Source organism: Saccopteryx leptura, chromosome 4 (genome assembly GCF_036850995.1).
Source record: "Saccopteryx leptura isolate mSacLep1 chromosome 4, mSacLep1_pri_phased_curated, whole genome shotgun sequence".
Lineage (NCBI taxonomy): Eukaryota > Metazoa > Chordata > Mammalia > Chiroptera > Emballonuridae > Saccopteryx > Saccopteryx leptura.
Window position 1 is genome coordinate 25578617 of NC_089506.1, and position 288358 is coordinate 25866974.

General features: G+C 42.6%; 4 protein-coding genes, 1 non-coding gene and 1 pseudogene across 6 annotated transcripts; 3 read left to right on the forward strand and 3 right to left on the reverse strand.

Moving 5' to 3' along the window:
• The first annotated feature begins 61744 nt into the window (after positions 1–61744).
• Positions 61745–62964, forward strand: LOC136404124 (pleckstrin homology domain-containing family F member 2-like; annotated as a pseudogene).
• Positions 62965–131392: 68428 nt separating this feature from the next.
• On the reverse strand, positions 131393–209074 carry FUT10 (fucosyltransferase 10). Of its 2 annotated transcripts, none has more exons than XM_066380308.1 (5): positions 208900–209074; positions 192635–192862; positions 186996–187290; positions 140138–140973; positions 131393–131943 (listed from the first exon to the last, which is right to left on the reverse strand). In XM_066380308.1, the coding sequence occupies exons 2-5, from the start codon at positions 192713–192715 to the stop codon at positions 131719–131721; spliced, it is 1437 nt and encodes a 478-aa protein (XP_066236405.1). In that variant the 5' UTR covers positions 192716–192862; positions 208900–209074; the 3' UTR covers positions 131393–131718. The 2 variants fall into 2 exon arrangements, with proteins under 2 accessions (XP_066236405.1, XP_066236404.1); XM_066380307.1 differs by having other exon boundaries at positions 192511–192862; positions 208900–209073.
• Positions 209075–215831: 6757 nt separating this feature from the next.
• On the forward strand, positions 215832–225639 carry MAK16 (MAK16 homolog). The gene is made up of 10 exons (XM_066380309.1): positions 215832–215927; positions 218556–218605; positions 218710–218819; positions 218917–218981; positions 219168–219319; positions 220277–220331; positions 223557–223631; positions 224514–224627; positions 225257–225322; positions 225446–225639. Exons 1-10 carry the CDS (start codon positions 215913–215915, stop codon positions 225617–225619), a joined length of 876 nt encoding a protein of 291 aa, XP_066236406.1. The 5' UTR covers positions 215832–215912; the 3' UTR covers positions 225620–225639.
• A 372-nt stretch (positions 225640–226011) lies between these two features.
• On the reverse strand, positions 226012–234650 carry TTI2 (TELO2 interacting protein 2). Its single transcript, XM_066380310.1, has 7 exons — positions 233496–234650; positions 231958–232144; positions 231364–231456; positions 229146–229333; positions 228925–229068; positions 227050–227212; positions 226012–226193 (listed from the first exon to the last, which is right to left on the reverse strand). Exons 1-7 carry the CDS (start codon positions 234512–234514, stop codon positions 226092–226094), a joined length of 1896 nt encoding a protein of 631 aa, XP_066236407.1. The 5' UTR covers positions 234515–234650; the 3' UTR covers positions 226012–226091.
• A 617-nt stretch (positions 234651–235267) lies between these two features.
• Positions 235268–235371, forward strand: LOC136404754 (small nucleolar RNA U13). Its single transcript, XR_010751448.1, has one exon. It is a non-coding gene; the product is annotated as a small nucleolar RNA U13 (small nucleolar RNA).
• Positions 235372–256600: 21229 nt separating this feature from the next.
• RNF122 (ring finger protein 122) lies at positions 256601–271214 on the reverse strand. The gene is made up of 6 exons (XM_066383548.1): positions 270819–271214; positions 264515–264671; positions 259964–260009; positions 259609–259650; positions 258106–258188; positions 256601–257643 (listed from the first exon to the last, which is right to left on the reverse strand). The coding sequence occupies exons 1-6, from the start codon at positions 270841–270843 to the stop codon at positions 257529–257531; spliced, it is 468 nt and encodes a 155-aa protein (XP_066239645.1). The 5' UTR covers positions 270844–271214; the 3' UTR covers positions 256601–257528.
• Between the last annotated feature and the right edge of the window lie 17144 nt (positions 271215–288358).

Sequence of the window (288358 nt, forward strand, 5' to 3'; positions counted from 1 at the left end):
TAATAGCTCTCTGATGCCTTCAAATTGATTTTCTTCTATTTTATCTGGGTTTTCTAGTTATTCTTTGAAGAAGGGTTGTTTGGTTATAAAGCTCTTTTATCATAGCCAGTAGCAGAAGTCCAAGAAAGGAATTGTTCTTCCATATGAACTGAAGTATAAGAGATGAATTCAGGACTATGTTAAGGCCTTCAGACTGAGCTACTATAAGGGCTGACATAATTTATAGATATGGAAAAAGAACATGAAAGAAAGGCTTGGCAAGGGAATATCAGGTGTAAATTTTGAGATAGCTGTTAAAATAAAGAGAAGGTTCCAGCAGGTATTTTTTGTATATGAGTCTGGAGGTCAGAGAAGAAATACCGTCTGAACATACAAATTTGGAGATCATGAGCATACAGATGGCACTAAAAACCAAGGGAGTAGATGAGCTTACCAAACATACAGTGTAGAAGAAAAGGAAAAAAAGGTCTAAAGAGTAAGTGGGAGCACACTAATATTTATGTAGATGCCAGGGTGCTAAGGAGAAATTATCAAAGGAAAGCCAAGTGGTTTATTTGAAAATAAAAATTCCTCAAAAACTTAATAGACTTTTGATCAATTTGCTCACTGGCTGCTTTATGTGCCAGAAGCCACATTCAAAAATCTTTCCTAGACATAATTCTCAAGTATGTATCATTTCTCTGCTTCCTTGCCACCATACTAATCTCTCTGTTTAATAATAGCTAACTGAGGCTCTACCTTTAAATGAGGAATACCCTATCCTCAAACTAATCATTTTTGTGAATCACTTTATTAACCTAAAATGATTCACTGGGCTATTAGTGCTTCAAGTTGTTTTTTTTGTTTTTTTTTTGGGGGGGGGGTTGTTGTTGTTTTTTTGTTATTTTAATTTTTCATTTCTCTTTGTTTAGATTCTGCAAGCAGCTGATTTTTTCAACTCGGCACAACTAGATTTTCAGACTCCCTTTCTTTCCTTTCATTTATGCCTGTGCACTTGCCATTTCTTTCTCAAGCCTTTTCTTGGCCAACACAACCAATTAAAACCACACAACACTAGAGTTACATTTCTCATTTCTTCTCCTAGAGTTCAATTTCAATAGACACGTGTGCTACTTTCCAAGTGTTCACAGGAGAAAGTTTACCCAATGTCTTGCCACTGTATAACAAGATTAGCATTTTTCCAGCTGCCAGTTTCAGTTTCTTCACTGACTATAGCCAATTGCTAAGTCAGTAAGATATACTTCAAATTTTTGTTATGAAAGAACCCCATTTTAAAAGTTAAACATCTGTATTTGAATAGGCTAACTGCTATAGCAAACAATCCCAAATCTTATTGGCTTAATGCAATAAAAATATTTTTAACTCTAATCCAATGCAAATATTCCTAGTTTGGTGAATCTCTAGAGTGGTTCTCAGTAAGCTGTGATTTAGTAACCTAAGTGATTCTATTTTATGGCTTTGCCATTTTACAAATCCAAGGTAATCCTAGAAAAATCCAGTCAGCAGATGGGGGAGGTGAGAGGATAGTAAGTGACATTATTTATGACCATGTCTAAAATTATTATACATAAATTCTGTATATCACATTTACTTTTTCCAGAACTCAATCACATAGCTCCAACCTAATGACAAAGAAAATTAGGAAACAAAGTCTTCTCATAGGCCCAGGAAGAGAATATAGCATTGGTAAATTTCTAGACAGCTTTGGAGTAAATGCAACTCAAACCACAGATTATTCTACCATTGGAGAGTAAAGATTATCCACTTCTAAAATAGACAACAGAGATATATGGAAAACCCAGCCTGAACCCTGAAAATGTACCTCATTAGTCTATTAGCTAAAACACACTGAGAATTTATAATTTGCCAGGCATAATTCCAATTCTTTATTAGACATTAAATTATTGATCCTTAAAATAATCCTATGAAGTGAAAGCTACTGTTATGCCCATTGCATAGATGACGAAACTGAGGCACAAATGGGTTTAAAAACTTACTGAAGGTCTCACAGCTAGTAAGTGGCAAGAGAAAAATTTGGTCCTAGGCATACTGGTTCTCAAGCATGAACTCACCAGTCATACTGCCCAGCCCTGTCTGATTTCTTTATGAACTTCTCAGGTAATTAGTTTAATACACTATTGCTTAATGACATATTCTCTCTTCCTTTTCCTTCCCAGGGAGCCACTGTCAGTCTTGTCTCTCAATTTGTCCCCATTAACTTTCTAGGGACTACTTTTAATGCATATCTATACTGTCCTATAACTGCATCAGTGGAAATTTTGGAATAGAGATCATCATTCAGTCTATAGAGTGACAAGGGGAAAAGATAAAGGGCAAATACAAGAAGCACATTTATTTAAAGGGTAGTAAGAAAAAAGATCTGGGAGACACCCAACATTTGCCAGGCCTAGAGCAAAGTGTACGCAAACAAAGACCCATATTCTTTGCGTCTAATAGTACTTAAAGGTTATAAATTAAGCCAAAACAATATTAAATAAAATATACTTTTTCCTCCTATCTTGAGTAACATTTTGAACTTCCAGATTGAAGTTAGAATTCTTAGACTCAAAATTCTATGCCAGAATGTGGTGCCTTTGGGAGGGGCTGGCCCTTGATGCCTGCCTTCCTTCTTTTCCCACAACTGGATTCATTTTACACCATAAGGGACGCCTCAAGCATAAAGATAGACAGCCTAGTGAGCACATTTGACCTATCCCATGCTAACCTAGTCGGTAGCCACTCTAGGTCCATCAAGAGGATAATCCAGGGAAGAGGTACAGATTGGAAGGCAGCTTGTGTTGTTTAAATGGGAAATGTGGGTCCTGAGGATCCAGAACATGATAGAGAACAGAGGTTTTGGCTAAACACATTCTCTTGGCCTCACTGAATCCTCACCTTGGGGGCAAGGGCATAGCTGCAGGAGTGCCAGAGCAGGACTCTGAAGACTAGGATTGAAATCTTTGATTTTTCTATTTGACCATAAAAGAAAAACAGATCAAATGTATCCTGTTGCCTCCAGCAGAAGACTTGAATTACAAATAATGTTAAAGGAAGTTCTTCAGTTATAGGAAAATGATACCAGATGATAATTTAAAACTACACAAAGGAATAAAGAATGCCAGAAGTAATAGATATGTAGGCAAATATGTGATATATCTTTCTCATTTTTAACCTCTTTGAAATATAATTGACTATTTAAAGATATATAATAAAAACTCTAAGTGACAAAAAGCTGAAGTGGCTATATTAATATTAGACAAAGATTTTAAAACAAAAGATATTGTCAGGAATAAAGAGAAACATTTTATAATAATTAAGGCACTAGTTCACCCAATGGACATAACAATACTGAAGTTTATGCACATAATAACAGAGCCTCAAAAATGCCTAATACAAAATTGGTAGAACTAAGAGAGGAAATAAAAACATCCTAACAATACAACTGAAAAGGGAAATAAACAATATCACAATTACAGTAGCAGATTGCAACACTCCTCTATCAGTAATTGATAGACAAAGATAGAAAAGCAGCAAGAATAAAAAATTCTTAAATAATCATTTCAACCATCTTGACCTAATTGACATTTATAAAACACTCCACACAGCAGCACAATACACATTCTTTTCCAGTGAATATGGAACATTTGCCAAAGGGGGAAAGGAAAAACCCATATGCGAAGTCATAAAACAAGTCTCAAAAACTTTAAAGGGATTAAAATGATAGAAAGCATTTTCTCTGACCATAACAGAATTAAACTAAAAACCACTAACAAAAGGATATCTAGAAAATCCTTAAATAACAAAGAAACACTACATCTCTAAATAACACATGGATCAAGAAAAAATTACAATGGTAACTACACAATTGATGTATTATAGATCCATACATCTGAAACCTATGTAAGTTTATTAACCAATGTCACCCCAGTAAGTTCAATTAATAAAAAGATAGAAAAAAGTGGGACAAATGGAGGCAAACCTGCAGTTACTAGCAAGTGACATGATTGTATACCTGAAAATCAAGAGAAAAAACTTTAAAACTATGCAAATATTACAAGAATTTAGTGAACACTAAAGAAATGAGTAGAATATATAGTAATCAATATACTCTCTCACAAATCAATATACTATATAAAGAACAATTACAACATATAAATAATGGGAAATCTTATTCTATTCTAACAGACACAACAAAAACTAACAAGAAAAATATAAAATCAATGTGAAAGAAATAAATAAAATAACAAAACTTGAAAAAGAGAAAAGTATGCCATGTTCTTTGATGAAAAGACTTACCATGATAGGAATGGGAGAATGAAGCCTTATGTGTTAAGACCAGTACAGCTGGACTTCTATTATTGGCAACCAAATAAAATTGATGACAGAAAAAAGAAAATATCACAAGAGAAATTAGAAAATATTTCAAACAGTTTATAAAAATTTATGATATAGCTAATGCAACAGTTATAGAGAATTTTTTGCATTATATGTTTACATTAGGAAAGAATATGCATCAAGTCAATCATCTAAAATTCCATTTACAAACTAGAAAAATGTAGTTCAATGAGACAGAAGTGTATAGTTTTGGTCATTTGATGTTGACAAAGGTGCCAAAGTAATTTAATTCAGAAAGGACAGACTTTTCACATGATCCTTAACTCACCCTGAAATGAATCATAGACCTTAATCTTAGACAAAATACTACAAAAATTTTAGAAGAAAATTTTGAAAGTAATCTGGTGTCTAGAATGTTTAAGAACTCTTGCAAACAAGTAAAACAAAAAAAAAACCCAATTTTTTAAATGGGAAAAATATTTGAACAAACACATCATCAAAAAATAACAGCTGTGCATATAAAAGGTTCTCAACTTCACTAGTCATCAGGGAAATGCAAATTCAAACCACAAAGTTACCACTACACACTCCCCAGAATGGGTAAAGTAAAAAAGGCTGAGCACTTAGTGCTCCAAAAGATTGTGGAGGTAGGAAACATCAATTATAGATTTCTTGGAAATGCAAATCACTTTGGAAAAGAGTTTAGCGTTTTCTTAAAAACTTTCACTCACCATGAGATTCAAATATCCTTTTAGATAGGTACTCCAGAAAAATAAAAATATAGGTCCACACAAAGACTTGTATTCAAATTTTTTATAGCAGTGTTACTCATAATAGCTCAAAACTGTAAACAACACAGATGCCCAATGCCTGGTGTTTGGATAAAAACCACATATTACTCAGCTATAAAAAAAGAACAGGCCCTGGCCGGTTGGCTCAGTGGTAGAGCATCGGCCTGGCGTGCAGAAGTCCCAGGTTTGATTCCCAGCCAGGGCACACAGGAGAAGCGCCCATCTGCTTCTTCACCCCTCCCCCTCTCCTTCCTCTCTGTCTCTCTCTTCCCCTCCCACAGCCAAGGCTCCATTGGAGCAAAGATGGCCCGGGCGCTGGGGATGGCTCCTCAGCCTCTGACCCAGGCACTAGAGTGGCTCTGGTCACAACAGAGCGACGCCCGGAGGGGCAGAGCATCGCCCCCTGGTGGGCAGAGCGTCGCCCCCTGGTGGGCGTGCCGGGTGGATCCCGGTCCGGTGCATGCGGGAGTCTGTCTGACTGTCTCTCCCCGTTTCCGGCTTCAGAAAAATACAGAAAAAAAAAAAAAAAGAACAAATGACTGATATGAAAAAACATGGATGAATCTCAAAAGTACTATGCTAAGTGATAAAAGACAGTCACAAAAGACCAAATGTGTATAGTTTCCATTTATACACAATTTTAGAAAAGAAGGGGCCCTGCCAGTTGGCTCAGTGGTAGAGCATTGACCTAGTATGTGGAAGTCCTGGGTTCAATTCCCTGTCAGGGAACACAGAAGTGACTATCTGCTATTCCACCACTCCCCCTCCTCCTCTCTCTCTCTCTCTCTCTCTCTCTCTCTTTCTTCCTCTCTCTCTTGCTCTTCTCCTACCACAGTCATGGCTCGAATGATTGGAGCAAGTTGGCCCCTGGCGCTGAGGATGGTTCCATGGCCTTGCCTCAGGTGCTGTAATAGCTCAGTGGCCAAGCAATGGAGCAGTGGCCCCAGAAGGGCAGAGCACCTCCCAGTTGGGGGCTTACGGGATGGATCCTGGTCAGGGTTCATATGGGAATCTGTCTGACTCTCCACCTCTCAGAGTAGAGGAAGAAGTTTGCTTGCAAAGTGACACAAGAGCATTTTTGCAGTGATGGAAGAGTCCTATATCATGATTATGATGGTGGTTACATGACTCTATATATCTACCAAACATTATCAAATTGTACTCTGATAATTAATGAATGTTATTTACATATAGTATATATCAATATAACTGATTTTGTTTAATGTAAAGGTGAGGCCCAGAGCAAGGATGCTCTTGCATGAGTCTAAGACCAAGAGTTAAAAACAGAAGCTAGAAAACAAGATTATAAAGGTATAATTGGTAAAGGTATCCAGATTAAAAAGGATAGACACGCTAATCATTGTGTTAATAGAAGTCTAGGAATAACAATCACCACTGCACATCAACAACATCGAACATCTAGTGAGGGTTTCTGATGTGTTCCTTTATAAGACAGTCAGGTGCAGCCATGAGAAGAGAGGGGAGAGGCTCAGGAAAACAAAGTTTGTTATACTCACAGGCCCAAGAGACAGGAGACACAGCACACCACCCAGGGCCACATGGCACAACGCCAAGGAAGGTGGGAGGTAGAAGACAGGAAAGGGTGAGCACTTGGCCATGGTCTTTATTGGAACTTCCACAGGAAGGACAAAGAAGGGCAGGTAAACAGTTTGCAAATGGCTAGTTTAAATTATTTCAACAGGCTTTGGGCTAAAGGAGTAGACTCTAGATGCCTGGTGCCAGGCTCTGGGATAATTAAGGTAGAGAAATAGTGCCTCCTCCTAGGGTACAAGGGTCAGATAGAGAAAGGATGATCCCAGCCGGGCTTATCAGCTAGTTCTAAAAATTGGCTAGCTCAGGGAGGGGTAGTCTCTCCCCAGCCAGAAGGAGTTCTGTGTGTTTTTTAAAGATGTTAAAACAGCATAATATGTAGAAAATTTGTATATGTATACATATATAAACATACAATCTCCTCTGTACCATGAACACTTCTGAACTTTTTGAATTAACTTTTTATTCCGGATTACAATGCTGGTAGTGAGTTAAGCTCTTTGATGGTCAGCACTAAATGCCGTGTGCCCAAGGAGAACCAGAGTGGTCTCGGTTTTGTGCTAATCAGGTGCTTGGCTGTTAGAGGGCTGCAGTTGGGGCCAGAGTGCTATAGGTTAGAAGTGAACTAGAAGAAGGGAAGAAGCAAAGACAAAGAATGGTGCATCACACTGTCCTTTAAGACAGCTGTGAAGAACACAGAGATATAGAATTAAACATGAAGGAAGATTTTCTTTTTAAGTTCTGGGATTTTTAACATGTTTATGTAGTAAGGGAAAGGAGCTGGGAAGATACAGATATTGAAAATGTAAGTGGTCTGGGAGTTACTTAAGAGAAAGGAGAACTTGGATGTATCACTTGACCTCTTGCAGCCTCCCCTATTTCTTAATCTGCAGAAATAGTCATCATAATCTCCGCTGCCAAATTTTGGTGAGAGGTAAGTGAAATGAAATAGAATATAGCACATGCAGCAAATATTCTAGCATAAAGTACCGCAGAATAAATGACTGTTTTATTTCCTCCACTTTCTTTTTCTTTTAATATCGCACCACTGCTTGTGCTCCGAAGTCCAAACCAGCTGCAGAATGCAAGCTTGCCATACTGCTCCAGACTTTCGGGGTTTTCTGTAAATCCTTTTAAAGGCAGCAGGTGCAGGGGGAGCTGGAGAACTTTCAACTCGACCTGATAGATGTCAATGCCTACACCCCAAGGCTGAATTGGAAATTAAGCATAGAAATAAAGGCTATGCTTTTTGGAACTGAAGAGAAAGAGAGGAAGAAAAACTGAAATAAGAGAACACATTAACTTCAAAGATAAACATTTAGTGAGTTTGTTAGTGAAGCGGAATAGCTGGTAGTTTTCTCTCAGATGACTGTAGCATTAAACTAAACAGACGCAAGAATGAGAAGCACCCTTGAGTGCTTTCCCTAAGTGGCGTCAGCCATGTAAGTCAATGGGGCAGATGAAGTAGGTAGAATTAACTAAACTACAAAAAATGAAGGTAAGAGTGAATATTGGATTTTTATTTTTTAAAGTTAAACTATAATAATAGCCCCAGGGACATAGAAAGGCAGCCAAGAAATGTCAAAAATAAAAATGCTAATTAGAACATTTGGTTTCTTCTTAAAACAAACTGCAGTGTTGTCCCATTTTTGACATTTGGAAACTTAAAATTCTTGCCTGCAGTTTACCCTTGACTCATATACTCCTTTATTTTAAAAAGAATATCAGTGAGGGTCATTATTTATTTTTCAAAGTTCAAAAGGTATGCCCTCGGTGTGGGCAGGTATTATGGAATAAATCTTTGTCATCCAATCAAAAGTAAAAATCATAAAAATATTTGCTTAAGATTCCCTGGAGAATATTCGTATCCCTCAGAGTCATGAGCAGAGAGTCCCTGGCTTGCGTTCCTTGTCACCCGCACTAGCATTTCCGTGAGAAAGGGAGCTAGCTGCACCTGCTAGAGTGCAAACCTGCTTCGATGCAGCACAGAAAGGGCGCGTTTCAGAGAACGGGGTCTGTACGTGAAGTCCGTGCCTCGGGCGCACACACTTACACACTCCTCACACATAGGCAGCACACACAAACTTTGTGCCTAAGAATCTTTTGCAGATCTAGTTAAAATATAGATCCTTGCTCCCCCAACTCAGCCCCACACTCTCCCAACTTGATGAACAGGTCTCAGGTTGACTCCAGGAGTGTGCATTTTTAACTATCGCCCCAAGGGGTTTTATGCAGGAGGTCTGAAGACCATACTTGCAAAGCCACTGTTACAAATATTTTAAGTTACTCACCGGTCAGAAAAAGAATGTTGCTGTCATTAGCACCTTCAAGCTATTCGCACCTTCAGCAGAGTAAAGTAACCTAAGTGATCTGATTTCTGGGCCTCTAGGTCCCTGGAGATGACAAAGTCATCCTGTAATTAGAAGTCACACTGAATAGGTGCTTTCTCTACACAAGTAATGGATTGATTTCAAGTAAAAAATGCCCTTACATTCCTAGGAAGGGACTCGTCTCGCATGCTGCAGAGGTAAAGCTATTGGAGACGACCGACCAAGACCCGGGCTTCTTAACACGTTTCATCTCCAGTGACCTTTGTCTCAACTCTATTATTCCACTCCCATGACCACATCCTACACAGTTTAGCTTCACCCAGACCAGTTGAAACTCTGAAATCATTCAACATTCCCCCCAGTGACCACAAAACTCTGTTCTTTCGATCTGGAATTTGCTGACTTCTGCTCCCTGACTCACTTTCTTTGCCTCCTCGGAGTCTTCCTGCTTTTCTTTTCCTTGTTCATTTTGGATTTCATCATCTCCACAATTTTCTTGGCACCAAATGCAACTCCTCCCTTCATTATCTTTCTACCTTTCATACCTGAAAAAACAACAACGCACAAACTCTAGAGCAATCCACCTGACCATGTTCTCGAGCTCACACTGGGATATTAGGCTCGGTTGAAGAGACATGAAAAATAAGGCAGTAACTGTTCCTCTCAGTTCCTGATTCACACACCTCAGACTTCTCAGAAATCCTTTGTTTACTTCATCTGGGGAGTCTCTCATCCTCTATCACGGCGATCTCCCATCTTTCCACTCTCCTCCAACTTCTTGACCCCTCATTCTCAAGGGGAAATTCACTGCCTAGTCATAGAGAAAATAGAACATACCACACAAGAACCCCTAAACTTTCTGTCTCCAAACAACACATGTGCCCACATACGCTCCTGTAGAGTGGACAAAACTCTCCGGTGTCTGTCCCCAGAGACTCCTACTTCAGTTCCCTGTACCCTCTTCCTCCTTTTGTTTCTCAAAGTATCATCTGTGATATGGCCACCTAGCTACAGAAGGCATGACAAGGTACAGAAGCCCCAGTCCTGTGCCACGGAATCAGAATCTCTAGATGTAGCATCAAAGCAGCAGGCAAGTTTTAAATGTTCCAGATGATGTTTGCTCTCCCTCGTGTATGACAAAGACTGACCTCTGGCCTCATCGGGTGTCTACATACTTACTTCCCCTCACCCCTGGCCAAGGCATCTCCCATCTATATTTGAACTTGCAAAATTTTCTCATCAGTCCTGATGATCTGTTCTCCCTCCCCCTCCAGTTAGTCTATTTTTTTTTCTCTTCTGCTTCACAGGCAAAATTTTTCTGCTACACTTACTTTCTACACTTTCTAAACTGACATTCCCTTTTCAGCCAACTGCCCCCACCATCAACACTCCCCGGTATTGGGACTACTATGAAAATCACTAACCACCTGGTTGCTGACTCCAGGGGGCACGTTTCTGGTCTTATCTTAAGTTGGCAGCATTGAACCCGCCTGACCTCTCTCCTTGGACTTCCCTGATACTAGACCAGCGGCCGCTGGTGCGGCACAGCTCACCCCCTCCTCTGCCCAGCTCCCTTCGCGCGGTACTCCACTGCAATGTCCATACTGCTCTTCCAACTACCTTCATTCACCTTCGGCCTCTGTACTACATAATCTCCTACCTTCCTTCATATTTCCCCTCTGATCCGTAGTTCATGCTGCAGCAGGAGAGAGATGTTTCAAATATAAAAACAACTGTGTTCTCTTTAGTACTGAAGACTTGTGCTGCTCCCCACTGCCTTCAGAGTACCACCCTAAATCCACATCAGGGATGTCAGGGACTCAGTCTCCTCTCTTGTCTCAACTCTGCCCAGGAATCCCAGCAAATCCCATGCCGCCACGCTGCCTGCGAGTCCTCAAGCCCACCTTGTGCTCCTCCGCCCAGCGCTCCCTCCTCCCTCGTCCCCTTCTCACAGGAGACCTACCGCTCCTCTGAGGTGACCTTACACATCTTTCCTTCTAGGAAGCCATAACAGTTTGACCCAAAATAGGGCCTGATGACCTTCAAGTTTAGAAACAGAATGTTATGGTTTTCCAGTGTATACATCTGATAATTCGCTTTATTACATTTTAGTAAGAGCCTGAGAAATGCATCCTAGCCTTAACTTTGGCTTCAACGGGTGGAACAAAACCGTTTGAGAGAAGAAAAAAAATTCAGCCACATGCGTCTGATCGGCTTTCCATGTGCAAATATATCTGGGCTGGATATCAGCCTGGATCCCAGGGAGGACTCCTCGCTTGATCCGTGTCACAACCAAAACAACGTTAAAGTGACCCCTGGGATAGCTGACAGGTCATCACCGCTGTTCTGGTACGGACGCAGGCAGATTACTCTAGGTGATAGTGACTATTGCTAGAGGAAGAGCTCTGGTGCAGTAAAGAGGTATTAAAAAATAGTCCAGCTGCACATGAAGAGTCACTTGGGCTTGGGAGGGAGAGGTGAAGGGTCAAAGCCAAGGTTAAGACCTGAATTAAGAACATGTTTGGCCTGAACAAATTTAAGACAGGGAAAGAAATATTTTCTCTATCACCAAAGCCTAAAGTGGAAAGAATAGATATTTTCCTCCTTTCTTCAAACAAAATTCAATGAAGTAGCCTGACCAGGCGGTGGCACAATGGATAGAGCGTCAGACTGGGATGCCGAGGACCCAGGTTCGAGGCCCCAAGGTCGCCAGCTTGAGCGCAGGTTCATCTGGTTTGAGCAAAAGCTCACCAACTTGGACCCAAGGTCACTGGCTCGAGCAAGGGGTTACTCAGTCTGCTGAAGGCCCGCAGTCAAGGCACATATGAGAAAGCAATCAATAAACAACTAAGGTGTCGCAATGTGCAACGAAAAACTAATGATAGATGCCTTTTATATCTCCATTCCAAAAAATTTCAATGAAGTGGCCATCCTGCAGTACAGGTGAAGGATATCGCATGACCTAGAAGAATGGGGTTTGCCTTTGTCTAATACAGGAGGTGGCAAGCTCAGATTTTAATTCTTTGAAACCCCAGTTGAGAGACAGAGATTCAGACAAGGGATAGACAGGGGAAAGGTAAACTAGAGAATAGGCAACACGGGCAACAAGAGATGACAATAGTTCTACTCTCCACAGTCTCCCCCAAACACCCAGCGTGGCCTCAAGCTGGGGGGGGGGGACAGTCTGAGGGCACTGAACTACTGTACTCATTGTACAAGGGACATTTAGTCATCTGCTCTCTGCTTCAGACCTTCCAATACTATAACTGTATCCTCCTTACTGGCTCACTCATTCATCTATTTATTCATTTATTAATCATACAACAAATGTTCACTGGGACCAGGCACGGGAGACACGGTGACAAATAAGACAGACAACACCCTTACTCTCATTGAGCCAGCACTCTAGTTGGGAAAGTAATGAAAAAATAAACAAATATACATACAAAAATAACATAGGGGAGTAATAAGTGCTATGAAGGGAAAAAAAACCCTAGGAAAAAAATGAATGCTGTTTTTGATAGAGTGGCTCAGAAAGGCCTGTTGAGAGTAATATGATCATATGTCATTTTCATATGATAGTTCTATGTTTAATTTTTGAGGAACCGCCATATGATTTTCCATAGCAGCTGCACCATTTTGCATTATTGGATTTCTGTTTTTGAAGGATCACTCTGGCTGCTGAGTGGAAAACAGATTGTCGAGGGACAGGAATGGAACCAGGGAACCTAGTTAAGGGCTGTTGCCGTACCGCAGGCAGTCAGTGAAATGCCGATCGCAGTGCTCTGCTGGCTGGGGGTTTAGAACACTGAGAATGGCACTGATCACGGCGATGCTGGGCTTGGCAGGGACCACCAGGCTCATAACAAGAGGAGCACAGCAATCTCCAGGGATGGCTAGATGATTCAATTCACACTCTGCTTAGTCAAAGTCTCTGTGGGAACTCCGCCGAATTTGGCTGGAAGCTGAGAAGTCACACACTATGACAGATACTACATTTAACATCTCACACACTCAAATATCCAACTAAAGAAAGTGGGAAACAAAGCAGGCACCTCCTTTGGAAGCCAATTCCCAGGGGAAGACAGGAACCTAAGATCCCAGAAAGGCACGACCATTCACTGATTCAGCTTTTCCTCTCGTCGTTGAGTATGACTTTGGGGCCAGACTGAAGAATGCGGTTTGTTCTACTTAAGAGAAAACTGCCACTTCTCATTCGTGTTCAGGCACAGGGACCTGGAAGGATTTGGCAATACAGGGAGCTGTGAATTCTCAACCTTGCAGTTGTTTCTAACAATGATCAGTTATTTTATTTTTGAGAAAAACCAGCACGCCTTTTCGCCCAGTAGATCTAAATATTTGTCAAAATTGTGTTGTTAATAATGACATTTAATAAATGGCTTCTGTTCCACCCTTACAGAATATGATCCACAAATTCTTATGGGGACCTAAAGAGTTCTTGAACTTTTGTAAAAGACAAGCATTTCATTTAAAATTACCAGGCTCAAACATTTCAGATAAGAAGAGGTGTGTGTTTGTTTTAATACAGCGATCTATTTCAGAGGAAGAGTACAGTACAGGCAGCCAGAAAAGTTAAGCCTTGAAAAATCAGACAGGTTTAATTGCCTGCTATCCAATTAGCAGTTTTTCATTTGCAGAGAATTTATGTTCGACCCCTCTAAGAGAGCCTCTGTACCCCAAACCATAAAGCCTTATTGCTGATTGTCTACTGCAACTCACTCTCCAGATGGATTATACACGATCCCAGAGACTCAGACGGGAGACAGCGGACAGGGAACTCTCGTGGAAAAGTAAACGAAGAGTAAATAAACAGATAAAGGATCATGAGAAAAACTTGGGAGGACCCAGGTTTTTAAAAACATTTCCTCACCAAAGGGTTTTTTTTTTTCCACCATAAAATATTTCTTAACACATTCACATGTTTCCAGCTTTGTCCACCTGGCAATACCAATAACCACTGGCATTTAACTACTTAGTTTATGAAGTGATTTTCTTATACAGCGTTTCAATTAAATGGAAAAGACTTCTACAGAGTAGGTACCCCACTTTCTAGATGTGAAAAGGTTTGGGGCCAGACAGGTCACACGCCTCTTCATCTTATACACTTTGGGCAGCAGGTACCTCAGAAGACACTTGCATAGGTCATTTTGTTTTATTTTAGGGACATAGAAAGGAGACTCTGAATTTAGGACAATATGTTTAGAGAAAGAAGAAGGAGGGTGTGTCTAGTGTAATTGAGAATGCAGTGGCCACCCGTGCTCTGGGGCCCTGAGAAAAGGCAGAGGAGCATAATGGTTTGTGTTCAAGCTTGGGCATGGCTCGGGCTTCTTAACCCAGGTCTACCCCGATTCACCACAGAACCTCAGGGAAGCTCGATAACCTGAGCCTTGGTTTTACTAATATGCAACGTGGGGAAAATTAGAGTGTCTCCCACTCGGAAGACTCTGAAAACTGAAGGTAATCCTGCACATAAAGTTTGCCGGCACCTGGCACACAGGAGGTACTCGTGGAAGGTGGCCGTTGTAATGACTATTATGCATATGCCCCCCCACCACTGCCCCAAAAAACCCCACCTGAACTCCTAAAAGCCTGTAGGGTAAGAAGTCAGTCCTGATGGAGCTGCCAAGTTTGAGTTTAGGGAGTCTCCTTGTTGCTTCATAGGCGTGAGGGGCTTAGAATTCAGAATAGGGCCACAGCAAGGAACCTGCTAGAACAGGTTGGAGCAATACATAAAGGTGTTTCTTCTCTTCTTGGCCTTGGAAAAGCTGCTTTTGGCAAACCCCTCATGGACTCAGAGAGGATGATCCACCTAACTCTCCCGTGGCTCACCGCCAGCGAAATGCTTTTTAAGAAGAAAGTATTTGTTGTTTAGCCGTTTGGTTGCCCAGCCGATTTTTGGAACTCACTGTATTAGGGCTCTTAATCAAATTGTATCTTATGAGTTTTTTTAATTGCCTCTCCTATTCTAAATGTATTGATTGGTCTATAGTTTAATTTTAATACTTTCTAATTCATTTTATTTTGAAACCTTGATATCCTTTGACTGTTTTATATCTACTTTGACTGTTTTATATCTAGTTGCACTAAAATCGAAGCTGTTTCATGAACCCAGTAAATGTTGATTGAGTGAATGAATATGAAGTATATTAAGGTGTAGAAAATTTGTAGTTTAAGATTTCTAGCTGAAGAATGTATGCTGGCCTGTATAACTGAAATGTCTACCTGCGAGTTGTCAGGAACATTAGACTTGTGTCTGTAAGAATAGTGAGCCTGGCTGGCAGTAGCACAGTGGACATAGAGCCGGCCCAGAGCACCGAGGTCACAGGTTTGAAAGCAGAGCTCACTAGCTTGAGTTCGGGGTCTCTGGCTCAACCTCAAAAGCACTGGCTCAATCCCAAGAGCAGCAGCTGGAGCCCAAGGTCACCAGTTCAATCCCATGTCAAGGCACATATGAGAAGCAGTCAACGGATACACAACTAAAGTGGAGCAACAAGTGGATGCTTCTCTCTTTCTGTCTCTCTCTCTCTCTCTCTCTCTCTCTCCCTTCCTCTCTCTCTTTCTCTCTCTCCTCTTTCTCAAAAAAAGAAAAGTAAATATGATTGCATGGTAGAAGTGTCCTCATGACTTTTATACAGACCCCAGTGCACAAAAATACTTTCGATTTCTTTCTCAAACTTTCCCCACCCTCTTCCTCCATTCCAACAAATGTCTCTGAGAGCCCCTATTCATATCAGTAATACTGATTCATTGCAAAATTACTTTTTTGTTGGAGTGTTTTCAGGAGTTCTCATGTAGTTACCCTGCTTCGTAAAAATTCTGAACTGACTGAGAAACAGGATGAAAGAGAAAGGCAGTGAGGAGGCCAAATGTCTCATGTTCTATTGATTGTGCAGACACCGTGGACTGCCCTCCAATCTGTTCTCTCTCTTTGGGGTGACATTTCCCGGGCACCCTTGCCGTAGGGTCGCATTCCCCATGTTGCTCTGCACTCACAATGGGCTGTGAGTGGATGTGATGTGTCAGGACCAGGCCTACAGGCCCTCCCACTCATGATCCTTCATTCTCTTTTGCTCTTTTTTTGGACAGAAATGGAGCTATTCAGAGAGATCATAGAAGCCACATGTTGACTAGAGCAGAGTAGAGACATGCTATCCCTCCTAGGAGCAAGCCTATGCCTCCCCCATTCCCTTCCTCTTCCCCTCTTCTTTTCCCACGGGTGTGTAGCTCCTAAACGCTAAGGATCCCCACGAGATTTGCAACCAGGGAGCAATGGGCAGTGGCAGCTCATCCCAGGGCTAAACCCCGGACCCTGTCTCCAGGCCCCTTCGACTTCCCGGAGAGCCAGAGCAGCCCACGCAGGCTCTCCTGCTGCTGCTACTATCCTAAGCTCTTCCTTGTTTCACTGTCCCCAGCTTTAATAAGTGTACTCTCAAAACCAGAGTGAGAGAGAGACAGAGGGAGAGAGAGAGAAAGTGCAGAGTAGTACATACACTACACGGAGGAGTGCTACCCACTGACCTGGATGCCAGCCTTGCACTGTTGGGAGACAAATAATCTACATGTCTTTTGGTCACTAAATGTTCGAGGTCTTCTATGACTGCAGCTTAGCCCACCTCCGCTAATGAAAAAGCTGGGATTACAGACTATGCCTTTTATCTTGGCATAGGTAAATTTCAGCACCCCGCTGTCTTATCCACGCAGCACCTCTGGCCAGGGCTGCCCACCCCCACCCCCCCATGCCCTTTCTGCTGCTCGCCCTGCACACCAGCAGGAGCCCAGCAGAAAGCCTGCCCCCGTGACTCTCACCAGAATTACAGGTAACCTCTGGGTAGCTGCTTCTGGAAAACACTCTGTGATGGTTATTTATGGAAGAGTGAGAGGAATCGGATTGGGGAGTGGAGATAAAAGGGAGTAAGTGAAGAAAATAGAGGGAGTAGGGCAATAAGCTCCTTCTGTGTTAGTCTGAAACCTAATCCATATCTGCTCCCAACTCCACGTCTGCTCCGCGTACGACATTTTGGCATCCTGTCCACATGCTCCCCGGCATCCAATCTTGGCTTGCCCAGGATTGATCTTTTCTTTTCTATCTCAGCCCACACAGCTGGGAGTTCTGCAGGAGCAGAAGTCTGCCAAAAACAATAGCCTTCCTAAATGTCCAACATCAAGGGAATTGGTATATAAATTATAAACCGTCCAGCCAATGGAGTATTTTTCAATCATTAAACAAGAAAAACATGAGGCCTTTGTAACAACATGGAAAATGTCCCTGAAATAATGTTACTGAAGTTTTCCTTTCCTAAAAGCAAGTCATAAAATTACACATGCAATATGGCAACGACATTAAAAACATGTACATTGGGGAATAAAGCCGTGGATTAAACTTGGAGAAAGAAAAACAATTGTTAGGTTCGAATAGTGGGATTCAACAAACTTTTTGTTTAAATGAGAGCAGGGAAAACAGCATTTGTCACCCCAAGTCGATGACACTCCAGTCCCCGCAGCCCTCCTTGCCTTCAGTATGAACCGCCCCAGTGAGAACAGAGGGAAGTCTGAGTCCAGATGCCCCGTGATCTGCACTGACTCAGTCTGAACACGAGTCCTGCTGTCGCCTCCATATCTCCTCGCTTTATTTTTAAGTTTTTTAAGATTCTAAACATTTCGCGTTCTGATGGTGATGTGGTCTCCCTTAGTAACTCATATACCCAAATAGAAATAGTCCTAGATTTTCTCCCTTCTAATGATCCCAGTTAATGTAATATTATTTTAGAGAGCTAATGGAAAAATCGATGTTCTTAGCTCATTGGAACATGTTCTTATAACTCTGTTGATGAAACTGGTGAATGTAGGATTTCATTACTGTCACTGCTCAAGAAGGCATTAGTAACAGGGTCAACTTGTAGCTATTTTTGTCATCTTCTTGAAACATGCATGGAGACTGCATATGTAAAAAGCATTCGAGTGACGTCACGGAAATGGCGCCATGAGCAGCGCGTCCGACAAATCTCCCCAAAATCACAACAAATTTATCAACTAGAAACAGGAAAATTTATCCTCGGAGCATTCCGGAGTTCCACACAAACTGAAAGCGAAAGGACTGTTATCACTTGAATCTGAGAGACGAGGGTGTGGAGGAAGCTACCGCAGGGACGTTCATTCAAGCCGCGAGGGACTGCACCTGTGGTGGTGGTGAGTCAGCCCACACTCGGGAGCCGCGAGCAGCAGCCGCGAGCAGCCGCAGGCGCGCGCCCGGATTGGTTGCAGAGCGAGCACCGCCCACACTCCGGAGCGGCGAGCAGCCGCTGGCGCGCCCAGTCCAGTTGCAGACCGAGCACCGCTAACGTTCCCAGCGGCCCGCGCACTGCGAGTGAGAGTCGCCAGCCACCGGTGCCCGGAGCACCCCATTTGTGCATGTACCCTGGGCATTCCACGCGCCCAGAGCGCCCTGCTGGCCCGCACACCCAGGGTGCCCCATCATCCTGCGCCCGGTGCGCCCCAGCCGCCAGCAGCGGGGGGAGCGGGAGAGGCCCCAGGGCGGTATTCCCTACTTGGGAGATTCTCTCCGTGGGCGGGGCACCTCACCCAGCCATTCAAGCTAACAATCAAGTGTTGCGGGAGGGGCGCGCGCAGGCAGCCTGAAATACCTTCAGGAGCACAGCTGCGACCCAATTACTGAAATTAACTTAACCCGTGAAATCTGCGCACCCTCGGTTCTAATTGATAAGATCTCTCTCAGTTCAGCGACCCAAGACAAGAGGCGTGATATTTTTTAGTGCCTCTCGCTAAAGGGGCGGGGGCAACTTCTGATTGATAGAGCCTCCATATTCAGGGATAAACGCTAACAAGAAGGACTTGGCAGATAATAAGATCTATACTACACTAGTCGCAAGCAGAGACTAGTGCCTCTTCTTCCCAGACAAAACAGGCTACAAAGTGTGGAAAGCCTGGGTTGAGAGGTCCAACTGAATGCTAGGCGCTGAACAGTCACCTTGACAACAATTGACTCCCACCACCGCCTGATTACACTGGAGGCCCTGACTGCCAGAGCCTTTCCCAAAGCCTTGCACTGAGTGGGGATAGAGTGGGGATTTCCCAGCTCTTTGAGCCTCTTACTCCCCAGGCAGAAGCAGTGGCAGCCTTATAGCTGGATCACCAGGCTGCTAATTCAGGAAGGGGGGACTAGGAGAGAGAATCCAGGAAAGCAAACTCTCTCATCGTTGGACCCTGCAAACGCCAACAAACCTTGACTACCAGCAAGACTAAAGCCAATTATATGACATTGTCATAGAATCCCATCAACTGCAAATCCCTACCTAAGTGTGACACAGGGGCAGAGCCTGGGGTACAGAGTCACCAACCAGGAAGAGGGAGAGAAAAGAAAAAGGAAGAAGTTAACATCTCAAAATCAAGAAAAATCCACAGACTTTACAACTTGTTCCACTACTTTTTTGTTGTTGTTGTTGTTTGTTTCTTCTATCTTATTGCCTTTATTTCCTCCACCTCAGACCTTCTATTCTCTGCCCATCTTATGCTTCCCTTTTCTTGAACTACACTACCCATAAGTGTTACATTTTATTTCTCTTCTTCATCCTCACCCTCCTTTAAGGTTATACTCCAAAACACTTAACTCTCACTCTCTCCTCTTTTGTTTTTTTTTTGTTTTGCTGTATTTTGTTTTTTTCTCTTCCTTTTTTATTTCTTCCTTCGTTTTTCTCTTTTTCTTATTTTTTCCTTTCTATTCATTTTTTCTTTGCTCGTTTTACTTTCCTCCCATTTAATCCTCAATCACGAACAAATTAGTTAATTTGGGACTCAAGGCTTTTTTTGGCTTTATTTTTCTTTTTCGCTTTTGTTTTTGTTTTTTTCTTGTTTGTTTATTTTTGTGGCATTTTGGGCCCTCCCAACCCAAGGTCTCCATTGTATTTAGTCTTCGCTCCACTTAATACAACAGATTTTTACTTATTATTTTTATTTTTTTCTTCTTTATTATTCCTTTTTTTGTCCTTTTTTCTGGTTCCCTCTTATCCCTCTCATTATATCTCTTAGTTGACCATCACTCACAAGCAAATCATCTTATGCTTGTCTAAGATTTTCTTCCTTTTTTTTTTTTTTTTTTTTTTGCATTTAGTAGGTCCCTACTCCCCTTTTTTTACCCCTTGACCTCTTCACCGCAAATCAGGCCCTCCATTATAGGCACGATATTTCCCTGAGGAGGGGAGAGGAGGGAAAGAGAAGAAAGAAAAAAAGGGGGAAATAATAAATTATTACTGTTTTTTTTTGTGGGGTGTTTTACCTTTTTTTTTTTTTTACTTTTTACTCTTTATTAATTCTAATTAGTGCTATCAACAAGACCACCCTTAGATGCCAATAAGAAAGAGGAAATTGAATATTATGGATACAAAAGAAAGAGAGGTAACACAAATAGATGTGGAAAAATCTATGGAGAAAAGACTTAACATATTGGAAGCCTTGGAGCTAAATGACAGAGAATTTAAAATAGAAATCTTAAAAATACTCAGAGATATACAAGAAAACACAGAAAGGCAATATAGGGAGATCAGAAAACAACTCAATGAACACAAAGAATATATTACCAAGGAAATTGAAACTATAAAAACAAATCAAACAGAAATGAAAAACTCAATTCACGAGCTGAAAAATGAGGTAACAAGCTTAGCTAGCAGAACAGCCCAGATTGAAGATAGGATTAGTGAAATAGAAGACAAACAACTTGAGGCACAACAGAGAGAAGAAGAAAGAGACTCAAAAATAATAAAAAACGAGAAAGCCCTACAGGAATTGTCTGACTCCATCAGAAAGAATAACATAAGAATAATAGGTATATCAGAGGGAGAAGAGAAAGAAAATGGAATGGAGAATATACTCAAACAAATAATAGACGAGAACTTCCCAAGCCTGTGGAAAGAACTAAAGCCTCAAATTCAAGAAGCAAACAGAACACCAAGTTTTCTTAACCCCAACAAACCCACTCCAAGGCACATCATAATAAAGATGACACAAACCAATGACAAAGAAAAAATTCTCAAGGCAGCCAGGGAAAAGAAGAGTACAACATATAAAGGAAGGCCTATTAGATTATCATCAGATTTCTCAGCAGAAATTCTACAAGCTAGAAGAGAGTGGACCCCAATATTTAAAGCCCTGAAAGAGAGGAACTTTCAGCCAAGAATACTATACCCATCAAAGCTATCCTTCAAGTACGAAGGAGATATAAAAACATTCACAAATACAGAAAAGATGAGAGAATTTATCAACAGAAAGCCCCCACTCCAGGAAATACTAAAGGGGGTTTTCCAACCAGATTCAAAGAACAAAAGAAAACAACACCACAAGTAACAGCTCCACCAAGAACACAATAAAACCAAACATAAAATGTGACAACAAAGGAAAAAAAGGGGGGAGAGAATGGAGATTAACAGTAGCAAAGGACGATGAAGTGCAGAAATACTTATAAGATAGGGTACTACAATGAATATGGTAGGTACCCTTTTCATTACTTAATGGTAACCACCCTAGAAAAAACCACCACAAAAACACTTGACTTAAAAAAGGTAGCAACAGAGGAAAGAAGTATGGAACACAAACAAACAAAAACAAATGATAGAAAAACAAAAGAGAAGAATCAAACTAGATACAAAACTAACAGAAAGCAATTTATAAAATGGCAGTAGGGAACCCACAAGTGTCAATAATTACACTAAATGTAAATGGATTAAACTTACCAATAAAAAGACACAGAGTAGCAGAATGGATTAAAAAAGAAAATCCAACTATATGCTGCCTACAAGAAACACATCTAAGCAACAAGGATAAAAACAAATTCAAAGTGAAAGGCTGGAAAACAATACTCCAAGCAAACAACACCCAAAAAAAAGCAGGTGTAGCAATACTCATATCTGATAATGCTGACTACAAGACAGAAAAAGTACTCAGAGACAAAAATGGTCATTTCATAATGATTCAGGGGACACTGAATCAAGAAGACATAACAATCCTTAATATATCTGCACCAAACCAAGGAGCACCAAAATATATAAGACAGCTACTTATTGACCTTAAAACAAAAACTAACAAAAATACAATCATACTTGGAGACCTCAATACTCCGCTGACGGCTCTAGATCGGTCATCCAAACAGAGAATCAATAAAGATATAGTGGCCTTAAACGAAATACTAGAACACCTGGATATGATAGACATCTACAGGACACTTCATCCCAAAGCGACAGAGTATACATTTTTCTCTAGTGTACATGGAACATTCTCAAGAATTGACCATATGTTGGGCCACAAAGACAATATCAGCAAATTTAGAAAAACTGAAATTGTACCAAGCATATTTTCTGATCATAAAGCCTTGAAACTAGAATTCAACTGCAAAAAAGAGGGGGGAAAACCCACAAAAATGTGGAAACTAAACAACATACTTCTAAAAAATGAATGGGTCAAAGAAGAAATAAGCGCAGAGATCAAAAGATATATACAGACAAATGAAAATGAAAATACGACATATCAGAATCTCTGGGATGCAGCAAAAGCAGTAATAAGAGGAAAGTTCATATCACTTCAGGCCTATATGAACAAACAAGAGAGAGCCGAAGTAAACCACTTAACTTCACACCTTAAGGAACTAGAAAAAGAAGAACAAAGACAACCCAAAACCAGCTGAAGAAATGAGATAATAAAAATCAGAGCAGAAATAAATGAAATAGAGAACAGAAAAACTATAGAAAAAATCAATAAAACAAGGAGCTGGTTCTTTGAAAAGGTCAACAAAATTGACAAACCCTTGGCAAGACTCACCAAGGAAAAAAGGCACAGGACTCAAATAAATAAAATCCAAAATGAAAGAGGAGAGATCACCACAGACATCATAGATATACAAAGAATTATTGTAGAATACTATGAAAAATTATATGCCACCAAATACAACAATCTAGAAGAAATCGATAAATTCCTAGAACAATACAACCTTCTTAGACTGAGTCATGAAGAAGCAGAAAGCCTAAACAGACCAATCAGCAGGGAGGAAATAGAAAAAACTATTAAAAACCTTCCCAAAAATAAAAGTCCAGGCCCAGACGGTTATACTAGTGAATTCTATCAAACATTCAAATAAGACTTGGTTCCTATTCTACTCAAAGTCTTCCAAAAAATTGAAGAAGAAGCAATACTTCCGAACACATTTTATGAGGCCAACATAACCCTCATACCAAAACCTGGCAAGGATGGCACAAAGAAAGAAAACTACAGACCAATATCTCTAATGAATACAGATGCTAAAATTCTAAACAAAATACTGGCAAACTGAATACAAGAACATATTAAAAAAATAATACATCATGATCAAGTGGGATTCATCCCAGAATCTCAAGGATGGTTCAACATACGCAAAAACGGTTAACGTAATACACCATATCAACAAAACAAAGAACAAAAACCACATGATCTTATCAATAGATGCAGAAAAGGCTTTTGATAAAATACAACACAATTTTATGTTTAAGACTCTCAACAAAATGGGTATAGAAGGAAAATATCTCAACATGATAAAGGCCATATATGATAAACCATCAGCCAACATCATTTTAAACGGCATAAAACTGAGGACTTTCTACCTTAAATCAGGAACAAGACAGGGTTGTCCACTCTCTCCACTCTTATTTAACGTGGTGCTAGAAGGTCTGGCCAGAGCAATCAGACAAGACAAAGAAATAAAAGGCATCCATATCGGAAAAGAAGAAGTAAAGGTATCACTTTTTGCTGATGATATGATCCTATACATCGAAAACCCTAAAGAATCCACAAAAAGATTACTAGAAACAATAAACCAATACAGTAAGGTCGCAGGATACAAAATTAACATACAAAAGTCCATAGCCTTTCTATATGCCAACAATGAAATATTAGAAAACAAACTCAAAAAAATAATCCCCTTCACGATTGCAACAAAAAAAATAAAATACCTAGGAATAAACATAACAAAGAATGTAAAGGACCTATATAATGAAAACTACAAGGCATTGCTAAGAGAAATAGAAAAAGACACAATGAGATGGAAAAATATTCCTTGTTCTTGGATAGGAAGAATAAATATAATTAAAATGGCCATATTACCCAAAGTAATATATAAATTTAATGCAATTCCCATCAAAATTCCTATGACATTTTTTAAAGAAATGGAACAAAAAATCATAAGATTTATATGGAACTATAAAAAACCCCGAATAGCTAAAGCAATCCTAAGGAAAAAGAATGAAGCTGGGGGCATTACAATACCTGACTTTAAACTATATTATAGAGCCACAATAATCAAAACTGTATGGTATTGGCAGAAAAATAGACACTCAGACCAATGGAACAGAATAGAAAGCCCAGAAATAAAACCACATATATATGGTCAAATAATCTTTGATAAGGGGGCCAACAACACAAAATGGAGAAAAGAAAGCCTCTTCAACAAATGGTGTTGGGAAAACTGGAAAGCCACATGCAAAAGAATGAAACTCGACTACAGCCTGTCCCCGTGTACTAAAATTAATTCAAAATGGATCAAAGACCTAAATATAAGATCTGAAACAATAAAGTACATAGAAGAAGACATAGGTACTCAACTCATGGACCTGGGTTTTAAAGAACATTTTATGAACTTGACTCCAATGGCAAGAGAAGTGAAGGCAAAGATAAATGAATGGGACTACATCAGAATAAAAAGTTTTTGCTCAGCAAGAGAAACTGATATCAAAATAAACAGAAAGCCAACTAAATGGGAACTGATATTTTCAAACAATAGCTCAGATAAGGGCCTAATATCCAAAATTTACAAAGAACTCATAAAACTCAACAACAAACAAACAAACAATCCAATAAAAAAATGGGAAGAAGACATGAACAGACACTTCTCCCAGGAAGAAATACAAATGGCCAACAGATATATGAAAAGATGCTCAGCTTCATTAGTTATTAGAGAAATGCAAATCAAAACTACAATGAGATACCACCTCACCCCTGTTAGATTAGCTATTATCAACAAGACGGACAATAGCAAATGTTGGAGAGGCTGTGGAGAAAAAGGAACCCTCATACACTGTTGGTGGGACTGTAAAGTAGTACAACCATTATGGAGGAAAGTATGGTGGTTCCTCAAAAAACTGCAAATAGAACTACCTTATGACCCAGCAATCCCTCTACTGGGTATATACCCCAAAACCTCAGAATCATTGATACGTAAAGACACATGTAGCCCCATGTTCATTGCAGCACTGTTCACAGTGGCCAAGACATGGAAACAACCAAAAAGCCCTTCAATAGAAGACTGGATAAAGAAGATGTGGCACATATACACTATGGAATACTACTCAGCCATAAGAAATGATGACATCAGATCATTTACAGCAAAATGGTGGGATCTTGATAACATTATACGGAGTGAAATAAGTAAATCAGAAAAAAACAAGAACTACATGATTCCATACATTGGTGGAACATAAAAACGAGACTAAGAGACATGGACAAGAGAGTGGTGGTTACCAGGGGTGGGGGGAGGGAGGACGCAGGAGGGAGGGAGGGAGAGTTAGGGGGAGGGGGAGGGGCACAGAGAAAACTAGACAGAGGATGACGGAGGACAATCTGACTCTGGGTGAGGGGTATGCAACATAATTTAATGACAAAATAACCTAGACATGTTTTCTTTGAATATATGTACCCTGAATTATTAATGTCATCCCATTAACATCAATAAAAATTTATTAAAAAAAAAAAAAAATAAAATGCTGACTTGGATAAAAAAAAAAAAAAAAAAAAAAAAAAAAAAAAAAAAAACAGACAGCCAACTAAATGGGAAATGATATTTTCAAACAACAGCTCAGATAAGGGCCTAATATCCAAAATTTACAAAGAACTCATAAAACTCAACAACAAACAAACAAACAATCCAATAAAAAAATGGGAAGAGGACATGAATAGACACTTCTCCCAGGAAGAGATACAAATGGCCAACAGATATATGAAAAGATGCTCAGCTTCATTAGTTATTAGAGAAATGCAAATCAAAACTACAATGAGATACCACCTCACCCCTGTTAGATTAGCTATTATCAACAAAACGGGTAATAGCAAATGTTGGAGAGGCTGTGGAGAAAAAGGAACCCTCATTCACTGTTGGTGGGACTGTAAAGTAGTACAACCACTATGGAGGAAAGTATGGTGGTTCCTCAAAAAACTGCAAATAGAACTACCTTATGACCCAGCAATCCCTCTACTGGGTATATACCCCAAAACCTCAGAAACATTGATACGTGAAGACACATGTAGCCCCATGTTCATTGCAGCACTGTTCACAGTGGCCAAGACATGGAAACAACCAAAAAGCCCTTCAATAGAAGACTGGATAAAGAAGATGTGGCACATATACACTATGGAATACTACTCAGCCATAAGAAATGATGACATCAGATCATTTACAGCAAAATGGTGGGATCTTGATAACATTATAAGGAGTGAAATAAGTAAATCAGAAAAAAACAAGAACTACATGATTCCATACATTGGTGGAACATAAAAATGAGACTAAGAGACATGGACAAGAGTGTGGTGGTTACCAGGGGTGGGGGGAGGGAGGACAGGGGGAGAGTTAGGGGGAGGGGGAGGGGCACAGAGAACTAGATAGAGGGTGGCGAAGGACAATCTGACTTTGGGCGAGGGGTATGCAACATAATTTAATGACAAAATAACCTAGACATGTTTTCTTTGAATATATGTACCCTGATTTATTAATGTCATCCCATTACCATTAATAAAAATTTATTTAAAAAATAAAAAAAATAAAAAAAATAAAAAGCATTCAATACCAATAAGATGCAAATAAATGCATGTTGCAGGTATTTCCTACTTCAGAATACTGCAAGTCTCAGAAAGCGTATCACTGCCTGCCCCATTTCTAGCACAGCAGTCCTGTCTTCTTGGGTAAAGGAAAGGCAATGTCCAGCTGGCATTTGTACAGCGAGCCCTTGTCTTGGCTTCTCTAATGAGAAATTGGTGAGGGAAACTCTTCTCCTGGCCCCAAGCTTTGCAGAATGCTCACAGAGTTCATGCGCCTTCAGACAAGGCCCTAGCTAGAGGAGAGAAGCCCCGACTGGGAGCATGTTAGACTGAAGATGAGAGAGTGACAGCTGAACAAGCTGTAGGGATCCTTGCTCTGGAGAATAAGGACTGAAAAAATGTAAGCACACACTGGATGAGATTAATGACGTTTTCACAGGGGATCTGGCCCTAGCTCATTTCTCAGGTCAGTGGGGACAGAAACCACTCATGGACAGCAGAGAGATGCACGGAACATGCCACGAGGCAGTGCCTGTGGAGCAGTCTGTCCGAGGCAGTGGTCTCCCTGTGGCCTCATGCTCGGCCCCTGGGCAAGGCAGCCAGAGTTGGTCTTGTTCCTGGAAAACCACTCAACTCAATTCCCAAACTCCTTTCCCATTCTCAACCCTCTTTTCTGTCCTTGCCTCCTGTCACACACAAGTGTCTAAATTGCCACTCCCTTCTTTGTCTTCTGCAACATCCTCTTCTTCCCTTATATGAATGAACACTTATCACACTTTCTAGTCATTATCTAGGTATTATGCTGGTTCTCAGCATCATTCTTTTTTCTTTTCTTTTTTTTTTTTTTTTTTCATTTTTCCGAAGCTAGAAACGGGGAGGCAATCAGACAGACTCCTGCATGCGCCCGACCGGGATCCACCCGGCATGCCCACCAGGGGGCAATGTTCTGCCCCTCTGGGGCGATGCTCTGCTGCATCCAGAGCCATTCCAGTGCCTGAGGCAGAGGCTACAGAGCCATCCCCAGCACCCGGGCCATCTTTGCTCCAATGGAGCTTCGGCTGCGGGAGGGGAAGAGAGAGACAGAGAGGAAGGAGAGGGGGAGGGGTGGAGAAGCAGATGGGCGCCTCTCCTGTGTGCCCTGGCCAGGAATCGAACCCAGGACTCCTTCACGCCAGGCTGACGCTCTACCACTGAGCCAACCGGCCAGGGCCTCTCACCATCATTCTTTAAGTTTTCCTTGAGACAGGGATCTTTTAATATGTACAGGAGGTCTTCAGATAACATCTCTTTCATCTGTCATTTGGTTATAACATTGATGAGATGCCGTAGGAACTTAACTCATGCTTACATCAATCAAGCTTTTGGCAAAATTGGTTTTATTATACATCATTTCATTTAAAGTTGCAGCACCTATCGAAGACCTTAAATGAGGACTTAGTGGATCTCTATATGAATAATGCCTAGTAAGGTGCTTGGAAGCTGGTAGGCATTCGATAATCCTTCGTTGTATTGACTTTTTAACATAGAGACATAACATAGAGTGTTCTATCTCCCTAGTGTGGAAAATTCATGACAGGGAAGAATGGTTATATTGTTCAGCACTCTAATCCGGTCCCCAACAAAACAAGCACTCAATAAGAATGTATTGTAAATCAAATTCATCTGGCCCTGGCCAGTTGGCTCAGTGGTAGAGCATCGGCCCAGTGTGTGGATGTCCTGGGTTTGATTTCCAGCCAGGGTACACGAGAGAATTGTCCATCTGCTTCTCTACCCCTCCCTCTCACGCTTCTCTCTTTCTCTCTCTCCCTCTCTCTCTCTCTCTTCCCCTCCTGGAGCCATAGCTCGATTGGAGCAAGTTGGCCCCAAGCACTGAGGATGGCTCCACGGTCTTGGCCTTAGATGCCATGAAGAGGTTGGTTGCTGAGCAATGGAGTAATGCCCCAGATGGACAGAGTATCACCCCCTAGTGGGCTTGCCAGGTGGATCTGGTCAGGGCACATGCAGGAATCTGTCTTTGCCTCCCCTTCTCACTGAATAAAAAGAAAAAGAAAAAAAGAAAATCAAATATATCTTTTAAATAATCTTCCCAGAGATGCCTGACTTGCATAAATTCTCCATAGATATTTCTCCAGCAATACCAGGTGAGAGAGAGGAAGGGCTGAACAGCTGTTCACCACAAGAAATAATCTTTTTAATTACCATCGGCCATGGTCTTGACTCTATTTGGCATGCCATGGGATTTAAGGAGCATACACTGAACATCATGGCATTTTAGAGGTAGAAACACATCTACGAGGCTCCAGAGTATGATGTGGATGGAGCCTGGCACAGAAACAACTGGTTTACTAAATCTGAATACAAAGGTAGAGATGTTGTCTATTAGCCAGAACAGGTTGGCAAGCTTGAAAAGGGGCATTAAGCAGCATTTTCCATGTAACTTCTTATATTGAAATGAAAATTTTTTACCTTGAACTTAGCCATGCAGCATTGTCTTCTAAATTCATTAGAATTTTGTAGTGAAGATTTTAGTTAATGATCTAAGAATCCAATAAGGAACGGTTTCTTCCTGCCTTTCATGTTGAGTTAATGAAATGTGAAAATATCAAAGTTCATGTTGAGCGATCAAAAAAATCCTTTAGTCACCATACATAGTTACAATTTTTTCTTTCTTGTGATGATAATTTTTAAGATCTACTCCTTAGCAACGTTCAAATATGTAATATTGTATTGTTAACTAAAAAAAAAATCCTCCAATCAAACTTTGTTCCATCAAAGAAGTATCTCTAAGACCCTCGGAAATTTTGTAAAGAGAAGCAACACCATGATTTTTGCCTCTGTTTAGGATGCCAATGCCTCTGCTGTGTTTATGAATTAAATTCAAATAAGGTCTTACCAAGAAAGCACGTCTTATCAGTAGACAGACAGCAATATTAAAGTGGATATTTTAGGAGAATTAAGTGTTTCGACTCAGCTGGAAGTTGAACAAAGAAGAAAGCAGTAGTGAACTATGAAAAGGTCCTGGTAAGTCAAAAGTAAAGGGTCTTAAAATTCATTGGTAGACCATGATAGCAAAAAGTCAGTCACTGTTTCTTTTCCCAAAGATGATTATCAGTATTTTAGTAGTTCTTCAACTGAAGTATTACATAGGAATATTGCAGAGCTCAGAAGAGCCAATAAAACTAGTCAACTAAAGATGGGAGAATTGGCTTCATAATTTTACAAAGCTGGGTTCACTTGTAGGGTGACTTATTGTCTTGGTTTGCATGAAACTGAAGAGTTTCTCAGGACACAGGACTTTAAGTTTTAACTCCAGGACGATCTTGGGCAAACTGGGACAATTAGTCCCAGTTCTGAAGTTACTAGTTGGAGGACCTCATTCCTGTTACTTCCCCAAGCTTCTGTTTTGTTCCTCTGAAATGGAAATAACGGGTTGTTGTGAAATTTTAAAATGTAAGTATAGTGCCTGGGACATTCAAATTGTACTTTTCAATCAGTTTTACTGATAGAAATATTCAGCAACAAGACCAAAATCTCACCCAAATTCCATATTTGATCTTTTATCAATCAAAGAGGGCAGTGGCATTATTTCACTACATTCTTTTTCACATAGCCAAGTATATACTTCACATTTCAAAATATTTTTCAATTCAATGGGGTTGTAAAAAATCGTAAAGCCTGTCAAATGGCCAGAATCTGAAGACAGTTACTGATTTCTTTTAACTTTTGAGAAATTTGATTTCATTTAAGTTTCAAAGGAGAGTAACCTTTCCCTCTTTCACAAACTCCATACGTTCTGAGAACTACTTAACAAGCCAAAAGCTGGCTAACATTGGAACATTCACTATCTTTGATTATAGTGAATTACAGACAAATCTAGATTGGTATTAATATCCAAAGACTGACGGGGGCAGGAGGTGGGATCAGGAGCCACCCATGGTTCTGCCTGATCTATGTCTGAATCATAAACAGAGCAACACCTTTGGGTCAATATGAGATGTTGGAAACTATTCTCCAGGTCAGAAAACGAAAATTCATGAATTACGTGAGGAGTGTCAGACTCCCATGACTGTCTGAGATCAGGGATTGCTGCAGCCCCAATAAGAAAATGAAATGAGAATTTAAAAAAAAAGGCATAAGGACAAGGTAGTCAAAAAAACATGCCAAAATGAAAATGAGAATCTCCCCAACCAGACCCAACATCAAAAATGAAAGCAGAGAAAATAATGGCCACTCTTTCACTAGTGGGCAAGTAGTTGCTGAAGTAGTGTCAGCACTGTTTTTTGGATCTGGAACAAGCTGAGCCAGGAAGGGGCAGGTTATCTTGCTGGCAGCAAAGCAGGGCAGGGCCATCAGGGACAACTGTCACAAAACCAGCTGGTCTAGAATCTGATTTTTTCTAAAGGTTTAAAAAAAAACTGAATTAAAATGCTATTAGTTATTTTTAACCAATGATTGAATTTGAGAGGAGACTATAAAGCCCATTTCTACTAATTTTTCATCTTTGGGGAAAAGGATGTGTGCTTCCTCAGCACCCTCATTTTCCATGAATCTGAGAAAAACAGCTAGAAGAAGAAGTGGTCTCTGAGGTCCCCCCCACCACCACCTTGAGTCAAGCCGGACACGATAAACATGAAGATGGGCCCTGGCCAGTTGGCTCAGTGGTAGAGCATCGGCCTGGTGTGCAGGAGTCCCGGGTTCGATTCCCAGCCAGTGCACACAGGAGAAGCACCCATCTGCTTCTCCACCCCTCCCCCTCTCCTTCCTCTCTGTCTCTCTTGCCCTCCCACAGCCAAGGCTTCATTGGAGCGAAACTGGCCCAGGCGCTGAGGATGGCTCCATGGCCTCTGCCTCAGGAGCTAGAATGGCTCTGGCTGCAACAGAGCAACGCCCCAGATGGGCAGAGCATTGCCCCCTGGTGGGTATGCTAGGTGAATCCCAGTCGGGCACATGCGGGAGTCTGTCTGACTGCCTCCCCGTTTCCAACTTCAGAAAAAAAAACAAAACAAAACAAAACAAAAAAAACATGAAGATCATTCACAAGTACGGGCAACTCTTTTGAATATTCTATCCTGACAATACAGTGACAAATGATCCCAATAGGAAACAAAGACAGGACACAGCTAAGGACACTAATGTTCTTGAATAGTGAAGTCTCTAGAAACTCAAATTTCAGGAGGCATAAGCAAAAGAGACAGGTTGGGAGACATAGCATGTAAAGAGGAAAAGGGGTAAAAAAAAAAAAGAGAGAGAGAAGGAATTAGCTTAAATCTCTAAGAACGGTATTAAAATATCTAAAACTCCCAAGTAGATGAGAAATGTCAAGCATGCTAAGAGCAAACACACATTCTTTGTTCTATTGAAAGTAAACAGAATAACAAGAAATGGAGTCATCAGCTGCCTGGGCTACGAACACAGTGTTAACATATGACAATGAGATAGAAAGGAACTCAGTTTGGATTTTGCATTGCTCTGCTTTGTCAGCAAACAGGATTTTTATTCTGAAAAGGGTAGAAAAAATATTGATAAATGAGTAATGTACAATAAAGCAACACATAGTGATTAGGTTTCCTGTCTGTAAAAACACACATCGTGCTGTAGTGTTCTTCAAGAATGTACAGTGCTTTGTGGAAATTATGAAGACTGGATAAATGTGTTCTCACTTATCTAAAAAATGATGCAGATGGAGCTTGTCATTTATGGACTAGTGAGCTTGACATCAAATCCAGACAAGTTTCTGAGATGGAATGTTAATAGGCTGAACTGTGAGCACATACAAGGGGTCGTGGAGAGCACCAGGAGATACCACGGGGCCTGTCAAGATCAAATCGTGCCCAACTGATTTCATACACACGTGCGCGCGCGCGCGCACACACACACACACGCACACTCCAGATTGGTTGATAAAATAAATGCTTCAGATAAATCTGAATTGCAGAAAAGTCTTTGACAAGGTCTCTCATGACATTTTTATAGAAGGAATAGAAATGTGTAGTGAGAGAGACAGAGGGTAAACTCCCACTCAGTGAATGACCTTGCCAAACGAGTATAAATTAATACATTTGTCTGCATTCGGGAGGTCTTTTCAGCAGTTTAATCAATAACAAATGGTACCTTTTTGACCAGATGCATGAACTATATGAAAAGGGGAGGGATACCTAATACAGTCAATGGCAAGTTCATAAAATTGTCTTAGGGGGAAAGTACATGGAAGTCAAGCTGCTTTTTGAAAACAAAACAAAAAATCCTACAAAACCTAATTTAACTATTTTACTTGGTAAGTTGAGTACTATTACATAGGTAGCATCGGATATAAATGTTTTAGCAAAAAATGAGTTAAATCTCGAGAAAACTTTCAGTTTAATTTATTCTGTGAATTGATAAGAGAGCACATGAATTAATTTTAAAAGTATAGTCTGAAGAACTCCAGGTTCAACTGGAGCATAGTCTGAAATGCATTGCATTGTACTGTTAAAAACAGGACAACAGGCTCAAAATGAAGTTACTTATGCTAAGCCCCATGTAACTGAACTGAAACTTAATTAGGATTTTGGCTCTCCCAGAAATGGAATCTCAGACCAGTCAATCAGGAATCACCTGACCAACACTAGTTAGGCCATCTGACTGATAGGTCCCTGCCATCCCCTAAAGCCTGGCATAAAATTCTTGGTCCCATTCTCTTCTGCCTATAAGAAGTCTTTCATTTTGTACAACTCCCTGAGATCTCTTCTAACTGCTAGATTGAATGCTGCTGGATTCAAATCAAGTTCTGCTCAAATTTTTACAAATTTTAGTATGCCTCATTTTATCTTTTAACATACTTAGTTTAATAATGTTGTTTTGCTCTTTTTTTTTTTTACAATATCAGGCCATTCACAGCCTTCACTGGGTAGCTCAGTTGGTTAGAGCATCATCCCGATATTCCAAGCTTGCAGGTTCAATTCCTGGTCAGGGCACATACAGAATCAACAATGGATGCATAAATAAGTGGAACAACAAATCAATGTTTCTCTCTTTTTCTCCTTTCCTCTCTCTTTAAAAGAAATATATATATAATATATATATAATATAAATATATATAACCATAAATATATCATATATAATATAAATATATGTATTTATATACAGTATATGCAATGCAAAGTGGAAAAGTTCTGCTGCCTCATTTTAGTCACTTAAATATAAATAGAATTATTGTGCCTCCTCTCTCTCGGAGTTCTAGAAAGCTTGAAAATCCTAATGTCCACACACAATGAAGGTAGAAGTGACTCAGCTAGAGTCTGGGAACTCTCTTAGTTTGAGGTCTTCTGGGAAGACCTGACTGAGCCTTCCCAGCTTTCCATAACTAGGGGCTTTCCTCATATCCCCGACCTGTTTATAGAAACTCCACTGCGGCTTTGCCCTTCCAGTTATTACCAATGCATTCCTTTGAAATTTCCACTCAGGCTCTGATATCAATCATTTACCATGTTCCTAGGTGACTCTATGATGTCATCACCAGGTGTACTCAAAGGCCATCACAGGCATCGTGATTAGAGGAAGTAATTGATTTTGACTGTGCCTAGCTAGAAATAAACATCCCCTTTCTAATCAATATTAGAGGTATTTTTTTCACATTTAAATTTCACTAAATTCTAGTTGCTCAGTTCCACACCGGATCATTCTGAGAAGCTTTATTCCCATAAGCAAAAGTGTTAAGTATCTTGTTAGGGCAGTCTTGTTACATGGCCTTCAAATTACTTAGTTCAAGGGGCAATAGACTGTTTACTAATAAGCCATATGGATTACAAATTCTTGGAGAATTAAGTTGGATGACAGCAATAGCAGCCTGTCTTCTCCTGGAAAAATCCTAGTAAAGTGACATCATCTAAATTTTCCCAGCCAGCTGCCTGTGGATAACTTATAGACCCTAAGGCATTGTGGGTAGTAAGCTTGTATGAATTAATTACCTGGAATTGAGCCTATTTGAAATAATATTTGAGTTGCCACTTTTATTCATATATTTCTGTTGACATGAGCATTTTAGGTTTCATCGTTTATTTTTGCACTTCATACACAGGTTGGAGTGTATGGCTCTGTGGGCATCAGTTATATTGTGGACCCAAATAAATTCTCATTCCTCCTTATATACTTAGCTCTTTTTAATAATGTAAAAACATGCTTTTTAAATCATTTCCCTAACAGGTGCCTAATTTCTTATGGTTACTAGCCACTGACTCATGAACTATACTGCCACCCTCAGGGTGTCCTAGAAAATGCCCTTCAGTGAAAAATGTTTTGTGGTAGTATGAGGCTGGAGACCCACAACAAATGAATGAAACAATATTTGTTTGAGTTGCAAACTGGGAAAGAAAGGACTATGTTGTTGAGATGTCCCAACAATTATGAGAAGGATGTTTTAGTTGTTTTAACAAAAGCTAAATGAAAACAGGCACTTTATGAGAGTTTTTGGGGGTTTCCAGGAGAGTGGGATCAATGCATCCTCTCCAAATACTTGAGCAGCGACTCACTGATAAAATGTCAACTGGTCACAGTTCACTCATTGTCCAGTACCATCGCCTGAGCTACATGCTTCACTGCGGAAGTCCCTTTTGTTTCAAGGTCACTTTGAGATCCCTTACTCCCCGGTTTTCTTTTATGAGTGAATGTCACCAGTGTTCTGATGACCACATGTTGGTTGTGTGATCAAAAGACATTTTTAACCCACTCATTTGGGTTGCAAATTAACAGCAGCCCAGAGAAGCCCAGAAGACAAACCCTCTTTAGAGAAAAATCATGATATTTAAATCTGGAGGAAGGGCTCTTCTCTTTGATCTCTGAGCTGCTCAAGACTCCAACAGGCAAAGCTCAGAAGGCTCTTGAGCTATAGAATGGGCACCCTGCAGCTTTCAGCAAGATGGGGTGACATCCATGAAGAAAGTGAGACCCATTTCCAAGTTGTCAGAGGACAAGGCAGTGTCCAGGAAAGCAAGTCACAGACAATCCCCCTTGCCACAATCAGCTTGTTCTCCCAATGTTACAGTAATATAATGTTGTAGTAATTAAATACATAGAAATAGAGAAAAATATAGAAGTAAGTTAGGATATAATATTAAAAGCCATTAAGGAAAGTCAATAAAGTTATGCTGTCTGGATAGGAATTAATCTAGTGTGTACAGATATGATAGGTAGACTCTGCCTTTTGCGCAGGGCCCAGTTAGTGTGTGTGTGTGTGTGAAGTTATATATAGATAAAAGTGGCTTGATGTCATAACTCTGTAGGTTAGCATAAACAAGAAGCTTCCCTAGGAACACCTTAAAAGTGGCTTGATGTGACATTTTGGTAGATTAACATAAAAAGGGCTCCCTTTGAGGAACTCCCAAAAAGGTGGTTTGAGGTGATAATCTTGTAGATCGACAGTTGTTATAAGGTATAGGCCAGAAAAGGAACTAAAGCTAAGGGCCCCCCTGCACCCAGACTCCAACATGAATGTGGACTGTCTTAACGCTGCTCTGACCAAGAACAGCAGAGAGGAGCATGCCGATGGGGCCCCCTTAAACTGTACCCAGGCACGCCAAAAGGATTTGTGAGTAATAAACTGCCTGTGTGATTCCTGCAACTAACTTGTGTGTCGGTCATGTCTTTCCTCCAGTGGCAGTTGGTCTTGGCACTGATAAGTAGAATCCTCACAGCCTCCTCAACAGTAGTCTCAAAGAGGCTGCCCAGCCCTGCCGATAAGCAGGAGTGTCCCACTGTGCGGGGAAGTCGAATCAGGGACGCCTGATCAACATAGAGCGCAGGCTCTACTGGGACAGGCCTCTTATCACTAACATGGACAATATGAAATGTTTGGGCAAGGCCAGCACTACCCACAAACAGCAGTTGGAACCTACCTACCAGGCTTCCCCAACTTCCACCTTTGGTTCTGTGCTGGAAGTTTAACCAATAAAAAGCTTTTATTTTTACAACTTGGTTACATGGTTTTCAAAGATTTTATCAAACTCTACTTGAATAATATTTCCTCCTTTTATACAATGACTAATAGAAATTCCAAGCAAGTCTTCTGTTTTGTTTAGCTCATTCAACATTAGCGTAGGTAAACATACACTGTTTTATGTCTTTGGTTTGAAAACTTGCTTTTATTGAGCCCAGGAAGTCCAAGAACCCCAGACTATTTATAAGCTACCAAGTGTCATTTTTAGCTTGTCATGAATGCTTATCAGAACCATTCTTGCAAGCAATGTCAGCGTAGAGGAGAAGACAGGAGGAGCCCAAAGTCTCAATTGCCTTGGAAGGGCATTTCCAAAAAGCCAGGAGGTAAGAGAGTTACGGAAAGACTGAGACAGAGAAGAGACAGCGAACTATTGTAAAAACAAACTTCACCTAGTTACAGTTTCATTACACACAGATGGTCTTCATTTTTGTATTTATAAACTCATGAACATGTTAGCATAAGCAGTTAACCAGTTATTAAAGGAGCAGAAGGTAGTCAGAAAGAGTCAAAATATTAAAGTTGAATAAAACTGGAGGGCCTGCTTCAGTAAGAAACTGCAACATTCCATTTAGTTTAAGTTGCTAGAAGACTAAGCATTCACAGGCTAATAGTCCACGGTACCCTCAGAGTCATTGTGCCATTGAGCCTTTGGACTGTGCCTCCAGCCCATAGGATAAAACTATGGAGGAAGATGCTTCTGTGCTTCCACTTTAAGGCATGTGCAGTGGAACCCAATATGGTGACCATAGAGGCCTGTCAGTCTAGCCTAGAAGAAGGATCTGATTGGTTAGTGGGACAAGTCAATGCAAGCCTGCAGAATTTTAAAGGAATTGATTGGTTAGCTAAAGGAAAGCTAGTCCTTCCCAGCCCAAAAATATAAACACGGGCATAATAGGGGTTTAGCTTTTGTTTGACCTTTATGCCCTTCTCTCTGCCTTCCTGTGGAGAGAAATGGACTAGCCACATTTGCTGTCATCCTGGGTGGGCTGGCAACTGGACGATTTCCCAGGTACAGGCTTTGAGCAGCTCCTGGACTGGTCTGAGCTTTGATATGCAGAATATCTGGATTTTTACCTCAATAGTGGTTTATAGAGGACTGGACTTTTTCCTTGGCAAGACAGACAGAGATAAGACATTGGGAACCTGTGAACAACCTTCTATTTCAACTCCAAATAAATCTTACTGGGAAAACCTAAGCTTCCTCCAAGTCGGGATTTCTCAAAAGCTTTTTATATGACACCATAGAGGAATCCTGCTGGAACAAGCTTCAGAACCAGTCTCAAACACATCACTGCCTAGACCAGTGCCTGATACATAACAAATACTCTAAATAGTTACTGATGAATGTTGGCAGAAAGAGAACAGAGTGACTTTTTAGTTCTTATAGTTACTGTTTTATGTTCTTTAAATTTGTCATAATAGAAAAATAAAATTTACTTTAAAAAAATAAGAAATAAAGAATGTAATATGGCATTTAATAAGCAGGAGAACCCAAAATCTGAGCAGCAGAGCATAAGATGACTCCCCCAAGCAGTGTGTCAGCCCCCACAGCAATGAAACCAGACAACCCAGCCACACCATTGCTCTTTTATCATCTATTTTTTATCTTTGGAAATCATTAATGCGCTCATGAAAAAGTATGTTGCAAAGGCATCAAAGAACTGAATATGATCTAATAATGCCAAATAATTAGCTTGAAATATGAATGATACAGCATTTGAGCTGAAAATTAAGTGTTATTCTAGAGAATTATAGCACACTGTAACACTGAGAGTTGCAAAGCAAAATGACATAGTATGAAAGAAGGTTTCTTTTTTTCTTTTATTACTTTTGGCTCAGCATTTATATCAAATGCCTGATGTGTTCACTTATCCTAATGATCACGATGAAGTCTATAAGAAGGCATAATTTGAAGCCTTGCCTTTTAAATGTAACGGACAAACTGAGATCTCTTAATTCAGTTATCAATGTTCAGAATGACAGTGTTTCACCTGTCTGTAGAGTGCTGAGCAGAACATCGGTCACACAGATGCTCTATTCACATGAAGCTGAAGGTAATGATTACTTATTAATTGACACCTGAGTTAATATGAGCCAATACAACGCACCCGGAAAAGTGAGACTTTATATTACTTAAAATAAGGTCTGTAAAAGTGCAGCATAGGTGGTATTGTTGTGTTGTGTATCATTATGAAGCTATTTGACAAATGATCATAATATAAGTTGGAGACAGTATCAGAAAAAGATAAACAATGGACTTGTGGCCAGATGTTAATCTGTTTCTCTTCCAAAGCTCTCTCATTCAGCCAGCCAGCCAGTCAGCACATCATTCATTCACAAATATTTATGGCACACTACAATGAGCTGGGTTCTAGGGACAGAATGATGACAATGCAGTTACAAAGCTTTATCTTCTATGCCAGGAGTAAAGATTCCAGCTGCCATTCTAAATCAGATTTGGGGGATGGTTCGTTTCTGTAAATGAACGGGGACCAGCTATTCTTTCTTGAACTCCCAGTGTAGCACCTATGAGGCTTTCCTCTATGAAAAATACCAGTAATTAAGTTTTATTCACCAAAGGACATTGTTTTTAAGGTACTTCTTAAACTGCATCTGAGACTGAAGGGCCAAAATGACCACAAGCCCAGTGAGACTTCCTGAGGGATGGGCACTGCCCACTCACAGCCCTTCTCTGAGTGACGTGCACAAACTCCTGCTGACGCTCCATGACCACATGACAACAGGACCAGGGCAGGGGGAAGCCGATGCTGCCTTTTGAGTCAAATGCCTTGGACTCTTCTCGGTATGGCAAACCTGTCTTTCCTGCCCAGGTGCACAGATACCATGGGCCACTTGAACGCACTGCTCAGCACTCGGTTTCCAACCCCAGTATGTTGAGCTGCCCTGTAAATTTTCCCATGATGATATTTGAGTTCTCCAACCCCCACATTTTATCAGATCAACTTCTTAACAGAACTACAAGTTCATGTAATTAACTGACTTTCTGACTATGTTGTCTCATCTTTATATATCTTTTTTTGTTTTATGCTATTCTAAGCAACCATTATTTCTATTTGTCCTTTATGCTGAAAATATAACACCTTTTCTCCCATCTCCTCTTCTTGTATATGGTGGAAATATATTTGACCATTTGAAGTGGTCCACTAACCTAATATCTACCAAACTGAGGAAAGTTAGAAAGCTTCTCAGATTTATAGGTGTTAGAGCAGTATGATGACAGAGCTTCAGAAATAGCCTCTTCCCATTTACAGGGCTCAAGGTGGAATTAGTTCTCTGAGCTGTGACAGAGATCGACTTTTATGAGAAGATAGCCCACAATTTATGCTCCTGAGGAAAAAGTACTGACTGAGGCAAAGACAAGGTCAGTATTTACACCAAAGAAATATGCCCAAGTGTAAATATATCTGTGGTAATTTTTCCATTCAAGAGTATGGCTGCAATACCTTAATTGTGGGTTTGGGTTTGGTTTCCTTTGGTCTATATTGAGCCCAAGGACTGAAGGACAAGGAAGAAGGAGAGGGAGGGGAAGGGAAGGAAGGATGACCTTCCGCAGGTCCTCTATATTGAAGGTGGTGGTTAACAATATGAGCCTGTCGTTACCCATTAACAACAAAAATTGATAGCATCCACTTTGTGCCAGCTCCTATGTTGGATTCTAGCAAGAAAACAGTGAATGAAGCAGACAGAGCTTCATTTTCTCACAAAAGTTTCAGCATATAAGAAGAAAGATTGAATGAATCATTATAAATGAAAGGCTTATTATGAAAAAGGAAGTACAGGTGGCTGTTCAGAGGACATAATGGTTCCTGATCTAACTGGAAGCGGGTGGCAGAGGAAGGGGGGAAGATAGGAAACCTCCTCAGTGGACCTGAAATTGCAGCTGAAGTATGAAATGTAAGTAGCAGTTTAGCCAGGGCAAGGAACAAAGGGCAGGTGGAGCTTGGAAGTGATGTAGAAGGGCAGAAACTGGAAACAGAACAGCAGCTCTTCTAACCCTTGAGTCTCGTGCAGCAGTGAGCAGAATACTATGGACCTCAGGCCAAAGGGAGCCAGTGTCTCCATTTGTAAACAAAGTTTTACAGGAAACCAGCCATGCCTATTCACTTACATATAATCTAAAGTCATTTTCAGAATTAAATAAAAGTTAAAAACTAAAGTTAAATAAGAACACAAGATGGTGATGGAGTAGGCAGACATACCAACTTCCACCTCCCAGAACCCAAAGTGGATTACAACTTAATTTTAAGAACCATCATCTGGAAAAATCAACTTTGGACTAAACTAGGAGGACTCTTCAACCAAGGAACACTGAAGAAGCCACACTGAGACTGGTAGGAAAAGCAGAAATGCGGAGAGGGCTGCCCAGCTCCCCAGAGCGAACGGGAGAGAGACTCACGTGGCGGGAAGTGAATTTAGCAGAGAGGGGAGGGTCCTGAGTCCCAGGAACAAAGCCCCAGCCTACAGCCCCAGAACCTAGAAGAGGCATATGGACAGTATTTAGTTGGAAACAAGTCAGGATACTATTTGTGAGAAACAGACTGATTTCTCAGACCCAGGATTCTTCTTAAAGGGACTGCGCAGAAAACCTCTCACACAACCACTCACCCGGGGCTCCAGGGGGCAGGAGGAGAGAGGAGAGGACAAGAGTAGCAGGAAGAAAGTATAATCTAGGAGGCAGACAGAAAAACACTTTGAGGGACAGCTACCCTAACCCCTGGAATGAGTCACTCCCCAAATCTGAAGTGAATATTTCCCCTGAAAACAGCAATACCAGCAAAGGGAAGCAGGACACCAGCCAAACAAGCTCTCCTGCGACACTCAGAGCAGAGTCGCTTAGAAGGAGGGAGCTTTTGGGACTACAGTACTGAGTCTTAGGGTCTGAGCTACTGCGCCCACACTCACACAGCTGAGGGCTTGCCTGAGGGTGGGTGGCAGCGGGACACGGAAACTCCATTCAGTCGACAACAACGGAAGCGAGCTGGCCACCACTGAGGCCCAGGTGTGAGCTCAGTCTTGCCGGTCTGGGGCAGAGGGGACACGTGAAAGTGGTCAAGCCCAGCTGTGGGCCCCTGCAATACAGCCTGCAGGGGAAGGGCAGGAGCCCTGGAAGGGCGGAGATCCACCCTTGAGCAAGGACACAGGAGCACAGCCTCACCCGACCTGCGAAACCGAAGCTTGCGGCCTGATGCAGGATCTGGCTCCTCCCATGGGGGTGGAGTGAAAGCCCAGAATAGGCGGAGTCCCGCAACTCAGCAAGGGCACGCAGCCCCACCCACAGGTGGAACCAAGGTTTGCAGCCATCTTACAAGCAGGCTCCTCATGCAGGGGCGGGGCAAAACCTGGAAATCAGGCAGAGACCCACAGCTGAGCAAAGGTGTTCACCCCTGCCCTCAGGGCCATGGCTTGCAGCCGGGCGGGGCACATAACCTCACCTGAGGGGCAGGGCAAAAGCCAAGTCCACCAAGGCTTGTATACCCAAGCACGTGATCACAGCCCTTCCCATGAAGGAGAGGTGGAAACCACAGCAACAGCCCCAGTGGGCTGACACCGGCAACCTCCATACCCAAACATCCTAGGCAGCAAGAGCAGAAGGGATGGTGGGCCTGCAGACAGACCACACCAAGGGAACACAGAGGCCACACCCAGTGGACTTCAGTGGCCAAAACCTTCTTTTACACAGACAAAATAGAAAGGCAGAGAAATGCAACACAAATGAATCAAGAGAAATCCCCAAAAAAGGACCTGAATGAGTCAGATATAACCAAATTACCAGATGCAGCATTTAAATTAACGATTGTTAGGATGCTCAAAGATATTAGCACAACAATAGATGGTCATTATGAAGACCTAAATAAAGAGATAGCAAATATAAAAGAGGACATTGAAATAATAAAAAAGAATCACTCAGAAATGACAAATACAATATCTGAAATAAAGAACACAATGGAAGGAATTAAAAGCAGGATGGATGAAGCTGAGAATCAAATCAGCAAGTTAGAGAACAAGATAAATGAAGGCATGGAAGCAGAGCAGAAAAAAGAAAAGAGACTCAAAAAGTCTAAGGAAACTCTAAGAGAGCTTTGTGACAGCATGAAGAGAAATAACATCCGCATCATAGAGGTTCCTGAGGAAAAAGAAAAAGAACAAGGGATAAAGACTTTGTTCAAACATATCATAGCTGAAAACTTCCCTCAATTAAGGCAGGAAAACATCTCATAAGTTCAAGAAGCACAGAGAATTCCATTAAAGAGAAACTCAAAGAAATCTACACCAAGATATCATAATTAAAATACCAAAGCTAAGTGATAAAGAGAAAATATTAAAAGCTGCTAGAGAAAAAAAGACTATCACCTACAAAGGAGCGGCCATAAGGATGACTTTTGACTTCTCAACAGAAACACTTGAGGCCAGAAGGGAATGGCAAGAAACATTCAAAGTAATGCAAAACAAGAACCTACAACCAAGACTACTTTATCCAGCAAGGCTATGATTTAAAATTGAAGGAGAAATAAAAAGCTTTCCAGACAAAAAAAAACTCAAGGAATTCACTACAACCAAACCAATGCTGCAAGAAATGCTAAGGGGCCTGTTGTAAACAGATCAAAGGGAAAAAAGAATATAGCAAAAGAGGAATACAGTTTTAAAGAATAAAAGAGCAATAAACAACTACATATCAATAATAACATTAAATGTAAATGGATTAAATGATCTGACCAAAAGCTGTGTGGGTAAGAAAGCAGGACCCATACATATGCTGTCTACAAGAGACACTCCTTAAAACAAAAGATGCACATAGACTGAAGATAAAAGGATGGAAAAAATATTTCATGCAAATGGAAATGAAAAAAAAGCTGGGGTAGCAATACTTATATCAGACAAAATGGACTTTAAAACAAAGGCTATAGTAACAGATAAAGAAGGTCACTACATAATGATAAAGAGAGGAATCCAACAGGAAGATATAACCGTTATAAATATCTACGCACCTAATATAGGAGCACCTAAATATATAAAACAGACTTTGATAGATTTAAAGGTCGAGATCAACAGCAATACTATAATAGTAGGGGATTTCAATATCCCACTAACATTACAAGATAGATCCTCAAGAAAGAAAATTAACAAAGAAACAGCAGACTTAAAGGACACACTAGATCAACTCGATTTAATAGATATCTTCAGAATCTTTCACCCCAAAGCAGCAGAATATACATTCTATTCAAGTGCTCATGGTACATTCTCTAGGATAGACCACATGTTAGGACACAACAGCAGTCTCAACAATTTAAGAAGATTGAAATCATATCGAGCACTTTCTCTGATCACAATAGCATGAAACTAGAAATCAACCACAACAGAAAAACTGAAAAATACTCAAACACTTGGAAACTAAATAGCATGTTATTAAATAACGAATGGGTTAATAATGAGATCAAAGAAGAAATAAAAAAAATCCTAGAAATGAATGATAATGAGCATTCATCAACTCAAAATTTATGAGACACAGCAAAAGCAGTCCTGAGAGGGAAGTTCATAGCATTACAGGCATACCTTAAGAAGCTAGAAAAAGCTCAAATAAACAACTTGACCCTGCATCTAAAAGAACTAGAAAAAGAACAGCAAGTAAATCCCAGAGCTAGTAGAAGGAAGGAAATAATAAAGATCAGAGTGGAAATAAATGACATAGAGGCTAAAGAAACAATACAGAGGATCAATGAAACCAGGAGCTGGTTTTTTGAAAAGGTAAACAAGATTTATGAACCTTTAACCAGACTCACCAAGAAAAAAAGAGAGAGGACTCCAATAAATAAAATTAGAAATGAGAGTGGAGAAATAACAACTGACACAACAGAAATACAAAATATTATAAGAAAATACTATGAAAAACTATATGCCAAAAAACTAGACAACTTAAACAAATTCCTTGAAAAATATAATCTTTCAAAAATCAGTCTGTAAGAATCAGAAAACCTAAACAGACTGATTACAACAAAGGAGATCAAAACAGTTATCAAAAAACTCCCAACAAAGAAAAGTCCTGGTCCTGATGGCTTCACCAGTGAATTCTACCAAATATTCAAAGAAGAACTAACTCCTATCCTTCTCAAGCTATTTCAAAAAATTCAACGGAAGAAAGACTTCTAAGCTCCTTTTATGAGGCGAGCATAATTCTGATTCCAAAACCAGGCAAGGACAACACAAAGAAAGAAAATTATAGGCCAATATCCCTGATGAACATAGATGCTAAAATCCTCAACAAAATATTAGCAAACCAGATCCAGTAATATATGAAAAAAAATCATACATCGTGATCAAGTGGGATTTATTCTTGAAAGGCAAGGCTGGCACAATATTCACAAATCAGTCAATGTGATTCATCACATAAACAAAAAGGAGAAAAACCACATGATAATTTCAATAGATGCAGAAAAAGCATTTGATAAAATCCAGCACCCATTCATGATCAAAACTCTCAGCAAAGTGGGAATACAGGGAACATACCTCAACATGATAAAGGCCATCTATGACAAACCCACAGCCAACATCATAGTCAATGGGCAAAAATTAAAAGCAATCCCCTTAAGATCAGAAACAAGGCAGGGGTGCCCCCTTTCACTACTCTTATTCAACATAGTTCTGCAATTCCTAGCCACAGCAATCAGACAAGAAAAATAAATAAAAGGCATTCAAATTGGAGAAGAAGTAAAAGTATCATTATATGCAGATGATATGATATTGTATATAGAAAACCCTAAAGTCTCAGTCAAAAACCTACTGGACCTGATAAATGAATTCAGCAAGGTGGCAGAATATAAAATTAATACCTAGAAATCAGAGGCATTTTTATACACTAACAATGAACTGTCAGAAAGAGAAATTAAGGAAGCAATCCCCTTCACCATTGCAACCAAAAAAATAAAGTACCTAGGAACAAATTTAACCAGGGAGATTAAAGACTTGTACTTGGAAAAATTATAAAATATTGATAAAAGAAATCAGGGAAGAGAGAAACAATTGGAAGCATATACTGTGCTCATGGTTAGGAAGAATAAACATCATTAAAATGTCTGTATTACCCAAAGCATTTTATAAATTCAATGCAATACTGATTAAAATAGCAATGATATACTTCAAAGATATAGAACACATATTCCAAAAATTTATATGGAACCAAAAGAGAACACGAATAGCCTCAGCAATCTTGAAAAGGAAAAATAAAGTGAGAGGTATCACACTTCCGGATATCAAGTTATACTACAAGGCCATTTACTCAAAACAGCCTGGTACAGGCATAAGAACAGGCATATAAATCAATGGAACAGAACAGAGAACCCAGAAATAAACCCACACCTTTATGGACAACTGATATTTGACAAAGAAGGTAAGAACATACAGTGGAGTAAAACAGCCTCTTCAACAAATGGTGTTGGGAAAATTGGACAGCTACCTGCAAAAAAATGAAACTAGACCACCAACTTACACCATTCACAAAAATAAACTCAAAATGGATAAAACACTTAAATGTAAGCTGTGAAACCATAAACATCTTGGAAGCAAACATAGGCAGTAAGCTCTCTGACATCTCTTGCAGCAATATAGTTGCTGATTTAATTCCAACAGGCTAGTGAAATAAAAGACAGGATAAACAAATGGGACTATATCAAACTAAAAATCTTTTTCACAGCTTAAGACAATAAGAATAGAATAAAAAAACAAACTACACAATGGGAGAACATATTTGACAATACATCTGATAAGGGGTTAATAACCAAAATTTATAAAGAACTTGTAAAACTCAATACCAGGAAGACAAACAATCCAATCAAAAAATGGGCAAAAGAAATGAATAGACACTTCTCCAAAGAGGACATACAGATGGCCACTAGGCACATGAAAAAGTGCTCAACATCACTAATCATTAGAGAAATGCAAATTAAAACCACAATGAGATATCACCTCACACCAGTCAGAATAGTGTTCATCAACAAGACAACACAGAATAAGTGCTGGCGAGGATGTGGAGAAAAGGGAACTCTCCTGCCCTGCTGGTGGGAATGCAGACTGGTGCAGCCACTGTGGAAGACAGTATGGAGATTCCTCAAAAAATTAAAAATCAAACTGCCTTTTGACCCAGCTATCCCACTTTTAGGAATATACCCCCAAAACACCATAGCACTGCTTCAAAAGGAGAAATGCACCCCCATGTTTATGGCAGCATTGTTCACAATAGCGAAGATCTGGAAACAGCCCAAGTATCCATCAGTGGACAAGTGGGTTAAAAAGCTTTGGTACATATATACTATGGAATACTACTCAGCCATAAGAAATGATGACATCGGATCATTTACAACAACATAGATGGACCTTGATAACATTATACTGAGTGAAATAAGTAAATCAGAAAAAACTAAAAACCATATGATTCCATACATAGGTGGGACATAAAAATGAGACTCACAGACATGAACAAGAGTGTGGTGGTTATGGGGGATGGGGGAGGAGAGGGAGAGGGTTGGGGGAAGGGAGGGGCACAAAGAAAACCAGTTAGAAGGTGACGAAAGACAATTGGACTTTGGGTGATAGGAATGCAGCATAATCAAATGTCAGAATAACCTCGAGATGTTTTCTCTGAACATATGTACCCTGATTTAGCAATGTCACCCCTTTAAAATTAATTTAAAATATAAATAAATAAAAAATAATAAATTACAATAATAAACGAAGGTTAAATAAAAGTACAAAAGTTAAAACCAGTTAAATAGTAGTATGTGGTCTGTAAGACAAGCTATTTACTATTTGGGTTTTTAACAACAACAATAATGACAGAAACGTTTGCCAACCTCCAGTCTAGAGCAAGTGATTTAGTAGTAATACTGGATGCTGAACAGACCACCCCAAAATCTCCGACACACATCATATAAAAATTCCCTTAATGCAGCTGTTTGGGCAGCTGACCTGGGTAGCTCTTGTCCAAGCAGAAGCAGGACCTCTATGTTGATTCTGCCCTCAGGCGGTGTAGGTAGAGATGTGCACAATCAAGGATAGGCAATGCTTTGGGGACCAGGTCTGGGAATGTTGCCCATCACTTTCACCCCAGCCCATTAGTCGCATGGTCCCACAAAATTTCAAGGGGAGACTGAAAAAGGACATTTTCTGTGCGCTTGGCGGTGGGGGTGGGAGGTGGGCACGCCTTGGGGAATACACAGCAGTGCCTCTGCCCCTGAAAACAAGACATATTGAAGGAACTGGAAAGATAATCCTGAGTGGTTGAATTAGGTGGCATAAGATGAGGCTGATAGGTAGGCAAAGGCCAGACTGTGGAGGAATTTGTAACCATGTCAAAGATTTTAGATTTTAACCCAGGCCCAAATTACCATCTGTGTCATTCTGATAAGTTATGTCACCCGCTGATCTGATCCTCTGCTTCCTTATCTGTGAAAAGAGGATGGCACTACCTACTTTATAGAATTGGGTGGACACAAAGACATAGGTATGTAGAGCTCTTAAAATATTACCTAGTACCTAGTAAGCATGAATTAAATTGTGCTTATTATCATTGAAACAAAAGAAGCTTCCACTTCCCTTCCCCAAACCAGTCTTTCCCACCCCTAGTCCCCAAACTGTAGAAGATTCTGAGTACCACCAAGACTTATCCAAGTAGGAAGAGAATTGAAACAACACTCTAAATCATTTTTCTACTCCTCCATTGGCTTCTTCATATTTGCTATCATCTTCTCAGGGACACATTGGCCTAGAGAACAATCAAGTTCTTTCTATCCAAAGTAACTATTTGTGAATTAAAAGAATTGTTTTCCCAAATTCTCTACCCCTCCTATACTTAGATAAGATGTCACCTGAAACCCAGAAAAGAAAACTGTGTGTTCAGATGTGTGCACATATACACACACACAAAGCTGAGTAGGACAAGGCTGAAGTGGTAAGACCTTAGCTTGTCACATATGCCTAACCCCCGACACCTCGACCCCCTTCCTAAGGTTTGTTTTTATCTGCCTCTACATCCCTGTTGGCTTTTGTTTTCCCTGCATCATTTTAAAGGAATGCTTTTGGCCGGAGATTTCCATACTCTGGAGAAAGAAGAGTTTTCCTAAGTCAGGAAAACATATTAAAAAAAAAAAAAAGCAAAAAGAGAATAATGTGGAGAAGTAGCAAAAATTTTTCAAAATAAGAAAAATGAGAAGGAATGAGACAAGCAAATATTAAAAGATTTTATGGACTTATGACATGATTTTGACACAATAATAAATAGACATGAGTAGAATAAATATAAAAGTAAGAATTTAATATAAACAGCTCAATAAAGAGGATAATTTAACTATAATTGTATAAATTATTAGCAATTTGGGGCAAAGTTACCCTCACTCGCACCACACACAAAGAAGGAGATAGAGTGAATAAGGTAGAAGTATCAAGTGTCAGCATGCTTGCAAATTATGCAATCTCTTTGTGCCTTGTTTTTCTTGTATATATTGTGGGGATGATAACAATATTTACCTTACAGGTTTGTTCTAAGGATTAAGTTAAAACATGTAAAGCACTTAGAACAGCTTCTAACATACAGTAAGCATTCAATATATGTTAATTATTGTGATGAGGTAAAAGTCATAATAAAAAAATCACTTCCATCCTAACATATTTTACTCTATATTTATTTCGTTGTGCAAAATGAATGGGTTCAGAGCAATTAAAAATGAATAATACATGGCTTTGTCTTTGGAGAAGAGAGCTTGCGATCTAATATCAGTTGGGAATGTGTCTGCTCATTCTTATCCTTCAAAGGTGAGCTTTGGGGCAGAATTGGGGTTGCCCAACACAACTTGAACATATTGCAGATCTAATTTCTTGTTCAGGTCACTGGAAATACATACATATATGTTGTCATTTATCATTGCAACACTATTCTTATGGGAAAACAGATTATGAACAGTGTAATAACTATGACTACTAATAAACAAGACTATTTTGTTCTTGTTTTAAAGGAAATAAATCAGCCAGAAGTTGTATTCCCTGCTCCATCCCCAAAAGAGAGTTATCTACTACTGGAAAGTATCTGCAATTTAAAAACTGTGACTGCCTCTCCCAAAATCAAGACAAATGATATCAACACTACAGGAAATTTCCAAGTATTTCAGTATCCTTGCAGAGAACATAGGCTATGTCTCAATGCCTAGCTTTGTAAATCATTAGACATATTTGCAACAAATAAACATGAGATGTCCTCCTTCTATCTTTGACTTTCTTTCACCTTCACATGTTAGGACCCTTCACACAGCTACTTGACCAGACTAATTGTTCCCTTGGCATTAAGGAAATAACCCTTCTCCTCTCTCCTAGATTGTGATGGGAAGCGAGCTTCTGAGCTACATCACCTGCCTTCTGTACTTGCTTCTCCTAAGGGTTTATGCTCCTTCTCTTGAGGATTACCAATTGTGACTGAGGATGTAGAGAACCCCTGGGCTAGTGGGGAAGAATTTGCCTCTTGCCCATCTCATAATTCTCTGGGTCTTGGCATCCTCATGGTAAAAGGAGAGAGTGTATTAGGATGCTTCCTTAAAGTCATTTCCGAACTTGACACTCTATGAAATGAAGTTTCTGTATATTTTAATCCTGGGCCTGAGCCTATGTCGGTTATTAGTCCAGCTACTTACTTTGGGAGCCTCAGCCTCACCTCGGTCTGCTTGGTCCACTCTGAATGAAACTCTCCCAGCTTCATCCTGGTCCTAACATGATATTCCCTTGAGTCCCCATTCTGCATATCCTGGTATCTCCTCACTATGGAATAAAATGCTGTAACCTAGACACTAAGCCATTATTCAAGATAACTGGTAACTTTCAGGTAATCACTTAGCAAAAGTTCAAGGATTCTGTTTTCCCATTTGTAAATAAAGATATCACCTATTGTTAAGTTACAGTGTTATTATTACAAGGGAGAAAATGCAATGAATTGTGGAAAGTGCTATACTAATGAAAATGAATTGTGGACCATTACTGAAATTACTTTCTTCCTGAAAACTTAAAGATATCCATCAGCCACATAAGGATACCTTTAATATTATTATTACCACAGAATAACATTAAATTCTTATTGAGCTTATTAGCATTTGAAAACTTATTTTATGCTTTGAGCATTGGAGATCTAAAAAATCTATGGCCTGATATTGATTAAATTGAGCCTGATTGCTTTCCTACACCAATCTTCTGACTGTCTGGCCACACTTGAAGAAAATCGCCTTCTCCTTTTTAATGTAATTACAGTGCAATTACAAAGTGCATATAATTGTGACTGACCATGTACATTAAACATATCCATTTTTCATAACAGCAAACAAACAAACAAAACATACCAAAAACATAGCATAACTCTGATTCAATGAAATGTTCATGGAAATCTCATCTCTTACATTTTTAATGGTCACCTTTCACCATGCTGTAATCATTTATCACTCTCTGTTTATATACTCCCTTTTTTTGTTCATAAACTTATCATAGTCTTCACACTGTAGGACAAATTTTCCTTCTTTCAAACTAGAAAGGGGTAAGTTGGTGCAAACTTATCAGTAAAATAAAATAAACCAATATTTTCAAACTAATTTGTTTGTTTCACTGAATTGCAACTGGTTTAATGTTTTCTATATTTCTCCTCTTTGCTGTCATACTCCTTCAAAGAATATCTTTCAAGGGAGCCCCAGCATGTCTCAGAAATGTCTTATTCAAAAGTCACCAGTGACCACATAATTGATCAATTTAATGATCTTTTTATAATACCCATCCTATTTGATCTGCAAATTTTGATATGAATGACCATTCCTTGACTATGAAACTCCTCCCTTTGCTTAATTTCTTTTTTAGGTGAGAGGAGGGGAGATAGTATGGCAGACTCCTCCATACACTCCAGTCGGGATCCACTCAGTATCTTATCTGGGTTTGATGCTCAAGTATCAAGCTATCTTTAGCACCTGAGGCTGATGTGCTCGGACCAACCGAGCTATCCTCAGCACCCAGGGCCAGGCTTGAACCAATTGAGCCACTGGCTTTGAGAGGGGAAGGAGGAAAGAAGGGGAATAAGGGGAAGGTGAGAAGCAGATGGTGACCTCCTGTGTACCTGACCAGGAATTGAACCCAGGACATCCATAGGCTGGGCCAATGCTGTATCCACTGAGCCACTGGCCAGAGCCTTGGTTTTCATAACAGAAATCACCCTGCCTAACCATGGATCCCACCTCCCTTCTTTGGTTAATAACTTTGCACATTCTGAGACAAAAGAGTGTTCAATGAGACCCCCACTTACAAAGGTAAGCCCAATTCCTACTTTCTATGCTAGTGATCAGTTCAGAAACCCAAACCTAATACAACCAGCACATGGAATTCTAATGGCCTGAGGAATTTGTTCAACAATTGCAATGTCAAACCAACAAAATGGAAGAGCAAGAATGATAGGTCCATCTTCCAGTCCATTCTCCTAACATATATAGACCCAGGCGAAAGTATAACTTCCCTATTTAACAGTACACAATAGCTTCCCGTTACCTGTAGAATAAAGCTTATACAATTTAGTGGGCTCTACAAAGCCTTTCCCAGCTATATCAGAGCTTACCTATTCAATCTTTTTTTAAAAGATTTTATTTATTCATTTTAGAGAAGAGAGAGAGCGAGAAAGAAGGGGGGAGGAGCAGGAAGCATCAATTCCCATATGTGCTTTGACCAGTCAAGCCCCAGGTTTTGAACTGGCAACTTCAGTGTTCCAGGTCAACATGCCACAGCATCACCACAGGCCAGGCTAGAGTTTACCTTTTCCATCTCAACCTCAATAACTCTCTAAGGATTAAGTCTGTCCTAGGTATCCCCCAAATAAACACAACCTGTGCATTTCCATCCTTTGCCTCTCATTTCCCTCTGCTTTGAATACACTTCCCTTGTTTCTAAAGCTGGTGTGTTCCTGCTCAACTTTCAAGGTCCAGTTACATCATCATCCATTCTAGAAAAGCTTTCCTGACCACCCAGGCAAGTTTTACTAATCCCTCATCTTTTGTAACTTGAGGATTATAACTATAATACAATGCAACATATGCTATGTTAGATTAATGTCTATTAATAAATGCTGCAACTCTCCTAGTTTATTATTTCTGAGGGCTATGAATCAAGGCTTTTGATTTTTAACTATTTAAGAACTACCATACCATCTGATACATAAAAATGATAAAAGTTACTTTTTAATTAAAAGAATGAATCATTTAAAAAAAAAGCCACAGGATCAGTTGTTAGCTATGGTATAACCCCCTGGATTCAGTGTCTTAATTTGTGAAATGAGATGTTTAGATAAACCTGTGTGTTTCTTCCTACTCTAAAACATTTTATGATTTTATGAAAATATTAGTAGAAGCAACCCAGTGATTCTAGCTATATAATATAGTAACCTACATGTTAAATTTCACAAACTACATTCTGGTTAATCAGGTATAATCTTAAAAATAAAAATATTTCTTTCTTTTTCTTAAACGTATTCTCCAGTTTGCTGGATGAAATGAGTTAGTTCTGGAAAGAAGCCAATGCTAGGCTTGGAGAAGAGTTAAAAGCCAATAGAGACATTCTTTTTAATTATATTAAAAGCATCTTATAAATTTCCCATCAGTTGTACCATAATTTCTCTCCATTAATCACTGAAGGACAAGCATGTGCAGTTTGGTCTATTGTGGCTAAAATCTGGATATAAAATATGTCTTACTGACTTAAAACCTTGTTAATCTATGAGACACAAATACACAGACATGCAGGTTTACACACAAATACACACTCATCCCCACTCCCCCCAAAAAACTGGGTTTGAAATGAAAAAGTAATTTGATGCAAGGGTGGTATAAACGTGGGTGAGTATACATCTGCAGGACACTTGTGGGTAAGGGATTCAACTCAATAATGAATAATGATCATAGGAATTGAAGTGGACTAAATATTTCTTCTTTTGGGCCAGACAGGGGGATGGGTAATACTGTCAGGCTGAAAAATCAAGTCAGAAGTTTTAATTCTGGCTCTACCATTAATGTATTCTGTGACCTTGGTTAAATCAATTATCCTCTAGTATCTATTCTTGGACCAGATTAGCCTTTCAAAATCTACCTATCATTACAGTGTGGTTGCTCCCAGAGTTAACATTCACTGACTTCACATATACACTATGGAATACTACTCAGCCATAAGAAATGATGACATCAGATCATTTACAACAAAATGGTGGGATCTTGATAACATTATACGAAGTGAAATAAGTAAATCAGAAAAAACCAAGAACTACATGATTCCATACGTTGGTGGGACATAAAAATGAGACTAAGAGACATGGACAAGAGTGTGGTGGTTACCAGGGGTGGGAGGAAGGGGGGGATGTAGGAGGGGAGGAGGGAGAGGGAAGGGGGAGGGGCAGAAAGAAAACTAGATATAGGGTGACGGAGGACAATCTGACTTTGGGTGATGAGTATGCAACATAATTGAATGACAAGATAACCTGGACATAATATTATGCCCTTGGTTTTCATGAAAGACCACTACAAGAAAAAAATAACAAATTTTTCTAATTCTCATTATTCTAATAATATGAATTATCTACTTCTAATAAAAGCATAAATCTGTACATGAAATAAATAGGCATGAGATCTTTATTTCCCTGTTATGAAATTCTGTAGGTAGAGTGCAGAGCACTTACCTAGCAGCTGTGGCTTATGCAATGCTGTGAGAACACTCCAACACCTGAAATCCTCCTAGGCACACCCAGAAGGGAGCTTGCCCGCTGTAGGGAAGTAACTCAGTGCTAACCAGGCAGCTCCCTGATCTTTTTAGCCATTGGCTGTGAAAGACACGCTGTAACACCCTATAGGCTGAACCTGTATATATAAGCTAGCTTACTTCCTGAATAAATCGGATCTGCATCACTGAACCTGGTCCCCAGAGTCGGGTCTTTGCATCTCCATCGTCCTCACCCCAGCAGGACTTGTCCATAAAATTCCACTTTAAAAATTCTCATTGCAAAGTGAAGGCAAAGATAAATGAATGGGACTACATCAGACTAAAAAGCTTTTGCTCAGCAAGAGAAACTGACAACAAAATAAACAGACAGCCAACTAAATGGGAAATGATATTTTCAAACAACAGCTCAGATAAGGGCCTAATATCCAAAATATACAAAGAACTCATAAAACTCAACAACAAACAAACAATCCAATAAAAAAATGGGAAGAGGACATGAACAGACACTTCTCCCAGGAAGAAATACAAATGGCCAACAGAGATATGAAAAGATGCTCATCTTCATTACTTATTAGAGAAATGCAAATCAAAACTACAATGAGATACCACCTCACACCTGATAGATTAGCTATTATCAACAAGACAGGTAATAGCAAATGTTGGAGAGGCTGTGGAGAAAAAGGAACCCTCATTCACTGTTGGTGGGAATGTAAAGTAGTACAACCATTATGGAAGAAAGTATGGTGGTTCCTCAAAAAACTGAAAATAGAACTACCTTATGACCCAGCAATCTCTCTACTGGGTATATACCCCCAAAACTCAGAAACATTGATATGTAAAGACACATGCAGCCCCATGTTCATTGCAGCATTGTTCATAGTGGCCAAGACATGGAAACAACCAAAAAGCCCTTCAATAGAAGACTGAATAAAGAAGATGTGGCACATATACACTATGGAATACTACTCAGCCATAAGAAATGATGACATCAGATCATTTACAACAAAATGGTGGGATCTTGATAACATTATACGAAGTGAAATAAGTAAATCAGAAAAAACCAAGAACTACATGATTCCATACGTTGGTGGGACATAAAAATGAGACTAAGAGACATGGACAAGAGTGTGGTGGTTACCAGGGGTGGGAGGAAGGGGGGGATGTAGGAGGGGAGGAGGGAGAGGGAAGGGGGAGGGGCAGAAAGAAAACTAGATATAGGGTGACGGAGGACAATCTGACTTTGGGTGATGGGTATGCAACATAATTGAATGACAAGATAACCTGGACATGTTTTCTTTGAATATATGTACCCTGATTTATTATATGTCATCTCATTAACATTAATAAAAATTTATTTATTAAAAAAAATTCTCATTGCATTTAAATGCAGAAAATCTGCCTTCTCTTCTTCAAACTTATCACAGCAGTTAAATATTAATAACTTTCACATTTTCCCTGCTACCAGAATGCCCAAAGTCTCTTTTTTTACTTTTATTCTAAATATAAAACAAACATAGGTTTATCAAATGTATAATTATGCAATTCAAATTTAATTATTTTAATGTTTTAATATATGCCCCTCAAGTTTTCTTCTGGGTAAATTTTTATCCAGTAGAAATTATACTATTATAGGCAATTTTGTGTGCCCCCTAACTTTTGCATAATATTATATTAGAATTTTCCCCTATCGTTAACAAAATTGTTTCAAATTTGTCATTCTTAATAGAGAGCCGAGTTAATATACAGTTAAAACAGTCATATCAGCTTCCATGGAGAAAACTTTGCTCTTTCCTCCTTTCTCCAGTCCTATTGCTACTGTAGACATCTTCGTTCTGACTTCAAATCACAATTAAAATTAAATTCAATTAAGCAGCCTTTGAAATCTAATTGCAACTATTATTCTATTCTTGTTTCTTCTACTATATGCACAAATGTATCCTGAGAGAAAATATAAAGGGTGTTTATTTCCATTATGATCAACTTAAGCACTTTAAGTCCTCATACAGAATTGTTTTTTAAGTAATAATAAAGAAACAAACTGACTGTAAGAAATCACTGTTAAAAATATATAAATACAAGCACTGAAGACTCATTTTACTGGACTCGCTAATGACTCCATTGGGGCCCCTCAAGATGACCCCTTTCTTTTCTAAGTGTTAACGAACCATTTGTTTAACATCCTGCTCTAGAAATTTTCTCTTGTATATGACTTGCGAAATCTTTTTCCTCCTTTTGTTTATCTTTACTCTCCTGACATATCTTCTGCTTTTTAATTTCCTCAAAAGTCACTAAGAGTAGCTATATAGTCACAAAGTCAAGTCCTTTGGTTATCTTTCAAAGAAATAAGCATTCTTGATTTAAAAAAAAAAAACCATTCTAGTTCATTTGACAGAAAAAATTATTATTAATTAAATTTCCTAAAAGGGGCTTGTGGGATCTCCATAAGGATTAGAGAAATGGGCTAGGAGCCAAACAGTCAGCAACAATATGCAAAGAGTTAGGGGCAACAAGGGAAGCGGTACTAGGGTGGCTGTTAGGCTATCGGGTGACATTTTCTACTACACTATTGTATATCTTATATTAACAGACAGAAACTGAATTTCTATAACTAGGTACAAATTTACCCTTATGATCTTATCTCCCTCTCTTACACACACACACACACACACACACACACACACACAGATACATACACAAACACATATACGTGTGTTTCATATAATATATATAGCATTCATTTATGTGCTATATTGACATATAACATGTTAATATGTATGTCATACATACTACACTTATAGTAATAAATGGAGAAGTCTTACGGGAAGTGAATAATGCCCAAAGGCAGTAATTTTAAGTTATTACTTGTCAGTTTATTTAAGGCCAAAGCCAGGATAGCTAGCTAGTCCTTGTCAAGCTAATAAGACAGTCTGAGCATAGAGCAGGGACCCAGTACTGATAGAGTGAGTGGGTCCAGGCTGGTATAAAGCCCAAGGGTAACAGGGTAGGCAAGAGGTCAAGAACCCAAGACAGAACGCAGCCTTCAGTGGCTTCTACTATAGCAGTTGTGTAGGCTTTTGTGAGGCCTCCGGAGAAGCCTTCAAGGTCATACCTCTTTCTGTGTCTAAATATATTCAGGAAATTTACCCAAAGCTTGAAATTAAGGCAAAAAGGTGGGTGGAATATCCTTTTAGTATCATAGAGGGGCAAAGACTACCCAAGCGTTGCATGGGGGGATATATTTAGCTCATATCAGTTTTTCAATATAGATTTAAACTTCCAGACTATTTGCTTGTTGAATTTTGATTTTTATTGGTTAGAAATACAAATAATTTCTGTCTGTTAGAAGAGATAATCCAAAAGATTTATGGCTTGCTTGGCATCAAATAGATTTATATTGAACTCTGCAATCTTACCCTAATATCTTCTTGTTAAATTATGCATGAATACCCTTAGTTTCTTATATGCTCTTAAAAATGATCATAACATCTGACTCCTTTACTAACGAATGAGTTATTTAATAAGAACAAAAGTCTAAGTCCTCTCTACCCAGTTCCATTTGGCCCAGTTCTTTTCTCCCAAAATATTTCTGGGGGTCCCTATGGCCTGCTTTCATTTTCACTAATGGACCCCACTTGTTCCTTGTCTACACGCGGACCTGGCCCTCAGCTGCACAATTCTGCAGTCCTCCTTTAGCCATCACAGAACCAACCCCCTCAAGTGATTGTTTATCTCCATTCCGTGTGTCCCAAGTGCACATGGGTTCAACCTCTAACTTCCCAAACAGAGTTGAGATCAGGTTGTCACATACCACACAATACAGTTTGGCTGAAAGCTGGAGGAAGGCAAAAGGGAGTTAGAGCAGCACACTTGTGTGTACACACACACACACACACACACACACACACACACACACAACACATGTAGAACCATCTTCCTTTTTTGTCCCACTGCCCAGGATGCCAACACTAGGCAATCAGCACCTCCTCTTGGGAGACCTGGATCCCACGGCCCACCTTTCCAACTCAGAGACCCTCCCCCCACCAGCCAAGCAGCGGCCCTCCTCAGAGATCCCAGTTCCATCTCCACAGGGCTCCTCCTTCAACAACTGAAATGTTAACAATCCCAACCTCTTCTCATTGTTTCCTGAGCCCTGGAAGTGCTAGGCACTTCTTTCTGTTCTTGCCTCTGAGAAACCCTTTCAGTCACATATCTAAAACCATTTTGCCTGATTAAACATCTTCTTATTGAATTCTCTAGTGCAGGGAACTGGTGTGGTTCTGCCTGGCCGGGTCCTGACTGATCCCAGGGCAGTTCTGAGCCTCGAACCCGGGCAGGTTGGCACCAGAGGCTCTGCCTTCACCACCGCAGAGGGAAGCAAACCGCAAACCAGAGTCAGACCAGTGTTTTTCTCCCCTGTCATCTCAGGCCAAGCCCCTCACACATAATCACGGAGACTCTATTTCACCCTCAGAAGACGGCCTTTGACCTAACCACATAGAGCACTCAGCTTGCCCCGGTCTCCTTTCAAACGGAGGGTCTGGGCTTTAACTTTGCAGAGCCTACAGGGTGTTTTTCCAAAACAAAAGAACTGTTGGCCCCCAAAGGGTCAATCAAGCCTCCAGCTCTAACAACACAAGGAACATTAACATTTTGAAAAGAAAGCTGTTGTGTTTCTTAGGTTTCACATATCTCAGGGCCAATTCCTGAGGGGAGATCAAGGTCAGAGTATTTTCTTCTCAAGAGCCTCTTCAAGGGAAACAGCTTGTAAGCACAAGGTGTAAGGTGACTGGGACAGCCTACAATGAGGCTGCCGGGACCGAGTCCCCCTCCTCCCCTTCTTCCCCCCCCCCCCCACCAAAGTAACCAGCAGTGGTTGTGGAGGTCTTGCTTAGAATAAAGCTGCTTTGGCAGCAAATACCAGAAATAATAGAATTAATAATTCAAACTAGCTTAAGAAAAAAAATAGAGTTGGTTATTTGAATTCAGCTATGTGTCACAGAACCCCAGGGCAGATCTGAATGCTGCTGGCTTTAGAAGAGGACGTGAACTTGAGACCAGGCGGGTATCCTGCTCCATTCCCGCCTCTGCTCTGATGCTTCTGCCAGTTCTCTCTTCTCCCTTCACTTGCTTCTCCAGCACATGCCTGCTCTTCCCAAGGAAGCCTGCCCGTGAGCACGGCCCTGGAGACACCAAGTCTCTCTCCGAGGCCCAGCTCAGGGGACCACTCCCCTGCCAATCAACGTCTTAGGAGTCAGCTTCACTTTTTACAAAACAGGGACCCAAGTCCTTCATTCGGGGAATAAGTGAGCAGAGAAGGAGCAATCAGTAACTCAGTTCAAAGGCTCTCCCTCTCCATAAGCTTTTGACTGGTTTTATCACAAATATCTCAGTGGCTATCTATTATTCAACGGTGTGGCAGATATTCATTTTGAGGGGAAAAGATTATTCATGAAATGTGATCAGATGTAATCTTCTGAATGCTTAAAGAAAATTAAATTTCTAACTAACATTGCAGTCCTTGATACAGCCACCTTGCTTCAAAAATTAGAGGACAAAACAGAAAGCAAGACAGAAGAGGAAAAATTCACTGAGGCATTAGGTACCCAGTGAGCATAATAAATGTTAAGCCAGATTTATTATTATTGTAATACTACAATAGCATGGTCTTGACTGTGATTATGATGTTTATCCCATACAATAAGGTAAAGAGCTTTGGGTAAGGGGAGAGGTAGGGGGAGGTGATGTTTGTGTCCTTGCTGAGACAATGGCCAGAGGCTCTCTGAGCAGGAGACCCATCCTCTGTGAGCTGTTCCCAAGGTCTGACCAAGGGCACAGACTGACTCTCTCTATCCTGAGGGGCCTCTGTGGCCTCCACTCCTAATGAGTGTTCCTCATGCCAACTTCATTCGTTTCCAACCTATGACTCTCCTGCTTGCCTCTTCTCCTTCTTATACCCACACTCTCTGGCAGGCATTGCCGGTCCCCTTGGGGTAGTGTTTGGTCGCAGGGGGAGACCCAGTCTGCTCTGGTGAATCTATCCTCCGCCCCACACACCAAGCCCGCCTCAGCGAGGAAACGTGGCAGCCCCTCTCTGGGGCATGGGCACAGTTTGGAAACCACTTGCCCCAGCTGTGGTTCTATCTTAAGCAGCAGCCTCTCAGGTCCTCAGCCAGTTCTGTCTCCTGATTCACCTGTCTCAGCCTTGATGAACACTGGAAACTGGTTCCCTTCCTCTGGGCTTGTCCCGTCAGGGGCAGGGCTGGTGAGAGGCAGAGCTGTCAGGAATGAAGATACAGAGACAAGTTAGAGTGGGAGAGCCCGCAAGTGCCTGAACCTGAGCCTCAACCCAGTGACTCATGTTTGTTCCAAGTCAGAGTGTTTCCAAGTTCACAGCTAGAGACCAGGCCCAGATGAGTGATAGATAGATAGATAGATAGATAGATAGATAGATAGATAGATAGATAGATAGATAGATAGATAGGATATTAAAGATAGATGATATATGACATGTATATATATCATATATATGATACATACATATTACACATATATGCACATGTGGGTGCATATGTGGTGTGTATGCTTTTTAAGATGTCTGTAAAACTCTGGTGGTATAAACTCTGTTACCCCACCAAGGGAAGAGACATTTCTATCAATTTTTAAATCAACAGTGCAGGGTTACATTTGTGAAAGCCTGGGCTTCACACCAAAGAAGCAAAAAAGGACAGAATAGTCAAATTATATAATACAGTAATAATAACTTCCATTTGTGAATTCGAACTGAACACCAAGCACTCTGCTAAGGATCTTATATAACCTTCCTTTACTCTTCACTACAGGAGTTGGTTCTGTTAGTATCTGCATATTATAGGTGAGGAAATGAAAGTTTAAAAATCAAATTACTAGCAGGATCACAAAGCTAGTAGGAAGGAGGGCTTCCAATTTCCATCTGTGCTGCCAGAAACGAGGCCTTTCCCTCCTCAGCGTATCCCGTTTTACCCACCAAGTCCAGGGCAGCATAACATTAGCCCAACGACTGACATCCCCCCTGTGAGTGTCATCTCCCTGACATCCTGAAGGTGGCAGACATGGCAGGCCACCCATTGTGCCTCTAACATTTTCACCCACAGATGAGGCATGTGTCCTCCCTCCTGGCCTGGGACCCCCACCATCCACCGCCTCCAGAGAAAGAGGATACGAGCAAGAGGGTAGGAAGGAGCGAGAACACCCCTCTATTTGTCACAAACACCCCCACACTGAGGCACTTCAGAGAGGCCAGGGGCTGTTTAAGCTCCAAAGCGCTCTACCTCCCAAGTCTTCAGTGTCCTCACTTTACAGAGGGTTGAATGATTCTGTTAACGAGATGAGCTTTGTCTGAACATTAATCTGGTGCTCATGCTCTCACGTTCACACGCAGAGAGAGATCAGCGGGAGCGGGGTTCGAGAGACGCGTGGGGGTGTCACCTGCAAGCGGCTACGTGTCCCCAGCCCACCCCCCTAGGCAGGGAGCCTGCAGAGCCCACTCCTGTGGGACGAGGAGGAGTCAGACCTTTGCTGCAACCACCACTGTCCACACCTGGCCAGGCTATTAGTAGAAGAGGGTGAATGGCTTATCAAACAGTGAAGCAAATACTGGATATAGAAAAATAGTAAAAAACTGTTGTGGAGCAGCTGGTCAACCTGTAACTATATCAGGACGGGTTCTTATTGGAGGAGTACTAAGTTGTGCAGAAAAAAACCCAAAGCAAGGCAGTTTTTCTTACTTACTGAATATTCTTGTATAGAGCAATATTGTCATCCAGATGAAAAAATATATAACAAACATTGTATTATTCTCCTGTAAAATGTCACTGTGGATTCCTGCCAAGATGAGGGAGACTTGAGGAATGGATGGCTTATCAAGACGCCCACTAACTCGCCTGCAGCCTATGCTGCCGCTGCGAAATCAGTTTGGACGAACCACATAAACAAATGTGTTACTGATTTACTCTTCGAAAGTGGGAAGACACACAGTAATGGACATACTGCTGTGTGGGTCTTTGACTGTGAGGCAATTGTATGGGTGCGTTGGCAGAAAGCAAGAGCCACACCTGTTAACAGTCCTCCCCATCATGGCAAATGTGGATCTGTTGTTGTCTGTGGGCCCTGCTCTGACAAGAGAGCTCTTCTTCCCAGCCAGTCCTCTGAGTCTGTGCAGATCTGTGACTTCTGCTATGACCTGCTTTCTACTAGGGACATGGCCCCATGCCAGCCTACTAGATCAGACTCTTTGAATCAGTCATTGATGTCTCCTCTAAATGATGTGTCTGATGATGGTGGTGGTGATGATGATGATGATTGCAATGACTGAGGATACATTTTGAAATATTGAATTGGGTGTGACTACCTGAGAAGTCATCTTTGCAGAGTATATAAAATTCTGAGCTCTCTCTCGGTTTTGCTCTAACCATGAATTTGCCTGAGAAACTTTTACCCTATGTGCCTCAATATATTCTACAGAAAATAGGTCCTGTTGTCAATCCCCCCAACCCCACCACTGCCATTATCCCCCAGCCCCACCTCCCTACTCTTCTACAGGGACAGCCTATTGAAAACATAACAGGCCCTGGCAGGTTAAGCTCAGTGGTAGAGTGTCGGCCCGGTGTGTGGATATCCTGAGTTGGATTCCCAGTCAAGGCACACAGGAGAAGTGACCATCTGCTTCTCCACTCCTCCCCCTTTCTCTCTCTCTCTCTCTCTCTCTCTCTTTTCCTCCCGCAGTCATGGTTCAACTGGTTCAAGCAAGTTAGCCTCAGGCAGTGAGGACGGCTCTGTGGCCTACACCTCAGGCACTTAAAAAAATGGCTCAGTTGCTGAGCAACAGAGCAAAGGCTCCAGATGGGCAGAGCATCACCCCCTAGTGGTTTTGCTGGGTGGATCCCAGTCAGGACGCATGCAGGAGTCTGTCTCTCTGCCTCCCCTCCTCTCACTAAAATTTAAAAACAAAGAAAGAAAATATGGCAAAATATTTTTGGTTTCTTACTTTTGTTTAATTTTAGATTATTTTTTGGAAGATTGGGAAAAGGTGTTTATTTAACAGATCATGTACTCCATTGTTGTTTATTATATTTTGTTATATGAAAAAACTAAAAGAAACGAATGGATAAGAAAAGGAGTATAATGTGTTGGTTGATAATATTATTAGCTTTTTTTTTTTTTTTTTACTAACCATTCTATCTAATGGTTAAAACATCAGTAACAAAAATCCATGATTTGGAAATTCTCTGGCTTTTTCATATGCCATGTAGCACCTTATCATAGTGGCACCGTTACATGATAAACCCCGACCTTCTCACTTCTTATTTTGTTTTAAAAATACAGTGGGCCCTTTGAGGTAGTAAAATGAGTGCTTATAAATAGGTATAATTAGAAATATCTGTCATCTGACAGCTATAAATAACTAAATTTGGAGGTTCTTCATTTAATATGAGTAAATATTTTTATAAAAGTTAATTTTTGTTCTTTAGGTACCAAATTATAATTGTCAGATATAAGTTTTAAATTAATTAGAGGTCATTATTAAGAGTTTGGTTTGAAATATAGCCAATATAGAATTGTCACATTGCACTAGTGTCTATTATTAGTAAGACATTTGTAGGATTTGTAGGTATAATTCACCTGATTTAACATTATTTTCAAAATGAAAACTCTTATAAAATCCTTGAAATAGATTACAATCCTATGATAGAGCACACATCTACTGAAGCTAAGACTTGGAAGAAATAATATATAAGAATGCTCAAGACAGACCAGTTCAATTTGACTAGATTTCTATGAAAGTATGGTCTATTTCAGTATGAAACCATCTTGAATTTACAAATACAGTGTTATATTTTATAAAGTTTTATAAAGTCCCAAATAATATTTCTATTTTAGTAAAACAATTGTATGTTTAATCCGTTTCTGAAATCATTTTGCAATGTATGGAACTAGAGTGGCAATTGATCTTTCTAAATTGAGAACTTCACTGAGTCTAGATTGCTTTTGAGAAGTGGTAATTTTTCACTCTGTTTGAGGCAGTCATTAGGTCGAAAGTATATTTATCACATAAATATACTTGATGCATTTTGCACTGCTCTCGCCTTTTGTATGCTGCAAATAACTATAGTCATTCAAATATAAAAAAAATCAGCCTAAAGATTGTTTGAAATTCTAAATTCTTTTGTTTTTAAATCTTTAAATCTGGATATATTGCATTGTTGTGAGAGATTTGATTCAACAATTTGTGATAGAGGATCCTTTGGTTTGGTTAAGGAACGAACTTTGCTGTGAAATTGTGAAAGCACCTGACATATGTAGATTTACCTGGAGGAAATGTGAAAGAAAGGCACAGTCTGTTTTAATATCACATGGACTTTTGTTTCCAAGCAATATATCACATAATCAACATATCTCAAAAGGACTGTAACCCGAGAAGTGCTTGTGAAGACTTGCGTGTACATAGGGGCCCAGCAGATTCAGGAACCAACGAGAAATTTTCTGAGACATTTGCATTGTCAACCACTGAATGAGTTTTTTTGTGCAATTAAAAAAAAGGACAAAAGAAATACATATTAATTAATCTAGGTGAAAATGAACATGTGATAAAAGTAAATCCTCTTAAACCCTTGAGAACCAGATGCTTGTGACTCCATTTAAAAGAGATGTGTGCCAACACTCACTGTGGCCTTGTGAGAAAGGCACAGATCCATTCTCACAATCACCAGCTAACAGTGAAGCTCAGCTGCACTTGGGGAACATCCATGGTGACAACGTTAACAAATTCCCAGCATCGGTTTTCCTGCTTGCCTTTCTTCTTACTATGCTTGGATCGTTGCAAGAGAAAAATTCATGACTTACTAGATCTTTTAAACTCGCATTTAGAAACTTCACATTTTGGCTTTCTTATTAAATTCAGGTATAGTTGATGTCATTAACATTATATTTTACTATTGTTTAATTATATCTGTTCACTTTCAAGTTCTTGGAATGTTGTCTAAGAAATATCCTCATGTTCGTTAAGAGGATACAAAATGAAATTATCAAAATCATCATTTTTAAACTTTCTTACCGCAAAGGAGTTAACAGAATAACCTCAATTTCCTAGGCTGTATGAGGAATGGCCCTTGTGTTCATCCCTTTGAGACTTAAATGACACAGTCTGTTACGTTTCCCTGGAAAATCATGAATGATGAAGAGCAGAGTGTGCCTATGAGTGCTTTCTCAACCTATATTGTCCTGTGCAGTTCTTTTTATCAAAAAATGGCACGGACTGAGACACACTCTCCTGCGAAGGACTCATAAACAGAATGCATTCCCGACAATATTGAATCGCCAAAGGGTGAAAACCTGATTATATTCCAATCACAGAAAGTAAGAGATGGCGGAATGGAATGGAGATCAAATGGTTAAAGTGTCATCTAACAGCTCTGCTCTTTCTCCTTTTATGAAAGCAAAGAGGATCCTTCCTTTTATGAAAGATCAGAGGATAATTTAGGTTAGGCCAGAAAGTAAAGATAGGATGAAGGATTAAAGGAGGAATAACCTCTAGAAAAAAATAATTATAATAAGGGGGAGGTCAAAAAATATATATAAACATAAACACACACACAAAATCAAAATAATTTTTTAAATTATAGGACAATTAACATTTATGCCCAGAAAAATGGAGGTAGCTGGAACCTAAACTAGTATCACAGAATATCTGAAAAAGAGAGAAAAAAGACAATAAACTGTATTTATGTACTATTTTACCATTTTAAAACTACTTTCTTACCTCTTTTATTCTCCAAAAGAGCTATAAAGAAGAGAGCTAATTTATTCACTCCCCTTGTGAAAGCCTGGACTCCAGGCTTCCAATCAGGATGGCAGAGAAGGTAAACATGGTACTCACCTCCTCCCACAACCACATCTAAATTACCACTAAACTGCAGAACCACCATCGCTGAGAATCATCTGAAATCCAGCTGAAAGTAAGTTCTACAACTAAGGAGGTAAAGAAGTCAAAGTGAGACTGGTTGGAAGGTCAGAGATGCAGAATGAGCTGGTCCCACATCCACGAGAGACAGTCTAAAATTAGCAGGGATATTGGCTGCAGAGGTCCCCCCTGAGGAGCAAGGGGTCCCAGCCCCCCACCAGGCCTCCCAGCCCAGGGTTCGAGAGCCAGGAAGAGAATTCTCCATAACTTGTGTTTGTGAAAACAAGTGGGGACTGTGGCTGAGTGAGACCAAGGGCTGCTGGCATCCAGGGGTTCTCTTAAAGGGCCTGTGCATATATACTCACTTGAACTAGTTCTTCCCGAGCTCCAGCACTGAGGCAGCAACTTGAAAGTCACCAGGGACATATGAGGAGGAAGTGAACTGTCCATCACCAAGGCAAATGCTGGGAGGCAGCTTTCTCTCAGACAGAAGTGCTGGCAGAGGCCACTGTTCCTTTGATGAGCCCTTGCTCAACAGAGCTGGCAGGTAGAGCCATAGCTGATAGTCCATGAACCTGGCTGACACCATATGCCCTGTCCTAGTGACTCCCGGAGACCTGCCCCCTCCCAACTTCTCAGTCCAACCAAGCAATTTCCTGTAGGTCTTTCATACAAACAACTTATTTTGGCTTATCCTTCAGACTTTCTTAAAACCTTGCAAACAAGAAGCATCTGGCCTTGGTGTGCCCATAGCTCTTACTAAGTGGTCCCAGGTTCTGCGTTAGTGGCAACTGGCCTTGGTTCACCTCTTGACCTCTCCCAGGCACCTCTCAGCCCAGCACAAGTAGCTGCCATCTGCAAATTGCTCCATAGGTCATGCTGCACATGACACAGGCAGCAGTTGAGCTTGGCCTGCACCTCTAGGAGGCCTCAGAGCCAGCACACCTGGTGGACAGCACACCTCCATGAGTGGGACACAGAAGGGGCACACACACTCAGTGGGCATCAGGGCCCACTGAAGTTGGTCCTGCTCCATGGGGTCAACTTCTGCACAGCAGGTCCGCCATAGTGGTCGGAGGCCAGTTCTCACAGCCAGTTGACTTAGGGGTAAATCTGTTCCATTAACACACCAATAACAGCCTGACCAGGCGGTGGCGCAGTGGATGGAGCATCGGACTGGGATGCAGAAGACCCAAGTTCGAGACTCCAAGGTTGCCAGCTTGAGCGCGGGCTCATCTGGTTTGAGCAAAAGCCCACCAGCTTGAATCCAAGGTCGCTGGCTCCAGCAAGGGGTCACTCGGTCTGCTGAAGGCCCACGGTCAAAGCACATATGAGAAAGCAATCAATGAACAACTGAGGTGTTGCAACGCGCAATGAAAAACTAATGATTGATGCTTCTCATCTCTCTCCGTTCCTGTCTGTCTGTCCCTGTCTATCCCTCTCTCTGACTCACTCTCTGTCTCTGTAAAAAATAAACAAACAAACACACCAATAGCAATCAAAGCTCATTACAATGGGAGGGTGCACGCACTTATGGGGGTCATGCCTAGAGTGCCCAGTTTGGTTGACCGGGAGGCTGCTCCACTGGGCTCTACAGGACACCCACTACATTAGGCCACTCTACCAAGACAGGGAGACGTAGTGGCTCTACCTAATACATGGGTACAAACACAGGAAGTCAGCCAAAATGAGGAGACAAAGAAACAGGTCCAAAATTTAAAAAAAAAAAAAAAAACTTCAGGAAAAAAAAAAAAAAAACTAAACAAAATAGAGATAAGAAATCTACCAGATGCAGAGTTCAAAACACTAGTTATAAGGATGCTCAATGAATTTAGGGGAAAAGAAGATGAATTTAGTGAGAAATTAACAAAGAGGAAACATAACAATAGGGATTAGGGTCCTTTAACGAATGTTCTCTCTCTTATAATAATTAACAATTACTAATGAAGGCAGGTCCTAAAAGTAACAGATAAAGAAAATACTCTTTATGTTCTCTTAAAGGAATTTAGAATTTTTGCAGATTTACTTATGTATGCTTTTTACACTTAAATTATGGATTATTGCACAAAAGTCACTCTAAGTCAATGTAAAGTTGTGTAATAAAAGAATCTCGTGAAACTAAACAGGTCTATGGGTCCCTCACCTCTACTCTGGTCCTTCTGTGTGCTTCGCCCTAGATCACGATTATCTTAGTGTCCTCCTGTGAATACAGACAGGTGTATAATACTCACTCAGGGTGCTCTGGTAGTGCTGTGAGATATTGCCACCGAGCAAGCCTGGGGAGTAAGATGAAGGTGGGGTTTGTGATAACAAGAAGGAGAGGTGTTGACTAGTGATGATACATAAGGAGGCAGCCTGATTGAGGGGATAAGAGTGAAGAGCCTGGCCTGGGTTCTGGTGGCGCAGTGGATAAAATGTCAACCTGGAATGCTGAGGTCGCCGGTTCGAAACCCTGGGCTTGTCCAGTCAAGGCACATAGGACAAGCAAGCAGAGAACAACCAGAGTGAAGCAACTACAACTTGATACTTCTCCCTCAAACCCCTTCTCTCTTCTTTCTCTGTAAAATCAATAAAAAGACTCTTAAAAAAATAAAATTAAATAAAAAAGAGTGAAGAGCCAGGAATCAGAATGCCCGATATATAGCCTCACTTAGCTGCTTAGCAAATATGATCCTGAGCAAGTTGCTCTTTCTCTCTGCCATTCTTCTTGTTCACATGTAAAACTGAGATAACAGCAACAGCTGCCTCTATCAGCAGATATGAGTAGTGAAAGAGATAATGCATACAGACATTAGGAGAGAGCTTTGTATACACAGTAAATGCTGAAAAGAATGCTCTAGTTTGTTTCATAAGTGCTGGAAGTGACATTTTCTGGAAAAAAAAAAGGGAATTTATTGTTATTATTTTATTATTAATATTATTGAGTTTCTTTTTAATAAATTTATTACAGTAACATTGGTTAATAACATTTTACAAATTTCAGGTGTACAACTTCATAATACAACATCTTTACACTCTATTGTGTGGTCATCACCACAACTCCAGTCCCATTTGTCACCACATATCTGACCCCTGAGAAAAGGAATTTAAATTGCTTTCTTGTCACCTCAACCTGCTAACTTACAGTAATGATACAGACAGTGCACTTGGATGCCCTCATGTTAGATAGCTACCTGCCCGTCACCCAGCCCCTCCCAGTGACTAGCAAAGCAGGCGGCAGTATTTCTCAGAGAATATGGAAGGAAAAAAAAAAAAAAAAACTTCCAAAGAAGTCAATTGATTAAAACTTAGCACTTTAAGGCTCCACTTTGAACACTTATAAGAGCAAAACCCCAAAAAAGACTGAATTCAAAGCATTGACTACAATAAAGGTAGCAAGAAAAGCTCTTTTCAATAAACTACTTGCCCCACTCAATATATTTTCTGTTAAAAAGAGGAGTAGACTCACTCATTGAAGCTGTTCACATAATGCCATTACTGTTGTTGGAGAGCCTGAATTCCTGCTAAAGCCACGAGCACATGAAACTGACCTTCCTGAACCTACCTCAGAGTGTGACCATCCAGGACATGGAGGAGGAGGGGCCAGCAAGTCCTCTTCACAACTCTAATGCACCCCCTTCCCTTACCTACCCTGGGTCTCTTTTCATAAGTCATGCATGAAAGCTAAGCTAAAATGTATAGTACACTATTATTACTGTTTTAAGAGCAATTCTATTTCTGATATAAGGTCTTTGACACTATCCTGGATAGTCTTCTTTTTTACTTATCTGTATATTTAAATATATATTAATAAGGACTCTAGAGAATACACTTGCCCTTGGGTAAATTTTCAGTCCCTAACCCTTTTTCCATAGATTTCCACAACCATTATCCTACTACATAAGTTTTCCAAATCCAAACTCTATGATAATTGCGAAGGAATTTCTGTCCTTTATATGTATTAATTCCAGAGGTCAGGGAGAATTATTATGTAAGTGGGCTTTGTCTTACCTTCAAGATGGAAAAGTACTTCACTCTGATGGCATGGACTCTGGCCGTGCCCCATACTATATTTAACTAAAGCTCATAAACATTCATGGTATCTTCATGGTACTCAGTTCATGTCATGGTCCTTGGCTCACCACTCTCTCCACAGGTGTCATAGAGAAAGGGGGCTTTTAAAATTCTGAGTGTGTGACCCAAGGATTAACAAAGACAGAATTGAATAGAGAAATGTTTGTGATTGACCTTGTTTATCATATATCTTAGTCTGGTATTTTTAGGTCAAGTATTGTTTAAATTGTAACTTATGAATACTATACTCTATCTCCCAAAAACCCCATGGTCATTTTAGTTTTGTTTTCCCAAAGCCAATGCAAAGTGGTCCATCATGTCAATAAAGATTGTGGAGCCCTTATAAGGATGTCTAATTAATGACTGATACTAGAGTCAGAGAAGCTATGTGTATTTCAAAAATCCATATGCATGCAGCTCTAAGGCTATGTGGGAAAAGTAGCAACTTACACAGTAAAAATGATGTCTTTTGTTGGTACAGTACATTATACTTTATGAGAAACTTTCACATATATTATTGCATTTGTCCTGAAAACAATCCATGAAATAATAGCTAGACCGTCAGCATTTCTAGATTTAGTCAGTTGCAATTAGGTAGTCATAAGCAGTATTGAAAATACACAGCATAAAAAAAAGGAAAAAGAAAATACATAGCATAGATAGTTTTGAATTTTGATGAGTTATATATTTATATTGTTTGTGCTATGACAATAAAATGTGGCAAAGAAGCTCTTAAAAACAGTGAATTTAGCCAATTGCTCAAATCCTACATTCTGGTGCAACTTACAAAAATGGACTAATTCTGCCCTGGCCAGTTGGCTCAGTGGTAGAGCGTCGGCCTGGTGTGCAGGAGTCCCAGGTTCGATTACCGTCCAGGGCACACAGGAGAAGCACCCATCTGCTTCTCCACCCCTCCCCCTCTCCTTCCTCTCTGTCTCTCTCCTCCCCTCCTGCAGCCAAGGCTCCATTGGAGCAAAGATGGCCCAGGCACTAGGGATGGCTCCATGGCCTCTGCCTCAGGCGCTAGAGTGGCTCTGGTCACAACAGAGCGACGCCCTAGATGGGCAGAGCATCGCCCCCTGGTGGGCGTGCCGGGTGGATCCCAGTCGGATGCATGCGGGAGTCTGTCTGACTGCCTCCCCATTTCCAGCTTCAGAAAAATACAAAAATAAAAAAAAATAAAAATAAAAAAACAAAAATGGGCTAATTCTGATCTGAATGGTAACTTAAATTTTAATGATATGTGGATAGGGTGGAGGGCAAGATTGGGAGGAAGGGATTACAGAGCAATATAAACTTTGAGGGATAATGGATGTGTTCATTATCTTGATTGTGGTGTGATGACTTCACAGGTATATCAAAACTTATCAAATTATACTTTATGTCAATTAAATATTAAAAGTATGCCCATAAATATTCACTGTTCCAATTTATTAAAATTTGAGAAGTAAATAATATAATAGAACAGTATTTCCCAATATGAGGATTTATGAAGGCTTCACAAAGCCACTTGCTCCAATGTCAAGGATCTACTGCACTATCCATTTTCATAGACTGGGAGCTGCTGTTGCGAGAGGTTGGCCATTTGCCTAAGGGCTGATATTAAACAGTAAAGTCAGGGCTTGAACCTACCACTGATTCTTAAGCCCCTATGCCCTGAGCATTACAATACCAAGATGAACATCGCCCTGACAGTCCAAAAAGTCTCTTAGGAAGAACCAGAGTGATTCGGGGCGAGGAGTAGCCCTAAGTCAAATTGTAGAGTAATCAAAATTTAAAATTCAGAGTACAAAAAATCAGTCTACCTGCATACTGCTTCTTCTTGGACCTCAACAACCATAGTGTAGACAAGTGTCTTTCCCAACCCTGTGTTGTGATGCTACCCCTTGATCAACCCACAGTAATGTTTTATCTTTTCATAATCTTTCTCTTTATCTTCCAGAACAATTATCTGAGGAATTCACTTATCACCCGTTCTCCCAAAGACATTTATACTTTAGAAGAATTCGTGGATGGACATACACTGGAACAAGTACATAGATTTCTTTTAATGGTGGAAATTTTAGCCACTGGGTAAGTAATTTTAGAAGATTTGAGTTTTTTCTGTCATCAGATGATGACCACTTATTCATTTATAGGTAAGGAACCCTAATCAATATATGAATGTCAATCCCTCTAGTCCTAGAAGACAATCCTCTAGTGGTCAGCAAACTCATTAGTTAACAGAGCTAAATATCAACAGTACAACAATTGAAATTTCTTTTGAGAGCCAAATTTTTATTAGCAATAATTAGCAATAATCGCGCCTCGGATAAACCTCATTGGCTACGATACTAGAGAGCCAAATTTTTTAAACTTAAACTATATAGGTAGGGACATTCCTTATTGAGGTAGCACCTACACACGGTATTTCATGGAAGAGCCACATTTAAGGGGCCAAAGAGCCGCATGTGGCTCATGAGCCGCGGTTTGCCAACCAGGGCTTATACCTCACTCCATCAAATGAATGGTTTTCTCACTAGCCCTTACCTAAGAGCCAGATCAAACTAAAAAAAAAAAAAAAAAAAAAAAAAAAAAAAAAAAGTAAGTACTTGGTACCTAGTAGGTATTCAATTAATACTAGTTTAATTAAAATGTGGATTCTAGGGATGGGGTGGGAGTAGTCAGGAAACTATGCCTTTTTTGAGTCTTCTTTCTATTTGAATTCTCGTCCCACAGTGTAATGAACGCTAAAAAAGTAGAATGTTCTGCCTGACCTGTGGTGGTGCAGTGGATAAAGCATCGACCTGGAATGCTGAGGTCTCCAGTTTGAAACCCCAAGCTTGCCTGGTCAAGGCACATATGGGAGTTGATGCTTCCTGTTCCTCCCCACCTTCTCTCTCTCTCTCTCTCTCTCTCTCTCTCTCTCTGTCCTCTCTGAAATGAAAAAATAAAATAAAAATTTTTAATTTAAAAATAAAAGTAGAATGTTCTTTTGGTTTGTCACTTTCAGTAAACCTTTGATAAGCACAGTGTAATGGGCAGATTAAATCTGAGGTCACTAACACATTTCCAACTGGTAAATCTCTATCTTGTTGGTTAGCTGACAGTCTCCCTGCTTTTGATTTAAAACAGATAACAGATATGAAGTCTCAATTCTATAGAGATTGTTTGTATTTTTGCTCTAGAAGAAAGAAAAGCAGATGCTTTCCTAAGCATGTGTACAACCACCCTTTCCACAGTTGTGAACCGGGTTGTCAGACATGGGTGATGGGTCTTAGAGTTCAGAAGGTTGTACTCCCCAAATCATGGTTGAACGCAGATTGTAGGAGCAGCTGTAAAGAGTCAAAAGAAATTCATTTGCATTCATTCATTTTCATTCATTTCAACAGAAAGCTTTTTTAAAAATCTAGAAGACCAAGGTGTGAGATAGATAATGATGCATTCAGTTCCATAAATGTGCTAAAGCCTATACATTACAGAAGCCTGATAATATGATTCCATTAAGTCCCAAAAGTAAACGGAACTTGAGAATCACTCCTATTTTCTCTGGAGAGAATTAGAGTAGGTTTTTCTGATAACATCCAGTCCTCTGATATTACTTTATGTCTTCTATTCATAGTCAAGCCCTCTGGAAATTATAATGGAGAGGTTCTGGTTTATCAGCTTTACTGCCAAGAGAGGAAGGCAGTGTGAGCAAATGTCCTATACTCATCATTCTGTCATCATTTTTCACCCTCACTCTTTTCTTTTTTATTTTTTTTTCTTTTATTTAGAGGCTATATAAGTTCCAAACTTGGAAATAAATTTTAATATAGCAGACCTGCAGGCAGAACATTTGGAGAGCTTTTTTCATTTCACACTGTGATCTATTCGGAGGCTGTTCATCTATTTTGATAATCCACCAGGCCACAGCCAGGGTGCTGAATTCTGTAGAATGACATATTTTCAAGTCTCCAAATTCTAATGTGGCTGTGTACTTCTCTCTCTCTCTCTTGCACTCCCTCCCTAAGCTAGTTATGCATTTACTAGAAGTGTAATAAAAAAAAAGATAAATTACCTCCTATTTTAATCATGAATGCCCAGCTCTGGCTCAGCTTTTGAAAAACTATCTCCTTTCTTCTCCTTTGCCAACTGCCTCATCTGGCCAGCATTTGACGCATTTCAAACAAGCAGAGGGCAAATTTCATCCCATTTAAAAAGTCAACAGTCACTTAATGTCCTTAGAGGTTCCAGCTTTGCCACATCCCATCACTGACCCATTCACTCTTCCATTCTCCTAAAAGTTTATTCCAAACCTTTTCTTATTTGCTGGACTCCATAACTCCCCCACTATTTTCATTACCCTCCCCACTGATGACACTACTTCCTACTTCATTCAGAGGTGAACCTTCCCAGACTTCCACAGCACATCTCCTGCCTTCCCGCCTATCAATGGATCAGCTTCTCGTGTTCCTGTTTCAAACACGCTCTCCTCATGGGCTCCAAACCCCATCCCCTCTATCTGCTCCAGCACTTCACTCCTGAATTCTCTTTTCTCTGCTATGTCATCCATTTTCACTCTCTACTAGATCACTCCCCTCAGCATGCTAACATGTAAGTCCTTCTCTCATCTTAGAAACAATAAAAAGTAAAACCTTCTTTCGACTCAACTTCCTCCAACAACTTACACCTGATTCCTTTGCTCCCCTTTGTAGCAAGTCTCCCTGAATGAATTATCTATACTCTTCATCTCTCATTCCTCTCTTCCCATTATCTCTTAAAACCACTCTAATCAGCATCTACTCCCACCCCACTCCATCAAAAATGCTTTCATCTCAGTCAACAATGATCTCCACATTGTTGAGCTAATGATCAGTTCTTGGTCCTATTCTTACTTGACCTACTACCAAAATGTTATGCAGCCTGACCAGACATGGTGCAGTGAATAGAGCATTGGACTGGGATGCAGAGGATCCAGGTTCGAGACCCCAAGGTCGCCAGCTTGAGTGCGGGCTCATCTGGTTTGAGCAAAAGCTCACTAGCTTGGACCCAAGGTCACTGGCTCGCACAAGGGGTTACTTTGTCTGCTGAAGGCCCGCGGTCAAGGCACATATGAGAAAGCAATCAATGGACAACTAAGGTGTCGCAACGAAAAACTAATAATTGATGCTTCTCATCTCTATCCATTCCTGTCTGTCCCTATCTATCCCTCCCTCTCTCTGACTCTCTCTCTGTCTCTGTAAAAAAACAAACAAACCAGAACTCCCTTGCAAACACCAAACTCATATATCCAACTGCCTACTCAGCATATCTCCTTGAATGTTGATACTCATGTCAAACTCATTTTAGCCAAAACTAAACTTGATATCCTCTACACCTCAATATCTGTTGTATCTATAGTCTTCCTCATCATTATCAGTGGTAATTGCATCCTACCAATTTTCAGAGCAAATACCTTAGAGTTAAATTTGACATTACCTTTTCTCTCATTTCATACATCCAGTCTGTGAGAAAATACCTTTTGGTTCTAGCTTTAAAATATATCCAGAATTAGCCACTTCTCACCACCCCTCTTCCTATTACCCACTCACAAATAGCCAGCATTCCTTCCTGGAGCATTGTAACAGCCTGTGAATAGGACCCTTAGCTTCCACGCTTGCCTCCTAACAGTCTATTTGCAATCTAACATCCAGAGTATTCTTAGAAGGTAAGTCATGTCACTTCTCTCCTAAAATCCTGTGATGACTCCTGTTTCTTTGGAGTAAAAGTCATAATCCTTGCAAAGGCCTACAAACCACAACCTGATCTGACCCTTCGACTACATTCCCTGCTTCTCTCCCCCTTCCTCATTCTGTTCCAGCCATTTAACCCCCTTGTTCCTCAGATATGCCAGGCTTACAGCTCTGACTCTAGCTGTTCCATATGTCTAAATTCCCTTCCTCCAACTCCTGCTTAGCTAGCTCCTTGTCCTCCTTTATGGCTTTGTGCAAATCTTATCTTCTTAATGAGGTTCACCCTAATCACACCCTGTAACACTGTAAGCCGTTTGCCCACCGAGCAACACTCTCAATCTCTTTACTTTACTTTCTCCTCCATAGTCCTTACTACCTGCTAACAAAATTTATACTTTACTTATGCTTCTCCGTTGTCTCTCTCCCTCGGTTAGAATGTAAATTTTATGACAGCAGGGCTTTGTCTCCCCCCCCCACACACACACACACACAAATGAATTCCAAATGCCAAGAACAATGTCTGGCACAAAGCAGATACACAATGAATAGCGAGTGAATGAATGAATGTAAATGCTCTTAGTGACATAAACAAATCTTGCCATTATATCATGATGTGGGTCATATGATCTTGTAATGCTCTCTGAAGCAGCCAACCAGTAACAGACTCTGTTCCAAATAAAGCAGCACATAAGGCCAGTGACTTATGAGGGAGCCCAGCAGAAAATGCTGCTACTAGACCCAGTCCATTTTAGAGAGTATCCAATCTAGCCAATCCTGTTGCCTATGGATTATAACTCAGAATACAAATCTTAGAGATAAAAATGTGTAGAAACCAAATACTGAGAGAAGGCAGTTAGTAGAAGTCTTACATAAACAGAAGCCACTAGGAAACTAGTCAGTAATAGATTTGGACAGAGGCGGAGAGAAGCTAAAACCCAATGTTAGCTTGGGAATTCTGTCTTATACTAGAATCACTGTGGTATCCTAAGTAAGTTTCCCGTTCTCCACAAAACCTGATGTTGCCCGTGCTAGGACTCTTTTTATTTCTCTATCTTCATAACAAATCCCTATCAACTCAGGCAATGTGACTGTATCTTTTTTCTTACAACCTAAAACTGCTAATTAATGCACAGTTGTATTGAACTCCTTATATATGCCTCACTCTGTATAAGATGCTGAAGCAAGTTTCATCTCAACACCAAGAATTACAGTACATCTCAGTCCAGAGGAGACATATTAATAAGTGTCCCAAAGCCACATTCAACTAGTGCCTACCACAGAGGAAAGCCATGGAGAAGTACCCCTTTTTGTCTTTCTGGAACCAATATTCCTTTCATTTGCTTCATGTTCTAATTTATATATTGATTTGCATTTTCAGTCTCTGTCGGATGCCCTAATTTTATAATTACATATTTATGGATGACCTCATTAGCCTACATGTCTCCATTCCCCATACCAAGCCAATAGTGAGCTCCATGGAGAACAGGCATAATGTCTACTTCATTCACCTCTGTATACCCAACACCTAGTATAGTACCTGTTACATATTAAATTCCTAACCAATAAGAGCTGAATATATGAAACACTCCCATGACATACAAATTGCTTCTCTGCACTAACTTACTTTATCATTTCCTTTAACTTTAAATATGGACTATTTTTTAAAATGTGGGATGTATTCTAAGGAGATGGCACCTGGGTATCCTATTTGGTGGGAGGAGCACCACTGTTGCAGTAAACTCCGGCAAGAGTGATGGTTCAGCAAGGCCGAGTCTGACTCTGGTGTGATGTTTCACTAGCTGTGGAGAAAATTTCCAGGGACACGATTCAATCCCCCAAACAGGGGCACCTTGATGACCAAACAGACATTGTTCTGAGAGAATTATGTCTTTAAGGATAATGAGAAATCTGCTTAAGTGAGAAACCACTGAATTCTAGAATGCAGCACCACACGGGAATTCTAACAAAGAAGTAACAAAGATAAGGGTATTACCAACCTTTTCTTCAGTCATTAAATATTTTCTTTCTTAGAGACATAACAGCAACAATAATAACTCATTATTCAAGAGCACTGTGACAGTCACTCTGCTAAATCCTTTACATGCATAATCTCATGTAATGCTCACAACAACCCTATAGTGTAGGGATTATAATTATATTCATTTTACAGACAAAGGAAAATGATTCATAGATTAGTTTGATAACTTGCCCATGATAATTCAGCCTTTAAATTACAAGGCTAAATATCTGCAAACAAGTCAGATAATCCCAGTGTTGATGGCTCTGCGCCTTTAGTCTAGCAGTCTGGAATTTGCAATGACAGTTGGAAGATGGCAGCTTGAATACAGATGGTGAGAAAGTCTCCTTCAGCCACAAGACTCATGCTGATCTTAAGAGAAGTGATGTAACTACTTGGGTGGTATACAATGGGTGTTGACAGCATGTTGCAGTCTCTCCCTAGAATGGGACACATTTTCAATCAGAGAGCAGCAGGACTGAAAGCCACAGGAGTGTGACAGGCTAAGGAAGCACAGCTGAAGTGGGACCCCTGAGCCAAATGCCTGCACTATTGTTTCGGGCAGATCTCAATCTACCAATTCTAACCCATGTTCCCATACTTAAGACTCTGCAGCCCATTGTAGAATGTCCTCTTTCTGGTCAGCTTTTTTCACAGCCTAGTGACACCTAGAAATCAATTCTTCTACAATAGAGCATCAGGTGGCCCTAAAATTATCAAAGCATGAAAGCAGGAGCCTCTGGCTCTGGCCTGAATGACTCCTTTACTCTTCTTTTTCTCTATTTTTAACGATAACGATTGTGATGAAAGTAATATTTTCTCACTGTATGTAATTAAATAAAACAGAATAAAATTAAAAGTGATTTTTCACATACACATACAATCCCACTTTACAGAAGAAACCATGGTAACAGATTAAAGAATATCCTCTTCATAACCATCATTTCTGCCCACAATCTCCATGACAGGGCAACTTTAATTCTCCTTTTCTCAAATGCAAGCACAGAGTCCTCAGGAAGAAATGCAATTTTCTAAAGAGCCTCAGTACAGCAGAGAGGGGGAAATATTCCACATCCACATCCCAAGATTGCCCTGAATAGCTCAATCCCAGCGTAGCTGTAACACAGATCAAGTGTTATGTATCTATCTTCACACATCTCTAAATTCAAAATTGTGTGAAGGGTAAACATTGAGAAGTCTCATTTCAACTCCTGAACTCACCTACCTATTTCTACTAGAGATAACTACTTTTATTAATGTTTAATGTAAGTTGCTAGTATTTCTTTATATTATTACAAACAAATATGAATATGTAGTCTTATTTTTCTGGTTCATGTCTATTTTGAATTAAAACATTGCTGACTGCTGAAAAGGCAGAAAGATGTCATCTGCATCAAACAAATTTAAAAATTGTCTCTATTTCCTTTTGTTCTATTACCCTCATAGTTGTGGCATCTCTAAACAATTTCATGAGTATAAAATATGTTTTCTGAAAAGTAAGAAAGTGATAAATACTCAAAACCAATGTGTTCCAAGGACAGAGTATGACAAGAACACTGCTGGAGAATCTCACACATACCAGAAAACGTACTAGGGCCTCTTGATGTACAAACAGTTTCTCAATCAACAGAAGTCTTCATTGAGAGTGGAATCTGAGGTTGAGAATGGCGTTCTATGAAGAAAATACAGAATTAACTCCAGAATGTGATTTCTCTACAGCACATGCTCTTTCCAACCACTCGGTGCTAAGGTGTCCCAGCAAGGGATCTGCTTTAGTCTCTCCAGATCTTCCTTAGGTCCTTTGCAAGTGAGAGGAGTAAACGTATCTTCCCAAAGTAGAGACTCTCCAGAGGTCTGGACAGCAGGGATGCTAAAAGAATCCAACATATGACTTCAGAGTGTTGCTTTTCACCATGTCTGACCTCAGGTTCTCTTCATACCTGTCAACACAGAGCCCCTAAAGGAAAAAGGCTGGTGATCTTTGATATCAAAGCTGACACCAATAAGAAGCCATTTGGTCATCTTAATAAATGCCAAAAAAAGCATGTGACAAAATTCAACAGGCGTGTCCTTCTACTAAACAGTCACAGGGCAGGTCACATTTACATGAAATCTTATTAGATAGGTTGTGCTTGACCTGGGTGTCTAATATTGTATCTAACACACACACACACACACACACACACACACACACACACACACATACCTTTTTCTTTAAAAACTTTATCCTGCTTTATTTTATTTTTATCACATTGTTCTGAATCTGATATCTCAAACTTTCATTTGTTTGGTTTTTGTCTTCTCCCTCCATGGGATGAACGCCATGAAAAAAGAAACTTTGCTCATGTAGCTCACTTCTATGTGGAGAATACCTAGAGGGTACCAAGCATGTAGTGTGCTCTATAGATACTTGTGGGAAGAATAAATGAGTGAATGAGTGATAGAAAGTGGCCCAGACTTTCCTTCACCAACACCTCTGACAAAGAATGGTGGTCACTGTGCCAGCTGTTAGCCAGGAGGTGGTGGTGAAATTAGTTATTGAATAAATTTAAGACAGGGTCAAGAGCAGAAGGGTAGTGAGGGTTGGAGGCAGGGGTTGATTTCTGTTAGAGTAACACTGGAACTCACAGAACTAAGAGATTACATATAGATCAGAGTGAGGCATAATATGCATGTGTGTGTATGCAATATATATATACATACATCTAACATCTAACTCTTGGTTAGTTTGTAAAACAGACATAGGACCATGCTGCCTTTCCAGGGCATGCTGGGAGAACACATATCTCAGACAGCTGACATATTTGGTACTGGGTATTACTTACACAGCCCCACTTACTAACACAAAGGATTTGGTGTACAAGCCACAAGAGTAGTTCCTAAGGAAAAAAAAAACACTTTAAATAATTCATGTAATGGGAGAAAGTGTGCTATAAAAGGCTTCTCACTACCACAATGTACACCACATAGGCAGAGCTTTAAGCTGGGGGACCCAAGAATAGGAGACACAGAGAAATGCAGGTGCATGAGCATACAATTAACCCTGAAGAAGACCATCTGAAATTGGAAGGGCTCATCTCCCCTGCCAGAGGGCAGTGATCAATCCTCGAAGAATAGCAATACTAGATCTGTTGTTGAGAGGCCTGAGCACCAGAATGAGGACACGGAGTGAGTCTGTGCCTCATAAGCAGAGCAAAAGCAAAGTCTGGGAAATGGAAACACAAAGTCAGGGGTGACCAAGGAGCCACTTGGAAATTCATCTCAGAGTGTGGGCATAAGAAACATAAGTTCTACCTGTTTTTAGGTTATCACTGGTTGTAGAAACCAGAATGTGGCTGTTTGGAGGTCCTGAGGCCATTGGTATCAAAAATAAGGATTTCAGAGTCTGAAAGCCAGAGTTCCACAATTATGCAACTATGCATCTTAAATCTTCACTTTGGCCCTGGCCAGTTGGCTCAGTGGTAATGCATCAGCCCACCTTGTGGATGTCCTGGGTTCGATTCCTGGTCAGGGCACACAGGAGAAGCACCCATCTGCTTCTCTATCCCTCCCCCTCTTGCTTCTCTCTCTTCCCTCTCTTCCCCTCCTGCAGCCATGGTTCAATTGGAGTGAGTTTGCCCCAGACACTGAGGATGGCTCCATGGCCTCTGCCTTAGGTGCTAAGAAGAGCTTGGTTGTTGAGCAATGGATCAACACCCCAGATGGGCAGAGATTTGCTCCCCTAGTGGGCTTGCCAGGTGGATCCCAGTCAGGGCACATGAGGAGTCTACCTCTGACTCCCCTCCTCTCACTTAATTAAAGGAAATAAAGAATAAAAAACCTTTAATTTTATTGGTTAAAAAAATCTGTATAGAAGCAGTATTGAGGATACGTCAATAATGTACTAAGGTTAATTTGGGTGGATGCCTCAGGGGAAATTAGTGTCTAGGAAGGGAAATATCTTTATTCAGGATGCTAAACATAACAGTTTTGTGTGCCATCTCGAACATGACTGTTGAATACAGCCAAGTCATTATATATCCCAAATCTAGTTTACACTTAGCATATAAATATAGAATTCTTTAAAAATTTTAAAGTAAAGCCTCAATTTAGCACACCCTCTCTAAAAAAACATTTGCTACATTTTTGTCTGTGTGACAGAGACAGAAAGAGAGACAGAGAGAGGGACAGATAGGGACAAACAGAAAGGGGAAGAGATGAGAAGCATCAATTCTTTGTTGTGGCACCTTAGTTGTTCATTGACTGCTTTCTTATATGGCCTTGACCCAGTGGGGGGGGGGGCTACAGCAGAGCAAGTCACCCCTTGCTCAAGCCAGAGACTTTGGGCTAAAGCCAGTGACCACATGCTCAAGTTGGTGAGCATGTGCTCAAGCTGGATGAGCCCACACTCAAACCAGAGACCTCAGGGTTTCAAACCTGGGGCCTCCATATCCCAGCCCGATGCTCTATCCACTGCACCACCGCCTGGTCAGGCTATTTGCTACTTTTTAAATAGCTGCAAATGAGATAATTTCAATAGGTAAATTTTTCAGCAAAATGAAGACTACTTCTGACTATGACATAACTGCTTTGGAAAATTTCTTTTTTATTATGACATTTCTTCCTCTTACCTCCTCTCTTCAGGCAAACAACCAGCTTTCTCTACATTGCTTACAGTGAAGGATATGACAGGCAGAAACCACAAATGACCTGAGATGCTCTGTGTTCTGTGTTCCCAAAGTCCCAAGCCCTTGGGGAAAATTTAAAGGATTCACTTAAAGACAAGGCTCCTATATCCATTCCCATTCCAGATAAGGAAACAATTTCTCCAAGGCTAAGGAGTATGTGGGTGGAGGGTGGAGAGAGAGAATAATGCCCAAGAAATCAGTGTGTTCCTGGGAGAGGAACCGACACATCCTGTCCAGCAAAGGGCTGGGAGATGACAGATCACAGGAAGACAGAGTATGGTTACCTGGTGCTTGAATGAGGGAAATGGGACCAAACAGACTCACCGAGACTCCAGAATGTCCAACTTCGCCCAGAAACAGCCAGAGAGCTGTCAGTGCTGAAGAGTCATGCGGAAAAGGATGGCTCATAAGCCATCTGCACAGACCAGTGCTTAGGGACCTAATGGACTCCTGCTAGTCCATGTCTCAGCTGCCCTGACCCTTGACAAAACCGTAGAACAGTGGAAAGTTCCAAATTCACTAAGAGTGCATTTCTACTATCCTAGCCTTCTGCATTAAGACAAGATGAATTAACAGGAACCAAATTTGCCCTCCTGCCTGAAACAACCAAAAAAAAAAAAAGCAAAAAAAAAAAAAAAAGATAGGCGATGGCAGCTTTTAAGACATTGGAAATGAAAGAGCGATCTGTGAGAAATGGGAAACAAAAGAGAAGAGCCCAATGATTGTTCCACTCAGTGCCGTGAGTGAGTTTCCAGGCTGCAGCTCCAGGAGGAGGACCCGAGAAGAGCCTGCAGTCTCTCTAAACTGGAGAGACAAACCTGAGGCTAGAGAAACCAACACAGCCAAAGTGTGCCAACCTAGAATTTTATCTCCAGATAAAAATCCTCCAAAAATGAAGATGTAATGACCTATAAAAGCTGGAAAAATGGATCACCAATGTAAAATGATACCAAGTGGAAATGTGGATCTTTGCAAAGGGATGGAGAACAGGAAATGGTAGAAACATGGGTAAATATGTAAGTCTTTTCCTATTAATTAATCTCTTTAAAATAGAATTGACTAAATGAAAATAATAGCAATGTGTTTTGGGGTTTGATAGCATAAGCATAAGTAAAATATATGGCAATAATAGCATAGAAATAGAGAGAAAAGTAAAGTTTATATATTATATGTGAAGTGGTAATATAATATCATTTGAACACAGATTATGGTGAGATAAAAAATATATAATAAAAACCTTAAAGAAATTACTAAATAACAAAGCAAAGTTATAGCTAATAACCCAACAAAGAAGATCAATGGAATCATTATTACTCCATCTAAAAGAAGACAGGAGAGCCTGACCAGGTGGTGGCACAGTGAAGAGAAGGTTGACCTGGGATGCTGAGGATCCAGGTTCAAAACCCTGAGGTCACCAGCTTATGGGCTCATCTGGCTAAGTGTGGGGTCACCAGTTTGAGCATGGGATCATAGACATGACCCCATAGTCACTGGCTTTAGCCCAAAGGTTGCTGGCTTGAAGCTCAAAGTTACTTGCTTGAGCCCAAGGTTGCTGGCTTGAGCAAGGGGTCACTGGCTCTGCTGGAGTCCCCCCCCTCCCGCCCCCATAAAGGCACATATGAGAAAGCAATCAATGAACAACTAAGGTGCTGCAACAAGTTGATGATTCTCAGCGCTCTCTCTCTTCCTGTCTCTGTCCCTCTCTCTCTTTCTCTCTCACTAAAAAATAAAAATAAAAATAATTTAAAAAATAAAAGAAGGCAGGAAAGAGTATGCTGAGCTCCTCTAGGAGACCTTTGTTCCAGGCCCAGCTCTGTCTCTGGCTAATGGTAGGAACCCAGTCAGCTTCTCTCTCTCAATCCCAGTTTCTTTGTCTATGAAGCGAGGTATTTGGACTAGAGTCTATCTAGTCTAGTCATTGCATGAGCTACATGACTCCACTTAGCCTCGATATTCTGGAGCATCTGATCTTTTATCAGAATGTCACCTGAGATCTTAGAGATGAGGGTTAGTGGCAGAGGTGAGAGAGGCTGAGAAAAACACCCATTAAATAAACTTCCCTCTGAAAGGAATGTTGGACAGGGAGTCAAGCGACTTGGACTCAATTCTTTCCCTCTGCCGATCAGCCCAGTAACTGCAGGCCCCTAGATTTAGGATCCTCATCTGTGAAGTGAGATAATTGATAAACCCTCAGGTCCTATCACTTTCAATATTTCAATTTCTGATTCTAAGGATCATTCTCAATTTTTCCCAGGGCTTTAGTCAGTATCCAGTCAAAATAAATTAAAATATGTCTCATGTGTGTTGTTGGCCCCTTTATCAAAGATTATTTGACCATATATATGTGGTTTTATTTCTGGGCTTTCTATTCTGTTCCATTGGTCTGAGTGTCTATTTTTCTACCAATACCATGCTGTTTTGATTATCGTGGCCCTATAATATAGTTTAAAGTCAGGTATTGTAATGCCCCCAGCTTCATTCTTTTTCCTTAGGATTGTTTTGGCTATTCGGGGTTTTTTATAGTTCCATATAAATCTGATGATTTTTTGTTCCATTTCTTTAAAAAATCTCATAGGGATTTTGATGGGAATTGCATTAAATTTGTATATTGCTTTGGGTAATATGGCCATTTTGATTATATTTATTCTTCCTATCCAAGAACAAGGAATATTTTTCCATCTCATTGTATCTTTTTCGATTTCCCTTAACAATGCTTTGTAATTTTCATTATATAGGCTCTTCAACAAATGGTGTTGGGAAAACTGGAAAGCCACATGCAAAAGAATGAAACTCGACTACAGCCTGTCCCCGTGTACTAAAATTAATTCAAAATGGATCAAAGACCTAAATATAAGACCTGAAACTATAAAGTACATAGAAGAAGACATAGGTACTAAACTCATGGACCTGGGTTTTAAAGAACATTTTATGAACTTGACTCCAATGGCAAGAGAAGTGAAGGCAAAAATTAATGAATGGGACTACATCAGAATAAAAAGTTTTTGCTCAGCAAGAGAAACTGATATAAAAATAAACAGACAGCCAACTAAATGGAAAATGATATTTTCAAACAACAGCTCAGATAAGGGCCTAATTTCCAAAATTTACAAAGAACTCATAAAACTCAACAACAAACAAACAAACAATCCAATAAAAAAATGGGAAGAGGACATGAATAGACACTTCTCCCAGGAAGAAATACAAATGGCCAACAGATATATGAAAAGATGCTCAGCTTCATTAGTTATTAGGGAAATGCAAATCAAAACTACAATGAGATACCACCTCACACCTGTTAGATTAGCTATTATCAACAAGACGGGTAATAACAAATGTTGGAGAGGCTGTGGAGAAAAAGGAACCCTCATTCACTGTTGGTGGGACTGTAAAGTAGTACAATCATTATGGAGGAAAGTATGGTGGTTCCTCAAAAAACTGCAAATAGAACTACCTTATGACCCAGCAATCCCTCTACTGGGTATATACCCCAAAACCTCAGAAACATTGATACGTGAAGACACATGTAGCCCCATGTTCATTGCAGCACTGTTCACAGTGGCCAAGACATGGAAACAACCAAAAAGCCCTTCAATAGAAGACTGGATAAAGAAGATGTGGCACATATACACTATGGAATACTACTCAGCTATAAGAAATGATGACATCAGATCATTTACAGCAAAATGGTGGGATCTTGATAACATTATAAGGAGTGAAATAAGTAAATCAGAAAAAAACAAGAACTACATGATTCCATACATTGGTGGAACATAAAAATGAGACTAAGAGACATGGACAAGAGTGTGGTGGTTACCAGGGGTGGGGGGAGGGAGGACAGGGGGAGAGTTAGGGGGAGGGGGAGGGGCACAGAGAACTAGATAGAGGATGGCGAAGGACAATCTGACTTTGGGCGAGGGGTATGCAACATAATCTAATGACATAATAACCTAGACATGTTTTCTTTGAATATATGTACCCTGATTTATTAATGTCATCCCATTACCATTAATAAAAATTCATTTAAAAAAAAATATGTCTCATGAACTCTGATTACAGTTTTGAAATTATATTGCATAAGATTTTCTAACCACCATGCTATACACCTGAAACTAATACAAAATGATACTGAATGCAAACTTTAATTTAAAAGAAAATTTTCTTAAAGTTTGGGAAAGTGTACTCTCCTGCAATTTCTAAACATGGAAGGAAGCAAGTAGAAAGATCCCTATTCCTGAGAAACGCACAAATCCCAAATGGAGGGAGGCACCCTTGGAGTGAGAGTCAGGTTGGGAGACAAGGTTTGATTTTCCAGGAAAAATTGGTTCATTAAGGCCTCATATGCCCATTTTTGTGTTTTCAATATATTTTGTAGTAAGTAGAATTGTGTGCCCCCCCCCCAAAAAAAAAGAAGACATGTTTATGTCCTAATTGCCAGAACCTATGGATGTGAACTTATTTTGAAATAGGATCTTTGTAGATATAATCAAGTTAAGATGGGGTCATACAGGATTAGGTTGGGCACTGAGCCAATGACGGGTGTCTTTCTGAGGTGTGAGAAATGTGCATACAGAGACTTGTGACATAGGAGAAGGCCACGTGACTACAGAGGCAGAGGTTGGAGTGATGCGTCTACAAGCCAAGGAATGCCAAGGATTGCCAGCAACCATCAGTAGTGAGGAAGGAAACAGGAGTCCTCCCCAAGAGCCTTCAGAGAGAGGATGCGCCTTATCCCGTCTCACACCACCTGCCTTTCTCTGTCTTCAGCCTTCAACCTTGATGGGTTCATTCTACTAAAGCTACATCGGTTTTTATATTCCAAATAAAGTTTCTTAAAATCTCCCCTGGCACCAAAGACTGCCAAGATTAAGAAAGTTTATAATAGTCTAGAGAGCCCCTTTTCCATTCAGATGGTCCACTCCCCCATAATTGAAAACCTTTCATTTTCACTTACAGTTCATTCTGTCCAGAGCCAGACCTTATATCAAATTCTCAGAAAGCTATTTCCATCTTTTCCCTCCATATCCCTGAAGTCTCCTAAAATTACTCGTTTAGAAATGGTCATCTAACCCAACCCCCATCTGATGAGAACATTCACAGTTTCCCTTGGTCAGAGTCATCTGTGCTCCTAGGCAGTGAGACATATATCAACCTGTCTCCTCAGCATCTCACTCCTTCTGCTGCTGCTGCTGCTGCTGCTACCTCGTTCATCCACTTATTCATTCAGCCATTCAGGTAACTACTGTGTGTCAGGTATAATACTAGGAAACACAGCAAGAGGAAGCTATACAGTGAATACCCTCATGAGTATCGTTTCTAACAAGGGAAGATCATAAGTAAAGGAACAAAGCATGTCAGGTGTTGATAAAGACTACAGAGGAAACTTCAGTAGGGAAATGGGATCATGAGAAGGGTTGTTAGGTGGGAGTACAATTTGAAAAGGATAGTCAGGAAAAACCAACTTCTGATTATTAGAGCAAAATGCAACCACCAAGCGTACCTGACTGCACAAACTCTATCTGCTGTTCTGAATGGCAGTAGTTTTTTCTTTCTGTTATTCTAGGAAGACTCATTCCCCAGTGACTAAGATCAACCCCCTTCCTCTTCTCTCCTTCCAACAGCTGCTTTTCCAACATCAGCCCCTACTCAGTCATCATCCTTCCTTCTCGGTGGAGCTGACGGTTGCAAGCCTTCTGGTGTCTCTGCCTCAGCTGCATTATCTCTGAATGTGATTCCCAGAACAAATATCCGATTCCAGTTGGGCTCTGACCAACATAGAATAAAATGGGACCATCACCTCTGACATTCTTTATTCTGCATACTCTATATCTGATGGAGCAAATGCAATTGTGCACACAGTTTTTTTGGTTTTGTTTTTTTTGTAACTATATGACACCGTTAAGTCATACAGAATCTAGAGTCAGTAAGATTGCTAAGAAATTTTTATGTCTCCCAACTCCACAGCCCTGGGTGCTTTCTACTCTGTGTAGTCTCCTCCTTTTGATTCCAAGCTTTGGAGAAAATTAGACCAGTTAGTGCAGTAGCTGCGGCGGTTGGGACACACAGCATGTCATGACCTCCAAGTAACCTCTCTTCTACTCCCTCCGATTCTGCCTGTTTTATCCTAGAGATTTGATTAACACCAGCCCAACTTGCAAAGCTTTAAAGTGCTGAGTTATCATCAGCCTATCTTTTCCCTTCTAATGTTTAAAAAGAAGTCAATTGATGGCAGCTTAGGTTTCTGTCCTTTGCTTCCCTTGCCAGAGGTGAGTCCCACTGTTCCCCAGCGAGAGCAGGCTGTGTTCCTGCCCTGCAGCCTCTCCAGCTGAGTGCTGGGGCTCAGATTCTCTCCTCACTGCACTGCCCCCCCTCGTGAAAATTCAACCATGTGGTGTGGAGGTTCAGATGCTCTTATACTCAACCCCAAGGTGTCCTTTTTATTCTTTACCTTTCAAAATTAACAGGGACAAATCATGAAAAGAGACTCTGAGATACAGTTTATTACTGCTCTTGTGAGGGTTTAAATTCACCAGTCACTGGCTGTGGACTCTAGATAAGTTACTCACCTGTTCTGTGACTCCCTTCCCCCTTCATAAAACAGAATTAATAGTAGCTATGTCTAAGGCACAGTGTAACCAACCATTAAATGAGTTCTATGTGGGAAGCACTTGGGACAGTAACTGGCACAGAGTGAACACCATGTAAGTGTCAGCTTCCACTGGGGGTTAAAATTAAATAGAGAAATTCATAGTCTACTCCCAATTATTTGGAGGTAGATGCTCTGCCCTATGTTTTCTCCAGGAGAAACAATGTGGGATAACAGGTTCTGGAGTCAGACAGACAAAAAATAGCATCTGAGCTCAATTTCATGACCTTGGCAACGTTATTTATTCTAGGTATGCCTCAACTTTCTCGTCTGCCAAATGAAGGTAATAACACCTTCTTCACAGAGCTGTTCTGAGATCCAAGTGAGTTCAGAAGTGAACATAGTGCACCATAAAATGTCTACTGAACTTATAGCTTTGGATGCACAAAATGCAGTGTGCATCCTTGTGTGGAGAAGATGGTTTTTTGAAGAAGAAAACTGCATCATCTAAATGCTATAGTGAGCTCTTGGCTCCTGACTTGCCTTTTCGAACAAGGGGCCATTTCTCTTGTCCTGGCTGTCCAGGTTTCACTGGGCACAGGTTATCTTTCCCTTCCAGCCCCGTGAGTTTCCTGGAGCTCCATCCTGTGATGTCCTCACCCACTTTGGCTCCCTTACTAACAGCCCATCCATTATTTAGAACCCTCTTCCAAATCTAGGATCCATGAAGTAAGACTTTCCCCATGATGATGGGCTTATGGGTTACCTTCTCTGATTTGTTAATAGTAAAGGCTTTTTGCAAACAAGACCAGCTGAAGAGCCTCAACAGAGTGGGCACAGCAGGCACTGAGACACGATGAACAAGAGTGGGAAGTGTGATGTGTCACAGACAACTCACTCAATCATGAAAATATGCTGTCAAGTAGCCCATGTGACTAGTGTGTGCAGAATGCTTTGACTGCCTTAAAAAAATAGCATTCCACAAGACATCATATTTCTGACTGCATCAAATTTTCCCCTGATGCCTTGATGGCAGTAGTCTACAGCTATATTGAAAAATGGCAGAGCTAGAATTGCTGGTCCCACATGCCTCACTTTACACATGAATAAACTTAGAAGTGAAGTGACTTGTCTATGTTGCAAAGGTAAGCAGTGATAGAGTCATGTACGGAGCCTTGGTTCCAACGTTGGGTCTATTATTCTTTCCACTGCGTCACACAACTTCATATCCTGCTGACACCTAGGACTTGATATCTGTACAACATGAATGCAGATATTTTCTTGTTTCATAATTTCAGCATTCTACGGTACACTTAAAGAAAAAGAAATTACTTTAAGTATGTAAAAGCAAGGGCAAAATGCATTTAGTACCTAATCCAGGAACTAGTCTTGCCCAAGAAATGCTTTTACTATACTGTCTTCCTTGAAACACTCAAAATGAATGCATGCCTTTGTTCATCTAATTTTCCAAGTAAACACCATCAGTCACCTTGAAATGGGTTATTTCCTGCTGATACACAGTCCCTGACAAGGCTGTAAGCAGTCGGTTTTAACCACCTGGACATTAATCCCTAGAAATGCCCTATATCCAAATTCTTAATTGCTGAAACACATGGTTTCTACGGATGATTAAACATCTGAGTAAATCTGCAGCAGTTGCTAATAGCAGAAGTAGTTCTTTGTGCCTCTATTCCCACACTCCCCCCGCCCCCGCCTCAATCCCAGGGAAGGCTGATTGACAAGAGAACAATGGTGGTCACAAAAAGGAGGCCTGAGGATGAGGGGACAGTGTTCTCCTCCCCTCCTCAGGTGTCATTCTGAGACTCCAGGTGCAAGTAGACAGAATGGGTACGTAAGAGAGAAAGATCTGGTAGGGAAACACTTCAGTGAAGTCTCAGTCATGATTAAATGAGGGTCTCCTTGGGGAAACTTAAATAAAGCGATATTTAAATGGGATTTGGGGGGCATAGTTTCTTGGAGAAATGGTCTCTCAGCCTTCATGTTACACCCAGATCACCATTTAGGACTGCCTTTCTCTACTGGCTACATTGTTTGCCTGCCCAGCTCTGTGGTTTTTCTGGAGGCTGTACCCCCCCCCCCCACCATTCCCTCACTTCTGGCAATGTGAAGAAAAGAGAGAGAGAAACTGAGAGGAACAAAGGAAAAAGTATGACAGAGATGGTTGTGACGAGCTGTTTTGCTTGTTCCAGTTGTTCCCAGAGTCCCCAATCCTGATCTTGGATTCCTGACAACTCCTGGCATGTGAAGAATAAGTTGCACTTCCTTTTTTTTTTCATTCAACTAATTAGGAACCTGTCACTGCAAACAAAAAATTCTAACAAATAGGTTTCTTCCTTCCCTTTGATATGGCCTTCATGGTGGATCATTCAAACCCAAGGGCATCTCCTTTCAAGTAAGACCTGTGTTCTAGTCAGATAGAGATGAGACTTCTGGTGCTCATGCCATCGTGGTTTTTCCTGCTAGCATCTACTTGTGTGGAGGAGGACTGTCTTTCCTGCCAAATGTGAAGAATGCCCAGATCTATGTGCATGCACGGCCAGTGCCCATAAGGAGCTGTTGCTAGGAGTGTAGCCTTCTTCATCTTCCACCTTCTGTCACCGACCTACTGTTTATTGTGTGGTCGGATCACTGTGGGGATCAGAGAGGCTCTGTACAAATGGATAACCCTTTGATTTGAGCTTGTAAAGCTGTTTTGCCTACTCCCATAAAGCTGGTGACATTCATGAGGTCAGGGGAGTTTTCTAAGGTTCTCTATGTATGACTAGTTTCTGTCTTCTCTACTTTGCCCTGGTAAGCTCAGAGCAATCATGGCTACTCAGAGGAAATGTCTCCTTCCAGAGGTGCCAGCTCTGGTCAGTAACTGAAAGTAATATGGAAAGGTCTAGTGGGTCCTAAAAACTGTTTTATTAAAGCAAAAATGAGGCACGTTTGTGGAATATGAGAAACGGTGTCACAGATTGAGGTATAGCAATGAATCGCTGTCCTCTCCCTGTTTCTCCCACCATTCCCTCCCCAGTGTTCCGAGCTTGAGGGATTCACTGTAATTATTCCGTCTGATTCTCCAGTTGAAGGCAGCTTTGAGGCAGTGTGTGTGGGCGCTCAGTGTCTTCCTCCTCCTCCCATCATGCAGCCTCAGCACCCAGAGCCCAGGACGTGCATTCCCCACCAGTCTTTGCTTCCCCTAGCAGGGCCGTGGGTGTTTCCAGCCTCACCTCCCCATTCCTGAGCCCCCTTTCGATCACCCCTCCACGTATTCATGATCTTGATGTCTGTTGATTTTCCGGTGGTTAGATTACTCCTTTTGTGCAATATGTTTGCAGACAAATGTCTTATGAATAGAATGCCAGTCCCAAAGAAATGCCTTTAATGATGGAATTCCAGGCAATGTATGAGATGAGTGGAGGAGGTGGGTTTTTTGATGCTGTAGAAGCAAATAACCCATCTTTGATGCTTTGGAATAGCTCCTATGTCTCTGGGCCTAAATTTCCATATACGAATTCTGTGGTGTAGTCAAGTACTTTGGCTGTTTTATTTCATGCTGTTTTGTATTTATTGAGTATCTTCCCTTCTGAAGTTGTAACTACTGTACCGCATACTATTTCTGTCAATCTTTTTAAAAGAGGGGATTGAGTAATTCAGAATCTTGGGCACACAGGCTAGGAGCAGACATTTATATAAGCCCTGCAATGTCTAGCATACTACCTTGCACAAATTGAGAAGAGAGCGAGAGAAGATTGTTGTACATACATGAATGCATGTATGCAAACATACATGTATATATGTACCTGTATCTCAAACATTCTCAGTTCTGGCCTCCCTGATCCTGACACTGATTAAAGAACTTGCAGGCAGGCCCCCGTGGCATGTATCAGTTTTTAACAGCTTCATCAGGTACAGCTGCACCTGGACTTGAGTTGGTAACCAGCATGTGGTACTGAACTCCCACGTGATTCATTCAACAGTTACTAAGGAGCTACTGTGTGACTAACACTGTGATGAACTGTACAGTCTCCTCCTGTTCAGAGCTTTGTGTTTCCCACCCACCACCTGGAAAGACTGCATCAGGAAATGCCTATGGTACCTAAGAACAGGGACTGTACTTGTCATATATAAAGGATCATTAAACTTTTAAGTAAAAGTTTAATTTATTAATCTAATTTATTAAATAAATTAAACAGATGTTGGTGGATTGACAAATGCTTTGATTGCTAACACATATGGAAAAGAGTCATTCGATATAAATTTGAGGATCTAGACCACTCTTTCCACTAGATCCAACATCTAAATAAAATGACTCAAGAGGAGAATATAGCCCAAGGAGATATAAATAAAAATAAGATCATAATTAAAGACAATTTGCAAATAATTTCCTGCTAACCTAAAGTAGTTTGCCTTTCAGTATCTGGCATACTACATTTAAATTTTTCAAATGTTTTGGGGTTAACCTAGTCTAAATTCTTCTGGAATATTAGGTTTAAAATGAATTCTTCCCAAGTAAACACTGGTCACAATGGTTTCTCTCCCAGTTATCTACTGCTGCACAACAAAGCCCTCCAAAACTAAATAGCTTAAAACAGCAACAATTAGTACCTTTCAGGATTCTGGGGTTAACCGGGCCACGTAGGTGAGTCTCACTTGGGATCGCTCATATCAGATTGGTGAGTCACTATCAGAACTCGACTAGGCTGAAGAACACAATGCTCACTCCTGGGGCTGGCAGTGGTGCTGGCTATTGGCTGAGCACTCACCTGGAACTTCAAACCAGTGGCCTCCATAGAGCATGGGCTTTCCGTAGCATGGCAGCTGAGTTTCAAGAGGGAGAGTCAAACAAATAAGCATTTTAGGAGGCTCAGGCAAAAGCTGCAAGACTTCTAGGCTCAGAAATTATACCGTGTTACTTCTACTACTTTTTATTGGCCAAGAATGAGTCAGAGCACCAGCCTAGATTCAAAGATGGGGCTATATAAAGACAGGAACAAGATGCTCTTGGGTGTTTGGCACCAGCTGGAGCAGCTGGGGCTGGTAGATCATGTCCACATATGCGGCAATGGTCTACCTGGTGTCTCTTTCTCTCTTTCCTTCTCTCTCTCTCTCTCTCTCTCTCTCTCTCTCTCTCTCTCTCTCTCCATGGCATATCTTTACATGGCTTTGGCTTCTCACAGCAGGGTAGTCTCAGGATGGCTTACTTGGTCACGAGATTTCCCCAAAGATGCTCTTAAAAGTTTCAGAACATCACTTCAGCAAATTAAACTATCAAGTCTGGTCACTAGGGCCAGCCCAGACTCAGGGGGAAGGAAATAAGACTCTACTTCTCAATGGAAAAATGTCATGCCTGTGAATAAGCAAAGGAATTGGTGGGGGCCAATAAGCTGTGAATGTTCTTTACCATCTTCCCAAACCAAAGAGCTCTCCAGAGCGCTTCCACTGTTCTGCCCATCTCCACCTAAATGTCACTTCCTCAAAGTGGCTTCCCTTGATTTCCCTGTGTGATACTGTTATTTATAATTAGAAGTATACTCTTGGTTTTCATACTGTTTCTGGCACAGAGCTCCTAAAACCCTTGGAATTTCCTGATGAGAAAGATCAAGGTGTCTTCTGTTATGTTAATGAGGTGACTTTTGGAGCACCTCCAATAGGAACTAGATGCCAGGACAGCCAACCAGGTGATTGGGGAGTTGGAATTTTCATTCCTATCCCCCTAACTTCCAGGGAATAAGAGGGGCTGAGGTTGAATGACTCACTAATGGCCAGTGAACTTTATCAATCATGCCTTTGTGATGAAGCTTCTATAAAAACCCAAAGGGACGGGGTTCAGAGAGCTTCCAGGCTGGTGAACACGCGGAGACTCAGGGATAGCAATGGCGCCCAGAGGAAGCACGGGAGCCCCGTGCCCTTTCCTCATACCTTGCCCTATATATCTCTTAATATCCTTTCATAATAAACTGATGATCTAGTGAGGAAAATGTTCTCTTGAGTTCCAGAAGCAGCTCTACCAAATTAATTGAACCTAAGGGGAGGTCAATAGAACCCCTGATCTATCGCTGATCAGTTAGAAGCACAGGTGACAAACTGGACTTGCAGTTGGCAACTGAAGGGAATGGGAGGCAGTCTTGGGTAACTGAGCCATTCACTTTCAGGACCTGATGCTGTTTCTCAGTAGACAGTGTCAGACTGAGCTGAATTGTAGGACACCTAGCTGGTGTCTGAGAATTTCTTGGTGGTATGTGGAGAACCACCCCCAGCAGACAGACAGACAGACACACACACACACACACACACTTTGGAACTGGATCCAGAGCTTCCTTTATCCTAGGACACATCGGGGCCCTCTCTGAATGCTTATATAGTCTACGGCCATACCACCCTGAACGCGCCCGATCTCGTCTGAATGCTTATATAAAAAATGCACACAACAGTAGCAATTGCTACTACCCTTTACTAAGTTGACTTGTTTAACTATGTCTATCTCCTTCCCTAGCTGCTGCTGAGAGCACCTGTATTGCTCACAACTGCATCCCAGTACCCTCATAGTATATCATGCTCAATGAACCCTCAACAAATATTAGCCAAACCTCCATGTTTTGTCATTGTAGGCTGATTGTGCCTATAGCAGACCATAGAACTACATATTTCAAAAGTCAGAACTGAACCCTTGGTCTTTGTCTCCCTATTTTTATTTCTCCCCCTCCAACTTTTCCTTAAACATACAAAATCATATTTTCAGATTAATAACATCATCAAACCTTGTCCTGAGCCAAGTTTTTCAGTGGCAGCTCCTGTGGACTGGAGTAGTGATTACCACGTGCAAGACAGAGAGGGGGTGGGGGCAGAAGCTGTGCCCGGAAATGAATCTACCATGATGCACCAGCCGGGAGCTTAATAGGGAGCATGATCTTCAATTTGCTGAGTGTAGCTCTACAAGGAGCCCTGAGTGGGGCTTGTGACATGCCATATCTCAGAGGATTTTAGCTGCTGTTGCTGCTGCTGCTGCTGCTGCTGCTACAGGGAAGAACTGATGACTCTGATAAGAGATTTGAACACAGCACTCTTAAAAACCAGAAGGGTCACTGGACTAATGAAGATTGCAGGCATGTGTATGTGCATGCCATACATAATAATGTATGCATACTATACACATAGCACAGAAGGGTAAAATATTTGAGGATAAAGCAAAAGCCAAAAGGACAAAGGCAACAGGCAATCTAATCTACTTAATGGGTCAAGGAGCTCAGAGCTGAGCTGCAAATGCATCATTTGATAACGGTAATGAAAAAGACAGCAATCTATATCTACAAATAGCATTAAGGCAGATTTGGTTTGGCGGCCAAACTAAGTTGATGTGAAATTTACGAGACTGGCGTCTCCCAGATATATTTGATGAGGGAGGTGCATTGAATTTCTTCTTTTCTCCTTTGGACTTCAGTGAATTAGGTCTTGTTTCCAAGGTGGGACTTTTTAGATATGTGGGACTTAATTTTGTTTACGTGACAATCATTTTGCCACCCAAGCTTGCCTTAATGCTGAGAATGGAAATCTTATAAGTGAGGCTTCTTTAGTGGTCCTTCTGGGCATTTCATTTCCCTGTCCAAACTCTGAGGGTCTCCTACTTGCCGGGGAGTGCATGCATGCACATACATGCGCACACACATGCACACACACACACACACATGCATACACAAAGTTGAAAGGTGCAGGTGGTTTGAGCTGGAATTTGCAATAAGGCATGAATCTGAATCATGACTTAGCAGCTGGTCCTAGAAAATGTCTGAAATGTTATGGACATTGTGCTTTGTGTCTGTAAATCCCATTACAATACTCCTGTGCAAAATGCTATTGGAAAGGCACTTTATTTTCAACCAGAGTTCTAATACATCCTCTACAGTAATCACAGTACATTGCATTGCAAAATATGCAGGATGTATTAAGCTTTTTTTTTCTCCTTATGATGCCTCAGTCAATATCAGGTAGCACTCACAAAGGGTAATGAAGTCTGCTTTCAACACAGCAATGTTCCTACAATTATGTGCTGATTGACCTTCATTTTGTGCTGTGCTTGCAAAGAAAGGGGACCCTGATATATTGTACAGAGCAGAGCACGAGCGAATCAGATGCCTCGAAGTAAGCAATGAGCTGGTCCCTGCAGCCTGAGATAGGATTTTCACTCTAGACTTGCTTGCTCCTAATTCAAGCGACAGCAAACCACATCAGAAGTTTGAGAAGAGATTTGGGGGAAATCGTTTTTTAAAAATCACCCCAAATTTAGATCTTCGCTTGTTTTATAAGAAATTTTGTAATAAGTGAAGTCACTTTATTGACCTATTCCACAAATCTAGCCAAGGCATAGGTTCCCTCGTGAAGGAAAGATGAATTCTGCATAAGATGGAACTGCATAGATGAGTTGTCATCCCTCTTTAATGTTTCTTACTGTCTTTTGTAGGTCTCTCCGCTTTGGATAGGGTAGGTAACTGCTGTAACAAAGTAGACTGAAGAATATGCAATCATACATACCTATATGATTTTACATATAGGTGGAAAATAAAACTGAGACTCATGGACATAGATAAAAGTGAAGTGGTTACCAAGGGGAGAGGGTTGTGGGGAAGGAGAGTGGGTAGGGGAAGTGTGTAAAGAAGGACAAATATAAGATGACGGAAAATGATTTGAGGTTGGGTGATGGGTATACAGCAAAATCAAGTTCAAATGCTACAGAAATGTTTACCTGAAACCTATTCATCTTATTGATGAATGTCACCCTGTTAATTTCTAAATAAAAATTTTTTAAAAAAGAGTATGTAATAATTGAAGTACCATTGACATGTGTTTCTTACTCATCTAAGAGCCTGAGGCAATTTCAAATAATCAGGATTAGTGATGGGAGGCATGCTCTGCCCTACACGGTCACCCAAAGACCCAAGCTGATGGCAGCTCTGTCAACAACACAGGCTAGTCTCCCTGGAGGTCTCCATCTCAGTCAGCAGGAAGGGGAGGGAGCATGCAAAACCCATGGGGAAAGCCATATGGCCTAGGGCCACATCACCTCGGCTCAGACAAGTGCAGCTGGAAGTCAGCCAGCCACAACTCGCTGCGCTGCAGAGGAGATGGGAGGTGCGGGCCTGATGGGCGCCCAGGAAGAAGAGCAGGTGGATTGTGGTGAACCGCCAGCCATCCCTGCCGCACTTCTCTCCTCCCTGTTCTTTCAGTGGTGGAGCTCCCAGCTGTACAGGGTCTGTCTCTGTGTAATCAGACACTTTCAGGATGCAAGGATTACTATCTACGCGGTGTTCTCAAGTGTCCAGCCAAAACTCCCCTACTGAATTCAGGATGGAGATTTCCAAAGCTCTAGTATACATCTATCTGATTATCAAATGAGCACCTCAAATTTGATACATATGAGGCCTTATTTGTTATCTATACTCATCTGCAAAATGTAGATGCTTTTTTTTTTTTTTTTCCATTTTTCTGAAGCTGGAAACAGGGAGAGACAGTCAGACAGACTCTCGCATGCGCCCAACCAGGATCCACCCGGCACGCCCACCAGGGGCGGTGCTCTGCCCCCCAGGGGGCGATGCTCTGCCCATCCTGGGCGTCGCCATATTGCGACCAGAGCCACTCTAGCGCCTGAGGCAGAGGCCACAGAGCCATGCCCAGCGCCCGGGCCATCTTTGCTCCAATGGAGCCTTGGCTGCGGGAGGGGAAGAGAGAGACAGAGAGGAAAGCGCGGCGGAGGGGTGGAGAAGCAAATGGGCGCTTCTCTTATGTGCCCTGGCCGGGAATCGAACCCGGGTCCTCTGCACGCTAGGCCGACGCTCTACCGCTGAGCCAACCGGCCAGGGCTAGAATGTAGATGCTAATAGCATCTATTCATAAGATTTGATAAGGACTAGATGACTTAATATGTGTAAGCCACTCAGAAAAAATTTGGTACACAGTGGATGCTTAATAAGTATTGGTTATTATTAATATTCCCCTCCCTCCTTCTTTTCCCACGGATCTGTTTTCCTTCTCATGTTTCATAACATGATCACCGACTTAATACATCAAGCTGGAAGTCATATTAGACTCGTTCTTACTCAGCTCTTACCATCATGCAGTCACTTTCAAATGACTCTCAGGGCTGGGCCTGCTCTCCATTCTCACTGTCACGTTCTGTCTCAGACACTCACTACTTCTCAACTGAACTGTTGTGAAATCCTGCTGAAGCTCTCCCTTCCTGTTGTCTCTTCTTCCTCTAACTCCCTCTCCATAATATTGTGAGAATAACCTCTTTAAAATATACTAAAAGTATGTTCTCAAACACTTCAAGGGCTTTTCATTGTGCACAAGAATAAAGTCCACAATCCTTAAAGCTGAAAAGGCGGGTCAAGCCAAGTTGAGACAGTATTGAATGCTACCCTAGTTCCCACACTCCCACCTCCCTTTCTCTATCCCAACCACAGCCCACCACCCACTCGCTTCACTCTCTGTGTCTTGTTCATTCTGGTCCTCACATCTAGAAAAACCACCCTTTTCCTTTCTCTCATCTTCCTCAGCCCCAATTCAAATATCACCTCATCATGAGAATAGCAGTACACCCCTAATGTATGGGGCCTTCCTCCAATTTCCCCTAGCATTTTATTCATACCTCTCTCACTTACCAATTATGATTTGTCCTAAAGTAAGTGGGGCCTGTCCCCACTATGGGATTCTGGGTCCCTGAATGTTCCCGAGCAGGGATAGTCTCACCATCATAATAGTTTAACTTAATTTTTAAAGTTTCTCAGTTTACTGGGGTACAAATGTGAAACTTCTGATTTTTACTCCATTAACTACCTTAGCTGAGCTATGTTGATTCCTTCTTTCCCTTTGGGGCAGTAGCCCCCTTAACAGCATGGAGATTTAATAAGTTTCCAGGACCTGTTAGATACCAAAACATCGCAGGATCTGGATCTAAGACACTGGCTCCTGCTTCTTATTCTAGCTTCATATTCCTCCAGTGTTGAGAGGATGAGGGAGAGACAGTGGAGACAAAGTCTCCTGCATGGTAAGGGTTTCCCCCTGGAATCACTAGGGTTCAGTTCAGTTCCAGCCAATGCTGATGGCTTCCAAGTCAAGTAGTGTGAAGGGTGTTCTAGGAAGGAGGTTGGCTTTAACCCACACCCTTTCCCCGAAGGGCCGTGTCCTCTCTACACACCTCAGCTGCATCTCCAGGTGTATGCTGTTTGCTGCCAGGGCTCACCAGGCAAGCCCATCGCTGCTGCCTCTCGGCCACATCTGCTCTCTTCATGTAGAGCTGCCTGGACTGTTAGAGACCTTCCCTCCACCCTCTAAAGCTTATGAAGAACTGGGATGAGGTGCAACTTGTCCCATCTTTTCCCCAAACACTCTATACTGCAATCTTCTCAAAATTGTCAACATGGCCTACTCCAGCGGCCTTCCACCCTCAAACATTCTATATTGAAACTCTCTTGGTCAAATATATCCCCAAACCCTATGAGGTTCCAGGACTGAAAATGACATTGTACACTTTGCCTTAGGATTTCTACACTCCTCCAATAACCCTTAAAGCACTCACTTTGTGCACAAGAGCATCAGAGAGTTTCTGGAAGTAGACAGCTCAGCACACAACGTCATGGAATGAGACACCAATCTCCATGTCTTCAAGTCACTTATAGTCTTACAAGAAATTCTTAGACCACATGTCAGCTGACTTGAGGGATGGGAGGCAAGAGTCTCTCACCTGCAACACTGCACTGCTCACTCAACCAAGTCTCCCCTACTTTCCTATCCCCTCTTCTGGCCAGGGGTAAGGGCAGTGGAGCCTGCATGGCTCTGGCCCCTCCAAATAAGCCCTATGGAGGCAGTGCTGGCCTCATTTGCTCAAGAGTTTCTTTGGAATGTGGTGTATGAGGGGCCTTTCTCTGCTTTGGGCCTTGACCACAATTCTGGGGCAGATAAAAACCCATCTTCACACACTGTGAAGTATCTAATATATATGTACCCTTCTATTGGCCTTATCGCTCTTTCTTTCTATAACATATTTTTCAAATGCACATCTCCCTGCAGTCACTGGTAATTCCTTAAAAGACTCTATCGTCTTCATTCTGCTTCACCATTTCTCAGCACAGCACCAATCACTTTGTGGGCACACAATAAATGTCTGATACAATATTTCCTAATCCCCATAAATGCGAAAGTCCCAGGACCATGCGATGCCAACCTCATTTTTCAGAAGACAAAACTTGGGTCCAGAAAGATGAGGTCACTCATGCAAGGGCACACAGCAAGTTCAGATTCCATTTCCCATACAAATTCATGCACTTAGCGGTGCAGCAGGAGAAGGAAGCCAAGTATATTTGATGACTGGCCTTTGGAGAAAAGAAAGTGGGTAATGGAAAACACTGCACAAATTCCAAAAGTTAATTTTTGCAGATGAAGCACATTTTTCTTTCCCTGGTCTGGTAGGGTTTGCCAGTATATGCCGTGACTAATTCCTGTTGGCCCAGCCCAGACTTCCTGTTTGCAGGGCAGCATGACAGATTTGTTGGTATAATTTGGCTTTAATTCATTTCAGGCTGATCCTGGAAACCAGAGGCTCTGTCATGTCTTCATTGCAACATTAACTCCATTTTTCTTTCTTCACTTCTTCTATTAATAAGCAGAGGCCACTCAATAGGGCAATCTTAACTGCCCGCTCAAGGTGACAGCCAGAAGTATAAATAACTCTTCTCATTTAGCCTTTTATTCTTTTCCGGGAAAAGTAATGGTTCATTCTCTTATCTCTCCGGTGGATCCAAAGCTGATAAACTCATTCAACACAGCTTAAATGTTTTCTGGAGATACAGAATTTCCAAGGCAGACTGTCAGAGAAGGAGCAGCACCCCCATGCCATCTGATGAACCCACAGAGATGTAGAGATGATACAAGATTTCCTCTGAGCCCCAGTGGTGTCCACATTTAACTCTATCTATGAAAGCATGGAAGAATTGGACCCTGAGATCTTATCCAGGGAGGCTTTTCTTCTACATTGTCTGTAAGCACAAAAAAGCTGCTCACTTTTTCAGAAATTTCAGAATAGGGATGAAAATCAAGAGCAATAGAAAGCAGAAGCCTGCACCTGTGGCCGGAGTCTACTACCTATGGGGGTTCCATACGGGAGCTCTGGATAATTTGTGATGGAGAGTGGTTTGTGGGCAGATTTTTTTCAGGGGGCAATTCATATTTCAACACCCCTTCAGCACAGGTACCCATCTGTTTCACTCACCTTCATGCATTGGGTAAGGCTTGATCTAAAATTCTACCCCCCAGTCCAAAACCTGCTCACAAAAATTAGGGGATATTTCAAAATGTATATGAAGTGATTAAAAAAAGAAGCATTTAATTTTCTTTTATTAAACAAAAACATCAGAAAAGCAAACAACATATCAAAGAAAGTTGTTTGATTATGCAAATGAGATGCAAAACCAACTTTGATTTCATTGGTGAAAATGCACTATACAAAAGGCTGAAAGTACTGGAGCATCTGCATGTTCCCTGATCTTGAAAGTGCACATCCTGCGATTTCCACCCCTTGCAATGCCCCTGCAACACAATTTGCCCAAATGCAAAGAAAGCCTATAGAGCCATAGGACGTCTTGAAGCTGATCAAACACAGACAGTGGCAACAGCACTTGGAACATCCCAAAGAATAATTAGCAGACTGTGGAATTGCTTTCAAGAGACTGGCACAGTATGAAGAAGACGAGAGCAGAGTCACCCATCTGCCACAACAGCAAGAGATGACTGCCACTTGACCTTATTGGCAAGAAGGAACAGGTGCAGCGATGCAACAGAGCTGCATGGACAGTTTCTTGCTGCCACTAGATGATGGATATGTACCCAGACCATACAAAATCAGCTCCATCCCGTTGGACTACATGCCTGGCAACCAATAGTATATGCATTCCGTTATCTGCTGAACACTATATAACCTATAGAAAGTAGGCTGATGAGCATCATCATTGGACTCGTAATGAGTGGTCAACTGTCGTCTTCTCTGATGAATCACGGTGCAGTCTGCAGCCTGACAATCATCGTGTCCTGATCTGGCATGAACAAGGAACAAGGGAGAATCCACATTTCATACAAGAAAGGGACTCCTTTGGTGGTGGTGGAATCATGGTGTGGGCTGGCATCTGCATTGGTGATCTTACCGACCTTCACGTCATCAGAAACAGATTGCTGACTGCTGTCAGATACCGAGATGAGGTCCTGCATCCTATAGTGGTACCCTATGCTGGAGCAGTTGGAAACAACTTTCTTTTCATGGACGATAATGCAAGGCCCCACCATGTGTATCTTGTCAACAACATGCTTCAGAAGGCAGAAATTGAATGCATGGACTGGCTTTCACGTTCTCCAGACCTGAATCCCATTGAACATGCTTAAGAAGCACTGGGAAGATGTCTGGCAAACCGTCCAATGCCTCCCACAACTTCTTGAGCTGGAAATTGCCCTGGAGCAAGAGTGGCAGAGAATCCCACAAGAACTGCTGGACAATCTGATTCTGTCCATGCCCCATCGCTGTTGGTGCATTTTGGCAGTCTTTGGTGACCATACACCCTACTGAACAGTCAATGTGTGGCACTCTGGTCCAGTTTGACATGCTTCTGTTCACCCCCACCAATATGTCACTTGCTACTCAATCACAATAATTGCGTTTGCATCTCATCTGTGTAATTGAACAACTTTATTTGACTTATCATTTGCTTTTCTGATGTTCTTGTTTAATAAAAACAAGTCAAGGCCTGACCTGTGGTGGCGCAGTGGATAAAGCGTCGACCTGGAAATGCTGAGGTCGCCAGTTCGAAACCCTGGGCTTGCCTGGTCAAGGCACATATGGGAGTTGATGCTTCCAGCTCCTCCCCAACTTCTCTCTCTGTCTCTCTCTCCCTTTCTGTCTCTCTCTCTCTCTTCTCTAAAATGAGTTAAAAAAAATTAGCCCTGGCCGGTTGGCTTAGCAGTAGAGCGTCGGCCTGGCGTGCGGGGGACCCGGGTTCAATTCCCGGCCAGGGCACATAGAAGAAGTGCCCATTTGCTTCTCCACCCCCCACTTCTTCCTCTCTGTCTCTCTCTTCCCCTCCCACAGCCAAGGCTCCATTGGAGCAAAGATGGCCCAGGCGCTGGGGATGGCTCCTTGGCCTCTGCCCCAGGTGCTGGAGTGGCTCTGGTCACGGCAGAGCGACACCCCGGAGGGGCAGAGCTTTGCCCCCTGGTGGGCAGAGCGTGGCCCCTGGTGGGCGTACCGGGTGGATCCCGGTTGGGCGCATGCGGGAGTCTGTCTGACTGTCTCTCCCCGTTTCCAGCTTCAGAAAAATACAAAAAAAAAAAAAAAAAAAAAAGTCAAATGCTTCTTTTTTTTACCAATTCATATTCATTTTGAAATATCCCCTAATTTTTGTGAACAGCATAGAAGTCACACACAACCTTTCCTCCCTGGTGGGTTCTTTGCCTAACTATGAACCAATCACCACAGCCAGGGAGACCTAGAGCACCAGTTGGCTGCTTTGTGTCATGTTCCCACACCCAAGTCTGTGAAATGAAGGCGAACTCAGTGAAGGGCAGAGGTACACTAGAGCTACCAGGAGCAAGAGAGAGGGTATTTTCCTGCGGAAGGTGTGCTGGGCAGACATCTAGACATCAGTAGAGACCTCGGCACATTTTCATATAGCCTTAAACACACTCATTAACATATTACCTAAGGTAATTTTGATATTGCACCTAAAATTTAGATAGTTTATGGAATGCCTAGAGAATCTACCAGGCATAATATCAAATGCATTACACTTTCCCAAGACTGCTGGGCTGTGTGTACAACACCCAGGAGACACGCACACTGGCTGCCCTTGGTGCTTTCTCGGCAACATACCACATGTTCAATTTCTGTGTCAAGTGTCTTATCATTCCCAATTAATTCCTGTTCTTTCCCATTTCCAGGAGTCACATGGAAAATTTTTAGAAATAAATATCTAAGGACAGAAAAAAAAAAGATGGGCAATATATATTACTATCAATCAGTCATGCTTATCTATGGGAAAATTTGAAATATAGGACATTTAGAGGTCTAAGAGTAAATTATTATATGTAAGTATGTTTTCAGAAAGCAAAGCAATGACAGAATTAGACAAGATCTAATCTCATACTGTCTAGTAAAAAAGAGGCTGTTATCTTTATGTGGGAGCTAGAAAGCTGGGAATTCCTTCTCCTTAATACTTCATTTTCTCATTCTGCTACTGGACCAATAATCATTACTCTGTGACACTCTTGACACCACAAAGGGAACACTAAGCTGATTATCCCATTCCTCGCATGGTGTGACTTGGAGTCCCCAATGCTACAAGCAATGCTTGAAAAATCAACAGCTGACCCTCCGCCTTCGTTTTCATTTCACTCATAAGTACATGAGGGCGGCCAAGAACTATGAGCATCATAATGAGGTGTTCTTGTAAGACTTAACATGTTCCTAGTCTGTCATCAACATAACACGAGCCTCTTGGTATTTCTTCTAAATGGGTCTTTCCTTTTCAAAGAACATTTTAGTTGTTTTCTTCCAAAGATTCACTTAAGCAAAGCATGAAGGGAGAATAAAAGAGTAACAATCCTTTTTACCTTCTAAATCACCTCAGCAAATACTTAACACTTAAGGAAAGAGATGAGAAGATGTTGGGGTTTACAATTAGAAGGAGCTCTAATCTTTACTTTAAAAAATATATTTTTTATTTATTTATTTTACAGAGAGAGGAGATAGTGGGAGAGTGAGAAGTATCAACTCATAGTTACTTCACATTAGCTGTTCATTGACTGCTTCACTTATGTGCCCTGACTGGGCAAGCCCAGGGTTTCAAACCAGCAACCTCAGCACTCCAGGTCGATGCTCCATTCACTGCTCCACCACAGGTCAGGGAAGCCCTAATTTTTAAACAGAAATGGCACTGCTTTAAGGAAGGAAAGGATGGAAGGGGGAGGGGGGAGAAACTACAATTCTTTAAATGGTTGCTTTATTATATAAGCATGTGCCCAGGTATGGGATTGATAAAAATGAACATAAAAAGATTCCCATCCCTCAAAGAAATCATAAACTACTAGGGAAGACAGACATGCACATTAACTAGAAGAGTATCTCATGCATAGAAGGTGTCTAGTAAATGTTTTTTGGCCTGATGATTCATTTATAACAAAATTTAAATTCTCACATCACACTATACCTGAGTCAAATTCTAGCTCTTCCACTAACAAGCTATATGTTGTTGCACAGGTTACTTAACATCTCTGTGTTATTGTGAACTACTTTGTAGAATGTGTTCAGTGCCTGACAAATAAATGTAATAGCAGTTGATATTAATATTATTGTTGTTGCCTGCCTCTCCCTTCATCTGCCAATACTCTCCTTCCTGCCTTCCTTAAAACCTATGCTCCAGGCATAGGACCACAATATGGGCTGTTTCCCAGACACATCATTATATTGATACTTCAAGTCTCTAAGTCTGTGATTTTTGTTGTCTTGTCCATCTAGAGTTGAGAACCCTTTGGGAAGGCACTGTGGTTTTTTACATTGATAATTCAAGCACCACCTGACCTGTGGTGGCACAGTGGATAAAGCATCAACCTGGAAAACTGAGGTTGCCAGTTTGAAATCTGGGGCTTCCCTGGTCACGGCACATATGGGAGTTGATGCTTCCTGCTCCTCCCCCGTCTTCCTCTCTCTCTATCTCTCCTCTCTCTCTCTAAAAATGAATAAATAAAAATCTAAAAATAATAATTCAATCACCTAGCACATTGCCTGGAACCAGGTGGATACTTAACACTTATTTGTTCAACTGCAGTAACTATGATATGTGTTAAACAGTGTGAATTAAGCTACACACATCAAAGTAAGGGAAAAGTGAGAATCCTTCTTTGGGAATAAATCATGGAAAGTTCCCCACAGGAGCAGAGAGTTAACTTGCAAACTTTGGAGGATCAAGTCACCAGGGAACCAACGTTTGGTGTGTCTCAGTGTTGCAGTTGGCTTAAGAAAACATAAGACATGCACAGCCCAGGTGCTCTGTGAGTGGGGAGCTGAATGAAGAAAAGAATAAAGAATCACCTCTGTTGCTTAAGCAACACCTTTTTTTCTTGTGAAGAAAAATCACAACTTGGACGGTTCAGCTTCATGTTAGGTTCCCCTGCGTCAATACTATCTTCGTAAGTTCATGGACCATGAGGACGGAAGGGGCCTTAGCCATTTTTCAGACTTTGATAAGCTAAAAAAATAATAAACAACCCTCACTACCATTAAATTCCTCCATTTTCCAAGTTTCCTTGGCCCCCGCTCATTATTTCTCATAGACAACAGAGATTTCTTCTCCAGTTTCTTCTACTTTATCTTCAGATCTCAGTTTGTGCAGAAACAAACTGTAGCAACCTGATGTTCATAAGGAAGGGACTTTTGACAACTCAACTACAGAACAATCATCATTCAGAACCACCTAAATCTAGTTGAATGTAAGTTCTACAACTAGGGAATTAAAGAAGACACAATGAGACTCAGAAGAGGGGTGGAGACACGAACAGGATGTCCCAGACCCACGTGTGGTGGATAAAAATCACGAGGGATATACTGGCTGTGGAGGTTTCCCCTGAGGAGTGAGGGGTCTCAGCCTCACAACAGGCCCCCCAGCCCAGGGTTCCACTGCCAGGAAGAGAAGTCCCCACAACTTCTGACTGCAAACACCAGCAGGATTTGAAGCTGAGAGAGACAAAGGGCTGTTGGAGTCCCAGGCAGTTCATATCAAAGGGCCTATGCACAGACTTACTCAGATTCACTCCCTCTGAGCTGCAGCACTGGGGCAGCAACTTGAAAGGAACCAGGGATCTATGGGGAGGAACTGAATTGTCTGGCATTTGAATGAGAGCTGAGGGCAGCTTTCTGTCAGATGAAAGTGCTGGCAGAGGCCATTGTTCCTTTTCTGAGACCCCTTCCTCCCATCAGAGTAGTTAGGTAGGCATCATATCTGGGTCTCCATCAACCCGGTTTATACCATTTATCCTTCCCTGGTGATTCCCTGAGATCCCACTCCACCCAACTTGCATACCCACCCAAGCTGTTTCCAATGGCTTTTCCAGTGCCGGTTTTGGCTCATGCTTCAGACTTTTCTATAATCTCTCAAACAAGCAGCATCTGGCCTCAGTGTGTCCTGTACCTCTTGCTAAGTGGCCCCAGGCATCACACTAGCAGTGGCTATCCTTGGTTCACAGCTCAGCCTCACCTGGGTACCTCTAAGCCCAGCACAAGTAGCAGCTATCTGAAGATCACTTTATAGCTCAATCTGGGTGGCCCAGGCAGAGCACAGACAGGGGCTGACCTTGGCCTACAACTCCCAGGAGGCCCCAATGCCAGTGGATCTGACGGACAGCTTCGACCGCATTGAAAACCACCCAACCATCTCCACGGGTGATACATTCAAGGAGTGGACTCAGAGGACACCAAAGCTCTGCTGAAGTAAGTCCTGCTCTGTGGGGTGGGTCCCTGCACAACTGATCCTCCACAGTGGCTGGTGGTTAGTAGTCGCAGCCAGTCTTTGCAGCTGGTTGGCCCTGTTGTAAATCCCTCCCCCTGATGTGCTGATAACAATCACAGCTCAACTACAACAGGAGGGTATACACAGCCCACATGGAGGAACACAGCTGCAGTGCCCAGCTCAGGTGACTGGGGAGGTTGTATCACTGGACCCTAACAAACGCTTACTACAAGGGGGCACTCTACCAAGCCCAGGAGATGTAGCAGCTCTACTAACACATGAAAACACAGAAAAATTGCCCAAATAAGGAGACAATGAAACATATCCCAAGTGAAAAACTAGAATATAACTAAAGAAAAATAACTAAAGAAATGGAGATAAGCCAATCTACTAGATGCAGAGTTCATAACACTGGTTATAAGGATGCTAAATGAGCTTAGTGAGAACTTCACAGCATAAAAATGGACATGAAACCATTAGTTAAAAAGTCAGAAATGGGCCTGACCTGTGGTGGCACAGTGGATCAAGCTTCGACCTGGAATGCTGAGGTCGCCGGTTCAAAACCCTGGGCTTACCTGGTCAAGGCACATATGGGAGTTGATGCTTCCTGCTCCTTCCCCCTTCTCTCTCTCTCTCTCTCTCTCTCCCTCTCTCTCCTCTCTCTCTCTCCCTCTCTCTCCCTCCCTCAAAATGAATAAATAAATAAAAATAATTTTTAAAAAAATAAAAAATAAAATAAAATGCAAATCCTTATTCAGAGGGTCTGGGGTAGGGCCTGAGATTCTGCATTTCTAACATGCTCTCAGGTAATGCTTATGGTGCTGGTCCATGAACCATACTTTGACTTGCAAAGCTATATACAATTCTAGAGCTAAATAAAAGGTATTTCAAGGCCCTGGCTGGTTGGCTCAGCGGTAGAGCGTCAGCCTGGCGTGCGGGGGACCCAGGTTCGATTCCCGGCCAGGGTACATGGGAGAAGCGCCCATTTGCTTCTCCACCCCCCCTTCCTCTCTGTCTCTCTCTTCCCCTCCCGCAGCCAAGGCTCCATTGGAGCAAAGATGGCCCGGGCGCTGGGGATGGCTCCTTGGCCTCTGCCCCAGGCGCTAGAGTGGCTCTGGTCGCGGCAGAGTGACGCCCCGGAGGGGCAGAGCATCGCCCCCTGGTGGGCAGAGCGTCGCCCCTGGTGGGCGTGCCGGGTGGATCCCGGTCGGGCACGCCGGGTGGATCCCGGTCGGGCGCATGCGGGAGTCTGTCTGACTGTCTCTCCCCGTTTCCAGCTTCAGAAAAAAAAAAAAAAAAAAAAAAAAGTATTTCAAGCTTTTGAACATATATGTAATAGCAGAGTTAAAAATACAAAACAGTCAAACAAATAGAACCAGCAGATTACGCCTCTGTTACTGTACTGCCCATTTCCAGAGAACCTGAATGTGACATGTCTTCTCATAAAGACACTTCAGGAGATGTTCAGTGTGAGACTTAATTGGAAACAATTCAACTCCAGCAATTCTAGAGAAAGCTCAAATCTGGAGTCCTTCTGTGGCCCTACACCACAGTGACACCTGCTGGTAAATTGATGGATTACATTGTAAGCACATGGCTGTAAGGAGGCTCTGAATAAAATAAAGCAAACTTTTTACGTGCATCTTCTGGCTGGAAAAGGCACCTTTTAAAATCAGATGTCTGATATACCTTGGTAAGTATTTGGGTCCGAGCAGTAGGATGAATGTTTAACAACCAGCTTGTTAGGATAAAATATTAGTAAATACAAATAAAATAAATTTTGTTAGTTATTAAGATGTGCAACATGTGGTTTATAATAAAGTGTTAAAGACGCTTCGTTGTAAGTTATATGCAGATATTGATTCTCACAGAATCCTTTTGCTTATTTTTCCAAACTCTATGTCAGTTGCTAAATTATAGCTTCAATTCAACCATGTTATGAAAAAAATGCTTAATTAGTAGGCAATTTAGCAAAAAGCCATTCACGTCACTGATGGCATAAATGTCATCCTATCATAACTGTTAGTTGATGTACTTGCTTACACTAATGAATAAGACAACAGTGAAACAACACAAATATGTTAGGACTTCACTCATTAGTCACCTGAGAACGACTTCTTTTGAGGAAGCGGATAATAGTTTTGAACATTGTTAGAGTATTTCTTCAAGTTTGGGCTATGCATAATGTAACAGCTACAGACATAACACAATTTTAAGTTTAATCTCATTAATAATATTTTACCATCATTTTATTACATCTAGATAGTCAACTAAAAAATAAATCTAGCTGTGATTTGTGGCATTTTCCAACTTCCATGGTAATGTGGCCCGTTTCAGACTACCAGTGTGTCATCACTGCGTGGGGGGAACATGTGGTGGGGGGGCACACTACTCTGTATTCTTACCAGACAGGTATGGCAGACGGTATACAGACCCCCTCACGGGTACGGGTAACAGAAAGCTGGAGCAAAATACTTAGAAAGTGATACATTTTGAATGTTTGTACCTTTATTTTTAAATAATTTACTTAATTGTTAATATAATTTAATTTTTAATAGTGGCTGTTTTTAACAACCAGCTCACAAAATTCCTAAAAAATTTTACATTTGGCTCACATGAGCCAGTAAGAGCCAGCTGCAGCACACCCCCAGGGGTCTGTGGGTTGGGGAGTTTTGAAAATAACATAGAAAGGGATTCAGGGAACCTAAGGATTTAGACCTAAGAAAGGTCTATGCCAGCTCATGACCAGGTGGACAAATGGCAGATGAAGTCATGGAATCACAGTGGAACATAAAAGAACTATCCTTCATGTGAGGAGAGAACTAAAAGAAGTTGTCCAACCCAACAGTGGACCTTCGTAGGGACATCAAAGTGATAAGGGCAAGGGGCTGAGGCGATGACAAGGTTGCCAAAAGGGATAGGAGGGTGGGAGGAGAGAACCCTGGTGCAGACACACTCTGCAGAACCCCTGATGCCAGCAGTCAGGCCCCCATTAGACAACAGGGTACCCAGAATGTTCAAAAAGACTATCAAAGGATTCAGTCCACAAAGAATGTTTACCAGTAGTGAGACAGAAAAAGAAAAGAGGAGAATTTAACCCTTGAATTCTACCTCTACCAATATAAACCTAAGTTTCCTCTAAAGTCAGAGCAGGACAATGAAGCCTCTGCCTCTGGTTTGACGTGAGCAATGAGTCTTAATCTCTTTTCTCCCTACCTAAAAAAAAAGAGTGGCTATATTTGCTTAATTAGAATTTAGTCATTTTTAAATAAAAAATCTGTCCAAAGAACAACTGGCCAGGGACGGATTTTAGAGATAAACTAATCCAGTCTCCACATTTTATAAGTAACTATAAAAATTGAGATTTCTATGCCCAAGAAGAAAGATACAACTAAAAACCCTTCATACTATATAGAAAACAAATATAAAAAGACTCTGAAAGGTAGAGAGAAGGTAGATCTGCTAGGAAACTTTTTTTTTTTTTTTTTTGTATTTTTCTGAGGTTGGAAACCGGGAGGCAGTCAGACAGACTCCCGCATGCGCCCGACCGGGATCAACCCGGCATGCCCACCAGGGGGCGATGCTCTGCCCATCTGGGGCATCGCTCTGCCGCAATCAGAGCCATTCTAGCGCCTGAGGCAGAGGCCACAGAGCCATCCTCAGCGCTCGGGCAAACTTTGCTCCAATAGAGCCTTGGCTGTGGGAGAGGAAGAGAGAGACAGAGAGAAAGTAGAGGGGGAGGGGTGGAGAAGCAGATGGGCGCTTCTCCTGTGTGCCCTGGCCGGGAATCAAACCCGGGACTCCTGCACGCCAGGCCGATGCTCTACTACTGAGTCAACCGGCCAGGGCGATCTGCTAGGAAACTTAATAACCAAGAAATGACACAATGGAGCATGCCCAGGGGCTCCTATTTTTCTAACACATACCAGCCTTGGAGCCAGAGAAGCATGCAACTAGAAAATACCAAAGTACCAGGAAAGGGACATCCTAGCAAGGCAGAAAACTAGTAGACAAAATCCTTCTGCTCTAGCCAACAACCACAGAAACTAAAATCAAAAATGAAAGAGGAAATACTACAATTGATTTTATAGAAATATAAAAGAGAACAAGAGAATCTTATGGAAACTGTATACCAACACATCAAAAAGCTAGATGAAATAAATGAAGTTTCAGAAATATAAACCTACTGACATTGAATCACAAAGAAACAGAAGATCTGAATAGACCAATGTATTAGTTTTACTAGGGCTGCCATAGCAAAATACCACAGGCTGTGCAGCTTAAACAACAGCAATTTATTTTCTCACAGTTCTAGATGCTCTAAGTCCAAGATCAAGGTGTTGGCAAGTTTTATTTATTTCTGAAGTCTCTTTGCTTGGCTTGCAGATGGCCAACTTCTTGCTGTGTCTTCACAAGGTCTTTCTGTGTTGAGAACATACATGGTGTTTCTGCGTGTGTCCTGATCTCTTCTTATAAAGACAATAGTCATATTGGACTAGGGCTCACTCTAACAACCCCCTTTTAACTTAATTACTACTTTAAAGGACCTATTTCCAAATACAGTCACATTATCAGGTATTGGGGTGAGGGCTTCAACATATGGCTTTTGCAGGGAATTCAGCCTATAATAATGGTCTATAACAAATATAGAGATTGAATCAGTAATTAAAACATCCCCAGAAGAGCAGAAAAGCCCTAGACTTAGATAGAGACTACCCTGGTGAATTCTGTCAAATATTTTTTTAAGTTAACACTAATATTTCTTAAACTCTTTTAAAAATTAAAGAAAACATTCCAATCTCATTCTATAAGGCTAGCCTTGCCCTACTATCAAGCCAGAGAAAGACAAAAATAAAACTAAAGGCCAGTATCCCTGGTGAATACTAAAAAAAGTCCCAACAATATATTAGCAAACAGAATTCAAATGAATATAGAAAGGATTATATACCATGACCAAGGAATTTATTTCTGGAATGCAAGGATAGTTCAACATATGATTATCAATCAAACTAAGACAATATATTAACCAGATTATGGGGATCTCAACTGATGCAGAAAAAGCATCTGACAAAATTTGATTCACCTTCATGATAAAAATCACCCAAAAAAACTAGAGATAAAAGAAAAATCACCTCAACATAATAAAACTCATTTTTAAAAAAAAAAAACAAAACACCATAGCCAACATCATGTCCGATGGTGAAAGACTGAAAGCTTTTTCTGTAAGGTCAAGAAAAGACAAGAATATACCCACTTTCATCACCTCTATTCCAGTGGTCTCCAACCTTTTTGGGGCCACGGACCGGTTTAATGTCAGAAAATATTTTCACGGACCGGCCTTTAGAGTGGGACGGATAAATGTATCACGTGACCGAGACAAGCGTCAAGAGTGAGTCTTAGACAGATGTAACAGAGGAAATCTGGTCATTTTTTAAAAATAAAGCATCGTTCAGACTTAAATATAAATAAAACGGAAATAATGTAAGTTATTTATTCTTTCTCTGCAGACTGGTACCAAATGGCCCACAGATCGGTACTGGTTCGCAGCCCGGGGATTGGGAACCACTGCTCTATTCAACATAATATTGGAAAGTCTAGTCTTTTTTTAGAGCAATTAGGCAAGAAAAAAGATATAAAGGTGTAAAGTGAAAAAGGAAGAAGTATAATTATATATATTCAAGGATGACATGACCTTTATGTAGAAAACCCTAAATACTTAACAAATAGAAAAACTGTTAGAATTTAGTAATAAATTCAGTAAAGTCACAAGATACAAATTCATCACACAAAAATTAGTTGCATTTATATACAATAACAATGAACAATAAAAAATTATTTTGTTTATAATATCAAAAATAAAATACTTAAAAGTTCACCAAAGATGCAAAAGACTTATACATTGAAAACTATAAAACACCACTGAAAGAAAGTAAAGCCACAAATATATAGACATTAAATAATATAATTGAAAATAAGGTCATAAAATGACAAATTAAAAATCAAAAACTTTTACTTTGCACAAGACCCTATTAAAATGATGAAAAGCAAGTTATAGGGTAGGAGATAATGTTTATAAACTACTCATCTGACAAAGGATTAGTACCTAGAATATATAAAGAACTCTCAAAACCCAACAGTGAAAAGGGAAACAATCTAATTAGAATAGGAACTAAAGCCATAAAGAGGCATTTCCTAGAAGAAGATAGAAAAAAAAAAAAACAAACATGAAAAGATGTTCAAAATTAATGCCCATGAGGAAAATGCAAATTAAAACCACCATGCAACTTCACCCCCACACTTACCAGGATGGTTGAAAATCAAAAATAGTGAGAACACTAAATGCTGGCAGAGATGCAGAAAAACGTATATGTATTTGGTGAGAATGTTAGAGCTACCCTGAAGAAGTTCGCCAATTTCTTTGAAAACGAAACATGCAACTACCATGTAACCCAGCAATTATACTTCTGGACATTTATCCCAGAGAAATGAAAACTTATTGCCACACAAAACCCTATATCAAATTTAATTTTAAAATATTTCATTGACTTCTCAAGGGTTACAGAAAAGTATAAAAGCAAACACAAGACCAAGTCACTGTCCAGTCCTCTGACTTGTCACTCCATCTCTGTCCATTACATTGAAAATGGCATTTAAGTTTTATCTTCACCTGATAGATAGTGGCAGCTTGAAATTCTGTGTTTGAGAATGCAAGGACCTTGGAATTCCAAGGTCAGTGGAAAGCTTTCACGATTAGAGGCGTCTGCCATGAACAAATCAGCAAGAGTGGCAATATACAAGCCTAATATGTCCCAATCCTAAATTGAACTGTGCTGCCTCACCAATCATAAAATATTAAAACCAAGAGAGAGATTAGCAATTACCAAGCAGACAGCCCTTTTACTTTCCTGATGAGGAAACCGAAGAAGTAAAATAGGAGAGAGCCAGCTCATATTTGTCATCTGGCCTCTCCATTGTACCAAGTCCATCCTTGTTCTCAGAGGTAACTGATGAGATAGTTCAAATCCCTGAGTTTTCCCTTTGTGTGGAAGGTATTTTACTTGGGCAGTTATTTCTCACACATGGCTTCTTGAGACAGGGGTTATCCTAGGGAAAATGGAAGATCATTCTAGAAGAGAAAATACCAAACTCCAAAATTTGGAGCAGACTCACTTTCATATTCAGGCTCAAGTTTTCAGATACTATCGGGCTTTATTTTAAGAAGTGTAGGTGTTTTTCACTCCTGTTGTGGGGAACAGGCAGAGAGACACAAATAACAGGGTGTTAGGGCCTCCAAACCCTTTTGCCTAAGCATCTCATCACCCATCGAGCTGGGAATTTACAGGAGTCTTTTCAGACTTCCAGAAATAACAGGTGTCCCTTTTCCTGTTAGTTGTTTTTCTCCTGTCAAAGAGATGACTAAATATGAATAAATGGAGTCAAATTAAACTTTCTAGGTTTTTGATAATCTTATGTTTTAAAAGAGGGGAAAACAGGCAGCTGCTTAAAGCCTTTGCCCCTGTGAACAGCTGTGCCGAGATTCGAACTCATTGTGGGCTACTTGGTTCCGCGTGCCTCGAAACCCTGCAGAACCTGTCTGAAGCCTCAGTGAAACCTCCCTGAGTAATCAATCACATAGCAATGGTTACTGAACATACAAGGATTTGGGGATGAGGCCGGGGAGAGCAAGCTTGATACATGATCTTTTGAGTGAAACTCAAAATAACAGCTCACAGTGTAGCTTCTGAAAGCCCTCCAGGCCCCTCACTGCTGCCAGCCCCCCACCCTATCGGCAGGCCCCAAAGCTTCAAATTACAGCAGCTAATTGGATGGAAACGGAAATGCATCCTTCTAATGGAGTGAGAGATTAATGCCCTAATCTTTTTTCTTCACTTGCTCAGGCAAAACAAAAACACAGATGAACGCTGTGATGCGGAAAAGCAAATTAGCTCTTCTTCGAAGCCCCTGAGAGTGAATGTTCCAGCTAAAACCTAAGGTGCTTTAGAGACTATAGACACATAAGAAAAGGAGAGAAAACAACCCAAGAGAGCCGCTGTCAAATTATTCCCGAGACCATCAGCACATCCCTTGCTCAGAAGTTAGCAGTACGACTTACCTTTGTAGTACACGAATAAGTTAGCTTGCTCCTAAAGATAATTTCATTTATGGCCCAGTTTTATAACATTTGTATAATCATGACACCCTGTTTGATTCCTAGGCATAAATAGAGCTGAATAATAAATAACAGGCATCAAAATAAGGATTTAATGTGAAATTGTCTAATGCAATTGGGACTCATGAGTTAGCCAACGGGGCATATTTTTCATGAGCATTCTGTTGATCCAGTAGATTTCTTAGGGACTAATATACTTTGTATTAAAAGCACATTTGCAGTTGATTCAAGAAAGAAGATTCTTTTGACATCAAACTATTTTATCTAAAGAGATGCAATTAAAACTGTCTACGAAGTAATTTCATCGTTTTATTACATTACCCTGAAGAAAAGCACAATGTACCGCAGGGCAATTGAGACACTAAAATTTAAAGAAGCTTGAGAATGAGATAAATTGGATTTACACCATTTAAAAGGTAAGGATTCTTGGCGAACTTCTGACAATTAATTACCACATGTGGCGCATTTTAATATGTGTTTGGACTCCATTCTCGGGGGACGGGATTTGTGAGTGCCTGAAGGAGGTGTCATCGTGAAGGCAGGGGCAGCAGTGGGGAGTGTGGAGAGGGAAGACGATGGTAAAGAGGCAATTACAAAACTTGGGATTTATGAAATTTTTAAATACCAGCCCAAAAGTACAAAAGAGGGAAAGAGGAAAAATTTTCTTTCTGGGGTACACACCTTATTGTTTTAGATAACTAGAGCAACAGAGGCCCATCTTCTATAATCAGAGGGTTTTGCACACACCACCAGGAAACAGAGCCATCTCTATTATGCACGGATTAAAAGTGGAACTTTGGGACTGATGGTGGCCAGAGGGTTGGGAGGTGGTGGAGCTGGGTGAAAAAGGAGAAGGGGTTCAGAACTACAAATTGGTAGTCACAGAACAGTCATGGGATGTAAAGTACAGCATAGGAAATACACGCTAAATAAAACTGGGATAAATACATGCAGTGCCAAGCAGGTACTTGAAATGTCAGGGGGAACACTTCGTAAAGTACAATATATGATTGCCTAACCAGTATGTTATATACCTGAAACTAACATATAATAAAATAATACTGAATATAAACTGTAACTTCGAAAATAAAGCTTAAAATATATTTTTCTTAATTTTAAAAAGTAGAATCTTAGATCATACACTCCATGAATAACCAACATAGAATAGACATAACATTCAGATGATATAAAATATATACCAATTGCATGACACCAAAGTGCTGCTGTCCATTTTATTTTGTCAGCTAATGGAACATAAGTACATCCTTTGAAATGATTCTGTGTCTTTAAATAAAGTATATTATACAACAAAATATCAAGAACTTTTATTTAAATCTGGACTGTACCCCTTAATTGATATGTAAGTTCGGTTAAGTTACGTGGCACTCTGTATCTGTTTGCAAAAGTCAGAACGATAGTGTTTTCACTTTACAAAGTTGTTTTGAGACTCAAATCACATCACAGCAATATGTATGAATATTTGGAGCATGGTAGATATATACTGAGCTATAGAGAATGCAAAGACATGAATCCCAGGACAAAATACATAATCTAATAGGTGAGAAACAACTTGGCAATATCGTAAGGCATCATATAAACATACATTATAGACACACAGACAATAACACATGAATGTTATAGTCACTGAAAGCCAAAGGGGTAGGGTTAACTTCTTAGAGATTTTAGCCCCTGCCCAGTGAGTGTAATCCCTCCATAATATCTGAAATTATAGTACACTGTTGGCATTTTTTTTCTTTTCTTTTTTAGAGAGAGGCAGGGAAAGAGAGACAGGAACATTGAGCTTCTCGTGAATGTGCCCTGACCAGAGAATCGAACCCGCAACCTCCATGCTCCAAGAGGACACCCCAACCTACCGAGCATCCAGTCAAGCCTTAATTTCTTTGTATTTACTGTTTCAGAGAAACAGAGAAAGGGAGAGAAAGGGGAGGGGGAAAGGAAGTATTCAATCGTTGTTCCACTCAGTCATGCGCTCATTGGCTGCTTCCCATGTGTGCCCTGACCAGGGATCAAACCCACAACCTTGTCATTTCAGGACAATGCTCTTAACTGACTGAACTAACCAGCCAGGGCCACTGCTGACATTTCTAAGACATGTATATCTCCAAAGAACTTCTTAAATGCTTTAGCTAACTTTATGACACTTAGCCACACAAGCTTTCCCTGAACAAATGTTTATCCAAAGCCAGCTGATTAGCAGGTGTTCCTTCTCCAGGGCCTGTCAGCATCTGCACAGAAACCAAATAACCCATCCAGCTTCTCCCACCCTGAGGAAAACAAGAAGCATCCCACCCTGTCTTCTGCAATCAGCATCTGAGCTGACACTTAGCTTCCTCTTTTGAACGTGTTAAAGGAAAATGTGTATGTTGCTTGGATGCATTTCCTCTGATTGTTTATTTTCTCCTTTTGTTTATTTTCTTCTCTGTTTATGTATCCTTAATTCTCCAAATATTGCTTGTTCCTATATACTGTATCTACATGACTACTTTTTTTTTTTTTTTTTTTTGTATTTTTCTGAAGCTGGAAACGGGGAGAGACAGTCAGACAGACTCCCGCATGCGCCCGACCGGGATCCACCCGGCACGCCCACCAGGGGCGACGCTCTGCCACCAGGGGGCGATGCTCTGCCCCTCCGGGGCATCGCTCTGCCGCGACCAGAGCCATTCTAGCGCCTGGGGCAGAGGCCAAGGAGCCATCCCCAGCGCCCGGGCCATCTTTGCTCCAATGGAGCCTTGGCTGCGGGAGGGGAAGAGAAAGACAGAGAGGAAGGAGGGGTGGGTGGAGAAGCAAATGGGTGCTTCTCCTATGTGCCCTGGCCGGGAATCGAACCCGGGTCCCCCGCACGCCAGGCCGACGCTCTACCGCTGAGCCAACTGGCCAGGGCCTCTACATGACTACTATCAGCAATAAAACTTAACAAGTTAATTACACAAATTAATTTTTCAGGCTTGGTTTTAATTTCTATTTTAAAGAATAATACATTATTGTTATTAGTTGAATTTATTAGGATGACATTAGTTCACAAAACCAATGGGTTTCAACTGTATGACTCAGTATCACACCATCCGTGCCCCACATCATGCGCCCTCCACCCCAAGTAGAGTCTCTTTCCGCCCCCACACCCCTCCTTTGCCCACCTCCACCTGGTCCTCACACCCCTTACCCTCTGGCTATCACCACGCTGCTGCCTATGTGTTATGTATACTTGTAAAATAATGCATTGAATTAGAGGCATCAGCAAAGGAAAATACTGCCTGTGTTTGAAGCTAGTTTTAAATGGAAAATGTTTTAAATTCAAAGACATTTGTAGATACTCAAACGCATTTTCGTTCACTCCTGAGCAGGTTTTTAATTAAGGCAGAACATGCTATTGACCATAAATCATTAACTTTGGTAATAGAGGTATATAGGCAATATTCAAATTCATAAACGAGATTCATTCATTCACTGATTTTGCCAGGCACTATGCTGGGCACTAAAGATGCACAGAGGAAAAAAAAAATACCATCTGCCCTCTGAGAAACTCAGTCTATGGAAGACAAACATGTAAACAGAGCATAAAAATTACAATAACATAAGTCCTTTTATAAACATTGCCAGATAATTCTCCCCTCTCCATTTTCTTCTCCTGATGTCAAGAGCAGACCAGACTCAGATAAAAGAGGGTACAGAAATCAGATGCTATCTTATCAAGATTATCTTCCCAGTGGTCCCCACCCCCCAGGCCCTGGACCGATACCAGTCCATGGGCCATTTGGTACCGGTCCGCAGAGAAAGAATAAATAACTTATTAATACATTATTTCCATTTTATTTATATTTAAGTCTGAACAATGTTTTATTTTTTTTTAAATGACCAGATTCCCTCTGTTACATCTAAGACTCACTCTTGACGCTTGTCTCAGTCACGTGATACATTTATCTATCCCACCCTAAAGGCCGGTCCGTGAAAATATTTTCTGACATTAAACCAGTCTGTGATCCAAAAAAGATTGGGGACCACTGATCTACACAACATGCATATAAGACTGCAGACGCTGGACCAGAACACTTGGGAGGCCTCTCTCCTTCCACCTCAAGTGGCATCCCGCAGAGGTCTTTGACAGAAACCAAGAACATGCGTCTGCAGACAAGAAGCAGGATCCTGCATGGGGAACAAAAGACCATGAACATTCTAAGTCCCAGGCCAGTGAAGGAAACTGGAGAAGGAGAACCTGATGAAATGTGGCAAAAGATTCACTCTCAGCTTCAACTCATCATCAAAACTCTTAAACAAGGTAGAATGTAAAACTTAAACCCAAAGTCAAAAACTGTTAAATGTGTTCTTCCTCCACCCCCTAGGTGTGTGGATGTACACACATGCGAGTATGCCTGCACTCAGAAGCTTAACCTATCAGCTGTTCAGACCACCTGGGGAATGGGTTGTTTGTACTGCCTCTCCCCTTCCACGCTGGAGTGTAAGCTGGATATTCCAAAGAAAAAATATACAATGTGTAGTGAAAGAAAAGAAGAGAGGGTGATAGCCTTGGAGAGCTTTAGGGAAGGGAAAGCTTCGCTGAGGAAATAACTTGAGCTGAGCCTTGAAGGATAGAGAGTCATCAAACTGCTCTTCCAGGCAGAGGAAATAAAACAGTGCATGCAAGGATGCAGAGGTATGAAGAAAGCGTGGAGTGTTCAGAAAACATATAATTAGTTTGGCAGAGCATAGCACAGAGACATGCTAATGATGGAGAAGGAAGCAGTGAGCCTGGAAAGTCAGGTAAGGGTCCTATCGGGACAAACTATCTCCCAAATGGGAGGAGTGGCTATTCAACGACCTTAAACTACGAAGTGTTTAATTAACCAGAGAAAGGTGTTATTGAGAGAAAGGCCCTGGAGTGAGCAGAATAGAGAGTTGACACCATATAAACATACTGGGGAAAGGCTATTCAAGGGTCCTCTGTTCTGGCAGGTGGAAGGATGCAGGGTATGACCTTGGAGGAGGCATGGAGTTCCTGAACTTGGTGGGACTAGATTGTGGGTGGTGCGGTCCTAAACTAAAACAGCGGCAGAAGAAAGGGAGAGGTGTGAATACATTGAGGAGATTACTCAACGGGATGGCTTAATATGAAAAGAGGAGGCAAGGAAGGAATATAGATGAATCTCGGGTGTGCAATTTTGGAGGCTTGACAGATTTATGGGGAAATCTTGATTTCCATTTCATTCAGGTCAAGGGGCCTGTGATGCATCTACATCAATTTTCCCAGTGGGTAGTTTATCATGATTGGAAGCATGGCTTTGAGGAGAAAAGAATGTTTGGTGTCCAAAAGCAGATTAGTGATTGTCTAGGGCCAGGGCTGGTGAGTACTGAATACAGAGGGGAGCTAGGGAATTTACTGGGGTGATATAAATGTTCTAGCAGTCTACATTTGAAAAATCTCATTGAACATGACACAGGTATACTGTATTGCATGTAATTACAATACAGTACATTGAATTTTAAAAATGTCTTAAGTCATAATACATTAATGAGAGCTGACAATGTGAAGTGGACAAGAAAGACGAGAAAGGCTATGGAGTGAGATAAGTAGAGGACCGTGGGGAGAACTGTAAGGGCTGAGAGAGGAAGAGCAGCAAAATTGTTAACCAGTTTTTAGTGCTTTGGCTTGAAAACAGAAGACTATTGTTTTAAAGGTCTTTGGGGCTTTCTGTCATCTAGTTCTGTTTCATTTTACATATGGAGGCACTAACTGGGGTTCATACTGAGCTAACATGCTTTGGTCAAGGTCACAAAAGTAGTTAATAGCAAAGGCAAAATTAGATACAAGAAGCCAGGACTTCTGGGTCTGGGATGGTTCTGTGTTAAACTGCTCCATCCATAGGACTCAATTGCAAAAGGATACCCTACTCCACAAAAAGAAGTGCCAACAGTGTCCCACTGGAGTTGTTCCATATATTTCTTTCATTTAATTACTGCTTTCTGTGTGCAGAGCTCATCAAAGAGTCACATGACCTCACAAGCTTGTAAAAAGCCTAAGAAGACAAAACCACCTGGTGAGGAAGAGAGGTGCTCCCAGCTGCCACTACCTGAGCTTTTGGAATCAGAAAGGGATGAGTTTAGATCTAGATGCTCCCCACTATGACCGCAAATAGAAGGGGCAGTTTTTCATCATGCGAATAAGAATACACGCCCACAAAGCAAGGCTTCTCATTCTGCTTTGTTTTCCCAGCATGATACACCCTGCACAGGCAGTTTCCGACAAATCAAATCAATGAATTAAGTAAAAGGATATAGAAGGTATTTAACAGTTTATCAAGCCAAGCATCATCTTTCAATTTTTATTTTTTACTTTAAAACAAATAAACAAACAAACTCTACATAAGTATCCTTGCACTTACAATGAGAAAAGACTCAAAAAGTTGACTTCATTGGAAAATATCAAACAGATGGAACCAGAAGCATCTAGGGGAGAGAAAATAGAGACAAATATGGTTGTCATGGTTTCCTTGAGATGCAATAAACAAAGGGACCCAAATGGACAATAAACTCCCCCATTGGGAAAAATCACATGTTGCTCCTTTCCTTCCTAGCTAGATAATTGCCAAGCTCACTCTTAATGTCTGGAGTCAGTGGGAGATGAGAGAGTAGTGACTCTCTCACTCTCTCCTGGCTATTCTCAAATTACACTTACCCTGGGGCCATCCTAGCCCCCCATACAACAGACATCAAACAATTCATGACTACCTCAGATTAATCAATTATCCCAGTGGGCAGTGCCCGGAAGAAATATGTGACACATGTAAACACGCGACAAGCTGTGCACAGCCTGCGACCAAGTTCTCTGTTTAATTGGGAAGCAGCAAGCACGTCTGAGAACATTTTTAAAGATTTGTAAATCCTGGCGGACCCACTCCGGATCCCAGTCTCCGGAGACCCTCTCCAGGCATCTCCAAACGAATCTAACTCCAACTCTACTCGTATCCTAAGTAAGAAGTGAATTGTCTGAGAGCTTGATATACCTGCATTGACTGTCCAATGTGTCCCCTTAACACTTAAGTGGGGGTGTTGGAAGAGGAGGGAATAGGGCTGGGGAGCAACCCCTTCATAACAGCTTTTCTGAGAGTCACAGTGAAGCCAAACACAGTGAAAACTGTCCCCGTATGATGTTAAACAGGCAAACGTTGGAAACCTTCAAGTGTTTGGCTGAACTCGCCTGTTGTCTGGAGGTTCCGATCAAGTTGACACAAGGTCTCTTCCAAGGTCATCGCAGAGGCGGCCAGCACTGAGGTCAGACTGTCGAAACCCTGAGTCCCACCGCCCCCGCCAAAACAGATTCTTTCTATTCCACGCCAGCTGAGGGTTGTTTCTCCCTGTCTCCCTTACCCTTCGCGAGTGACCCTCCAGACTGTGCAACTTGAGCGGAGGTCATGTATGGAGGCGTTTCTGAGAACACTGGCTCTGCGGTGACAAGCGGGAGGACCGGCCGGAGGATGGGCACTGGAGCCGGCCGTGGGCAGAGGGAGGGTGGCCTCGCCTTGGCTCGGCTACGTGTCCTCAGAAGCCAATAAGTCAGTGAGTAATTTTTAGGTTTTGGAAATTTATCTCTCGAGTCTGCCCCAAAGCCCAAAGCTTACAACATCTTATTTCCTGTTTGGGGATTTCCTGAAAGTGAAACCGAGAGGCTGGCCCTGTAAGAACTCCGGAGGAAGACTTCCCTGGAACTGTGACTGCGCCCGCTTCACGACACAATCTCCCGCACCAGCTTAGCTCTATTTTTACATCTCCTCACAACGTGCATTTTGCATTCTTTTTCCTCACTGTCTATACCCCTCTGTGGCTCGTCACTGTCATTCCCCCTAACTTTTTTGAAAATGTGAAAGCCTCTTATTATAAAGTTTATTTGGGGTGTTGCTCTTTCAAAAGATGGGGTACACTATGAATTTCAGGGAGCAAACTGCAAAACCAAAGGAAAGTTTAGATAAGCAGCCAAGTAGAAAGAATCACAGATTAGATTTACGGTATCAGGGTTTCTTAGACCTGGGACTTGGATGAGGGGGATGGGCATAATGACTACCGCATAAGAAATGACACCACGTGTTATTTGCTTTGAACTTCAAAGCTGGTTTTCTGGAACTGTGACCATGGTTTGCTACAGTGTCACTTCCAAGATCCCAAGATTATTTTTTCTGAGGTTTTCTTGTTCACACAAATGTATTGTCATTACTTCACAGTCCTTTGTGAGCTTTGCTGGCCAGCTCTCACGATGGGGAAGCAGAAGTACTTGCTCACGAGCATCTTGAAAACAAATCGGGGGGGGGGGGGGGGTACCACCAAATCTAGGCTTTCCCAAAGATGAGAGTATCTTTTAAGGCCAACGTATGGGCTTTCCCGTGGTGAATACATTCAAACCAAATTATGTATAATTCCAGTATCCACGCAAGTTTCTGAAAAATAGATTGACTTACAAGCACAGACACAGGCTCCCTTTTACTAAGAAGGAATTTCATATTTGTTTGAAAAATTATGAATATAGAACTGTTCCCCCCCCCCCCCGTCTCAGTGTGGAAAAGGGACATTTTCTTTTTTCAGGGTTACTGCAAAGAATTGCAGCCACCTCTGTCTCTCCCAAAGGGAGTAAGAACGTGAACAAACAACACTACCCTGGGTCTGAAATCTGGATCTGTCCCTTATTAGTTACACAGCATTGGATAAGCTATGCATGTAAGTGGTATGTCCTGCTTCACTATCTTGAGTAATAAGATAAAAATCACATTTTTAAAAATTTGAGCTTATCTCAAAAAATTTTACCTCCCTTTCTAATTATTCTAATAAATATAAGAACTTTAAAGTCCTATTAGTTTAAGCCATCCTTGGTTATAATTTCCTTAGAGAGAAAAAATTTTGAATTTATTTGTGCACTGAAAGGCCCCATTCTCTACCACCATCACTAATTCTGGAACACATATATTTCTCCTTATTATACCCCTTCAGTTTTCTTTTTCTTCCCCCTCCTCTGCCTCCTCCACCTCCTCATTCTCTCATTCATCTCTCTCTCTCTCTCTCTCTCTCTCTCTCTCTCACACACACACACACACACACACACGCACGTGCATACCCGTCACTACCTAAAACAATCATCCTCTGAATCTGGTGTTCAGCATGAGTCACTGTCCAGATTCCCTTTTCTCAAATAGTGAGTCCCTACTCGGGGCACTGGTGTCTTCTATGATAAGTATCTTAGGCTCTCTGCAGTCCACCAGAGATGTTCTAATAAGGTCAAATCTCAAAAGGGGTCCATGATTCTTTTTTTTTCCAAGTGAGAAGAGGGGAAATAGAGAGACAGACTCCCACATGCACCCCAACCAAGATCCACCCAGCAACCCCAGTCTGGGGCCAATGCTCTGCCCATCTGGGGCCATTCTCACAACCAAGCTTTTATAGCGCCTGAGATGGAGGCTCTACAGAGCAATCCTCAGCAGCTGAGGCCAATGTGCTCAAACCAATCAAGCCATGGCTGTGGGAGAGGTAGAGAGAGAGAGAGAAAGAGGATGGGTGAATAAGAAGATGGTCACTTCTCCTGTGTGGGGCCTGACTGGGAATTGAACCTGGGACATCCACATACGAGCTGATACTCTACCACTAAGCCAACTGGCCAGGGCCATGATTCTAATATGAGAAAGCAATCAGGTACATCCATATTGTGTTGTGGAATATTCTATAAAACAAATGGTCTTGACTCTCCAAATATGTCAGTGTCACAAAAGACCAAAAACAAAGCAAGATAAGACAAGAAAACTCTTCTAAATCAAAAGAGGTTAAAGGTATATAAGAAGTAAATGCATAAACATGGGGCTGCATTTCTTTTTTTGAGTCAGTGATATGGTGTTCTTGGGGTATATTCCTAAAAGTGGGATGGCTAGGTCAAAAGGCAGTTCCATTTTTAATTTCTTGAGGAATCTCCATACTGATTTCCACAGTGGCTGCACCAGTCTGCATTCCCACCAGCAGTGCAGGAGGGTTCCCCTTTCTCCACATCCTCGCCAGCACCTATCGTGTTGTTTTGTTAATGAGTGCCATTCTGAATAGCAGAGATCTGGAAACAGCCCAAGTGTCCATCAGTGGACGAGTGAATTAAAAAACTTTGGTACATATATACAATGGAATTCTATGGGGCCATGAAAAAGAAGGAAATATTACCTTTTGCAACAACATGGATGTACCTGGAAACTATTATGTTAAGTGAATAAGTCAAGCAGAGAAAGAAAAATATCATATGACCTCATTCATCTGAGTAATCCAATGAACAATGTGAACTGAAGAACGGAATTGAGACAGAGGAAGGATCAAAGGGACCAGAGGAAAAGAGGACAGAGGGAAAGGGGATGATAGGATGGGATAAACCTGAAGGGAGGGGGGGAGAGATGTTGGAAGGGGGCAAGGGAGATGTTGAGGGGAATACGGGGGTGGGGGATGCATTTGGGCCAACACTAGAATCTATGTAGACACAATAAATTAAATTTTAAAAAAAGAAAGAAATGCAATGCATGATCCTCAAGTGGATCTTGGATTGAAAAGGAAAAAGAAACAGCTATAATAGCTCATCCTTGGTAAAAATGGAAAACTGAATATGGACTATGTATTAAAAAATATTGTATCATTGTTTGAATTCAGGGTGTAGTCATGACACCCTTTATAGAAGACAGAGATGAGAAGTGTTTCAATGTCAGCAACTTATCTGCACATGGCAAAAAAATTAAAAGAAAAAGAGATAAAGCAAATGTGACAAAATGTCATGCTTAGAGGAATCTAACTGAAGAACAGCTAAGTGTCCATTATATTACTCTGACAACTTTTGTGCAATTCTAAAACTTTTTCCAAATAAGGTGTGTGGGTAAACAGGTTCTTTAAAGTGAGGAGGAAAGGCCTCCTATTCTACTCAAATTTCATTGTTTCCCATAATAGGTTTTGGATTTTCCCTAGATCGGGTGTTTGGTGAAAATACTACCCTTTCCAAATACACAATCTTACTCCCTTCCTCCGGAAGAAGGGAAGTCCACCTGCCTCACATCACCATATGTAAAGGGACTGAGCAAGAGGTTCCTGCCAGTGCAGATCACCTCCACCCAGGAGACTGGAGATCTCTACCACAAGAAGAAGCTATAATTAAAAATGCTTAAAATTCCACTCCACCATAGTTGAATGGAGTTTTGTTTTGCATTTTATATATATATGCAAGGTATATATGTATGTGTGTGTGTGTATATATATATATACACACACACACACTAGTAAGGCGAAAAAAAATCATCTACCTCAAATAGTTATCGTGACAACCAAGTGTCATTATACATGACAGCCTTCGGTACAGTGCCCAACAGAGGCATAATTCTATCTTGGGCTATCTTTTAAGAGCATGACAAAAGCACCTCATCTAATATATTTAATAATGTAGTCTATAACAAACAACTTGCCTTGACAATCCTTTCTCCTTTAATATCATCAGATAAAATGGCAGAGAGAGAAATTCCTTCCCATCCCCAATGCTACTCAGTAAGTGTGATTTTCTTCCATAGAAGAGTGTGCTTCCTTTGAAAAACATGGTGGCTATGAACTGGTTTGCTATTGTCTTAAGTAAACCATCTACAAAATTAAATTTCTTACATTTTGACAAACAAGGAATGTGACACAGAGAAGAACTTTAAAGGCCGGTTCAATCATTTCTTGTCAGATACAGGAGCTAAGGCCTAGGGAGGTGACGGGATTTGTACAAAATCGTAGTTAGTTAACAGCAGAGCTGAGATTGAGAATGAATGCAGTCATAAGGCAACAGCCACGTGACCCTTTCTGCTTCTAAATGAATGGGCTGGTTTCAGTCCTCATTTCCATGGTCCAGCCAGAGAGAGAGCCACTTAAGAAAGAGGTTGCCCATGGCAGGCACAGAGAGCCACTGGCCTGCGATACAAAGGACGGTACCAAAGGGATCCCCTAGTTTTCCCCCTTATGTCCCATCAGGGACTCTGCCTGTCTCCGGAGCTTTCCTCTTTCCACAACAGAGAACACCAAAGCCAGGACACACCCGGTGGCACAAGCTTCAGCATCAGCTAGAAAATGTGAGCCTGTGTTTTCTCCTTGTCTTTCAAGGAGCCCCAGCAGACAAAGCAGCTGAGGTCTGTCCGCGACAGGACCAGAAATGACAGGGAATGTTCACAAACCAACAGGCCACCACCCACTACAGGCTGTACATCATACACAGAAAAGACAAATCAGCTTCAACATAACTGGAGCTCCTGGGTGCATTCACATCCACTCGCACATTGATCAAAATGTACAGGCTGTCCAGCCTGAATCATACAAGTATGATTCTGCTCAGCAGTATAAGGGAGAATTGGGAACATCTCAAAACACAAAAGAAGGAGAAATGTCTTCACAAGGCATTCTGCTTTGGTGTTGGGGGGTGGGGGATGCAAAGGGGACGCAGGGAGGCTGCAGAGCAAAATGAAAATAAGAAAGGTTACAGAAAGAACGAAAAAGGTAGAGACAGCCTATGTCCTTCCAACTTGAAGAGACTTGAAGTGGATGGATAAACTTCACACAGCTTGTATTACTCACTTACATTGCTGTAAACCAACAGATGGAATCTCTCCCTGCCAAGTTCTCATGCATTGCACGTTCATGCTCGCCATCCGGACACTGGGTCTGCCAAATACCAATAAACTGCAAATAGTGAGGGGAGAATCAAGAACCCAAAGCTGTACCTTCTGCCTTCTTTCCACAGAGGAAAGCACTCACTGTACATGAGGTGAACTTCCACAAGGGGCAGCAGATACATGGGTCTAGACGTGTAAACTGAAGGTGACCAGCGTCCATGAGAAATACAGCAGTTCCCCTTATCCACAGGGCATGCGCCCAAGTCACCCCCCCCCCCCCCAGGGGATGTCTGAAACCGCAGATAGTACCAAACCTTATTTGCACTCAGACCTGGCGCGCGCCCTGGGCCCTGACTTCTGAAGGGCCTCCTAAAACCCCAACTTGACACTTCTTTCTAATGACACCAAGTTTGGTTTCATATGTTCAATTTTAACATTAATAGTACATAATGTTTTTTATTTATTTAAAAATATAGTTAACATGTATTTTTATTTCCCGTGTCTCTCTCCTTTTTTTTTTTTTTTTTTTTTTTTTTTTTCATTTTTCTGAAGCTGAAAACAGGGAGAGACAGTCAGACAGACTCCCGCATGCGCCCGACCGGGATCCACCCGGCACGCCCACCAGGGGCGAAGCTCTGCCCACCAGGGGGCGATGCTCTGCCCATCCTGGGCGTCGCCATATTGCGACCAGAGCCACTCTAGCGCCTGAGGCAGAGGCCACAGAGCCATGCCCAGCGCCCGGGGCCATCTTTGCTCCAATGGAGCCTTGGCTGCGGGAGGGGAAGAGAGAGACAGAGAGGAAAGCACGACGGAGGGGTGGAGAAGCAAATGGCCGCTTCTCCTATGTGCCCTGGCCGGGAATCGAACCCAGGTCCTCCGCACGCTAGGCCGACGCTCTACCGCTGAGCCAACCGGCCAGGGCTCTCTCCTTCTTTTAAGGGGCCTCAAACGACCTTAATTCGCCTCTGCATATACTATGTTTCTTCCTATCCATACACACCTATGATAAAGTTTAATTTATCAATTAGGCACTGTGAGAGATTAACAAGAGTAAGTAATGATAAAATAGGACCATTATAATAATATACTATAAAAAAGTTATGTCAATGTAGCTTCTCTCTCAAACTATGTTATTGTCCTGTACTCACCCTTCCTTAGATGTGAGATGATCAAGAGTCTTAATTTGGGAACTTGGCGGCTTTTCACTTCAAGGCCACACTTTAGGGCTTCTCTATGGCACATCCCAATTGCCAGCATCGCCACTCCCACACTCTGGGGACATCAGTAACCCAAGTAAGAGTGACTTGAGTGTAAGCACTGTGATGATACCCTGCCTGGCGAACTGATAACTGAGATGGCGATCACGTGACTAACTTGCGCAGTGTCAGGGTAGAGATGCTGGGTAAAAGGGAGACCCACATCCTCAGCGGGATGGAGCAGGACTCGCGAGATTTCACCGTGAGACTCAGAACAGCGCACAATTTAAAACTTCCCAATTGTTTATTTCTGGATTTTCCACTAATATTTTTGGACTGCAGTTAACCGGGATCACTTAAACCATGGAAAGTGGAACTACAGATAAGGGAAGACTAGTGTATTGACCCTTTATTTAGTATAAAAAATACAGAGGTAACCCCTAAGGGTAATTCATATCTATTATTTCATTACGCTCATTATGAGTACTGCAGCAATTCTTATCCTAAAGGATAGTCAACAGAGTAAGCTCGTAGACTTTCAAATATTAAGGCAACCTAGAAAATAAACCTCAAGAACTCTGTAGTCTCTACCATTCCGATACTTTTTGAAATTAGTCCTTGAACACCAGGCTCCAGAACTCTTGAGCCGAAAAGTTTTGATTCCTGTCGACCAGCCACCTTAGGGCCTGGGCTTCCCTCTTGGACTGTTTGAAGCTGGGTATCCACATCTCTCGCAAAGAGCGCCAACTTGAAGCCACAGGTGAGAAAGCAAACACTGTAGGCTCCGGGCAACTCAGGTGGGCGGCGTCTGCCTTCCATCTTTTAGGCGGTAAGCCCTGCATTGAGAGAAAAAAGAATTAAAAACACGTGGTAAGAAAGCCAAGTCCCGTGTTCCTGCCTTACATAACAGAACCCAGCGCATACTTCACTCCATAGAGTCTCAGTAGTTATGAGGTTAAACAGTTGAAGGAGATAGAAAATGTCTAACATTTACTGAGAATGTTCTGTGCACTAGGCACTTTGCTAGTCACTTTACACAGATTGTCTCATTTAGTTCTCATGGCAAACAAATTAGATACTACTGCCTCATATTACAGAGCTCAGAATTAAGGCTCCAAAAAGTCACATAAATTTACACCTGAGACTGAACCTAGTTCTCTCTCCAGATTCTAAAACAGTTCCCTCCCTCTTGTTTTTGGTTTAGTAATTTATTTAGTTCCTTTTCCCTTATACTCTGCTGCCACCACTTTCCTCCCCAATTATTTTGTGCAATTAATACAGGTCCTTGTATTTAAATGCCTTTTTAAAAAATGTGTTTTCATTTTTCTGAGCACTTATTTTTAATTTACTTACATGTTATTATATATCTTATTCTGTTTGTTGCTTTCTCATTAAATACTGTTTTTACATGTATTAATGTTGCCACTTGTACATCTAATCCCTTGTTTTTCATGTATTTCCACTGCACTCAATTGTCCCCTACACTAAGATGTTTACAAAACAGTACCACATGACATTTGCATAAGACCTCCCAGCCTTCAAAATGCTTTAACAAAGACCTATATCACAGTGAGCTTTGTCCCGAGTTCTGGATTATTTCCATGGTCTCCTAACTAGTCTTCCTGATTTCACCCTTGATCCACTGTGGGCTAAACTCAGCAGCCATTAGCACTGCAAGATAAAGTCCAAGTCCTCACAATAGCCTACAAAACCTTTTCAGGACTTGGCCTTCTGATGATTTTCTAAGAGAGGGAAGAAGGAAGAAAAAAAGAAATAAAAGAAAGACAAACTCCAGCAGATTAAGCACACACACACACATCTAATTTCATTCCCTCATGAAATACCTTTAAAGTGAGAGTAAAAGAATTATTCTAAAAAGATACTACCCCGTAAGAACTAGGAGAATGGAATTGGGCAGAAAAGTAACAAAATGTTAGAGAATGGAAGGCAGATGGAAAAGTAGTAAATCACTTAACATATTTTAAGAAAATAATAATAAGGCAGCAGCAGGATGAGCTGGGATCAGTCTATGTTATACTGCAAAGCCCTGAAGGTTCAGAGGCACCAGACACTCCGGAAGTTGGGGAAAGGGCAGTAAAAAAAAAATTCATAGGGAGCCTGCTACAAAGCAGTCAGATACTCAAATTTCTTTCTCTTCTCCTCATGACCAGAGGTTTATTCCTCAGACAGATAAAACACAAGATCTTTGACCTGGAGAACACGAGGCAAAGTTGAGGGCAGTGGTGTAGTGCTATAAACAGAAGGATTCCATGAGCACAGCAATAGCAGATATTGCGACCCTCTTGCTCTGTTTCTGTGATTCATTCTCCCAGTGCTGGTAGCCCGGACTCACAATCCAGGCAGGAAAATGAACGCTCCTCCTCTGGGGAACGCGATATGTCCAGGAGGACATAACTCACATATTCCCTAAGTAAACCACCCAGCCAGATCACTCTATAATGAAGCTCATAGCCAATATGCCCCACAAGTACTAAGAGCTGCCAATCAAACCACCCTAACATGAGCAGGTTACCAAGATTACAAATCATCTGAGAAAAGTTAGCAAAATTAAAACTAGAGGTAAGGCAAGAAGAAAATTTTAGAAAGCTTCAAAGAGAGAGAAAGAGAGAAGATCAATGGGAAAAAAAATATCAGGTACCAGCAAAGAAAATATTAGCAAAAGAAATGGGATCTTAAAAATTATATATATATAACAGAGAAATGAAAGAATTAACAGAAGGGTTGAAAGACAAAGCTGAGATACAGTCCATAAATTAGAAGAAAAAGATAAAGAAATGGAAAAAGCATTTGAATATTGGACCACCTGATTGGTTATTGTCTCAGAAGACCAATAGACAAATATTAAGGGTTGCAAATAAGAAAGTAGAAAGAAATTTCCAAGGAAATAATTTTTAAAGGTATGAATTTCCCCCAAATTGAAGGACCTAAACTTCAGATAGACAGGGCCCACCACTAGCTCAGAGCAACACAGTTTCTTGCCAAAGTACATTTTTATGAAATTTCAGAACATAGAGAAGAGATTCTACCACCTCCCTGAGAGAAAAGTCCAATCCTTCAGATAGTTTTAGATTTCTTGACAGTAACACTGAAAGTGAAAAAGCAGTGGTGAGATGTAGTGATAAAGGTTAACATTGATGAGGACAACTTTAAGGAGAAAAAGGATATCTGCACAGCCTCAAAAATATCTTCCCCCAAACATTTATGAATTATTGTGGTAGTTTTAATGTATGTTCACAAACTATCTCATAGTTCTCCTTCAATTCCCCTTCCTTTCTGTGTGGGCTGGACTGAGTGACTGGCTCAGTACAAAGGGAAAATTAGTAACCTCACAGTGGAAAAACCTATCAGACTCCACCTTAGCCAAGTGGTCGAAGGCAACATTATCAGTCATGTCATGTTGATATCATGCATCTCCTGGTATGATGGGAAGAGAAGGGTCCTTTCTCCTCTGTGGTATTATTTGCCCAAATCCAAAACCAAAGTCTTACGTGAGAAAACATGAGACAAACTCTATGTAGAGACCAGTGGTCTTCAAAACTGTCAAAGTTATTAAAAATAAGGAAGGAATGAGCAACAATCACAGAAGGGAGTAGACTAAGGAGATGTGATGACTAACTACAATCTGGTCTCCTGGAATTAAACCTGGTGAAATACGACTGAAGTCTGCATTTGAGTTAATAGCCATGTACGAATGTTGAGTTCTTAGTGTTGACAACTGTGCCGTGGTTATGAAAATGTCAACATTAGGGGAAGCCAGATGAAGGGGATACGGGATCTCTGTACTATACAGGGTGGAGCAAAAGTGGGTGTACAGTTGTGAGTATACAAAACACACAGGTTACTCTTGTAGTATTATTTTTTAATAATTACATTATTTTCCCATAAGAACAACTGTAAACCCACTTTTGCCTGACCTTGTATGTGTAACTCTTCTGTCAACCTAAAATCATTTCAAAATTAAAAGATTTTTAAAAACAATTAAAAAAAGTCTTCGAAATTCTCAGAAAAACTGAAAATAGTTGCACTCAGCTCAACCATTGGTTAAACGTTAGAGTAGAATGAAGACATTCCAGATATCCCCCAAATATCCCGTCAACCAAAATAAGAGAGCAAGCCAGGAAAAAGAGAGAAAAGCACACAGGAAACAGATGTAAACACAAAAGGAAAAAGACAAAAAAGGCAATTCCCAAAATGCTGGGGCAGGGAGACCCCAGGCTGATGCTGGTCTACAGTAAGTGAGAAGGCCGCAAGTACCATATTCCCGTGTGTAAGACGCACCTTTTTTTCAAAAAATTTGGGGTCTAAAAACTGGGTGCATTAACAGTGGGTTGTAGTTTTTTTACTTGCATTTCCCGCCTTTTCACACTTGTTTTTGCGCTCATTGTTAAAGACAGTGATTCATCATCAGACACCGATGAGGACAACCTAATGGATGGGAGTTTTGACAGTGATGAGGAGTTGTATGAATTTTATGATGAATAAAACTTGAGTTCAATAACTTTATGTAAAACTTTTTTTTTCAAGTTCAAATCCCAAAATTAAGGTGTGTCTTATACATGGGAGCGTCATATACATGGGGAGATATAGTATATGCTGGAGTAATGAGACACTCCGTGAGAGATTTCTTCAACAAGATGACATGAGTTGAATGACTGGTATATGTGAACATCTTCAAAGAATTAAATTAGTGATAAGTACAGTACATAAAAAATCAAACAAGAAGATAATTATTAACTAGAGGGGAACAAAGAGCTGTACAGTCAAGGGAAACAAATGATTGTATAAAACAAGGTTCACCTCTAAATAACACTTGATAATCATAATCACATAAACACTGAATATTAAAATATAGTGTCTAAGCATGTTATTTAGCAACACTGAGTAAATTCTAAAATAATTAGCTAATTATGGAGGTGAGTGCTTCTGGAAAGAGGAAAAAATGAAAAGTAAAAAACTACCCTTTTAAAATTTTTACTATTTAAGTATAGTTATAGACAATATTATATTAGGTTGAGGCGTGCAATATAATGATTCAATGTTTATATGCCTTATTATGTGATCATCACACTAAGTCTAGTAATCATCTGACCTTTTGAAAAAGAAAATAGCTGGAAGATTGACACTACCTCACTTCATGACTCATTATACAGCTACAGTACTCAAATATAGACATACTGATCAGTTCAGAAATTGATTCATACAGATATTGGACAACTGATATATGAAAAAGAAGCCAAGGTAATTCAATCAGGAAAGAATAATCTTTCCAATAAATGATGTGGCTATAACTGGGTAGCCAAGTAAACAAACCTCAATTCTTAGATCATAGTACATTAACACCAATTAGATTGTAGACCTAAATATAAAGTTAAAACTACAAAATTTGAGGAAGAAAATATTAGTGACCTTGCGTTAGACAAAACTTTCTAAGCAGATCATAAAAAAGCATAAACCATAAAAGAAAAAATTTGATGAACTAGACTTCATCAAAATAAAAACTTTACACTTCAAAAGACACCGTTAAGAAAATAAAAGATGCCTGACCAGGCAGTGGTACAGTGATATAGCACCAGACTAGGACCCAGAGGACCCAGATTCCAAACCCCGAAGTCACTAGCTTGAGCAGGAGCTCATCTGGCTTGAGTGCAGGCTCACCAGCTTGAGTGCAGGGTCGCTGGCTTGAGCGTGGAATCATAGATATGACCTCATGGCTGCTGGCTTGAGCCCAAAAGTCACTGGCTTGAAGCCCATGGTCGCTGGCTTAAGCCCAAGGTCACTGGCTTGAGCAAAGGGTCACTCACTGTGTTGTAGCCCCCCAGTTAAGGCACATATGAGAAAGCAATCAATGAACAACTAAGGTGCCACAACAAAGAATTGATGCTTCTCATCTCTCTCCTTTCCTGTCTGTCCCTCTCTCTGTCTCTCTGTCTCTGTCACTCACACACACACACACACACACACACACACACACACAAGAGAATAAAAGATAATACTGAATGCAAATTATAATTTAAAAATAAAATTTTAAAAAAATTAAAAGTAAACCCAAAGCCTGGAAGAAAACTTTTGTTAATTACAAAGTTGACTTGTATTCAAAATATATAAAAAATTCTTATAACTCAATATTAAGAAGACAAGTCAATTTACAAATAAATGAACAAAAGATTTAAAGAGACATTTCACTAAAGAAAACATTGATGACAAACAAATTATTAAAAGATACTCAACATCGTCAGTTATTAGAGATAACTAATACATCATTAAACCACAGTGAAATACCACTACACACTCATCATAATGGCAAAAATTTTAAAACTGACTACATCAACTATTAATGAATGGAACTCTCAATGCTGGTGGGAACGTAAGGTAAAACAACTGTGGACACAGTTTAGTAGTTTCTCAAAATGTTAAACATACATCTACCACATGATCTAGCCATTCTACTTGTAGATATTCACAGAGGGAAATAAAAGCATACGTCCTTGCAGAGACTTGTATATAACTGTTCATAGCAGCTTTGTTTGTAACAGCCAATAACTGGAAACAACTCAAACGTCCATCAGCAGGTGAATGGATAAGCAAATTTTGGTATGTCCAAACTTCAGAATAAAGAGAAATGTGTATCAGCGTTGTGGATGAATATCGATATCATCATACACAGTCAGAGAAGCCTGACACAAAAGAGTACACATTACATGATTCCATTTATAGAAAACTGCTTAAACTTTTTTGTCAGAAGTGACAAAAAGCAGATAGGTGCCCAAGGAAAGGGGTTGAGAACAACATGAAAAAACTTTTCAGGGATGACAGAAATGTTTATCATCTCAATTGTGGTGATAATTTCACAGGTATATATATGCATATGTCATACTAATCAAATTGTACCCTTTAAATATATGCAGTTTATAGTGTCATTACCCCTGAATAAAACCATCTTTTAAATTTTATCCCAATTACATGAAGTCATATTTCTTGTGATTACGTACTGTCTCTCCCATTTTAGCCTCTTGGAGGACAGGAGCATTTATCGATATGTTCTTTAACTGATTAGAATTAACTCATGGGTGGTCTCTTCAGTACTGAAAGGCTTTCTCCTTCATCAGTAAAGCAGACAACACCAAGAATAAGTCTACTCAGATTCACTGTGAAGACAGACTCAAGATGGCCCCCTTGGTCACTGCCTCCTGGCAGTCATGCCTGTGTAATCCCCTCCCCCTGAGAGTGGGTGTCACTTGTCACTTGCTTCTAATTTCTAACCAAGAGAATATGGGAAAGATAAGAGGATGTCTGTAATTATGTTACAGGATTACATATTTAAGATTGTAGCACTGGTCTTGCTGGACTCTCTCAGTCCCTGGCTGGCTTCAAGTGAGCAAGCCACCACGTTGGGGCAGCCCCCATGATGAGAAACTGTGGGTGGCCCCTAGAAGCTAAGGCAGCCTCCAGCCTACAACTAGCCCAGAACTGAAGCTCTCAATCCTACAACCTCCAAAACCCGAATCTGCCAATGGACGTGTGACTTGAGAAACAGACCTGTCCCCAGCTGAGCCTCCAGTCGTGAACCCAGCCCTGACTGACCCTCACTGCCACCTTGCAGGGAACCCAGCTAAGCCATGAGCAGAATCCTGACCCACAGAACCTGTGATATAACAAGTATATGTTGTTTTAAGCCACTGTCTTTGTGGTGGTAGTATTGTTTACACAGCAATAGATAACACACTGGTTTGTACGTTTATGAGAGGGAGAGGAGACAAGCAGAAGACAAAAAGGGAAACACATCTGCTATTCTAATAGTATTTTCTTCATCTAAGTACAATGATTTAAACTATTTTCAATTTCAAGGTAAAAAAATAATCACAGAAGAAATCAAATTATTTATTTCAGCTTTTCTTTGACTGAAAGGGAAAAAAGTAAATAAACATATTTAAGTAGCTTATGTTAAGGCATGCCTAATAAAAGCGGTAACAAGTGTTGTAAAATAAATGCAAACAAAAACAACGGGTCTCATCCCCCTTAACTTACCTTCATGGTTTGTTCTGTTTTGCTTTTCAAAAAGGAGCACATTAGCTTTAGAGAAATGTAGCAAGCTCATTGAAAGGCAAGCAAAGCCTTGTGATCATACTCGGGGAAGAAGGAGAGCACAATGGAGGAGAGCTTACTCTCTGTATGTTCCTTCAAAGATTCACAAGAGGTGACAGTCGATCACACTACCCTCCAGCACTCTGAAAACCTAGCTGTTTCTGTTGGAAACACAGGAACGTACACATTCTCCTGTACCTCTCATGAAGCTCTTTACGCGTGTTGTCACGCCCTCTTTGCCAGACCCCAGCGATCATCCCTAATGGGCTTCTGTGAGGTGCCCAGCAGGTAGGGTTTGGGTGGTTCTTTCGGTTTCCCGTGACTACTATTTCCAAACCTGGAAAGGACTGTGACATACGAAGTAGGCAAATCACCACCCTCAGAAGTTCTGTTTCTGCCTTGACATATTTTGAAAATACATAATTGGTATAGCATGGGCAATTACTACGTTTTCTACTTTCTCATGGGTTTTTACAGTAATTTGTGTATTGTGTTCTTTGCTGTTATGTGGCTCCATAAATCAGGTCATAGAGGAAATCATTGGAAATCAGGATGCATTCCCCGAGAAGGATGATGTAATATTAAGTGTTCCTGTTGCTGACCAAGCCACTCAGCCTAAAACAAATGATTTTCTGAGTAAAAATGTGTTAAATAAAGCCTCCTGTCTCACTGCCCAGCACCGGCAGCATGGTGTCCTCTGGAAGACATAATAAAGGGAAGTTACGGCCTTCAGAAAGGAGAACGTGACAGTGAACTTCATGGCAATCCTCAAAGGATAGTAAGGAAATATTCGACAGGCTGCAGGGCTCGCGTCTCCGACAGGAAGGAGGAGTAGTAACGGGGCAGCAGCAACAGAAGGGCGTGGAATGGCAGAGACCATCACAACGGCCACCCTCGCGCCTCTCTGCCAAACCTTGCTTCACTTACCTTTTCCCGAAGCCTCATGTTATCCCACACCTTGTTGCACACCATACACTCAAACGCATCGATGTAGTTGTCTTGGTTCACGTCTTGCACTCCCCACGTCCGTTCCCGGAGAGCCGTGAGAAGCCGCTGGTTGGAGATCTCCCCCTTCAGCTTCCACTCTAGGTAGGCTTCGTACAGCCTGTCCTCAGAATCCAGCTGTCTGATGTAACGCGCCAGTTCCCTGGGGTGGGAAAATTCTGATACGAGAATAGCACTTCTGTTACTCGGAAGCCAGTCCCTGATGCTGGGGGATCCGTAGTAGACCGGGACCACGCCCAGTTTCAGGGGCCTCCAGAACTTCTCGGTGATGTAGTCATCACACACCGCGTTCTCGAAAGCCAGGATAAACTTGTACTGGGCGATGATCCTGTGAAAGCCATCGGCATCCATGGAGGCCGGGTTTTTCAGCTGCGGAGGGAGATCTCTGTTGTGTAAACACTCACCGTAGGAATCGACCTCGATGTAAGTCATCAGCTCTCGAACATAGCTGTCCCTGTCGGATGGTGGGTCACAGTCTGACTGTACATACACCAGCGGAGCAAGTCTCTTGCGAAGGTTGTTTTTGGATGGCAAAGGGACCAGGTACCGGTGTGACTTCAGGACTGCTATGCCCTCCAAGTACTGGGTGGTTAGCGGCAGGTGGGAGTGCCTGCTGAATGTGGCGGTGTAGTTGAACAACGTGATGACTGACTTATGAAAGAGCTTGTAATTGTTTTTCGGAGACTCTTCATGAAAAAGGGCCCAGTCGTGGTGGGCTCTCCGAGGCAGAGGTAAGCTGTCTATGTTAAAGTCAGTACCTGGGAGGAGGAAAGACAGTATTAGTACATCTAAAAGAATTTTGGTGTTTAAGTTGAGTTCACCTGGTAAGATCAGAATACAGAGGAGTTTGGGGTTGTACGTAAAAAGCACGTTACAGTGTCTGCAAAGTGCCTGGCAGTCAACCATGAAGCTTGTACCCCGAAAACTGCTTCAGGGGACAATCACTACGGAAAGGACCCTCTGTCTCATTAACGAAAAGGGAAATGGGAGTAGCGTCTAGCCAGGATCTAAAGGGAGAATTTATTCCGCTGCCTCCTACAATTGGCTTTTCTTTCTGGGGGTGTTGCATGAGAGAGGATACAAGAAATAAAGAGATAGACAGTTCTTAAAAAAGGGACAGAGTAAGGGAAAGGAAGCCAAGAGGGAAAAGCAATCAGCTTGGCAGATTGATTAACTGGAAAAAGGCGAAATCATGCAAAAGTAGCCAGAACAAATACACGGGATAGATTTTTTTAATCCAAATGATCGATGTCAACAAAGTGCAGTTAATCAATCTTGGTCAAAATGGTAGACAAGAGGCTTTTAAAGACGAAAAGGCTGATAATAGCACTATGTTACAGACCACTGCAGGGTGGACATGAATTAACAAGCATATCAAGAAATAAAGAAGGCATAACAGTATTATAATTATGAGCGATTCAAGCTTCCCCAGGATTAATTGGGAAGCCTCTGAAACATGATAACGTGCAGACAGCAGTGATGGATGTGGTAAGCAACTGTTTCCTGGCTGCATGGGTGGAGACCCAATCAGGAAGAATTTATTTCTATAACCGAGAAAGAAAAATTAAGACAATATCACAATATATAACACAGAATTTCTAAAGTGTTCCTGACACTGATGATGCATTTACCCTTGATTTGCAATATTTTAAATGTAACGGGGGGGGGATCTATCTTCCAACACCCACTGGGAAGAAAAATGCCAAATTAATGCTCCTAGTGAAATAAAACACATTCTCCAGTAGAACTTATAAAAATTAGTTATTTAATGCCAGTGCACACTTTCAAGTAAATATAAACTCTTTGGTGCCAACAGTACATCAGTGAGAAATCAATTAATCAAGAAAGACTTCTAAACAATTAAAGATTAAATAAGATTATTATTGGAAGACATATACTGAGCCAGAGAAATTGCTGAAAAAAGTACTACTGTCTTGATAATAGGCTTTTATTCTCAATGATCAGGAATGAAAGACTAACATCTAAAAATGGTTGAATAACTGTATACTTGGCATTTGCTATATTTGACCTGTGACGTCAAAAAGAACACTCATCCATACATCTGAGAGTTAATGGCATATAGAGTTGTATGGTCAGCAAAGGTTAAGAGAGAAACATGCAGACACGAGAGAGAAGAGAATTTTAGGCAATTTAATGCATTGAAATGGTGGCTGTTCTAAAAGGTTCTAGGCTGGTCAAGTGGCCATGAAACCTGAGTTAGAACATAAAGTTTCCACTGATGGCACAACACAGAATCAAGGCCACCTGCCTAGGAGAGGAAGGACTACAGTCCAACCCTATCAGAGGTAAGCATCAAACTGGAAGATCAGAGACTGGAGGTGATACGTTTAACACAAAACAGGGGCTGGAACTAACTGGGAATCAATCAGATACAGCTGTTTTGAGTGGGTGACTCAGACACCAGCTGTCTGTTGCTACTAGTTACGTGGCACATGGCTGATTCTTCACCTGGCTCACCCTGTGTGTGCCACAGGAAAGACCCCAAATGCAGAGCAGGGGAAAGAGAAAGACACGAAGCCTGCCTCCAGTGCTTCATCTCTTCTTGTCCAAATCAATAAAGTACAGCAGACACTACAAAATGGCTGTGAGTAGACCTTTCGTGGCAGCTGTTGAGATCCACTTGGGCTGTGTTGGTAATGGGACTCAAACTTGAAACAGGCACCAGTTATAATGAGCCTTTCATTCATTACAACGAGGAGATGAGAGCTGCCACACTCATTATGCCTTTTGCCAAGCTGCTACAGAAACCTTGATGTTGCAAGGACGCGGGGAAAAGAGCATGAGTCCCTCCCATGCGCAATCTGCAGTAGCAAAAAAAGCTGGTGGAATCTAAACAAGAAGCACTGATTTTCGTGCTTGGCACTCCCAAGCATGGTACTAAAAAGCAACACAGCTTTTTAAAAATTAGAGTGTGAGGTTCTCATATGACCATCTGGATTTGGTCTAATTTGCAGGAGTGGGGCTTTGTATCTTTAATAGTGAGCAAATGCCTCTTTGATAGAGAGGAAGTTAAAGGGACCTAACTTTCCAGAAATACTTGCCATTATTTTCTACCTTAAAAGGTACTGTACTTCCTTGTGATTTCCCTAAGACACACAACACACACAAGCACATACACATGCACACATTAAAATGGGTTTTCTATATTCTTACAAACTAAAATTCTCTGGGAAGACTTTTTTTAAAAAGTCATTTTTCCCAGTGAGTTCCTTCCTTAAACCTAGAGTTTCAGATGATAAATCCTCAAGAATACTAAAATTAGAACCATAACAGACCTAGAACACTTCACTGAGGATATTCTGGCCTAGAACATGAGTCGATATTGAGCAATTTCTAAAAGGTATTGGATGTGGCTCAGTAAACAACAGTTATTTAGCTCTAACTCCTGGGAAATGCCTACGGTAATAAGAGTTGGAACTCAGGTCTTTAAAGAAATGAAAATCAAGTAAACTATGATATAAAAAAATGCAACTAAGTTGCATGTGACTGGGTTACTAGTCATCTTCACTAGATCTTAGATTTAACAAATTCAGTTCAACCTTTCTTTTCTCTGGGTTATTTTGTGTTTACTGAACACTGACAAATTTATTTGTTCCTTTAAATAACTGCTGACAAATAGATCGTAAAGGAAATTGCAACTTGGAATACAAATGGGATAAAATTAATGCTGGCTAATGACGCCTGACTGCTGACTAGGGAGACTGAATTTCAACAGACAAGCAGAAGAGAGGCCATCGTTCACGATACGTGTCTATTGTGCCTTCCCTTCTGCAGGGTTATATGCTCTCTTGAGATTCCCAAACTGGTGAAAACAGAAAGCACTGTGGTACTAACTGCACTGGACTAACCAAGTTTAAGTCATTTATCTGGAGCTAAACACCCCTGGTGGGGACCAGAATTTTCAGACTGACTAATGGTAAAGGACCAGAGAGATCGAGATCTCTGACCCCACTACAATGTTGATTCTGTTGTAGAACTTACCCCTGGAGCTCCTAAGTAAACCCACCAAAATACGACCCCGCTTAAACCCAGTCTGCCTGTGGAGACAGCATGCCTTGAGTCGAGAAAAAAAGTGCTCCTACAAAACGACCTTCCGAGGTAATTACTGTTTTTAAGAAGGATCTCAACCATAAAACTGTGTCTCATAAAAGGTGGTACCACAAAAAACCAGTCCCAATAGAGAGAACTAAAAGTTTTGAAGAAAAAACCATTTAAGCCAAGGGGCTGCCTCCTGTATCATCATCCGGCATTTGCATAGTTCATTGCTACTTTTAAAGCCATTTCACGTGAACTTTCTCGACAGTCCCTCACAAGCCCGCAAAGTCATTTATTTTCTCTAAGGTTCTGAGAGTTAACGAAAGGCATGGTGTTGGTAACTGGGAAAGGCCCCTATCACCACAGGCTCAATCCTGACGAAGGGCACCAGAGATTCGTGCCACACATGTGCCCTGGGGGACACAGCCTGGCTCTTACCAATTCATACAGATTTCGGCAGGACACTGGACTCAAACCACTCTCATGCTAACTTCTAGACCCATGTTCGTCCCTCTTTCCCAACATCTCTCTTCATGAGTCCTTGCACCTGCCTCTTAATCAATTCTACGTCACATAGTGCTCTCTCAGTTATAGCCGTTACAGCCTCTCTCGATTATACATACATGTTCAGTTAGGCCTCTGTCCATGCTATCCCCAGGCCTGAAAATTTCTCCAGCTGCTTTGTTAAGCCTGGGCTGTAGGGCAGTCAATAACTTTGCAGTCCCCTTCTTGATAGTGCAAGAGTACAAGAGTGGCCCACCCACCACATGCCTAAACACTTAAAACCTACAGATCAATTTAACAAGCTGATACATGTTTTATCTTTCTACTTTAACATATATACATCATGATTTTATTTAAATGTGCAAAACCATGGTTCACACCAAAGAGGGGTAACATATCCTCAACACCGACATCTTTCTCTGCCTCAATGCATCGTTTTCTTTGGGGGTTGGCATGGGGTGAAAAGAAGAGAAAAAGAGAATTCTCCTTCACTTGCTGACTCACCCTCACCTGATCCCTGAAACCTCCTCCGCCAGTCATTCAGGACTCCACAGGTGAAACCCCCATTTCCTCTTCCTCTCGGGGGTGAGGGTGGAAGCTGAGCTCAGTTCTTTGGTGCAGACTCTTTCCTCTATTGTAGCAGCTCAATAAAATCTCTTCTGCTGTTTTTACAAGTTTCCAGCACAATATATTTTGCTTACAGTTCACACCTTTGCAGTCACCCCTGGACAATCTTCCAGACCGTTTGCCCTTGAGATGATAAACCAGGGAAGCGGCCAGTGCCAGCTCTGGAGTGGGCTCCAATTTGGCCTTTGAGGCAGAGAAGTTTGGAGTCCTGGTAGTTGCAGTGTGGTGTTTAAGGTGAAGGGCATGGGCCCTGTGGTCAAGGGTGGGCATGTGACTGTGGCCCATCAACTCATCACAGTTGGAGGAAGGCCATAGTGGACAGACTCCTCGTGGCCAAGTCTAAGGGTTCTACTGAAGGATGAGTGACTTAAGGCATCTCATCCTTACAAAGCATGGTTCCTTGGCAACTGGAATCCATGCTTGACACTAAACAGGGGCCTGATATATCTTTTGTGATTCCTTAAACCAAGGGCCTAAAGTCAGATATTTTTTTTTGGTATATTATGCTCTGTACAGTACAAGGCGGAGACACTGTAAACATTTCTCAGAATGTCTTGTCAATGGGCTTTGCAATTAGTTCCACCAATGGATGCACCGTCGGGAGACTGGAAGGTGAGAGGGAGGAAGAAGCATCTTCCTACAGCCTTCTCATGTAGCGGAGGGAGCCATAGCACTGAGGACTGCGATCACATCAGCTGCAGTGGAAACACGAGCCATGTGGAGAGTGGTGACAGCCCCAGCAGCAATGGCAGTGGCCTGGGACTGCTGGCTCATGGGCTCCTGCTCACCTCCAAAAGTGGAGCCCTGCTCTTTGGGGTAAATGATTTCCCCCTGAGATGTTTCTTATTATTCCTTTTGCATAACCTTCCAACTTCCTCTTTTGCTCCAATTAGTCCTTCAACCCCGTTGTAATCAATTCCCATAATAAATTCCCACTGTTTGAAATACCTAGAACAATTTGTCTTCCTATGAGACTGATTATACAGAAGCCCATTGCAAAAGCTTGGGACTTCCATCTGATTGCAACTTATTATTCTAAGTTGTGCTGTAAGTCTTCTCTTGCTCTCTGGCTCCCTAACTTCTAAAAATACTGGTTCTTCACAGTTCTTCCCCCTTGTTACCACCATCCCGGGTTCTTATTTTACCCCCAGAGAACCACCTTTCTGTTTATTTTTTTCTTAGTCCATCTGGTGAGAATGTAGAAGCAGAAAAAATGCAAGTCTCTCATTTAAGAACAGAAAATATTTAATCGGAAAATGAGACTCCCTATAAGAAAGGAACTGAAAAATTACTTGAAACCAATAGCATAGTTCTCTTTCAGGTACTATGTTATAAATTCCTTCTCTGAGCTGCTAATTAAAATATACAGAATACGGATGACCCAGGTAGCTACAAAGAATGATGAGGTGGAGGTGAAGGTCTTCAGTAAAACTGTATTTGACCTCATTCTAAGCTTTATCATGAATTACAAATCCTCTCTACTGTGTTTCTTGACATTTAATGTAAAAAGAGATAAAGACTTTCTTGTTGCTAAAAGATCTTATTACAGAGCCTTTTACCCATTGGAAATGAAAACCTCAAAGGCTAAAAGAGGTGAAACTTTATGAAACAATGGGCAAAACACAATTGTAGAGGATAGTAGTAGTTCATAAATCACATTGATTGTTAATCATCTCAGTCGTAGCTAAACTCATAGTGACCTCACTGAGCTTGTTTTAATTTCCTGTCTTGGATTAAATCATTTGTTTCATACAGCTCAAACAACTTCCAGTGTTCGAGATAACTATTACAATTGTTACCTCCGTTCTATAAGTATAAGCTTAGCAGCATATTAAAGTACTCAAGCAGTGTCTAAATCTAAACACAAAAGGAAATCCAATTGCTTCCACAGTAGTGATTAGAAAAAGTGAGACCTGGGTGTTGTGAAGACCAAGAAGAAATCAGAGCAGAAGAGACAGTTTGCAATGCAGCCTAAGGCACTCCCCTCCTCCAAACAGACAGAAGCTGCTGTCACCAAGGGCTTGTTAGCAAAGCCACTGCCGAGTCCCAGACTGTTCTGTTGAAATCTGACATGCAACTTTGATGGCAAAGCTCTGTAACCCTGGATTACGGTTTGTGCTGTCTCCCAGGGCATGTGAAGAATTTACCCTTTGTTATCAAAGCCTCACATTCTGACTCGCTATTGCAGCCAACACACCCAGAAACAGGAGACACAGCCACCAACTCCGAGAAGCACAGCCACGACAAAAAAGCAAGTTTTTACTGAGTCCTACTACTTGGAAAGTATGAAGCTGGGCACTCTGAGGCATCAAGGAGGAACAAAATAAGCCCTAGGGATCTTCTGATTCTGAAGGGAAATGTTAAATCGTTCACTAAAATTCAAAGTAAAATAACACAAATAGTGTTAGCCCAGCAGGAGAAAGAAAGGAATTATTCTGTCTGTTTGGAGTTGGGCTGAATTTCTGATAAGTATGTTTAAAAAAGAGCAATTAAAGAAAATAAATATGACCCAATTATTAACTCAGGGCAAACAAGAAAAGTAATCAATGTACTATCTGGTTCATCTATGAGTATTATTTGCATAGCTGTAATAATGTAGAGTAAATATTGACCCATCAAATCTGGTAATTTAAGTGAACAGTGGAAGGGAAACAGGAAAGGATGTGTATTGAACAGGATAGGGTAAGAGAGTAAATGCTCATCCTCTAAGATTGAGTCAATAGATAACACCTATTACTGAAAAATCTAGAAATAGCAATATCGCCATGTTACTTAGAGATCTGGTGATAATCACCAAAAAGGTAAGATAAAAGTCCAGCAAGTGGTAACCTCAGAAAATAACTATTCGCTATTTAAACGTGGAGTATGAATAGCTTTGATAAAAAATAAAAATACAGTGAGCAAAAGATTATATAGGAAAGTGTTCCCATGCACCAGAAACCCAGGTCCCGTCCCTCTGAACAGTTTCTTGTGTGTTCTACATTGTTTAAAAAGTGGATGGAAGGATGGAAGAAAGGAAGATGAAGGAAGGAAGGAAATCACATTTAATTAAATCTAGAAAAAAATAACTATAAGATGCACTATTATTTTTTATATCACCAAGAAAACTATTCCCAACTAAACTATGGTATAATGCTTTCTTATACTTAGAATTTTTATTTATACTTATTGAAAGAACTCTTTTACATTTGCTTATAGATGGTTAACATTTATTCACTCTTGTCAATGCTTAGAAAAAATACAAGCAAAATTGTTGCTAAAGTATCTAAAATATCTTCACATTCAGAGTCCAACTCCTCTGAATTTTTGACGTCAGTGTTTTTTAATACAATATTTTGCTCTGTGCCTTTAAGACTGTTACAACACAACATTGCTTAAAAGAGTGCTCCACTGTCATCTCTGAGATTTTCTTCTAAGCCACTCACACCTTCTTCAAGCTTGGATGCCTATGCTTTCTTGGCATTACCAGGTGTCAAGGACAACTTGACTCATATTCTTTTCTCGAATGGTCCTTAAAGGGTTTGCTGATAGCAACGTCAAAGGGCTGTCATTGCCCCACTGTCCAGACGGAAGGACGACCCGGTCCTGCCCACACCGGCAATCACAACCACATCACTGCTGTTGCCCACTGGCTGTGCTTGAGGGAGGCAGGCTATCGACTGCAAAATACATGCTGATTTCAGAGATGCCAAAATTTGAAAAAGAAAAATGTTTTTTTGCAACGAAGAAAATTTTTTTCACGTAAATGAAAACATACTGTTGTGAAAATGACATTCTCTAAAAAGAGACATGTCCATGGAAAGGTATGTCCATATCAGTGCACACAGAGCTACAGTATTGTTTCCAATGAGCATGTAGCATAATTCCAGTGAGTGTATGCAGTCACTTCTATATTCTCCCAATTTTTCCACTTTGCAAGACAAATCTAAACTCTGAAAAGTGGGTCAAGAAACAGCTTTGTCCCCTAAGGCACTCGATATGGCTGACACCTTCACTAACGACTAAAACTTCAGCATACACTATCCATGTTCTTACCTAGACTCTTGGCTGGAGGGGCATTTCTCAGAAGTTAATCCTGAATACAGCAGTCAACCTCCAAGTTCATTATATCCTCTGAGTGATCAAGACACCAAATGAGTGCTTTTTCTAAAGCGAGTCTATCCAGAGGTAGATATGGAACTGCAAAATCATTCATTACGTTCCACTTAGCCTCTGGGCCACATTTGACCTTAATTGGAAGCTATGACCTGGAAAAAAAAAAAACTCTTATTCTCAAAAAATCCAGTGTCCCACTCCATTTAATCATCTTAGAGTCTCTCTACCCAAGAGAGAAACAGTGAAGAATAAAGAACTGCCCTCCAGCATTAACCGTGTTCAGGACACTCCTGGCTTGATTTCCTGATGTACGTACGTCTCATCACAGAAACAACAGGACAACAAATTTGGTCAAGGACTTTAGTCCACATTAATAATCTTCAGTACTACAATGTATAAATTGTATTTTATAGGCCAAGGTATGATATTATAAGTAAATAACATCCACCTCTCCTCTGGCAGTCAAAAAAGTAAGACAGTAAACACATACAGCAAAGGACATAAACAATTTCCTATAATGTTTATTTTATTCAAACTTTAAAAGTTTTTTCATCAGATTTCTAGTATAAGACATGCTCAATACCAAAAATTATATTGCACAAAAAAGCATGAAAGAGGGAGAAGAGGGCAGAAAGAAGACGAAACATCATCCATGTTCCCAAAGAAAAGTCATGTTAACATCGGTGTGGCTCAGGGTGTTAGTGTGCGAGACTGTTCATAAGTTCCAAATGAGAACACTCTTACATCACTCTCCCATAGAGTCACTACTGATGTCTTAGAAAAAGAATTTACAGTGCTATTAGTTTACGGTAGATTGTTCATACTCAAAGACAGATGACATTTGCCTCCAAACAACTCATTCAGTAAAGATTATGGGTCAAAGAAAGAACAGAATGAGCCCCAGAACTGGAAATGAAAATTCCCTCATATATCTAGTCTCAACAAGGGAGGCCTACTAGGCGAGGCGCCTCTGTCCTCCAAAGCTGCAGCACATGTGAGCAGCCAGCCTGCTGGTGAGCAGGTGGGCAGATGAGTGGATGGGCAAGTGAGCAGGTGGACAGGTGGGCAGGTAAGCGGATGGGCAGGTGGGCAGGTGGGAAGGTGAGCAGGTGCACAGGGATGAAAGCACGAAACAGGAGTGAGGAAATGAGGCACCCAGACAAAGATAACATTGCACACGTTGTGGGGGTGGTTGGATGTGCTCAGGTAGGTGAGGTCACAGAACTCCCGGCTGCCATAGCCCTCAGATGACCAAGTGGAGAAATGGCAGAGTGGGAGGACGTCTTCAGTGACCCACTGAACTGCAGAACAAAGCAGGTCTGCCTACCTCAGGCTTCGGGCTGACTCAATAATTAAATGCCTGGATGGTGGTACCACCTTTGGTCAGGCTTTTCTTACCTGCAGCCTAATGCATTTGAACGGTGATGGCGTTAGTCTGTGTCTTGATGTATGGGAAACCTGCATGCTGCTGCACGGAGAAGCAGTGCTGTAGATGAGACCTGTGATGCTCGTGTTCTAAAACAGACTAAATGGCTATTGACTGTGGATTTTAAGGTGAATGCTTTTTCAGGAAGAGCTTCCCAGGTTGCCCAACTCCTCGTTTTGGCTGTTCCCTATGCAGTTATCTTGTGGCCTTCTGTTTTGACCTCAACTCCAGCATGTAGCATACTCAGTGGCATTATGTATGGGCCTCTCTGGCCCCCACCAGGCAGGAACCCTTCCGGGACCCAGGACCTGTTCGCTTTTGCCTACAGAACCTAACAGAGAGCCTGGAATACAGTGGGCACTCACAGATACTTGGAGAATAAGTAAATACATTTTAGATTTTATTTTGCAGAAGTCAGGCCTTACTTTACTTTGGCAATTAGAGGTAGAGAGCAAGAAGGAAAACCGGAAATTGGGTAGTAACACCAAGTGTCTGTTGAGGGGACAGAGCTCAAATGTAGTTGAATCACTGGGCATTCTAAAACAGTCTTAAGATTGAGACAAGGTATGAAAAGCCCTTTACACACGTGTCATCTACAAGTTATATCTGTCCCCTCAGAAGCAAACAGGAATTTCAGTTCACATTCCTGGCTGTCTGATTTTACTACTTGCATCTCCACCCAATGAGGTTCACAGGTTTCTGTAAGCATAACAGGATACGCTAAGTCAGGGAGAAACAGGTGAAATGCATTGATGAGAGTATCACTACCTCGTCTTAGGAACTTTCTCCTGCCCCATTTACTCTGGCAAGCAGTATAGTTTCATTTTCATTACTTATGATAACACTTCATGGTAGACTAGCAAGTAATACTAACCACCTCATAAAAAATAATGAAATAGTAGCAACACGGTGGCATTTATGAATCCAATTAATTCTTTGCAAAAAAAATTGTGAAAAAGCCAATGATTTGGGAATTAGTGAGTTGTTTTTGTTTGTTTGTTTGTTTGTTTTAGAGAGAGAAAGAGGGACAGACAGGGACAGACAGGAAGAGAGAGAAATTAGAAGCATCAATTTTTCATTGCGGCACTTTAGTTGTTCATTGATTGCTTTCTCATACGTGCCTTGCGTTGAGCGGGGGCTACAGCAGAGAAGTAACCCCTTTTTCAAACCAGTAACCTTGGGATTAAGCCAGTAACCTTGAGCTTCAAGTCAGCAACCATAGGGTTGTGTCTATGATCACAAGTTCAAGCCGGCGACCTCGGAGTTTCAATCCTGGATCTTCAGAGTCCCAGGTCGATGCTCTATCCATTGCACTATTGCCTAGTCAGGCGAGAATTAGTGAGTTATAAAAATAAAAAGGGATATTAAGACAATTCTCAAGAATTGGATTCAACTGGGCTTTGGAATGAAAGATTTTTAACTGTAGGTGATTTCTTGACTATTCCAGGCTGACCACGTTTTCCTTAGTGTTCGTCATATAAAAACATCTTAGCAGTCAGTCCTGGAAAAACAAAATTAAAATTCATGCTAATTCTGAGCTCATGTGAAGTCCATGGAATTATAACTAGCAAATAAATCCATAAACCAAATGTCTTAAACTTGACTGAGAGGCTTTATACAAATCAAATGTATAAGTAAGCAATAAAAATGATTTACTAAAAGCAGAGAAAATTATGAATTTGCTGTCTGGGCTTGCAAAATTTGATTATCCATTTTTATTCTGTCTCAAATTTTTCACATGCTAATAGGGAAGCAAACTTCGAGGCGAAGTGGGTATAGCTTTTTCAAGGCCCATTTGGCAGCATGCACCAAAATTTTAATTTAATTTACCCATTGACACAACAACACCATTCTCAGATATCTGGAGAAATAACAGCACGTGTGAGTGGAGACAGACAATATGTTCATAACAAAAAACAGTAACAACCTGAATAATCACTGACAGGGAAATGTTTAAATAAATTAGGAGCCTCCACACTACTGAATCAACATGGCTTTAAAAATAATGAAGCAAACATATATAGTCTAACCTGAAAATAATCTTTAAAACATATGTTTAGATGAAAAAAAAAATTATATCTATGCTATGATACAGTTTAAGAAAAAAACAGATGAAACCACAGGCTGGATTCAATTATACATAAAAATTCTGGAAAAATAGCCATTCATCTGGCTGGGATAAGAATTGAGAAAGAAAAGATAAATTTTCTTTTTTTTTTTTTTTTTTGCTTGCTAGACTTCATTATTGTTTAAATTTTGCCTGAGTGAGCCCTGGCCATGTAGCTCAGTTGGTTGGAGTGTTGTCCTGATATGCCAAAGTTGCAGGTTCAATCCCCAGTTAGGGCACATACAAGAATCAAACGATGAATGCATCAATAAGTGGAACAACATAATTATGTTTCTCTCTGCCCTTCTTCTCTCTCTCTAAAATAAATAAATAAACAATAAATAAATAAATTTTGCTTTACTGATGTATTCTGCATTATTTACATAATTTTTTTTATTTATTCATGTTAGTGAGGGGAGAGAGAGACAGAGGATGTGGGAAGAGCCGGAAGCATCAACTTCCATATGTGCCTTGACCAGGCAAGCCCAGGGTTTCGAACCGGCGACCTCAGCATTCCAGGTCGACGCTTTATCCACTGAGTCACAACCAAGTCAGACCTAAAGTATGCATAACATTTTTTTTCTTAATTTTTATTTATTGATTTTAGCCAGAGAGGAAGGAAGAGAGACAGGAACATCAATTCGCTCCTGTATATTCCCTGACCTGGAATCGAACTGGCAACCTCTGCACCTCAGGCATGTGTCTAACCAACAGAGCTATCGGATCAGGGCTATTTACATAATTTTTAAAAATAAAAAAAAATTTAAAGGAGAAAAGAAAGATTTCTCTGAAGAGAAGCATAAAAAAGCCTCCCAGCCCTGGCCAGTTGGCTCAGCGGTAGAGCGTCGGCCTGGCATGCGGAGGGACCCGGGTTCGATTCCCGGCCAGGGCACATAGGAGAAGTGCCCATTTGCTTCCCCACCCCCCCTCCTTCCTCTCTGTCTCTCTCTTCCCCTCCCGCAGCTGAGGCTCCATTGGAGCAAAGATGACCTGGGCGCTGGGGTTGGCTCCTTGGCCTCTGCCCCAGGCGCTAGAGTGGCTCTGGTCACGGCAGAGCAACGCCCCAGAGGGGCAGAGCATCGCCCCCTGGTGGGCAGAGCGTGCCGGGTGGATCCCGGTCGGGTGCATGCGGGAGTCTGTCTGACTGTCTCTCCCCGTTTCCAGCTTCGGAAGAAAGAAAAAAAAAAAAAAAAGCCTCCCAGACTTTGTATACTGTGTAAAGACTCACAGATATACTCCAAACCCAGCATATCATTTGCAGTGCTGCTTGGGAAATACTGCCCTTGGAATCCCGTGTGTTTATAAGTATCATATTTCAGAGTACATGTGTAGAGTTATATGGCACAGGTAACTTCCAGGGATTTCATATGCCCGAAAGAAACCTGACAGGTTATAGATTACATGAACATCAACAGGTGAGCGTGTTCTGCTAACTTCCAGCAAATGAATTATTTTAGATAAAAATGAAAAAGGAGCATGTATCCTCAGAGAAGTCATGTTAGAACAGTGCCTTGTAATTCAGTTGAAAACAATATGGTTGGATTTTTAAAATGAAACATATCGAAGCAATCAAGCTGGAGCCCAACAAACCAAACACCATGCAATGATAATAATTATTAATTTGATTTGTTCATCTTAGTGCTTTTAAATACATATTTCACAATCTTGATCACATTTCCAAGTACTAAATGTTGGCAATGACAGAGCTCTTAAAAGAGTATTCTGGAAAGCAAAAAAGTAATAAAACATAATATGTCCTTAATAAAATAGGAAACCAAACTATACAAAACGTTTAGAAAAACCTCAGTTGAAATCAGGTAAACGGTGCAGGCGAGCCCAGCTGGCAATGGATTCCAGAAGGATGCTCCCAGAGGCGGGGCCCTTGTGGCTATGAGCCTCAACGTAAAGAAACATCAATGCCCATTTTTCTTGTCTGTCCTCTATTGTTTAGAAGCTCACAACCCTTGTACCCTAGTGTCCTTTAAGGTACCTACTAAGAGGGAGCTAAGGTGACCCATTAGTCCCAACTTGCCTGAGACTTGGTCAGTTTTACCACTGACAACTGGTAAAACCCTCCATCTGAACAACGCCCTGAGTCCTGGGCAACCCAGGACAGTGAGTGCCTTCCCAGACCACACGCCTGTCAAAGAACAAGTTCTAGCCTTCAACAGCCTCAGCGTAGGCAGAAGGGGTGTGGCTTATGGTTAGTCAAGTCTCATTCCTGGTCATATAAGTCTACAATATGGGCTAAAAATCAGAGATTCATCTTTTCTTGATAATAAAATAAAGGAATCTCAAAAACATACTGTGTGATGGAAGCCAGATAGGAAGAAAGAATACATAACATACAATTCAATTTATAGAAAATGTCTAAACTAGTCAAACTAACGTATAGTGATGGAAATCAGATCAGGGTTTCCTGGGCAAGGGTGGGGAGCAGGGCTGAACAGAGGGTGGGAAGTCAGGGAGACTGACTGACTATGGAGGGGCACAGGAGCTTTCTGGAGTGGGTGGATGCTCTGTATCCTGATTGGTAAATTGTCACCAACTGCCGACTTCCAGTGTGTACATTTGTTACATGTAAACTTCACCTTACAAGAATTTGTCTTAAAAAGAGAAATAAAAAGGAAAGTCAGGCCTTCCATCACCCTAAAGACTCAGGACAGACTGGAACGATATCTTCTGGGGCTGCTGTTGGGTGAGTTCATAAAGCTTGGGGTATATCTATGATTACTTTCAAGTCTAGGACTCTAAAGGAGCAGCACATTACCCCTCTCCCAATGTACAGTAAACTCAAGATCCCCTCAGCACTTACAGTCCCTCACCCTAGGAAATTGTACAGACTTCTTCTCTGGAAATAGAGAAAGAAAAGTGTAACTAATGTCTCCAATTTTACGTTATTTTGTAACTAGAAAGACTAGAAGACCAGAGGCACAATAGCCTGGAAGGCTGTGTAGATTTCAGCGCCTCTAAATGATGCAATAGAGCAGCCCAACATAAACAGCTTCTAGGACAGAGATAATCCCGGCTGGGGAACCTAATCCAATAAAAATGTGTGAGATGGCTTTCGCTCAGGAAGTGATCTCTGTTCTGACATTGATGCCTTGTTTAGTTACTTCAAGGTCAGTAACATCTGAGAGCTGGCTGGATATTAGGGAATAGAGGCATAGACTTTCAGGATGGAAGTGCCTAGGAGAGGGACCAGAGGACCCAAACAGATGTCCTTCAATGCATCACTAAGTGACCCTTCCACAGGGAAATGCTCTCTGAGTATTTGATTTTTTAGAGTGTTATCTTGCCCTGATCCAAGGAAACTATCACTTTTCAGTTCCCCGCATCTTTTGTGATTCTAACACCGCCCAGACGACTGGGGCGCACTGTAGACAGTCGGCACCTGAGGCTGGAACTACCTGAGATGGAATCCGCTCTGTTGCTCAACAGTCCTGAGATAAGAGCGTAGTACTTGCAGGAGGGAAGGTGCTACCTGCTGGTGGTGATCGTGAGAGAAGAGTGCCTTTAAAAGGCTTGTAGAGAAACATCCATGAACTTGTACTGGAGCCTGACTGTTGGTGGCATAGTGGATGGAGTGTCGACTTGGGACACTGAGGTCCCAGGTTCGAAACCCCAAGGTCCCCAGCTTGAGTGCAGGCTCACCAGCTTGAGGGCAGGGTCGCTGGCTTGAGCATGGGATCATCAACGTGATCCCATGGTGGCTAGAATGAGCCCAAAGGTGCCTGGCTTGAGCCCAAAGGTCATGAGCTTGAAGCCCAAGGTTGCTGGTTTGAGCAAGGGGGTCACTGGCTTGGCGTGAGCCCCCTGGTCAAGACACATAATGAGAAGCAATCAATGAGCAACTAAAGTGCCGTAACTATGAGTTGACACTTCTCATCTCTCTCCCTTCCTGCCTCTCTCTCTCTCCCCTCACACACACACACACACACACACACACACACACACAAAACAAAAATACAAAAAAAACCACAAAACCTTACACTGGAAATTTCTCAAGTGAAAAGCCAGAGTCTCCCACTCGATACAGATCTGGCAAGGGACGGGACTTGTGAGCCTTTGAGTGTGGGCATGCATGTACATTTCCATGTGCCAAATGTCTGCTGATTCCTGTTAGCCAAACTGCGCCAAGAGAGCCAAATGTCTTCACAGAATTACTTCCCGATTGGGAAATGGAAAGCTATGAGGTGACTCTCCCCTCTGATGGTGTGTAATGAAGTCTAGCACATAGCAGCGATCCTGGCCCAGTGCAACCTCGGAGCCAAGTCCGTCCTCTGCAGCCCAAGAGCTGAGCTGGCACGCAGGGTCCCCAGGGCGGCACCGGCTGCCCAAGCCAGATCCTCCAGGCAAGCTGCCCATTCCTGGTGACCACCTCACAGCCATTTCTCTTAGGTTTCCTACCATATCATCGAGTCCCCTTTGTCTAATAACGAGCAGTGGATGGCTGTTGGGTGTTATGGTCCAGGCCATTCAGATGCCAAGCCTTGAAAATAAATCCTCCCCTAGTAACTTGGAGCTAGTGCTCAGGAAAAATAATGGCACCTCGGAGATCTCGGAGCTTGCATGAAAGGAATTAGAGGATTAGAACCGGTGAATGACGTTATGAGAAAAACAGCACATTCACTGATCCAAGGTACATGAGAAAATTAAGACACGATGACACCGAGTCAGGAAGATGGCTTAGGACAGGGAAGCGCTGAAGCGGCTCGATACAGCACAGCTGGAACCGGGCCACGAGGAACCGCGGAGAAGTGTTTCTATGTTCTGTTCATCTGTTCCTTAACATATACGCCGAAGGGGGCGTGCTGGTTTCAACCTGACTGCATGGCTCTATCTCATAATAAAATACTGCACAGGACCATTAGTGAATAAGGAAAAGAATCTTTAAAACAATCTCCATTTTGGATTAAAACAACCTACCAACAGGAGAGCGAGGATTCTGGACAGCATTTGAGGACCAGCTCTAGATGAAGTACCTGTGCGTACCACTGGGAGCGCCAGAGAGCACTAAGACTCAAACAGCCCGTTGCAGCTCTGAGTAGATGCCAGACAATTCCCGAGTCCTCACTCCAGCTTGGACATTGAGTCCCGGCTCATCGCAACCCCCCACCCCCCCACCTCCCCCCACCCCCGTGCAGGCAACACAGACCGCTTTAGCAGAGTGAACACCTGAGCACTGATAAAATAACTGTGCGTTGTACTGAAGAGCTATCCTTACTGATAAGCGTCTTATCATCTTGAGGCTCAAGACCTGGGACAGTACATAATCGTCGATAGTAGAAAAACTCACCACCTTTGAAGTCATTAGCGCGTTACTTTTTTGAATAAGGCCTCCAAATGTTGTCAAAGACAGGAAAACAAGAGCAAAGCACTGGGAATCACTTGTAAGCCAGGGTGAAAACATCTAAAGGCCTCAAAAACTGGCGTTCAGTAATACGATATTACCCAGTCAATTCACTCTCCAGGACCGAGCCAGGCAAGGCAAGACTCGGGGAACACGGGGCCTGGCATGCACACACAGGGTCCGCCTGGCTGCAGGGCACGTGTGGGAGCTGCTGGGGCCTGGCCTCACTGCTGCTCCGGTCTGAGCAGATGCACTGGTTTAAAGTCCAGCAACTGCCCTGGCCGGTTGGCTCAGCGGTAGAGCGTCGGCCTAGCGTGCGGAGGACCCGGGTTCGATTCCCGGCCAGGGCACACAGGAGAAGCGCCCATTTGCTTCTCCACCCCTCCACCGCGCTTTCCTCTCTGTCTCTCTCTTCCCCTTCCGCAGCCAAGGCTCCATTGGAGCAAAGATGGCCCGGGCGCTGGGCATGGCTCTGTGGCCTCTGCCTCAGGTGCTAGAGTGGCTCCGGTCGCAACATGGCGACGCCCAGGATGGGCAGAGCATCGCCCCCTGGTGGGCAGAGCGTCGCCCCTGGTGGGCGTGCCGGGTGGATCCCGGTCGGGCGCATGCGGGAGTCTGTCTGACTGTCTCTCCCTGTTTCCAGCTTCAGAAAAATGAAAAAAACAAACAAAAAATAAAAATTAAAAGTCCAGCAACTATTCAAGGCAACACCTTCCCTCCTATCACTCATCGCATCTCTTAGAAGACCCTGGGCATCCAGCCGCTGGAGCCAGGGGCCTGTGCACAAGAGAATGGAAAAGTACGAACCAATAAACATATCACTTCCTAGGGACACAGGACCAGAACAGCTCTGTTCATTTTATTTACTCATTTGTTTACTTGTTTATATATATATCAGTTCTATCATTGTATTTACTCATTTGTTTACGTGTGTGTGTGTGTGTGTGTGTGTATATATATATAAAATTAAGTGAGAGGTGGGAAGGCTGAGAGGAAAAGAGACAGACTCCCACACATGCTCTTACCAGAATCCACCCAGCAAGTGCACTAGGGGGCGATGCTCTGCCTGTCTGAGGCTGCTGCTCCATTGCACCACAACTGAGCTATTTCAGCGCCTGAGGCGAGGCCATGGAGCACCCAGGGCCAACTTGCTCCAACCATTGGAGCCATGGCTGTGGGAAGAGAGGAGAGAGAGAGAGAGAATGGAGAGGGGTGGAAAAGCAGATGGTTGCTTCTCTGTGTGCCCTGATCAGAAATCGAACTCAGGACTTCCACACGCCAGGTCGATGCTGTTTATATATTTTTTAAGTGCTGGTACTCATATCTTGGAACACAATCACATTGTCTCTCTTCTCCTCCTCCATCTCTGTCCTTCTCCGGTCACTCTGGTAAATGTGCTAATTGTGTCAAGTAAGTCAGGGAAGGTTTATGTGAACAATGTTACAGGGACGCTGTCTAAAGGCATAAGTCCACTCTGCCAAAAGAGCCCATCAAAACAAAGTAGGTTCTAATGCAACAATCACCCATGTAGACCACACCCTCTAAAATGAGCTGAACAGAATAACTTCACATTTGTAAGTATCTTTCCTTCAAAGAGCATAAGCTCTGTAGTTATTAAGCTAACATAACAAACAAATCTTTCTTAATTTAGCTATATTCTGTCTTCTTTTATTCCCCCAAAATGCACTACTGTATTTCCTCCTCCTTTTATTTTTTAACCCCCAGTAGTTGACTTGGAGGCTGATGATGATTCTCTCCTTGACCAAACACTAATCCAGCCCCTCTGAACTCTTTTTAAACTAGGCCCTGACTCTCGGTTTCCCATGACTGTTTCTGCACTGTCTAATTTTAGCAAAAATCCTGTCAGTTTAGCCAGAATCCTCCATCCTCCATATCAATCACTCTTAACATCTGATTGGGTTTCTCATTGTCCACCCTCAGCATGTGTTGATTACCTTGGCCTGCCTTCAGCAAAACTCCTGTTAGGTATTTAGACAGAACCCCCTCACTTCTGATGTTTCCTGCTAACAATTTTCTATCCACCTTCCCCTACTCTGTTCCTCAGCTTTAAATGCTCACTTGTCCATGCTGTCTCCCCAGTCTCTCTCCCTCAGGGCAAGACCCGCTGCCACAGTCCCCATACCTTTTTCTTTTTTTCAGCAACACCTACCCCTACCGAGCTAGGAGCTCAGTGCCTGGCTCACTGTGGTAACTATTCTGATCTGCTAGTTAAACACTGGTCGTCTCTTCCCTATCTTCAAACCCCACGTAAAAACAAAAGATTTCAAAAAATACAGCCTACAAGATCATAAAGAAAAATATATAACCTACAAGGACAACAAACTGGAAAAAACGAAAAAACGATGAGTCACAGGAGGGAGTTAAAGGCCCTTTGAAAGATGTAGAGCAGGTGCACTCAGCGTAGGATGGGGCTCCGGAGCAGGGGAGGGAGCTGCCTGAGCCCAGCACTCGCGAAGCACAGGACCAGGAAGTCACAAGTGACAGGGACTGTGAAAAGCAGGGCTGAGGGATGAAAATATTAGGATTAATGAAGAATCTAATTACAAAGCAGTGAAATCCCAGGCCCCTCCCTCTTACGTATAGCCTGTGACAGATACACTCCCAGCCAGGGAAGTGGAGGTTTGTTCTCTCAATATTTTTCAAATGAGTGTTCACACACATGGTTGCATAGAGGCCAATACAGAGCAGAGTAGCATTCTGCGTGGTAAACAGGAGAATTACAGGAAATGGGGGGAGTAAAGCCCCAGGACCTACCCCCACCAGCTCCCAGAATGCTGAAAGCCTGTTTATGCTCCTCAAATATTTCCCTTCAGAAACTGAGTGGCTCCCAAAAAATGACCCACATTTACTGTCCCAACATTTAGTGGTTCCCCAAAGGGAAGAAGCAGGTTCAATCAGCCTCCTACAAAACCCTCACGTCTAATAAGCATCTCCCAAACCTGCCAATCAGCTTCTTCATGCTTTGCTCTACAACGAAAACAATCAAGACAATGTATAATAAACCTCTAACAGAATCAGAGAGAATTAAATAAACAAAAGTGAAATTTCAAAAAAGGGAAATACAGGAAATAATCTTAAAGCATTAAGTATATATTTAATCAAAGAGATGATACATTATTCCATCCATGAAACAAAAACAGTAAAAAAAAGAATTGAAAGCCATATAATAAAAATTTTAATAGTAATGGAAGAGTTGAAAAATAAAACATAAATCTCATAAAACCAGAATAAAATGACAAAGTGTTAAAAAAAAGAAATTTTAAGTGTAGAAAATTAATCTAGGTGGTCTAAGATCCAGTTAATAGTAGTTTCAAAATAGAGATCAGAAGGGATGACATGATTAACATCTTGAAATACATTTCAGGAGCTGAATGACACAGCCTCCAAACTGAGAGGTTACTAAGTATTCATCCTAATGAAAGAAAAAGATGCACATAAAGCCACAACATGAATCATGAATGTACAGATGTAGATGGGAGCAAGACTGACTCCATCTTTTGCCCTGATTTCTTTTTGTTCAAGTTCTTCATGCTGTGCCCTCTGACTATCCTAACTACTGATATTTTCAGCCAGCCTACACAAGCCTGATAGTTAGTGATTATCTGGGTTCTGTAAGCTTACACAGTGTAACCATAAAGATTCCTGTCACTAATAGCCAGAGTGGCATAACAACCGAGACAATTATCAAACTGGTGTTAGCACCAAGTCTAAGCCATCTTCCATCATAAGACCGCCAGATGTGTGGTTCCTGGCACATACCACATGCTCTGTCCCTTTGTCTTGTCAGTCATTAGGGCAGTGGTTCTCAAACTTCTTGAAGTTGGGGCACATTTAAAATCCTACAAATAATTGTAGGCACGCTATACACAAATTTCTGAGAAATATGTTAAAATAATTAAGTCAAATATTAAAAAAAAATGTATAAAGTCCAAGCATGCTTTTATGATAATTAAATAAAATAAATACAACAAAATTAAATTTATTCTGACATTAAAAAACATTTTTATGTTACATTTTTTGAGTTATGCTTTTTAGAATTTGTAAAGAAGAAGGGTTAAAAAATTAAAAAACGAAAAAACTTATCTTTTTATATATATATAAATACATTCTTAGTAAGATTTAGTAAATTTGGCAGGTCCTGGAGCGAATGTGTTAAGTTTTTTCATTCTTGTGTTTATGAGAAACATGAGCCTGATGTGTCCTAGCAATTTCTTCACTGTTTGGGCATATATCTGAAAGGCAAACTCTCATTTCCTCTTCAATATATTGAAGAATTCCTCTCTTTTTACTCTTAATTATGTTGAGTGCAGAAAATCCCCACCATACATATCATCTTAACTTTACACCAAACAAAGGATAGAAGAAACTTACCTCCAGTCTTTCCGGGGAACATGGGGGTAGGGTAAACAATCCAGCACCACAGCTTAACAGCCTTTTGCAACCTAATCAGGCAAGTTAGGTGGGGAGTTAGGCAGACTGTCAGCTTACAGCCAATTCCCCACACCTCTGTCCCCTAAAAAATCTAAACTCCAAAATCCCTGTTGGTTTTTTGGTCCCCAACAGGCACATATTTCTCTGGAATACCATAGGGCACACCTGGAAATCTTCTAGGGCACACCAGTGCACCCTGGCTCACACTTTGAGAACCACTGCATGAGTGCCCTAGCTATACTATAAAACATTTATTGTAACCACTGTTTGGTAGTGAGGTTTATCTCCGTAGCCTAGACTTCTGAATTGCCTTCAGTTCTGATCCTATCCCTGTAAGAAATTTATCCCAAAATAAATTCTGCTCTATTCTATTGTGTCATCTGCCCTGTTTTTCTGTCTCAAGATACCTCCTTGTTTTAGTGGCCACTTTACCTTCGCTCTACTATCAGACAATGAATTTTTTAGAAAACTGGTTATTTGTAAAATCAGGAAGCAAAATACCGCCAGATAGAAAAACTAATCACCCGATAAAAAGACAACCCGAATTCCAGATACCACAGTACTCCGTAGTTAGTTTTTATGGTACCTTTCCTTCAAAGACATAAAGCTGCACCATCATTAACCAAAATCAGCAATCCAATGTCCCTTAATTAAGTTGGCTTGTGTGACTGACTGGTCACAAAGTTTACTTACAAGGAAAAGAAATCAGAATGGCATTAGACTTCTAGAAGACAATGGAGCAAACCCCTGAAAGTTCTGTGAGGAGATGATGTCCAGCCTCAAATTCCAAACCTCCCTTGTACTATTCCTAGGAACAACTCAAAAATGGGCTGCAGCTACTCAAGGGAGTACATCAAGAAAGTGGAAAACAGATCTGGGAATTGGGAAATCCATCAGAAAGCAGGAAAATAAAAAATCTTCTAGGACATCTGAAATTCCAGGATGAGAACATACAGCAGGATTAGAGAATAAGTCCAGTTTAAAGCACGCGGGGGGGGGGGGGGCTGCAGGAAAAAAAAAATGTTCCCTGAGAAGATATGAAATTGATAGATTATCAGACTACTTATTTAAATTTTACTTATGCACCTAAAAGTACTTTATACACATAAAAATGCTACATGCATATACTGGTATTTGCTAGCTCTGACGGAATACTGTTAAAATACAATGAATGGTAATTAAAACTAAGCAACTTTTAAAAGACAATTATGAGCTCTAAATAAATAAAATATCAAAAAAGGAAATGTAATCACTGGCTCTATGTTCAGCAATATTGCATAGTCAGAAAATTGTTTAAAATAATCAGGAGGGAGAAGAGGAATACGGGGATAAACACAAGAAAAGATGAATAATTGTTGAAACTGGGTGAAAGTATCATAATAAAAATGTAAAATTGTAACAGTTATATAGCAAACTGACTTCTGATATAATAAAAATTTGGCTATATTTGGTAGGTTTGGAGGGAGTATAAATACGTATGTCTGTGGAAATTCATTAGAAATAAACCAAATAACCACTTGTCTCAAAAATGTAAGTATGCACATATTACTTAGAAATATGGACACAGATTCAAGAAGAAGCTATAGGACAGATGTCTTTTTTCAACCAAAAAACTTTTTATTACCATATAATTTTTTATATTAAAGTTATTACTTTGCTAAAAATGAACAATCTTCATCTTTTTAAGATATTTTTGTTATGGTGATGTATTATTTCAGTGTATTCCTCCTTATTTATAGAATGAAATGAAAAGAATTAAGAGGTGATATTTGAACAATAAAAAGTGTAACTGGGACTGACCAGGCGGTGGCGCAGTGGACAGAGTGTTGGACTGGGATGCGGAGGACCAGGTTCGAGACCCCGAGGTCGCCAGCTTGAGTGCAGGCTCATCTGGTTTGAGCAAAGCTCACCAGTTTGGACCCAAGGTCACTGGCTCGAGCAAGAGGTTACTCGGTCTGCTGAAGGCCCACGGTCAAGGCACATATGAGAAAGCAATCAATGAACAACTAAGGTGTCGCAACGAAAAACTGATGATTGATGCTTCTCATCTCTCTGTTTCTCTGTTCCTATCTCTCTCTCTCTCTGACTCTCTCTCTGTCTCTGTAAAAGAATAAATAAATAAAAATTTTTTAAAGTGTAACTGGTGCCCTGGCCGGTTGGCTCAGTGGTAGAGCATCGGCCTGGCATGCGGGGGACCCAGGTTCGATTCCCGGCCAGGGCACATAGGAGAAGCGCCCATTTGCTTCTCCACCCCCACCCCCTCCTTCCTCTCTGTCTCTCTCTTCCCCTCCCGCAGCCAAGGCTCCATTGAAGCAAAGATGGCCTGGGCGCTGGGGATGGCTCCTTGGCCTCTGTCCCAGGCGCTAAAGTGGCTCTGGTCGCGGCAGAGCGACGCCCCGGAGGAGCAGAGCATCGCCCCCTGGTGGGCAGAGCTTCACCCTTGGTGGGCGTGACGGGTGGATCCCGGCCGGGCGCATGCAGGAGTCTGTCTGACTGTCTCTCACCGTTTCCAGCTTTAGAAAAATACAAAAAAAAAAAAAAAGTGTAACTGGCTCCTGACCAGCTGGTGGCACAGTGGATAGAGCGTCGGATTGGGATGAGGAGGACCCAGGTTCAAGACCCCGAGGTCGCCAGCTTGAGCGCGGGCTCATCTGGTTTGAGCAAAGCTCACCAGCTTGGACCCAAGGTCACTGGCTCAAGCAAGGGGTCACTTGGTCTGCTGTAGCCCCCGGGTCAAGGCACATATGAGAGAGCAATCAATGAACAACTGAGGTGCTACAAAGAAGACTTGATGCTTCTCATCTCTCCCTTCCTGTCTGTCTATCCCTATATATCCCTCTCTCTGTCTCTGTCACAAAAAACAAACAAACAAATAAATAAAATTTAAAAAGTAAAAAGGTACAGCAACATATTTTTAAAAAAGTGTAACTGGAGACAGTTAAGAATTCTGCAGCCTGTTCCACCATGAGGTTTGTCTGCGTATACTGCCCTCTAGTGTCACTTTATGGGAAAGCATCTTAAATTTTATAAATGGAAATTTACTTAAATCTTCAAATGTCATGTTCTCTCTTAAGTCTTGGATCTTCTATCTTCTCCAGGTTCAGTCACTTATTTCTAGGACCAAGAATTCAGGATTTGACTATCTGCTTTATAGAATGGCTTCATTATGGATTCAAAAAGTTTTGATGGGAGGGTCTTAGAACATGATTATGATTAATAGAGAAATGTATTCTGAGTCCTAAACAACTGCTTGTCCAGTTGTGGCAAAGAACCCACTTGTTTGCCGTGTCCTCAATTCCTTGAGGGTATATGCATGTGGAATCAAATATAGTGCCAAACAGAAGACTGACAGGTAGATGCTCTGAAAACATGGAGTCTGGCAAGTGACTGATTTTCAGAACTCATTTTGGTATTTGTGGGCAATCTGAAGTACTCTTTTAAGTGATGAAGTGTACATAAGAAAGTGATACTTATTGTCATTAATAACTGCTTGCACCAAGTATTTAACAAATATAGACAAGGCAACGCAGATGGCATGATTAAATCATTCCTGGGAAAGAAAATGGAAAGCTTAAATGGCTACAGGCTTAAAGAAATTAAATAATTAAAGGTCCACCCTGATGCTTTTCCCCCATCTGAAAGGAAAAAAACAAACAAACCACATCTACTGTTCACCACACTCCTTTCTTTGAAATGAGAAGAATGTATTTTTGTTCTAAGCATTATTTACTATTTGATAAAATCATACATTTCTCCCTGCCAACACTTTCATAATGTTCAGCTCTAAGATTAAGATTTTTTCCTCTGCTATTAGATAAGAGGGAGAATGCCCTGTGCTTCCCCTGACTTCACTGCTTTCCAGTTCTCCTCAATCCTGAGCCCCAGCGCCTCCCGTCGCACCCTTGCTCTGCTCATCACAAAGAGATGGGCTTGGACTGGGGTGTTCAAGTCAAGCTAGAGTCAGTACCTACAATAGCGTGGATTGTGGCCTATGGAGGAGTGCTCTCTTAAAGGGTTTCACAAGAATTTTCCTTCTCTGGCAGGTATAGTCAAGATTAGAAATTCTTTAAATTTAAGTTCTAATTTTGGTTCATGATCTGTAAGCAGAGATCCTACCTCTTCCATTAGTATTCACTTGATTAACACTAAGAAATCCTCATGAATAGTTTGCATCCTTCCATTTAAAGCAGAATAACAATTCTTGCAATTTTTGCCTTCACAAACATGCCGTATACAACTTGGACACTTCAAAGTCTGAGTCTGTTGGCAATCAGAGGTTATAAACTGTCAGCTAAAATGCAATCTTTTGTGTTTATGGCACATTTAGTGGCCCGAGAGCCAGCAAGTGCATACACAGAGATAACAGTTGCTGGTATAAATTCTGAACCTACTAATATGGCACATATTTGAAATAGGTCTATTTCTCTGTAGGCACAGCAAGTAAAGAAGAGCCATTTCCGGGATCTTTAAGAAGTCACCAGAGTACCTGTGTAAGAGCATGGGTACTTGAGCCAAGGGAGTTAGGGCTAAAGACTCAGTTTACCCAGGTGCCTTGGAGTGCATTACTGTACCTCTGGGCCACGGCAACCTTGACTTCTGCAAAAGGAAAATACTGACCTTACAAGACTATTCTGTGACTGTAACCCCAAAGGTACTAAGGACATGTTAGTTTCCTTCTCTTCTTCTTAGTGTCCCTCGTCCCTCCTGCCAGTCCCGTACTCCACCAGGGGATGGAACTACCGCCGCCCGCCATGCTGCAGGCCTCCATAACAAAGCTGTGGCCAGCAAGAAGGAACTGGCTTGTCCCCTTCCGGGACGACCCTGTCTGCATACTTGTGACTTTCTGGTATACCGGGGCAGAATTCCCTCCAGCCCTAAAGAGGTCTCGGGAGAAGCAATACCAGGCCCAGGTCACACTGGAGAGCCCTTTCCAGTCTCCTCACTCCAGTTGCTCCCTCTGGCTCCACTTTTCTTCTGGATTATCTGTTCTTTTGCCTCTCAGTTTCCTCTTCAACGTTTCTCTCTCCCTTTCTGCAATCCTGATTAAGCAGCCTGACAAACTGGATTTTCTAACCTGAAAGACAAACCAGAGGCCGCTCCTCTGGCAGCTCTCTGCTGCCCCCTTTTGTCGTAAAATGGAACAGGTTGCTGCTCTGGCCACAAAAAATTTAATTTCAGGTTTCAGGAATGCTCAGCGTTTATTGAGGGTGTCCTGTGTACCAGGCACTGTGCTAGGTACTGGAGATACAATAATGAGCAAAATCAGAAATTTTTTTTTTGCTGGAAAAGGCTGGCATTAATCAATTAATCATATATGTAAATGTACTGTCAGAACTCAGACATGTGTTTTGAAATTCAATGACAACCTATTATAATAGGGGATTTGAGCTTGTTAGAAAGGTCAAGAAAGGCTTTCTAGAGCTGGTGACACAGGCTAAGAATGAAGAATGAACGGAATAAACAGAATGAAGAGGAATAAGGAACATTCCAGGCGGGAGGTAGCTCCGTTACAGAGTATGGTGACTATGAAGGCCCACAGGAGAAAGCGTGCAGCCAGAGGAAGAAAGAGTCAAAGGACGCACACAGCAGAGGCTGGGTGGGTGTCGCCAGGCAAGCCGGAGGCCGCTGTGGGTTCCTGGTAAGAGGTTATGATAGTTTAGAGTAATAATGTTAAGGCAGAGGCTGGGAGAGGGAAGAGATTCAAAAACACATTTACAAGGTATTTTCAGTATTTAGAAAACATAATCAGAAGCATTTAATGATGCACTGGGTATCCACGGAGAGTAAGGGGGAGAAGGGTTCCAAGGGCAACACCTAGTTTCCTGACCTGCACAACCGGAGGGACACTGCAGCCATCATCTGAGTTTGGAGGTGACTTCTGTGACCCATAGCTTGGATACCAAGCAGACAACTGGTTATTCAGAGATAGAGCTCAGAAGAGAGGTCTGGAGTGAAGTTCTCAGTGCTGCAGCCCCCAACAAGGAGGAAACTCCCTAGTGCAGCAGTTCTTCACTACTGCGCAGGACCGCACAGGGGGATTCTGGGGATTTTGCAGAAGTAGAGAAATGAAGGCAGGTATCTTACAGTGAGTGGAAACTGCCACTGCCATTCAATGGGAGGAGACCTGGTGTGCTACATACCTTGCAAGGCACAGCACAGTACACAGAAAAGGAACGTCCCAAGTCCCACCTGCCATGGAAGCTAAAACCCTGTTTTAAATGATCTGGGCCTGGAATCTAACTTCATCTCCCAGAGGAACACCAAGGCTTATATTTCTTGCTTAGTTGCAATTACACTGAATTTTCTAGAAATGCAAATCAAGGGAAAAGTGGACTGGTGCTTAGTATTTGCAAAGAGCTACTGACCATCTCAGGAAATCGTGTCACTGCCCATGGAACTGAATCCCATACACCACTCATCTAGTCATCCACAGTGTAAGCCAGGGGTCCCCAAACTACGGCCCGCGGGCCACATGCGGCCCCCTGAGGCCATTTATCCGGCCCCCGCCGCACTTCCGGAAGGAGCACCTGTTTCATTGGTGGTCAATGAGAGGAGCATAGTTCCCATTGAAGTACTGGTCAGTTCGTTGATTTAAATTTACTTGTTCTTTTATTTTAAATATTGTATTTGTTCCTGTTTTGTTTTTTTACTTTAAAATAAGATATGTGCAGTGTGCACAGGGATTTGTTCATAGTTTTTTTTTATAGTCTGGCCCTCCAACGGTCTGAGGGACAGTGAACTGGCCCCCTGTGTAAAAAGTTTGGGGACCCCTGGTGTAAGCTCTACACAGAGAACGCCCTATTCACAATCAGTGATTCGACATAGAAATACAGCATTGGGCTACTTCATCACGCCTCCTATATGGTCAAGCACACACATATGAAAATAGAATTAAACATAAACTGTTTCCTTATATTACAGGTAGGGCATTGCATGTTTTTAACTACATGCTGTTATAAGTGAGCATTGACGCTGATAGAACAAGTGAACCAGCAGCGCAGAGAGACAAAGGAGGAGAAACATGAGAAATGCTGGGTAGGAGATGCAAAGAAGAGAGCATCTAAGGAAGGAATACACAGTTAACGATGACAAGTGCCACTGAGGCACCAGAGTGAGGACGGGCAAACACTGTTATTATCTTACAGGAAATACCTTATTGTGAATGTCAAAGTTGAATACGAATGTCAAACTCTTTTTCTGTAACAGTGTTCTAAAACAGATGGACCAGCAAGGCAGACAGTAACCTTCTCAAAAGGAAAAAAAACAACAACTCCTTTTTACCCCCCAAATATCCCTATAGTTTAGTTTTTAAATCAAGTATAAACCTATTATTATTGGTCTTTAACTTCGTATTAGCTCATCTGTTATCAAACAAACATTATAACAACCCTAACATGTATAAACCTATCAAAAGACATCAACTACATGAGGTAGAACTGATAGATTGCAAGGAGAAATAGATAAATCTACTGTTATAGTGGGGGCTTCAACAGCCTTCTATGGAAATGGACAGATCCATCAACAAGAAAATCAGTAAAGACATAGTTGAACTCAACAGCAGCATCAATCAACTGGATATAATTGACATCTACACACTACTTCATCCAACAAACAATAGAACACACATTATTCTCAAGCTCACATGAAACATTCATCACAACAGACCACATTCTGGTCATAAAACACACCTTAAATTGAATAGAACAGAAATCATACAATGTTTGCTCTTAGACCACAATGGAATTAAACTAGAAATTAAGAATGGAAAAGTAACTGGAAAATTCCCAAATGTGTGGAGATTAAATGTCACACTTCTAAATAGCATGACTCAAAGAAGAAACCACCAGCTAAATTTTAAAATATTTTGAACTAAATGAAAATGAAAACACAACTTATTGAACTTTGTGAAATAGAAAGAAAGTCATTCTTAGAGGTATGTTTACAGCATTGAATGCATATACTAAAAAAGAAAAATTTTAAATCAATAATCCAAATCTCCACCTTAGGAAACTAGAAAAAGAACATATAAAATCCAAAGTAAGCAGAAGAAATGAAATAATAAAAATTGAAGCAGAAATTGATGACTTTGAAAGTAGGAAATAAATGAGAAAAATCAATGAAACTAAACATTGATGCTTAGAAAAGATCAATAACATTAATAAGCCACTAGCCAGTGTATGAAAAGAAGAGACAGGTGACAAATTATTGACATCAGAAATAAATGAGGGGACATCACTATAGATCTCATGGGCATCAAAATGATAATAAAGAAATACTATCAACATAAAAATATTATTTTAACTTTGTCATTATTTATGAACCATCTAGCATACCCCATGTAATATGTTGTGCACTTTACATGAATCCTCTTTATATACCACAAAAACCTTAAATAAAATGGAATTACTGTCTTCACATTACAAATGAGAAAAGAAGCTTAAAGAGATTCAGTAATGGACATCACAAATGTAACAAGTGGTGGAGATGAATTCAGCCTTTCTTTTACTGACTCGCAGACCCCTAGTCCTTCTATTACACCACAGAGTTTCTCAATTTGGAGTATATAGTTTGGTTATGGAATAGCTCACCCCACCCTCTCACCCTCTTCCTGCCAAAAAAATAAATAAAATACCACCATTAGCTCTGCAAAGTATACGTGAAAATGTATAAAATTAGACTGCCTTTGTTCATCAAAAGAGAAGTCTTTCTGTAGGTCAGAATATTTAATAATAGTTTGGCTAACGTAAAACAACTTGGAATAATGTGACATGAAATAAAATATAGCATGACGGGATGTTACAAAGATATATTATATTCTTTCTATAGCTGATAACAGAAATGCATGAGGCAATTGAAGAGGAGACAATGACAGAACTGTTGACCAGTAAGTCAAAGGAGGTATAAGTATAGGCAACAAGAAGAAAAGACACTTGATCTTAATTAAAAAGAAAAAGAAGTTATCCAGTTCATATTTAAGCCTAGCAAAATTTTCCCATATGCCAAAGCTCACCACCCCTACACACCAACACCAGTACTGACTATGAGTGAGGACACCAACGACCTGTATGAGCATAATGATGTCCTGGCACCAAACTCCGATATGACCCTTGAAGGGGATCAAAGTTATAGGACGAGAAAAAGCAGAAGTTACTCGGTTGCCATGAAAAACAAAAATGTACATTTCATCTTTATGCCTTCAACTCCTCTCCATACATTGGTGACCCAACCAGAGAGTACTTGGAAAACTAGATTAGAGTGTGAGTATCCGCCTTCATTTAAAACTATGGGACAACTTAACTAGGAAACTTGCAAACTGCTTAATGTCATGCATGAAAAGAAAAAGTAGAATTTTGTTGCCTTGAGAATATGGGACACTCAAACCATTGAGTCTCTGAAACCAAGAGCTTTATAGTCATTGATCACAGGGGGTTTTAAAGTATTGTTTTAAAGGAATCTAGGAACATGTGCTCTGCGGCAGACAGCTAAGTCAAATGACTCCGAAGCCCCCTTCGGTCTCAATAGATTTACACTTTTATGGCAATATGTGCAATTTCCACACTCAGAAAACGTGCATTCTGAGTCTGTGCACTGCTGGCTAGAGACATCAGAGAAGGATTTCTAGCCCCCTGGATTCAGGAGTTTTGCTCATCATCAGCTAAGTAATAAGAATCTTATTCTAAGCAGAGGTCCCTGGTTCTGACACTGGCAGACATCACCAGATGCTGTATTAGTCCAATAACCAAGGGCTCCTGAAAGACTAAATTGTGCCCATGTGGCTAAAAAAACACTCTAATTGCATAATTCCTATGAACAAATCATCAAAATTCACATTTTCAATTACAGTTTTCCAATTTTAACATAAAACATTCTCAGAAACTTTGTCACAAGGCAGATGTCTTGAAGAAGATTTTATTTTCCCAAAGGCATAATGTTAGAATAGGATATTCTGTTATCAAAGACTAAGCATCTCATAACTCATAGGCATACATGAGAAACAACAGGATATAAAACCAAAGATACAGCTACATATTCCCACGATGGAATTTAAGGCATTTTATATTAAGTCATAAAAACCTAAGTGGTGGAAGCCACCTAAGAGATCATCTAGGAGCTGTCCCCCTTACCCCGCCCCCAAATACCCACACACACAGACTAGACACATCACTATTTCCTGCAAAGCTTGATGAAGAGCAGAGCCCCAAGCCTCATTTCCAGAGATGTTCATTTGTCATGGGGTGGGAAACAAAATGCTGTACTTTTCTCTTCATTTTTCCAGGTGATTAAGATATACACTTAGATTGTAGTACCACTCCCAAGAAAGACAGGAAGGAGCCAGGCAGGAACTGGTAAACAAATTTTTCTTCCTCCTTCCTCCCAGTGCCAACATATGTTTCCACATGGCCCCTCCAGAGACTTCTTGCAGCTATGTGTTCTGGTGAATTGTACCATCTTGTATTTCTTTTCTTCCTTCCAGGCACCACTTCCCTTTTCCCCTCAATCTGGCTTCCCGGGGGGCAGATCTCTAATAGAGATCTAGCTCCAGGGAACTCTAGCTGAGACCAAGAGTGAACTAAATAATCAGTGACTATTACAACCCAAAGGAAAAAGATTCAATTAAAAAAGAAAAGAAAGAGAAAGGACTGACTGCTTTCAAAAGGCTCTTGGGGTAGGGGAGAGGGGGGTGACCCATATAAATGACAATAGACATTTTTCTCCTAAACTTACTGATTAAATGCCAATGGCTTCATCAGTAAATGGATGAGTCTGATGAACCTGTATTTACATTTTCAGCCATTAATGTTTTTGACAGTGAATTATATGACTACCATTTGCACACTAAGATTTTAATCACTGTTCCTCACATGGAACTGAAATATAGAGTTACCAATGATTTGGATATCAAACTTAGATGTCTGCACTCAGGAAAGTAAAAAAAAGCAAATGTCAATAACCTAAAGGATTAAATATTTATATTCCTGTGGAAGCAAAATATTTAGTGATCAATAATTTACTGACATGTTTTCCTCACCCATCAGGAAGGAAATGAATAGCTGCATTTATGTTTCTTATGCATCATAGTTGTGGTAAGTTGATAACATGAGGTTGAACAAAGTGTCTGAGAGGCCAAGGAGTTAAATGAATATACACACTTAATTTTTATCTTTGGACAGCTGCATCTATGAAAATAGATATCACAGCACGCAACCAAGTCCAGGAGATATAGTAGCTCTACCTAATACATAGAAACAAACAAGAGGAAGCAGTCAAAATGCAGAGACAAAGAAATAGGGCCCAAATGAAAGAGCAAAAGACATCTCTGGAAAAAGAATTAAATGAAATGGAGGCAAGCAAACTACCAGATACAGAGTTCAAAACAATGGTTATAAGAAAGTTCAAAGAGCTTAGTGAGAACTTCAACAGCATGAAAAAGGACATAGAAACCATAAAATTGAATCAGTCATAAATAAAGAATACACTAACTGAAATGAGGAATAATTTACAGGGAATCAACAATAGAGTAGATGAAGCTGAGAATCAAATCAGAGATTTGAAATATAAGGAAGCAAAAAACACCCAATCAAAAACAGCAAAAAAAGAAAAGAGAATTAAAATAAATGAGGATAGTGTAAGGAGCCTCTGACAACTCCAAGCATACCAACATTTGCATTATGGGGACCATAGAAGGATAAGTGAAAGGACAAGAAATTGAAAGCCTATGTGAAAAATAATGACAGAAAACTTCCCTAGCCTGGTGAAGGAAATAGACATACAAATCCAGGAAGCACAGAGAGTTTCAAACAAGATGAACCCAAAGAGACCCACACCAAGACACATCATAATTAAAATGCAAAAGGTTAAAGAGAAAGAAAGAATCTTAAAAGCTGCAAGAGAAGAGGTTACTTACCTACAAGGGAGCTCCCAGAAGACTGTCAGCTGATTTCTCAACAGAAACTTTTCAGGCAAGAAGGGAGTGGCAAGAAATATTAAAAGTAATGAAAATAAAGACCTACAACCAAGATTATTCTACCCAGCAAAGTTATCATTTAGAGTTGAAGGACATGTAAAAAGCTTCTCAGACAAGAAAAAGGTAAAGAGTTCATCACCACCAAACTAGTAATTCATGAAATATAAAAGGGTCTTCTTTAAGAAGAAAATAAAAAATATGAACAATAACATGGCAATGAATACATTTCTATCAACAAAATAAATGAACAAGTAGAACAGAAATAGACTCATAGATACAGAGAACATTTTGACAGTTGCCAGATGGGAGTGAGGTTTAGGCGGCTGGGTGAAAACAGCGAAGAGATTGAGAAGTAAAAATTGGTTCTTACAGAACAGCCGTGGGGATGTGAAATTAAGCATAGGGAATAAAGTCAGTAACATTCTAATAATTAGGTATGGTGTCAGATGGGTATGAGATTTACTAAGATGATCACTTAGTAGGTTATATGATGCCTAATCACTGGGGTGTACACCTGAAACTAATAAAAACTGCATGTCAACTTGTAATTGAAAAATAAAATATAATTTTAAAAAAGAAAATAGATACCACTAAGATATCAAGACATCAATTGTATCTGCAAATCACATCCCAAATCTACCCATATCTTTCTTTCTCCACTGTCTCCCTCCCTAAACCAGGGAAATCATTTCCATTTATTTAATAAAAACTGTGTCTTTTTCCCACTTTCTTGTTCCAATTCATTCTCCATGAAGAAGCCAGACAGATCTTTTTTAAAACAAAAACCAGAACGGAACAAAACATAAATCAGATCATAGCACCCCCACTTAAAATCTCCTGATATTTTCCCATTACACATAGAATATATCCAAACCTCTTACCCTGTCTTATGGAGCCCTTTATCAGCCAGCCCCTGACTTTCTTTCAAATCTCATGGCATACTATCTTCCTTTGCACCCAAGGTGTTCTGCCACAGTGACCTCTTTCTGACCCTCCTACACATCAAACTCCATCCCACTCTTATCAGTATCAGCTGTTCCCTATACCCAAAATTAATTCCCTCCCACCTTTCAAGTCACAATCTCAAATGTTACATTCTCAGAGAGGCCTCCCTGGTCACTCTGTCTAAGCCAAAATGCTTATCTCTATCTAGTAGCATTCAGTTGACATATTTCATAAGCTCCATAAGGGCAGAGCCTGTTGTGTTTATCACTACAGCCCAGCAATTAGCACATGGCTCCATATATATTTGTAGAACCGAATGTAGAACAGGCTCTGACGTAGGTAAGAGACAGGTTCTGGGACATCCTCAGATTCTCTCAAATCACAAATATTGTCATATATGATTTCCTTTTAAAAATGGAGCTATGTGGACTATTTCACACAGATCCAAATCATAAGTTTGTCCAATGTTCTACTCTTTATTTAAATAGCTATCCTCTGCCCAATAACCATGCATTCTTAAAACACTTTTCTTTGTCTTCATGTCATTATTATTACTAGTATTGTACTTCCTTCAGAGAATTTTTTTCACGAATAAACAAAACTTTTAATATTTCAAGAGATTTCCAGCATGTGCGACAAGTCTATAACACAAGACCAGTTGAGAGAGACACCGGTTGTTCTTGTTCAGCAGGTGCACGACTCTCCCTACCAGCCCCATCTCTCAAAGGCCAGGAGACACCCATCTGTGCCCCAGAATGGTCCTAGATAACGCAGATCCTAAACAGCACAGGGCCTGCTATACTTATTCTTCAGCTTCAGTTGTTTTTACTTTGTTTTGTATTTTAATTTTTAAGAGCAAAGACAAGCATACCAATTAAAGCTACATAGTTTTATTTTGTGTGCCTAAAAGATGGGGTTGTTTTCGCTAAAGAATGGCGCTGTGAGCTTGTCTCAAAGGATTCCCGGGTGTCAGAGAATCTGCCTAGAGCTGGAGTGCTGCCAGCACATCCATTTGCCCAAATTGCTGAAACTACAAGAATGAAATCTGTCACTGCCTCCTGATGCCAGCCGCGAGGGAAGGGCTCGACTTCTGGCACTAGTCAACTTCTGAGCTTCTCTTCAGATTTTAATGTTAACCTGAGAAATGCTTTCAGATATTCAGTCACTTTGCTCTTCCTTTCATTTTATATTATCACCAGCCTATTGAAGGATAGGAGAGACTAAGGGGATTCCTAGCCCTGACTGAACAACCCTTAAAACTAAAGATTAGGAGGCTTACTGAAGTCTTTGTCCTTTTACCTAACTAAATCTAGCAAAATTCAGTTGACTTATTTTTTTTTAACTGAAAAGATTTAAAATCAAATTATACTAATGTGCAGTTTATTCATGGAAGGAAATGAGTACCTTAGCTAAAAGAAATACTAATGCCACTGTATGCTAACACTCTTCCCAAAAGGGATCTTGATAAAGCAAAAAAATCTGGAAATTGGATAACTTCTTTTTCTTCTTTTCCAAGTGAGAGGAGGGGAGATAGAGAGAAAGACTCTTGCATGCACCCCGACCAGGACCCACCTGGCAACCCCCATCTGTGGCAGATGCTCTGCCCATCTGGGGACATGCTCGCAACTGAGCTATTTTTAGCACCTGAGGTAGAGGCTCCATGGAGACATCCTCAGCACCCAGGGCCTATGCACTCGAACCCATCGAGCCATAGCTGTGGGAGAGGAAGAGAGAGAGAGAGAGAGAGGAAGAGAAAAGAGGGAGGTGTAGGGGTGGAGAAGCAGGTGGTCGCTTCTCCTGTGTGCCCTGACCAGGAATTGAACCCAGGACATTCCATGCTGGGCCGACATTCTAACTGGCCAGGACCAAAATAAGATAATTTATTAACAACTGTGCTTTCCGTCTTTGTACTTAACTATCTCCTCAGAAAAAGTGTTTCTGTTAATTATATTTTTATTTACGTCTCATTAACATTGTACAGAGCTTGAAAAGTAAAGTCATACTAGGCTGATAACACGAGATAGCAGTGCCTGCCCACCCCACACCCTATTTCCACGTACCAGACAGAAGTCACTACTCCAATTCCCTCATGTGTTTCTTCTGTGTATATACTTCAAAAATATCTAAATAACATGCTTAATGTGCTATTTCTTGATTTTTCAGTTTCAGATAGATGTCTTGCTGTGATAGAAGCTGTAGATTTAAGTCTCCTCTCTCACCCTTTCCTCACATACATGTCTTCCACTAGTTTTTGATTAAGTGCTTTCATTAGTATAAGTCTAATGATTATTTACTGCTACACCAAACCAGTGCATTAGAGTTACAATTTCTTTCTTAAAAATTTATTTTCTTTGTTTTCAAACCTCTGTTTATTTCATGCCATACACCATGTTTATCCATCACATGGACCATGAGTGAATGAATGGACAGATGAATGGATGACTGAATAGACAAACAAATGAAATGTCTAAAACAGAACAAGTAAACAAAAGAGTGAATGGCTGAATGAAACCAGAAGAGGGAGAGATGAACAACAGGACTCACCGTTTATCTAGCGTTTCCAAAGTAGGAAATTGGTGAATCTAGCATGCACACTCATGGCCTCCAGTGTAGACAGTGGGGTAAAAATTAATAAGCAGACCATGAGTTGTAGACTCAGACATTCAGGTTTGGGTACACGTTCAGGCACTTACCATCTATGTAAACTTGGGCAAATCACTTACATTCTCTGGGCCTGTTTCTGCATCTCTAAAATACCTAGGGTAATACACAGTATTGTGATGACTTTAAGTAACAATACATGGAGAGGGCCTCTTTGGTACCTGGTATGCAGGTGTCCCCAAACTACGGCCCGCGGGCCGCATGCGGCACCCTGAGGCCATTTATCCCCCGCCACACTTCCGGAAGGGGTACCTCTTTCATTGGTGGTCAGTGAAAGGAGCACTGTATGTGGCAGCCCTCCAATGGTCTGAAGGACAGTGAACTGGCCCTCTGTGTGAAAAGTTTGGGGACCCCTGTTACAGAGTAGGTACTGATAATAACAATGATCATTACTACATTTTGTTAAGGACAGAGGAAGCTAATCATGCGCTCTCTTCCAACCTTTAAGACCATTAAAACATTTACTGTGCCTGACCAAGCGGTGGCACTTTGGATAGTGCGTTAGATTGAGATGCAGAGGACCCAGGTTCGAGACCCTGAGGTTGCCAGCTTGACCGTGCTAATCTGGATTGAGCAAAGCTCACCAGCTTGGACCCAAGGTCACTGGCTTGAACAAGGTGTTACTCAGTCTGCTGTAGGCCTGCAGTCAATGCAATATGAGAAAGCAATCAATGAACAACTAAGTTTTTCGTCACAACGAAAAACTGATGATTGATGCTTCTCATCTCTCTCCATTCCTGTCTGTCCCTATCTATCCCTCTCTCAGATTCTCTCTGTCTCTGTAAAAAAATAAATAAATAAATAAACAAACATACAAACAAAAAAGAAAAAAAGACGTTTACTGTAAGTCTAAGTTCACTAAGCAACCTATGCTTCTCGCTTCATTGTTTAGCCAGTGAGGTGTTTAGGAAGAGGAATCTTGAATGATGAACAGTAGGACTCCTGTAACTAGTGAAGACACACCAATAAATCAGCTCTTTGGTATAAGCATGAATCTCCTATTCAGATTGACACCATTCAGTTCAGTAGTCTGACTAATGCTTGATGAACTGAAAAAATTGACTAGACATCGAGAGATGAGGCCTCCACCTGAGGGCTGACCCTTGAGAGGCCCTGCCCTAGCAGCTGGGCTCCCTCTCCTACAGGCCTCTCTTTTTAATGACACACGATCTCCCCAAGACATGGAGAAATCCCAAAGCGTCCCTGAAACAAAGGAAGAGTCTACTGTGTTTGCTATCACTTGTTCCAAATGCATTTTATTACAAGTCTCGGAGAACTGGTAATCCATAGAGAGTGTGCAATCCTTATCACTCAGGAGACCTTCTGAAGAGCAGAACACCTTGGTCATTCACACAGCAGGCCACGAAGTTCACCGTATCACTGATTTCTGTTCCTTTGCTCAGGACACTGTTGTGGCCACACTCTCCTCCTGTAGCTACCACCTCTTTTCTAAAAACCTTCCTCAATAACTCATGTCTTTCAAGAAGTCTTCCAGAAGGATACTTCCCACTGCTGATGATTCCTTTACTCTAAGTCGGAAACATAATGCGGGCCATCTTATCTCACACTTTTCCATCAAGAAAAAGTTCCACTTCCTACCACCCAAATAAGTGACCTAAGACAAGCCCTTTAGCATGGTGTTTTAGTTTCCTCTTCATCAAAATAGACGTGCTCCATAGCCATAAAGCTGGTTCAAAAAGCAAATGAGATCCCATTCGAGAAAGTGCTGGGGAAACCTAGGTGGGGGGGACAAGGGGCTGCACTAGGGGTGGAGGTACTAGGCCTCCCAGCAACCACATGGGGTCCAGTCCTGCAGAACTGGTTTGTAGCCGTCCCTTGACAAAAAGCAGCTGGTGTTCTTCCTCTTCACAACCTCTAGCCTTCCTCCAGCTGTGGTCACATCCATACTCCTAAGGAAGTACAATATTTCCCTAGCTACTTTTCTTTCTTTCTCTCCATGAGCCTGTATTTACTAAAATTTCCACTTAGAAGCTCACCAAAAACCATAAGCAGTTCCCTACCCTAACCATCCATTCTCATCAAGGGTACGCCAACCCCTTCCATCACGATAGGTTTGTCTCAAGAGAATTGTTTAAAAACACAGAGCTGTGTTTTGAAATCACAACAGTGAGAGTGCCTAACACCAACTCTGGTAACTCTATGGACTTCTGGTTTAAAAAAATATATAACTTATTCACTTACGACTGCCTAATTTTTGTCTGAGAGGGTGGTTAATGTAGCTACAGCCTCGCATTTCACAAATGGCTCAAATCAGACTCAGCATTCAACATAGTTCACCAGTAAAAGTCTTTATCACCTTCAGATGTGTTTATAGTAAGTAAAGACATCATCTCGAGGAAGAGAAAGTAGGCTACAAAGAAAACAAACTAAAAAATATTCTGGTTTACAAAAGTTTCGAGGTCACATAATCCTTTGAGTTTGCGTTTTCCTTAATTAGGCCAGCTTCTGATATCTGAATCGTCTTCCCTGCCTTTTCTGTTCCAGACTCCACTGCACCAGAGTCCCATTTGCTGTTGTTAGTGACCTATTTAATTAGAGTTTGGAATCCGCAGACAGAAAAGTGTGTTGTCTTCATTCTGTTTTGCTCAACAGACCTTATTTTAGACTGAATTTCTAATTCAGTCTGTTAGGGGAAAAAATCTATACACTGTAAGCAATTTCAAAATCCAAATATCCACGTTTAATTATACTCACGGGTGGTACATCCAAATATGGTATAGGTAAACAAAAACTGGATCAGGTGTCAGGGAACCCTGGCTCTCTGTTCAACTCTGCTGCTAACTCTTACATAGTCCTGGCACATCCCTAACCTTCCCAAACCTTGGTCTTCTCACCTTTACAAAGAGGAGTTTAGGCTCTCTCCCTCTCTCTCTCCCTCTCTCTCTCCCTCTCTCTCTCCCTCTCTCTCTCCCTCTCTCTCTCCCTCTCTCTCTCCCTCTCTCTCTCTCTCTCCCTCTCTCTCTCTCTCTCTCTCTCTCTCTCAGATCCTTTACAGTACTAAGGCTCTATGCATATGTCCTGAGTACCTACCATGTCCAAGGCACCAGGCTAGATATAGTAAGCAGGGGAGGCACTAAAATGAATTCATACTGCCTTATCATCTAGAATGTTATATACCTGACCAGTGGTGGTTCAGTGGATAGAGTGTCGACCTGGGATGCTGAGGTCCCAGGTTCAAAACCCCAAGATTACCAGCTTGGGTGTGGCATTACTGACTTGAGCGTGGGATCATTGACATAATCCCATGGTCACTGACTTGAGCCCAAAGGTTGCTGGCTTTAAGCCCAAGGTCACTGGCTAGAGCAAGAAGTCACTGGCTTGGCTGGAGCCTCCCCACTAAGGCACATATGAGAAGCAATCAATGAACAACTAAGGTGCTGCAACTTAGAGCTGATGCTTCTCATGTTTCTCCCTTCCAGTCTTCTTGTCCCCCTACATCTCTTGCTCACACTGAGAAAAAATTAAAATAAAAAAAAATAAGTAAAGAATGTTAAACACTACTGGGGAAGACAAGGTCATACAGGGGAAAACCAAATGCCATGATTACCTTATTTGTGATTGGCACTGTGCTTGGCATATAGTAGATGCTCAATTTAATGACATAAAGGATATATAAAATGTTCTATGGCCATTTAGAGAAGAGAGGCTGCATCTAGTGGAGGGAAATCAGGGATGGTTCATAGGGGCTATATTTGAGTAGGTTTTTAAAAGGACATTCAACTTCCAGCAGTTCCCTAACACCATCTCCTAATTTGATATAAAATCTTAAGCTACCGTTCAACATTCTCTATGCTGTGGTTTCAATATACCTTCAATCTCTATCTCTCTCTCACACAAAACTATGCTATAGCCTTAATGTACCTCAGGTATCTCTCACAAATTTCCACCTCCATGCCCCCTTCATGCTGTTATTCATACTGAAATGTTCTCCAATTCCAACATAATCTAATTCTATTATCCCTCGAGGTCCACTGCAAACTTCTCCTTTTTATCAAGGAGGTTCTACGAAGCCTTTCCTGAGATCTCCAATCATACATGCTCTCTTTCTTCCCACAGATTTGCTGGCATTTCTCTTATGGTACATATGCCATTTAGCTGTGCACTGCAGTGGGATAATATCTTTATCTCAATATACTCCTGTGTGACCTCGAACACTATATTATTCACCCACCTTGCCAAACGTAAGGTAGGTATTCAGTACATTATTTTGACAGGACAAATATAAAAGGACCCTCCTGGACATAGAAATGGAATAGACAGTGGTGCTAAGTCAGGAACACTTGTGGCTTATGCCTACATTGGTGACTATTCCACATGAACTTCCAAACGAAGTGTTTAGTAGATAATAGATAATCAGTGAGAGTTAAGGTGAGGAGGCTGGTTGTGTCGGGCTGATGGAGCCTTGTGAGCCGGCACCATGAAAATGGTACACATTCCGTTCTCAGAGTCACTGAGGGCTAAGGAGCTGGAGAGTAACAAAATCCAAGACAGAAAGAATCAAATCAGAAGCAATCTGGTTAACAAATTAGTCTTTGGGAATTCAGTTGGAGGCACGTCCAACCCTGAGAGAAGAATCAAATCTTACTGTGCTGATAAAATTAAGGGTGTGAACCTGTAGGTCTGCGAGTCCTGGAAAAGTCACCAAGCTAAATACGGCTTTGTAGACTTCCTGGCAACCAGATAGTCAAGTAAAAGGAATAGCCACATCTCAATGAAAGGAAGGGAATAAGACACACACCAAAGCAATCGGTACTGAAGTTCCAAACTGGTGGGAAGGGAAGATCCTGTATTTTTCCAGAGAAGGCGAAAACAAAAAGCACACTACACACAAACGCTGGGGAATCAAAACCACTTCGGATTCCTCAACAGTAACACTGGGAGCTAGAAGACAGTGCGAAAATAGCTTTCAAATTTAGGAAGAAAAAAATTTCCAACCTAGAATTTTAGGCTGAGCCAAACCATTGATGAAAGTAATGGTAAAAAGGACACCTGTTCACAAATACAAGGTCTCTAAAAACTTACCTTCCTTGAACCTTTCTCACAACCACAGAAATAAAGACATTAACTAAGAAAGAGGAAGACAGGGGGTAAAGGCAACAGAAAATCCAAAACAAGAGGGAGGCACAGGGAAACCCCAGAAGGACAGAGAGCCAGGGCAGCAGCTCTGCGCCAGACAGAAAGGACCAACGCGCGAGACTAGAGCATGTCAGCAATCTCTGGGAGACATTTCTTTAAGAGTATCTGATGCGCCTGACCTGTGGTGGCGCAGTGGATAAAGCGTCGACCTGGAATGCTGAGGTCATCAGTTCAAAACCCTGGGCTTGCCTGGTCAAGGCACATATGGGAGTTGATGCTTCCTGCTCCTCCCCCGTTTTCCTCCCCCTCTCCTTTCTCTTTCTCTACCCACTCTCTAAAATGAATAAATAAAATTTAAATAAATAAATAAAATAAAAAAATAGAAAGACTATCTGCTGCTACTCCACGGCCAACAAGTTGTATAGAAAAACGAATCTTAGTACACTACAAGCAGTCTTGGTTCACTGAAACTACATAATAATGCAACACTGAATATTATTCTACCTAAAATGTATGACTCTATGGGAAGGATATGGGAATGAGAAATTGAGTGTGTACTGGGCCCAAGGTGAAGAAGGAAACTTAAATACCCATCTTCCATAGTAAGAATCAATATATAATATCTAAAACTGAAAAATCAAAAGATAACAGTCTAAGCACATTATTTGGAAATACAGGAGTCATCTGTGCATGTGTAACAAGTTAAAATATTTTAAATGTTTAAAAGACAGTGACAGGCCTGACCTGTGGTGGCGCAGTGGATAAAGCGTCGACCTGGAAATGCTGAGGTCGCCGGTTCAAAACCCTGGGCTTGCCTGGTCAAGGCACATATGGGAGTTGATGCTTCCAGCTCCTCCCCCCTGTCTCTCGCTCTCTGTCTCTCTCTCTCTCCCCCTCTCTCTCCTCTCTAAAATGAATAAATAAATAAAAATTAAAAAAAAAAAAAGACAGTGACAGTGATGCAACCACTTTGGATACTGGTTGGGCAATAGCTAATCCAGTCGTCCTCCACCACATTGTGGTATCACGGATGTTTAAATTGTATATAGCTTTTTTTTTTTTTTTACAGAGACAGAGAGACAGTCAGAGAGAAGGATAGATAGGGACAGACAGACAGGAACGGAGAGATGAGAAGCATCAATCATTAGTTTTTAATTGTGCATTGTGACACCTTAGTTGTTCATTGATTGCTTTCTCATATGTGCCTTGACTGCGGACCTTCAGCAGACTGAGTAACCCCTTGCTCAAGCCAGTGACCTTGGGTCTAAGCGGGTGAGCTTTTTGCTCACGCCAGATGAGCCCGCACTCAAGCTGGCAACCTCGAGGTCTCGAACCTGGGTCCCCTGCATCCCAGTCCGACACTCTATCCACTGCGCCACCGCCTGGTCAGGCTATAGCTAATTTTGTATAGCAGATTTTTCACTATATTGTAGGATTTTGCAGTATATAGGTATTTTTATATATTTATTATTTTAATTATTTTTGTGGCAAAATAATTAAAATAAATGTAGGAAAGAATTATAAGAGTGTGGGGAGGGTTTATAAAGCCTTTTATATAATATATAAACATAAGGTGGCTACACCGCGGATTTCCGCCCAGAACAGGCGGCTCTGGGACCTCACCCCGTGATAGATGAGGGACCGCCGTGAACACAAATGCCACTGCTGGGCAGCGTATAACACCTCACACAGTCTCACACATATACATGGGTTGTGTTCTGTAGCACCATTTGTCATAAGTATGGTTTGTAAAATAACCTAAATGTCCAACAACAAGAAAAGATTTAATAAGTGTAATATATAAAAATAATGGTATACTATACACCAGTGAAAATGGATGAACTGGAAAATGGATGTGAGCAACCAACATCAGTAAACCTCAAAACCCATTAAGAGAAAAAACAAGTGGCAGAATGGCAGTGAACATATTATACTAATTACATAATTTTTAGAGAAATTACATATATTATTTATGTTACTGTGTATGTACACACACACATGCACACCAACTTCAGGATCATGATTTTTTCTGGGGCAGGAGGGAAAGATGAGTTCAGAGAGGGGCTCACAGAGGGTTTCAATTCTACCTCTTCTATTTTATTTCCCTGGCTCTGCGCCTACACCAGGGCACTGGTGCCCATTGCTCTGTCACCCTGACCAACTGCAGGGCACATATCCCACCTTATTCTTGGTTCCTGCTAAACTCATGTCCTGCTTTATTTAAGTGGTTGTTAAGCAGAACACCAAGAATGACTCAGCTATACATCCCAGTCTCAGTCTTGCCTCTCCAATGCCAACACTACACTAACACACACTTACACAAGCACACATACACACACACACACACAAATACATACACACAAATGCCAGTCTACAGCAGATTTCCTTTCATTAACTTCTAATTTAACTGATTAACCTTGCCTATATTTGCTCAAGTTTACCCAAGTGCATTCCCCCTTATCCCTACCACTTATCACCAAGGAGCTCTAATCTGGGGGGAGGGTAACACATTTTTTTTATTTTATTGAATAGATTGAGGTACATTGGTCAGTAACAGCACACAGGTTTCAAGTGTACAATCCAATAACACGCCATCTGCACCCTGCATCACGCACTCACCACACACAGCCAGGTCTCTTTCGGCCACCATGCATCCCCCCTTTGACCTCTTCCACCTCCCCCGCCCCCCTTTCCTTCTGGCAATCACCATACTGTTTGTGTCTGCTTTCTTTCTTTTTCTTAATCCCTTCACCATTTTCACCCAGCCCCGCAAGCCCCTCCCCTCTGACTGCTTTCAGTTTGTTCTATGTATCTAGGCTTCCGTTTCTATTTTGTTTATTAAATTACTTTGTTGATTAGATTCTACATATAAGTGAGATGGTGTGGTGTTTGTCACTCTCTGACTGGCTCCGGAGCTGTGCTTTCTAACAGCGGCTGGCATCTTGCTAACTGCACCTCGCTGGGGCTGGTTCCCCTTCAATCCCAGCACATCATACAATCAGCCTCAGGAAGAGATGAATACCAACTCGCTCTCTGCAGCTGGTGCTGAGTAATCTTTTTATTTTTATTTCTGATTACTCCGACTAATGAAGTAAAGACCACTGTGCTTAGCTTCTGCCTAGTTAAACTTCTGTTATAATAATCAAAATATTGTGCCAATTACCATGTGACTTTCTGAATTGATGTCAGCAATATGATCAACCCAGTGCCCTCAGTTCTAACTTCAGTAAGCACACGCCCCCAACTGTCAAAAGGTGAGAAGAAACATCTCTTCTCCAAAACTACCAGTGGCCTAGCCAACCACCTCTACGTCGGGGATGCTTATTTATTTACCATACTTGCTAAATGCCCAGGCCTTCTGCAGAGGAAATCAGACATGTTGGCGTGTTTTCAAGGGAGTCCTCCACCCCCCGCCCCTTGGCAAGTGAGCAGTAACTCAGCTCTAGAGACAGATGTCAGCAAACAAAGGGGGAAGGCAGAAGCCCTGCTTACCATAGAAGAGGAAGGCTCTGGTCATGTGATGATGTAGGTAGGTCCGGTTGATGGTGAAGAAGCAGGCGTCTTTCCCGCACTGGCCCAGCCTGCCAGTTTCCCCGGTCAGTGGGGACCACCAGAGCATGACGGGGTAGCTGTCAGTTTCCAATGTCCTTTTCCTGGTCAGGGTCAGAGCTTCTTTCTTAGGGAGCGGGTAGAGATGGGCAGGCTCTTCCTCCGCTTTTGCATGCCCATCTCGCAAATTGGAATTTTTAAACGTCTTCCTTTCAAGTTTTCCCAGCTCAACCACCACCTAAAAGAGAAGACAGTTATTACCAGAGTGAGGCTGTCTCACTTCCTTTTGCATATCTCCCATTCATCTTGATGATTTAGCCTTTTTTAGCCTGATTTATTAGGTTCTATAGCTGAGGTAACAAATTAGCACAAACTTAGCATTTAAAACAACACACATTAATTATCATATAATATGGAGGTCAGAAGCCTGAAACTGCTCTCACTGGGCTAACCAAGGTGTGAGCAAGGCTACAACATTCCTTTCTGGGAACTCGGGGGGAAGGGGGATCCGTTCACTTGTTTCTCTTTTAGAGCCACTCACAGTTCTTGGCTCACGACCCCCTTTCTCTGCCCTCAAAGCCAGCAATGCTGTAATTCAGGATAATCTCCTCATCTCAAGGTGTGTCACCTTATTTCCCATCTACAGAGTCCTTTTTGCCCTGAAAGGTAACATATTCATAGGTTCCAGGGATTTAGGGCATGGACATAAGCTCCAAAATACCTACAACAAAGATGCTTAGTCTACTAAACACATAACAGACACATTCTTCCTCCATTTCATAGGCATATACAGTATTCAGAAACAGTGTTGTCTCTTACTGAAATATCTATGAGAGTTAGGGCTATTATCTGGCTATTACTAGAGATTGCATTCTAGGGAAAATGAGTTAAATGACCAAATGCTTTTTTATTATTATAGTTAAAGGAGTCAGAACATGAGTCTTACATTTCTAGTGATACTTACTATGGCATCTAGATGGAGAAGTAGACCATGAGTTCTGAGCTCCCTCTCATGTAAAAATAAGTTTTTATTTGTTTTAAGATAGTGTGGATAATGAACAGCTGGGCCACCAGTGCCAGTAATCTGAAGGGCAAGGTAGGCCGGCTGCAGTCAGAGGGACAGCTGTTCTCCAAAAGAGCTGCCTTTCCATCACGCTTTAAGGCTTGATATGAATATGGCATTATGAAAATATGTCATGGAAAGCAGTAGAAAAGCCGGGGCTAGTCTGTCTCATATACAACTGGAACGTTAGCTTGTGCAACACACAAAGCAATTAAAGGAAGGCACATTGTTATGTATTTACTCCACCACCAGTTTACAGAGGGCATGACCAGGGTTGCCCTCTCACTCTCCATGGTCAAGGGTGGTGCCTTCCTCAGGTGCTTGCTAATCCCTGGTGTCAGAACAGGGCCACTGGTCCACTAATGTGATACCGAGTTTATAACTCCTGGGGAGGGACCATAACTTGTACTGGATCCTCTGAGGGATCCACCAGCCAAAAACACATTAAAAACCACTGAGTGGCTTGACCTGTGGTGGCGCAGTGGATAAAGCGTCGACCTGGAAATGCTGAGGTTGCTGGTTGGAAACCCTGGGCTTGCCTGGTCAAGGCACATATGGGAGTTGATGCTTCCTGCTCCTCTTCCCCCCCCCTTCTCTCTCTGTCTCCCCTCTCTCTCTCTCCTTTCTAAAATGAATAAATAAAATTTAAAAAAAAAAATTTTTTTTTAAAACAACCACTGAGTGAACACCAAGCAATATTCCAAAAGGAGAAAAGAATCATATCAGCTTTAAAAACTTCATGGACCATCTGTGGCACCCAAGTCAGCATTAGAACAGTAAAACAGTCACTGACAACTCAAGTCTAGCTAACCTTCGTCAACACCATTCTCAGCATTTTTACAATAATGTAATAATGTGACTCTTCCCCAGTAGCTGGGTGGATCAGAGCTGACTTATAGCCACAAACTATCTTTTCGCCTCATCGTCCCTGCAAATGTACAAGCAATACATCTAATGACTTAGAGAAAGCCACGATTACATCTCCAAAGACACATTTTTCTGTTTCTCTTCAATGTCTATTATGTGAGGTGTAAGTTCATTTCCAAATAACAAGAATTGCTTAAAGAAGAGAGTTTCCTGCCAAACAACTTTTAAAAAAATATTTAGCATCATATATCACTACTAGGTAGTAGAAAATATGGGGGATAGAGGAACATATTACAGAAAACCATGAGGATAAAATCAGCCAAATACAAAATCTGGGAAATTCTGAAGAACAAATGATGCAGTTTCTTCAACAAATCCATGACAAAGACGTACCAGCTCAATGCAATGTGTGGGATTTGTTTATTCCACAAACTAACACTTTATAAAAAAAAGAAAAGAAAAACTTTTTTGAGATAATCAGGAAAATTTAACATGGCCTAGAAATAAATTTGTCTCTTTATGAAATCTGTAAGAGTCAGGACTATTGCCTGGCTATTACTAGGCTATAGAAGGTAGTGAGTAATTCTTGTTAATTTTTGTTGGGTATGAGAACAGAATTAGGTTTTGATAAACTCTAAAGTTCCCATCATTAGAGAATCATACTAAAGTAAATCCAGGTGAACTGTTATAATGGCCTAGATTTGCTTTAAAATACTCCAAAAGACCCTGGCCGGTTGGCTCAGCGGTAGAGCATCGGCCTGGCGTGCAGGGGACCCGGGTTCGATTCCTGGCCAGGGCACATAGGAGAAGCGCCCATTTGTTTCTCCACCCCCCCCCTCCTTCCTCTCTGTCTCTCTCTTCCCCTCCTGCAGCTAAGGCTCCATTGGAGCAAAGATGGCCTGGGCGCTGGGGATGGCTCCTTGGCCTCTGCCCCAGGCGCTAGAGTGGCTCTGGTCATGGCAGAGCGACGCCATGGAGGGGCAGAGCATCACCCCCTGGTAGGCAGAGCGTCGCCCCTGGTGGGCGTGCCGGGTGGATCCCAGTCGGGCGCATGCGGGAGTCTGTCTGACTGTCTCTCCCTGTTTCCAGCTTCAGAAAAAAATAAAAATAAAATAAATAAATAAATAAAATACTCCGAATGTATTATGAATTATTTGGCAACTAAAAAGTAAAATTCAAGGAAGACTTGGCTTGGGGTGGTGAACATACAACACAATATACAGATGATGCTTATAGAATTGTAAACCAAGACCTGTATAATTTTATTAACCAATGTCATCCTAATAAACTCAATAAAAGTTTTAAATATATAACAATAATAAAATATTACTTAAAAAAGGTAATACTCCAAAACTAAAGCTAGCCTTGGCTGGGTGGCTCAGAGGACAGAATGCCGTACCGGAGCTCCAAGGCTGCAGGTTAGATCCCTGGTCAAGGCACAGATGAGAAGCAATCAATGCGTGCAGAACTAAATGGAACAAGTTGATGCTTCTCTCTCTCTTTCTCTCTCTCTCTCTCAAATCAATAGAAAAAAAAAGTTTTTAAATAATAATAAAGAAAAATTTTTAAATAAAATTGTATGTGTGTATACACACACATACACACACACACACACACACACACACATATATCCTCCCCCCCCAAGAATTTACAGGTAGTTTATACAAAATATAGTTAAATGTGAGTGGAAACAATGCCTCAGATGAATGATTTCCTCCAGAGCCACAATGTTTTAGCTTAACTGTAGGTCAGGGTAACATTTACATGTTTAGGTAGCTTATTAATCATCTGTTATGGGCTGAACTGTGTTCCCCCAAAATCCATACGTTGAAGCAATACCCTCCACGCCTCAGCAGTGACTGAGCTGGGAGACAGGTTTGGTAAAGAGGTAATTAAGTTAAAGGTCACGAGGGTGGGCCCTGATCCATTATGACTGGTGTCCTTATAAAAAGAGGCGATGAGGACACAGGCCCGAATGGAAGAAGGACCACGTGCTGCACAGAGGTAGGTGGCCACCCACAAACAACCAAAGGAGGGGCCTCAGGAGAAACCCCCCTGCATGCTGACACCCTGACCTTGGACTGGTGCCCTCCACAGCAGGGAGGAAATAAGTCTTTGCTGTTTAAGCCACAGCGTGGTACTTTATTATGGCTGACCTAGCAAACACTATCCACGGCGTGGGTTTTTTTTATTTATCCTTCCTCTACCTTACTTATGCGGCAAATTATTTCATCTGCCTCGCCTACTAACCAGTGAAATCAGAAACAATCCTAAATACATAGGCATTATGTATTTTCAGTGGTTAAAAAAACCCCAGCATTGCGGCAAGTCAGAACACTGAAGCAGTCACTGCGTCGGCGGGGACCGGGGAGCTGCCCGCACCACAGGATCGGCGGCGAGCTGAAACCAGGGTCCCCAGGGTCCCGGAGGCTTAGCGCCAGTACCCACACCTCCTTTCCTGCTCCGGGGCTTAAAAACGCTATGCATGCCAAGTACGTGGCAATTTATTCTGACATCACAGGGGAGTTCTCCGCCTAGACACGGGCATTCCTTATAACGGGAAAAAAAGTGCTAAAGTTCATATCTGGTAAGATCAAAGCTCTCTCATCGATTCCCGTAGAAAAGAGCAGGAAACTCCCGGCCCTCCTGCTCAAGCAGGTCCTAGTACCTCCAAGGCAGACAAGAAAAGAGCCAAGCGTTTCCTCTGACCAGAACCCTGGTCCGGCAGCAGCAGGCGGTAGAAGCAGAGCCGAACTGCCTCCTAAAAGCATGATCCCATTCAGTCCCAATCAGAAGGGGGACGGACCCTCCAGAGTGAAAGAGGCCAGAGAATGGCTTCGTTTCCATTAACCCCACACCTGAACTACTCACCCGCCCAGATAAGCTTCAAACGTCCTTGGGATTATGAAATGGACACCTGGTACATGAAAGCATGCTAAGTATATATGAACTCCTATCTATACTTTTACTGTCGCTATGTAATTTTTACTTTAAGTTGAAATCAGCAAATGAAGTTCAGAGTCTCCAACGAAATGTAGTAAGTGGAAGGACTACAGAAATGTTTCAGGTCGTTCCCCTTCACACAGTGCTTGGTCCAGTAGCGTATGTCAAAGACAACAAATTGACTAATGCCAATGTCTGCACTCTGCAGGACAAACTATCTTGTTCTCTAAGCAGCCTTTGCTGCCTCAAGAACGACATCTTGCAGAAATGATCCCGACGGGGGACTTGGAGGAAGCCACCCAATTTCCATCCAGTAAGAGACCGAGTTCTGCTTTCCTCCACAATCAGGACCCTGCAAGAGTTTCCCACAGCAATCCCCTGCTCACTGAACTGTGCTTCTTCCTGACATGCCCTCTCACTACACCTCACTTTCATCCATTAAAAAAGTATTTCCAGTGCCTGAGACAGGAAATCCCTGACCCTGAGAGAGAAAGCAAAAAGTCAAGTCAGTGGACAGAACAGGGTGGGGCAGGAATGGTGGCGAGGGCCCAGGAACCAGCCCTTCACAGCCCAAATCCCGGGTACCTGGAGTGTGACAAGCAGAAAGATGGCAGCTGTGACACACAGGCAGGATGCCAAAATCTTCCTTCTCGGAATCCGTACCATGCTGCCCTGCCTGGGGTAACTGACGGAGGGCGAGCCTGGTTACCAGGTGTTCCCGAGTCGGCCCGGAGCCTGAGACAGTTTCACGTGGAGGAACCATCTGGGTGTCAATTTCGTCCACCGCCATCCCTGCTGGGACCCAGTCTCCATGAAGGGCTGAGAGTCGAGGTTCCGAGTGGGCCTGGTGTGGCGTTGAGCGGGAGCAGCAGGCAGCCTTCGGAAGCTATCATCAGAGCAGCTGTAGTTTCTTCAGGCCAGAAGGCATCCCAAAACTCTGCAATAAATGAATCATCCTTTAGCCATAGTGCAGATTTCATCGATGTAGTCTTTCGGGCTTATCATGTGAAAACCCAAAACTTTAAAACGAAAAGGAACCTTTGAGCTCTGGTAGTCCTCACTGGTAGGTAAGGAACCCAAACCCAGAGAGGTGAAGTGACTAGCTCAAGGCCAGACAGCCCACCAGAGCAGAGTGACAGATCTACAGTCAGGTCTGGAGTCTAAAATTCTGTTTCCACTTTATTTTCTCTGCCACCAGAAGACTGAATTCCAGATGTAGTAACTTTCTTCTATCTAGGTTTCAAAGGAGTAGAGATGTGGGCCAGAAATTATCAGGACTAAGGACTATCCACCCACTCCTGTAGAAATTAGGGAAAAAATTAAGTAACAGGTTCAGGCTTTGATCAAAAATAGACAATGCTCCATTGGCCCCAACTACTCCCAAGAAAAATAATTTCATCCACAAAATAAAGAATTATTATTGTTTTATTTATTTAGTCTTTTATGGCAAAGGTAATAAAGCAGGGGTTATATGGGCAATGTGATTCTCTGGAAGTTCTGAAATAAGATTTTCACCTGAAATCTGTATAATTATGTTAACTAGGGTCACCCCAATAAACTAAATTAAGAAATAAAAAGGTAAAATAAAAAATTATCCTTCAAAAAAAAAATTTTTTTCCCCATCTGGGTTTTCCCCCATCTGAAATGGATAATCTTTTAGAAAGTTTGTAAAATGAACTAAATCCCACAGAATGCCTTTTATTTCCTGGGTTCTATAGTCAAATATCTTTGACAAATGACACTATGGATTTTAAAAAAGAGTAAGAATTGATCTTCCTCTAGAATGTAAACTGTTCTCTAAAGTACTCCAAATATCTGATTCTGAGATCTGATTGTATATCTCCAAGCTATAAAATTAAATTAAAGATATAATTAGGAACCTAGAAATGATGTAGAATTCAGGTTAAAAACCCTGGTCTTGCCTGACCAGGTGGTGGTGCAGTGGATAGAGCATCGGACTGGGATGCAGAAGACCCAGGTTCGAGACCCCGAGGTCGCCAGCTTGAGCGAGGGCTCATCTGGTTTGAGCAAAAAGCTCACCAGCTTGAGCCCAACGTCGCTGGCTCAAGCAAGGGGTTACTTGGTCTGCTGAAGACCCGCGGTCAAGGCACATAAAAAAACAACCCTGGTCTTAAAGGCATGCTTTCCTCTCATAGATATACCTTGACTTACTTTTAAGTCCAGGATATTCTGTTCTCTCAGCAACAAAATGACTCTTGAATAGACACTGCTCCAAAGAGGACATACAGATGGCCAAGAGACACATGAAAAGAATCTCAACGTCACTAATCATCAGTGAGATGTAAATAATGCCACAATGAGATATTACCTCACACCTTTCAGAATGGCTATCATTGGTGAGTGACGTCAGAGAAACGACGCTGTGAAGAGTGCTCCCAATACCTCTCCCTGAAACTTCAACAAATTCAACAACTAGAGGCAAAAAAACAATCCCAGGAGCATCTGAAATACACATACATCAAACAAAGGTATGATTGGGCGAAAAGGTGGCTGAATATATAATCCACTCTGAAGGAAATAAGATGGAGAATGGAATATACCGCTTTCCTCACTGACCTGAGCAAGGGCTGCTTTCACTTGGAACTGAGAGAAAGCGAGGGCTGGGGGTGTGGAAAAAGCTGGGCTAGGGCAGAGACGTTCAAGCCAAGGAGAGAGTATGCCCATGGCTCAGCCCATGCAGAGCTAACGCTAGCGGCAGACTCCAGTGGAGGTGGATGAGCAGTTGCCTTGTTTACTCCCGGTATCTTGGTTGGCGAGCACGGGCAATATGTGAGTGGATCAACCTGGTGCTTCGGGCATGGGTGCCCACGTTCCCAGATGGGGGGGCTGGATTGGAGACTGTCAGTAGTGACCATTGTGTGGGCTGTGACCAGAGTTTCTGAATAATCCCGGCTTCCCAAACAACAGCATGTGGGAAGTGCACAAAAGCTGGCTTCCCTACACCCGGACCTGTCTGGGCGCGGCACCTCCACCAGCCATACAGGCTAACAAAGCACGCTCCTGGGGAAGAGAACTGCAAAAGCGGTGGGGGGAAGGGTGTGCAGGCAGCTTGCAGACAGCCTCTGGAGAGCAGAGCTGCAGAGTGCTGAGGCAACTAGACATGCCTGGAGGCTCATAGAAAGACACCTGAAAGGCAATCGGCTCTCAGCCTTGCCTGATTATACTGGCGGTTCTGGCTGGCAAAGCCTTACCTAGAACCCTGCATTGAGTGGGGATAGAAGGAGGATTTGGCAGCTCTTAGAGCCTCTTGCTCTCCAGGCAGTGGCTGGGGCAACTTCACAGCTGGGTCTCCAGGCTGCTGAAGGAGAGTCTGAGGAAACAGACTCTCCCATTGTCGGAGCCTGCAAACGCTAACAAGGCCCACCTACCAACGGGACTGAGGCCCAGTTTATGTCATCACCATAGCAACACAACAGCAAATCTCTGCCTAAAAGTTCCACAGGGGCAGAACCTGGGGTACAGCGCCACCAGCCAAAAAGAGAGAGAAGAAAGAAAAAGGAAGAAGATAACTTCTCAAAACCAGGAAAAAGCCCTGGCTGGTTGGCTCAGTGGTAGAGCGTCGGCCTGGCGTGCGGGGAACCCGGGTTTGATTCCCGGCCAGGGCACATAGGAGAAGCGCCCATTTGCTTCTCCACCCCCCCTTCCTCTCTGTCTCTCTCTTCCCCTCCCACAGCTGAGGCTCCATTGGAGCAAAGATGGCCCGGGCGCTAGGGATGGCTCCTTGGCCTCTGCCCCAGGCGCTAGAGTGGCTCTGGTCACGACAGAGCAATACCCCCTGGTGGGCGTGCCAGGTGGATCCCGGTCGGGTGCATGCAGGAGTCTGTCTGACTGTCACTCCCCGTTTCCAGCTTCAGAAAAATACAAAAAAAAAAAAAAAACAAACAAACAAAAAAAAAAAAAAACAGGAAAAATCCACAGTCTTCATAACTTTTTCCATTTTTTTCTTGTATTTTTTATCTTTTTTTTTCCTTCCACCTTGGTCAATTTATCCTCTTTTTGTTTTATTCTTTTCTTTTCCATTTGAACATTATTACCCATAGGTGTTACATTTTCCATTCTTTTTTTTTTTCTCTGAGTGTTACATTCCAAAAAATTTAACTCAATTTTTTTTCTCTCTTTTTGTTTCTTCTTTTCTCTTTCACTTTTTCTCTCATTCAAATTTCACCCACAAACAAATTATTTTATTCTGGATTCAAATTTTTTCTTTGTGGCATTTTGTGTGCTTTTTATTTCGCTTTTTATCTCTTTAGCATTTCCCCCAACTCCAGCTCTCCATTCTATAGTTTTTGTGCCACTTAATACAATAGAATTTTCATTTTTCACTGTATTTTTTCCTTTCTTTTCTTTTTTTTTATTTTCTTTTCTCTTACACTATTTCTCTCATTCGATCATCATTTACAAACAAATTATTTTATTCTTGATCCAAATTTTTTCCTTGTGGCATTTAGTGTGTTCCTGCCTCATTTTTTGCCTCTTTGTCACTCCCCCCCCAACCCAGGCCCTCCGTTCTATGTATTTTTCTTCCACTTAGCACAATAGAATTTTCAGTTTATTAATGCATTTTTTTTTTAATTTTTTATCAACTCTTATTAGTGTTATTAACAATAACACTCTCAAATGCCATTAAAGAAAAAGAAATTGAATATCATGGATACAAAAGACAGTGATGTAGCTCAAATAGATGAGGAAAAAGCTATAGAAAAAATTTCAATAGCTTAGAAATCTTGGAGTTAAATGACAGAGAATTTAAAATTGAAGTCCTAAAAATACTCAGGGATATACAAGAAAGTACAGAAAGGCAATTTAGGGAGCTTAAAAAACAATTCAATGAACAGAAAGAATACTTCACCAAGGAAATTGAAACTATGAAAACGAATCAAACAGAGATGAAAAACTCAATTTGTGAACTGAAAAACAAGTTAACAAGCTTAGCCAATAGAACAGGCTAGATAGAGGAGAGAATTAGTGACATAGAAGACAGGCAACTAGAGGTACTACATAGAGAAGAGGAGAGAGACTCACGAATTAAAAAAAAAATGAGATAGCCATACAAGAATTGTCTGACTCCATCAGAAAAAGCAACATAAGAATAATGGGCATATCAGAAGGAGAAGAGAGAGAAAATGGAATGAAGTACATATTCAAACAAATAATAGATGAGAACTTCCCAAGCCTGTTAAAAGAACTAAAGCCTTGAATTCAAGAAGAAAACAGAACACCAAGTTATCTTAACCCTAACAAACCTACTCCAAGGCACATCATAATGAAATTGGCACAAACCAATGACAAAGAAAAAATTCTCAAGGCAGCCAGGGAAAAGAAGAATACAACATATAAAGGAAGGCCTATTAGATTACACTGGGAAACATTTTTTTTTTTTCATTTTCTGTTGCATGAGGTTTTAGAACTTTTTCTATATATTTCTGAAATGAAAATAACAATACAACATCTCATAATCTCTGGGATGCAGCAAAAGCAGTAATAAGAGGGAAGTTCATATCACTACAGGCCTATATGAACAAACAAGAGAGAGCCCAAGTAAACCACATAACTTCATATCTCAAGGAACTAAAAAAAGAAGAACAAAGACAACCCAAAACCAGCAGAAGAAAGGAAATATTAAAGATCAGAGCAGAAATGAATGAAATAAAGAACAGAAAAACTATAGAAAAAATTAATAAAACAAGGAGCTGGTTCTTTGAAAAGATCAACAAAATTGACAAATCCTTGGCAAGACTTACCAAAGAAAAAAGAGAAAGAACTTATGTAAACAAAATCCAAAATGAAAGAGAAGAAATCACCATAGATATCATAGATATACAAAGAATTATTGTAGAATACTATAAAAAACAATATGCCACCAAATTTTACAATATAGAAGAAATGGATAAATTCCTAGAACAATATGATCTTCCTAGACTGAGTCATGAAGAAGCAGAAAGCCTAAACAGACCCATAAGCAGGGAGGAAATACAAACAACTCTTAAAAACTTCTCCAAATATAAAAGTCCAGGGCCAGCCGGCTATACTAGTGAATTCTATCAAACATTCAAAGAAGACTTGGTTCCAATTCTACTCAAAGTCTTCCAAAAAACTGAAGAAGAAGCAATACTGCCAAACACATTTTATGAGGCCAACATAACCCTCATACTAAAACCTGGCAAGGACAACACAAAAAAATAAAACTATAGACCATATCTATAATGAATACAGATGCTAAAATACTAAACAAAATATTAGCAAATCGAATACAACAACACATTAAAAAAATAATTCATCATGATCAAGTGAGATTCATCCCAGGATCACAAGGATGGCTCAGCATACATAAAACGGTAAACGTAATACACCATATCAACAAAACAAAGAAAAAAAACCATATGATCATATCAGTAGATGCAGAAAAGAACATTCGATAAAATACAACATCATTTTATGTTTCAAACACTTAACAAAATGGATATAGAAGAAAAATATGTCAACATAATAAAGGCCATCTATGATAAACCAGCAGCTAACATCATATTAAATGGCATAAAACTGAGGACTTTTCCCCTAAAATCAAAAAGAAGACAAGGTTGTCCACTCTCTCTACTCTTATTCAACATAGTGCTGAAAGTTCTAGCTAGATCAATCAGACAAGAGAAAGAAATAAAAGGCATTCATATTGGGAAAGAAGAAGCAAAGATTTCACTTTTTGCAGATGATATGATCTAGTACATCAAAAACCGCAAAGACTCCACAAAAAGACTACTAGAAACAATAAACCAATACAGTAGCAGGATACAAAATTAATATACAAAAGTTCATTGCCTTCCTATATGCCAACAATGAAACATCAGAAAACAAGCTCAAAAAAACAATCTCCTTCATAGCTGCGACAAAAATATAAAATACTTTGGAATAAATATAACAAAGAATGTAAAGGACCTATATAATGAAAACTACAAAGCATTGCTAAGAGAAATCGAAAAAGATATAATGAGATGGAAAAATATTCCTTGTTCTTGGATAGGAAGACTAAATATAGTCAAAATGACTATATTACCCAAAGTGATATACAAATTTAATGCAATCCCCATCAAAATTCCAATGTCATTTTTTAAAAAAATGGAACAAAAAATCACCACGTTTATATGGAACTATAAAAAAACCCGAATAGTCACAGCAATCCAAAGGAAAAAGAACAAAGTTGGGGGCATTATAATACCTGACTTCAAATTATATTATAGAGCCACGATAATCAAAACAGCATGGTATTGGTAGAAAAATAGACACTCAGACCAATGGAACAGAATAGAAAGCCCAGAAATAAAACTACATGTATTTGGTCAAATAATTTTTGATAAAGGGGCCAACAACACACAATGGAGAAAAGAAAGCCTCTTTAACAAATAGTGCTGGGAAAACTGGAAAGCCACATGCAAAAGAATGAAACTCAACTACAGTTTGTCCCCTTGTACTAAAATTAATTCAAAATGGATCAAAGACCTAAATATAAGACCTGAAACAATATATTACATAGAGAAAAACATAGGTACCAAACTCATGGACCTTGGTTACAAAAAGCACTTTATGAATTTGACTCCAAAGGCAAGGGAAGTGAAGGTAAAGATAAATGAATGTGACTACATCAGACTAAGAAGTTTTTGCACAGCAAAAGAAACTGACAAAAGAAAACAAACAGACATCCAACTAAATGGGAGATGATATTTTCAAACAACAGGTCAGATAAGGGCCTAATATCCAAAATATACAAAGAACTCATAAAACTGAACAACAAGCAAACAATCCAATAAAAAAATGGGAAGAGGACATGAACAGACACTTCTCCCAGGAAGAAATACAAATGGCCAACAGAGATATGAAAAGATGCTCATCTTCATTAGCTATTAGAGAAATGCAAATCAAAACTACAATGAGATACTACCTCACACCTGTTAGATTAGCTATTATCAACAAGACAGGTAATAACAAGTGTTGGAGAGGCTGTGGAGAAAAAGGAACCCTCATCCACTGTTGGTGGGAATGTAAAGTAGTACAACCATTATGGAAGAAAATATGGTGGTTCCTCAAAAAATTAAAAATAGAACTACCTTATGACCCAGCAATCCTTCTACTGGGAATATACCCCCATAACTCAAAAACACTGGTACGTAAAGACACATGCAGCCTCATGTTCTTTGCAGCATTATTCACAGTGGCCAAGACATGGAAACAACCAAAAAGCCCTTCAATAGATGATTGGATAAAGAAGATGTGGTTCAAGATACTATGGAATACTATTCAGCCATAAGAAATGATGACATCAGATCATTTACAACAACATGGATGGACCTTGATAACATTATATTGAGTGAAATAAGTAAATCAGAAAAAACTAAGAACTATATGGTTCCATACATAGGTGGGACATAAAAATGAGACTCAGAGACATGGACAAGAGTGTGGTGGTTACCAGGAGTGGGGAGGGGAAGGGAGGCAGTGGGAGGAGAGGAGGGACACAAAGAAAACCAGATAGAAGGTGACAGAAGACTATATGACTTTGGGTGATGCGTATGCAACATAATCAAATGTCAAAATAACCTGGAGATGTTTTCTCTGAACCTATGTACCCTGATTGATTAATGTAACCCTTTAAAATTAATTTTAAAAAAAAAGAATGGCTATCATCAAAAAATCAACAAACAATAGGTGTTGGCAGGGATGTGGAGAAAAGGGAACCCTCGTGCACTGTTGGTGGGAATGCAGACTGGTGCAGCCACTGTGGAAAACAGTATGGAGTTACCTCAAAAAATTAAAAATGGAACTAGCAATCCCATTTCTGGGAATATATCCAAAGAAACCTGAAATGTTAATTTGAAAAAACATATGCACCCCATGTTCACTGAAGCATTATTTACAATAGCCAAGACTTAGAAGCAGCCCACATGCCCACCAGTGAAGGAGTGGATAAAAATAAAGCTGTAGTACATAGTGAAATACTACTCAGCCATAAAAAGAGGAAATCTTACCTTCTGTAACAACATGGATAGACCTAGAGATTATTATGCTAAGAGAAATAAGCCAATCAGAGAAAAACAAGTACCATATAATTTCACTTATACGTGGAATCCAATGAACTAAACTAACAAACAAAATAGAAACAGACTCATAGATACTAAGGACAGACCGACAGCTGTCAGAGGGGATGGGGGTTGGGGGACTGGGTGAAAAAGGTGAAGGGACTAAGCAAAGGAAAAAAACCCTTACAGATAGATGGTTTGAGGGAGACTTGACTTGGGGTGGTGAACACATAATGCAATATACAGATGATGTATTGTAGAATTGTGCACCTTAAACCTGTATAATTTTATTAACCAATGTCACCCCAATAAATTCAATAAAAAATTTTTAAATGACTCTTAGTGTCAAAGTTGCAAAAAGCACATTTTTCTTCTCTTCTTCACGAATTCCTGCAACCCTCAGAGACTAAGAGAATGAGCTCTAGAGACAGTCTCCAGGGATTCAAAACTCAATGCCCCAGCTGGTTTAACCCAGTCTCTCCATAAATGAACTTCCAAAATGTAGATAATAATGTTCCTAATCCAAGAGGCATTGTGACAATTATGTAAGATTGATAAAATACTGGTTTCAGAGTCTGGTACAGAAATGTCCAATAACTCTTTGCTATCTTATTTTAAAACATTAGTATTATAAGTTTTATTATATCTTTAAGTGGAAAGACAGTTGCATTCATATAAAGTATGCTGCTGCCCGATCAACTGGAACACCGAAAGGGGAAATACTCACTTTGCCAAAAGAGGCGATCACTAATATCTGCTGAGTGACCTATGGTGAGCAAGGCCCTTCCTAAGTACACAGCACACACAGCTTATTCAACCCTCCCAGCAACTCCACGAAGTAGCGACTACTATCCTCACCTTTAAGGGTGAGAAAACTGAACTGAAGGCAGTAAAGTAACTTGCCCAAGACTATAACTTTGATAAGTACTACAACCAGAAAACAGTCAGAGCCTGAAGTTCATGTATCCTTTTATATTCTTCAACACTAAGACTATAAAATCCCTACCAGATAATGCCAGCACTCAAGGGTTATCTGCCTGAACCACAGGGGGAAAGGAAAACTATGCAGAACAGCTCTGTCAGCTGATACACCAGAGATAAAAGCAGTAAACATCAGTAAGACCCTGAAAAGCACCTCCCCTTCTGCTCAGCAGGCATTAGTAGCTCTAACTTCATAAAATGTGGAGCTAGCACTTTGGGTTCCAATCCTGCCTTTGTCGTTTTACATAACACACCTTTGGACAAGTTGCTAAACCTTTCTAAGCCTCCATTTCCCTACAGTAAACAAGAAATGCTAACTATCATTGTTTCCCTTGCATAACAAAAAGATCCAAGTATCACTTTACGTGCAAAAGCAATTTATTAGAGCTACGGTTAATGTAACCCATCTTAAATGGGCAGAAAACTATATCATTTAAAAAAAAAGATTTTTAGATATTTCACTCCCTTCAATCTTACTGATAGCCATTCTGTGAAGTAGGCAAGGTACATAGTATTCCCAGTGCCCACAAGTAAGGAAAGCAAGCCTCGGTGAGTTTACGTGATTTGTCCAAGATCATAGTTTTTAAAGGTTGCAGTGGGTCTAGAAATCAGGTCACCTGACTGCAAGATCAGTGGAAAAGAAAGAGGAAACACAGTGTCAGCTTGTTAAGAGTACAAGAGTCAGGAATGTGGGACAACACAATATGGAAAGGAAATGTGAGAACATAGCTTGGGATATTTTTATAGCTACTGCAAAGCTCAGGCCTATCCTGGGGGCTTTTAAAGTCTTTACATGGCTATACAAATTATGACAGAGGATTTGAAGTTTACAAATGCTGTTCCAGCCAAAGAATCTCAATTGATTATAGTCTCAAAGCTACAAGTAGAATGGGGGCTCAGGGACCAAGCTGTGGTTAAATAGCCACGACTAAAGAATAGAGCCAGTTAATGTAGATGGTATTATGATTGACAGCATGGAGCCATGAACCAGGCCTTGAGGCATATCAATCTAATATATGGTATTAATCACCCAGGAGTTTGTTATCAAGTCAGCGGTCCCCCACCTGGTAGGACAGATGGGCTTGCAGAGGGCATTGTCAAAGACAACAAGCTTCGATGCCGTGGGACGCCAAGAGGAAAGCTCCCTTCTGTTTCATCACTGCCCACAGGGTGAATCTCACCCCCGAACACTCCTTTCCGGGGTGGAGCAATGTGTGTTTGTTCAGACAACCATGGTAGGTAACATGTGAAATGGCTTCTCTCTGGCCCACCCTCTAGACCCTGGAGCTGAGCTCCTGAACTGCATTGGGCAGCTGGCGTGCACACCCTGGGGCTGGCCATCTGCTGCCCAGAGAGGGAGTTGGAGCCGGGCGTGACTACCTCATACTCCTAACAAGTGCTACTCCATCCAAACCAGCAACGCTTGCACCTTAAAATGATTTCAAAGTTCTCCACTTTATTTCGAATTAAAATGGACAGAAGTGAGACTGAATACCTTCAATTGAATTAGCAACCTGAGAATGTCAGCTTCAGATTTCTGCCAGGCAGGGCCAGTCCGGGGTGCAGGTTAAGGGTCTCAGCATGGAATGATCTCTGCCCTTGCACCTCTGAGCGTAAAATGAGAAACTGACCCTCAGGGATGCAAGGTTCTCCTACCCTGACAGTCTGTGTGTCTGGCAAGGGACAGAGGTGCGGGAAGAGGCACAGAGTTCTGAGAAGACTCCTTTGACCCTTTTCCTCTTGTAACTGTTGAGTCAACTGGGCGAATAAGCAACTGTCTTAACTGAGCTTAAGGTTCTACCAAGGAGGCTTTTTTTAAAATAATTGATTTTAAAGAAAGAGAAATATTGATTTGTTGTTCCATTTATTTATGCATTCACTGGTTGATTCTTATATGTTCCCTCCCCAGGGATTGAAACCACAACCTTGGTGTATCAGGACAATGTTCTAACCAACAGAGCTACCCACCCAGGGCTACCAGGGAGTCTTTAAAAGGCATGTATCTAACTAATAAACTTAAATTATTCATACTAAAGTATAATTTCTTAGGTTTGACTCTCCCCAAATGTTTTCATTTTATAATGTATAAATTTTCAGAACCCCCCCCCCCCAATGGTGGCTGTCTGGCACAGGCAGATGATGTGGCGGGCTTGGTGGAGAGGTGGAAGGGCCTTTGGACAGCTCCCCAGGCACTTTTTAACGACTGCCCTCCAACTCTACGTGTCCTCGCCAACAGTCCTTCCTTCCTACCTGGTTACTCCCAAAGCCTGATAACTTAGTTTTCCACCAGTCGGACCCCTGCACTCTCCACTTAGCTGCAGAGTTGCTTCTGGAATGCAGATTGGCTATCTCTCCTCTGATTAATACAATCCTTCAATGGCTTCCCAAAGATTTCACGGTACAGATAAATCTCATTAGGCTAGAAAACAACACTACCTGGGCCTCATCCCACTCCTCTGGCTTCCTTACCTTTTCCTCCACCACACATGCCCTCTGGTCCTGCATTCTTGGAATGTAGCTTCCTGTTCTGTGCTCTGCTCCCTACCTACAACATCCAAACCTCTTTCGCTATCCTAGCCGTTCTCCAAGACTTTCAAGGCTGCCTGTGGGAAGCCTTACCCCTCCCCAATGCCAAGTCTGGAGACCTAGATCCCTATCATTGCATGCTTGTTTCTATGGCAGCAGTGGACAGATGCAGGAAGCAGGGGGATTTCAGGACACTTTCTAATGTTGCTTTATTGGGTGCCTAAAAAATAACTGTTGAACATTGAAAAGTTGACCTATTCTGTTAATTTGCACAGGACTTTCTTGGTGCTGCAACTGTCCCTTGGTCACCTGACAAACATGTGATGATGGTTCCATAATTTTCACTTTCACCCAATTTTCTTTTCTTTTTTTTTTACAGAGACAGAGAGTGAGTCAGAGAGAAGGTTAGACAGGGACAGACAGACAGGAACGGAGAGAGATGAGAAGCATTAATCATTAGTTTTTCATTGCGCGTTGCAACACCTTAGTTGTTCATTGATTGCTTTCTCATATGTGCCTTGACCGTGGGCCTTCAGCAGACCGAGTAAGCCCTTGCTGGAGCCAGCAACCTTGGGTTCAAGCTGGTGGGCTTTTGCTCAAACCAGATGAGCCCACGCTCAAGCTGGCGACCTCGGGGTCTCGAACCTGGGTCCTTCCGCATCCCAGTCCGATGCTCTATCCACTGCGCCACCGCCTGGTCAGGCTCACCCAATTTTCTTTATTAACATTTATTTGTGTTCATGTATTCCTTGCTCTTTTTTTAATGGACTTCGTATTTTGCTGAGCATTTATTTTTATGTAAAGAGTGCTTTGGGTTGCAGATTTCTATCTGAGAAGGTCATCCTCTTCAGCCAAGTATACATTTCAAGCAAGAAAAATAGAGACTAATGAGAGAGAAAGGGATACTGGTAGCCATGTGAATCAAGATAGGTGATTAATGGGGGGTTGGGGGGGCAGAAGTGGTAGCCCAACCACCTTCACATTCCTATAGCAAACTGAAGGTGATGCCTTTCTTAAATTCTAGGCACGCCTGACCAGGCAGTGGCGCAGTGGATAGAGCATTGGACTGGGATGCAGAGGACCCAGGTTCAAGGCCCCCGAGGTCGCCAGATTGAGCATGGGCTCATCTGGTTTGAGCAAAAAGCCCACCAGCTTGAACCCAAGGTCGCTGGCTCCAGCAAGGGGTTACTCGGTCTGCTGAAGGCCCACAGTCAAGGCACAATTGGGAAAGCAACCAATGAACAACTAAGGTGTTGTAACACGCAATGAAAAACAAATGATTGATGCTTCTCATCTCTCTCCGTTCCTGTCTGTCTGTCCCTCTCTCTCTCTGAAAAAAAACAAAAAACAAAAACCCTCAAATTCTAGGCACACAGCCAAGTACTCAAATTATTCAGTATTAATACAATCTCACTTAGTGGGTCTACTTAACATAGAAATGAAATAAAAGTATACACCTATACCAAAAAGCAAAAACAAAGACTGAGCTAAGGCCCAGAATAGAAGCATTCAAAGGGAGCCAGTTCTTAGATGAGGGAGGGGTAGAAGACTGCAGATTCTGTACCTCAGGAAGAACTGAGCCAGCTCCTCCAGCACAGGACTCTTTCTCATCGTTTTCCTTGTAAGGTCTTCGTTGCTGTTCTTTCTCAGTAAGGGCTTATTGGATACCCTGTAACAGTTTTCCTACCTGACAGGTCTGAACTAAAACATCTAGAAGAGGCATGGATACATGGAACAGTCTGACCGCTGTCAGAGGGGAGATGGGTAGGGGACGAGGTGAAAGGTGAAGGGATTAGCCAAAAAATATACATACACAACACACAGACACAGACCACAGCGTGGTGATGCCAGAGGGAGAGGGCGCAGAAGGTTAGGTGAAGGTGGGGCGGGGTAAATGGGGACAGGAAGAGACGCTGCTAGGGGCACACACAATGCTGCCACACTTGCAGGCGTACAATGCAGTGGGCAGAGAGTGATTTGTTGAGTTGTGCACTTGAAACCTGAATGGTTTTAAGAAACAATGTCGCCTGACCAGGCGGTGGCGCAATGGATAGAGCATTGGACTGGGATGCGGAGGACCCAGGTTCGAGACCCCGAGGTTGCCAGCTTGAGTGCAGGCTCATCTGGCTTGTGCAAAAAGCTCACCTGCTTGGACCCAAGGTTGCTGGCTTGAGCAAGGGGTTACTTGGTCTGCTGAAGGCCCGCAGTCAAGGCACATATGAGAAAGCAATCAATGAACAACTAAGGTGTCACAATGAAAAACTGATGATTGATGCTTCTCATCTCTTTCCATTCTTGTCTGTCTATCCCTCTCTCTGACTCTCTCTCTCTCTCTCTCTCTCTCTCTCTGTCCCTGTAAAAAAAAAAAAAAGAACCAATGTCATCCCTGTTAATTAAATAATAAGTAAATAAAATCTCTCATCTGCTTTGATCATTTATGTAATCATGGATGAGGAACTGGTTAACTACCACTGACCAAGGGCAGCGAATACTTCACATGCCTAAAGACCAGGGCTGGACCAGATGATCTCCTGAGGTTTCACCCCAAAATTAAGCTTTCTGATCCCGTCAATGGTGTCCAGGGGTGAAACTCTCCGGAGAAAAAAGACTGGTCAAGGAAAGAGGCACTGATCAAGACAGTTTGTGTCTACATAAGCTGAGACTCCTGGAAACATTAAATTAACATTTCAATAAAACAAGTTTAGGGGTACTTGATCTTCATTCTCCTTTCTAGTAATTCAACATTACCTTTTGAGAACATGAATCAAAAAATAAATATATGAAAAACATTGTAAATAAAAAGTTGTTTTTTTTTCATTTTTAAAAACCCATGTTCAGGAACTATAACAAATGTTTATTGTAGAATGCTGGCAACTGAATTAGGTACTCCATTTCCTACTGAAATCAACTCTTTATAGTTCAGATTTAGAAAGCATTTAAATATGTGTTGAAAATGTCTATATTATGAACTATACTTATGTCATGAAAATGTCTATATCATGAACTATACTTATGTCAATAACATATTGTTTGCCCAAACTTTTTGTTATTTCCTAAATTTAACCATAGTTCAAATATTTTTCAAAAATGTTCTCTTTGTAAGATAAAACTAGAAAACGTCCTCCTTTTTTTTTTTTTTTTTTTTTTTAAGTTGAAGAATAAAAGATGAGCCATGACCACAGGAACAGCCCAGACGGTGCATTTAATTCACTGTCAGACAGTGCCACCTAGCAGGCGGCTGGCACATGAAGAGTAGTTACCACAGCAATTTAAAAAATAGAACGGACCCTAATGACTCCCGGATGCTAGGACACTGCCTCTGGCTACAGACAGAAGAGGAAGGCTCTGAAACTGAGGCTAGGGTGCTGTCTACACTGGCGGCTCGGCCACCTGAGTGTGCAAATACCCGGGCTGCTTATCCAACGCCGATGGCCTGGCCCCATCTGAAAGCCCTCCGTCTGAGACCACAACGGACCGCGGAGAAACAATGTCCTAGTCGTAGTGCAACATCACTAGCAAGCCCAAGATTGGTCATGAGTTTCGGGGTGTTTCATGCTGAGAGAAAGAAGGATATATAAGACGGATGAAGTCCAGAACACCCGACTTGCCATATTAAAAACCGTGCCCAGGCAGAGTGTGCTAATGCATTCCATTATTGACGTAACAATCCAAGTCACAACTTACTAACTGCCCCGAACTACTTCCAGGAGCCTGGCGGTGCGCAGGGAGCGGCCTGTTGGAGCCCTGGCGCTAAGAAAAAGTCATTTTGCTTGGTATTTGCTATGTATTCAAGAACCACAAAAAGATCCCCACCAATGTTATTTCTCTATCTCACACAATGTTATTTCTCTATTCTGAGGGCACTAACTGCATACAGGAAAGGGCCTGCAAGCAGATCACCAGAGCCTGCTGTTCCGGGGGCTCTCCCTGAGCATTTCCTCCATCAAATGCACAACGTTCTGTACAGCTACTTCAGCACACGATTCTGGCAACAAGTGGTTCTCAGTGCAGACGTGGGGGGGGGGGGGGGGAGCGATTCCCAGCACACAGTAGCAGAGTCGGGGTCTCGAACTGGCGCGGCTGGGAGGATCGTGGCAGATGGGCGATAGGAGTCCGGCGGGGGGGCCCCTGCGTGTCAGCTGTCTACCACCAGGGCCTTTTCAGCCGCCAGATGGGTGTAAATCTCAGGCCAGGTCTCAGGAAATCGCTGCCTTTTCCAGCACACAACTCCGTCTTTCACACACACAGAGAAGGGGTTTCCTCCTGCTGCGAGTCCCGGCGTCCCAGCTTCCGTGGGCACCAGAAAAGTATGTTTCTCGGCACCCGACCCTGCCCCCACCCGGCCATCGCTCCAGCAGGACCCAGTGGCGCACGCACTCACCTCTCCGCGGGGAAGGAGGCTGCTCTGCCCACTGCAGCCATCCCGGGCTTTTCACTTTCAGTTTGCCCGGGGCTCGGGCGCAGACACGGCAGGGAGATTGGGGAAAGACGGCGGGATAACTCCCAGCGCGTCCAGGCCCAGCGATCCTCCATCCAGGTTTTCACTGACGCCTCCCATTTAAAAGCAAGTGGGACCTTGGTTCCAGGAAACCTGGGAAACCTTCTTGAAAGTCCTGGGAGGCTCCTAAGACTCTCTTCTAAAGCAAGTCACAGGGCACTTTCTGCTTCTCAAACTCAACTAAGGGTGGATCACATTCAAATCAAAGTCACCTATTCCGGAAAACTGAGAACCAAGCAGAGGCCTGGGTACATTCAGTCAGGTCCCAGTGTTTGGTAGACTGAGCACGATGATCATTTGATTTTTCATTTTTTTTTTTTTTTTTTTTTTTGCTGGTGAAGGTAAACTGACTTCAAGCTATTGAGTTCCAAATTTAGATAACCAATTAAAATTATTTTGCCTTAGTCTAGACACGAAGTGATTAAGCTAGGGAAGTAATTAAAGACCTCAGGAGGACTGGGAATAGTTTCAGGGCAAGTGAGGTGTCCAGGGCTCACAATCTGAGGAGGCCCTGACTCTCAGGGTCAGGCCAGGGCAGGGCGCACCTGCCTGAACTCGAGAGTGATCGCTGCCCTCTTTAGTCCGGTCCTGCAGAGCTCCGGTGCCAAGTACCTCAGTCATCCTCGCTGTACGAATAGGTTGACAATAATGGTATCGACTTCTGGAAAACGCCAAATACAAGTGAAAATATTGATAAATTGGATATCATTAAAAGTAAGAAATTCTGTTAATCAAAAGCACTATTAAGAGAATGAAAAACAATCCACCAAGTAGGAGAAGATATTTGCAATACATTCTGTTCATCAAAAGTATATACTAGTGCCTGACCAGGTGGTGGCGCAGTGGATAGAGCATCGGATTGGGATGCGGAAGACCCAGGTTCGAGACCCCGAGGTCGCCAGCTTGAGTGCGGGCTCATCTGTCTTGAGCAAAAAAGCTCACCAGCTTGGACCCAAGGTCGCTGGCTCAAGCAAGGGGTTACTTGGTCTGCTGAAGGCCCGCAGTCAAGGCACATGTGAGAAAGCAATCAATGAACAACTAAAGTGTTGCAATGAAAAACTGATGATTGATGCTTCTCATTTCTCTCCGTTCCTGCCTGTCTGTCCCTGTCTAGCCCTCTCTCTGACTCTCTCTCTCTGTCCCTGTCCCTGTAAATAAATAAATAAATAAATAAATAAATAAATAATAGAATTTTAAGAAAAGTATATACTAGTAAGAGAATGAAAAACAATCCACCAAGTAGGAGAAGATATTTGCAATACATTTATCTAACAAAGAATTCATATCCAGAAGTCCTACAATGTAATAAAGAGAGAATGCAATTAAAAGCGGAGGGAAGGGCCAAAGACTTCCACAGCACTTCACCAAGAAGGAATCTGAGGAGCTGTTAGGTGCGTGAAAAGATGCTTAACTTCTTTAGGCATCAGAGAAATGCAAATTCATAAGACAATGCTATACTACTAAGAACCCACCAAAATGGCTGTGGATTTTATATTTTATTCTTTTTTTTATTTTATTTGTTCATTTTAGAGAGGAGAGAGAGGGAGAGGGAGAGACAGAAAGGGAGAGACAGGGGGGAGGAGCTGGAAGCATCAATTCCCATATGTGCCTTGACCAGGCAAGCCCAGGGTTTCGAACCGGCGACCTCAGCATTTCCAGGTCGACGCTTTATCCACTGCGCCACCACAGGTCAGGCTGGCTGTGGATTTTAAAGCTGACAATGCAGAGCAAAGGCAAAGCCAAAGAGCACCTGGAACTCTTACCTGCTGTTGGTGGGAGAATACTTGTTACAGCCCCTTTGGAAAGCTGCCTATCAGTATCTAATAGAATTGTATACATGCTTTATGACCCACAAACCCCACTCCTAGGTATATGCCTAATAAGCATACAGGCATATGTACATCAAAAGACAGGTATACGCCCTGGCCGGTTGGCTCAGTGGTAGAGCGTCGGCCTGGCGTGCAGGAGTCCCGGGTTCGATTCCGGGCCAGGGCACACAGGAGAAGCGCCCATCTGCTTCTCCACCCCTCCCCCTCTTCTTCCTCTCCTTCCTCTCTGTCTCTCTCTTCCCCTCCCGCAGCCAAGGCTCCAATGGAGCAGCGTTTGCCTGGGCGCTGAGGATGGCTCTGTGGCCTCTGCCTCAGGCGCTAGAATGGCTCTGATTGCAGCAGAGCAAGATGCCCCAAGATGGGGAGAGCATCACCCCCTGGTGGGCGTGCCGGGTGGATCCCGGTCGGGCGCATGTGGGAGTCTATCTGACTGCCTCTCCGTTTCCAACTTCAGAGAAATACAGAAAAAAAAAAAAAAAAGACAGGTATATTGGACCATAATACACACCTTAACAAATTTAAAAGAATGGATATCATACAAAATATTATCTCAGACCACAATGGAATTAAACTAATTATATCAGTACATTAAATTGATAACAGAAAGATCCCAAAATATTGGGAATATTTTATAATATTCCAAAATTAGTTAGAGATTAAACAACACACCTCTAAATAACACATAAGTCAGAGAAGAATTCTTGAAATTAAAGAATATTTTGAACAAAATAAAAATAAAAATACCAACCAATCAAGATTTGTGGGATACAATAAAAGCAGTGCTTAGAGGGAAAATGATAGCATTGAATGTTATAAAAGAAGGCAGATCTAAGATCAATTATCTAAGCTTCCAATGTAGGAAACTAGAGAAAGAGGACCAAGTTAAATCCAAAGCAGCAGAAAAGAAGAAATAATAAAAACTAGAGCAGAAATCAATAAAATTGACAGCAGGGAATTAAAGAAAGTTAATAAAACCAAAAGCTGGTTCTTTGGGAAAAATATCAATAAAATTGATAAATCCTTAGCTAACCAATAAAAAAGTGAGAAGACACAAATTTAATATCAGAAATAAAAGAGGGGCCATCACTACTGACCCCATGGACATTAAAAGAATAATAAAGGTCCAGAGAATGAGACTACAAGACACAAATGGTACAATATACTTGCAAAAGCAGAGGCGGATTTAACAGCAGGCACACCGGGCACACCCTGAGCCCCGACTTCTGAAGGGCCCCGCAAAACCCCAACTTTACACCTTTTTCTAATGACACTAAGTTTGGTTTCATATGTAAAATTTTAACATTAATAGAACATATATGTTTTATTTATTTAAAAATATGGTTAACATGTATTTTTGTTTTCCCTGTCTCTCTCTCTTTTTTTAAGGAGCCCAATATATTCTTCTGCGCCCAGGGCTTCAACCAACCTTAATCCACCCTTGTGCAAAAGAAATATCTGATAAAGGTCTATTATCCAAAATATAAAAAGAACTCTTAAAACTCAACAATAAGAAAGCAAACAACCCAATTTTTAAAAATGAGCAAAAGACGTAAACAGGCACTTCACCAAAGATACACAGACAGCAAATGAGCACAGGAAAAGATGCAAATTAAAATCCTGAAAAAAATGTTTTAAATGAAACAACCCTGAGATGCCACTAAACACCTGTTAGAATGGACAAAACACATAACAAGACAGCACCAAATGCTGATGAGAATGTGGAATGACAGAAGCTTTCCTTCCTTACTGGTGGGAATGTGAAATGTACACTTTGGAAGACATTCTGAGTTTCCGGATTGCCCTCAGAGGGAAATGCTCCATGTGGAGATGTATAGTTGCCTGAATTTCATGTGTGAAGACCAAAGACAAGATCAATAGTTTTCCTGACACTAGAATTTTCTTATCAGAACCTGGATGGCTACTTATTGTGGATGTTGTAAAGCTTCTTAATCACAAGGTCAGATAGGATATGATACATAACTTTCTGACATAACCACAAACTGATAATCTATGATTCAACAAAGGTAAACCAGAAAAATGACCCACAGGTCTGGCGGCCGTCTCCAGGAAAACCAATTACATGACACAGGTGCTGATGAGAAGGAAAGAGGTTTATTCAAGCGCCGACCACCTGACAAGACAGTAAGGTTCCTGTCCTCAAAAAAATACATCTTGCTCTTTGGGGGCAGGTGCGGGTTTTTGAAGGAGAGAGAAGGGCCAGGGAAGGGGGGCCGAGATAGAACAAAGGAATCTAAAGGGTGGGGTTGAGAGTTCTTTGCTGAGGGGACTCAGCACAGCTTGTTCAGATAACTGATTGAAGGCCACATATCTCTTGGAGCTGGAGCATCTGAAGGTTGGAGTCCATTCTGTTGCTTGTTACAAGAACTGAAGTTAGCAAGTAACTTATAAATTAGGGGTTTTGTTTCTTGTAACAAGTGTTCACAGATTCCTACAGTCATAAAAATAATGAAATCTTGCCATTTATGACAACATGGATGGACCTTGAGAGCATTATACTATGTGAACTTGTAACAGGGTAAATATGAATAAAGCATGAATAAATATGCTATACTACTTATATTAGTCTGACTAGCCATAGAATAGAGCTAAATGAGAATGTACTATCAAAGTCTTCCTAAATGTTAAATGTTATTCTTGTAACAATGACTTAATATTACCAATGTAGTGGTAGAAGTTATGTAATCTGTAACAAATCAAAAGTATATAATCAGCCTGATGCAGTGGATAGAGCATTGACGTGGGATGCTGACGTTCCAGGTTCAAAATCCCGAGGTTGCCAGCTTGAGCAAAGGCTTATCTGGCTTGAGCTCAGAATCACTGTCATGAGCCCAAGGTCTCTGGCTTGAGCAAGGGGTCACTGGCTCAACTAGAGCCCTCCGGTCAAGGCACATATGAGAAAGCAATCAATGAGCTTAAAGTGACGCAACTACAAGCTAATGCTTCTCATATCTCCCCCTTTCTTTCTCTCTCCCTTCCTCCTATGTCTCTCTCTCTAAAAACAAATAAACAAAAAACAAACAAAAACAAATTATATAATCAACCTTACGCTTTCACCTCTGACCAAGCTCTTGTTCCAGTTAAATAGCCTGTTCCAGGAATAAGGAAGGTTGATGGCAGCAACAAACCGCAGATGCCTGGTTGACACACACTGAAAGATAACATCTGAATGAAAGAATGAGTCTGAGCAGGAACTTCACAGTTCCCCTTTTCCCTGTGATCCCCCCATAGAATCCGACCAAGGACACTGAGATGTTAAAAAAGATTTTTGAGGACAGGAGTCCCCCCATCTTTTGAAGTCACCAGCACTTGAATTAACTTCTTTCCTTCTTACCAGCATTTGTCTCACAAGTTAGGTTTTTCTGGTAACGGGCAGCTGGAGCTTCAGGTCATTGCCCTGGTTTCAAAATAAGTCATACAGAGAACAAGTACCATATGACCTCACTTACGTGTGGAATCTAAAACAAACAACAACAAAAACAACAAATGAACTCAAGATAAAACATGTGGGGGGAGCATGCACAAAATAGGGAAGGGGTCAAAAGGTACAAATTTCTAGTTCTAGTATAAATAAAATCATGGAACTATAATGTACAGCATGTTGATTATAGTTAATACTGTATTTTGTATTTCAAAGTTGTTGAGTGTATCTTAAACATTCTCATCACAACAAAAAAGTTATAAATAACTATGTATGGCAATGGATATTAGCTAGACTTATTGTGGTGAACCTTTTGCAATATAAGCAAATATCAAATCATGCTATTTACTAAAGCTAATATAAAGTTGTATGTCAATTTTACCTCAATCAAAAAAAATTAAAAAGATTCTTCTCAGGACTCACCTGTTTGGGGCGGGGGGGGGGGGGGGCAGCAAAGGAGTGTTATCCCAAAATAAATTGAAAAAATACACCACTTCCCTCCTGGAAACAGTTTGCGAGTGTGGTGTGGTACACGTGGTGTGTATGGTCCAGCTTTTGACTCTTCCACATTGTGTTCAACTTGCTTTTACTAACATAGAGGGCTTGTGTATGCATGCCTTTACTCTAGGTCTGGAAACCAGCCTTGCCTAGGGCCCTAGGCCAGTGAGATCACAATTTTTTATGAATCAATATAACATACTGGTATTCCTCACATAGCCCTATTATTCAAGTGGGAAAGTTTGGTAAAAGTTAAGTGACTTGCCCAAAGATATTTAGGTAATGCTACTCGGTTTTTATAGCACAAGTTTGGCTACAAAAACAAACAACTAACACTAACAGGGTGGTTCTAATTCATAGTTTTCACCTGCATGAAGTAAAATTACATTATTTATGATACACTGAATTATTTTATGTGATATGCAAAGTCAGGGCCCATTCTTATTCTGAGATTGTGCCTCCCTTGCACCTTTGGTGTTAAAATGGTCTTTCTACTGAAAAACGGTGAGCTAGTCAAGTTTTATTCCTCCCCCGTCAAAATAGGCTGTTAAGACTTTCAAAAAAAAGTTGTTAGGCCTTCAAAAATTTTTGAAATATCAGATCCATGAATTTCAAAAGTCAGCACCTATGCCGCACCAAACACGGGTGTCTGCGGTGTGAGCGGCGGTAAGTGCGGAGCGCGGGTCTACAGTTAACAAGGACCCAGTTTGAGATCCAACTACAGGCGAAGGAGCAAAAGCAATGCAATGCAGCTGTCCGCGCCTCTCCCGAGCGCAGCGCCGCGCAGACGGGAGGCCCGGGGGCTGGCCAGTCTTGAACTGCACGTTGGACAACGGCGCCCCGGACACGGCAGACCTCTGCCCGGGGCTGCACCGGGCCCAGAGCCGTGTCCGCGGTCCCTCGGCGAGCCCAGTACCAGACCTACGCTCGCGAGGGCGCCCGGACGGTCGGACGTAGCAGGGCACCTGAAAGCGCGGGCGCCAGGTAGACCGCCAGACGGCGCTGTGCGCAAGTCTGAGAAACTGGAGCTCTCGCGGTAGGTGATGCTGGGCATCCCGGAAGTGGTTCGCAGGAAGTAGCACGGCTGCTTCCGGAATGTGGCCGGGTTCGCACGCAGAATTGCCGACACCATGCAGTCCGATGATGTGAGTACCCAGTTGCTCAGCCACCCGGGGTTTACTCAGGGTGTCTCGCCCTCTTTAGGCGAATAAGGGCCGCATAGCAAGCTGGCCCATTTGCCTCGTGTGGCTTCGGAGGCGAGGCTCCCAGAACCCGGTTTCCGGGCGTGGGTCTCTCACGTGTCTGTCCGAGCGGGGTTCGGGAGCCAGGACACCATCAGCTCAATCCGAAGGGTCGGTGGCCGGCCAGCCCGTGGTGCCTGGCTGTGACGGGCTTCGCGCGTGGTACCTGGGGACTTAGGAGGCGGTCGGCGGCAGGCGGCAGGGGGGCGATAGACGAAGTTTGACATCAAATTTAACGATCATTTCCATGTGTGTGCACGTTACTTTTCAGCCTGCTTTTTCTGTGTTTAGATTTTTCTTTACAGTTGTTCCACTGTCTGCCCAAGTTATAATTTTGGAAGCATCCTGGATTCGTTCATTTAGCAATTTGTAGGAGAAATGTTTCAAGTGCTTACAGTGTATCAGGCATTGTGGTAATTACTAGAGATTTGGTTAATAAGCCAAACAAAGACTTCTGCTTTCCTGGAGCACTCTGAGAAGGGAAACATGATGAACAAGTGAACAAATAGAAACAGTAGCACTGTGTAACAATACTATGAAAGAAAGACCAGAGATGATGAAGTCAAGAGTAATTAGGGGAGACTGAGAGGCCTGATCGGGGAGATTTCTCTGAAGACTTGTGAGCTGAGATCTCAAGGATGAGAATGAGCCGCTACTGGATGGCTGGAGGGAAAAGCAGTCAATCCAGGCAGTAGAAACTACTAGTAAAGTACAAAGTTTGGAGGTAGGAGAGAAGGAATGTATTCAAGGACACTAAGATCATGTCAAGTCTTGTATGAAGTTTTTGTGACTTAATGGGAAATGGCATCAGGTTTACATTTGTGAAAAGTTGTGTAGTTGTATAAAAGATTTTTGAAGGAGAGAAAGAATGAAAGCAAGGAGAATAGAATATAATGAAAGTTGCTTCAACTAAGGTAGTCATTGTGGATATGAAAAGAAGTGGATAAATTTGAGATGTCTTATCGGTTTAATCGACAAGACTTGGTGATGGGTAAATGAAAAAAAGGAGAAATGAAGGATATTTGGATTTGAACAAATGGTTCAGTGGTGGTTTTATTTCTGGAGATAGAAAAGACTAGGGAAGAAGCACAGTAGTCTTTTGACAGGTGTGGAATTGAGAGCTCTGTTTGACATGTTAATGTGTTTGATGCCTTAGACAACCAAGTGGAGATGTCAAGTAGGCAGCTACATGTATATACAGGCCTGATGCTCAGGACTGTAATTTGACCAGGAAATAACAATTTAGTGGTCATCAATTTAGAGATGATATTTGAGGCCATCAGTCAGATTGAGCTCCTACTTTTCCAGTTTCATTTCCTCTGACCTGTTTCCTACCATCCTCTGCCAAAAACCTTCTATAAAATTCCAAAAATATTGTTCCGTACCTTACAATTATGCTTTCCCCTTTAAAGCCTTTCCTGGATCCTCCAGGCAGCTCACTTAGAAGTTCTCGTACCCTTATATCCCTCTTTTGTACTTAGTCTGCTGCTTTGTGATGCTTTGTGTATGTACAATATTGTCTTCCTTGACTGGATAGATAACACTCTTTAAGGACTGTACCTTCTTGGCCTTGGCCAGTTGGCGCAGTGGTAGAGCGTTGGCCTGGCATGCAGGAGTCTGGGGTTCAATTCCCGGCCAGGGCACACAGGAGAGGCGCCCATATGCTTCTCCACCCCTCCCCCTCTCCTTCCTCTCTGTCTCTCTTCCCTTCCTTCAGCCAAGGCTCCATTGGAGCAAAGTTGGCCCGGGCACTGAGGATGGCTCTATGGCCTCTGCCTCAGGCGCTAGAATGGCTCTGGTTGCGGCAGAGCAACGCCCCAGATGGACAGAGCATCACCCCCTGGTGGGCATGCCAGGTGAATCCCAGTTGTGTGCATGCGGGAGTCTGTCAGACTGCCTCCCCGTTTCCAACTTCAGAAAAAGACAAAAAAAAAAAAAAAGAAGACTGTACCTTCCTTCATTCAGCAAATACTTGAGTGCCTCTTGTGTGTCAGCACTTAGGGATGTTGGTGCCTTACTTACATTAAGTATACAATAAGTGTTGAATGAATGAAGAACCCATTAGTGGAGGATGGCAGTAGGTGATTTTCTTTGCCCTCAATGAGATGAAATTATAGTATGTATATCCAAAAGTCTAGTACTGTGCAACCTTTTAAAATTGATGACGAATATTTTAAGTAGAAAAGGAAAGTTACAAAATATATAATATCTCATTATATTGAAAATATACCTATAGGCATATTGGTTCTTGAAATGTACACACATATAGAAAAACTTGAAAGTATTTACAAAATACTCATGAAATTTTATAATGGGGTTATGGTTATTGTTAATTTGTATTTATTTTTTCTCCAAGAATCTGTTGTTTGTGTAAAGAAAAGAAGTCAAACTACTTTACAAAGCATTTTTCGTCTCATTGCTCAAAGACTTGCCCTCACGAGAGCCGCGCACTGCCCTAGAGCACTGTTTCTTGGCTTCCCTTGCCATGTCCTGGGGAGAGCAGCTGAAATAGGCTTATACTTTGTCTTGCAGGTCATCTGGGATACACTAGGAAACAAGCAATTTTGTTCCTTCAAAATAAGGTGAGTCTCGATTTGCAACCTTACAGTTATTAACCTAACAAAGATTCCTTTAGTTGCCTTCTTGGCGGCCCATCTTATAATACTCGCTGTCCCTCCCATTCTAGAACCAAGACACAGGGCTTCTGCAGAAATGAATATAGCCTGACTGGACTGTGTAATCGGTCGTCCTGTCCCTTAGCAAACAGTCAATATGCCACTATCAAAGAAGAGAAAGGTAACTCCCCAATTTCAGCTTCCATGAAGACTACTCAGCAGCTTCTAAAGAGATGTTAAATCTACATGATATTAAAGGCATTTACTTTATCCTGCAGGACAGTGCTACTTGTATATGAAGGTTATAGAACGAGCAGCTTTTCCTAGGCGTCTCTGGGAACGGGTAAGAAGACCTGGAACATAAAATGACAAAAACCATTGATCAGGAGCAAAAATGCCACGTTTATCTCTCTTGACCATATCTAGACAAGGCTTTTGAAGCCATCCTCATTCGGTGCCATAGGTGGTGTTAACAGGAAGATCTAATCGTTTCCTCTCGCCCTTCAAGCTTCCTTTTCCTGTTTGCTAGGTCCGGCTTCATAAAAACTATGAGAAAGCTCTGGAGCAAATAGATGAAAATCTAATTTACTGGCCCCGATTCATTCGCCACAAGTGTAAGCAGAGATTCACCAAAATCACCCAGTACCTAATTCGAATTCGAAAACTTACACTAAAGCGACAGTAAGTATTTAGATCATTTATTTATTTTTAAATATATTTTTTCATGGATGTTATCAAACTGAGAGATTGTGAAATCTCTAGTAGTGCTTTCTATAAAATTCAACTTTGGAAAACCTTTTGTGATAAGCTAAGAAGAAACTTGACCTCAGATTAAAGGCCTGCCCTTTGATTTTGCATGATTTTAAAAGCAGTATAGTACAACTTGATCATCAGCATATACCCCATCTGAAAATCAGCTTCAGAAAATTTTGTTTATTAACTCCCAGAGGGAATCTTAAAATCAGGGATTTAATAATGACCTAAAAAATGTGACTAAGGCAATGGCCGATGTCTCAGTGGATAGAGCATTGGCCCAGAATATGGACGTCCCAGGTTTGATTCCAGTCAGGACACAGGAGAAGCAGCCATCTTCTTATTCCCCTCCCTCTCCTCTTTCTCTCCCTATCCTCCTCCGGCAGCCAGTGGACTGATTCAAGCATCGGCCCCTGATGGGGTTGCCAGGTGAATCCCATCGGGTGTGTGCTGGAGTCTTATCTCACCATCTCCACTCCTCTCACTTAAAAAAAAATGTGAATAAACAGGATTATAAGAACTTAATCTGAATTCAATGAAAACTAATTTTTAAAAATTATATGAAATCCACAGACTTAATTGAATTGTGACCTGCATCAGTCTTCCACAGATATTTCCTGTTTCTTAGTTCACTGAATCCCTGTTTGCATAGTGAATGTCCTTAGAGGCCTCAGAATGCCTAAAGAAAACAGAAACAGCCACATTAATATGTAAAAATGTCGGGGGGGTTTATATAGCATTAGATTTATCTAGAAAATTTCATGTATATTGCTATATTGAGTTGAACCCTACAAAATGAATTCTGGTCCTTTTTTTCCTTATTTTTTTTTAAAGGAACACAGCACATGTTACTTGGTTTTTCTAAAAATGTTTTCTTCTCCATAGGAGGAAACTTGTTCCTTTGAGTAAGAAGGTGGAACGGAGGGAAAAAAGAAGAGAGGTAACGTACTATTCTGATATGTATAGGTCTGTATTTTCACTGAGGATAGGGCTGTGTAGGTAGGGCTTATGAGAGATTCAGTCATTGTCTGTGAATTGTTCAGGCCTTGGATAATGGTTCACTAATAGATAACAGTTGAATAAGATATGATACTCCATATTTTAAGGTGATGACTTACAACAAAAGTTAAAATATGGGTGCTTTAAGGAGTTAGCTTATGGAGGACAGACAGAAGACCTTAAATAGAGATCCACAATTCCTTGTCTGATATTCTTGAGGTCAAATGTTTTAGAATTCAGAATTTTGCTGCATCATTGATTTTACATATTACCCTCCACAGGGTTTGAGCATTCTAATCAAATGCACTAGTAGTTTTGCAGTGAAATAGAAGAATGTTCGTTAAGTAGACACTTATTAGTTTGGGTTATATTAGGCCCCTAAATTGAGGGGTTTTGTTTGGGGGGATGGTTGAAGTTGTTAGTAAGGAACTGATTGAGATTACAGTGTATTTGTTCTTCTCAGTAACCTAGGCAGCTTTGTTATTAAAGTAATGAGTAGCGATGTTAATAGTCCACTCTCCATGGAACATCTGGTCGGGAGCCTCCAGCCTCTGGCGCAGGGCAGTGTACCTCTCCACCTGGTACTTCACTCAGGCTGTTTCTCATGCTGTTCAAGACCCAGGAGTTAGCTTTTCCTGTCAAGTTCAAGTTCAAATATTCTTTCATTCTAGGTATATGCTTTGCTTACCTCCCTTCTAGCCAATGGACATTTACCTGATCATTTGTCATATCCTGACAAGAAATAAGCAATGATTTGATGCTTTTGTTTGCACTAGTCACAGACCTCTGTATCTCAAATCTGTTTTATGATTGGCCTTTAAACTTTTTTGATTACTCACCCTGTCAATAAAATTTTGTACACTCCCCAGTATATCACTTGTAAATATCACACATGTATACTTGCACTCATAGGTGTAATTGTGATGTTCTGGCTCTTAGCTGAGTATAAATTTGTCTTCAAGGGCTCTCATAATTGGTATTATGTCAGAGATACTTAGGGAAGTGCACTGTGGATTGGTTGCATTAAGTACTTGCTCTTTATTTTACATTCACCAATTGTTAAACAGGTGTTCATGCAAACCTTTTAGAAGAAATTAAATTTTTGGTTTTTTGCCAAATAATTTTGAATCCCTCTAGAAATGTGAATTTGGAAGATTTTTAAATGGATTGAAAAATTATGTCTTCAAATTTTTAAAGTGTGTTATTGAAATTTTTATAGAAGACATGTTTTCAGTAGTGTCAGTTATAGATGTAACCCTTTTTTGTTTAAAAGGTTCTATTTAGTTACAGAACGATTTTCATTTTAAACTTTCTCTTGAAAGAACAGTTAAGTGTATTTACTTTTTTTTTTTTCTTTTCATTTTTCTGAAGCTGGAAACAGGGAGAGACAGTCAGACAGACTCCCGCATGCGCCCGACCAGGATCCACCCGGCACGCCCACCATGGGGCGACGCTCTGCCCACCAGGGGGTGATGCTCTGCCCATCCTGGTGTCGCCATGTTGCGACCAGAGCCACTCTAGCGCCTGAGGCAGAGGCCACAGAGCCATCCCCAGCGCCCGGGCCATCTTTGCTCCAATGGAGCCTTGGCTGCGGGAGGGGAAGAAAGAGAGAGGAAAGCGCGGGGGAAGGGTGGAGAAGCAAATGGGCGCTTCTCCTGTCTGCCCTGGCCGGGAATCGAACCCGGGTCCTCCGCACACTAGGCCGACGCTCTACTGCTGAGCCAACCGGCCAGGGCCAGTGTATTTACTTTTTATTTTTATATATGTATGTATATATATACACATATATATATACATATATTTTAATATTTTATTTATTGGTTTTTAGAAGGGGGCAGAAGTGGGAAGCATTAACTCATAGTAGTTGCATCCTGTATGTGCCTTGACTGGGCAAGCCCAGGGTTTCAAACCAGTAACTTCTACATTCCAGGTCAACACTTGATCCACTGTGCCACCACCGGGCAGTGAATTTACTTTTTTTAATTGTTTTTTTACAGAGACACAGAGTCAGAGAGAGGGATAGATAGGGACAGACAGGAACGGAGAGAGATGAGAAGCATTAATCATTAGTTTTTTGTTGCGACACCTTAGTTCATTGATTGCTTTCTCATATGTGCCTTGACCGTGGGCCTTCAGCAGACCTAGTAACGTCCTGCTCGAGCCAGCAACCTTGGGTCCAAGCTGGTGAGCTTTGCTCAAACCAGATGAGCCTGCGCTCAAGCTGGCAACCTCAGGGTCTTGAACCTGGGTCCTACGCATCCCAGCCCGACGCTCTATCCACTGCGCCACTGCCTAGTCAGGCAGTGAATTTACTTTTTAAAACTGCTGTTACATACTGACAGCCTTGTTTCATTTTAGAGAAGGCTGGAAAATTTGAGACATTTTTCTTGTGAAAAATGCATGGTTACGTTCTATAACTCAATTTTTAAGTATTAAACCATTAAATAATCAGCATACCTTCATAACTACTGCCTATCTTACTGCAAACAATTCAGAATCATCTATAAATCCCCTTAACCAGGTAAATGTAAACAGCTATATGTTGTAGTAATCTGAATCAAGATCACTACTTTCACATCCTGTGCAGTATTTTCCCTTAGGATACCTTCCTTGTTCACTGTACCTGATACACAGCTATTTGCTTTATGGACAGAGTCAAGACACAGTGTCCTTTTATTATGCATAAATCTGTAACTTTCGTTTTGAGTGTTTTCTCCCTATACTTCAGTGGCTCACTCTTGAGGTATAAGCACCTGCTCACTTTAAAGAACAATGTAAAACACAATAAACTGTAAACTGACAGTTTGTCTATCATGAGATCTGATGCTTTCAGAAAACAAATGAGTGAAGGTCTCTGTTCCTTTTAGGTCTGCTTCAGGATTGCTAATCTTCTAAAATATTATACTGAAACGTATAATGACCTACCAGCTTTGTATATCAGAGGCTTTAGAATTTAATATAGAATACTATTTATAAAAAACTCTAGGGATTTCTTTAATTGAAAAGTTCCCAAGAAGGTTTGAGAGGTAAAGAAGAAATCTATCAGGCTGAAAGGCAGAAGCCCCAGTAATAGCAAGAGGGTCAAGTGATTGCATCTTATGAGAACTTGATAGTCTCTTCTACTTCTGCAGGCTGATGAAGTAAACGGCTCTGCTCTCTCTCACAGGAAAAGGCACTAATAGCTGCTCAGCTGGACAACGCCATTGAAAAGGAGCTGCTAGAGAGGCTTAAGCAAGAGACGGTGAGAAAGCCAGGAGCTTGGGGTCACTACTTCTTAGGTGGTACTCTCATGCGAGAAGATGTGGGAACAGTGGGAAATGGGTTTTATTGTTAAAGATACTAGAAAGATGTTCACCTTGATTTTATTCCTAATACAAATAGATAACATTGGTCCTGGCTGCTCTTGGTTGTCCTTCGCCCTCCATTCAGTATGAGAGAGAGGCCTTTGCCTTTACTGTTATTCCCAGCTTTTCCCAAAAGGCAGCAATTCCAGATCTCTCCCAGCCATACAGTTTTGATCCTCCTGCCTATTAACCTCCTTTTTTTTTTTAAATTGAAATTGATTTTAAAGAGGAACAGGAGAGGGAAACATCAATTTGCTGTTCCATTTTATTTATACATTCGTTGGTTTTTGGATGTGGCCTGACCAGGTATTGAACCTGCAGCCTTGGTATAGCGGGGATAATGCTCTAACTGAGCTACTCAGCCAGGGCATATTCCTCTTTTAAGGCTCTTTAAAATGAACTTTTATTCTCTTTTTATGACTTAATGTCTTTTATAGAGACAATATGGATAAGATTTATTATTCCTTATTATTTCCTTTTGTCAGCAAAATTTAACATTTGTTCTAATCCATGGGTTTTATAGACTACTAAGTCTTAAGTGATCTGCTTCCACCCTTCATAGATGTTACCAGTTCAGTATTAACCACTGATTATTTAAATGTCGAAATGGGCTTTTTAAAGACACTGCTCAATGCTTGAAAACAAAGTAGAAATATTGCTCATCAAATTAAGTATTCTCATTTGACTGAGGAAAAAAATCATATGCTTGTCAGACAGTGGACTTTAAGTGTAATAGCTAAGCAAACTAAAAGCCAATCTAATCTGTTCATGTTCTTCAGTATGGCGACATCTACAACTTCCCCATTCACGCCTTCGACAGGGCCTTGGAACAGCAGGAGGCAGACAGTGACTCTTCAGATGCCGAGGAAAAAGATGATGAAGATGATGAGGAAGTAAGCCTTGTCTGCATATTTGCTTTGTCAAGCAGTAACCTATAGGACCAGATCTGCTTTGATGTAACGGAGAGACGGTGTCATTTTCAGTCCCCTAACCAGAAGTACTTAATTGATCCTATTTTTCTATCATGAGATTAATTCTGGTTCAGCAGTGGCTGCTGTGTTCTTCAGGTTCAGCTAACTCTGCATTGACAATTTTAATCTTATTGGTGGGCATTCTAACACTTTTCCTGCAGGACAAGTAACCCTCATAGCTGATAGAATACATCATTAAGAAACCTACTGAAATGTACAGGATTTAACCTTACTATTAAGCACAGGAGGTACTTGATAGTGTCTGTAGGAGAGGAGCAGATTTAGCAAGTAGATGTTTAATCACAGTGTATAGTAAACTATTTTTTTATTATTTGAAAGTAATAATTTTAGTTGCATGTGTAAAGAATTGTTTGCAAATCTTACATACTAATTCCAGAAGTGTTAAACTTGGCAATAGGTAGGTTTTCGTGGCCGGGCAAGTAGATTCTGACTCTGGTTACTTGTGCATTTACTTATCAGAGAATAAACTAGATGTCTAAGTTGAATTTTCATGATGTATTTTTAAACCTAACTGTTATGTTTTATTTTAGGATGTGGGAAAAAGAGAGTTTGTGGAAGACGATGGGGTGGATGAGAGTGACATAAGTGATTTTGAGGTGAGAGAGTTTCCAAACACACAGAGGAAGATAAATTCTCTAATTTGTTCTAAATTGAGGGGACTGTGGGGTTTGGGGAGTGAATCTAGCATCTCCTCTCTTGTCTTTTCCCTCCTGTGTTAGGACATGGATAAACTGGATGCCAGCAGTGACGAGGATCAGGAGGAGGAAGAGGCCCTTGATGCCCAACACAAAGGCAAAACCCCCTTGAAAGGCCCCTTGCAGAGAAAACGAGCATATGTGGAGATCGAGTATGAGCAGGAGACAGAGCCTGTGGCCAAGGCCAAAAGCACGTGACTTCTGTTCAGACATGTACAACAGGACTGCACATTTTGAACTTTATCCTCATTACATACACCTAGATTTTACTCTTTATGTTGTATTTAACACAATATTTGTGGTTTTGATATTTATGCCACTTCTGTGGGGCAAGAAATCTGGGAGGGAATGGAAGAAATCCTTAAAGTTGTAAACAGAGTATTTTTATAGCTTTGGCATGTGTGGAAGCGACTGCACGACAAGCTCAGGAAGTTTAACAGACAAGACTGTGTTGTGAATATTTCTGAATTGTAAATGTGACCCACCCTTGGTGCCCCAACAACTGTTCAGAAATGTCCAGGCTTCAGTTCTTTCTTCTTTCCTTACAAATAAGGAAGTAAAAGGAAAGGAGAAAGAATGCAAACAGAGTGTCCAGTATAAAAATACCTTTTCCTTAATTCCATTTACACAAAAAGAAAATCCTCTTCTCTTTAAGAGAGTGATACAGAGCCTACGTCCCTCTGCAGGGGGCGCCTTCGGAAAGCTGCACTTTCCTGAGACAGTCCACCACCTTGCTGTCTTCGCAGCTTTGGAGAACTCTGGCCAGGAGACCCTGAAATATGAAACCAAACAGGCTTTGATTTTGTTATTTTTTTCCCCTTTTACTTTGGTTCTTCTTTCTTGGTGCCATAAAGAACGGATGACACTAGGGGACAGTTCACTAAACGAGTAACTGTAAAAACTGTCAGCATACTTGGAAATGTCCTACTGGCTCACGAAGAAGCAGCTTAATATCAGCCAAGGCGAAGTAGGTTGAGCTAGGGCTTGAAAGAGCCAAGATGAAATCTAATCTTAATGAACTAATGAAACAACAAACCACTATCTAAATATTTTTAGGATATAAATTTTTTTCATGCTGCTATATCTTTTCAACGAAAGATTTCTAAATGGGATACGGAATGAGGCAAGTTATTAAATATATATAAATACTCATACAGCTATTACATGCAATGGCTTTGAGAAGTTAGCTTCTGTGGAATATGAGACCAAAGAAAGAATTCTTTGGTCATGTGGCTAAATAAGAATATGGAAAAACAGTTGCCCCTGAAAGATGAGAAATGTTTCTGGGAGCTGAATTACTTGACCTATATTACTTTGTGGTGACTTTAGCCCATTATTTCACCTTTTATTAAACTCAGTGTCTAGAACAGAACTTAAATTTTACAAACTGACAGTGATCCTTTTGCCCATTGTCTGGCCTAGCCCCAGAGATTTTCTCATCTGAACAGTTCTGAATACATCTGCTCAAACTCTACTGACGGCCAGAGGGTCCTGGGGTGGAGACCCGAACCCCCACATTCACTTACAGACTCCGTCAGGCACGGGAACAGCAAACTAGAATCAATGTTGGGGATCAGTCAAGGGTAACGAGGCCTAGCTTAAACTCTAAGCTGCCGAGAGCCCCTTACCTTCACCTGTCCTTGAGAGCAGTGGTCCAGGACAAGCAGGCAGCCTGTGGCCTCCTCCAGCAAGGCATTCTTAACAGGCTCAGGTGTGACGTTTGGATCTCTTGCTACGTCACATATCAGTCTCAGGAGAGCCTTCAACAAGACCACGAGTCTACAGGAAATTCTGGAATCAAGAAGAAAATCTTTGTTCGTACTCAAAACCAGCATGGTAAAGAAGACTTCAGAGGCCATCAAGTATTAAGCCCGCATTTTATAAATGAAGGAATGGAACTCAAATGACTTAACGACCACAGAGCTAGAAGCACAACTCGAGACCAGACTCCAGATTTCTTAACTTCAGGCTGTTTCTCCCCACAGAATGCTGCCCACCTACACACACTGCCTGCCTGGGTACCTGGCTCCCCTCCAGAAGCCTGGTTCCACTCTAAGGAAATGTCTGCTCCTGACGGGAGAGCTGGGACTGCCCTTAGGGGGACCTGCACCTCCGGCCAGAGAACAGGAGCTGGCCCACAGTCCTGGAACTTGTATGGGGAGTGAACAAATGAGGGAGAAAAGCTTAGCTTCTCGGAGTTGGGTCAAATGGAATTTTATGTCACTCCAGATCCTAGCTTACCGTCAATTATAACCCAGTCTGTTTATATTTATTAGCCTTTCCCAAAGGTTTTATTTTTATCAATTCGTTTGCGTGTTTCTGTACCCCTTCCATCAAGGGCCTCCCTGGGGCTGCTGTACAGCACAGCCAGCAGAGGGGCTGCAGGCGCTGGACTCCAAGCTTGTCAAAAGGTTTTATCTTGATTAAAAATAATTATTCTAGAAATGGACAGTGGTGATTGCTGCACAAAATTTGGAATATACTTAATGCCACTGAACTGTACATTTAAAACTAACAAATTGCATGGTTTTTTTAACCACCATTAAAACTAAAAAGCCTTAATGGGAGCTAGAAAGTAGTTTTGTAGTGTGAAAATGTGCATTAAAAAAACGTATTTCTGGGAAAAGATTGCATCCCTACCTTGACCAACAGATATTAAATGGTTTCCTATGTGTGCTGCTTAGCCTTCCGCCTGTCCTGGCTCGGTATATGTTTCCCAAGCCGCCCTCCATAGTACATCACATGCATTTTCTAACCCATGTGTGCTCTCCTGTCTCTTCTTGGAATCCTCATCCCTGCCCTTGTAAGGCCTGACAGTATTCATCTGATTCAGTTCCACTCATCTATTTTACTTTAGTCCACTTATTCTTCAGTACTTGTGTCGTTAATACAGACATGAGTAAACGGTGTGCTCGGTCTACCAAAGGGCTCCTCTGTCCTCCTGGGGCTTACAGGTCAGTAGGGGAGAAAGAGTAACTGCAACCTGGCCACAAACGGGATGTAGGGAAAGATGGATACATTTAAAGAAGGTAACACTCAGACACTGGACTCCACATGGATTAAACTTGGTTGTTTCATGCACAAAAGCCTTTTGTTGCCTTAACACGTTTGAGTACCAGTGATTGCTCCTCACACCTGCCTAGCCCAAGGTGAAATGCTTTCTAAGCAATTATGTCCTAAATTAGTATTCTCCTGATCAGTGTTCAACAATGCTATGAAGTGCTCTGGTCCCAACTGGATGTAAGAAAACATTAGGATGAACAAAGTTAGGCATGCCTTTATTGTAGCACTTCTAAACGGACATTGATAATTGAACGTGTTATTAATCTAGGGAGATGGATACCTGAAGCAACAGTGGGTGTACTTGATCTTTTCAATGCTGTTTTCTCAGGTCAATGTATCTATGGCACGTCCTTACTGTGCACAGCATGGGCCCCGGGCAGGTTCTGGAGGAAGTCTGGGTTTTGCCCCTCTTACCACACTCATCCGCTCGGCTGTTATACCTGGGCCAAGTGTACTGCATGAGAAGTTTTAGGGTTTCCAGGATCTTCAGTCTAGCCTCTTCCTCTGGGCCATCATAGACCTCCAGATAACCAAGGATGACTCGCTCCAGCCTCTTCATGTGCCGAACAGTTAGGATCCCCAGCCTACAAACGGAAGAGGAGCTGTGAGCCCACAGCGAGGCGGTCGGGAGAACGGCCAGCTCGGCAGCCCCGGCACTCGCCTCTTCACAAAAGCCGGCAGGTTTCTGGCGTAGGTCCTGCGTAAGAGGATGCGGTGCTCCGGCTCCATGTGGGTCAGGACCAGCTGCAGGACCTCCTCACAGTGCGTGGTGGGCCGGGCCGCACCTCCCTGCCACTGCAGGGCTTTCTCCAGGACCGGAAACAAGTCCAGCAGACACAGGAGCACAGCCTAGGAGAAAGTCATGGGGAGGAACTGCAGTCACCCATCTGCACTCAGCACTGAGGTTTCCAGCCACTTCAGTAATCTAGTCTTGATGCCTATGTCACAAATTCCAAAACGTACTAGTAGAAATACATTAAGTGTATGTTACTTTATATTTTCCTTTACATTATCTCCATCTAATGGTCTCAAATAAGTTAATACTTTCTCCTCAGCACTGTTCTCTGCTAAAACTATAAAATGGGAAGAAAGGCAGAACTAGGACTTGAACCCAAATTTTAGGAGTCTGAGTCTATTGTCACTAAACTACTGAGTCTGATACTTACATGTTTGGCCATTAGAACCTGGATTCTTAATGCCTTACAACACTTAAAAAAGAAAGGCAGAGCCCTGGCCGGTTGGCTCAGTGGTAGAGCGTTGGCCTGGCGTGCAGAAGTCTCGGGTTCGATTCCCGGCCAGGGCACACAGGAGAAGCGCCCATCTGCTTCTCCACCCCTCCCCCTCTCCTTCCTCTCTCTCTTCTCGTCCCGCAGTGAGGCTCCACTGGAGCAAAAATGGCCCAGGCGCTGGGGATGGCTCCTTGGCCTCTGCCCCAGGTGCTAGAGTGGCTCTGGTCACAACAGAGCAATGCCCCGGAGGGGCAGAGCATCACCCCCTGGTGGGCAGAGCGTCGCCCCCTGGTGGGCGTGCCGGGTGGATCCCGGTCGGGCGCATGTGGGAGTCTGTCTGACTGTCTCTCCGTTTCCAGCTTCAGAAAAAAAAAATACAAAAAAAAAAAAAAAGGCAGGCCCAGGCCAGTTGGCTCTGCGGTCAAGTATTGGCCCAGCAGGTGGAAGTCCCAGGTTCAATTCCTGGCCAGGGCACACAGGAGAAGTGACCATCTGCTTCTCCACCCCTCTCTCTTCCACTCCTGCAGCCAGGGCTCAATTGGGGGAGTTGGCCTGGGTAGCTGAGGATGGCTCCATGGCTTCCACCTCAGGTACTAATAAAATGGCTCCAGATGCAAGAAAGCAAGGGCCCCAGATGGGCAGAGCATCGCCCCCAAGTGGGCTTGCCGGTGGACCCTGGTTGGGGTGCATGTGGGAGTCTGTCTCTGTGTCTCCCCTCCTCTCACTAAAAACAAATAAATAAAATAAAAATAAAAAAGGTGGCAAAGGGAGGGGTTAGTGGTGGGTAGTGATAAAATATGAACTTGTTTCTTCCCTCTTGCGAATATTCTTCCCCCTCGTAAGAAACTCATTGATCTTTTAAAAGCAAGTGCCACCGGCTCTGGAACCCTACAATCACCCAACGCCACCAACCTGGTTAGTTGCCTATTGCTGGACATTCACTCTACTTCATACAAACATCTTTTTTGTTTAATTGATTGCTTTTATAGAGACAAACAGAAGCAAGCACTCATTTGTTGTTCCACTTAGTTGTACATTAATTGATCACTTCCTCTATGTGCCCTGACTGGGAATCGAACCCACAACCTTGGTGTTTTGCAATGACATCTAACTGGCTGAGCTAACTGGCCAGGGTCCATTCAAACCTCTTTTAACAGATTTGTCACCGTGTACTATAGGCCTATGTATAGATATTCATGTGTTTACATAAACATCATCCAAAGGGTCTCTTGGGGCCAGAAGCCCTGTCAGATTCACTCACTCTTGGGCCGACAGCGGTTACTGGCCCTGTCTCCTGGAGGCAAGAATAAATGACAGCGTATCCAGCATTCAAGGGGTGTCAGGTGTGAGTGTTGATAAAGCAGCACAGAAGGAAGGACACTTAAATTAATAAAAACAACTTTTTCAGAGATAAAGCTGCCCCAAGGGAAGACAGAACTCTGGTTTTTCTGTGGCTACCGAAGAAGGTGCATGCCTGCCTGGTATCAAGGTGTTTTCACTGATTGTTGTTACCTCAGTCATTTCCGTTTGTCAGTTATCATTCTCACTTTCCAAGAAAACATCTCCCAACTCTTCTTATTCACATAATGCCACATTCCACTCAAAGCTGAGAACTCAAGACTCACAGTTACCAGCGACCCTGCCCAGTACCTGGATGAGGCGGTGCTCCGGCAGGTAGAGATGGTTGAAGAGGGCGTGGTAGAGGACCTGGGCCCGGTTGTACTGCAGCAAGTCCGCGGCTGGCTGCAACCGGACAAGTGACCCAGTTAAGGTGAGCCAAGGTTGGCACAGTGTTGATCATCTTAAAACCTGAGTTACGGGATTTGTTATCCTACTCTCTACTACTGTGTATATTTCAAAAGCTCCATGATATGCAGCCACGAAAGAAACAAACAAACTTCCTCGAGTAATTGCTTAAACATGTGGGTGTAATCCCGCTCGGTTTGATTTTTCTTTTTTCTCCTTGAAAATCAATCGTTTATTACCCAAACTCTGGCTATTCAATTCGACAGCAGAATGTTTCCTACATTTATTACCTATGAGATACAACCTCTACGAGGTTAGCAGATGGAATCAGTATAAAGAGCAAAAATATAAGTGAATGTAGTCACAAAACAGCATTAACAGAAAGCCAGTTAATAAAAGATATAAACATCGGTAACAATAACACTGGTATCAGGACTGGGGAACAGCCATGACTCGGTCTGTCCCATCAATGCAGACGACAGAGGAGAGGTTGCTCACCACGTTCAGCACAATGTGATGGAGGCACTGCACCCCCAGGACTTTGTTCTCAGTTTGATAGTCATCTGAGATGAGCAATGCTGGGGGAAGTATCTTTTCTAAATGTTGGTTCAGCCAGGGTCGAGTGACCTGTTGCAGAGTCGATGAGAAAACGTGTTTGGTGGCAGGATTATTCTTCCAGGACTCCCTAAATGGGGATGTGAAACCAAGTTAAGTAAAGTGGCATGGTGGTAACTAGCAACGAAAATTAAGCTAAACAGAGTATTTCCTTGTCTTTGAAAAAAATAGATCCCACATAAGGTAACTCCTTATGTTATTAACATACATATTAAGATCTGGATCAAAATAACTTAGATGAGTAACAGAAATGTCTTGAAATTATCACTATTATTAGAAGGAAACAAATGAATCAATATTTGAACAGCAATTTGTAGCTTATGAGTTTACACACATTACTCAACTAATCTTCAAAATAAATGTAATAGGTAATGTTATCTTTATATTACAAATAATGAAACAGGTTCAGAGAGAGTATCTGGCCTGGTCCTACTCAGAAGCAATAAAAGGAAGCCCCATCGGCCTCAAAACTAAGCCTTTTAATTCCAACTTCCTAGTAAAATGACAGTTATATACATATTTTTTCCCAATTCCACAGTGTTACAGATACCTTTGCAGGACATTTATTTGGTCCTGTCAAAAATATCTGTAGAGAATTTGTTCACACAAAAGGTCCATGAAATCTCGTCCTGTGCAAAGCATCCATGAGCATATTTGATCTATGACAAACGGTCCTTGACATTTGGTCCTGTTAACAATGTCCACGCTTAGGAAATGTCCCTGAGCTCAAAGAGGCCATAGCATTTATTTATACTATTTCACAGGATCAATACATGAGTCCAATAATTATGTTGTAACTGTATTGCCAACCCTTGTAAACTGGATAGCCTCACCGGTAATGGCACATGGGGTTAAGTAGGTGGGTTGGCATGATTCACATGTCTTCGTGGAAGTTTTGGACAGGACCAAATTTCAAGATGTCTCCCCAGTTGTTTTGGACAGGAACAAATGTCCGCTAATCATACACAGTAGCAAGTGGAAACTCGCAAAAAGCACGTTATCTAATAACAATCTAAAGTTTTTTATTTTTCATTCCAAACACTGCTTCCATATCTGGTAACTATCTCTACTAGCGATGAGTGTCAAGATCCCTAAGTTAAACTTCAAACCGTAAGTTTAAATCCTCTCCAAGTGCCCACCCTCACCTACCCGAGTTCAGTCTAAAGAAATGAGACAGACCTTCCCATCTCCAGGGAGTCCTCCCGGGGACGGAAGGAGCCCAGAAGACGAAGTCTGAAGACCCGGGTGCTCAAGTCAAATTGACTGCTCTCCAGTCACGTCATTTAGAGCAAGGCCCGACCTTTCCAGGTCTTAAGAGATCTATTTCAACACCTTGACCTTCCGGATGAAGAAACCCAGGTCCTCCCGAGCTCCAGCGTTCTGGAACAGGCTGAGGCTCGGCTCGTGGCAGGGGTACTCACTTATCCAAGTCGGGCTGGAGGAGCCCCAGGATCACGGGAAAGCTGCCGGGCTCGTCCTCGCTCTCCCCGCGCAGGAACCCGGCCACAGACCCGCACTCGGTGACGCGCAGCAGGGAGGCGAGCACCTCTCCAGCGGCCTCCCGGGAGCTCGGCCCGGTCCACGGCTGCTCCAGGCGGTGTGTGGCGGCGAACAGGTAGACGGGTCCGGCCAGGGGACGCAGGGCTGTCCTCCACGCCGGCAGGGCCCAGGAAGGCTTGGCTGCCTCGGCCTTCCTCAACAGCTTCATCAAGAGGAGCCCGACGGCGGCCGCCCTCTCCGCCACCGCCGGGGACCCGTCCCCTCCGCCGTCCGGCTCCGGGGCGGGGGCGGCATGGCTCCGCAGCGCCTCGGCCACCGCCCCCAGCAGCGCGGGCCCGCCGGCCGCCGCGCCACCCCCGTCCCAGAGCCGCTCCCACTCGGTGGCGTCGAGCAGGGCGCCCAGGTCTCGAAGAGCCGCGCTGCCGGCCGGGCCCCGTCGGGACTCCTGGCCGCTGAGACGGCTCAGGACCCGGGAGAAGGCCTGTCCCAGGGCGGAAGGCCGCCCTCCCGGCCCGCAGGAGCCCGCCTGCGGGGCCGATGCCCGAGCGCCGCCCGGCTCCATTCCCGCCTGCGGGGCCGATGCCCGAGCGCCGCCCGGCTCCATTCCCGCCTGCGGGGCCGATGCCCGAGCGCCGCCCGGCTCCATTCCCGCCTGCGGGGCCGATGCCCGAGCGCCGCCCGGCTCCACTCCCGCCTGCGGGGCCGATGCCCGAGCGCCGCCCGGCTCCACTCCCGCCTGCGGGGCCGATGCCCGAGCGCCGCCCGGCTCCACTCCCGCCTGCGGGGCCGATGCCCGAGCGCCGCCCGGCTCCACTCCCGCCTGCGGGGCCGATGCCCGAGCGCCGCCCGGCTCCATTCCCGCCTGCGGGGCCGATGCCCGAGCGCCGCCCGGCTCCATTCCCGCCTGCGGGGCCGATGCCCGAGCGCCGCCCGGCTCCATTCCCGCCTGCGGCCCGGGGCCGGCCGGTCCCCCCGGAGGACGGAGACGGGGGCGGGAGGGGACCCGCTAAAGAGGGCCGGACGGTCCCCGGGAGCTGCCGCCCCGCAAACACAGCTCTAAAGCCCGACGAGACGGAGAGGCATCCAGGCGGAGGGAGGGCAGGTCGGACCGCGGAAGAGTCAAGAGGGCGTGAAGGGCAAGATGCACGGAAGGGATCGGGCCTCTCGGGGGTAAGAACCGAGTCTCAGACTCCCAACGGGGACGTGGAGAAACTGCTCTCGCCTACGTGAAAACTCAAAACAAAAACCAAAGAAACTCAGAGTTTAATGTATAAACCCTAAAGCATGACAGGAAAACGGCGACCGGTACCTGCAACCCATCCAGCACATCCCGAGCCTATCAGGACACGGACCTCGCTAACGTCGTTGCCGCAAAGCACAGGGCTAGCATCCGCCAATACGGCGTCCACGCCTCGTCATTTCACGACCAATTGTCGTAACGCAGGAGAGTCAGGTGTAATAAAGGGGTGGAGCTATGGCGAAATATTTGCATAGAGAGTGACCCGATCACTAGTTTTGTGTCTGTTTTCGCTTATTGAGGTAGAAACAAAGGAAAAGTCCCGGAATATTGGTGATATTTGAAAATATAGAGGATATTGTGTGTCAAGGTCGAATACATATGGGCTCTGAATATCACCCTTTCTGAAAAGTCAGTGGTTTGTCTTAAAGAATTTTTATCCAACCCTTCTCGACGATCCTTTTTTGGTTCATAAGTGTGATGATTGGGTGTTCACGCTTTTGTGTGACATGTGCCTCCCTCAAAACTTGTTACGACGTCGGCACATTACCCGTCTGACGTGAACTTGAAGGATCTATTATATTTATCTGAAGACATCTCTGAGCTGTTACTTTGTGCTTTTTGTTTTGGGGTTGAGTGTCATTCTCGCGCTGTTTGGCTTTCAGGTTGTGGCGAAGTTCTGAGCAAACTTGAGCATTTCCTTTGCAATGGGCTCTTCAAAGGTGTTGGCTTTGGGAGGACTGATGCCAGTGTCACGTCCCAAGTTGGGAACATATCTCGCTCGGGCAGCGGAGCGCGCCGCTGGTTCTGGGCAGCAGGAGGCACCGCGAGCCAGCCTGAGCGAGCGGGCAGCTTCACTCAGCAGCAAGACTTAGGTTCGGTTTTGAATGGGAAAAAGAGCCACGGGCCCGCGCCATCCTTTGTCATAGCGGGTCTCACACCGCGTCGGCATTGCTTGTGCCCCGCTCTGCCTCTGGGAATAGGATTATGTCCAATTCACTTTGGGTTCCCCAGGGCCTGTCAGGGTGCCTGGCCAAACGAGGAAATTCGTCCGTGACTTCATACAGCTTCCTAAATGAAGCTATACAGGAGCAGCCTTGGATAGCAAACTTCGTGGTGCCAAGTCGTGGGCAGCGGCGCAGATTGGTAGGCGTCGGACGCAGACCTGTGCTGCTGGGTGCACGGGCGCCGCGGATTCAGCTTCCGCCCGTCACCCAACAGGTCGCTGACTGGCTTTGGGATTCTTCCAGCCTCAGCCCTCAAGAGTCCAGAAAAAGTTGTGTGTGTGTGTGTGTGCGTGTGTGTGTGTGTGTGCGCGCGCGCGCGATCGCGAGTCTGTTCTCCCCAGGGAGTGGTTACGGTGCAGAGAGAAGTACAGTATTATACTTCTACCTTGGAGAAGGCACTCTGCAAGTTCCAGTGATTCCTTCCTTGCTAACTCCCTCCCTCGCTGTGTGACCTTGGGCAAAACTTAGGTTATTTCCGTAACAGTGAAATGCGGGTAATAATAGTCCCTATTTCCTAGGCTTGTTAGGAGAAAAAAAGGAGTTAAATATATACATGTAAACTACTTAGAGAACTCTCTGTTCAGTGATAAGTTATACACAAGTGTTAGCTTGTTAAACCACAGCTTTCGTATTAATTTACCTTTCCTCCTTTTGGGGGATTTTTGGGGTTAGGACCCTTCTCTGCCTTTTTTTCACTTGGCCTTGCCTTTTTTGACCAATTGGTGGCACTCATGATTTTCTAAGCAATTTATAACATGGATAAAAATTATTTTCCTCCAAAGGGGATTCTCCTATACTGTGTAAGGTCTGTGTGCCAGGAAGACAGCAACCCACAGCCAAGTATTGCTGTCCTGTGTAGGAGCCTGCCTTCCCTGTTCCAGGGGCCCGTCGTGCTAAGCTGATCCAAGATCTCCCTTATGAGGAAAGTCTTGTACTGCAGAGATCTCCCCTCTACACTCAGAGTTTCCTGAGGCCAGAGACCATGTAGTTATTCTCAGTGCCTGGCACAATTTCAGTTGTGCAATAAATGTTTGTTGAACCCCATATGACCATCAAAGAGAACTGGCTGAATAAACCATGCTACATCCTCACAATGCTGTTCTGTGCAGCTGCACAAACGAATGAAGACCATCTCTGTGGAAGACCATGCAACTCTCATACACATTCAGTGAAGAAAGCAAGGCTGAGACTATGTTGCCTGTCTTCTTTGAAGTGTGATTTGCTCACATTTCCTAGAAGAGGCAATGGAAGTATGAATTACAAACTTAAAAATGGTAACACATAGAAGAACAGGGTGAGAGAAATGGGGGTGGAAGCTAGACTTTATATATTGTATTTTATAGTTTGACTATATGTTTTACATAATTTTTAAAAAGAAAATAACAAAGCATTTTTTAAAAGGAAAAAAGCCATTAATCCAAGTGTTTATGGAGTTACTCCTCTAACCACACAGAACGATATGAAGCTGATTTTAAAACTCATTCTTTTTACTATATGTCCTTATTGTGACATAGCCTAGTGATAAAAAAAGAATTGCAAAGAAACCAAACTGCATTTAGGTATAATATTTGTTAGCATAGTGGTATTTTTATTTAGATGCTATTGTGTATATTATGTATATTGTACATATATGAATATAAAATAGCAAATAAGTGTCTTAATGTTGTTAGAACCCTAATGTTGTTAGAGTCTTCAGTAAAAGATAAATCAGTAAAGTCGGGAGTAAATTCTGTAATTGAAAACTTGAATTGGCCTGACCAGGCAGTGGCGCAGTGGATAGAGGCTCGAACTGGGATGCCGAGGACCCAGGTTTGAGACCCCAAGGTTGCCAGCTTGAGCGTGGGCTCATCTGGTTTGAGCAAAAAGCTCACCAGCTTGGACCCAAGGTCGCTGGCTCAAGCAAGGGGTTACTCGGTCTGCTGAAGGCCCACGGTCAAGGTGCATATGAGAAAGCAATCAATGAACAACTAAGGTGTCACAATGAAAAACTGATGATTGTGAGATGCTTCTCATCTCTCTCCATTCCTGTCTGTCTGTCCCTGTCTATCCCTCTCTCTGATTCTCTCTCTGTCCCTGTAAAAAAAACAAACGAACAAACAAACAAAAAAAAACCTGAAAACTTGAATTGGCAGCCCTGGCAGGATAGCTCAGTCAATCAGAGCATCATCCCAGTACGCCAGGGTTGTGGGTTTGATTTTCGATCAGGGAACATATAAGAAACAACCAATGAATGCATAAATAACTGGAACAACAAATCATTGTTTCTCTCCTTTCCTTTTTCTAAAATACAATAAAAAATTTTTATAAAGAAAACGTGAATTGGCAATCATAGTATAAATTTATGATTGCGTTTTATCTTTGTACAAAATACATATGTCCTAGCTGTGTTCACTGAAAAAGCCAAGAAGCAGTGACAATCTAATGGCTGTGAGCAACCCTAGTGCCCAAATTCATAATCTAAATGCCACCTCTCATTAAGAGGAACCAGCACTTCCTTAGGAAATGATTGGTTTCAGAACTGGGGTAGGGACTGTGTTTCAGAATGATGCTTCAACCAACCGAACTAGCCAGCCAGGGATTGTGATAAGAATCTTTAAGATCTACTCTCTTAGCAACTTCACAATATACAATACAGTGTTATTAACTATATTCACCATACTGTTCATTATATCCCCAGGATATGTTTGTTTTATAACTGGACATTTGTACCTTGAAACTACCTTCAGGCGTTTTGCCCACTCCCCAGCACCCTACATCTGGAAACCCCTAATCAGTCCTGTGTCTATGCATTTGTTGTGTGTGTGTGTGGGTTTTTTTTAGTGTTTTTAAAAACTATTTGTTAGAAAATCAACCTTCAAACATTTTAGTCTCAGAATCTTTTACACTCTTAAAAATTACAGAATCATACAAGGATGGCTAGACTAAAGAACACTGAAAATAAATTTTGGCAAGAATGTGGAGAAATTGGAATGCTTACATACTGGTGATTCAAATATAAAATGGTGCAGCTGCTGTGGAAAACAGTTTGACAGTTTCTCAAAAAAACAGAGTAACATAGAGTTGAACATATGACCCAGCAATGCTATTCCTAGGATATAGCCAAGAGAACTAAAAACATACAAAACTTGGACACAAATGTTCACAGCAGCATTATTTATAGTATACCAAAGCGGAAACAACATAAAAGTCTATCAACTGATGAATGAGTAAACCAAACGGGGTATATGGGTACAGTGGACGATTGTTCCACCATAAAAAGGAATGAGGTTCTGATATATGTCACAATATGGATGAACTTTAAAGACATTATGACAAATGAAATAAGCCAGACTCGAAAGAGCCCATATATATGAAATGCCCAAAATAGACAAGTCAGTAGAGTCAGAAAGGAGATTAGTGGTTCTCAGGGGGTGGTGACAAAGAACTGGGAGTGACAGCTAGAGGGCATGGGGTTTCAATTTAGAGTGATAAGAATGTTCTGGAATTAGCTGCTGGTGATGGTTACCCAACCTCGTAAGTATACTAAAACCTACTGAATTATATATTTAAAAAACGGTGAATCCTATGGTATGTGAATTGAATCTCAATTTAAAAACTAGTTTAAGAAAGTATTGAAGACCTCAAAGAGCTTTGCTTTGTATTTTACTCTATATTAGAAAGTAAAACTGACAAACTTTTAAAATATCCATTAAATTCTTTTTTTTAAGATTTTATTTATTTATTTTAGAGAGGAGAGAGAGAGAGAGAGAGAGAGAGAGAGAAGGAGTAGAGGAACAGGAAGCATCAACTCCCACAGGTGCCTTGACCAGGCAAACCCAGGGCCTTGAACCGGCGACCTAAGTATTCCAAGTCAACACCCTACCCACTGTGCAACCACAGATCAGGCTTCCATTAAATTCTTTATAAAATAGCAAAACATAAACCCACCACATATTAAGTACTTTTTTTTTTTTTCATTTTAGAGAGGAGAGACAGAAGGGGGGGAGGAGCTGGAAGCATCAACTCCCATATGTGCCTTGACCAGGCAAGCCCAGGGTTTCGAACCGGCGACCTCAGCATTTCCAGGTCAACGTTTTATCCACTGCACCACCACAGGTCAGGCAAGTACTTATTTTTATGTAAAAGAATAATTTTATTTTTCCAGACAAAAAATAGAGAACAGTGACATTGTTTAACACTTTGTAAACAGATTGTAAAAAAAAAAAAATGGCAACTCTCAAATCTGGTTTAGTCAGAGACAGCTGGACTCTCAGACCTGCTGTATCATTCAGTCTGTGTTGAAATACTCCACTGTGTTTTCATGAGAGAATGAAAGTGAAAAAGACAAGCAAAATGCTACTATCATTATAAAAATATCGTGTTGAGCCTGACCAGGCGATGGCGCAGTGGAGCAGGCGTCCCCAAACTACGGCCCACCGGCCGCAATGTGGCCCCCTGAGGCCATTTATCCAGCCCCCACTGCACTTCTGGAAGGGGCACCTCTTTCATTGGTAGTCAGTGAGAGGACCACTGTATTTGGCAGCCCTCCAATGGTCTGAGGGACAGTGAACTGGCCCCCTGTGTAAAAAGTTTGGAGACCCCTGGAGAGCATTGGACTGGGATGCCGAGGACCCAGGTTCGAGACCTCGAGGTCACCAGCTTGAGCTCAGGCTCATCTGGTTTGAGCAAAAGCTCACCAGCTTGGACCCAAGGTTGCTGCCTCGAGCGAGGGGTTACTTGGTCTGCTGTAAGCCCGCGTCAAGGCACATAAGAGAAAGCAATCAATGAACAACTAAGGTGTCACAATGCGCAACGAAAAACTAATGATTGATGCTTCTCATCTCTCCGTTCCTGTCTGTCTGTCCGTGTCTATCCCTCTCTCTGACTCTCTGTCTATGTAAAAAAATAACAACAAAACAACAACAAAAAAAAAATCGTGTTGACCTGACTGATCTCCTGAGAGTGCTGGAGACCCTCAGAGGTTTCCGGCTCGCGTTTTGAGAACTGCTATTAGAAATACACGTGAGTATTAACAATTGACATAATTGCTGGGTTTCACTTTAAAATACTCCATGGGAAGGGTGGTTGGTGGAAAGGAGTGACTGTGAAATGGATGAATAAAGATTATCAACCTGCTGACCCTGTTGAGTCTATGTAGTGGATCCTGGTGGTTCTTTAGATCACTCTGTTTTACTTTAAATCCGAAACTTTCCAGAATAAGAAATTCTTGTTTTTGCCTTTATTTATTATTATTATTTTACAGAGACACAGAGAGGGGCAGATAGGGACAACAGACAGGAAAGGAGAGAGATAAGAAACATCAGTTCTTCATTGGGGCTCCTTAGTTATTCACTGATTGCTTTCTCTTATGTGCCTTGACTGGGGGTGGGGGGGCTACAGCAGAGCGAGTGACCCCTTGCTCAAGCCAGCGACTTTTGGGCTCAAGCCAGCGACCTTGGGGTCATGTCTATGATCTCACGCTCAAGCCAGTGACTCTGTGCTCAGGCCCGGTGAGCCTGCACTCAAGCGGCTCAAGCCGGCAACCTCGGGGTTTCTAACCCGGGTCCTCTGCGTCCCAGTCCAACGCTCTATCCACTGTGCTGCCGCCTGGTCAGGCTTGCCTTTATTTTTAACCAATGCTGGTTTAACTGAGCAAAAGACCTTGAGACAGTAGGAGGGAAAACCAAATTAGAGATTGGCTATATAACGAAGAAAGGATGAATTCGATACCGTTCCTTGCTTCGACAAGTTTTCAACTGCTGGGGGAAAGAGTTATAATGAAGGCATCTGAGAAATATTGTCACTTTTAATGAGTGCCAGACCCTCCTCTCATAGCCACGCTTGCAGGCTGGTGTCACCATCGCTATACTGCAGATGAGAAAAGTGAAGTCTGAAAGTTGAGTAACTTGCCCAAGATCTCAGCAGACAGTGGTAAAGCTGCGACATAAAGCTAAGTCCCTTCGGTTCCCCAAACCTGTGTTTTTCACAACATGACCCTTCCTTTCTAATCTTTCCAAGTACACAGTCCCAGAATGTCGCTCAATGCACATCTCGGGAAGGCCCCCATCCACAGAGTCGCAGGCAGTGACCTAGGGAAATCCGGGGTCTTTAGAAGAATTACTAATAATGTCAGCTGGGTTGGTCTTTACACTGCATTGTCCCCTCCTTCAATCTACACAATTTAAAGTCGGGGGGGGGGGGAGTGTTTTATCCACATTCATCTTCCTCTCCTTGACTTTCTCTTTCCTTTTTGGAAAGTACTTGGACAACATCTCTTAAAAGAATGAATAAATTTAGTGGCAGCTCTCCTACTGAGAATTTATCAAATACGAATAACCATGTGTAAAGATATGGGTTCAAGACCACTAAAATAAACAGGGAGACTCACTGTGGCACTGCTGTTCATAGGGCAAAACCCGGCAACAAAGGGAAGGCTCATCAAAGGCACAGCCACATGAGGGAACCTTCCAGCCATTTAGTGAAAGAAGTGGAGCTTAACAGGAGGCCTGGGAGGGGTTGCCACCAGGTGCTGGTCCACAGTGAATGGGAAATGTAGGAGATGCTATGATCCCGTTTAGAGATACGTACTTTCGTGTAGGTCTAAGAATACTTAAGTAAGGAGAAAACATGGGAGGCTATCTCAGGTTCTCAGCATAGGTGACCTTGGGCATTGTGGGTCAAATAAGTTTGTAAATATGATGTATAGGTTTGCTCGCTTATAGTTTGCATTGGGTGTGGGAGACAGGCTGTAAGCCAGCAAAGTCATTATAGCCTAAGGCTTAGTTTTAAGACTAAGCCTTTCATGCCCTGTTAATACTAAGATCTTTTCAAAACTAAGCTTTTCCCGACATCCTTGACTGTTGCATGATGTGGGGTGGTGCACTCTCATGAGGAATCCCATTTATGCCTCAGATAAGTGACTTTGTATCAGAGACTTCCTTATTTGTATATTGGCTTAGAGGTTTTGATTTCTACACTATAAAATAGGGCAGATGGGGGACTTGCTCTCTCTCGGTTCCTGAAATTAGCATTAGAGTGGAGAAGCAGCCAAGATGGCGGAGTGCTGAAGGAGAAGCTAGTTTGTGCAGAGAGAAAGAGATGGGGAACAGAGGTGAATAAAGCTGGTGAGGTAGAAACCTTTGATTCTAGGAAACTCGAATGAGTCAGTGGCTTTGGGAGCCCTGAATGGAAAGGGAAGTATTTTCCCACTGTGTGTATTTCTCACCTGCCGGGTGCGAGCTAGGATTAAAGGTGATGGCCCACCAGTTCTTAGTTCTTGGCTCTGTTGTTTCATTACCGTCTGTCCAAATCAAATGCAAACCTGCATGGGCCAGGCGGCTGTGATGGTGGCCGTGGCTACTGGCTTTACAGGCACTGAAGTGGAGGAAAAGAGAAAGAGAGGGAGATGGAGGAGCCAAGCCAAACAAAAAGAATGGGAAGAAAAAGAAATAACCACACCCTTTTACAAAGTATATATGCACATATGTATATATAAAATATATATATGGAAAATTAAGTATGAGTGTGGTTATGTATAACAAGATTAAATTGTAAAGTATTTCCTTTAAGGAGAAATGGAAGAATGCAATAAATTCCAGAGATTTTGTGGCTAAACATCTAGCAATGTCTCTCAGTTTTTCAAAGACCATATGCTTAACAATTTGGGTTGAAAACCTCCTGCTAAGAAAAAGCAAAATTGAGAGAAAGTAAAGAAGTATTTGCACCCCTTCACCCTATTGAGAGCAACAGCTGATGTGAGTTCAGCCTGACAGCATGCCAACTAGTCTCGCCAGGTTCATATGGTCTAAGTGTGGTTAATAATAGGATCTTGAAACACACTGTAAGATAATCACTACTTGCAGCAGAGCTACTTTTCTGATTACAGGCCAAATGGAAAAAAGATAGTACAATATTTACAACCCTTGAATGACTGAGGAGAATGAGGCAGCCACTCTATTCATTTGCATATGAAACAACATTTTAACATTGATTATAACGACTGGTATGGGCTAAAGAGCATACTAATTGCTTTGAAGGTTCACGTTTTTATAAGACATGTAGAACAAGCATTGAATGGTCACTATTCATGAGCCAAAATAGTTTGAAATAGTGTAAAGAGCTATAAACAAAAGAATCTCACAAACATGCCACATCCATCAAAATTTAAAAAGTCATAACAAGCCTGACTAGGTGGTGGTGCAGTGTATAGAGCATCGGACTGGGATGCGGAAGACCCAGGTTCGAGACCCCGAGTCCGCCAGCTTAAGCGCGGGCTCATCTGGTTTGAGCAAAAGTTCACCAGCTTGGACCCAAGGTCACTGGCTGAGCAAGGGGTTACTCGATCTGCTGTATCCCCACGGTCAAGACACATATGAGAAAGCAATCAATGAACAACTCAGGTGTCACAACGAAAAAGTGATGATTGATGCTTCTCATCTCTCTCCATTCCCATCTGTCCCTAACTATCCCTCTCTCTAACTCTCTCTGTCTCTGTAAAAAAAAAAGTCATAACAACATTGAAAATCTGACTAAACGTGTGGGCTCTCCCTGAGGTTAAGAGAACTACATTGCCAATATACCTTTCTCTTTCCGAAAGGCTAAGCTCCCCCAGTTCCCTTTCCGTGCCTGTGCCATTAGTTTAATATCCAAGAGTTTTTTTTTTAATTTTTAAATTTTTTTTAGTTTTTAATAAGGTAGTATATGATCTGAGTACATCTAACCCAAGGACTGCTCCTTCCACACTGAGGTGGCGGGCGGTGTGTGTGTGGGACACCGTCCTGTAAGCAGGACGCCTGCCTCGTTTCCCTCGAGGACCTCATTCCAGTGGCCTTCCCTTTCTATGCTCACTTTTCGGTTACTCCTATTAGTGCTCCAAAGTGCTCACTCTGTTCCACCATGAAAATGTTCTTCTTGACCCTGGCTGTGGAGCTCAGATGGTTAGAGCATTGTCCGTATACAGTATACCAGATTACGAGTTCGGTCCCCGGTCAGGACACATCCAAGAATCAAACAAGGAATGCATAAATAAATGGAACAACAAATCCATGTTTTTCTCTCTCCCTCTTCCTCTCTCTCTAAAATTAATAACTAAACACTAAAAAAAAATTTATTCTGATGCCATATTCCTCCTCAGCAACACCCCCTATTCTCTGCTCAGCAAAATGTCTTAAAACAAAAAACAAAACAAACTCGCACATGACCTCAGTTCCCTGCCCGTCATTCACTTAATTATTAATTTTTTTATTATGGAAAGTTTGTACCTGGTTATACTGTGTAAGTTTTCAAAGCTCTAAAACAGGCCTCCTCTCTTTAAAATGCTATCGAAGAAACAAGGCCACTCGTGCTGTAAAAGGATTGAAACTCTGGGTCTGGCAGATTGCTGTTTCTTGATGTCGTTTAATTTGTCCCTCTATCTCCCCTAATTTCTCCAGTTAGTTTGAACTAGAGACAGGATTATTCAGATGTGTCTGGTGGGGGGGGGGGGGGGGCAGGGGAGCAGGGGGCGGGGCAGGGCTGAATACTCCTGGCTGTATCACAGGAGGCATGTAATGTTCCACTTTTATTGATGATAAGAGAGATTTCTCTGATATAAAGTTACCCATCATTTTCTCCCTTGGTGACATAGCAGCCATGGATGATCATTGCTTAATTCTTGTAGTTCATTAAGAGTGTTTTACCTGAAACTCTACTTTTTATAGGACTTTTCCCTCAACTATAATAGTTACTTGATCGCCCTGAAATAGTTTGTTCAAGAAAAGCTGGTTAAGTGCTTGACCTTTCCCCTTCACTAATTTTCAGAATAATGAGTTTCGTTCCCAACCAGCCTTCCATGAAAACCTATTTTATTGTTGTTGTTCTTCAATCTCAAAGAATTGTATAGCTTTGATAGTTTTCTTGTATTGTCATTATTCTTTTCATACTCAAATTGTCTTACCTTTTGCCAGAGGGAGTCTAAAATTTTTTTTTTTAAGATACATACATACTTTATTTTTTAGAAGAGTTTTAGGTGTACAGCAATATTTAGTGGGAGGCACAGAGGTTTTCCACATTTCCCTGCTCCCACACATGCTTAGTCCAATGGGAGTCTTTTATTTTTTTCCCCTTCCTTTTCCAAGTGAGAGAAGGGGAGATACAGAGACAGACTGCCACATGCACTCCCACTGGGATCCACCTCGCAACTCCCATCTGGGGCCATGCTCACAACCAAGCTATTTTTAGTGCCTGAGACAGAGGCTCCACGGGGCCATGCTCAGCAACTAGGGCCACTGCAATTGAATGAGTCAATTGAGCTATGGCTGTGGGAGAGGAATTGAGAGAGGGAGAGAGAGAAGGGGGAGGAGAAAGGGTGGAGAAGTAGATGATCACTTCCCCTGTTTACCTTGACCAGAATCGAACCTGGGACATCCACATGCCAGAATGATACTCTACCACTGAACCAACCAGCCATGGAACAATGGGAGTCTTTTCACTTCGGCTATGCCATTTTTGACATGACTCAGTCATCTTGGATTTCTTCCTTGTTTTCTAGAATGGCAAGGTTGAATCAACTATTTTCCCAAGGCTATAATCCAAACAGTGGGACACCATTACTCCTGAATGGTTATTAATTTTAGGCTTCCAGGCTCAGCAGACACATCTAAGAAATATTATATGTTCTTTAGAAAGAGAAAATAAATCATGAGTTCATATTAATATTTGTAATTCAAATGAAAGATTCCAGGCTTCTACTTTTTTTTTTTTTTTAATTTTTTTTTTAATTTTATTTATTCATTTTAGAGAGGAGAGAGAAAGGGAGAGAGAGAGAGACAGAGAGGGAGAAAGAGAGGAGAGAGAGACAGAGAAGAGAAGGTGGGGAGGAGCTGGAAGCATCAACTCCCATATGTGCCTTGACCAGGCAAGCCCAGGGTTTCAAACCGGCAACCTCAGCATTTCCAGGTCAACGCTTTATCCACTGCGCCACCACAGGTCAGGCTCTACTTTTTAATATGAGGCATATATCTCTTCTTTTCACTGGAAACTTTAGTTCCGAATAACATCAACATCATTAGTTATTTGCTTTGTACTAAATATACACATAAAGGTATTAAAATAGCAAAATTCAAGTTTTCTTTGCTGTTCTTTTTTTTTTTTTTTTTTTTTTTTTTTTTGTGTTTTTCTGAAGCTGGAAACGGGGAGAGACAGTCACACAGACTCCCGCATGTGCCCGACCGGGATCCACCTGGCACGCCCACCAGGGGGGGACGCTCTGCCCACCAGGGGGCGATGCTCTGCCCCTCCGGGGCATCACTCTGTTGCGACCAGAGCCACTCTAGCGCCTGGGGCAGAGGCCAAGGAGCCATCCCCAGCGCCCGGGCCATCTTTGCTCCAATGGAGCCTTAGCTGCGGGAGGGGAAGAGAGAGACAGAGAGGAAGGAGAGGGGGAGGGGTGGAGAAGCAGATGGGCGCCTCTCCTGTGTGCCCTGGCCGGGAATCGAACCTGGGACTTCTGCACGCCAGGCCGATGCTCTACCACTGAGCCAACCGGCCAGGGTCTCTTTGCTGTTCTTTTTTGCCTTTAGGATAGATCTGGTAAATAATTACAATCAAGTTCTATGTTTCAAGTCACTTAAAAAATTATTTTTGTCTGACCAGGCAGTGGCACAGTGGATAGAGCATCAAACTGGGACACGGAGAACCCAGGTTCAAGACCCAAGGTCGCCAGCTTGAGTGCAGGCTCACCTGATTTGAACAAGGCTCACCAGCTTGAGCCCAAGGTCGCTGGCTCGAGCAAGGGGTCACTCGGTCTGCTGTAGCCCCCTGGTCAAGGCACATATGAGAAAACCAATCAATGAACAACTAAGGTGCCACAATGAAGAATTAATGCTTCTCATCTCTCTCCCTTCCTGTCTGTCCCTGTCTCTCTCTCTCTCTGTCACACACACATATATATATATGGCTGTGTTACCAATTTGATATACAGTTAGATTCATTTACCTTTGTTTCTTTTCAGTCTTGTAGGAATGACTTATTCTTTCTCCTCATTCACTTTTCAACCCACTCAACTCTGCCTCCACCCTACCAATCAGCAAAATTGTTCTTATTCAGGCCACCCATAGGCCCTCATTGCTGAATTCAGGGGACACTTTTCTATCCCTCTTCTTTTATCTCTAAATAACATTATACTCTTGACCTTTCTCTCCCTAAAAACCTTCTTATCTTGCTTGTGGTGAGCTCATCCCTCCTGGTTCTCCGTTCCCACATCCTCCACTTTCTCCTGGTCTTGAAAGGCTGGAATTCCTTAGGACTCGCCTTGAGCCTTTCGTCATGGCCAGCCTTCCCTCTGGAGGTGATCCTGTGCTTCCCGCATCCTTCAACCACCAAGTGTTCAGCCGCTGCTATGACCCTCCAGCCCATGCCCATGGCTAACCTTCAGAACCACACATTCAAATTCCTATCTAGTATCTTCTTTTGTATGTCTTATGAGCAAGTTTTATATTTGAGCTAAAATTTAAATCTGTGAAAAAGCTTCCAAAGCTTTTCTTTCTACAATTTCATTCTTACCAAATAACCATTCTTACTGAATTCCATCCACCAAGTCATTGGGCCAGAAATCTGTCATTCTTGCTGTTCCCTCCTTCCCCCACATGCAAGCTATTAACAAGTCTAGAGGCAAGTTAGAAGAACTATGTATTCCTCGGTATTTGACTCTAGCACAATTATTCATATCAGGCTTCTGTGCAAATGGCATGTTGAGTGGATATTAGCTTTGCCCAGTGAAGTAAAGCAAATCACATTCTGAGTGCAGCACCCATGACCATGTATGTTCACTAAAGGACACTGTGTGAATTAGGACGATCAGGGAAAATATGCAAGCTTACTTACAGGCTTCATTTAGGCCCCTTAAGGTAAGGGACTAAATCCCTATGGCTTTAGAAACAAAAATCGCTTATTTTTGACTATCACTTTGACTTTTTAAAATGTTTATTTTATTGATTGTAGAGAGAAGCAGGGAAAGAGGGAGAGAGAGAAAGAGAGAGAGAGAGAGAGACAGGAACATCGATCTGTTTCTGTATGTGACCTGACCTGGAATCCAACCCAAACCCTCTGCGCTTCAAGACCATGTTCCAACTAACTGAGTTATCTTGTCAGGACTTGAATCTTTTATAAAACATTCTTTTCTGGCCCCGGCTGGTTGGCTCAGCGGTAGAGCATCAGCTCCACGTGTGGATGTCTCAGGTTCAACCCCTAGTCAGGGCACACAGGAGAAGCAACCATCTGCTTCTCCACCCTAACCCCTCCTCCTCCTTCTCTCTCTCTCTCTCTCTCTCTCTTTCTTGCTCTCTCTCTCTCTACTCCCACAGCCATGGCTCAATTTGTTTGAGAGAGTTGGCCTCCAGTGCTGAGGATTGCTCTGTGGCCTCTTGCCTCAGGCACTAAAAAATGGCTCCATTGTTGAGCAATGGAGCAACAGCCACAAATGGGCAGAGCATCACCCCTAGCGGGCTTGCTGGATGGATCCCAGTCTGGGCACATATGGGAGTCTGTCTCTCTGCCTCCCTTTCTCTCACTAAAATAAATAAATAAAATAAAATATTTATTTCTATACTCTTTTTAATCACACTCTGAGGCAGCCACTAGGTCTCCATGTTACAGAGGAGAAAAGTGAGGCACAGATACTATGGAACAAGGCTGGGGTCTCCCAGCTAATTAGAGGCAGAGCTGGGTTTAAAACCCTCTCTTTGAATTCCAATGCTAGTTTTGTTTATTCCACCATACAAATTAACCTCAAAATGAAGAGCAGAAGGGAAAGTAACCACGATCTCCCACAACACAGCCACAATTCATCACTGACTTGCCAGTCAACATACTTTCAAATACTGAGCTTTCCCCCTTTCTTAAAACTAATAACTATGAACAGAAATGACTCTAAACAGCTTTCTGCATTTCTCAATTTAAGCCAGACTCTAAAGAAATTGCTTCTGTTGTAGTTTATGGGTGCATCTCACTTAAAGAAAAACGATTTTTTAAAATAAATTTAAAATTGAAAAAGTTCTTAAGATCTCATTTAAGAATTCAACAGAATGTTTTCTAATACTGAAATTCGCCTGGCACATTTAAGGCACACAACTCAATGTTCATCTCTGCCAGACACATGCAGCAGGAATGCCTGAAATGCACTGCCTGTTCTCAGTCTGAATACAGAAGTGGGTTTTTTTGTTTGTTTGTCTTTTGTGTGTGTTTTTATTTTTGTTTTATTTTTGGTGATGGAGACAGAGAGAGGGACAGACAGGAAAGGAGAGAGATGAGAAGCATCAATTCTTCATTGTGGGATCTTAGTTGTTGATTGCTTTCTCATATGTACCTTGACCTGGGGGCTACAGCAGACTGAGTGAACCCTTGCTCAAGCCAGTGACCTTAGGCTCAAGACAGCAACCTTGGGCTTCAAGCCAGTAACCTTTGGGCTTAAGCCAGTGACCTTGGGCTTCAAGCCAGTGACCTTGGGCTTCAAGCCAGTGACCTTGGGCTTAAGCCAGCACCTTGGGCTTCAAGCCAGCAACCTTTGGGCTCAAGCCAGTGACCTTGGGGTCATGTCTATGATCCCATGCCCAAGCCAGTGACCCGTGGGTTTCAAACCTCAGTCCTCTGTGTCCCAGTCCGATGCTCTATACACTGCACCACCACCTAGTCAGGCTGAATATAGTCATTTTTAACCTTACAAACCTGTAATGAGCCCTGGACAGTTGGCTCTGTGGTAGAGTGTCAATCCAGTGTGTGGATGTACTGGGTTCGATTTCTGGTCAGGGAACAAGGAGAAGCCACCATCTGCTTCTCTACCCCTTCCCCTCCTCTCTCTATCTCTCTCCCTCTCTTCCCCTCCCTGAGCCATGGCTCAATTCTTTCCCCTATTGGTTTGAGAGCACATTGCTCATGGTGCTAAAAACAGCTCAATTGCAAGCATGGCCCCAGATGGGCAGAGCACTGGCCCCAGACAGGGGTTGATAGGTGGATCCCTGTCAGGGCACATGTGGAAGTCTATCTCCTCTCGTCTCACTTGGAAAAGAAGAAAAATAAAAAAAAGAACAACCTGTAATGAATTTACTGAATTACAGTCTTTTCTATATCCTCAATATAATAAAGAAAGAATTTGCTTTTTTGCAGAACAATTAAGTTGAGAACATTGCATTCTAACCACTGAGAAATGCAAATTTGTTTCTGTGGGCACTTTTCTTTTAAAACAAAAGGTTGCCTAAAGTGGTTTCTAGAAGATAATTCTAGCTGGCTCAATTTAGGGTGTGGAGAAAGTGCAAAACAAGAATATCCCATGGCTAATTGTGCAAGGAATGTAAATATGTGCAGTAAGGGAAGGACGTTCTACACTCTTGATACATCTCTCTCTCTCTCTCTCTCTCTCTCTCTCTCTGCCTTGACATACAATATATAATTTAGCAAGGTGAAGTCACCGGAGGCAGTGAGGAACACTTCACCACCAGCACCACATTTTAAATGTAAAATGATTTCATACCTGAGTGATTTCTAAAACCACCCTGAAATCAGAGCTACTTTTCAAAATATATCAGCAAATTATCAGAAAACGTTTTTCTTCATATTCAAGGCTAACTCCTGGTCATTCTCAGTTCACTTGCAAAACAAGATGTTAGCTATAACATTTAATATAAGAACTGTAGTGGTAAAAAAAAAAAAAAAAGAAAGAAAAATGACGTTAAAAGTGTACTGGTAGCCCTGGCCGGTTGGCTCAGTGGTAGAGCATCAGCCTGGCGTGCAGGAGTCCCAGGTTTGATTCCCGGCCAGGGCACACAGGAGAAGCGCCCATCTGCTTCTTCACCCCTCCCCCTCTCCTTCCTCTCTGTCTCTCTCTTCCCCTCCCTGCAGCCAAGGCTCCATTGGAGCAAAGTTGGCCTGGGCGCTGAGGATGGCTCTGTGGCCTCTGCCTCAGGCGCTAGAATGGCCCTGGTTGCAAGAGCGATGCCCCAGATGGGCAGAGCATCGCCCCCTGGTGGGCAGAGCATCGCCCCCTGGTGGGCGTGCGGGTGGATCCCGGTCGGGCGCATGCGGGAGTCTGTCTGCCTGCCTCCCCGTTTCCAACTTCAGAATACAAAAGTATACTGGTATTTGAAGCTTACTTTGAAGTGCATTGAAAAATGCACTAATTACACCTGACCGGGTGTCTCACTGGCTGACGCGTCAACCCGGCAAAATGAGGTCATGGGTTCAGTCCCATCAGGGCATGTTCAAGAGCAATCGATGAGCACCCAATGAAATGGAACAACTAAGTGGGACAATGAGTGATGCTTCTCTGTCTCTAAAATCTAGTGGTTTAAAAAAATATTTTGATTAAAGCTAGATGGATAGATACGCAATAAAATAAATATTGCAAAATGTCCCCTACAGGATGCAGGTGGCTCACGCTACAACTTCAACCTGCAGCTTTGCTTCCAGATAGCAGTCTGAGATGCTGCCAGTACAGGGAATTGTGTGGGACCAGGGCAACCTGTTCTCTTGACACCTAAACAAGCTTCTCACACCAAGCTGGGACAGGACGATCCATGTAGTCTATGGGGACTCAGAGAACAGACAGCTCAGTGGTTAAACAGTGTACACGGAAGTGTGGGGAAGGTTCATCTGTGTGACTGATGCTTGTGAATTATTTTGGAAGGAAAGAAAGCACCGCAGATAGGAGAAAGTTGGTGGCTCAGAAACAAGGGCAATTTAAAAGGGAAGAAAACAAGACACTTCTGGAACATTTGAGTTTGTAATGGAGATTCATGGTCACAGCAACATAATACTGAAAATCCCCACTAATTTGTTTGCCTCCAAATACTCCAGGGACTTTTTATAGCTTGTCTGTTTTTCTGAAGACATAATAAAATCTGAGTAAAATAATCCAAGAAATTTGGTCTACGCTGAAGAAGGCAGAGGATGATTCTGTGGTTAGGAAGGTGGGTTTGTTTGGATTTTTCTGACTTAAGCCCAACTTAATGTCCACTGTGCTCTGGGATTGATATCTCCCACACCAATGCAAATCCGGTCTTTCCTTCTTTGGGGTTAGGATTTAGTGGCTTCGCTCACTTTGCATTATGTCTTTAATGTATTGGTCACCAAGAATCCTTTTCCTATCTTTGAGGACATCAGCCTTCTTCTCATTTAGAAGCTCAGAGCTGGCCCTCGGGGAAGCTCACAGCATTGTTTGGGTATATAAGCTCTTAGTAATTGGTGTATCATTAATTGAACCATTCATGACAGTCCTGGCCCATCAGGAGGGTTCTGCAATAACCTTGGTGCTCTCAGTAACATTAGAGAACAGGCTGGGAAGAAGAAAAAACAAGGTAAAGAAATGAAGAGGGAGAAAAAAGGAATGAGAAAGGAGAGAAGAAAGATAACGTACTGTGGTACAACCCTGGGGACAAGGTGATGACGACTGAAGAGTGTGCCCTGGCCGGTTGGCTCAGTGGTTGAGCATCGGCCTGGCGTGGGGAAGTCCCGGGTTTGATTTCCGACCAGGGCACACCAGCAAAGCACATGGCTTCCACTCAGGTGCTGGAATGGCTCCAGTTGCAATGGAGCAAGGGCCCAGATGGGTAGAGCATCGCCCCCTGGTGGGCACGCTGGGTGGATCCCAGTCGGGCGCATGCGGGAGCCTGTCTGTCTGTCTGCCTCCCCGCTTCTCACTTCGGGGGTGAGGGGGAGTCTGAAGAGTGCTCAGGAGCCACTGAAACAGCCACCTGGTGCCGGCAAGTTTCCCCTTCGTCTACAGAGCACAAGCCCTTTCCTGTTGTTGAGACTGTCACTAACGGGCAGAATCAAAAACCACGGCAAGACACGAAGGTGACATTGGTCACGTCCTGTCTATACACATAGTATGCCAATTCATCAAAGGAGGAATTAAGTGGGCATGATTTATGAAGGGGGAAAAAAGAGGACTCAGTGTTGTTGTTGATGGTCTGAGGTGTGACAAGTTTTGTTTTCACGAACGGCATTTTTGTATATGCCTGCATGACTGGTCATCCATTTGTTCTTGTTTCCAAATTGCTATCTATTGCTGAATCTGTGCATATGGTTTTAACAGAATTCACCTGTGAATGAATGATATGGTCAGGGTCATCCCAGATATTGACACCCAGACAGTAGAGGGTGGCGGAATGGAGGGCAGAGTTCGGGGTCAATCATGGCAAAACTGGGGAGGCATAACAGGCCCGTGTGAGAATGGGAAAAGTCCTGATGAGGAATGGTTGGCCTCAAATTGGAACGGAAAAAGTGACAGGAGACTGGGGAGCAGGAGGGCACAATTCCTCAAGGCACCCATTGTGCCAGTCTATAAGTCAGTGATTTTTCAAAATCTGCTGTGAGCTTCTCACCTTCACTTCAATCTCCCACTTTGGAAGTGGTTGATTCACATAAGTTTCTTTAAAAGAAGTAATCCACCGCGGAATTTTTTTTTTTAAGAGTCTGTGGTTGTAGATAATGGCAAGCATAAAAATCATTGACAATTATCTGGGATTTCTGCCTTCCATGACTGCATCCACCCAGGCGCTAATAGTACCGGCTACTTCGAGTCTTCAAGAAGCAGTCTGCTCGCAAGCTATCGTGGGTCAGTGAAGCCAACGTTGGACTTACATCTGTACAATGTTTGTGCCTTGGTCCTGATGCTTATCTGTGTAATTACGAGTAAGGCGTTTACTTTTGTCAACGCTCTTTTCCTAACCTTAAATGCAGAGGGAAACATACAGAAAGGAGAGCAAGTAGTACTTTGTGGAAGGCTTGGCGGCTGAGGCTCATTGTCTCTCTTTTTTTTTTTTTTTTTTTTTTCATTTTTCTGAAGCTGGAAACGGGGACAGTCAGACAGACTCCCGCATGCGCCCGACCGGGATCCACCCGGCACGCCCACCAGGGGGCGATGCTCTGCCCCTCCGGGGCGTTGCTCTATTGTGACCAGAGCCACTCTAGCGCCTGGGGCAGAGGCCAAGGAGCCATCCCCAGCGCCCGGGACATCTTTGCTCCAATGGAGCCTTGCTGCGGGAGGGGAAGAGAGAGACAGAGAGGAAGGAGAGGGGGAGGGGTGGAGAAGCAGATGGGTGCTTCTCCTGTGTGCCCTGGCCGGGAATCAAACCTGGGACTTTTGCACGCCAGGCCGATGCTCTACCACTGAGCCAACCAGCCAGGGCAAGGCTCATTGTCTCTTGACTGAATGGTGTTTGACACCGATCACTGGAATCCTGGCACAAGATTATCACCCGGCTTCCTTCAGTTTCTTACCCCCTTGAGACACGTTTAGTGCGCAAATTCTTTGGTAACAGGAATTGTACCTGGTGTACTGTAGTCGTCCATGCGTTTTTTGTGTAGAGAAGGCAAGCTTTGGATTAGCTCCCTAATGGTGCCCCAGAACTTTAAAAAGCCTGATCTATAGAAACTTGAGGATTCTCACCCTACCAAGTCCCAGGTTCCCAGCCTCTCACCACAACCACCACAACCTCACACTGGAGTTTTGTCCATGTCAGTCTCTCGGGACTCAGCTCAGGTATCATCTCCCTGCAGACACCCTCCTGTCATTTCCACCCCAGGTGAGCTAAGGGTGTCTCTGCCACAAGTTTGCTCAGCCAAGCAAGGCTTCTCCATCTTACGGTGCCTGGCCCAGGGGACAGCAGCTCTAGGAACGCTGCCCTGAGTAATAAGACGACACCAGTGACTACAAATTCGGGACTCGTTACTATTTAACTTGTGATTGCTTGCTGACAGCTCATGTCTGATCAGGCAAACATCTATCTAGTTTTCCTTTCTCTGTGCTCTTAGTACCATTCTGCCTTGCTGTCCTAAAGCATGGAAAGCAATCCAAGGCATTTTTACTGTCGTTTGATTCCAGGAGAGTGCTATTCAAATTTGCAAACAGACATTTTATTGCCAATGCTGACAACTCTCCCTCGAGGGAAGGAGAGATGGTGAGAGCGGAGCGGTAGATGGTGAAGCCACTCTGCAGTCCACAGGTGTCCCCACTGGAGCAGGCAGGTACCAGCGGGAGGGCAGTTTGTCTTAGGAAATGCATTTTATTCCCCACGCTAAAGAGGCCGGGACTAGAAGAAGTAGTGCCCCAATGAAGAAAAACCTGGCAGCAATAGGCAAAGGGTATAAGGGCTTTAAAATGCTCTTCCTGCGCACAGCACCCAGGGCTGAACCCCAGCAACCACTGCATGGCCCTCTGCCACCACGCAGGGAGTGACTGCAGCCAAGCTGTTCCTGGCACTCTCATTCCGTTCTGCAAATCCATTACTGAACCAGCATCCCCTTGGGACACGAACAGAGCAAAGTTAGAAGACAGGGTGTCCAAGGTCTGAGTACACACAGGGGCAGAAAATGTGAAGTCCCACTTCTGTGGCATCAGCTGGTAGGTAAGAAAGTATACGGGAAAAGAGGTCAAGCCTTTACGGAAGCAACCTAAACCTTTTCAGTTGTGTTAAGTGCACAATTATACTTAGATTACAAGTAGAGCTCTATTAATTCTTAGTCGAGAGAACACTGTGGTGATGTTCCAACTTTCTTAAAAATATTTTTAGAAACACAATGAACAAGCCTGGCTTAGTCAGGGACTGAAGCACACTGACATCAGTCCTAACCCACCCTGCCCAGGTACTCCTTACTCTATTACCGAATTGTCTTTGTAAGGATTAGGAAATTGGGTGCGTGTTTTCCTTGAATGTTGGGAAGTTCAGAAGAGGCGGTTACAGAACTTTTGTTCCCTGTTGGTGGAAAAGAGCCAACAGACGCAGGCCACAACCACAGGCAGAAGGGTAGAGAAACTTGTTATTAAATTTAATTTTCTTTAAATACACACCTTCTCCCACCCTCACCCACTCCGGGGAGGAACGGAAACCCCCACCCCCTCCGTTCCATATATAAATCCTGAGATGGGGAGGATGAAGTACAAAAATACTATTTACAAATGGGAAGAAGGTATCTGTTGTTATCTTAACCTTCAGACACCCCCATTCCCAGGCCCCTTTTGCTCCTTTAGAAAAAGCCCCTGGAAATGCATCTGAGTGCAGAACAAGCCCTTCCTCGGGAGGGGTGATCAGACCCCACCAGGAACAGGAAGCTCTGAGACTGACTGAGGAAGAGCAGTCGATAGCACCTCATATCCTAGCAGGGAGGGGAACGGCCCTCCCTCACCCTGCAGCCAGCGGGCTGGCCAGCCAGCCTTTGTTTCCATAGGTCCCGTGTAAACATTGACTTTGCTTTCATATGTCCCTGCTCTTCCTAATTTCCTACAGAGCCTCCTTACTTCCACTGGAGGCACTTGGTTTCCCGATCTTTCCTTCCTTCCTTCCCTAACCTTCCTATGGAAAGAGTGGGGAGGAGAGGAGAACAGAGCCCATCTCATCCCTTCTTCTAGGGCTCTGTGGGTCAGTCTCTATCTCTACTGTGTACTCCCAAGATGTTGGCCAGATAGCGGTGGACTTCTTTCCCCAGAGCAGGGACAGGCAGGTATATCATCCAGTACCAGGAACATCGGTCTTGACGGACAATGACTGCAGTACTGAGTGGCAGGGAAGAAGACTGCAGGAGGCAGGGAGGTGGGGCAAGTCTGGTCTCACCCTGATGGTGGGAGACCAGCCCTGTCCTACCTCCCCCCCCTTCAGGTACGCATGACCACTAACACCCAACGTCGTGCTCATTGCGGCTCTGCAGACGGACCAGGCACCACGCGGCAAGCGGTCTTCCCCGGGCCTCGCTGTAAGGAGCACTCACACCAGCTCGTCCAGGAGGATCCCGAGGCTCTGGTTGGCCTCTGTGGGACCGGCGATGGGCTTGTTACACATAGGGCAGACACAGCGCACCTCCAGCCACTTCACCAGACACCTGCGGGCAGAAGAAGGCCTGAGCCACCCCAGCCGGCTCAGGCGGTCTGTCATTCAGAGCCCAGCTGCTTCTTAGAACCAGACCACCCCTGTCACTGCCCGAGCTAACCCCTCCAGCTTGCCTGCTGTCCGGATAACATGCAGGACATCGCTGACTATGGGTAGACGGGAGGGGACAGGGACTGGAGGTTCTAGAAGATGCTTTCTGCCTATTTCTTTTCTTTCCTTTTTTTAAATTTTTATTTACTCATTTTAGTGTGAGAGAAAGGGAGAGAGAAGGGGAGGGAGAGAGAAAGACAGGAACCTCAGTCTGTTCCTGTAGGAGCCCTGACCAGGGATCACACCCGCAACCTCTGCACTTTGGGATGATGCTCTAACCAAGCGAGCTAGCTGGCCAGCGCTTCCTGCTTATTTCTTTTAAAAGGCACCCTGGACACACATTCCACCCCCTGGGGACACTTACTTCCGATGAAAAGCATGCTGGCATGGCAGCACACCTAACTCATCCTTCCCCTTGAAGTCCTCCAGACAGACTGCACAGGTCTGCTGTGGAAAGAAAGGGGCAGTGTGAGGAGATAGGGCAGGACCCCCCTCATCCACCCGGAACACACAATGTGATCTAGACTCTATCTAAGAAAATGAAGTTCTAGCGGTTTCTTTACCATTCAGAGAAACGTCATACAGTGGTACCTTGAGATATGAATTTAATTCGTTCTATAACCGAGCTCGTAAGTCAGTCAACTTGTATATCAACCTGCCGATACTGGACCCTTGCACCAACGCGCCAACTAGTGGCAGCGTCCCGAATCACAACTCGTATCTCGGAATTTTGCTCGGATCTTGAACAAAAATATGGAACAAGTTGCAGATCGTAACTTAAAAAAAAATGTATGTTGGTCTGTTTGTATCTCAAGGTACCACTCTATTTTATAAAAACATAAAAGTATGGTAGTCATTAACCACATGTGACTATTTAAATTTAACCAAAAATAATATGAAATTAAAAATTTAGTACTTCAGTTGTATTTGCTGCTTTTTAATTGCTCAAAGGCTAGGCCCCCCGCCCCCAATTGCACAGTGCAGACCTAAACACTGCTATAATCACAGAAATGTCCTCTGGGCAGTGCTGTTCTTGAAGAATGTGTTTTAACCCATTCTAGCCTAATGCACTTGGCAAGGTGACAGATATCAGTGCTGGAAGTAAGGGTGAGGGAATGGTGTATGTGGTCAGTTGCACTCTTTAAATTTAGCCTTTTGTCCATATATACAACCCCCTCTATCTCAACTGAATTACTCTTGTAGAGGAGGGCTTAGGAAACGTCTGAACTTGCTACAATATAACAACAGATATCATCAACAGGGACAAAATGCAGCCATTTCTAGGTAGTCTTGTGTCCAGTGATATCTGTGGTTCTCTGTACTGCAGACAGCCACAAACACACTCTTGAGGAGGGTCTGTGGCTATGGAAGGAGGCCTTGGAACATGGGTTAGGTGACCTTGAAGGCACAGGTGGGAAAGGAATAGGAATAGCCTATTGCTAGAGTCTGTGCTGAGGGGAACACCTGTCAGATCCATCGTCTGCCAGCTCAGAGAGTATACTCAAGGGTAAAAGGGCCTTCTTTTTTTCCGTGAAAAACCAAGACAAGGGGTCTGAACGTGGGGAAAGTAGCTGAAATCCGGCACGGAGTGGTGTGACCATCCTCCCCGTAGAGATCGTGCCTAGCGGGCTTCCTGGGCCCACGCATGAGCACTTCTCCAAACCCTTTTGTGATCCCTTTGTTTTCTGCCTGTGCTGGTTCCAGACATAATGAATTCCATATGCTGATTACGAGTGACTTGCTTGGCCGGAGCAGATACGAAGGCAGGGACCACAAAGGCCCTTCAAAGGGTCCAGGCCGGAAGCGAGAGAAGGTGCCGTTGGCTTCACCTGCTGGGCCCTCCCACACGCAGGGCCAGTGTACTCACCCCGTATAACTGTAACTTCTTGGCATCACCTTTAAGCACCACCTGGAAAGAAAAGAGGAGTCATGGTGTCAGAGGAAACCAACCACAGGGGCCCAGTGGTACCAACCAATGAAGGAAGGTCCCAGCTCTGCACGGATCCCCTTCCTCTCCCGTCCTCCCTCCCTTTCCTAAAGGGGAGGGCTCTCGGCCCTGCCCGGCCAGCCAGACTTGAGGACAGTGAAAGGAGTTAACCCCAGCCAGGGCCAGAGGGGAGGCCGAGGGGTTTCCAGGCCGGGACAGCTCCAGCTTCTCCTCTCCCGTCTGTAGCAGCACAAGCGGCAGAAGAGGACTTCTCAGGGAAAGATGTGGGCTTTACCTCCTTATACCCGTACCGCTCGCTCTGTGCCTGGTTCCGCAGTTTGCTGGGAGAAAGAGAGGGGTAGAGAAGCGGTCACTTGGGCAAACACAGAGCTATGTAAGGTCGGAGAGGCGGCTGGCTGCCTGGCATTCTTCTGGGGGGTGGAGAGGGGTGCTTCCCACAAAGGTGGTGACCCCTGTAGAGAGGCCATGGGGTATGGATTGGACCTATGCAGGTCATCCACAGTGAATTAAGGACTCAGGCCCAACAGCCTCAAAATGTCCTGCCGGGTCCCGCAGTCTGGGGCATTCTGTGGTAGATCACCCCGATCATGTCATTCACTCTGACTACCTAACTATATAGAGCAACAACTACTTACTGAGCGCACAGAAGTCAGGTATTCTTTAAAGGGCTGTTTCCACTAAGCCATGGTAGCAGGACAAATAAGCCTCTGCTGAGCCTGGCGGAATTTTCCACCCGGAGAACAAGTATTGTGGAACCAAAGCACACTCTTCCCTGCCAGTGCCAGGAAAACACAGGCAAGCCCTTCTTTGTTTTCTCCTTTGTTTCAAGCTGGTGGCCTGCATGCAGCCTAACTCTCAATAGCCCAGACCTGGCACGCTGTTACTGAGAGCAATAGCATCATCGTTACCAAGGAGTGGCCACGCACTGGTCCCTGCACCGACCTATTCATACACACGCTCATCGATTCCAAACAGCTTTAGGAGGAGATGCTTTCCTTTCTACAGATGAGGGAAACATGAATGGCAGAGACGTTAAGTCACTTGCCCGAACTGCGGAGCTAGTTGGCGGCAGCGTCCAGATTTGCATCAAAGTCTATCTGATTACACAGCCCGAGCTCTGTAACACAGAATGTGACCTGTTTCACCAAGTAAGTGAACACGGCACGGTCAGGGGCCCTGGCCAGGCTATACATGCCCGGAGCCTCTCAGTGACTTCTGTCCAGGTCACTCCGGCTGTGGGGCTGAGGCCTGGGGCAGCTGGCACTGCCCCTTCCCGACCTCTTCAGAGGGTTGGGCTAAAGGTCCCAGCAGGGTTCCCACCGGCCAGACTTTCACTTTGCCCTTCATATTCACATGGACCTCTGCCTGCACTTCCAAGCACGGGGGCGGGAAGGCTACATCCAGGCTTCTGTGAGCTAATATGTGCCTGACACCGAGCTAAGCTGCGGAGGTGTTGGGGACCAAATAAGCCAACAGGGTATTTTGCGGTCTGGATTTTGGGGACAGACGTGTTGGACCCAAACCCCCACCTCAGCTGCCTAATTAAGTTAACAAAGGGCTGTGCTTCAGTACTCATCCTGCCCTCCTGCCTGTCCGTGTTCCCCGGAAGGACTGGAAGCTGGTTACTTCTTTGTTTAAAGTTAAGATGGTGGGGTTTTTTCTGCACCTGGTGGTTTTCTTGGGTTGCCTTGGAAACGTGATTGAATTGCTAATGGCCCACTTTACCCAGAAAATAAAGACGGATGTCTTTCTGGGGGTGGCCATGTTTTTGCGGCTTGGCCAGGACAGTAGTGACTGTTGGCAAGGAGCTGTGGCTTCCTCCCGAAACTGTCCTGTATATGTCTTTAAGTCTGTCTATTTTTCATCCAGTTTCGTACCATTTCCTGCTGGAGACACTGGAATAGACTCACTGCGCGGGTTGTGGCGGGGAGGAAGACACGTTTAGTCAGTGCTTGCAGCAGCCTTCTGCTGGAGACACTGCCACTCTTACCAGGTATGCAGAGTAAACAAGGAAATGGGGAGGAGCCTGCTTCTTAACCCAGAGAATGTGGGGATGCTGTATATCCTGTGAGCCTCAGCTGCAACATGCTAATTATGACACAGCGTGTGCAGGGCTCTAGCCCAGGATGCCTGGGGTGCCCCTGCCCCTCCCCCATTCATCCCTTGTCTGCTGGCTCCTTACAAAGGTCTTATCCAAGGGAACCCCAGAAGCCTGACTCAGAACCCAGGGTGCTGAGAGTACGAAGGGCATTGGAGACACCCCTTCACGCTGCCTGTAGATTCAGTGACCAGAAAGGTACAGACTGCAAGGCTACGGGGCCAAAAAGGTTGCAAGGGAAACAAAGCAAGAAACAGAGCCCCTTGGGTCATCCCGGCAAGGGATATGGTGCCAGTGACTTTGGACAGGTGGCCTTCTCAGCTGCTGGGTGAGCAAAGCAGCTAAAAATACCCTGATTTCAATGACACCATTTCTAGCCTCTGTCAGTAGGCTCTCCTGTTGCTTATTTTCCCTTTTGGAACAAACAATGCAGCCAGGTCCTGAAAATAATTGTTCCTTTCCTGCCAGTCTGTGCTTCCCCGGCCCCTCCATCCTGTGCAGGGCAGAGGCCAGCCCTTTGGGGAGCGGGGGAGAGTGGGCGAGGGGGCGCGGTGAGTGGAGGCCGGCCTTGGCCAATGAGCTCCCCAGGCTGTGAGCGGGGGGTCAGGGGCCTATTCTGGCTGAGGAGGAAACCAAGAAGCAGGGAGAGGAAGTGGCTTCTGTGCTTGTGTGTCTGTCTATATTTAGACACCCGCAGGCTGCCACACACCAATGAGCTCTGGAGCCGTGAAACTCCAGCGTCAATGGCTTTTGGTCAGGCTGCAGTACAGAGTGGGGTGGAAAAGGGGCAGGTCACTGCAGAGGGGACAGGTGGTGCGGAGCAGCCCTGCTGTGGGGAAGCTTTGGGTGTCGTGTGGTTCTGCTGCTCTGTTCTCTCAGTCCAGCCAAACAGAAATGACTCAGCCCTACCCTACTCCCCAGAGCGCCCTCCCGCAAGAGCCCGGCTGGGGCTGTGAGGGGCAGTCCGGTGCCACAGCTGCCATTCCGCTTCCTATTGGAGGAAGAAGATCAGGGGAGGCAAACATGTGTTCTCAGAAAGACGCTACTTAACTGTCACCAGCCCAGGTCATATATATTCCACTATACGACCATGGACAAACCCTTAACTGTCTGAGCACGGCCTCCCCTCATTTATAAAGGGGGCTAATGCCTACCCTGGAGGGATGTTCTGAAGACCGAGAGCTAAAGATTTTACAAAATGCTGACTACACTTGGTAAAAAGCAGCTCCGACGCTAAGGTTAGACCTATGAGTGGCACAATCAGGAAATGAAACCTGATCACCCACCTACTGACCCAGAGTCATTTTCTAAGATTTCTTCCCTGACCACCTTTACCTCTTGGCATGTGAGTGTGTGAGTGAGTGAGTGTGTGTGTGTGTGTGTGTGTGTGTGTGTGTGAAGGGACCAAGTAGAGCTGGATTTAAAGACTCCTCTCAGCACCATGCTCAGATCTTTGACATTTGGAATGTCTCCATCTCCAGTCCCTGGGAACTGCAGAAACGGCTAGGATATGAGGAGATGTGGGTGGTTGGTGGTCAGAAGACAAAGAGTGTGAGAAACAAAACTTGGGTTTGGGCATAAGTAATGGAGTAAGAGAGAGAAGAAATCTACTCTCTCTGCCGCACTTGATACAAATTTTGGACTCAATTGTATAAGAAGAAAAATACAAGTTTTTACATAAGATAGAGACTTCGTGGAAAGTTCTAGTCCTAGGAACATTGTAAAGTTCTGAGAAAGGACTGGGAGCACTGGGAACAGGGTCTGAAGGCGTGTCCCCTTCTTAGACGGAGCTCTTCCAGCCGCAAGAACAGGAACAAGCCTTCCAGAAGAACAGGGCCTCTCAGGGAGCCAGGACTCCTTTTTCCTCCATTTTAATTTAATCATCTGAAATGACTTGCTCAGACACTAAACTAGACCTCAGCTGATGTCAACTCGGGCATTTGCGAATATGTGTTACGTGTGTGTGTGTGTGTGTGTGTCGGGGCGGGGGCTGTTTAGGGGGTGGCCAGAGGTGCTCAACACTCCCCAATATACAATGAAGAACGGTTAATACCAAAAGTACACACTTATTGGAAGACCACTGCTGTCATTTCTAGTTTAAATTCCAGATATGCCCCAAATTTTTGGTAGGAAGCAGCCACCAGTTCTTATGTCTTATCAATAGGAAAGAAAGTTCCTGGAGGAGCTTTATTCCTTCCCTGGATTCTTAGGCAATAAGTGAGGGTTTTAGTTTTTTTCACTCTCAAAAATAAGAGCTTCCAAGGCAGAATAAACAAGCAGCTCTCCAGACATCAGCCTGCTAATATTAGCATCTGGTGGGTTGACAACAGGAATTCCCAAGAGGGCAGAGGTACATGCCACTGGTGTAACTCATGGCTACTTATCCCTTGCTTCCCAGAGAGTATGAGTGGAGAATAGACACAGTTAAAGGGCCATCAATATTTCTTGGTTAGACAGTAATCCTAAGCAATCCTAGCATAACTGGCCAAGAGGCAGGATGCCGCCCAAACCATCATGACGTTATCCGTTCTGGGACAACTTGATAGGTTGATATAAATAGAAACACCATGCCTCTGGGGCCCAGTAAAGGACTGGTTAAGCCCTGTCTTCTGGGCAAGGACAACAGCTGGAGGCTAATGACTGTTTTGGGAGCCTCTCTGGGCTCAGCCTACCCCTGGCCTCCACCACCCCGACTCCCCATTCCGGGTCAGCCAATGAACCACTCACCTGATGAAATAACAGCAGAAGATGAGGCTGAGCATGAAGACAAAGATGCCTGTACCAAAGATGACCATGTAGATGTTGAGAGGAAGGTCTTGGAAACTGATGGGTGGCATTGAGCAGGACTTGTTAGTACTAACCAGTCCCAGGCCGCAGAAACACCCTGCAGAGAAATGGGGAGAAAAAAGAATATTAAAATCAGAAATGTACCACTGGGGCTGATAGTACTCTACGTCAGCAAGGACGGAGAGAGAACTGGCAGGCTCTGAGCTCCTAAACCTGATTCAGGGGCTTGAGTTTGTATCCTACTCCAATACTTACTAGCTACGTGATCATGGGTAAACCAACCAATCTATGAAATGGACCACTGCACGTGGCACTTTAAAAGCATCTCCATTTAGGGGATTAGGGCTCCAGGCATTGGGAAGAAAATATTTCCATCAGGTAGAGCCCACATGGTGCAGTAGCAAAAGGAAGAACCTGAGGTGAGAAAGTGTATATTTGGGTTCCAACTCTGTCTCTCTCTAGGTCTATGTGACCTTTATAAAGTTAATTCTCTAAGCCCAACTTTGTCATACGCAAAGAAAATACAGAGAGGACCAAGAATGGTAGGTATTAAGAAATATGCTTTGTAAATTGCAAAGTTCAATTGCCAAGGTCATTTGTCATTATTAAGCCACCTGCTCCAGGAGACAGGCTGCAATAAGACCAGAATAGAAATTGTTCATTCCAAAACGACCAGTGTTCCAGAAAGTGGAGGGTGGGGGGATTGCAGCTTGCTTTTACTTTTACATAGTCCCGCTTTCTACTCAAAGCCTCACTGTGGAATCTGACAGTAGCAATGATATTCCCAGGAGCTTGTCTGAAACGCAGAATGCAGGGCCCAGCCCGGAAGAAATGAATCAGAGGTCCTCAGCAGATTCCCACACACTCAGCGCGAGAAGCACTGAAGCACCAGCTACGCATGCCCTTCTCACATGACTTTAGGGGTAGATCCTGATTGGCCTACCATTCCCGGTAGTCCCCTCCCCCTTGCCAGGGTTTGGTGTTGAGGTAGGTGTGTGACAGGGTTCTGGCCAATGAAACAAAAGGAACATCTGCTGGGAAAGGAAAGCTTTTTCTTCTTTTTTGTCACTTCTGCTCAACACACCTATAACGGTGGCAGCTAAGTTATAGCTGGAAAGACAGCAGTTCAAGCTAAAGCCTATGGCAGAGGGAACAGGGAAAGAGGAGGAAGAGGAAAAATTTTATCTGTTGAGTTGTTAGATTAACCAATCCCAGAACCACTCTCTATGGTGGGACTATTGGTTCTGACAGTAAATTTTCTGTAGTGCTTAACCATAAGAAAAATGATAGGATATCAGCAATAAGCCAGCTGCGTGTTTATTCCTGCTTACATGCAAAAATACTGTAGTGCTCCAAAAGGTGAGCTTAAAATTCTTGTATTTCAGGAAGGGGGGCAATGCAAAAACTAGAATTTACCATATACCTGCTACCCGAGCACATTATCATGGTACCAATTTAATCGTAAAGAATCCTTAAACTGTCTGTAGTCCAATAGTTAACAAGGCCTGGCTCCATAGGCCTCTGAACTCAAGCCCTCACCATGGGTTTTAAGAACTTTCCTGACATCTTGGTTAGGAGCCAGAACCATTAATTTATACTTTGGAATTCTACATTATAATTACCAGTGCTACCACAGCTCAGTAGAAGTCTGGCTTGAAAGATGAAGTCATCGTTGACATCGTATTCCTCATACTCTTCATCCCCTATCAATCTAGTAAGTATATAATGAGCCTCCTTCCAAACCTCTTTCCTATTTTGTGCCCAGTTCCATTGCCAAGTCCCTATTCCAAACAGATTTTAGGCCCAATTCTATTCCAAGTCCCTATTCCAGACACCTAATTGATGTCTAGTCCTTCTTCTAATTTAGCCCACATGTCTGTCAAATCCTCCTACTCGGTTTTATCATGTCGTTCCCAAACTCACGACTGGCTTCAAAACCTGCTAACCATGTACGCACTGGGTCCCCTCTCAACCTCCCCAGCCAACGTCCTCCAGCGCCACCCCAGGAGGGCCAGTCCCATCATTATTTCTTGCCCAACTTTGTACTCACTGCCTCCATACCTTTGTTCACACAGCTTCCCCTGCCTAAAACTCCCTTCCTTCCTGAAATCCACCAAGCCTGGTCTTTGTGATATTCCAGTGACCGCTCTCTTCCCTGAATTCTGTAGGGCTCACAGCTTGATTGCATGTTCTGGCTCTTGCATCGGCTCACTCAGTAATCGTCTTATATTGCCCACTTGTTCCCTAGCATCAACTTAACTCAAACATACAGTAGGCAGTGATTATATGACAAGTACCATGATAGACACTGAACATAAAATCAAGAGGGAATGAGTAGATGATTTTACTTTCTAAGAAAAAAGACAGACATAAAGGTTTTCACCATACAAAGCAAAGCACTACAGTAGAGGTGCAAACTATAATCCTAAAATCAGAGATGAGAAAGTTTTATCAACCTGAATGCTCCTAGGTCAGAGGAAAGCGATTTGTATATTCTCCAGTGCCTCGCCTAGTGTTTGGCTCATTCTCAATAACTATAAGGTCTACCGGAAAGTTCTGTCCGTTTCTATCACAAGTTTCGACACGTAAGCACATGTTTATTTGGCCTATTTTTATCACTTAATGTATACATACTGACGTAGCAAATGAACTAAAACAAAGTTGATTTATGTTAGTCTTATGTGTGAAGCGATAGTGTACAGATAAATAAATTGCATGGCTACTGATAAAGTTCATTTACGCCACTGTAATTTTTACGAATTTCAACAAGGAAGAAATGCTACAGAAGCATGTAGAAATTTATTAAAAATGTTTGGTGAAGGTACAATTTCTAATAGGACATGCAGAAGATGGTTCAAAAAATTCGAAACAGGTGATTTCGACCTTTCTGATAAGCCACGTTCTGGGCGACCATCTTTGATCAATGACGATGTTGTTAAGACCATGTTGGAACAAGATCCTTTTCTGACAACATCGGAGATAGCAGAAAGGCTTAATTCAGCTCAGCAAACCATTTTGGATCATATTCGGAAGATAGGATTGGTGTGGAAATATATTATTTAATAAAGTTTATTGACGGTAAGAAAAATTTGTATTTTGTTTTCCAAAAACGGACAGAACTTTCCGGTAGACCTTATATATACAATAGCTAACAGATAAATAATTTGCAATTTTCTCAAAACCTGGTACCCTTGGCAAAAGTTCACACTCCAAAGTAAGTAGACTGATGTTTGGGAAAATTGCCCAGAAACTGCCCTCCATTAATGGATGACCAGTCAACCAACAAGTATTATTGATACACTGACCTACTCATTGTTGGGAAACAGAAAGTAAAAGAATGAATTCTAGTCCTGAAAGATTTTTTGATTCAACTGCAAACAATCAAGTAATTACTGATAGCTACTAAATTTTGCCTAGCAGGAAGCTCTTGCTTCTAGGCCAACAGGATTTAGAAAGAAAGTCTTAACCACCCCTCCACTCAAATATTTGCTCTCTAAGGGCCAAAATAAATCAAATTTTCATGAAGACATCATGGTGGACTCAGTTTATTCTGGAAAAGGGCTTTATGACTTCCCTTCCAAGAAATTGTGGCCTCAATGCCAATGAGGACTTCCTCCCCATCAAGAGCATCTCCCCATCGCCCACCAGCAATATCTGATGATCTAAGAAGGGTTAACCCCCAATCTGCCTTGGCTTTCCATGTATTTTTTTATAGGTTGGATCCTGGTATCTTTAGGGCAGGGGTCGGGAACCTATGGCTTACAAGCCAGATGTGGCTCTTTTGGTGGCTGCATCTGGTTCGCAGACAAATCTTTAATAAAAAAATAACAACGTTAAAAATATAAAACATTCTCATGTATTACAATCCATTCATTTCCTACCGCTCATGTTCATGGTTGCGAGTGGCTGGAGCTGATCACAGCTGTCCTCCGGGACAACACCAAATTTTTATTGGATAATGCGTAACGTACATGGGTCGTTGTATGGCTCTCACGGAATTACATTTTAAAATATGTGGCGTTCATGGCTCTCTCATCCAAAAAGGTTCCCGATCCCTGCTTTAGGGTCTCAAAGGAACGCATTTGGTTTCCTATTCTGGGAACCTGCAGAGGGGTGACAGTGCTATTGCAGAAGGTACATGTATGAACTCTGCTGGCACTCTGGCCTCAGGAGTCTTCGACCACGTTATCTCGACCATCTTATCTTATCTGTTAATCCATAAATGAGTCACTGAGTTTAGGATTCTATGTGACGAAGATGTAGGTGAGAAGAGTTTAAGAGCCAAGAGATGGTCCACTTGCCACAGTGGATGAAGTGTTGACCTGGGTTGGTGAGGACCCACGTTTGAAACCTCGAAGCTGCCGGCTTGAGTTTAGGCTCACTAGCTTGAGTACAGGGTCACTGGCTTGAGGGTGGGATCATAGACATGACCCCATGGTCACTGGCTTGAGCAAGGGGTCACTGGCGTGGCTAGAATCCCCTGGTCAAGGCACATATGAGAAAGCAATCAATGAACAACTAAGGTGCTGCAACAAGTTGATGCTTCTCAACTCTCTCCCTTCCTGTCTGTCCCTCCCTCTCTCACTTAAAAAAAAAAAAAGGAAAATATACATGACAGTGAAGAAGTTTTTCCTGTAAGGTTGGAAGGACAAAATACCAATCCCAAGAAAGAGGGGATCCAGATATTTTTCACAGAGGGTGAGGAAAGGGATTGCTTCCTTACTGGAGTCAAAGAATTGGATCTCCCAGTCACTTGAAGTGAAAAGATAAAGCACCATGTCCACTGCTGGTCTAAAGATCTCTTATGAAAAGAGCGCTGCCCAGAAGAAAGGTCAGTGTGCCTAACAACCTGGTGGTTCTTGCCCCTGAAGTCTGTACCATTGTCTCAGCAGTTCTATGAAAGCCCTGACATCAGAATGTTTCATCTTGATGAGCAGGCCCACAGTGGGAATGACGTCAAGAGAAGGGCTGGCCAAGAAAGACCAGTGAATCTGGGAAATGCTTCTCCTTCCCAGCCAACGGGAATCTTTCCCAGATGTTGGGATATACCACCTTCTTCACCCCCATCTTCAGCCCCCTCTCCCTGAAATGCCTGCCTATCACACAGCTTGGTTCATTTTCAGGAAATTGGATACTACTAGCAAGAGGAAGAGGGGGTTGGGGGCCACTTTACACATGCTGCCCAAATCTTGCCTCAAAACAAAAGCCGCCTGAAATAATTAATCCAAGATCTGGCAGGAGTCTAGTCTCAAGAATTAATTTTTTAACTAACCAGCTTGCCACACTCAGAGATAAGGCTAGCTGTTTCCTGACCCCAACTCTACAAGCGTTAGAACTATGCGGTCAAAACCCTGGGGACAGTGCAGAGTACTTGAATCCAAGGTTTTGAACCGACTGCTTGGAAAGGCCCTCAGTTCAGGTAGCTTGGGTGAGAAATCGGAACACGGCACAACCTGTTATCACTTGACCACAAAAAAGCCTCAGGTGAGATAAATTTAGCGTCACCCAGGCATGGCGGGGGTGGGGGGTAGTGAATGGAAAGAGCGATGGTAGGATCCGAAGGTGCGGCTCCACCATTGAGGCTCGGAGCGAGTTCCACAGTCGGGCCTTGGGACCGGAGAGCACAGGTCCCGCCAGGCTAGCCTGCCCCCAAGGGGAGCCGAGCGCCGAGATATCTGCAAGGCTTTACCAATGCAATAGAGCCACGCTCTTTAATCCGGCGTCTTCCACAGGCACAAAGCCCACAGCATCCAGTGCAAAGCCAACAAAGACACAGAGGAAGCCACCCCCGGGTCTGTCCCGCACGAGGCATTGTATGCATATTTAAAATAGCCTGCAAAGTTTCAAGCCGGGAACTTGAGCTCCCTCTAGGAGATCCTAGCCCGAGCGCGGATTTAATTCTCCTCCAACCACAACAAAGAACAGAGTTGGAGCGCACAAAGGCAGGGGAAGGGGTAAAGGAGCGAAGCCGCCACACAAAGGCCGCGAATCCCTTGGCTCCCACGCCCCCTACCTCCAGCCCCACGTTCAGAGACCCTTCCGGCTCTCGAGTTAAAAACTGAAATTTTTATTTTTCAAAGTCCGCGCCGTGCAGAACAGACTTGGGCTCCAGGACGCCTTTTCACCCGTCCCATTTTAAGAGAAACTTGGCTCGAGAGGGAGAACGATCCTCCGTCTCATCTGCAGCCTTGCGCCCCATCCCTCGTCTCCGGCCAGCCCAGTGCCCGCCCGCCCGGGGACTCACCGTTACACCACTGGAATGGGTGCATCAATGAACTCGCGGTGGCTTCCTACGGCGAACGAACGCAGGCGGCGGGAAAGGCAGGCAGATGGCGCGCCGGCCGGCTGGTCCGCGGCAGCCGCCTTTATTGAGAAGTCGAACTCTCGCCGGAGTGAGGGGCTTCGGCGAGGCCGGTTTTAGAGCAACAAAGAGGAAAGAGGAGAAAACAAATAGAAAGTCGTCCCAGATCAAAGTACCGCTGAGGAAATGCAGGAAGAGCCCCGGGGTTGGGGGAGATGTGGGGCGCCGCAGAGCAGGGTGGGGGTACTCTAGGAGGCAGAGGTTCTCGGCCCGCAGAGAAGGGAAAAGCCTTAGCGAGAAGCTCCGTTCAGGTCACACCCACAGACAAGCAGAACAGCCACAGACTCCGAAACTGACACAGGTTGTGCACACCCCCTCCCTTATATAGCCATGGAAATCTCCGCCCCTAATCTGTCACCCGTCCTCTGGCCAATGGGAGCCTTCCTTCTGGCCGCTGGTGTTATTTGCAGACCCGCCCCTCTCCCAGGGCGGATCGTCTTTGGAAGGTACTGCACCTTCCCCTTACCTTCCGCTGTCCTGGCAAAACTTGTAAGTCTGATTAAGTGCGATCCGGAGTGAGTTAGTCCATCCTGGCAGAACCAACCTCCTCCGCCAGGGTCCTGGAAGAAACCGAACAGTTTAGTGCCACATTGTTTTTCCGCCTCCAGGTCTGTTAAGGTTTCTATAGCTCTTTGAGAAACCATTTCTGCTACGCGGGCCAGGATTCGGTCCGAAGTGTCGGCTACCACGTTCCTTTGTTCACTGTAAAAGGGGGGGACTGAACAAGGAAGGGTAAGGAAGATGAGTTACAAAAGTGAGATCTGGAAAGAGATTTAGTTGCCCTCTCATTTTTGATCAGCCCATCATTTTATTAAGGAATTAAGGCTTAATGTTTTCCACTTAAGAAAAGTCCGTACCCGTAGAGAATTTTTATGAACTTATTTGAGCTAAAACTAACAACAGTTGCCAGGAAGCAAGATCTAAGATCCTCCAGAGAATAACAGTTTTGCAGGTTCCTTTGTGAATCTGAAATTAAGGAGAGACCATAAGGAAGGTTACGTAAGCGAAGGTGGGAGAAAGCAAGGTGGGGACTGGATTGCGCTTTAGTTATGTGCTCTCTTGAGAGAATTTCTGTCTTAGAAGGAGAGGTCTGAAAAGGTGGGTGTTGGTCAAATAAGTTTGTAAATATGATATATATGTTTGCTCGCTTATAGTTTGCATTGGGTGTGGGGGACAGGCTGTAAACTGGCAAAGTCATTGTAGCCTAAGGCTTAATTTTAAGACTAAGCCTTTTCCTCCCTTTTAATACTAAGATCTTTTCAACATCCTTCTAATACTAAGATCTTCTCAAAACTAAGCTTTTCCCCACTACCTTGACTGTTGCATGATGTGGGGTGGTGCACTCTTATGAGGAATCCCATTTATGCCTCAGATAAGTGGCTTTGTATCAGAGACTTCCTTACTTGTATATTGGCTTAAAGGCTTTAATTTTCTACACTATAAAATTAAGCAGAACAGGGTCACTCTTGCTCAGATCCTGCCATCAGCATTGCAGAGAAGAAGCCAGTTTATGCAGAGTTTGTGCAGAGAGAAGGAGATGGGGAACAGAGGTTGTGAAGCCAGTATCCATGGCCACCATCACAGCAGCTTGGCCCATGCAGGTTCGCATTGGATTTGGACAGTCAGTAAAGAAACAATGGAGCCAAAAACTGGTGGGCCATCATCTTTAATCCTAGCTTGCACCCGGCGGGCAAGTAAAAACACACACGGGGCTCCAAAACCCACTCATATTCAGCGCTCACAAAGCTACTGACTTATCCGAGTTTCCTAGAATCAAAGGTTTCTAGCTCACCAGACTTATTCACCTCTGTTCCCCATTTCCTTCCTTCTCCCTGCACAAACTCTGCACAAACTGGCTTCTCACTCAGCACTCCGCCATCTTGGCTGTTTCTCCTGGCCTCCTCCATGTGGCCTTTCTCTGCTCTCTCCTCTCAGCTAATCTCAGGAATTGAGAGAGAAAGCTCCCAGTCTGCCCCACTTTATAGTATAGATTTAAAACCTTTAATCCAATATATATACAAACAAGGAAGTCTCTGATACAAAGTCACTCATTTGAGGCATGATGGGATTGCACCACCCCACATCAAAAAGGGTGGGAAAGGCTTAATCCTAAAACCAAACCACAGGCTACAAGGATCCTGCCTGCTCACATCCTGCCCCCAACACACATTAATATCACCTGGGCGATGATCTGCCATGTGGGCAGTACCATCTTTAATAAAGTGAGCATAATATATTTTTACTACCCAACAATCCACCCCTATGCTCACTTTACTACCCACAATCTACACCACCGGCATCCCTGTGCAAGGAAATTAGACATATTCCACAAATTACAACAACATGGCAAATCATACAATTACAACAATTACAAGGTACATTTCACCAATATCTGAGCACTTTGCCAAAAGCACAAAATGTCCTCGGCCTTCTTTCTAACCATGGGAAAAATTTCCTGGGGCAGGGGAGTGCTTCCAGCAAAGCCGCCCCCCACCCCCATCAGGGTATTTCACATTGTCCAAAATCTGTAAGTCCATCCAACAAAGGAGCCAGTGCCAACTCCGGTCGTAGTCCAGGAAATCAGTCCATGCACATGGGGCATCAGCCACCCCCCTCCTGGCAGGTCTTACACTGTTCCAAGGAGGAGCACATGGCAATGGCAGTCAGCATTTCCATCTCTGCTCTGGAGAGCATGATGGTGTTCACTCTTATGTCCCAAAATCGCAGACCTACCAGCCGTGTAGCAAGAACTTCTTGCTGGTGGGCTCTCACCTTCTGGAGACTGCAGATCACAACTCCAGACTGATTCTACTCATCCTCCAAAGAAAAACTGAAAACCCCAGCTTGCGCTGCCGGGTTCGAGCCCCAGGCTGCCGCAGCCTTCTGCTCCACAGACCTTGCAGCTCTGGACCTGGCCTCAGCCTCAGCCCTGGCCTCCTGCCGCTGCTGGCTCTCCACAACGTCCAGGGCAATCTGCAACTCATGAACCTGTGATTCCTTCTCCAGCGTCTGCTCCATTTCCAAGCAAATCTCGCAAACCTGGTCGGCCTCCTCCTCCAGCACTTCCTCCAGCTCCAGGGAGAGCATCTTTTTCTCTCACATTTGCTCTAGCTGTTTCCACTGCTCCGTTTGCAAGTCCCGGGCAGCCTCTTCCACAGAGCTCTTGGTTTCCTTATGCATGGCTGTAAAAGTCACCCAGCCTATGGCCCCTAAAAGGACAGCCATGGGGAACCATAACAGCAACCAGTCCTCTACTCCACTGTTCAAAGGTGGTGGTGGCTCCTTGCCGATCTGTATCGAATCCTGCCACAGACTATGCCAAATGTGAAGCCAGTATCCACGGCCACCCCACCATCACAGCAGCCTGGCCCATGCAGGTTTGCATTGGATTCGGACAGTCAGTAAAGAAACAATGGAGCTAAAAACTGGTGGGCCATCATCTTTAATCCTAGCTTGCACCCAGCGGGCAAGTAAAAACACACACTGGGCTCCAAAACCCACTCACATTCAGTGCTCACAACGCTACTGACTTATCTGAGTTTCCTAGAATCAAAGGTTTCTAGCTCACCAGCCTTATTCACCTCTGTTCCCCATCTCCTTCCTTCTCTCTGCACAAACTCTGCACAAACTGGCTTCTCACTCAGCACTCCGCCATCTTGGCTGTTTCTCCTGCCCTCCTCTACGTGGCCTCTCTCTGCTCTCTCCTCTAATGCTAATCTCAGGAACCTGCATGGGCCAGGCTGCTGTAATGGTGTCCTTGCCTACTGGCTTCACAGTAAACTGTTACTAAACTGTTACATGCCTGGGGTGTAACTACCTACCATGGCCTGCCCAGTTAGGAACTCGTGAGTTATCACAGTACCCCCATAGTCTCCCAGCCCTGCTCTTTTATTCACAATGTAGATTTGTTATGGCTCCGATCTTGAGCAGCGGAACAAACCCAGGAATCAACAACATTGGCAATGCACTTAGGGTAGTATCTTCAGACCAGCACCATGAAAGTGTTGAATGAATAGCACTTGGAAGAAAAACTGAATCTTTTTTTTTTTTTAATTTTTTTAATTTTATTCATTTTTTAGAGGGGGGAGAGAGAGAGAGAGAGAGAGAGAGAGAGAGAGAGAGAAAGGGGGTGGAGCAGGAAGCATCAACTCCCATATGTGCCTTAACCAGACAAGTGCAGGGTTTCGAACCGGCAACCTCAGTGTTCCAGGTCAACGCTTTATCCACTGCGCCACCACTGGTCAAGACTGAATCTTTTAAAGCTTTCTTTCATCCAATGTTGCAGCATTTCCTGTTTTCTTCTTGTCTTATTTTTCCTGACTTTCATTTATTCAGAGTGTATTTACATTTAGTTTGTGCGGTAACCTTGCACCAGAGAGCCACCAATGTCAACAAGGTTTCTACACTCCTGGGAACTAGAGAATGTGAGAAGACAGTAAACAAGCAAGCAAACAAATAAGCGACTTAATCCAATCTTTCTGCTAAACTTAATCTGTTAGTTGAAGGTGATAAATACTTTCCCTATCTCTTGGGAATCTGTGACACCCAAATAAGATTGGCATATCAGTGCTTTGTCATATCAGTGCATGATGTTAAGGTATCAGGTGACTTGGTCAAGGTCACATAGCAGTCTGTAACAAATGTTTAGCACTTAATTTTGTAACTGTCTCAAAAACAATTGTTTTTCTGTATGAGCTCGTCTGGAAGGGCGGCATGTACAGATAGATCTACCTCATTTCCTCTCCAAATTAGACAAATGTGAAAGCTTTCTAAGCGGCCTCTCTGACTCTATGTCTTAGACTTTAGGGCTCTGTTGGTCAATGTTGGGCAGATAAAATATATTATGCTCACTTTGTTAAAGATGGCACTGCCCACGTGGAAGCCCGTCGCCCAGATGATAATATTAATTGCCCTTCTTGCTTGGGATGGGTGTGATTATATTAATGTGTGTTGGGGGCAGGCTGTAGGCAGGCAGGATCCTTGTAGCCTGGGGTTTGGTTTTAGGACTAAGCCTTTCCCACCCTTTTTGATGTGGGGTGGTGCACTCTCATGAGGAATCCCATTATGCCTCAGATAAGTGACTTTGTATCAGAGACTTCCTTGTTTGTATATTGGATTAAAGGTTTTGATTTCTACACTATAAAGTGGGCAGACCAGGAGTTTGCTCTCACTCAGTTCCTGAGATTAGTATTAGAGGAGAGAGGGGAGAAAGGCCACCTGGAGGAGAGGAGAGCAGAGAAAGGCCACGTGGAGGAGGAGGCCAGGAGAAGCAGCCAAGATGGTGGAGTGCTGTAAAGCCAGTAGCCACGGCCACCATCACAGCAGCCTAGCCCATGAAGGTTCACATTAGATTTGGACAGTCGGTAAAGAAACAATGGAGCCAAAAACTGGTGGGCCATCATCTTTAATCCTAGCTTGCACCCGACGGGCAAGTAATAATACACACTGGGCTCCAAAACCCACTCACATTCAGTGCTCACAATGCTACTGACTTATCTGAGTTTCCTAGAATCAAAGGTTTCTAGCTCACCAGCCTTATTCACCTCTGTTCCCCATCTCTTTCCTTCCCCATGCACAAACTCTGCACAAACTGGCTTTTCCTTCAGCACTCCGCCATCTTGACTGCTTCTCCTGGCCTCCTCCATGTGGCCTTTCTCTGCTCTCTTCTCTAATGCTAATCTCAAGGACCAAGAGAGAGCAAGCTCCCGGTCTGCCCCACTTTATAGTGTAGAAATCAAAACCTTTAATCCAATATACAAAAAAGGGAAGTCTCTAATACAAAGTCACTTATCTGGGGCATGATGGGATTGCACCACCCCACATAAAAAAGGGTGGGAAAGGCTTAGTCCTAAAACCAAGCCCCAGGCTACAACGATCCTGCCTGCCCACAGCCCACCCCCAACACACATTTATATCACCTGGGTGACGGGCCTCCACATGGGCAGTGCCATCTTTAACAAAGTGAGCATAATATATTTTATCTGCCCAACAAGTGCTGAGGGAGATGCCAGTTTGTGCAGAGTTTGTGCAGAGAGAAGGAGATGGGGAACAGAAGTGAATAAGTCTGATGAGCTAGAAACCTTTGATTCTAGGAAACTCGGATAAGTCAGTAGCTTTGTGAGCACTGAATGAGTGGGTTTTGGAGCCCAGTGTGTGTGTTTACTTTCCCGGCGGGTGCAAGTTAGGATTAAAGCTAATGGCCCACCAGTTTTTGGCTTCGTTGTTTCATTACTGACTGTCTGAATCAAATGCAAGCCTACATGGGCCAGGTGGCAGTGATGGTGGTCATGGCTACTGGCTATACAGTCAAATAAGTTTTAAATATGATACATATGTTTGCTCACTTATAGTTTGCATTGGATATGAGGCACAGGCTGTAAGCAGGCAGCATCCTTATAGCCTAAGACTTAGTTTTAAGACTAAGCCTTTCCCACTCTTTTTAATGGGGGGTGTTGCACTCTTATGAGGAATCCCATTATGTCTCAGATAAGTGACTTTGTATCAGAGACTTCCTTGTTTGTATATTGGATTAAAGGTTTTGATTTCTACATATAAAATGGGGCAGACCAGAAGCTTGCTCTCTCTCGGTTCCTGAGATTAGCATTAGAGAGGAGAGCAGAGAAAGGCCACATGGAGGAGAGGAGAAGCAGCCAAGATGGCAGAGTGCTAAAGGAGAAGCCAGTTTGTGCAGAGTTTGTGCAGAGAGAAGGAGATGGGGAACAGAGGTGAATAAGGCTGGTGAAGTAGAAACCTTTGATTTTAGGAAACTCAGATAAGTCAGTGGCTTTGGGAGCCCTGAATGGAAGGGAAGTGTTTTCCCACTGTGTGTATTTCCTGCCCGCTGGGTGCAAGCTAGGATTAAAGCTAATGGCCCACCAGTTCTTGGCTCTGTTGTTTCATTACCGTTCGTCCGAATCAGATGAGAACCTGCACGGGCCAGGCGGCTGGCTTTATAGGCCCACAGGAATCACTGTCATATTAGAGATGTTATATATGCAGGCTCTCAGGCCTGGAGCCCAGAGATTTTGATTCAATAGTTAAAGGGCGGGCCCCAGAAATATTTATTTAACATCCCTTGTCCTCAAGAATTCTCATGCAGTTATGGTGAGAGAAATAATGCTCTGGTCTTACTCTCTAATTCATCCTCTCTGCCGGTCCCAGAGTTACCTTTCTAAAACATAAATCTAGTCCGTTGCTTCTCGTGCTTAATAACTTATATTGATCCCTGGTGTTTACAGTATCAAGTCAAACTCTAGAGTATGGCATTCAAACCGTTTCAGTCTGACCCTGTTTCTCTCCCGATGCGAAATGCACTCTCTTTTCCCACACGCTGTTCACCAGCCATGAAGCTTTGGTTGTTGTTTCTTGAACACAGTATATTCTTTTTTAACCGATTATGTACATGGAGGGATGGCTTATGTTTGGAATGCCCTTTTCCTTTAGGTACCTGTCATTTTGTAAGATTCAGCTGAAAATTCATCTCTTTTGTGGCCCACCATTCTCAGCTTTTCCCTGTCTGTATATCTTTCAACACTTCTCTTGTACGTACAGTATAGTATAGTATAGGATTTTACAGATAATGATGTGGTTTCCTGGATTTGATCCCTTCGTGAGCCTTCCTTATAACAGATTTTTCAAGCGCATGAATCATTTTGTGGTGGTTTGAGTGTCTGGCTTAATAAATATTTTTGGGATTGATGTATGTTTGGGCATGCATGTGTATACATTACCATATAATTTAAGCCATGTCTAGGTACAGTGGAGAGAATTAAAAACATAATTGTTACTTATGCAATAGTTCTTTATGTTCATTGACTGAGGGGGGTTGTCTGTCTATAGGGGACCTAATTGCATTAAGGAGTGCCTGCTAGGTGCAGCAGGAAGGGAGAGCCTTTGAAGGGAAAACTGACAGGAAGTGAGGAGTGTCTCCTCCCCCCTAGACTAAGGAGCGGAGGTGTGGGGAGAAGGTGGGAGCAGTTCTCCTGGAGACTGAGCTGGTCAAGCAGCACAGTGAACACTTTGGGTGACACCCACAGAAGTGCAGTCACCACTGTGTTCTCTAATAATTCATGTTTTAAACATGACATTTTAAGCTTTTAGTAAGGTCTTCTGAGGCATTTCTGAAATATAATATAGAAAACTTGATGCATACCTTCCCAATCTCCCTCCCTCTCTCTCTCTTTCTCTCTCTCTTTTCTTTTCAGTGAGAGAGAGACAGAGATAAACAGGGACAGACAGACAGGAAGGGAAAGAGATATGAGGCATCAACTCATTTTGTGGCACCTTAGTTGTGCATTGATTGCTTTCTCAAATGTGACTTGATGGGGGTGGGCGGTGGGCGGTGGGTGGGTGGGGGACTCCAGCTGAGCCAGTGACCTTGGGCTCAATCTAGCGACCTTGGGCTTCAAACCAGCGACCATGGGGTCATATCTATCATCCTACACTCAAGCTAGTGACCCCGCATTCAAGTTGGTGAGCCTGCACTCAAGCCTGTGACCTCGGGGTTTCGAACCTGGATCCCAGACCAGTGCTCTATCCACTGTGCACTGCCTGGTCAGGCCCAGTCTCCCGCTCTCATCCCTCCTGGCCATTGTGGCCAAAGGCAGTGTCTCAGATGATGGCTTAGACTGGGAGATGTAGGTTGAAGGCAGGTCATTGATCTCAGCATTTTTAAAAAAGTTGGTTTAGCCCCTGCATTTTCCTAGACGAAGGGTCCCATCAAAACCAAGTTGATTTCTCACATTGTATCAATACAATTTAGATAACTCACCTCCCCCCTCCCCCCCAACCAAGTGATGCTTCATAGGCCCAGCTTCTTGTGAATCATAAAACAGTCTGGTTGTTTTATGAGGAAGAAATGGAAACAGTAAGGAAGGTGATAAATTATACACTCAGAGGCACTTAAGAAATGTGAAGTAGAACTGTGTTTCTAAATCTTCTGAGGAAAGAGGAAAAGTAATATGTCTAAGAAGTCAGGGATTCTCTTCTTTCCCACTGCCGCACCCCGACATCTTCAACAGCCCATAGGCCGCCTCACTGTAAGGTCTCGTAAGCACTGGGGAAACACACTGGGGAGAGAGAGCTAATTCAGGGTGTGGGGGCATAGGCCTAGAAATCATAACCCACCACTCTACCTTTACTGAGAGGCTCTCTTTCTTTTCTTTTTTTTTTTCTTTTTTTTTTTTTTTTTTGTATTTTTTCTTTTCTGAAGCTGGAAACGGGGAGAGACAGTCAGACAGACTCCCGCATGCGCCCAACCAGGATCCACCCGGCACGCCCACCAGGGGCGATGCTCTGCCCCTCTGGGGCGTCGCTCTGCCTCAACCAGAGCCACTCTAGCGCCTGGGGCAGAGGCCAAGGAGCCATCCCCAGCGCCCGGGCCATCTTTGCTCCAATGGAGCCCCGGCTGCGGGAGGGGAAGAGAGAGACAGAGAGGAAGGAGGGGAGGGGGTGGAGAAGCAAATGGGCGCTTCTCCTATGTGCCCTGGCCGGTAATCAAACCCGGGTCCCCCGCACGCCAGGCCGACTGGCCAGGGCCAGAGGTTCTCTTTCTTCCATGGCCTCTAAATCCAGCCCTGAAATATGGAAGTGCATACTATTCATCTTCAGTTGTGAAAAGTGATACTTAGATGTAAATAAACATGTCATACTTCAAAATTAGACAAATTGTCACAACATTTTCCCAAACGTTTTTATTTCTTAAGAAAACAATTTTCATGAGGGGAACACACAGTTCTTTGAAGGGGTTTAGGTATAGTGGAGAGAATTAAAAGTGTAATTGTTACTTATCCAATAGTTCTTTATAGTCATTGATTTGGGGCGGGGTGTGTGTATCAGTGAGCCTAATTGCATTAAAGAGTACCTGCTAGGTCCTTCACTCATTTCAGTCTTTTTTTGTGTGTGTGTGACAGAGAGAAAATCAGAGAGAGGGACAGATAGGGAAAGAAAGACACGAAGGAAGAGAGATGATAAGCATCAATTCTTCGTTGTGGCACCTTAGTTGTTCATTGATTGCTTTCTCATAGCAGACTGAGTGACTCCTTGCTCGAGCCAGTGACCTTGGGCCCAAGCTGGTGAGCCTTGCTCAAACCTGATGAGCCCCCGCTCAAGCTGGCGACCTTGGGTTCTCGAACCTGGGTCCTTTGCATCCCAGTCTGATGCTCTATTCACTGCACCACTGCCTGGGTCAGGCTCATTTCAGTCTTAAAAGATCTGGTCTTCCTCTGTCCAGATAGCCTGGAGGTCTCAGTACCAGGATGCTTTTAGGGGACTGATGAAACTCTCGGTCAAAGGTATTCATAAGCTCCCCAGCAACGCCCCTAGATCCTGGTGGGGCTCTCTAGGAACTCCCCTCCCCCTGCTCCCCGCCCACATGGGAAATCCAACAGGAGAAAAAGGCATCCGTGTGACTGAGGAGGCCCATGATCTTCCTTTCTCTCTCCAGAGGCTGAGTCAGCTCTGGAACAGTGCCTGGGGTTTTCCCCAAGTCTCTCAAGCAACCCCCAGCGCTCTTCCTACGTACCAGGGGAGGTTGGGAGGAAACAGATGCCGTGGGGTTCGGGCTGACCTGGTTTCCCGGGAATTCTGCATACACCTGCTATGTCTTTGGATTTCTGGAATGAAGTCAACACCCTGGACCGCAGCTGAATCATCTCATTGTGAGAGTGGAGATTCAAGAATAAAGCAGAGGAGGGGAGAGAGCCCCCTTTGTTTGACTCCTCACTGCAAGCCAACAGCTGTGCTCAGGGCTTCACACATTTTCATTTATTCCTCCTACAACCCTCAGGCTAGTATTATTATCTTTTTTTGTTGTTGTTGTATTTTTCTGAAGTGAGAAGTGGGGAGGAAGACAGACTCCAGCATGTGCTTGACTGGCATCCACCTGACATGCCCACTAGGGGGCGATGCTCTGCCCATCTAGGCCGTTGCTCCGATGTGACAGGAGCCATTCTAATGCCTGAGGTAGAAGCCATGGAGCCGTCCTCCAGCGCCCAGGCCAACTTTGCTCCAATGTAGCTTTGGCTGCAGGAGGGGAAGAGAGAGATAGAGAGGAAGGAGAGGGGGAAGGGTGTGGAGAAGCAGATGGGTGCTTCTTCTGTGTGCCCTGGTCGGGAATCAAACCTGGGACTTCCACACGCTGGGCCAACGCTCTACAGCTGAGCCAACCAGCCAGGGCCACTAGTATTATTTTCTTAAGCCCAAGGAGGTAATGTCTTACTAAAACATCAGGTAACTCAAGTGTTGGGGACAGAATTCCAACCAAACTTGGTCTCTCTCCACAAAATATGCTCTTTCCCCAGCACTAGTGCAGTGGTTGAGAAGGAAGCCCCCTGGAGCTGGCATGGTGTTAACTGTGTTAAACCTCAGTTTCCCCACCTGCAAATTATGGCCAGTACATTCTACCACAGAGGACAAAGTGCTTAGAAAAGGCTTGATAGTCTGACCTGTGTTGGCGCAGTGGATAAAGCGTTGACCTGGAAATGCTGAGGTCGCCGGTTCAAAACCCTGGGCTTGTACGGTCAAGGCACATATGGGAGTTGAAGCTTCCTGCTCCTCCCCCCCCTTCTGTCTGTCTGTCTGTCTCTCTCTCTCTCAATCTCTCTCTCTCTCCTCTAAAATGAATAAATAAATAAAAATAATTTAAAAAAAATACTTGAAAAAAAAAAAAAAAAAAAAAAAAAAAAAAAAAAAAAAAAGAAAAGGCTTGATATGTACCTGGCACATACAGAGTTCCCAATAAAAGTTCATTATTATTATTATCAAACTGCAGCACGAAGCATCATGGCTCTGAGGCAGCTTTGAACCAGGAGCCAGTACATCTAGTATGTTAATTAAGATGCAGGCTAAGATCCTGGGGTCGGTTTGAAAATATGTCCACAAATCCTTTGATCCTTTCTCTGAAAGGTAGAGCCCTCTTCCCGTTTCCTTGAGATTAGACTGCCTTTGTATGTTCTTCAACTAGTAGAACGGTGTGGAGGGGACAGTGCTTGACTTTGGAGACGGGCTCATCAAATTGCCCAGCACAAAATGTCTCTCTTGGTCACACGCTTCTTCCAATCACTTGCTCTGGGGAAGCCAGAAGTGATGTCACAAAGACATTCACCTATAGAGAAAAGCCATGTGGCGAGGAAGGGAGGCCTCTGACAGCAGCCATGTGAATGAGCTTGGAAGTGGATATTCTAGCTTAACTTAAGCCTCGAAATACCTCAGGCTCTGCCAACACTCCGTCTGTGCCCTCATGAGAGATCTTGACCCCAAACCACACCGTTGAACTGCTTCTGAATTCCTGATCCACAGTAACTTTGAGACAATACCTGTTTGTTGTTTTAAGCCACTGAGGTTTGGGGTGGTTTGTTATTTAGCAATAGATAAATGATAACAGCTACTGGAACAAAGACAGAAAAGTGCAGAGACTCAGACAATCTACAATAGTTATTTCTATCTCATGAATATTCCAAAGAAAGGAGTTGGTTCTACTCGATGATGTCATCAGACACCTGGCTTCTTTTCTCTTGCTGTGTGGCCCCGCCCTAAGATGTGTTTCTTGCTTATATGGTAGAAGCTGGCTTACTCATTATATATCTTATGTTCCAACCCCAAGGGAAGGTATAGAAAAGTGGAAGGACAGCATTTTCTTTGTAAGAATTCGAACATTACTTTTGTTCTTGTTCGGCTGGTGGAGGCTTAGTCACACAATCACACTGCATCCGGGGCTCGGGCTGGGGTCTCCACTGGGCAGTCATGGGTCCAGCTGAAGCGCAGGGCAGTTGTGTCAATAACAGGAAGAAGTGGAGAATGGAGCCAGGCGGACACTGAGCCAGCGCCCCACGCTGAATCCTGGTGTTGGCACCTTCTCTGTGACTTCCAGTTATTCACCTCTCTGTGGCTCAGTGTTCTCATTTATAAAGTGAGGGAGTAGATAAGATCGGTGGTTTTCAAATCTGGTTTTTGGTGTGTTTTTTTTAGTAGAACCTGTTTCATTAAACAACATTTAAAAACAGAAACTGCATGTATAAAAGACGTAAATATGGAGCTGCACCATCTGAATCTCCCCCCCGGGGGGTTCCCCTCCCTGTACCCTCCCTGTTCCCTCCCTGTCCCCCTGTCCACTCCAGTGGCCCCACGGAAAGCTATTTGAAATATGAGAGCTCCGTGGAGCACAATCAGAAAATCAGCAAATGAGAAGTTCTACTGGGTCGCTTCCAGTTCTGGCCTTGTGGAGGTTGTGATCTTTCACCTGTGTGTCCCGAGCTGGGCTGGGTCACAGCCTCGTCTTGCTTGGCAGCTGGGAGCTTGCGGAACCTGGCATGCATTGACAGGACTATGGGGGGGGGGGAGCTGGGTGTCCTGGTTCACTTCCTTTCACTCCTTCCCTGATCTTGTGACATCTCTCTTCTTCCTTCCAAGGTAAGTGAGGGTCTCCTCTCCGCCCACCGCCCCCACCCCCGGACTGGGGTCAGGGTGACACCGTGCAGCCAAGAGGAGTACTTTGAGTTACCAGTACAACTCAGCCCCCTGGGTGGGGGGGGGGCACACACAGAGGTCTTGGTTCACAATCTGTCCCCTCCCCAGGTTAACATGTTTACCACGCCTCGCCTCGTGTCTTGTCCCCTTCCGAGTTGTCACTGGCCTCCACTGGGGCTAGGAGCTCCGGCTCTGTAAAGGTGACGAATGGAGAACGCGGACCAGCCCAGCCCTGACGAGGTTTGAGAATGAACCAACTCCGCAGACAGGAAGGGAGAGACCTCTCCCTTCTGAATTCTCCTTACCCCAGTTAATCTCAAAATTCTCAAGAATGCGAACACCCCCCGCTACATTGCCTGGGGGGGGCTCCCTCTCCTTTAGCCTGCAGACCCCCAGGAGACAGCTCCTGCTCGGATGGACCCCCTCCCCGCTTCCTGAGGGCCCGGCTGGGCCCCTCCCCACCTGCCCCGCCAGCCCCTTCCTGAGAGGCCCCCTCCGCCCAGCCTGGCTGCAGATGCCGGTGGAAATTTGGCAGAGGACTCGGTGTCTGCTCAATCAGAGGAACAATCCCAGTCCATTTTGAAGGCCAGTGACCACCACCCACAAGCAGAACATTCTAGAATGTCTGGCACAGGTTGGGAATTGGGAGAAGGTGAGGGAAGGTGGATTCCTCTGGGATTGTTAGGAAGAGGAGTGTCTTACATTTCTGGGTAAGACACGTGGACGCAGCGGTAGGGCCGATGTAGCCAGGGGTTGTAGCAAATGATCTGAAGGAGTGAAGCAGGTGCGGGGTGAGGGTATAGGGCTGGTGGGTCATGACGACCCGGACAGCAGGCACTTTCTTGTCTTTTCCAGCTATGGAGGCCACTCGCATTTCCCTTTAAAAATTTTTTTAAAAAACGTTTATTTTATTGCTTGAGAGAGACAGGAGCCTCAATGTGCCCCTGTATGTGCTCTCACCCAAGATCGAACCAGCAACGGCTGTGCTTTGGGACAACGATCTAACCAACGAGCCAGGGCCGCACAGATTTCTTTAAAGCCAGCTATGGGGATTCATCCTCACATCAAATCTCTCTCTGTACAGTTTGAAAATGTTTTCTGCATCTATGGATTCCCGTGATTGGACCCACCAGATAAACCCGCATAACCTCTGGGTCCCAAATTCGTAGTTTAATCACATCTGCAAACTCCCTTTTGCCACATGAGGTGACCTATTCACGGGTCCCAGGGATTAGGGTAAGAACAGGGCTCTTCTCTGAACTACTTGCTCTTCTGCTTCTTCTATCACAGGACAGAAACCTATGATAACAGGGTTTATCTTCCCTTGCAAGCCAGCCCAGGCCTCTTCAGCTCAGGCTTCCTTTCCTTAAGGCAGGGGTCCTTAAACTACGGCCCGGGGGGCCGCATGCGGCCCCCTGAGGCCATTTATCTGGCCCCCGCTGCACTTCCAGAAGGGGCACCTCTTTCACTGGTGGTCAGTGAGAGGAGCATAGTTCCCATTGAAATACTGGTCAATTTGTTGATTTAAATTTATTTGTTCTTTATTTTAAATATTATATTTGTTCCCATATTGGTTTTTTACTTTAAAATAAGATATGAGCAGTGTGCATAGGGATGTGTTCATAGTTTTTTTTTATAGTCCAGCCCTCCAACGGTCTGAGGGACAGTGAACTGGCCCCCTGTGTAAAAATTTTGGGGACCCCTGCTTAAGGGATGGTTTCTAGGGGGCCCTGGGGTGCAGCCTTGCCCAGCCCTCTCTCTTGCCAGCATGTTCTTAGCAGTCTGCTGGTTTCAGCTCGTCTGCTACCTTGGGGCTCAGAGCAGTGCTTTTCTCTCCGCTGCGTGTCTCTGGACCATCTCAGCTGGGATTTGTTCCAGGGGCGACGGTCGGATGGGCAAACCTCCCTCCCTCTCCCCAGAGGCAGCAAAGGCTCCCGAGGGCCTGCCACAAGGTCTGAGTCGGCATCACAGAGGCTGAGGCTGGAGGCCCCAAGGACAGAAGCAGGGCAGGATGACAACATTGACTCGGGTCACAGCTCCCCAGGGGTGAGGCTCAGCCGGCTGGAAGCACAGGCTGAACCCAACTAGAGTACATTTATTTCTGTTGATTTTCCAAGTCCTTCGCTTGGGGTTAAATAGTCAACTGCCCCCGTGAACAGGATGAGGAAGGCTGTACATTTAACCTCGGTTCTAGCAGGTGGAGTGGGACCTACCTGTGACAGGTGTCACCTTCTTTCCTCTTTGAGGATAAGACGGATTCTCTTTGTGTGATGACTAAGCTGTGAGCCCCTCTTCTCTCTTTGAAACTTATAGATTCTCAACACTACACACACACACACACACACACACACACACACACACACACACACACAGGCTTACATGTAGGTTAGAGGGAGGCAAGGCATCGCAGCAGGATATGGTCACAGACAGGCTTGGAGCAGAGCGCCCAGGCTTGAATCCTACCTCCTCCACTTACTGTCTGTGCCCCAGGGAAAATGACTTCATCTCAATCTCCCCATTCCTAAGCAATGACAATTACACTTACATGTTTGGTTGTTGTTGTTTTTTTAAATAAGTATTGAGGTAGTATCTGTAAAGACAGACTAGTACCTGGGCATGGAAATCACATGGCTGGCTTTGTAAATAATGAACATATATAATCTGCCCTATGAGGATAATCTGAAAGCTTGTTCTTTGTTCAGACATACTTTAGTAGCTGCACTTCTCTACCAGAAGTAAGAATGAAGTTCTAAAGTTGTTCAACTTGCAAGAAACTGGGGATTTAGCTGAGGCACATGCACACTGTACAGATATGGTTGTGGCTGTAGGTTACATTAATAGTAACATACTAAACTAGAGACAAAGAAAGGGACAGTTCCACTGTATTCTATCCTAGTCAGATCATAGTAATAGTCAGTTCCTCTAAGAGCCTGAGTTATTTTTGGGTTCTCTTTAGTTATACTTAAGTTCTATTGCCCATGGTCTGGACAGAGAATCAATGCCTTTTAGTTAAAATCAACATTTTTTAATGTTTATTTTATTTTTTTACTTTTGAAAGAAGAAGGGAGAGAATGAGAAAGAGACAGGAACATTGATCTGTTCCTGTATGTGCCCTGACCAGGGGTCAAACCAGCAACCTCTGTGCTTCGGGACGATGCTCTAACCAACTGAGCTATCCAGCCAGGGCAAAAATCAACATTCTTAACAAAGGTCTCACTCTATCCCTGGATAAATCTGTCCCTCGACAGTAACTGAAATTTGAGGCCCCAGCTGGTCGATCTTGCTGGCTTCCCACCCTATAGTTCTAGCCTGGAGCAGAGCAGCCAGTTCCTGTGCCACAATGGGAAGGAGATGCCAGTGCTGGCAAGCTGGGGAGGAAACTTGAAACTTGACAAATGAGGACTCTTGGAAGCAATCAGAGACATTAGGTCGGGAGTGGAAGGACCCAGGAGAGCCATGAGAGCTGGCATCTAAGCACGGGAAGGGCTGTCGGGAGAGGCAGAGTGAAAGAATACTGACTGCGCTCGGAGCTCTGTACTCCATAGCGAATTCAGTGCCCATAGCAACGCTGTGGAAGTAGGCAGAACGACTGCAGGTAACCAGGTGGGGAGGAGGTACAGTGACAGGCAAATGACCTCACTGGCCACGTGCTACAGCCGGCAGCTCTCAGATCCTCCAGCCCTACCTCCCTACTGCAACGCCACTGCAGACGCCTGTGTTCTATTAGAGCTTCCTAATAGTTAGAGCTGGTAAAAGGATGTGAGAATTACGTGGTTGTTCCTTACCATCAAAGATGTTCAAACAAATGCCAGATGACTCTCATCAAAGATGTATTGAAAAGATGATTTATTTATGTCTTGTTAGAGAGTAGAAACAAAACCTCTGTGAGGGCACCACCCCGCTTTGGTTCTGAGTTTCTATCCTTTGGGGTACGATTATTTTCTGTATATTTCCCCCTT

What these genes read in the sequence shown, in the direction of transcription:
- FUT10 (XM_066380308.1), bottom strand. Translation starts at nt 192,715, where the DNA reads ATGGCGGTGGACGAAATTGACACCCAGATGGTTCCTCCACGTGAAACT. An exon ending in GGCCGACTCGGGAACACCTG is followed by an intron (nt 187,291 to 192,634) that starts GTAACCAGGCTC and finishes CTTCTCTTTTAG; the next exon opens with GTGGTGGTTGAGCTGGGAAA. An exon ending in CAGAGCCTTCCTCTTCTATG is followed by an intron (nt 140,974 to 186,995) that starts GTAAGCAGGGCT and finishes TCCTCCTCCCAG; the next exon opens with GTACTGACTTTAACATAGAC.
- MAK16 (XM_066380309.1), top strand. An exon ending in GGAGGGAAAAAAGAAGAGAG is followed by an intron (nt 220,332 to 223,556) that starts GTAACGTACTAT and finishes TCTCTCTCACAG; the next exon opens with GAAAAGGCACTAATAGCTGC. An exon ending in GTGACATAAGTGATTTTGAG is followed by an intron (nt 225,323 to 225,445) that starts GTGAGAGAGTTT and finishes CTCCTGTGTTAG; the next exon opens with GACATGGATAAACTGGATGC.
- TTI2 (XM_066380310.1), bottom strand. Translation starts at nt 234,514, where the DNA reads ATGGAGCCGGGCGGCGCTCGGGCATCGGCCCCGCAGGCGGGAATGGAG. An exon ending in CTCCAGCCCGACTTGGATAA is followed by an intron (nt 232,145 to 233,495) that starts GTGAGTACCCCT and finishes ATCCCCATTTAG; the next exon opens with GGAGTCCTGGAAGAATAATC. An exon ending in GCTCTCAAGGACAGGTGAAG is followed by an intron (nt 226,194 to 227,049) that starts GTAAGGGGCTCT and finishes TTCATATTTCAG; the next exon opens with GGTCTCCTGGCCAGAGTTCT.
- RNF122 (XM_066383548.1), bottom strand. Translation starts at nt 270,843, where the DNA reads ATGCACCCATTCCAGTGGTGTAACG. An exon ending in TTCTGCTGTTATTTCATCAG is followed by an intron (nt 260,010 to 264,514) that starts GTGAGTGGTTCA and finishes TCTTTCTCCCAG; the next exon opens with CAAACTGCGGAACCAGGCAC. An exon ending in AGAAGTTACAGTTATACGGG is followed by an intron (nt 258,189 to 259,608) that starts GTGAGTACACTG and finishes TTCTTTCCACAG; the next exon opens with CAGACCTGTGCAGTCTGTCT.